The sequence below is a fragment of the Amblyomma maculatum genome, chromosome 2 (assembly GCF_055883805.1).
Source record: "Amblyomma maculatum isolate TAMU_Amacu chromosome 2, ASM5588380v1, whole genome shotgun sequence".
NCBI lineage: Eukaryota > Metazoa > Arthropoda > Arachnida > Ixodida > Ixodidae > Amblyomma > Amblyomma maculatum.
In genome coordinates, this window is record NC_139345.1 from 9,244,533 (window position 1) to 9,532,890 (window position 288,358).

Here is a 288,358-nt window from a genome sequence, read left to right on the forward strand (position 1 = left end):
GGAGTCCGGATCGGTGGGAGACGAGGTTGGTGCCCGGAAAGTGAGCGCGCGGGCGGCGGCATCGGCTGTTTCGTTTCCTTTGAGACTGCAGTGTGAGCCGGAGTCCATATAATCGCTCGATGCGCGGGGGCACCGAGACAGTCGCTGTTTTGCAAAATTTTGCTAGCGAAGTACGATATGTACCCTTGCTCAATATTGCGGCAGGCAACCCTCGAGTTGGTCATGATGACCCGTGAGTCCTGATCTGCGGCTAGCGCGATGGCAACCCCTTCCGTGTGTGTATTGTATGCACGGAAAGCGAGTCCGTTTATTGCAGTGTTTTAGTGGACAACTGCCGCCGTGTACCAACCCCCATGGTGCGGGCCTCCGGCGTCCATGTAGAACACCCCATGTTTGTGTCCGTAGTGGCGAGCCAAGGCTTCCGCCCGCGCGAGACGTCTGCCACTATGGTCCTCTCGTGTCATGTTGGTCGGAAGAGGGCGTGTACGTGCAAGGCATATGGGCACATCTTCACTCTGTTGGGATACGTACGCTCTTCCGAATGTATTGAGTGCTGGATGTGTAGTCGGGCAAAGAGGCGGCGACCCGACAGCGTTTTAGACAGTCTTATATATTGGTTTATCAAGTGTGTCTCGCAGTTCATTAAAGATGTTCACCATCCCCAAGCCAATTGTAGGCGCTGGTTGGAGATGTTGGCCGGGAGGTCGAGGGCACGCTAGTATATTTCACGGAGAATGACTTCTAGTGCATTCTCGTCAAATTTGCGCAGGTGGGAGTTCGGAGCCGAGTATAGGACTCGACTGGTTCCAAATATATGCGCCAGCAACAAGGCGTTTTTTGTATTGTAACCTTCCGCGCTTGTTCCAAACCCAGCAGACCATGCGGCACCCCTTGCCCCCCCCCCCCCCCCCCTCTCCCCCTTACGTAATTTGGCCAGTAGTGTGTCAGCTCTGCGATTTTTGTGAATAAGGAGGTCCAGATCGGATTTCGTCGTGTTCGGGTAGGTCCACTGTTAACGGTGAGGTCGAGTTTCGTAGTGCACTTTGATGAGGGGCGTATATGCACGCACAAATTCCGACTTGGACAGGAAGCACTGAAGGCCGCAATGACGGGCGTAGTTGTCTACAATGTCCGCCGCTTGCTGCAGGTTGGCTTCCATTTCTTCTACCGAGCCGTGTTTAGCCCAGATAGTGATGTCGTCGGCATAGAGAGCTTGCTGGATACTGCAGACCCTCGCCAGCTGAGCGGGAAGTCTCATCCTAGCTAGACTGAGAGGACCGCTCCTTGCGGGGTCCCTCGTGGGCCTAGTTCGTATGGGCCTTTCATGAGTTCGAATGTATTATTGTCGTTCAGTGAGAAATTGCCTAATGTAGGTAAAGGAGTTTTGGCCGCAATCTGTTTGGGAAGATGTGTTAGAATAATTTCGTGGTTGACGTTAAAAGCCCCTTCAAATCTAAAGCGAGTACTACCTTATCAATGAGAGGATATTCGATCGGGTTGAGAATTTCCCGATCTAGTTGAAGCAGGACATCCTGCGCGGACTGGTGCGGGCGGAACCCAAACATGGAGTCTGCAAAAACATTTTTGCTCTCTACTCAGACAGCCTATCGTCTCCATTAATTGTCCCGAAGTAAGAGAGACGAGGTTTTCTGTGTTAATGGCTTTACTAGCTTTGGGAATGAAGGTAACCAGCGCCGTCTTCCAATAAATTGGGAGTGGTGCTTCCCCAAGCCAAATGAAGTTGACGTGTAAGCGAAAAGTGTGGAGTATGCTGAGTCAGGTAGATTGGCAAGTATTTTCACTGTGATTTGATCCCGTCCCGGTGCCGTTCCTCGCTTCATTTTTGCTAGGGCCGCCTTCAGGTCATGCATCCGGAACAGTTGGTCCAGCTTCGCGTTCTCGGAACCTGCATACGAGTACGCAGACCCTCGGGGGTTCTGTTGTGTGCAGAGATATTGATCTTGGAGTTTGCATACCAATTTTAAGGTGTCTTGATCGAAGCTGTGAATGGCTCCTTGTAGATGTGTTTGCGTTTCTGCTCGGGTTTGAGTGAGGTCAATTAGGGCGCGGAATAGGAGTCACCTACTCCGGCTGGACATTTGTCGCGCCGCCGTGTTGCATCGATCCACCCAGTTAGAGTCGGCGGGTTGGGCCGCATACTCTGCCGCTCGTTTGGTGAGATCGACGATGCGAATTTTGAGCTTCCGATTGTGTTTTTGCCGGCGCCATCGGCGGACAAGGAATTGTGCCGGGCCTCCCAGAGGTGAATGAGGTGGTTGTCCGCCTCCAGGGTCGCATCTGATAGTTGAATTTGAGTTTCTGTGGGGCGAAGGGTGGATATCAATTGCTGGGACCAGATTTGGTACCCTTGCTCCTGAATTAGAGTCGAGGTGGAGTAGTTTTGTCAGAGTGCAGTCAAGTCGAGTAGTTTTGCCTTTGTGAAAGGTTTTTCCCATGTGAGGTTGCAAATACGGTTGTATTCAGTATGCAGTGGTTGCTACCAATGGTCTCCTCAGTGTTGACCCAGTCTGCATATTGAATGTTTTTAGTGAGGGTAAGGTCCGGACGCGTATCGCGGGTCACGGAGTTAAGCACGCAAATTGGGTGGGCAGACTCGGTGTGGGGAAGAGTAAAGCCCAGCGTGGATATAAGTTGCGTCCACGCTTCTCTTCACGCGCGTATCCCCAGAGCTTGCTGGGGCGTTAAAGTCGCCCACAATCATCAGAGTATGTCTTCCCGCAATCTTTAAAACGCGGTTATAACGAAAGGGATGTTGACTAGTCACGGGAACAGTAAATGTTGAGAACGTATAGTTGCGAGTCCTGTTTCGTAGAGGAAGAAGGGTCACCATTACGCATGAGAATTCTATTTTGAGGTCTAGGTCAACGAGGTTGGCTATGTAATTTTTATGCTCGCAGATAGAGGATAGCGGGTCCTGCTGAAATGTATAATTTGTATGGGTGGCACCTTCTGAAGGGCTACTACAGCAGGAAAGTGCTCGAATGTTGTGAGGAAAAGTCGTAGGTCAGCCCGCTTATTGTGGGCTTTGAAACCTCGACTATTCCCCTGGGCAAAGGTGGGCATTTGACCTCAAAAAGTGCAACCTCACCTCAACCTCAATAAAAATTTCCTGACCTCACTCAACCTCAACCTCACGCTTTGAGGTTGAGGTTTGACCAGGTGACCTCACCTCAATTTTTCTGATGCCACCACCGATCTCACTCAACCTCACCTCAAACTCAAACTGTGAGTTTGAGGTGGGTCGCTCGACCTCAAAAAAAGAAAAAAAAAAGAAAAGGTTTTTCACTTGAGAACACTAACTATAAAACGTCATGGCACAAGTCCTGTGCGGTGACACGCCAGAATGACGACATACATTTTAAGCAACATTGAATATGATGAGGCTTACTTGTAAAGTAAAAAAAATTGAAATGAACATTTGCCAGCGGGGCTTCTGATTCATAGCAAGCTGACCTAATAACGGCAGTTCAAATTGGTCAGTTTCAACTCTTCAAATTTTATTTTTATATGTTTTGATGTGATGACTTTTGACCTAATTCCCGCTGTAAAGCTTTTGTGTCCTTGGCGCTGCTGGATGCGAACCCCCGAAGGTCTGCAGTGAAACGTCGCACATATCTGTGACCGTCAAATAGTGTTTCCTCATGACAAGCAAGTCATAATTTCTTGGTGAAGACATTTTCCTGCGATTTGAAATCGAATCGGATGACAAAATCACAAGCAATCTAATGTTTCTTCAGTGTTACGTCTCAGTTACAAGAAAAAAAAAAGTAGATCGACCAGTTACGTATATATGGAAGTTGTAGTACCATAACATTCTTTTATCAAATGGACTTCTGACGTGGGACTTATCACAAGAGGCGGACAGAACAAAATGTTGCCATATGCAGAGGCGCTTAGTTAGGAAAAGGTAAAGCGTGCTGGACTTTTGACATTGCGCTACTTTCGATAATCCTGACGAGTGGGTTGTGCTGTATAGAACAAACCCCGCGACAAATTATTGGAAAGATTACCCTCCCTTTTACTTATAATAACTAATGCAGCCCCAAAACATTCCTTTTATCATTGACGTAAGTTAAAGAAATAATACGTTGGATTAGGGATAATTCGCACATTACCTTGAGATGCCGAGAGAAGCTCAAAAGCTGCTTTCCTTGTCCACACAGTTTCTTGTCGCAGTGAATGCATTCCAAGTTTACAGTGTTTTTCGTTTCTTTTGCGTGGATATTGTAACGGGAATTGCCTTCGATGTTTTTGTCATTTCGACAACTGCGCGCGCACACATTATTGGCATATTTATATTTTTTTAGCTATATCTGCCATAATAACCGCAACCATGTCATGCACCCCCAACGCCGAACGCAACAATGCGATAGACCTCGAAGAAGAACGCAGACCTCAGCTGGAAAGGGCGGAAACTTCCGTCATCAACTACAGCAAGTCGCCGACCACGGCATGGCTGCGTGTCTTTGCTGAAAAAAGACGCTCACAGTAAATGGCGAAGAACACATCATGTTGTTTAGATGCGTCCTTTTTTTTTTTTTTTGCCGATTTCGGGCGGCTCACCGACGCCGTTTGGGAGCGACTTCCAAGCAGACGCTCCAGGAACGATTGGTGTCGATGAGAACGTGGGGCTGAGACACCAGCTTCTAGTCGCGACGAGAGAACCACGCCCACTGGGAGAATGAAGCGCGAACACTTAACCCATGTTACGGGAGTTGTTTCGTTTTTCTTCGACTGCACAATATCCGTCAAGAGAGGAAGACTAGCGGGTGGCGAGCAGGGTGGCGACGCGTCTACACGGAGGAAGAGCAGAGTTTGAACACTGGCGTGTCCCTCCTGCGAAACGATGAGATGCCTGCATGGTCGACAAGCGACAGAAGTCAGCGCAGCCGCCGCGGTGTTTCGAGAAGCAAGAAGGGCCTGTCTTTATATTTCTTTAGACCAACAGGAATACGCCAGTCGGAGGCAGCGCACAACCAAAAGCCAAAGAAGCAAAAAAAAAAAAAAGAAATGTTGCTAGAGGAAGAATCTGAGAGTTGTCTCTTCTGAATTTTTTTTGTCTTCTTTTTTCTTAGGCGGAAGGGGGGGGGGGGGGGGTGACGATTCGCTGTACCGCAGAAAAGCGGCCGGTTGTGAGTAAACGCGGGTGTGCAAACGCGAAAGGGGGCACTGGAAATAAGAAGTGAGGAAAAATTGGGGTGGTGCAAGTGTACTAAAAAACTAAAGAGAAGAGGAGACGCAGATCTTCACTAGCGCATTCACATGCTCAAGCACCGCGCACACATCTTGCTCTCTCGCCCACACTGCCACTGTTCTGGTAACTCTCGGCCCGTTGACAGAAACGCACTTAAAAATACCTAAAACTCACAAACTCCCAGAAGGAACCCCAAAACAGACTGAGGCGCGCTTATGTGCAGTGGCTTACTTTCCAAAAAATGCCGAGGGGTTCCCGGGTCCGCGCTTTGTCCGCTAGCTAAGATCGGACACCGGCTGCGGAGCCGAAAGAGCAGAAGCCAGCTTACGAACAAAAGGCGCGCCCGCCACTTTGGCTGCAAGCTGTAAAACGGAGGGGAGGCCCTCGATAAACAAACATGTAAATGAAAAAGACGCAAGCTCACGTAGGGTATGAGAAAGGGATGACTGCAAGCAGTCGGCAGTCACCTGTCTGTCCAATGATTCTTCGAGAAGGGCACGTTAAATTTATCTTTTTATCTAAGGGTTAATTTAATGTCTAGTGACTAATAATAATAATAATAATAATAATAAAAGAGTGGATTGCACTGATACAACTGCGATCTACCGTCCTATTGCTTTCTTTCGTTTTAACTCGTGCCATATACAATAGCAAAAGCAGATTTTATTTACTAAAATACAGTCTTCGTGGGGTGACTTCTAGTCAAGCCATTTATCTCTCGTCTCTTCTGCATCCTTGTTCTTTCCATATGCCTCTCTGAAACCTCGTCTCTCGTGCCATCCTCCCCAAGCAATTCCTTGGTTGCTGGATCTTGCGCTTCCCTCTTTTCTACTATTCTAGCTTTTTTTTTTTTTTCGAGAAGTCGGCACACCCACGTAGGTCTGGAAACCCTTCGATTTTGCGCAGACTTTCTTTACTTCCCAAACTCGCTCGGAATGGTGGCGGGATCTTGTTTCACCTTCTTTCGAGTCTGCAGCCGTCGTCCGACCCCACTCGTTTGCCGCGCTGCACTTCTGCAAAATCAACCATGTTGTTGACGAGACCTATGCCTTTCGTTATTCAGGTTAGTTATACATATTCCATCAAATCTAGTAACAGATTCATTGTTATCTTGCCAAGCCCACATACATGCTTGTGTATTATGCATGACTGCCTATATGTGTGCAAATTACTGCTCTGTGGCGGCGTTGAGATGAACCCTGGACCGAGCTCTGGCCTTACCTTTGCAAATGTTTTAGAGGGACAGGCTGCAATACTTAAAGGCATTGACGAACTAAAATCGCAGTTGTCTGTTTCCAATGCATCAATAGCTGCCCTCAGTGTTAAACTATGTGAAATAGAAAAAACTGTGGATTACATAAGCTCGTCCACGTGTAAAATTGATAGCCTAGACCGATCTTTACATCATGTCCAATCTGCCATAACACTGCATTCAGAGAAACTCGTTGACCTAGAAGATTACACCCGCCGTTCGAACTTGGTTATTTATGGAATTCCGGAAGATGAAAACGAAACAGTATCCCAGCTTAAAGATAAAGTAATCACCGATCTGTTTGAAAACAAGCTCGCTGTGCAATGCCATTCTGTTGGAAGAATTCATAGGCTAGGAAGGACGGGAGTAAACCGTCCTGTTATTTTGTATCTTCAGAACTATAGCGAAAAGCAAGCAGTGCTGAAGAACGCTAAAAAACTGAAGGGAACTAATGTTTTCATTGAAAATGACTATTCACGCTGCACACTTCGAAGGCGGAGATTACTTTGGGAAAGTGCTAAGGGCGAAAAAGACAGTGGGAAAAAGGTGTTTTTGCTGAATGATAAGCTGCGGATAGATAACGACATATTTGTATGGGACGACCAAAGTAACACTCGGGTAAAAATTTCGCGCTCACCTGCTTTAACGGAACACGCATGACCAGTCCCTTCATCTGCACCAGACTATCTGCGCCTTCTAAACATTAACGCTCGAAGTGTAGTAAATAAAACTACTGAACTTGAAAGTATTCTTTTATGCTATGACCCTCATGTGGCCGTAATTACTGAAACGTGGCTTCACGAAGAAATAAGCGACCAAGACGTTGTCCCGGATTCATATTCCATTTTTAGACGAGACAGACCTTCTCGTGGTGGTGGGGTTGCTGTCATACTATCCAATGGCACAAAAGGTACATTGTTAGAGCAAATAGATGATCACGAAAGTCTGTGTCTTCGAGTTGACTGCTATGGAGATTCGTTTATATTGTTTGCGACGTACCGCCCTCCTTCCGCCAGCATTGATTTTCTAACTAAAATGCATGACCTTCTTATGATGTACAGCAGAAAGTGTATAATAATTGCCGGAGACCTTAACTTACCTGAATTCCCTTGGCCCAACCTTTCATCGAACTCACCTCATGAAAGCGTTGTCTCGGACATTATGTTGGCTTGTGATGTCACACAAGCTGTTAATATTCCAACGAGAGTACAGGGCACATCATCCTCAGTATTAGATCTGATTTTCCACAGCCGATCACTTAGTGATGTTAGTGTTGAAGTAGCAGATGGCATCTCCGATCACAAGTTAGTATTGTTTACATGCAAGATGCGTATAGCTAATTGCCCACCAGTTCGGTGCAGGAAGACCGTTAGGGATTTTACCAGGGCTAACGATGAATCTGTTCTTGATTACCTCGAAATGGCCCTAGATAACTTTTCTGAGGGCGATGTGAATGACCTATGGAACAAATTTAAGTCCCATTGCCATTTTTGCATAGATAACTTCATCCCAAGTAAAACTAAAACTGTTCGCCGAAAAACTCCGTGGATTACCCGCGAAATAATTCATTTAATTCGCAAAGTCAAACGGCTTAGAAAACGCAAGGCTAGTAATTGTGTACTTCAAAACCTAAGGCGTGCATTGGCAGAAAAACTTCGTGTCAGCAAACAATATTTTTATTCCAATACATTAGCTGAATTCATCAAAAGTAACCCTGCCAAATTTTGGCGCCACCTTAATCATGAAGGACGCAGAACCGTCGATCGTGTCAAGGTCGGCGAAAACGTTGTTCGCGACAGGTCACAAATAGCCAAGGAGTTCAATCATTTCTTTCAGTCAGTTTTTTCGAATCCCCGTCCCCACCCTAGTTCTTACAATAACACGACCAGCGTTAGCCCGGAATTCATAACATATGAAGGAATTTTTTCAATGCTTCTCAATTTGAAGCCAAAATCGTCTTGTGGCCCTGATGGCATCCCAAACGTATTCCTGCGACGTTACGCTGAATCACTAGCACACTTTCTTGTTATATTTCGTTCATCACTTTCTACTGGCGATGTTCCATCTGACTGGAGGCTTGCCCGTGTTGTGCCTGTTTTCAAGAAAGGCAACCGCGATCAGTTAACCAACTACCGCCCGATATCTCTCACCAGCACTGCATGCAAACTTATGGAACATATTATTTCGAACTACATATCTGACTTCCTAGATAAGAACAACGTTCTCTCCCCATTTCAGCATGGTTTTCGCAAAGGGTTGTCGACAACTACTCAACTGGTTTCCACAATACATTCCTTTTCTTCGGTACTCGATAATGCTGGCCAAATTGATGTAATATTTCTCGATTTTAGTAAAGCATTCGACATGGTTACGCATTCCGGTCTATTATATAAACTTGACGAGCTGGGTATACCTCAAACTGTGCTTAATTGGATTCATCATATCTAGACATGCGCCAGCAGTTTGTCGATTTTGAAGGCCATTATTCAGACTGCCTTTCCGTAACCTCCGGTGTTCCGCAAGGAAGCGTGATAGGTCCTCTTCTTTTTTTAATTTATGTGAATGACTTGACTGCCTCTATCCATGAAAGTGTGAATATTCGTTTATTTGCGGACGACTGCCTGCTCTTCAGGGCTATTAATAATACAAGTGATCAAGTGGTTTTAAATAAAAGTATTAACGCTGTTTCTGACTGGTGTGAAAAGTGGGATATGAAACTTAACGTCAATAAAACCGTGTTCATGCGCATCACGAACAAAAAATCGTACCATTCTTACCGATACACTATCAAAGACACCCTTATAACTGAAACCGACAGCTTCAAATGTTTAGGAGTTACAATTAACAATCACTTGAACTGGTCCCCCCATATCCAGAACATCTGTTCATCTGCCCGTCGCAAACTAGGCCAACTGAGACATAGGCTCAAGCACTGCACCTCCGATGTAAAGCGTCTAGCATACAATTGTTTAGTCCGTTCCAAGCTAGAATATGCCTGCGAAGTCTGGGATCCTTATACAAAGCAGGATATTAATAAGTTAGAGCAAGTACAAAGATCAGCAGTACGCTTCATATATAACCGCTTCCGCAGGCATGATTCACCATCACAGTTGATAAGATTAAATGAAATCGAATCATTAGCATCTCGGAGAAGGCTAGCAAGAATAAAATTGCTCTTCAACATCTATTATCGCACGCTCCGTATGAATCCTTCGTTGTATTTTCAACCCTCATCGTCCAGAGTTACGAGGCGTCATCATCCTCATAAACTAACTCCTGTATTTGCCCGCACAAACCAATTCAAATATTCATTTTTCCCAAGGACTTTAACCGAGTGGAATGGATTGCCTTCGCGTGTGTTTGAAGGTCCAAATGTCCTCTCCGCAATTCAACAATTTTTGAAGCAATAACGTCTATTTTTTGTAATATATCAAAATGTGTTCTTGTTCTTTCCTTCTGCTCTCTTCTTTCCACGGAAAAATGTACTGTACATAGGTGTGTATAACGATGCTCGATTGTGCCCCGTTCCTGCCAGGGCCTTTTATGGCCTGCAGTATTGTATAAATAAAATAAAAAATAAAAATGCGTACAGTTATGCATAAGCGTCAACTTGGCGCTTGTGGGTGTTCAATATGAACCTCGATAATCCCAAATGATGATCATCACCATTTGCGCAAAGGCGTACAGCAAGCGGCGAGGGTTGAGAAAAATGAAGACAGAATTCAACTGTATACCCTTTTTCGCATCTCACAGAAAAACCAAAATTTGCGCCTTGTTGTCCTGAGGGCATATTTTAGCCTATTTCTAAAAAAAAAAAAAAAAAAAGTGCAATAATTCTTGCTGGTGAATCAAGGATCCAAAAGAGTAAATTTCTAACCGCAGTTCAGCGCAACCAAGGGTTGTCTCGAACTGGTTCGTTTTCCAGGCAGAGGCCCGTTGCACCAGCGGTGCTCCTCCATCAGAGACGGATGTCTTGGGCGAGACAGAAGGATCTTGACTGATAAAGTTAACTTTTATGTACAGCTATTTACATAATGTACATTTATACAAGATTGCAAAGACATAGCAAACACGGGAACTGGTTGGCCTGTCTTCCCGGAAGAGACTCCCAATCTCGGCATAGCCGATGATGCAGGGCACCGACTTAAGACAGGACTCAACCAAGAACAGCCAACGAACCTTCGGCAACTTCCGTTTACACCTCGGGCTCACACCCCTTGGCCTGAACTATCCAATCACTGGTCATAAGCGGTGTGATTGGGCCCAGAAAATTCACCCTGGCCCCGTGCCCGGTCACCGCTGTCCGCAGCGCTGCTCCCGCACTGAAACAATAAAGGCAGGCGACCTATGGCGCTTCTTTCTTTTCTTTTTTCTTTAAGGTTAGTGGGAACTGACCCCGTGGAAGCTCGCGAAGATGTTCGCTCCCACGTATCTTTACTCCTAACCCGTCTGACCATCCCCGACAACGCCTGTCTCCTTCGCTGACCGATACAAGTTCCCGACACGGGAATGATTAAGGGATGGTGCCGTCGCTTCGCGGCGCCTTTCTTCGAACGAGCCACGGAGGGGCACACACTTCCCATTCAGGGATTCGAGGGGGATTACCCGAACAGTAACCCGCTGTCTGGGCGCTAGGCGCCGGCTTCCGCTTCTTGTCGACTTCCAGTCGACGGGGCAATGAACGCCCCCGCGCGCATCTTGACGATCCCTTACAAAGAGTTTATAAAAACTAAATGCTATACGGTTGCCTTGTTCACGGTTGCGCGCGAGCAGTGGAAAGAAAACAAAACATATTTTGTTTTTTGACCATGGTCAGTGACTAGTGAACTTCATTAACCACGATTCCCGGCCATACGGTATATGCCGTCAAACCATTGACTACATGACAATCCGTTATTCTCGGTCGCTTATGCGACACCTTTATTTTTGCGGCTTATTATTCTATACTGTGCTTATTCTGCAAGAAATGAACCACACGGAGCTTTGAGGACGCTTTATAGGCACTTTGTTCCCTCGTTTGTACCTGCTTCGCGAATGCTGTTTTGATGCCCTAAATGTCACTCAGCGCTCACGCAGACGTATCGTGTCACGAGACAAACCCACACCAAGGCCCGCAGGGATTAGGTCTACTGCAGTGATGTACAGCTGTCGCTCCAGGGAGATATGCTCACCGAGAGCGACTGACATGTTGAAAAAATCTAGATTCTCAGAAGCAATAAAAAACGAAGAACATAAGAGAGATCTCAAACACTGTGTTTGTAATTTGAAAGACTGTGCGCCGTTATAAATTCTCATTAGTGGCTAAAATGGGGTATACGTTTTCCTAAAGAGACAGTCTGCTATATACTTACTTGCTTCGACAATATTTTTGGCTTTGATGCGATCGACTCCTCCTTGTAGATATAACGAATAGAAGGTTGTGGCGCTCAATAACGCAGCAACGCAATCAAAAACCTAAATTTTCAAAATGCTAGTTGAGCTTTCACGTGATTGTCAGTCTGCGCACACTGACCTCTAGGACAGGATATGAAGTTATATAGGGTAGTGAAACCACTTTAGTGCCACAGATCAACAGCAGACTTAGGCGAAATCGGAAACATAATAGAGTGGACGTCAACCGTTGTCTCACACGTAAAACAGGCCACCGAAACAATAGAGGGAGATGACCTCCCATTCCGATTAGACAACAAACTTAGAAATATGTGGAACCGAAAAACAATTCTTGAGAATAAGCTAAAGCGCCAGAAATGGAACAGGAAGCTCAGGAAGAAAATAGCCGAGCACAATAGAGAAATAGAGAGCTACGCATTCAAACTAGAAGAGAAAAGGTGGGATCAAAAATGCGACGAGCTAGAGAAGAATATGAGCCATCCCAACACGTGGCGGATGCTGCGTCACCTCCCTCATAGACGGCAGTGGATAAAGAATATCAGGGGGCGGGGAGTCCGCTACTGGACGAACCCATTCTAGTAGCAGAGGTCAGAGCCGCGCTCTTTGACCTCAAAAGAAACACAGCACCTGGGCCAGACAAGATAACCTGCGGCATGCTTAGGAACTTAGACGACAGCTCTATAGTTCATCTTACAGCATATTTTAACAAAGTTTGGGAATCCGGTGACGTCCCTAAACACTGGAAACATGCCAACATAATTTTAATCCATAAGAAGGGCAAAATCCCGGGTATAGAAAGTCTCAGGCCAATTTCACTGACCTCGTGTCTAGGCAAATTAATGGAGAAGGTAATTCAGACGCGGCTAACTCGATTCGCAGAAGAAAACAGCATCTGGCCCCACGAGATGGTAGGTTTCAGACCACACCTTAGCGCTCAAGATACCATGCTAAGGCTCAAACACGATATAATAGACAAACAAAAGACCAAAGATACAAGAGCAATATTGGGCATAGACTTAACCAAAGCGTTTGATAATGTCAGCCACTCGGCAATCCTTGACGGCCTGTCAGATATTAGCGTAGGGAAGAGGACCTTTGATTACGTCAAATCATTTCTCAAAGACAGAACAGCAACTCTGCATATGCAGAGCCTCAGCTCGGAAGAGATTAAATTAGGAAACAGGGGCACCCCACAAGGGGCCATATTATCCCCCTTCCTATTTAATCTAGTTATGAAAGACCTCCCGCGCAAATTAGGAAGCATCGAAGGGCTAAAAACGAGCGTCTACGCAGATGACGTCAACGTTTGGCTCAATGAGGGCAGCGATGCGTCTATCGAGGAAAGGCTCCGGCGGGCAGCCGACATCATAGACCTCCATGCCAAAAATAAGGGGCTGAGCTGCTCCCCGACGAAGTCGGAACTACTAATCATCAAGCCTCGGACGAGGACAGCCAACGCATCTCCTCCCAGAATCACGATAGAATTGAACGGGAAAGAAATTGTGCAAGTAGATGAGATCCGAATTCTGGACATGCTCATAAGCAAAACAGGAAACGCGCATGAAAACCAAGTGGTAGGCATCATTAGAAGAATCTCGGCCAGAGGTAGAGGGCTAAAGGAGAAGAACAAGTTGAGGCTGGTCCAGGCCTTTATCTTGAGTCGGATCTGCTACTCAACCCCATTCCTTAACATCAAAAAAGCAGACAAAAACAAGTTAGACGCCATAATAAGGAAATGAACGAAACGAGCACTGGGACTCCCAATCTCGACCTCAACCCTGGCACTAGAGAGAATGGGGGCGCATAACACATGGGAAGAGTTAGCGGAAGCAACGAGATCGGCGCAAATCGAACGCTGTTACGTTTGGCCACCGACAAGTGGGACAGCTGACGCGGCCACCGCATAGCAACAGGCAGAACCGCGAGCGGATCGCCCATTTCGACGCCGTTCATCGGCCGCGCAACGCTTCCTCCCGCCGACAAGTCTCAGCGTGATCCTGCCACGCGCCAAATGTGTGTGCGTGCGTGTGTGTGCAAACGCCGGCCAAGCCTGGAGCTCGAGGGAGAGAGCGTCGCCCTCGCCCGTCTGCAGGAGGTGGAGGAGATGCGTTCGGACCACTTGCGATTGAGTCATCCCATCTTACCCAGACTTGTTGGGCGCTCCATTTCCTGTGAGGGTTTACCCTTTCCCTGTGAACGGGAAAACCTATAAAAAGCAGCGGCCGGCTCCGCTGATACAGAGACTACTTTGACGCGCCGTTGGCACGACGCTAGACACCAGCTGTGTGAGATTGTCTGTAATCTCTCCGGGTCAGCTTCTCTGCCCGTATCTTCTCGATGTTGTAGTAAAAGTTGTTTCGTTAGAAGACGCCTCGTCTTTGCTGGAACCGTTGATGCCGTCCGCCGTCCACGGAGCCGCCAGGCCAACGCTACCGAGGGGCGCGCCGCACGTAACAACTGGCGTCAGCGGTGGGCTGAGCACGCGAGCCTCAACTGTAATAACTGGTGGCAGCGGTACGCAAACCCAGAGCCACGCGACCAGAACCTAGCAACGCCTAAGTCTAACTGAGACAGGGCAGCAAATTCTAAGCTGGGTAGGACTACAAGGGAACAGAGGCACTAAACACCAGACGTTCCACATTGAGTCCAAAATTAGGAAAGCCCTCACGATCTCACCGATACCCAAGAACATGCACCCACAACACGATCAGGAAAGACGCCAGCACAGAGCCAAACACTTGGTAACAAAACTAAGCAGAATGCCACCCGAGACGGTTGCCTACACAGACGCCGCTTTTGACGATGACGGGAACTCTGTCTCGGTGGTAGTCGACGGGTCCGGAATAGAGCAAGGCAAGATATATACAAGCGGAGTAGGCGCCACGGCAGCGGAGGAAGCGGCGATCGCCCTAGCGTGCGTTAGTACGAACGCGAAGGTGATCATCAGTGAACGCAAATCAGCAATAAGGAATTTCTGCAAAGGCAAAATATCACACTACGCGTTGAACATATTATCGAAAAGCAACATAGACAGAGGGATCACCTTAACCTGGGCCCCCGCTCACACCAACATACCAGGAAACGAAGCGGCCAACGCCCTTGCCCGAGCGCTCATTATCCGGGGGGGGGGGGGGGGGGGGGGGGGGGACGCCGGCCTCAACCTAACTTTAAGGTCGAGACGCTCGCGACCTAGAACGAAGTCATTGAGCACTACAAGTTAGGACGGCGGAAATATCCACCCCCAGATAGGTCCCTCACATCCACAGAGGCAGTCACCTGGCGCCGCCTGCAAGCCAAAAACCACATGTCTCCCAGATGGAGAGATACCTCACGCAAACTGGAAATCCGGAGGGCTGATTCTGCAGATTCTGTAGCGATTTAGGAACTTTAAAGCATATCCTCTGGGAGTGCAGCCACTCGCCGGGCTACAATTTATTCAAGGACGCAGAAGCATGGGAGACCGCGCTTCATAGCGAAGACCCGGCGACACAGGCCAACATTGTCCGTCTTGCAACCGAAGCGGCGAACCGCTTTGTCTATACTAGCCCCTGCCTCTTGGGGTGACATCGGGCTCCCTGGACGCCTGCGAGCGGTGCCGGAGCTCCGGTGTCGCCTCTTCCGGACAATAAAAGTTTTCACCACCACCACCACCAGTGCCACAAAATGCTTTATTTGAGCACAATAGCAAGCGTTGCCAGCTCTAAACACAAACGGTGAAGGGACATGCGCTCCTGTGTATAATGTGTGTTATACGAAAGTATTCAAGAAATACAGCAAGGACAGATTAGGGATGAGCCTTTCAAAACTGTGTACCACAGGACTCCACTGCTATTATATGCACTAGAATAGCATGGGGATAGCGTCCCAACAGCGCCACACAGTACGAGCAGCAGTCAGCATGCGTAAGTGAGGCACTCACCCCCCCCCCCTCCCGCCTCTCACAGCGACGCCGCTGCGGCTTTCCTTTTTTCCTCCTAGCCTAGCCGGGAAATCTCCTCTCCACGGTCCTGAAAGAAACGCGCCTCTCGCGAACTTTCTGCCGAGGGGACCGCCACAGTCACCTGAATCGCCCGGTCATCGTACGCACTTACCGCAGCGGGCCGTGAGCGCGAAGCCACGCCAGGTGAGCAGAACAGTCCTCTCACCTTTTTGAGTTTTTTTTTTTTCACCCCCGTACGAGAGCAAGGCGTTCGCTCGCTACGGCGGTTGTATTTGAACGATGTGTTTTTGCAGTGTACTCAGGCAGAAAAATTCGAGAGCACTGCAAAATCTCCCATCTTATAGTTGCGCGAAAAAAAGACACACAAGACAGGGTACAGGACGAGCGCAAACTGCCAACTATTTATTGGAAGCAAAAAGGAGAACGTATTTAAACTTTCGATCGGCCACTCAGCTGGCGTTCATAGCCCAAATCGCACTCACCCCACCCGGTATCAGAATGCACTAATGACATGGCTAAGCACGTATGACTAAACACAACAAGGTTAACGATAAATAAACAATACAGATCTTAGCAACAATAGACAATAGTAGCAAAGCAGTGTCAAGACTTCGAAGCGAAAGCGGTCAAAACCAAACAACGTAAAAATAAGAACAAACCACAAAGTAAAAACCAAAAGGTAACTAGCAAAAAAAGAAAAAGCAATAGCAGTCAATCCCTCGTAGCAAAAGCAGTGTCACGTAACGAAGCAAAAGCAGTCTAACAAAAAAAAAATCCGTAAAAACAACAAACAAGGTAAAAACCAAAACCCAAGGGTAACTAACAAAACAATTGGTAGCAATAGCAGTCAATCACTCGTAGCTAAGGCAGTGTCATGTATACGAAGCAAAAGCAGCCAAAACTTAAAACATTAAACAAAGTAAAATAAAATAAAAACCCATTACCACCAAAGACAGGTCGTCAGAAGCAAGTTACAAACAGTAGACTTTTATCGAGAAATGATACCTCACTGCTGTACAGCACAATAGAAGACTCACTGACACAGCCAGTCCCTCTTATCATTATAAAATATGCTTCCATTATCTCACGTGCAAGTGAATTGCGGTTCTTGCCGAGAATCATAATCTTATACAGCCGAGGCTGACAACCCCTGCAGGATACGCAATGCTTAGCCAAATTAGACCCTTCTCCCGTTGTTAATGATAAGTTATGTTCCCGCGCACGATCGTTCACGCAGTGTCCAGTTTGGGCTACACACACCTTTCAACAAGACAATTGTATCTCGTAGACAACTCCGATGGCGCATTCCACAAAGTATCTAGCATGTTTCTTGCCGCAGCCGCTCTTCTTTACTCCTTGATTGGCAACACGGGGGCATAGCTTTGTCATTTTGAAAGGTGCTGTAAATACCATCGGCGCTTTGAACTTTCCCGCCACCTTCTTCAAGTTGTGCGATACCTTGTGCACATACGGCATGACTACCGGTTTTCCTTTGCTTTCAGCCGTTTGCCGCGTTTTCCCCTTCATCTTTTGCAGCAACGTCTCAGCCACAGCCGCCACGATAGCACAGAGGAAACCGGCAGAGGAAAGCCTGTTCACCTGCCGGTGCAAGCACAACTTCAGTATTAGAAGAAACAGTCAGTCCTGCTCACTGCCATGGCTAGTACCGGGAGTCGGATACACACAGACGCCCGATTTGCCACACTTCTGGCCCCACGCTGGGCGCCAAGAATTTACTCTTGAGGATAATGTACCAAAGGTGGCTACAGCTGCCCTAAAGGCCCCAATATAGTCCGACGTTTTCGACGCGACTCGCTGAGTCGGCTACGTCGGCCACGGCACGTCGGCTACGACCGGTGCGTCAAAAAACTGCCGCTTCTACAGTCTGACGCGGCTGGCGTGCCCGGTGTTGGCCCGGTGCCGCGTCGCGCATGCGCACAAGGCGCCCTCGAGGGCTGATACGTTTTCGGTGTGCATTTTCGAGCAGACGACAGGTCACCTACAGGGACGAACTGTCTGCCTATCGAGGCACTAATTATTGTTGTGACCAAGGCAATGATGCGGTGTGTTTACTGCGAATGTTCAAATGGCACAAAGCATGTACAGCTAGCCGTGGAGACGTCCAGCCCAGCAACGGTCTGAGCCAGCGTCGACGACGGCTACAGACGGAACGATGATTGTGTACGTGCGTGTTTTACTGAAAACTAATCATAATTTAAGTATCTGTACGAATATAGAAGAGTTATAAATTACACAGTAATGAGGATCACTTTTTCGGCCGGCCGCAGTTTCTGTAGAATTCCATAAATTTCGCGAATTCCCTGGTTGTTGAGCCGCTGACGTTCCGTGTGGCCAAATCGAGTACGGCCTTCGATTCCGGCGTGTACAGATCACAACTCTATGCGAAGCCGCTTCCGCAGATTTTAGTATTCTTCCACTGAATTTACTGCACATAAGTGAAACAACACCGTCGTTACACCTCCCAGACAATGCATTAAAACGTGTATGGCACACGCGCCGCAGCGAAGAACTCACAGCTGTGCCCGGCCACTCTACTGACAGTTTGCATCCCAGGCATTTTTCTTTCCTCTGAACGTCTCTGTAGTCAATCCGCTTGGTATCATAGACGCAGGGCTGCCCTCGAATGCCTTCTAGCAGCTTTTCCGCAACAGTGCCTGAAATGCGCGGGCGGTCGCTGTCTACTTGCAAGCCGCCATCTTCACTGCGCGTGAGGAATGCTGGGATGCGTGGCCAGCGCGGCTGACGCGGTCGACGAGAAATAGGCGAGCTTCTATTTGCGCGTCGGTGACGTTGGGCCGCGTCAGCTCGCGCTCGCTACGTCCATCACGCCATGACGTTGGACTATAGACCTCGGTTTTTCGCCGACGTAACGTCGCGGAGGCCGACGTGCGCGCGCGCGTGCGTTACGTCGGACTATATTGGGGCCTTAACAGACAGAGCTGCGACTCCTGTCGCCACTGCGGCGGCTTCGGGCCTATGGTGACAAACACTGAGTTACGTACTCGACCCGGCTGTATTATGCTCGAGTACACGGCAAGGCGCAACACTCAAATGCAACCACCGTAGCGAGAGAACGTCCCGCTCGCGTACGGGGGTGAAACACCATCGAATGGAGCACACGCAAGTGAGAGGAGTGTTCTGCTCACCGCTGGCGTGGCTTCGCGCTCACGGCCTTTTGCGGTAGGTGCGTACGGTGACCGGGCGACTCGGTGACAGCGGCGGTATCCCCGGCGGAGAATGAACCGCGCCTTGCGTCAAGAAGCCGAGAGTTGCGACAGGCGCGTTCTTCGCCTCGGACCGGGGAGAGATGTCCCGGTTAGGCCTACAGGAAAGAAGGAAACCCGGCAGTCGCTCAGGGAGAAGAGGCAGCGGGGGTGGCCAGTGTGCCTTCTCCTCCACCAACCTAACAGCCCGTAACTCGCATGATAATTATGCGCTGCCGTTAAAATGAGAGCAGGGAATTCGTGTGAATCCCCACAATGCATGGCTTACCACACGACACACTCGTCACCCTCTTAATAGGCCCATGGAAAGCTATTGACTAAAAGAAAACATGCAATACCAAGTTATCCCATCAATCCTATCCATACCGTAAACATGTTTAAGCTGGTTCCCGACCGTGAAGTGGCATAGGCCACACGCCTGATGGCGTTCTTTGATTCCGCCGTATCTGTTGGTGGTGGCACCCGGGAATGAACCAGGAACCATGAAATGCCTGTTAAATGCTCTTAGCTGGTGACAAAGGGTTGCCACAACTCTCAATACTTTAGCAACAGCGAGATGTCCCGTGAACTGCCTGCATCTTAGAGTTTGTTATGATGCCAAGCCGAATCCGGCAATCCAGTCGATGTAACTCGCTGAGAGGCTGCCCCACAGAGACGAAGAGAGCCGGGTCGAGCGAAACGTGCTGCTGCTTTCGCTTTAGTGGCTGAGGTTTAGCAGGGTTAAACCTTTGCCTAATTTTTTTTTTGGTTACGGATCCGCTGCAGTGGCTCAGTAGTTATGATGCTCAGCTAATTCGGAGAGAACTATTTTGTCCTTGCCGACGTATGAAAGGCAGCACACATCCAGACTGTCTCAATGCAGACTGCTGGGATGTCATTAGCCCAATAACTGAAATCAGCGATGCAATTTAGTAGCTGCTCATGTACATGATAAAACACGCAGCAGAATAGGTGACAACAAAATAGAAGAGGCACACACACATAAACAAGCACGATGCTATATCGTCCTAGTTTGTGTGTGTGCCACTTCTGTGTTGTCACCTATTCTGTTGCGTTTTATCACGACTGACAGTGGCGTCGCGAGGGGGGTACGGGGGCTGCGGTCCGCACCGGGTGCAGCGATCAGAGGAGTGAAGCTTGGCAGTGAGAGGGAGGAAGGGGCGGGGGGCGAAATGAATTATTGTGGAAAGACGCGAAAAGGCCTTAGTTTAGGCCAGAGACTACACACAATTTTGACTTTGGACCGGGCCTGTCTACATGCGTGTACTCTTGGAAGCACCAGCATTAACCCGATACCCACCGCCAACACTTGCACGGGAGCGTGTTAGACGACACCCGTCTGCAGCTGCGCCGCCGTGTCGCCTCTGTGTATATGCAGTTCACTCTCCTTTCCCAAGCGAGGTCTCTCCAGCAGCTTTTAAAGGCGCTTTAAAAGGGGAATTGAGAGCGAATGTACCCAAGGGCGCTCACGCAGTGCATTATGCGGTTGTTAGCTTTTCTTTTTCTCGGGAAAAGACAAAATCATTGTTAAAATTAGAAAGGGCTAAAAATATGAGCCCACTGCATTTTTTGGAAATATGTGCTTTTGATGTGATGTTTTGCTACCAGTCATCGGGCGCGATCGCTGCGTCATAGTGTTAAAAAAAAAGAAATAATACTTCACTCGCACTGCGTGGTTCAGTGCAGAGCGAATCTATCTTCAAAGCAAACCTTCAGGACAGAGGAGGCAGAAAGGAAGTTACCATTCGGTGCTTAAAGGGGTATTCACACGGGGGAGAACCCCACCCCTCTCGACCGGGATGTTGTGAAAACGAGCCGCCTTCGACCGCCGGAACCGGTTTCCCGGAGCCCCTCGGTGGTGGGGGGCTTTTTATCCGCTGGCGCAAAAGCTCCCCCAAGAGGAGGGGTGTCCGCGGCCTTTTTCGCTTGGCTGGCAACTTCGCGGGTCGCGCGCTACGGGAAGCACGTGATTGTAGTTGGGATTCGGTGGTAGCTTGTGGTAGGAGAGTTACCTGACCGGGCCGAAGGTGCGACCAGCGCCTTCGTACCATATTTTATTCACTCGCAATGAAACCAGAGAAACAGCGAGATATGAAATGCCGCAGGTGACACTCTAATGGCTAGCTGCCTGTAGCGCTCTTGCTTGCGCGATAAGTTGGGAGCCAGCGACTTCTAAGCAGTGTTGCCAATTCATTCCCTTTTTGTCCGAAAACCTGCGGCGAAGAAAGGTCGACGAACGACGCGCTGGACTGCGGGAGCGACATTATATATGACTACTGCTGCACAGGGATATAGAAAGGGCCGGAGATGGCCAGGATGACAGGAAACCCGAAGGTGGGGCAGAGGATCGAGAGATGCTTTGGGAGGCCGAGAAGACACTGAAAGAATTACCTACCCAAGAATTAATCGTCTTTTGTCAAAGTATTTGGTCCTCTTCGAATGTCATTTTTGTTTGATAAAACAGTATCACTCCAACAAAAGTTTAAAAAAATGCATTGTGTCAGACAGATGTCCCTTGCACTGTACCGATCTTTCAAAAATGTTTCAATTGTTCAACCATAGTCTTTTTAATGCAGAAACTTGGCTGCTTTGGCGTCAGAGGCGTTAGGCTATCATTACGCTCGTACGTGATGCATCGCTAATACATTGAAGCGCGAACCAGACTGTATCGCCTGCCCGCTAAAGACACACTGACATGTCTTACATGCCGTATGGATGCATTTTATGCCCTCCCGTTTCTTTTGTATATTGATGATTTATATTTTGAACTCCTTCTAGTGCGTTTCGTAGCGCTTGCTGACAATCGTACTGCGCTCATAGCAAGTGACGCAGTAAAAAAGAAATGTTACGTCAGGATCAGATTTTGGAATGCTTGAGTCAGGGGCCGAAAAATAGATTTACAAAAGTTATTACAAAGAAAACAAGAGCTGTACTATCTTTAACTCAAAATATATAGCTATTTGTAAAAACACAACACCAGATTGATCCTAGGAAACAACTGGATAGGCATATATCCAACAGGGCGTGGTATTTTATGAAAGTATGGATGTGTGTGGCACTCGGTTTACGTTGTGGATTTGGTGCTTACCATGTTTTTACGCCCTTATTTTTGTGTTGAACATGACAATCGCGTAAAATTGGGTGCTAAGTTCCCAGGCAACTTTATTTATTCCCGTCTCCCCCATCTCATTCATTATCCGGCGCGACTACGCTATCGCAAGGCCGGCTGATTGAACCCGGCTGCAGCGAAGCGGCGAGGTAGGCAGAGCAGACGCGCTCTCCTCGGCGAGCGCCGAGCCTCTGTCGTCTGGCAACAGTGACACTGGTGACACCCCTCGTACTCCGTCGACCATGGAGGAAGAAAAAAAAGTTTTTTTCTTCCTCCATGCCGCCGACCCTGTGAATGCGGGAGCAAGGGAGCGGGCTTCGCCTAATGGCAGCGTTTGGGCGAGGAGTTGCCCGGCCGGCGGCGCCCCCGCACCCCCTCCCCGAAAAGCTCCCCCGTGTGAATACCGCACGGGGGAGAAAACCACCCTTCTGGACAGCGATGTTGTGAAAACGAGCAGCCTTTGGGCATCTGAACCGGTTTCTTGGTTTTTTTCTTCCTCCATGCCGCCGACCCTGTGAATGCGGGAGCAAGGGAGCGGGCTTCGCCTAATGGCAGCGTTTGGGCGAGGAGTTGCCCGGCCGGCGGCGCCCCCGCACCCCCTCCCCGAAAAGCTCCCCCGTGTGAATACCGCACGGGGGAGAAAACCACCCTTCTGGACAGAGATGTTGTGAAAACGAGCAGCCTTTGGGCATCTGAACCGGTTTCCCGGGGGCCCCCTCGGGGATGGGGGGCTTTTTATCGTCTGGCACAAAACCTCCCTCGGGAGTCGGGAGGAGGGGTGTCCGCGGCCTTTTCTTCGCTCTCCTGGCAAATTCGCGGGTTGCGCTCTGCGGGAAGCGCATTTTTGTAGCTGTTTGTGGTGTGGTGGGCTGCTCCTTTGCTGTGACAGAGGTTATTGTGACGTACCAAGAAACATTCTTTTCCATTTTCACTGGATGAATAGTACCCACTATGTCGGTCAGTATGTCGGTCGCGATGTTGAGTGCAATAAAGCAATCTCGAGTATGTTCGTGTGGAAAATCATAGCGAAGTGGACGGTCGTACGATCTGTTTGCGGGACGAGTAATTAGTATAGTGTGTTCGTAGTAAATAAAATAGAACGGCTGGCATCCAATGTCCCCACAAGCAGTCTTCCAACAACAGTGACAATTCTAATCTACAGTGTTTCTCTTCAACCATTTATCACGTAAAGCCTTCGGGTCTGAAGTGCGATAACCAAACATAATAGTCAGAATATCTGTCACACAAAAACTCATGGCGCAAATTATTGCTAACATGCTGTCGCATGTGCACACTGATGCATACATACTTTATAACTTACCATTGTCAGGCCAGTGACTTTATACACTCTCATACTTTTACGCTTGTATAAGAATGCTCTTCTGGTAACATTGACTGTATGCTTTAAATGCTCCATTTAATTTGGTACACGCCTGCTTATCCAATGCAAAACCGTAACTTTTGGTCCTTTCCACTTTGCCGCACTACTAATCATGCGCAATCATTGTGGTGCAACTTCCCGAAGCAACTGAACAGTCTTGCGAAACATGGCATGACCACAGAAAAACATTAAATATAATTAGCTGTAATGCCTCACCTTTCGGTGTAACGTTTTTCTTCGCGTTTTCGCGTATTTTGTTTCGCACTTAACTTTTATGCAACATATCTTTTCCTGCTAAGTTCAGCGCCTATGATTCGTAAAATGCTACTGACATATGCGGTATGTAATTATTTTGTTCTAATACATTGCTTTTTGTGTAAAAACTAGAAATCTCATACTACCTCCCAGAATGCTCAAGCCCGGTCGCCGTGTGAAGAACAGGTACAGGGAGTCTTTCAAGTTGCGGTTGGCAGCCTTTTATTCTTTATCGTGCGTTATAGTATTGAGCAAAGTAAATAAAATACTTTGTTTTCAAATAATTTTTCAAGTAACTGCACTCCTCATCTAGGGACCTAGTAGTAATGGAAAAAAGACTGAGGGTATGCGTCATCGCTCTGATGCCTACATGTCTCTATGCTCTTATTTTGACATTGAACTGATGTGATATTTTATATAAAATATCCTTGCTTCTCCGCCCCATCCACACTACCAGAGTTCAAAATTTCAGCAATGCACATTCAACCCGACTGCGGCGAAGGAGCGAGGCAGGCAGCGCAGACACCGCTCTCCTATTGTACTTCGTCGCCCGTGTGAATGTGGGAGCAAGGGAGGGGGTTTCGCCGGCCGGCGTTGCCCCCGCACCCCCTCCTCGAAAGGCTTCCCCGCGTGAATACCACTTAAAATGCGGGCAAGGGAGGGGGGCTGCCGTGCCTCTGCACCGGGTGCGGGTGAACCTAGCGATGCCACTGATGTCTGACCAACTAGCTAGATGTCCTACTGTATTATTGCTTATATACCTCTAGGACATTTGAAGGCCTTTACCATCTCAGGTTGTATGTGCATGCCTTGTGTGAGAGTATATTCTGCGTTGCAATGCACACACAAAAGGTGGGGTCAATCTTTTTTCGCTTGCTTCGCTGCCGTCTGTTGCACTGCAGCTCAGAACAGTGACCAAGGGGACAAGCTCCAACTTCAAAAGGAACCCCGCTCTCCGGTAAGCCTTCCTCCAAAGACAAGGATGCCATGATCGTATAGATGTGGGGTTTAGCATCTCAAAGCTGCTGCTTATGGTTGTTAGTGCAACGTGTGCTGGCGGACTGAATTTCATGAGATGTGCTGCTGGAATATAGCCAGAACATTGAACTACAGAGCTTGGTTTTCAATAATGATGTTTGTTGTCACTTTTTTTTTTCCCATAAATCCAATTTCAGGGAAGATTATGGATCAGGGGTGAAAGCAGACTCGATCATTTCGAAGCAGCTCTGGCAGCAGTAATAAAGCCACTTGGGAAAAGCTTTGAAGCACTCGAATTATGTTTTGAAGCATATTTTTAGGCTCAGACGCTTTATTAATGGCAATTTTTATTTCCTGACATATAAAAAATGCAATTTGATTACTTTTTATTCCATGTTCAATGCTTTGCTGAATACATACAGATCTCTGGCAAGACGTGACAAACAGCCAAAACATGTACAAATCCTTAAAATGACACAACTGACCTTACCAACAATTTGGGACAGACTAGCAGACTACTACACTTCATAAATGAACGACCAACTTTAAAAAATTTTTTTTCACTATTTTGACTTGATAAGATTCAAAGGTGGAGTCGTTTAGATGCGCTCTAGCACAGCTGCTAGTTTGTAGTTAACATCGATGAACAGCACATTTGTGCGATCTTGTGCATATCCTTTCAACCCTATGCCTGTTCTGAAATTTCTGGACAATGATCCATAGTGTCCCTGGAGAGGATAGACAGCACTGAAGGGTAGCCTTTTTCTCCTTCAGATTCTTTACTTCATGGCCTTCTGCCAGTGGCCGCTCACATTATAGCTTGAGCTAGGATGGGGCTTTCTTAATTGCCTCACATTTGAGAACACTTTTAGTGATCGCTACCTAAGTGGCATCACCTTCATAACAGTTCCAAGTATGGTTTTGCCGGGCATAGGCATGAGCTTCAGTGGTGTATCTGCTTGGTTTCACAACGAACCGTTAGAACTTGTGTAGTTCTTTGCGGCTAGACAAACTTTCAACGGCTTGTGGTAGTTTGCGGTGTCTGTTTCGCTCACTACTCCATGTTCCCTCACCATCAAGATTTAGAAGGCTGGGATAAAGTGCTATGTCAAGTACACATGCAAAGCATTTTAAGTTAATTCTCTCTAATTGCCTGTGCCCCGTTTTAAATTTACATATGTATTAGGCTACACAAGATATATACCTCTGCTACCAGTGTTCTGCCATCATTTTGACTACGGCAGCCCCTATACAATGTGCAGGCAACTCGCAAAATGCCATCACTCAGCTGTTTTTCACAGTCGTTTAATCAAGCTGCCTCAGATCGAATTTTTTATAAGCCCATTGCGTGGCAAACTGTGCTACACTAAATTTGATGACAAAGCATCGAGGCAGCCGGTTTGGAGCAATTTCGGAGCAATATTGTGTTTTGGAGCAGGAAAAGCAGTTTGAAGCAGAATGGAACAAATGGTGCAGCACTTCCGCCCCTACGGATGCACATCCAAAAATCCCAAAGCTTGTTGCTATACAGTCGTGCCTCGTGGACACTTTGGTTCCTGATCAAAACTGTCAATAATCCGAGTCGCCCATAATAATGAATTCCGAAGAAAATATTAAAAAATAACAAGCTATAATTACTGTCTGCTTTTGTTAATAGTGGAGGGCACTGAAGTTAAAACTAATCATAGTATGGGGAACTACAATCCCATTATCTCGCTCACCTTTATGCTGAAACTCAAGTAGCGCATCTCGGCGAGACGTCTCATGGATAAACGACAACTTCTATTACAACTGTTCACATCCCACGAACTGCTTCTACATGATATCAGCATTCAGTTGGCTGAAAGCTGCTTAAAGGGACACTAAAGAGAAAAATGAAGTGGGCTTGCATCAATAGAATGCCAGTTCCTGGTTACAAAAAAGCCACTCTTATTGAAAACAGAGCTGTTATAAGGTAGTAGAGGAAGAACAGGAATACAGGTATCGCCGCTACAGCCGAAACGGCCGAGGCTCGCAACTACAAATCACGTGACACGCAAGGGATCCCGGAGGCTGACAAATGCGAATTACGTTGACCGTTTGAATGCGGTCGTCAGTTTTGTCTCGAATATGATAACATGCTTTTATCACATGTAAACGACGGCGAAAAGACAACAAAAATGTTGCAAGGCAAATATATAAAAATACACTCATTTCGTCAGCTCCTCGGTAGATGCCGCTAGTGTCACAGTTAACACGGCACTACAGGCGTCCACTTCAGTTTTGGTTATGTTCCGACTCAGGCACTTCGTGCGTGCTTGGATAGTTTGGTTTGGGTCTGCGGCGCCTGGAATGTGAGCTCGGAGCAGCAGATGCGCTTACCCTAAGTGAGTATCGAATGAAGATCATGACCTGGCACGCACCTGCGAAGTATTCTCCGCTCCCTGCGCGCCAGCAATCAGGGAGTCTCCTCTTGCGTCATAGTGTGAGTCATCCAACCCGACTAGTAGTAGGAGAAAAGAGTTTGATTTCAACCAGCGGTAACAAAAAAAAAAAAAACCTCAACTTCTCATCGCAATACCTCAGCAATAATTCGATTTTTTTGCTGCCGGACATGTGGCGACAGTTTCACCAAATGCCGTTTATTAGATTTTGATAGCATATTTGGATGTCTTTAGTATCCCTTTAATTTGGCTTTTTACTCTGAACAAGCTGTCGAGAGAATTTTCTTCCCAGGCATTCATACAATACGAAAAATGGTAATGTGCACTGGCTAGCAACTTTGCTCTGACATATGAAACCAGAAGAAAAGGGGCATTACTTAGTGATTTGTACTTGCTAAATATGTTCAAGTAGCATGTACTTAACGTGCAGAAATTAAACATTTTGGACTGTGAAGTAGAGAATTGGTTCTCATTTCTGTGCATTTTTCCTTTGTCCATTGTCTGGACAGAGAGCTTCCATATTAATGATGCGCAAATACATTGAAAAAGTTTGGTCCTCACAAATATTGTCCATAATTCGAGTTGTCCATATTAACGAGGCACGACTGTAGTTGAAGTTAGATTTTAAGAAGTGTGGCAAATATAACTAAATCGCGTGCTAATGTACACCCGTGTGCAAAAGTGAAGACCACACTCTGACAAAACTTTATGTCAGCTTTTTCTGAAGGTAAGGCGGATGTTTCCGAGATATGCACAGGGCACCCTCCTCAAAGGGACACAAAACAGAAAAATGAAGTGGGCTTGTATCCATTGAATACCACTTTCTGATCTCAAAAAGGACCAAACAAAGCTATTGTAAGGTAGAAAAAAGCTAGAACAAAAATACAGGTATTGCTGCCACAGCCTAAACTCGCAACTACAAGTCACGTGACGTGCAAGGGCTCCCGGAGGCTGATAGATGCCACAGGATAGATGTGAATTCCGTTGTATGTTTGAATAGAGTAGTAGGTTTCTCTCGAACATAATAGCGTGTTTTTATCACACGAAGACAACTGCGAAAAACAACAAAGAAAAAAAATTTGCCGACGTTTACGTTACTTCCTAATGCGAAATTTGAGCGCAGCTCGTCAGCTGTTTCACCTTTTTCGATAGATTGAGGCAAGGATTTCGAGCAAGACATGTATGTACTATTACAGAAAACTATTTATTTTATTTTTCACATATATATTCCTTCAAGAAACACTTCACTAACAGTTCTTGACTGTCATGAAGGAAGCTTCATGGTCGGAGAAATGAAGAGAGCAATTAAGTTATCGGGAAGTTGCAGGAGGCAGCGTGTGGACCCATAGAAGCGTTGCGCGGCAAAGAGATTAATGCCACAAGCTGCAGGCGAGAAGAAAGAACCTCCGCAAATATCTTAAACTGACTTGAAAATGCTGTAGCCAAAGTTAGCAAGTGTCTCATTGAATTTCTAGCGATATGTTTTAAAGGAAAATAAGGGCGGGACAGATCCTGGCCAGGCCTTCCTCGAAAGCCAAGGGACGATCGGCTAGAGATCCGGACTATCGAACTAACTGTATATATGCAAACTACACCAAAATATGATGCTTTTCTTTGTGAGAGTGAATTCTTCGTTACTGCACGTTACCTTGCAGTTCGATGTGGGCGCTCGCATTATTCATGAATTCTTAATAGTGTGTACCATGTGTTGTCACGTCTTTCTGAAGCATGCCTTTCATAATTGGCTCACAGGAATGGAAAGGTGCAGTACCTGTCACACTTGCTTCTGTGGACACCTGAATCCTTGGTAAGGGAAGGAAGAAAGGTGGGAGTGAAAGTGGAGCTGGTTACAAGGGACAACGCCGACACCGCGAAACCTGGACGCCAAAGAGCTGCGCTCTAAAACTAATCCTAATCGTAGCAGTCCTGCCACTTTAGTGCATGACTAATGAGAGTAAATAAAATACAATAAAATATACTTGTTATACAATAGACTGTTCTTCCATTTTATTGCCTTGTGAGAATGAAAAATGCATGTATGTGCCATATTACTGCAAAAGATCTGACAACGGACCTCTTTCGACCGTGTGAAGCATGTCTGTGCACTGATTGCTAGGGCATGATAAAAGGCTAAACAAGAGAAAAAAATAATGCTTAGCCACGAAACCATGCACTAATTCCAAGCTTTTTGCTGAGCTTATCGTAGCCCCCTTTCTCTTGATGGGCACACCTTGTTCAGCTGGTGGCTTCAATGGGCAGTTGTACTCGAACAGCATGGGTACAGAGCTTGCTTTTGGGTGTCTGTTCCACAAAGCATCAGCGAGTTCAAAAGATTCCCTAAAGGTACACTCTGTCTTTATAAAGCCTTGCTACAGTGGCTATGTAGTTAGGGCGCTTGTCTACTGAACTCAGGGATGCTGGCTTATTGCTGCAGCCACTTATCGAGAGAGGCGAAAAGCAAGGCGTGCCTGTACTGTGTGATGTCAGTGTATGTTAAAAAAACCCAGGTGGTAAAAATTTCCGGTGCCCACCACTACAGCGCTCATAGCCTGACTTGCTTTGGGATGTCAAACCCTACAAACGAAACCACCAGTCTCAACAGCAATCTGGTGCAAAATTATCTGAGCACACGCGCCACTTGTTGCTTGGAGGCCAGTTGATGAGGCACACACCACCTTGTGCCCACTTGCTATGCAAGTCCTTATCACTAGAATTTACACTAGATCACATCAGACATCAAACCCTTTGTTGCGCCTGACCAACCTGTGACATCGGTAGCACTGGGTGCACAGGGTTTATAAAAATTGCTCAATACTGGAGCATGTTTCGTGTCAAATCAAGCCTATATTTAAAATTCGATTGCGGAAAAACTATGCTGTGTTCACGTATGAGCTAAATTTGACAAGGGAGATAGGAATACCATGGAGAATATAGACAAAGTATCTTTTAAATCACTGAACACAGAAAAAAATCACTGGAGTTGCCTTTTAAGCTTGTTTGTTAATAGAGGTGCTCTCATGCCCCTAGTTGCAAAAAAATCGCCACATCATTTCTCCCATTTATGTGATGTCCCTGCCAAAACGGCCTTCACAAGTGTTAGTACGCTGTCTTTGATCCTTGATCCCTGTGCACTTAGGTAATGTAGAGAAGCCATCACGATGGACGAGCGCCGCAACTTCCCAGCCTTTCTTGCGGCGTGCCTTGAGGTACAGCCAGCTCGTACGTTAGCACATGTGAAGTTGATTGCTAAATGCATTATATGACCACAATTTGTCAAAAGTGAACGAAGGACCAGAAAATTGTGTCAGCCGGCAACGCATTAAGCATGAGAAAAAAAGTGTAAACGTAAGAAACATTTGTGCTGCTCGTAATTTTCAGCATATGAATCGGGAAAGTATCAATGCGGTGGTTCTGTATGTGAAACTCTATACACAACAAGTACATCTGGGCAGAAAACAAGGCAACCTGCATCATGCAATCGTTACTCCACTGCTAGTTTCTGTCACTCATGTCTTGAAAATCAATATGTCTCGAAACACAAGGAAAGTAGGTAAAAGCATGTCAGTGAAGCCTCTGCACTTCACTCCACACTATCACTGCTTTCAGTGGCGAGCGACTGATCATTTGAGCCTACTGCACTTTGGGCTTGAAAAGCATTCGATTGTGTGTCAGTCAGCTGCTCTCCACTTGCAGGATCATTTGACGCCAGTGTAAGGTTCATTGTCTCAAGAGGATCAACATCTTTGCTCTTAAGCACTGCAGCAGGCTCGGTACATTGTCTAAACTCATCGCCGCAGTGACTGTCAAGGACCCTGAGTATTTCACTCTGCTGCTCTACACCTTCAAGTTCACCAGAAGCCCCTGTAAGGTCTATTGTCTCTGGGCCTACACATGGGTTCTTTGGTGCGACAGCTGGTGCACTCTGTTGCTGACACTGTGGTAGGGGACTATTTTCGGATGCCTCTTGTTCCTCTGTCTCAGGGTGATGGCCTATGCTTGTGGTGACATCTATTGCTAGTGTATGCTCTCCAGCCTCTGAATCCATGTCTCTCAGTAGATGCTCCTGCTGTGCTAGCCGTAGGCGACGTCGCTCCAGAGCTTGCTGTCTACTCCTCTCCATTCGCTCCAGTAGCTCTTGGCTTGCTTCCTGAAACATAAGGACATTAGTGCATGAAGCTCTGGCAGCTACAGGAGCATTATGGAATGCAAGAACTCGTTTAGGACACAAGTCAGTACTTTGCGAACAGCAGCCAAAATATGAGCTGAATCAGTATGTTGTGCAGGTTTAAACAACACTAAGAAGAGAGAGAGAAGCTCATGAAAGAACAAAAAAGAATTTAGGTGGAATTTAAATCTGCTGACTCTCACGGGGAAGGAACTTTAAGAGAAAAAGATGAAATGAGAGGTGTAGGAAATGACAGAGGCTTAAAGAGATAAAAATATCACCAAGCTCACTGTACAGAGTGCACAATGATGACGGCCATGAAGTGATCAGAGTTCATCTAGAAGACTAATGTCATCTAATAACCAAATAAAAGATTCATAGCACGTGTCTACTGTGTATGGCAGGCTACAGGTCCTAATACACAGTCCAGTGAGTGATTCCATAAGGTGTTCATTATGTGCACAATCATTGGCATATGGTTGGAAATTTAACAAAATATTCTCCATTGTTCTACTAGGCCACAGTTGCCACAATGTGGACAGTTCACGCGTCCTAAACGAACTATGAAGCAATTTGTGAATGCAGCGCTTAGATGAAGCCAATGATAAAGAGATTTCACATGGCGGGGCAATCTGACTGGCAGTCTTGACCTGAGGTCTAGGTGCACAAATTGATGCCGGCAAACTCCAAAGCAAGTTTTTTTCTTTTTTGGCAAGTGCATCTTGTTGGGATGCCTCAGGCTTCGTGAAGTAAACCAGGTGACGATTCCAATTCTGATGACCTCTCCGTGCTGCTCCATCCACTTTTTCATTGGCCATGATTCCAAAATAATCAAGAATTCATAGAAATATGAGAGTGGCCAAAAACACAGAGGAAGGAGTGATGCAAATGCGCATTACTAAGTGCTAAACTTTCCATCATGTTCAAGAAAAATTGAACACCAACAGAAAGTGACAGGAAAGCTGCGGAACCGGGCCCCACACAGCAACATATTTAATGTCCGTGAAACTTACACGCGAGCGCCATTGCTCACCAGGAGGCAGCTAAGCCCCTAATAAAGAGCGCAAGCGGAGCAGTCATGTTATGATCAATACATGTCAGCATTTTTATTTACTTATTCAAATTGTAAATGCTTTATGGCCACGGGAAAGAGCAGAATAAAAGAGCCTCATTCTAGCTCAACAGTGAAGGAACCAAAGATGTACATACCTTGAAAGGCTAGTTCTATAGCATCACAAGCTGCACTAACACCTTTTCATTACAAGTTGCCATTTTCTTTTTTGTGTAATACAGAAATGTTTACCAGGGCATTTTACGACTGCATTTATCAGGAGCCAGTACAGTGTTGCTGCAAGAGACATCATTCATCATCAGCCGCACTGTACCCACTGCCGGACGGAGGCCTCTCCCATATTCCTTCAATTAACTCGGTCCTGTGCTAGCTGCATCCACTTGACCCCTGTGAACTTCTTAACCTCATCCACCCACCTAACTTTCTGCCGCCTGCTGCTTTCCTTCCCTTCGTATCTAATTTGTAACCCTTTTTGACCATCAGTTATCTTTTCTTCGTGCTACATGTCCTGCCCATGCCCATTTCTTCTTCTCATTCTACCTGGAACCTTTCTTAATGGGAACTTTATTACGTTCTTTATGCATACCTATGGCTGCTGTGCAGGCGCTACAAATATCTTCCAGTATTTTCACATACGGCTCATCTACACCCTGAATTTCGCAATGCCCGCACAACTGCTAATGTTTTGACCGAGTCAAACGCTTTTCCATAATCAACAAATGCTATGTGGACATAGCATTCATGAGACAGTTTATTGTTAATCCAGTGCAGTGCAGGTGTTTTTGGTTAGGTTCACAAGCTCGCAAGTAATTGTGTTACATCTGGCTGTAAACCCGTGTCCAACAGAAACGCATCTAATTAACAAAATGTCCTCCCACATATTTGGAAACATGCTTGGAAAACACAGCAAGAAGTGCAAAATAACAGCTGCACTCAAAAGAGTGAAAATCTTGTTGAATATCACTGTAATTCAAGGGCAACATTACCAAATAATGATTGCTGCTCGGTGCAGCAAAGGTTGATCGTAATGAGATCTAGCCAACCATATAGCTTCAATCCTCAGCACTGAGCCTGATACAGTGATGCAACAAAATATTTTGGCCTGCTGTAAATGCATAACAAGAAACTAGTAACTGCATGAACAAAGGAGAGATGGCTCACCTCGGTTAGCTGGGATGTGGGCACTCTGGTTGGACTCATTTGCTGCTTGGCTGTTGGCAGGCTCTCTCCAAGCAATGATGAAAACGGGTCCTCAAATGTCGGCTCCTCTTCCTCTTCTACAATTCCATCATCTAAATTCTCCCCAAATGGCTGATCACCATCTGCAGCATCACCCTCCAAGCCCATCCGTAACTTGCGCATGTAAGTCTGTCACGGTGAAAAGCACATTGTCAGGCAGGCTACAATAGTACTGAGGGACCTAGAAAGAGCACTATCTCACTGCTGTGAAGAATGCAATAATTGCGAGCATTAAGAAACAAAAAGCAGGTTAGTGCTTCTACATCTCAATGCTCATGCAGCCGCACCAAAATTTAGTACTTGGACAAATACAAAAATTAGGGAGGGGGACACGTAAGCTCTGCTTTAAGGCTGTGACGCGACAGTGTTAACTGCTCCCATCCATAGCTCCTTTTGCAGATTGTCATTCGCATACATGCACTTTGCAACTTGTTTAATCCCATTTCCCTTAACTTGTGCCTCTATTATGTCACATATGCTCTTAAGCATACAGTTCAAGCTACCAAGTTACGTAAAAGACCTCCAGATAAAACTTTGCTTAACTGAGATGTATGAATGTGCCTGAGTGGCGTAGGGACAGCCTGTCTATAATCGGGATCCAAGGGCCCTGGAAGGCTGCATTCTAATCTCATCGTCCCATTTCAAAGGCAAAGCCAGAGTTGGTAATTACTGCCCAATCGGCCATTTAACGTGATCTTGTGACATCACACAATCCTACCTCCGATCAGAGACCAGCCATGTCTTGCCGAAGCCATTCCCATGATTGCTCACTCACAACAATGGCAACGCCAAAGTTTCTGGACAAGAGGGCCTTATAATGCTATGGCATGAAAGCAGTACTGAAAAAATGTACACCATAATTTTTTAATTACATTGACTATTGCTACCCATTGTGCCACCCGAAATTCTTGGTTAAAGACTACTTTGCTGTAGTGAGTCACCATTTCAAAGGGGTATGGAGACTTTGGCATTGTGCTTCCGCAACACCTAGCAATGTTGATCATATGCAAGGCAGCATTGGTATCAACTGATAAACGTGGTGGCTTTCCCAATATCCTTTGCAATTTACAAGAGTGACTGTTAACAAAATCGGTTTTGAGATACCATGGCATATTCAGGGCACTCAATGTTATACACAGGGTCCCTTTTATTTGTTTTATTTTTATTCTGTGCAGCATTCGAGAGTGAAAATTGGGTAACAGAGTTGCGTTCTGCAGTTGAGCCCCCTATCCACCGAGCCAGTTAACTGTTAAGAAACCTATGTGGTAAGCACAAGGCACTTTCATTTCGTATGTTGTCTTCTTCAGCTTTGTGCACTAGAAAATTTTGTTCTATAGAAGACATTTTTAGAAACCTGTTCAGGATGCGAGAATCAGGTAAAGTCAAATTTGCCTAAGAACGAGGTGCCCTTTACATACACACATATGACAGATGCCTGGCACACACACAAATGAGTCATCACCACCAGCCCGACTACACCTACTGCAGGGAAAAAGCCTTTCCTGTATCCCTTCAATTAACTAGGTTCTGTGCCAGGTGCATCCAATTGATCCCCACATTGATCCCCCCAACTTTCTGCAACCCCTGCTGTACTTGCCTTCCCTTGGAATCCAGTCTGTCACCCTTAGAGACGACCAGAATTTAGCCTTTGTATCGCATGATGTGCTCATGCCCCATTCTACTTCCCAACTTTCACTAACACATCATTAACTCGTGGTTGTTCCCTGACCCATACGACGCGCTTCTTGCCTCTTATCGTTACATTTACCATTTTTCACACCATAGCTCTCTGCGTGCTCCTCAGATTAAGTTGAATTCTTTTCATTAGCCCTTCCATTTCTGCCTTGTGAGCGAGTACCAGTAGGATACAGTGGTATACAGTCGTGCCTCGTTAATATGGACACTTTGGTTTCCGACCAAGACTGTCCATAAAGCGAGTCATCCATAATAACGAGTAACGAATGAAAAAAAAAAGGATTTTAATGAGAAAAAACATTTTTAATTAACGACTGCTTTTGTACATAACAATGTGCACTGGACTCAAAATTTCACAGAACACCGGCAATTTTGAGTGCATTCCTTGTCATTGTTGCCTACGAAAAATTGTAGTGCAGTCTGGACTCTGAAGCGACTCGCTTACCATGACATCCGTGATGGTAGGCTTTGTGTTGAACTTTTGAGCACGAACTCCTCACTGGCCGATGAATCAGTGTCTGATTCTCTACTCACCACCACTTCCAAAATGGCCTCGTCACTGAGCAAAGTAGCCGCTAGGTAGCTGCTTGAGATTCTTCTGAGGCGAGAAAACAGCTGAGCTGTCGATACTAGTCCCTCGCGGCTTGGATTGATGTGCTTTTGCCGCTTGCATTCACAGATTTCTTAGTGCCTACGTTCAGCTCTGTTCTTTTGCGTTTAACTCCCGCCATGCCAAAAGCCAGACTCAAGTTGAGGGTTACAGGCTCCTGATGCTTTGCCCTTTTTTGCCTAGTTAACCTTTTTGCCTTTCCGTTCTTCTGATTCTTTCTTTTTTTGCCTCGTACTGTTTCTGTAAGGAAGCAAGGGAGTCAAGTTGGCACGCTACTATACAGAGGGCTATCGAGCATCCCATCTTGGCGCAGTCTTTATGTGTTCCTATAAAACAAACACTGCAAGCAGAAGTATAGTTTAGAATGATGGCTAGCCAACTACGAAGAGCTCAGACCTTGTCAAGGCCGCATCGTTGACTCAAAGCGAAGCCGACATGCCGACCGCCTAGTGTGCAAAATGTGGCAGTTCGGCAGCGCAATAGGGACGAAAACCACAGGCATGAGAGGGAAGCGCGTCCAGGACGGGAAGCGCGCCTTTCCTTGTCGCTCTACATATTGAGTGTGTCCTAACTCTCACCGAAAAGCGTTAACAGCTTCATGGAACAAACATTGCGCTTTGGGAAAGAAAACTTCAGTTCCCACCGCCACTGTAGGCACTTGTCTTTCGTCCTGTCATTTCTTTCTTACGCTTTTACCGGCCTCTCTGTTCACGTTCAGCAGAATTTATTGCAACCACATGTTGCAGTTTTCCGGACTGCGGCGGCATTCCCGCTGCACCCAGAAATCTCCTGGTTCCCCCCTTTCGGGGTCTTTCTTACGCTGACCCTCGGTTTAATGTGTACGCTCCTCGCCGCTCTTGCCCCCCCCCCCTAAAACGGTGACACGCCCGCTTTGGTACTTTCCAACCCTACAGGACTCGTTCAGGCATCCCGCCGTATCGGCTGTCGCGTAGGTTCGCAGGCGCCGCGCCCTTCTTAAACTTGCGTTCGGACTCCTCTGCTTTTTTTCAAGCACTGTTCCTATTAAGCTAATATTATTACCACGACAAAAATACATGGGCCCAAGTGGGGCGTGTGCATTCTTCCCCTGTCCATTGTCCAAACAGCGAGTTTCCATATTAACGAGGCATAAATACATTGAAAAGGTTTCGTCCCCAGAAAAACTGTCCATAATTTGGGTCGTCCATATTAACGGGGCACGACTGTAGTACCTTTCTCTTGGGGGATATTGGTAACCCACAATTCATAATCTGATAGCACTTGCCGAATTTGCTCCAGCCCCAATCTGATTCTCCTAGCTATTTTCCTTTCATGATTCGGATATTTGCCTATTACCTGACCTAAGTAAGACCTAAGTAAACATTTTCACCTTGTGTTTGGCGCTCTTTGGCCATAGATGCCCTTGCGCCAGAAAAAAATCAGTTCATCATCATCATCACCTAAGTAAACATATTCACTTGCCACTTCAGGCGTCTTGCAACTTGTGGTTCTTTCTGAGCCAATTGAACATTAGTTCAGTCTTCTGCATGTTAATTTTGATGTCTACCGCCCTGCTTTGGCTGTCTATACCAATCATCCTTTGTAATTTGTAACCTGAGCTACTCAGCAAAGCAATGTCGTCGGTGAATCTCAAATTACTGAGGTATTCTTCATTAACCCTTATTACTAACTGTTCCCAATCCAGCTGTCTGATTACTTCTTCTGACCAAGCAGTAAATAAGTACTGGAGAGATAGTCTCCTTGCCTAACACCCTTCCTTATTGGAAATTTATTACTATATTTATTGAGGACTATGGACTGACACCTTTCAGTACTGTCACATACAACTTATCTATATCCTGATAAATTAGCAGATTTTAATGAAAAAGAGTGTTTGGCTTATTGGACCAGTTTTTAGCAAGAGTTGAGCATTAGCAAAAATGCAGTCTATCTTTTATTTAGCAAATTTGTATTGACTCCTTCCGTTCAAAAATACTGCTAAAAATAATTTGTAGATAATAGTGACCACAGGATGGGACATGAAAAATAGTGTTTGGATGAGTGGCGACAGACATGAAGGGTTGCATTGAGAATGGAGGCTGCAAGGGTCATTCCTTATTTACAGTTCATACCATGCCTGTAGCTGGTGCATAAAATATTTACAGAGCAATTTAAAGAGCATTGCCTTGTCTAACAGCGCAATCGAAGGTATGCAAAATTAAGCCTTCCCCTTGTGTGGATCACAAAAAGAAAAACAGCCAAGAAAATCTACAAAGCCTTTGTTTGGGATTAGTCACACGTTGTTCAGTCGTCTTTTTGTTTGCACTGCTTTGGTTTTTCACACACTTGTTTTGTTACAGATGCACGCCTTTTATGAAAAAATGATCATTGCCCATGCCAGATAGGCAAAAATAACGAGGAATCATTTTGCACACACACAAAAAAGAAAAGACAAAAAGAAAAGAAAGTTCAGATCACCTGCAAGGCTTTCCGTTCCAGCCATGCCAAAGACATTTAAAAAATCTAACCTGAACTTCTCGCTTAGTGCCCAGTCTTTCCAAGGTACTGAAAAAGTTGTCAGAATCCAGCTGAGGAAAAAGGCGATGGCTCCAGTGCTCCAGTACTGACAACGCCGTGTCTAGGTCATGGAGCTGCAAAATCAAGTAAATTTTTAAGATATGAAAAATGACTTTAAGAGACCAAAATACCACAGTTTTCAAGTTCACTTTACCTCATTACCCTTTCCTCGCCACTGTATATTCTTGGACATGCGCAGGAGTTCAGGGATTCCTTTGCCGCTCGCAAGCCTACGGGGAAACACTGGATAAGCCCATGCAGCCGCACGCCCATATCACTTGGACTACCACAAAAACACGCAAGTGCAGTCTGTGCGGCGGATTCAATGCGCTGTTAAAACTTACAACACAGACTTCACGGTAAGATGACGTCGGTTCCGTAGCAAAACCACACTGAGAATACGTTGCAGAGTTTTTATAGACGGTCCTACACAAGGCAGCTCGCGCGTTCTAACTGCCGGTCAAAAGTTGCCCAATTTTTCACGCTTGTCACCAGGTTAGCTGCACTTGACTTCTTCCATTAACAAAACTGCAAGAGTTGTTTTCAACCAATGCGTCTCAAGAATCTTGCCTGTCTTTGTTGAGTTTAGGCCGAGGGTTCTTAACGACGCGCTTCCGCGCAGGTTTATCTTCGGCTGCTCCGTCTTGACCCTCTGCAGCCTTGTCGTTCGTTTCGACAGCCTCCTGAAAACGATAAAAGAAAACAAGTAAGGGAACTGCAGTCATAACGCAATTCCGCACAATGTAAAACCAATAAACTAACCTCGGGTGCTCCCATGTTGTCGTCTTCGACATCATCCAGGGCATAATCTTCTTCCATTAAGTCTTCCATATCTTCAGTTCTGAAAATGTAACTTCGACAGTTCCTAGTAAAGACACGTGCTGTTAGCTAGGTCGATTGCAGTGATAGTTTACGTCAACTCATAGAGATAGGTTGGCCACATAATTTCGCGCGCTCTTTGAGAACGTGCGTCACCACGCGTAACCACGCGTCACCACCACGTACCACGTGACTTAAGACTAAAATTTGCTTTGTTTTCATGTTTACTTTTTAATACTTTTTTATTTATTTGAAAAGACATAATGACAAAATGTTTTTATTTTGTTTACCATAACATTGCTTTTTTTTTTCATCATAAATTACTTTTTACAACATTTGCACGCTTTATGATATATTATTAAATTGCGCATTTTGCACGTGTTTTAAATAGATGAATATCTTCCATGGTAGAAGAACCTTCCTCGCAGGACTGGTATAATAATGACTGTTCAATCTATATATTTGCCAACGTTCTTAGCATGGTTCTTAGATAAGAGCGTTGATCTTTGCTTGAAGGAAGAAGTTTGGTTTCTAGTCATGACACAGTCACACAGTTACCGCAGCACAATGTACTATAATACTGGGATCTATTTACAACATGAATAAGAAAGGTGATAAAGGACACCTTTTCTCAGAGCTTTTAGGTAATATTACAGTAGTAAAATATTGAAGCGCTCTGCATTTTCTGACGTTTTAAAAGCCCACTTCATAGTTGTCCACTCTGTAGGCTAGGGCACTATCTAGTGGAACTATAAGGGCACAAAGCAACATTATTAAATTGAAAAAATTAAAATATACAAAACGTAAACAAATTAAGACTTATTTATTTTTAATTTATTTTGACTGTTTTTGTTTTTTAATAAACGTGCATAAATTGTTTCTGTTTAGTAGCGCCACACAACAGAAGGAAAAGAACGCGTTAAGACGATGTGGTGATTTTTGCCTGTCGTAGATTCTTCTTATCGGTTGTCCGCAATGGCAGCGAACAACTATTTCGGGTTTGGCGCAGGAAATGCACAGTACGGGTAAGAATATTTGGGTTTTTACTAACAGTGTTTGCGCCTGGTGCAATGTTACGCGTGAAGACTTTCGAGACAGTTGCTGGCTTTCACTGTTTCTGAAATCCACGAGAAAAGCTAGGTTGCCGGCAGTGGCAGAACGAGCTTTTAAAGATGGCGTCGGTTGTGCACATTGTGTCCTGAAGTTCGTGTTTTACGTGGAAATGGTTGTTGAATGTTTGTGCTGACTGATAAGCGTGAGCTGGGAATTTTGCAGAAAGTTAACACTGGTAGGTGTTTTATCACGAATATGATCTGTTAGCATTTATTTGAACAGTACGTGTTGCACGGCTAAGCCTAGCCATTGGTTTAACTGCGCCAAGTGTCGAGTTTATTCATTCCGTGAGGCGAAGTTTATGGCTAGTGTAAGTTATGGCAGGTCGTGTTCGTAATTTCGGGAAGGTTGGCAACTGCTGCCTCTGCCATCACGTTTGAACTTTGACTTCGTCACGACGTCATTCTGCACAGCGATTTTCTAGTCATTGCATCAAACGCGAAGAATCTGCCTGGCCAACGGCGGTTTTTTGTTTGGACACATCTCTTGGTGGTTGCCTGAATTGCTGTTCAGGACGCAACTGCGAAGTTACTATTGTGTGTGCCGTAGCGATGCATTACTGCTCGTAAAACCGTGCCGACGAATGATATTGCATGCTAGACCAACTACTGCAGAAAGATCAGCGAGGACGCCTAACGATGTTTCCTGCTTAACCACCTTTTTACTCGATATATTCCTTTCACCAGCAAATCTTGCGGGGGCCAAAACTTTCTGATTTTATGGCATGATTCATGGTGGTGGGGAGCAGGAGAGGGAGGGTTAAATGATTTTGTGAAATTATGGGTGAAATTTTGTCGCTCCTTTCAAATAGTGGTGTGCAAAATAGTGCCGTGTTGAGGGCGCGTTCCCCACTGCACGTTCTATGCCGAAGCTTGGAGGTCATGCTTCGAAAGATGCTTTTTAAATATGCGAATAGCACCTTTCTCATTTGGTGCGACCCTTTAAAAATTAAGCGTCTTAAAGCACTACCGCAACCGGTAAATGCACCACGCACCTTCGTTTTCCCCTTTCCTTAGTTTACAGTTGCATGTACCGAAAATAACTTTTATGCTTGGCAATGAACGTTTTCACTGTAACAGTCACGGTAAAAATGAAGATGTAGCGCCCATTTAGAGTGTAGAAATAATAGGTTTTACTTTACTTGTTTGAGGAAAGCATTTACTATAGATTTGTTGCGTTCAGTCAGCACTGTGGCAGTAATTGTACAGTCTGCATGTCTGTCTAGAGCGCTGGAGCAGTACAGTAGAGCAGCGCAAGTGAAATTTTGTCTCAGCAGCTTTATACCTTATACAGTGCTGCTGCCAGGGCAAATAGTATGCCTACGTGTCTTCAGTCCAATGCCGTCATTCCACAACCAGGCATCTGCTCAAATTTTTTGTGCCACAGGGTAGGGTTTAAGTGCTCTAGACAGCTGTGCTGATGACTGTACAGAGGGTGTCTAGCGACCTGGATTTTCATTGAAATGCATTGTACCAGGACAGGGGGCCGGGATTATCGGGGAGAATTAGGCTAAAAAACACAATGGTAGTAATTTTGATGGTACCGTAAGTACGCACACATGGCAAGTTCACATTGGCATAATTTTTTTTCTCTTGCAACATTGTATATAACGGAATCTTTCCTACGATACGGTTACGCCAGATATATTGATTGGCTTTTTATTCAAAAGTAATTTTCAAAAACAAGTTGCTAAGGCACCGCATTGCATAGCCTGGCATCAAAATCTATAAATCTTGCTCTCAAGCTGCGTCAGTCTTTCTTTATTTGCAGTAACTATAAATGGCTTTTTGTTTTATTTGCTTTGGATAGATGTGCGTTGTCTGTAATGATCAGCCACTGTGTTTTTTTGCCTCTGCATATGGTCATGGAAATTGCAGCAGTAGCTTGCTAAACACCACAAGACATGAAAAGGCCTGCCTAGAGCAATCAGTGTCCTGTGAAATAGAACATTACTGCAGCTGCTTTTGTCGGGACATGATGCTTAGGCATTTAGCACTTATACACGCCTACACCATTTTGCTTGAGTGCAGCCACTGTGTCTGAAATAAAGTATGCAAAGTAGTTGCTTAGAAATTTTTGTTCGTTTGCTTTACAGAAGGCCGCTTGACCGCTCTAGACCAGTGTGCTCACCTCTGCAACACATACGGAAAAGGCACTCCCTTGAAACTTCTTTTTGTTTGTGATGTTTGCAGCATTGCAGTAATTTTTCATATTCCTTGATTGTTCAAAATTTTTGTTAGATTCGCATTCCTTCTTCCTTTTATTAGGCATGAGTCTTTGTGGAAGAGAATTAGTTGCAGCACAGAAATGCAGGGCGTGCCAAATAAGGCCTATACAGCATCGAAAGTTAACCTTGTTGGCTAATATTTCAGAGCTTGCAATCATTTCTTTAGTAGCCTTAAAAAAAAAAATCCTTAAAAAGGGCGTGTTGAGTCTGTGAGCAACCTTCATAAACCAACAGTTTAGCTGCTGGCTGTTGAGTCCTTCCGATACTTGTATATTTGCATCGTACGGCCAGTCTTATTTTTCTCAATGTGGTTTTATTACAGTAAAACCTCATTACAAGAGACACCCAAGGGACCCGAAAAAGATCTCTTGTAACCAAAAATATTAAAAGCACTGTGTTGATCAGTTTTCTGCACATCAGCATATAAATCCATTTACACGCATTAACAGCAAATTGTTGAAGAAAGCTTAAAGAAGTATTCATACAAGTATGTATTTTTGTGAGTGCAGATACAAATTTCTCAAAAGATTCTGGTACCTCAGCAGTCCCTTGGATGCTCGCCCAAGCTTCAGGAAGCTTTCCATAATATCCATATATGGGCCCTCTTACATGTCGCCACATTTAAAGCCTGCTTGTCCGAAACTGTTTTTCACAACTTCACTTCTCGGGCCATTCCAGACACCTGAAATCACCTGAACAGCAAACTTCACATCAATTACTATTGTACAGTCTTGCTGCCTATCGAACAGATGGTCTACCAATCTTGTTTTGTACAGCAACTTGACTGAGTGCATAATGCCTTTGTCTATTGGTTTGACGGTGGGTGTGGAGTTTGGAGGGAAAAAATAACTTTGGTGGCTTTGAGCACGAGAACTTTGGTGCTGCAAGAAGCATTGTCTGCAAAGAGAAAGACATCAGGATTCTGAGCATCTATCTTGTGATCAAATTATAACAGAGAGGGGTTAAAAATGCTGGATGCCATTCATGCATTTTGATTTGCTTCGTAGGCGACAGTAATGCGATGCCAGTGGCTGAAACAACGGGGTCGTTTTGACTTTCCAATCATGGGGAAGCATTCCTTCTCAGTTCCTGACATATAAAATAAAAAGGATGCTGATATGGAACAGAATTTAGCTAATGGATTCTGAAGTGCATCATGTATGAGTTGGCACGCTTCAGCTGCATTGCATGAGCACATCTAGGTTGTCTCTTCTGTGAAGAATTTACTCCAAGGACCTGCAAAATCTGCCCTTAGTAACAGAGTGTCTCTTGTAACCATGTCTCTTGTATGCAATGTTGTTAGCATGGCAGACATAGGAAAACCAACCAAACCATTTTCAAATGTCTCTCTAACCGAGTGTCTCTTGCAACAGTGTCTCTTGTAACGAGATTTAACTGTATTGCTTCAGCTGTCTTTGAAGGGCATTTTTTTTTAATTGCATGGTTTACTGTTGGTGTGTCATGGATATGTGGCCGTCATTAATTTGCAGTTATTTTAGATTTTCTGTGCTGCAGCCATTTTTACTTCATTCAGAAGGCTTTCACTCTTCTTTTAGCAAATGGTTTACAGGAACATTTAAAGTGAATCGGGTGTTTTAATGTGAAACTTGTGATCTAGTTCAGTCCAGGCAGTATTTGCAGTAAAGATTGACCAAGAGGCTCGAGTCAGTGGGGTGCTAGGGATATTAACTGCACTTGCTACAATAGATAAGTGGAGCCATATATTCTAGGAATTGTAATGCAAGTTTAACTGTGACATCAGATGCAGCATTGCTTTTTACAACCACAAGCTACATGTTTTGTGACTGCATCAACTCCTGTTGACATGGAAGGCTGGCAGCTTGATGTGTGGTGTGTGGTGCTCTATCTTTTCAGTGCGGCTGGCACCTACCCAGGAGCTGCCAGCCAGACAGGCTACACCATGCAGCACGCTGCCGCAGCGGCAACGCCTCAGCAGTTTGGCGCTCGGGCAGCGCCCACATATAGTGCATATGACGGCCACAATGCGGCAGCCGCGGTAGCCAATGCGGCTGCTGCTGCCTTCCACTACGCCCCACGGCAGCAGGTAGGATAGCACATTCTGCCATTGTGATTGGTCTCCCGTTAGCAGGGTGTCTAGCAACTGGGAATTGTCAGGGAAACATTATTCACCTGGAAAAATCAGTGAAGTGTCAGGGAAACCATCAAAAATTTTGCAAAGTCAGGGAAAATGGCACGATATATTCTGCAATGCATTTCCATTTAAAGCTAACGTACAGCAAGTATGTTATTCATGCAGAGGTATATTTTTTGTGCTGCCTCACCAGCGCGTGGCCGTCACGGCGGCCCCGCCCCAAGGTGAGGTGCAATATAATACTTTGATGCAAACGCATGGCTGAGCTGTCACAATACAAGAACCAATACGCACGTGAGGTGAGCTCTCAATAAAATGAGCGGAAGTGCTGCGTGAGAATAGGATGCGAAAAAAATATGGGAATAATCGTGCCGGCAGCGGCCAGTGCGAAAGCGATTGGCGAACTGTGCTGCCCAGCGATTGGATTGGTTAGACTTTTTGCGGGGTGGGCGGCTCGCATACTCTTCAGGCTGACATCAATGAGAGTTTAATTTTTCTGTAAACTTTTGACGTTCTTAGCGGCCAATAACACTATATACAGCCTTTTCACTATTTTAAATTGCAGAATGTGATTAATAAATAGCTTCTTGTTGTGAATTTTTCGTCTATGCTCATTATCATCAGCATCTACATCTTTGAGCCTCTTTACTCGTGAGGGAATTTGAACTGAAATAATCGGGGAAAACCTGGAAAAGTCCGGGATTTTGAAAATAGTGGTTTGCTAGACACTGCATTAGCCTCGCGTTGGCCTAGCATTTTGCTCTTGTCTCGATCATTCATGTGTGGTTGTTCACAGCAGTTCATTTAATTTTCTTGTGGCATTTACGGTATGCAAGCAATGCAAAGGATAGCTTTGGTGAATTAGGCATAATGCTTGGAGTGGTCAGCCAGATGCATTCACTCCAGCCCGTTTATAATGGCTGCAGTTACAACGAAGACAGGTGAAGCTACCATTTAATTACGTATTAGTGCTATGGCAGTAGTGCCATTTCTTTCAACCTACATCAGCTACACCAGTGTTGCAAAATTCCTGCACTTCAAGCAGTGTTTTGCTACAGGGTGTAGCTGGTGTAAGTTTTAAAAATATGGTCCTGCTGTATAACGTGGCCTCGCCATTCGGGCTGTAATGAACAGGTAGACTCAGACTTGCTGAAGCAGTTAACTCTGGCTTCTTGCCAGCGTGGAGGCCAAAGAGCATCTGCTCTCAGTCTATCCTTCCATAAAACAATAACGTGAAATTCAAAACTTCAGTTAATCGCTGGCGAAGCATGTCCTGTCAGGCTACCAGGTCAGTCTGTGTATATACCTTAGATGGGAAAGGTTTAATGGGGAATCAAAGCAATGGTAAGCCCAACAAAGGGGCAACTGAAAGAGAAACTGGTGCACATGGCTGGTGATCAACCACATATCGCTTTGAGGTTTGAATACTTGTCATGACTTGCCGGCCTACCTGTTGTGTGGCATGCTTTGCCAGCTCAGTCAGGTTTTCTTGCATTAAACACTGCTGCATAGTGGAGACGTGTGCAGACGTACATCCTGCATGCTTCCTTGCCGAGAAGTGTCTAGGGAAAGTGGGCTTGACTGTGTTGTCATAGTATGCTTATTTTTTTCCTTCTCTGTTTAGCCTGGGCTCAGAAATGAACTTTTTGTGGCGCTTTCTTTTCACAAAGCACATACAGTTGTTTTGTTTTATTCCTTAATTTTTTTTGTATACAAAGTCCCTTAATGTGATTGATGTGTCCTTAACCTAATCGTTATGAAGTTTTATACTGTTTTGAAAAGTAGTTCTGTTATTGCAGGCATTTTTTAAAACCTGTGTAGCACACAATAAGTGCCCCTGGCAGGCTCTGTCAATTTACCTGATACGAGGAATGGTCGCTTGAGAGCTATCTTCGGGCTGGCTACACTGTAGGTGAACAGACTATGGACGACATGCATTAAAATGCTGGAGTGACTAACGTGACTTGGCAGTCCTAAGTTTGTTGCAGTGGCAGAGTTGTTAAAATTTTCGCTGCCTTTACCACGCTGAAACACTATGTAGCCATTGGGGACACAAATGCGGATGGCATACAATGTGCATTGCGCAAGCGTTCCAGGAGTACAGTAAATATGGGGCAAAACAAATTGTAGTTTGCGTTGGTGGTTGCATTCGGTTGTGGTGCTCTAAAGGGATTGATGCTTGCGCCACTCGCACTACACTAATGTAATGCGTGCCCACTCTGATGTTTCTGCAAGCAGCAGCAAGCCGCCAAAATTCCACTCGGTGCCCGAGGGTATGATTGTGCCAGTTTCAGTTCCGGCTCTTTGTGTGTTCAGTTCAGTCGTGTCCGACTCTTCGTGACCCTATGGACCATGTCACGCCACGTTTTCCGGTCGCTCACTATCTTCCTAACACCACATAACTTCATCTGCAGTGCCTCGAGGATGCCATCTAACCATCGCGTTCGCTGCCTACCCCTTCTCCAGCGACCCTCAACCTTTCCCAACATCGAATCTTTCTCCAGCGACTCCTCTTTTCTCATCAGATGACCAAAGTAGCTGAGCTTTAACTTTAGAATTTGACCCTCCAATGAGCAGTCAGGGTTTATGGTCGACAATATTGACTGATTTGATCTTCTGGCAGTCCAAGGAACTCTCAAGAGTCTTCGCCAGCACCACAATTCAAACGCGTCAATTCTTCGGCGGTCAGCCTTTTTCACAGTCCAACTCTCGCATCCATACATCACAACTGGAAAGACCATAGCACGAGTTATACGGATCTTGGTTGGCAGACTAATGTCTCTGCTCTTTACTAGGCGGTCAAGGCTAACCATTGCTCTCTTTCCCAGAAGCAGGCGTCTCCTAATTTCATGGCTGCAGTCTCCTTCCGAGGTAATCTTGGAGCCCAAGAACAGAAAATCTGTCACAGCTTCCACTTCTTGTCCATTGATGCTCCAGGACTTGATAGGGCAAGACGCCATGATCTTTGTCTTTTTAATGTTCAGTTTAAGCCCAAACTTCTCACTCTCTTCTTGTACGCGCATCAGAAGTCTTTTGAGTTCCACTTCACTTTCTGCCATTAAAGTGGTATCATCCGCATATCTAAGGTTGTTGATACGTTTTCCAGCAATGTTCACTCCAGCTGAAGGCTCGTCCAGACCGGCCTTCCTCATGATGCACTCTGCATATAGGTTAAATAGGCAGGGCGACAGTATGCAGCCTTGCCTCACTCCTTTCTCGATTGGAAACCAATCAGTAAGACCATGCCCAGTTCTGACTGTGGCCTCTTGCCCTTCATTCAGGTTCCTGAGGAGACAGATGAGGTGAATTGGAACTCCCATCTCTTGGAGAGCTTGCCACAATCTGCTGTGATGTACTCAAATGCTTTCGCATAATCAATAAAGCAGAAGTAGATGGGTTTCTGGAACTCTCTTGCCTTTTCCATGATCCAGCGAAGGTTGGCAATTTGGTCTCTAGTTCCTCTGCCCTTGCGAAACCCAGCTTGCACGTCCGGAAGCTCCCGATCCACATACTGCTGCAGCCTACCTTGGAGGATTTTCAACATCACCTTGCTAGCATGCGAAATAAGCGCGATCGTGCGGTAGTTGGAACAATCTTTGGCACTGCCTTTCTTTGGAATGGGGATGTAAACTGACCTCCAATCCTGTGGCCACTGCAGGGTTGTCCAAATCTTCTGACATAATGTATGCAGAATGTTAACAGCGTCATGGTAGAGGTTTTGAAGCAACTCAGCCGGAATGCCATCAATTCCGCTAGCTTTGTTCTTAGCAAGGCTGGCTAAGGCCCATTCAACTTCACTCTTCAGGATGCCCGGCTCGAGATCAGTAATCACAACAGTCTCATGTTGGGTTTGCACATTCGGGTCCTTGTACAGTTCTTCTGTGTATTCCTGCCACCTCTTCTTTATCTCTGAGGCTTCAGTGAGGTCCTTGCCTCGTTTGTCCTTTATCACGCCCAGCTTAGCACAGAAGCTTCCTTTGATATCTTTGATTGTCTTATACAGAGCTCTTGTGTTCCTTAATTGGCTGTTGTCCTCAACTGCTTGGCACTGTATGTTCAGGAAGGCATTCTTATCTCTCCTTGCTATTTTCTGAAAATCTTTGTGAGAGCCACCCTTTTCTCAGTTTTGGTTTCCCGACACACCTGCTTTTATTACGGATACCATGTTTTGTTTTTCGGGCACTCTTGACATACTGATAGGAAACTCCTTGTATGGAGTGGACATTTTGTTCTAGTTGGTTGTGGCAGTGCAGAAACTATATAAAGGATGGGCTTTTGGTCACCATTAATTTTGTGCTCTTGGTAGCCACAGAAATTTTGCGGCATACGTCACTGGTCCTGTTTGAGAAAAAAAGCGGGAACAAACTAGAAATGTGCTTAAGGGTTTTTAAGAAAATACATTTTTTGATTTGAATTGTAGCTATGCAGAGCTGTTCTCGGTGAATGCATTTCCTACACCAGAGCAACTATTCATCATGTGGAATGTAGTATGGCAGTATATCTTTACTAATGACTGCTTGTAATAACAAAAAAAGTTACTAGGCTACTCCATAGTGGCGCCAGGCAGTACGCTAAAACACCAGTGGAAAGCAAGTGTTGGTTTGACTCTAGTTGAGAAGCATGACTGCACTTGTCTGAGGGGTTATTTGCAAAGCAGTTCATAATTGGTGCGCAAGCGTGGAAAGTGTGTAACCAGGGTAAACGGAGAGCGCCGTTGCTTTAGCTACAACATTATGGGTGCCAGCCTTAAGTGGTGGGATCAAAGGCAAACTTTATTTTTCATTTAGAGCAATGAAGATTAGTGCACTGATTTGAAACAGATAAGTTTCACACTGATATGTCCAGTGGCTTTCGTTTTATCAGTGCCTGTTTCTTCTCATGTTGCTTGCTCGTGAAAAGCCTAGCCCGGCAACTCAATGCTGCGGTGTCTGTAAATGCTTTTATATTTACCAAGAAGTGAAGTCTAAATCAGGATATTTTTAATTTCGTTCGCTAATATCTCTGCCCCTTTTTTAAAGGTTATGTAGCATGCATCACGTCCTGATGTTCAAAGAGCACGATGGCCTAATTACTGGTTAATCAAAATAGAGAATAGGCAGTCAGTCGTAGACTGCCTCAATGCAGAGCATCTGTCAGCAGTTAATAAAGCAAACAGCATTCAAATCCGTGCTTTGGTTGCTGTGCTGTGCTTACCACAAGCAAGGTGATAAGCCTGTGTACATTACGCTGTTCGAATATACTTTTTGGAGCACTTGGAATTTGTTTTTCGTTGCAATATTTCAGTACAACAGAGGATAAGCATTGTAGATGCTAAAGAGCTTAAGGGGAGACGCGGGTCGAAAAACGGCGATTTTCAGTAAAAAAGTCACTTGTGATTTTGACTGTTTCAGCAACACTGATCCTTCCTCTTCAGTATATAAAAAAATCAGAGCCGAAAACAGTCGCGAAATCATTTAAAAAGTCTGTTAAAGCACGCAAGGTGGCTAAAGAAGGGGCAGATACGACCCATGTTCAAGCGCGTGACGCGTCAAATCGCGGCGTCGCACGCCACTGAAATTTTGCAAGGCGGCAGGCCTACGCTTTTTCTCTCTAAAGCTGGCTTTGCCGCTTCACAAACCCCCAGCAAGTAATAAAAAAAAAAGTTTCGCCGCCCAAACCTAGCATTTTCACTGGCCATTTAAATCACGTGGTGCGATTTCGACCACGCCATTGGCTGTCAGTGTGGGAAGCGGCCATACCTCGTCTGCTCTTCATGCGACGCGTAGCTCGCTGTCACGCTTGCCCGCTAGTTTTCTCTCGGCGTGTTTTCAAAATTTCATGCATCTTCGTGCTCGTTGCTGCGATAGAATCCGAGAAGAAACGTGACTTTCGGTGTCGAAAGTGCCGATCAAACCACGCGTTCAAGGGAAGTCACCGGCAAAGTGAAACTGCGTGCAGTGGAGACGTCCGCGGAAGCTAGGCCTAACCTCGGCGGAGGCGACACTTTTGACAGCTCGAAGCCGGCTGGGCACTGAAGTTTCAGTGACAGCTTAGACGATTTCGTCAGTGCATTGGATAAGAAGATAAGGATCTTCGAGCGTTGAGGAGACCTAGTACGGCGAGTGCCTTTATCGGCGAGATCAGTGCCGCGAACGCACTGGCGAGCGAGCAGCATGTCGGGAGCGCGGACGCTGCTAACTTTCCGTTCGCGAGTTGGCCAAGAAGTGAAAAGGACTCTTGTCGTTTCTAGAGCTGCGTTGCAGCAGTGTAGCGTGTGCCACGTCCGTTGTGTCGTAGTCGTGCGCGGTGTGCAGCTCCGGTGGACGACGCCCTTCAGCCAGCCCGAGGGAGATTTTTGCCATGAACGTCAATGCAGGGGTTGCGGCGCTCGTTATTGGTGCTGGATACAATCAACTTTCCCGATTTTGTGTGGTTCTTGGTTTGCCGAAACAAGTGCACCATAAGGAGTTTAATGCCATAACAAAATATGTGCACCTTGTGGTTACAAAGCAGTGGCTGACAGAAGCAAGGTCTCAGCATCAAGAAAGCACGCCTTGAGAATGCTTCTCACAATGTCACTGTGGGAGCAACATATGATGCTGGTGAATTCTAAAACTGTGCACTGTATCATAATACCCTGGCCTGCATTGTGTGCAATTTTCATGCAGATAGTGCTGCTACAACAGCAATAAACAGCTTTTGTATCTTTAAATCGCATTTTTCTCGAATTCGTATTTTGGGCCGAATATGAGTTTTGTGCACAATATTTTATGTCGTTATTTTAGTTCAATCAACACCAAATTTGGCATGCATAATCTTTAGGATGTGTAGAATGCAAGTATCTAGGTTTAAATGCAATCAGAAGTATTTTTGGGCATGCAAATTTAAAAAATTATCTGGTGCTAGCCACTAAAAACAAGGCACCAGATATAAAATTGTCTCAAAACATTGCATGCCAAGGGAATGTTGCTATGTTGCTTATTTGCACTCAGTGGAGTGTTGGGAACAAGAACTAGTTGGCTCTGCCCTACCATGCTTGCTGCTGTGTACAGCAGCTGCACAAACATGCATTGTTTTTCACTTATGCATGGCATTTAGAATATGAAAACATTAAGCTATTTTCAAACTAAAAGCATATTTAGAAAGAGGAGATCAATCTCTATAAGTTGTGCAATTTTCATTCACCTAGCATCAATATTAAGAAAAAAATGTTTTCGAGTAGCATCTCCCCTTAAATCAGCTTTTTTTTTTTTCTGAAATTTGTGATCTTATCTCTACTTTCTTTCTTACGTGTATGCAAGTACACTCACAACGGTTTGATATACCAATGTGAATTGGTGGTGCTGTATGTTTTCAGGGCTGTACAAAATGAGTTACTTTTTGCATCGTACTCTTATAATAGTGATACAGGAAATGAAGGGGTTGACTTGTGAAGGCTAGATGGTGCTTTTTCTGTGGCATGAGGCACAGAGTTGACCTCAGTGTGGCTCTGCGCATGTTTTTCTCAATGCAGGCAACATACGATAAGAGCAGCCAGGGGGGCTACTACGGCCAGGGCCAAGTGAGCACGGCGTACGGTAACGCGGCTGCCACTACTGGCGCAGCCGAGAGCGTGAGCTCTAGCTACGCGGCCCAACCGACAGCCAAGAGCAGCTTTGCCTCGGCCTACCGGACACCTCCATCGGGTCCCAAGGGCAGCACTGGCCAGCAATCGCAGCAGCAGCAGCAGGGAGCGGGAGGCAGCACATCCACTGCCACGTACCTCTACTCTGGCTACTCGAGCTCCTACGGAGGCGTGCAGAACTCTGGCTACCATGGCAACCAGAACAGTGGGGGTGGTAGCGGAGGTGGGGCCAAGATGGCGTGGAACAGTGGTGGTGTGGGTGGTGGTGGAGCTGGTGGAGGGGGCGTGGGCGGTGCTGGCCCTTACAAGCGGCCTGGCCCTTTCCAGAATAAAATCAACAAGCCTAAGCCACCGCCCAAGGCTCCGCAGCTGCACTACTGTGAGGTGTGCAAGATCTCGTGTGCGGGCCCCCAGACATACAAGGAGCACCTGGAGGGCCAGAAGCATAAGAAAAAGGAGGCGGCCCTGAAGAGCAATGGGACGGCGGGGGCACCCCCACTGCCTCGGGGGGGCACCGCCCTGCGCTGTGAGCTCTGTGATGTCACGTGCACGGGCTCGGATGCCTACGCGGCTCACATTCGAGGAGCCAAGCACCAAAAGGTAGATTGCATTTACAGCTTTTTTCCTGGCAGCAGTGCTACTGATGGGGTTCATTGGCACACGATAGTGCAGTTCCGTGGTTTGAAAGCTTTCTTCTTATTTATTTTCACATGACTTTCAGCTCTAGAAAGCAGACACCAATTCTTTGGAGTGATACGTAGGTACATAAAGCATTGAAAACCTTAGGAATTGGGCCAACAAGCAATAAATATTTCACGACTTTTTTTTCTTGCTGTTTGTTTCAACGACTTCTGGGACGTAGGGGGCTATTTGAGACAGCATGAGGCATACAAAAACCTCGCTATGTGGTTGCTCCTCTTCATTTTAGTTGACACCAACTCTTATGCAAGCCTGCTCGAGAGTTGGAACAACAGAAAATGAACAGACAATGATCACATTGCAGTTTTTGCATGACTGGTGTCACTTGAAATTATCAGTTATGTCAACTGAAACTGCATAATTAACACATACTCCAGTAGTAGTAGTCGTGTAACCCACAAAAGCTGTTCGCTGAACCAAGTTTGTGAACCCTTGCACTAAACGAATGCAATGTGACAGTCCTTGTTTTTTTTTAGATATATAAGGCTCAGCTGAGAGAAGATATTTTTCAGTGATTCCTGGGGGCAAAACGCTTAATTTGGCAATGATTTTCATGCGAACAGTGAATATGTAATCATTGCTGTGATTTTTAACTGGGACAGGGTAGCATGTTAATGTACTACTTAGTCCTCTTGAGAATTTGTGCAACAGATGAAATTCGGGTAGATTCCTTATATTAGGCATGCATGCACAGTCATGAACATAGCTGCCCTGGCTTCATGCTGCTGCAGGTCTTCTTGATTGGGGTGCTTTTGTGCTCATTGGGGGCAGCAGTGAATTTCTTATGCTTGCACAAAAGATGGTTTCATTGCTGATGGTGTTGCAAAATGTGACTTGCAGGTGGTCAAGCTGCACACAAAGCTGGGCAAACCCATTCCTTCAACAGAGCCAGTGGTGATTGCGGCCACTGGCACCACCACCACTACAAGGCCGGCCACCACGGCCACCACCACCACAGCCGCCGCCGCCGCCACTACTGCATCATCACAGAGTGTGGCTGAAGGTGCACCAAAGCCAGCCGCCGAGTCTGAAAGTGCTCCTGTGGCTGAGGACAGTTCTGCCGATGCTCTCAAGGATGAAAAAGGGGCAGAGGTGAGCACCTTGTCCATGTGCCTTTTAGTGTACTCTACCTTGATAGCTCCTTGCAGTGCTGTAAGTGCTATGAAGCTTGCTGGTGTTTTCGAGAGGTGTATACGGTGTCTGCATGTAGGTAACCTTGTTTGCAGAATCTTGATGCAATAGAACCTTGATAAGGGGCACACGGGGATCAAATCTAGAAAAATCAAATTTTAAAAAAGCATATTCGGAATCTACAAGGCCTGTTCAATCACACTGCAAACAAATTCCGGCGGAAACAGCCTCAAAGTAAGTCAAGCAATTATTTTTCAAACCGCACATTTCCTGCACATTTCTCTGCTGTGACCAAGTCATCCTTATTTTTCAGTGTGAAAATGACAGATTTGTCAGTCTGCGTGTGTGGGTCTTCTAAGTTTGAGCTGTATATTGTGAGGCTCTATTGTACATTGCCCTTAAAATCACTCACTTCATTATATACTTTGGGTAAAGCCCTCTTTGCTGGTGGTACTACGGCATGAGAATGTGGTACACTGTGCATTAAACCATTGCAGTTGGCTGTTTTGCTAAGCATCATTTTTTTTTTTCTTTTTTTCTTCTGTGTACAGCCTGTTGGTCAGGACTACATTGAGGAGATGCGCAATGACGAGGGCAAGGTGATCAGCTTCCAGTGCAAGTTGTGCGAGTGCCGCTTCAATGACCCGAATGCCAAGGAAATGCACATGAAAGGCCGCCGCCATCGTCTGCAATACAAGGTCAGGTTTTGTTTGTCCATATTTTTTTGCAAAAAATTTAGTTCTCTTTATTGAGAGGCGTATTATTGGTGAAACTAGAGTCAGTGGGCATTGCTGGGCATCGTTTAGGATGGATGCCATAACCTACTCTTTTTGCTACATGGATGTGATTTTGCAGCAGGAAATCGGGCTTTGCAATGGAAATAAATGTCAGTCTTTGCTACTCAGTGCAAGTTTGTGAAAAAAAAAGGTGGTTTTCTATTGCTGAAAGGAATGCTTATGGCAAAACTTGGTAGAAAAATTTGGCACCCCTCTGGATAAGTCAGAATTCTGACAGTAGTGCTTTTCCTATGCAGAAAAAAGTGAACCCTGACCTTGTTGTGGACATAAAGCCTAGCCTGCGGCAGCGCAAGCTGCAAGAGGAGCGCCTCCGGCGGCAACTCAAGGAGGACTTCTGGAAGCGCGAAGAGGATCGGTGGAGAGCGGAGATGAGGTTGGTCTTCGTTGTGCTGCTCTTTCTCGTGCATCATCAGTATTGCTTAGCTTAGCTTGTGTAGGTTTTTGCAGTTTCAATGCAAAGCATCATGGAACTTGCCATCAACGAGCAAAGAGTTTTGCCGAGTTCTTGTTATGTGGTCTCTGGCACTTCAGGCTGATTGCAGTAGCTAGCGTTCTTGAACTATCACTAGTTCATTTGAATGCATCAAAGCAGCGTATTGAGGTTCCATAACGGTGCGGGAGGTGTCGGACATGAGTTTTTTCTTTAGAAATGTGTAACTGCATTTTCTCAGAATACATGGTTTTTGGATGTGGGGTTTTTGCTCGAAAACAGCTTATGCAACAGGTTAGGGCTGGCTTTCTGCAGGCAGCAAAAATGAGTGCTAACAGTGCGGTCACATTTCATTGCAATTATTGCAATTGCCAAAAGAACCTGCAATTGGCCTTCTATGCACAAAGGGTTTATTAGTTTTGAAATTAGCTTTCCTAAGCTGGCGCACTTAAGGGGGGACACTGGTCTTAAAGCCATTTTCTTTAATTTTTGAACTAAAGTGATGAAACTTGGCACACGTGTGCAGTTCCTAGTGCTGATTCCAAAAATATAATTAAGAACAATGGTGCACTTGCTGTGAAAACAATAGGAAAAAAACCACTTCACAAAAGCTTCTTATTAGCATATAGCTATATACTAGAATGAATAAGGAACACAATGTTGCAAGCAGATTTTTGATTTAATGATTATTTTTTATTTTATTGCACATTGAAGTTTAGTAGTCGTAACATGGAAACACAGTGGTCACAAAAAGTGCCATTTAAAAAAATTTTAAAGCAATAATTAAGAAATCTGCTTGCAACATTGTGTGCTCCACATATTTGGCTTAATGCTGAAACAAAAATCATTGCTGTATCTGCAATGGGTGCTGAGATATCGCATTCACCAACTTGACAGGAGACCAAAATCCACATCTTGAGAAAATGAGAAAAACAAACGGAAGTCATTTTTAATCACTAAAAGTAAAAAATATGTACATGTCAACTACCAGACATTGTTAATATGCCCCAGGGGCATAGTAATTTTGAGCACTACCACCTTTGTGGCGCTTTTTCAGAGCACGCTGCAAATTTTCTGCCGATGCACGCTTGCTTGTAGATGCAACGGACCGAAGCTTGTCCTTTTCTACCATACGCCGCACACTTCTCTGGCCAGGATTCAAACACAGCTCGTTCAAAATTCCTACCGAGGTCCTTTGGTACCCTATATTAAACTTCAAGACTGCTTCTGCAACTGCGGCCTCAACACTGAAGAGGGATGCGTGCCTTTCTTTTGGTGCCAGTGCCCATATGAGAGAGTGCAGGCTCTCATTATTATTTTGGATTTTTCCCCTTGCACATTGCTCAAGGAGCTTCTTGTCAGAGAGGCGCTCATAAATTGGTCGCAATGCCTTGCATGCATGACAACGTTCAGTTCATCGTACAGCTTCCGGACTGACTCCGCGCATTCAACGGTCACTTTCTCGGCTGCACGCGTCGCGGCAGGCGTCAGGCAGGCATCAACTTTTCTTTTACGTAGCTCTGCCACGTTTTCGTGTGCAGTCCACGATGGGAAATATTCATCGCGGCAAAGATGTTGTTGAATGCAGTCCGCCGGTTGCCGGTACTTTGCATCGCGCGCGCAGCCAGAATGTTCACAGCGAAAGGATTTACACTTTGCTTTCCGTCCACACGCGGCGAACTCCATGCCGATGCCTTGTCGCCGCAGTTGACACATGTCAAGAAAAGCTTGACAGCGAGGCCGTATTCGCGATCACCTCGGCCGATTTTAACACTCCCTCCACACGTTTTACACTTTGCACAAGAAGGCTGTTGATCGACTCGATGCAAATCACAGCGAAGCTCGTCTCATCAAGCGGGCAGATCGCGGCATCGCTGGCGGCAAAGTCTGTCTTACGTTTCGTTGCTGGCGTTGAATCCAACTCCCGCAGTTTGGCGTCGGCTTTTCTCTTTTCACTTGCCAGATCGGAAGGTGTCAGAAGCGTTGTATCGTGACGAACGCGGCTGACGACGTCTGAAGTGTGCTCGCTTGACGGGCCCGCTAGGCCTATCTGATCCGTAGGTTCGTCGACACGGTCACTGGACGCAGGAATCTGCTCGTTTTCGGCGTCTCGCAACACCAAAGCACCTTTCTTAGCATTGCCGATCGACGACTTATTCCTTTTTTTGCCGTATTTATGACGCATCGCAAACTTTCCCGTTGGCGTAGACATCGCTGCGAGATCTCCGAGGCGTTCGAGGCTGACAGCACTAGGCAAGATGGCGTCTAAGGGCACGGCTCCGACTGCCCTGACGCGCGCAGCAGACGACGCGAGACGCGAACGGCCAATCACAGGGTCCCTTTTTGTCACATGCACCGAAGCAACGAATAGGAACGTGTGCTGTGGCTTTTATGAGCGAAACGACGCGCAGGAGCGCGAAATTTGAAGGCGAAAAGCCAGTCTTTCGAAAGAGACCAAGATCGCCGTGAGCGCGGCCGTGGAACGGACGCTATACTTTTTTGAAAATGCGCCATTTTAGTGAAAACATCAGCTTGAAATGAGCCAGCCGACTTGTTATAAATTGATATTACGCCTCAAATATTGACACGAGAGGTGAGAAACTTGGTGGAATCAGAGAATAATAGTTGTAGATTCTAATACTTCAGTTTTCTAAAAATTGATTTTTGGGCGATTTTTCCGCCTTCAAGACCCGTGTCCCCCCTTAATTATTCATTATGACACCAACAGCTTTCTTATATTTGTGCTAAGGTGATGAAACAGCATTTATTCTAATAAGAGGAAGACAAGATCTCCCCTTAAAGGCCCACTGTCCACCCTCCGGTCGAAAATATTTTCTTCCCCAGTGGCTGTGAGACTTCGCCCCTGGAACGCAAGGCCGCAAAATGTTTTTGAAAAGAGTAACTAATAACGCAGTTACAGCCACCGCAATCACCCGATTCTATCCTGCCTCTCTCCTTCAGTTCCCTCGCAAAGGTTTTTCACTCTCCTGCCCGAGGTCGTCTAGCCTCCGCAATACAAATTCCCCTTCCTCCTCCGCATTTGGCGGGAGGTGGGGCGTGGCTCTCCGTTAGCGCGTAAAAAAAAAAAAGAAACGGTCTAGGGAGCGCGCGCCGCTGGATTCAGTCTGGCCGTGGCGAGGAAAAAGCGCGCTGCGAGCGGTAGACACCCATCCTTTTCCCGTCAGTCAGCGAGACGGACCAATGGACGTCGTTCGCGGTACGTACGTCATTATTGGGGCCCGTCAGGCCAGCGCAGGAAGCGGTGAAGCTGGCTTCTCAAAGGAGAGCATGAGGGAGCTTTGAATTGTATTTTCGATCCTTTGCGGCGCGCGTGTCGCTGTAGAATTTTGCACAGACTACCGTAAAAACCCGCGTATAATACGAGTTTTTTTTCCAACTTTCAGCGTTCCAAATTTCCGCCTCGTATTATTTGCGGATCCCAACCAAAATGTCAAAGTTTTGCGAGAAGTTTTGGTTTCGTTGTTGCCGCGTGGCTACGGCTTGGCTTTGTTATCGATGTGCGGCTACGGCTTGGCTTCGTTGCCCTAACGTGGCCGCACCCCGCAGTGGCCACGACGTCGAGGTGTCGTCTCTTTGTTGTTGAGTCGTCGAGTGCGCACAGCATCAGCGCATGTGCTCTCGTGCAAACCACGGTTCGCGAAAAAGTGCACGCTTTTTTCTTTAAGTGAACGAGCAGGATGCCAGGGTCTCGGAAACAGTACTCGGCTGCTTTTAAGAGAAAGGTGATTTTAGTTGCTGAAAACATCGGCAACAGTGCGGCCGGGAGGCAGTTTGGCGTCACCGAGGGAAGCATCCGCGGATGGCGACGACAGAAAGAAGCCCTTTTCGCGTGCAAGGGAATGCGAAGAAGCTTTCGCGGGCCAAAGAATGGCGCATTCCCGGAAATTGAACTCGCTCTGACGGAGTTCGTACGAGAACAGCGAGCATCGCATCTAGCTGTGAGCGTAGAGCTTATGCAAGCAAAAGCTAGGGAGCTTGCAAGGGAAAAGGGAATTCCGAGCTCCGCCTTCAAAGCAAGCAAGCACTGGATACATCGCTATATGTGCCGTGCTGGATTCTCGCTACGCCGGCGAACCTCGATTTCACAAAAGCTGCCCGAATCCTTCGAAGAGCTGCTGGTGGCTTTTCAGCGCCACGTGATTTCTTTGCGAAAGACCAAAAACTTTCAGCTGGGGCAAATAGGCAATGCTGACCAGACGCCGGTTTACCTGGACATGCCATCGCCCCTCACCGTCCATGAGAAAGGCTCTAAACAAGTTTGTATCCGGTCTACTGGAAACGAGAAGACGCGGGTTACAGTCATGCTATCGTGCACGGCAGACGGCCGCAAGCTCCCGCCCTATGTCATCTTCAAGCGCAAGACAATGCCGAAAGGTGAGGAGCTGCCGAAGAATGTCATCGTGAGATGCCACGAAAAAGGTTGGATGAACGAGGATCTTGTCCTCGACTGGGTGAAGTCAGTGTGGTGCAAACGGCCCGGTGCACTGTTGTCCTTTCCATCCATCCTCGTGCTGGACGCGTTTCGTTGCCATTTGGCCGACTCGGTGAAAAGGCTGCTAAGCGACTGCCGCACAGAACTTGTTGTGATTCCGGGTGGGATGACCTCACAACTTCAGCCTCTCGACGTTTATGTCAACAAACCCTTCAAGGACGCAGTCAAGCGATGCTACGCGGAATGGATGCGGTCAGGTGAGCCTGCAGTGACGCCGGCCGGGCGGCTGAAGCGAGCATCGCCAGCCACGCTGTGCAAATGGATTGTGGACGCGTGGGCAAGCATCCCAGAGGAGCTTGTGCGCCGTTCGTTTAAGAAGTGCGGCATCTCAAACGCCCTCGATGGCACAGAAGATGAGTACCTGTGGGATGATTTGTCCGACAAAGAAATTTCCGAGGAAAGCGCTGCTGAAGATGAAAGTGATTGAAGTGTGAGGTCCGATTTCAATAAATGTCTTGTTTTTTCTCTCTCGTATTATATGCGGTAAAAACTTTTTTTTTCCATTTCGCGTCTCCAGAATTTCACCTCGTATTATATTCGGGTTCGTATTATACGCGGGTTTTTACGGTATTTCCGGTACCTGATCGAAACACTGGGCTCCTTTTCTTAAGGGGGGATGAGGGGATCTGAGCAAACTTTTTTATTTTTTGACTTAGAGGGATGAAATTTGGCAGGCTGGCTTGAAATAGCATCAAACAGAAAGGTATAAAGTTTCAAAATGATAGCTTCAGTAGTTTTTATTTTACCATTGTTTATATGTTGGTAACATGTTGCTTGCTCGTGGAAAGCCTAGCATGACAGCAAAATGGGCTATGGGTCTGTAAATGTTCTTAATAGTTACTAAGAAGTGTGGTCTAGGTCAGGATTCTCCTTAAATTTTTTTAAACTTCTCTGCTCTTTTCCTAAATGACTTATTATACTTCTTCTCTTTATGTTTAGAAGGTATCATGCTCTAATTACTGTGTAATAAAAAAATGGTGAGCCTAAATAGCAAATCTGAGACTGTCTTGATGTAAAGCACATTTCAGCAATTACAACAAGACAAACGGAATAAAAATCCATGCACCCATTGCGATGCTGCGCTTTCCACAAGCAAGGTGGTAAGTTCAAAACGAAGTTTTCAGAAAACTCGAAAGTTCCAAACTGGCACACACTGTCTAAAATGCTCCTGCACTGTAAAATTTCATGTCTCTGGCAGCAGGCAATTTCTTAGACCTTTGTCCTTTCAAAAGATGGGCTTTGTGCGCCTTCTTAATGCGCTGAGTCTTTCTCGGCGGCCCGCTGAAGAGAAAGGGCTCCAGGGCGCAGGCCCAATGTTGTGCACAGGTTTGAATATGCTCTCAGATTGCCTGAGTTGTACTTCAAAATCGCCTCGTGCACTGCTGTTTCCACAGCGAACAGTGAGGCATGCTGGTCTTTCGATAATAGTGACCAAATCACTGAATGGAGGCTCTCAGCCACATTTTGAGTTTTGCCTCCCCTGCACCGGGCCAGCAACTGAGGGTCTGAGAGGCACTGGTACACACACTGGCAGAAGTGCTTCAGCGACCTTCGGTGATAACTTGTACTTGTGAGGGGGTGGTGGTTGTCCTTCTGCCTCTGCTGATCGATGTTTGCACCAGCTGAGGGGGCCAGGGGGACACAGCTCATGATGGGGCTCACCATGCGTCGACGTCACATGATAATAGGTCGACATTACTGCCCTTTGCATTTCTTCAACTTCTGAGTGGTTCCGCAGAGCGAGGCCATAGTAGTCAGTCAGTTTTTTCATCAGCTGCTGTGTCAGGCCCCCCTTTCCACCTAGTGGCTCTCCTTTTTTAGCCTTGCTGACCAGGGAGCGAAGTGCAGCACCCATCCGTTTTTTCACGTGATTTATGCAGTCCTCTTTGGAGAGCTGCACAAAACCATAAACTTCTTCGTCACACAGAGTGCGGAACATCACAGACTATGTTTGTGTACCGGAGATATTCTTGCTCAAAGAGCGCCTGAACAGCTGCAGTGCAGCCTCCACCTCCATTCGTCCAGAATTCACATCAGTGTTTTTCTGGCACTGGTGCTGTTGCTTCCACTCAGCATAAGTGGGGTCACTTTCAGCTGGCTGTCTGCTGCACCCAAGGCAGAAGTTCGAGAGAACCGCACAGTCTAACACAAGCCCTGTATGAAACTCAATTACACAGCCTACGCCAGTGTGAGAACTGTGGCCACGTGTCAGCCACGTGCCATCGTACACGACTGTAATATTCTTCGAAAAGGTAGTTTCCATTTCTATGTACACCTTTCTCACTGCCTCTACAGCATCTGCAAAGATGTTGTTTGCAGCTGCTTCTGCAGCAGGCTTGAAAGTTATTTTTAGATGCTCCTCATATGTTTTGTGGTGTAATCCTCTATGTGAAACATTCATGGTGGCCCAGAAGTCATTGAGAGCAGTTGGTCCTTTACCAATGCTCTTTATCGCTTGAATTGATCTGATGTTGATATCAAAGGCTCTAGAACCACTCTGCCTATGTGAAGACCATTCTGATTGGAGGGCACCACAGGAAATACACGAAAGTACCATCTTCACAGCTAGCCCTAATTTAGTTTCCCGATGCACTGTTAGGCCAGGCTGGTGACAAATTGGGCAAAGCATGGAACTAATCAGCGAGTTCAAGGCTGCTACTTGCACAAGCATAAATTCCTCTTAACTTGCGCTCCGTAGCTGAAACCGCGCGAAGCGATTCGCAAACACTCGATGCTTGCACCTTTGCCGTTTCTGCGGACACAAATCGTGTTCTGAGGTGAGATTGAATAGTGCGACGTTCACTGGATGAATATTCGTCACTGCGATGATCGGCCACCGGCGAGCGTGCACCCGCAATAGCCGTAACTCGTTGATGGCTCGGCCGCCGGCGCGTCCGCGAAAGCGAGCGCGCGCCCACGAACACCGTAACTCGTCGATGGCATAGGATTGCTTTCACTCGCGGTTGTCGGCTGTGGACACATTTTGGAGTTGAAAAACACATCGCGGAAACGTGTCTCCACTGTGCAGTCAGGCGGTGATGACTGTTGCAAGACCACTTCGCTCGACGAGCTTGTGCCGGGACGCTCGCATACGGTGACATTCACTGGCGTGTCGATCCTCACTGGCGAATTAACGTTGCGCCCACGGCTCAACGGCGAGAAATCGTGGCCCGTCTCACTTTCGCTGGCTAGTGCCTCACCCGACGAACTTGCAGTGGCACGTCCGTGCACGGCGAGACGCACGTGTGCGGCGACGCTCACTGGCATGTCGATCGTCGCTGGTGAAGTAACATTGCACCCGTGCCTCGACAGCGCAGCACGTTTTTGGTTGTTCTCACAATCGCTGGCTGGTGCCCGACTCGGCATGAGATCGCACAGCACATTGGGAGAGAGATCGCGTAGCACGTTGGGCGCATACTCCGCCGATTCCGAATGGACGCTCGGCTCGGTAGAACCACCTGTTGATGATCGCCGCTTCTTCCTTGCTGTAACAGGCTTGCGTTTTCGCTTCCCGTAAGCATGCTTTGTCCGGAACTTCTTTTCGAACGTTCGCTGATCCATTGCACGTGGTCGAAGACTCGAAACGCAAGAAAAAGAATTGCTTTCCAGCGGCGGACAAAGCAGACGCTCCTTGCGCTGGCTGCCATTATTGCCGCGGCATCAGCCAATGAGGAGGCGCCTAGCAACACGTCGCGGCGCAGAGCCAATCGGGGCGCGGTATTCATTGGCTGCTTCGTGCTGCCGTCCTGCGGATATTCCTTTTTTGTGCGCTTGCTAGCTGGCGGAGAAGGAAGGGAGGGGTTGGGACAAAAAGCTGAAGAGTCGGGCTTTCTAACGATGCCAAAATGGCGGCGCTCCGTGGCGGGAAAGTCAAGCAGTCATGCTGTGAACTTGGCAGCTTTTTCGCGGTTCGGGAAGAATATCTCGATGCCGGCACCGATAAATATATTTATTTAGACTACTTAGAGTTTGTTTTTTGGTGAAATATTTCAGGACAACATAGAACTAATGTTGTAGATTCCGAAAAGCGCACTTTTCAAAAATCGATTTTTTTCCGCGATTTTCGCGATCTGATCCCCGCATCCCCCCTTAAAAGGGCCTTCCCTGGACAGTGGCCCTTTAATGCATTATTCCTATGGGGGATTTGCCGGGCCTGCACAGGTTAGTTGTAAAACGCGGGCCATCGCGTGGACTGGGTACATATATTCCGTTTTACAGAGAGCAAGCAAGCTCTCTAACCAGATTGTTGCCAGTACCGCATGGGCTGTGTATTCGCATGCTTCATGCATAGCAGAGTGGCCTTGAATCTCTGTATATTGTCATTTGAGAGACTTAAGGGGAGGCGCGGGTCTTAGAACAGTTGGAATTGGTCAAAAAATCGATTTTGAGAAACACCCATTCTCTGAAGGTTTAACCTTTCGAGCACCTGCATTCAAATTAACGCTGAAGTCGGTCAGGAAATGCGAATAAATCTGTTTTCAAAACATCACGGCGGCTGCGAAATGCCCCCCGAGAAGAGAAAATTTGTTTGAAACCCGCGCGCACCGCGGGCGTTCCAACTGGCCGATCGTCGCCATCTTGGGCTTGGTTTGAAGCTGCTTTCTTTGTGCGCAATTTGCGCTATCTCAAAGTGGCATCGCTCAAGCGGTACGGCTGCGAGCGCCGGTTTTCCGAGGGCCGTTTATGGTCTCTGGCTGTCACGCGCCGCGTTCCGTGTCTCCTATAGGCACTGTGCAGGAGTAACTCGCGGTGCGACGCGCGCGCCCCTCGCGGTGGGAAGAACAGTTTGGTAGGGAGACGTGCGCCCGGCCGTGCAGCGGAGACGCGGCGGATCTGCTGTGCGTGGGGCGCATTCGCCGTTCGTTCTTTCGATTCGCGGCATTCTATGGTCACAAATGAATTGCTAGGTTGCAGACCTTGGATTGCTGCTGTTGCACACATTTTCACTGGCCTGATAAAATATTTTTCGTGTCGCCGAATAAGCTTTACGAAGCGAAGCGACGCTAAGGCGAATCGCTGTCTTCCAACGAGCAGTGAGCTGGCAATCACGTCCAGATTTACCGCGAAGCATTTTTCTTGAAAGAGAACAGACTATACCGTCGCCTGCATTAGCATCCTTTCTCAATTGCAAAACAAAAAAAAAATATTTAAAGAAATTGGGCAACTCGTAGGCATCAGCGCTACTGGGACCGCCGTGCGCGCCTGTGGACCGCGCTCGTAGATGCACTTGTTCATTGCATAATTTTTATTTATGCTATCCTGTGGTCTATATTTCCCTGTCTACGATAGCTTGCATAAGCACCAGTATAATGCAGAGAGTAATCAACAGGAATGGCGTGTTTAAATGGCGCATTTACTATGTCTTGCGCATTAGTTTCGCGAATTTGCCTTGACTTTTTTTTTGCTTGCTTGCTTTTATTTTTTTCCTCCTCTCAACTCGTTCCTTTTCTTCTTTCCACATCCTTTCCTTCCACACTTATGCCGCTACTTTCCTTCCCCACTTGGGCGGCTTCCTTTGTCCGTCCCCCAGCCTGATATTTTTTTTTTCCTCGCCATCCTTCGCTGTCCACTTCGCCCTCCTCTGTAGATGTGGTTCAGGAGGTGCCATTCCTTACGCTTTATTCATTTAGTTGTGTTAATGACATTTCGATGTCTACTGAGTTGCTGAACCTCGAATGATAAGCTGTTTCTCATGCGATACTGCTCAATCGAGACTATAATAAAAAATAAGTAAAAAGAAAATTTTTTTTTTTTTTTTTACTTATTCGTGGACACTCTGAACAGATCTTGCATTCATTACATGCCATTCTGCTCCAAACAAGTTGTCGAGCGGCTGGCTGCCACCCGTTACCTTCCCCTGTCAAAACTTAATTTTGTGGCAGAGGACTTCAAAGTACCGTTAAAGAGGCATTAAGGATCGTTAAAAAAAAACAAAAAACGAAAGAAAACTAGCATTCAAGTCTGGATGAGGCAGGACGTTCTTTCAACGAAAAAGAAAATTAAGCATGCTACAATTCTGACATGTGATAGAGAGGAAGACGTGAATGTGTATTAGAAACGGTAGATCATTTGTGCGGTGCTGTAAGGCAGTTTCCGTTCTCATAGCTGTGTCGCTGTATCAGCGACTGCGTGCCATCTGCCATCCTTTCCTTTATCGTCAAGAAAAGTGGCAACCGCCTCACCAGAAAACAGCTTAAGCTCTTCAAAATCCATGTGCGTAATGTAAGTGCCTGTGGCATCTTCAGGCCCCGGTAATCACGTTCTCGAGCTTTCAGGCTTGTCCCTTTTTTTTAAGGCTTTTTTCTCTTCTTCGACTACAGCTTCATTCATTCCTATTCTTCTCCCATACTCGTTCCACCATTCTCAGCCGCTCGATTCCCCGCAGCTTCTTTTTTTTTTTTTTTTTTTTTTTTTTCTCACCCACCCCAGCTTTGGGCGTTCGAGTTGGCCTTTGTGAAGCTGTACCACATTTGGGAGGAGGGGCGTTCGTTTGCCACAAATGTTTTTGTGTATTTTTCTACATTTTTACCGTGTTTTTTACGCCCCCACCCTCCCACCTCCTTTGTTTTTTGTCCTGCCTTTTCCCTATCAAACTGTTCCGGCGCTCACTCGTGGCGCTGCCTGTTTGCCGTGAGTGCTGCCCGCTGGGTTTCTGCACGGTGCCTATTGGCTAGCGTGACCAGCGCATCATTTTTTTTTCTTTTTTTTGCGTTCGCCATCGTGGCTGCTTCTTCGTGTGCGTCTGTGTTTGCGCTCTCATTTCTCGACACACCGTTTTGTGCCGATCGTTTTTTTTTTTTTTTTTTTTTTTTCCCTCGCCTTGCTATCGAGATGCCGGAAGGGGGGACACGGCTCTTTGGCACCGAAAATCGGCCTGAAAATCGGATTTTCAATTTTTTCATTTTCGTATTCCTCGCACCATTCCGCATCTGCACGCAAATTTTCATCCTTATACCCCGCGTATTTATGAAGTTATAGCGATTAAAAAATGCAGTACCACACCCACTGCCCTTTAAATTGTGGACAAACGACACCCAATTTCGATCGCCCGGCGCATGAGAACTACGCGCTCCACCGCGGCGATTTTGGTCTCGTTCGAAAGTGCGCGCTTTCGGCTTATTTTTTCTTTCGGAAAGCAACCCTGTGCGCTCCGCCTTCTCCATAAAAAACAAACAAAAAGATAGCATGCAGCGCGCGCTACTATTGGCCGGTTAAGGCACGTGATCAAAATGGCGTCGTTTGGTTGGTTTCGGCAAGCTAGCCCTGAAATGCGGACTCCCAGAGACGCCATTTTGTCTTTCTGCCGACCACGCTAGTGCAACGCGAGAGTCATGCCAGGCGCGAAGAAGTACCGCTCTTTGCACAAGTACGGGCGAAAGCAACCAAAGAAACGCGTTAAGAATGCGACTTCGTTGCATACTGTGCAAGAAGCAAGTGCCAGTGCTGCGGGATTGTGTGACGATCACGTTGCGGGCGGCGACGCTTCTCCGATTCCGCTGGACAACGGCGCCGTTCTTCGTGCCGACTGCAGTCGTGTACGTATTGATACCGCGCCTGTCACTAACAGTGACGTAACTCAAGTGAGTGCCCGTGAGCAGGCTACGCTTGATAGACTGGTATCGACGCCGGCGACGGCACGAAAGACCGCGCTGTTCGCCGATGCAAGTGGTGCGTCCGCAGAGTCAGATGCGGACGGAACGGCCTCCTATGCGGTAATTGACCTCAGCATTGTGAATATCCTTCTGGATGCCGTGCGGTGCAAAACGTGTCGTGGATGCGTGCGTTTAATTACCAGCGACCGGAGCTATGGCCTCGCCGTAAAACTGATCGTGCTGTGCGACAACTGCGGTGAGATTGCGGCCGAGTGGAACTCGCGGAGGATTGACGGCGAGAAAAGGTGCAATCCTTTTGAGCTGAATATTCTGGCTAGTCGAGCAATGCTGTCGACCGGTAACGGCCAGACAGCAATGAACGATATCTTTTCGGCGATGGGATTGTCGCGGCGTGGGATGCACAACAAGACGTTTCAACGGCATCTGAAGAACACACTGCAACCCGCTGCTACCCGAGCCGCCACGACCGCTATGGCACAAGCCGCGCAGGCAGTGGCGAAGGTCTACGATGACTTGTGTTTTGGGCATAGGGGGAACATTGCCGTGTGCTACGACGGCACATGGATGACGCGCGGACACTCATCACATATAGGCGTCGGTGCCGTGGTGGAACTCTTCACTGGTTACGTGCTTGATTATGTGGTGTTGTCAAACTTTTGTCTGGGCTGCGAAATTGGTCCTAAGCCAAACACTGACGGCTACGAACTTTGGAAATCACGCCACCAGTGCCAAAAAAACACCAACTCCAAGGCTGGTCAAATAGAGGTAGAGGCTGGCAAAATTCTGTTTGAAAGATCTCTGCAGCGCCACAACATGCGCTACACAACCATGCTATGCGATGGGGACAGTCGCACGTTCAGTGCTCTTAAAGATGCTGCAATCTATGGCTACATTGAAATAGTCAAAGAGGACTGCATAAATCACGTGCACAAGCGTATGGGAGCAGCTTTGCGCAACCTCTTGCAGAGACACAAGGGTGCAGGGAAGCAAAGTCTTGGCGGCAGAGGAAGGCTGACAGCTGATCTAGTTGACAAGCTGGCAATATATTATGGCCGAGCGCTTCAATCAAATGTAGGTGATGTGGATGCCATGCAGCGAGCTGTGATGGCGACATATTACCACATCACATCTACTGATGACTGCCCCAAACACAGTTTGTGTCCTACCGGTGATAAGTCATGGTGCCGCCACAACGCTGCAAAGGCAAAAGAGGAGCCTGCACCAAAGCACAATTACAGTCTGCCAAGAGATGTGGCTGATGCTCTTTTGCCTGTTTATAGTCGTTTATCAGAGAAGAGCCTGCTGCAGAGGTGCATTCGGGGGAAGACCCAGAACTCGAACGAAAGCTTCCACTCGGTCATCTGGACCTTGATCCACAAAGAGCGGCACTCATCACTGTTTGCTGTGGAAGCAGCCACAGCAGAAGCTGTGCTGCGCTTCAATGCCGGCTGCAAGCATACAGCAGCAGCAATTCTGCAAGAATGCAGTACAAATGTGACAGCAACTGGGTCCAGGAGAGCTGAAGAAAAGGACTTGCGCCGTAGCGCACGTTCTGCAAAGAAGCGGGCGGCTTCGCTTGGCGTTGCTAAAACAGAAAAAAGAAAACACCGCGACAGCATGCACCCCGACTATGCTCCTGGTGCATTTTAATAGCATGAGGTCTTTGGGGTTGCCCTTCCTGATTAAATGCCGTGAGGCTTGAGTGCTTCCGACAATCCCCCAATTTTGGTAGTGTTGCATTTTTTAAAGATCAATATCTCTGGTCCTGTTCTTGCTATTGCTTTGAAAATTTTTTTTCTAGAAAGGGAATCCTGCGAGTCTCATGAAACCAAGGTAAATGCAGTGACCACAAAAGAAAATTTGCTGAGAAGGTTATGTTGTCTTCGGTACCCAAATGGAATTTTCCTTTCAAACGTTTCCTATTGCGTAACTTTGGCTCAAATTGGCATAGGCCATTAATTTTCGCTTCAGATCACTTTCCACCTGTTTCTGATCTTGTTGACATATCAATCATTGACATAATTTACACCTACATGCTGTGAAGTGTTTTTCCTCGTTTTCTCAAAACTGCAATTTTGAGGGTGCTGCAATTTTGGAAAAGAGATATCTCTTAGTCTATTTGTGCTATAGCTCTCATTCTTGTCTTGTTAGAAACAGAAAACCTTCGACAGTGCCGTAGGACAAAAATATGTACAGTTATTATGCGGCAACATTTACAGAATTAATTATCAATCTTAGGTGCCAACCTGGGCTTTTATTCATAAAAGTTTGACTTATTGTAACTTTGGTTCAAATTCTTCTACCACGTTAATTCATGACTAGCGGCACTCTATGATCCTTCTAGATCACTCTGGCAGGGCTATTCTCATCATGCCATAAAGTGTTTAGTAATTAACTCACCTCCAAACGAAGAACATGAATTAGGTAATATTTTGAAAGCTATTTCATCTACAAGAAAACTAATCAGATATTTGAAATCAGCATGCAAAAGTACATTAATGGTGCAAGTTTCAGTCAGATCCACCCATAAATAAGGAAAAAAGTTTTAAGAGGGGTGTCCCCCCTTAATTGCTTTAGCTATTGAGCTCCGAGAATCTGACCATTTTGTGTAGGAGTTTGAGTGTGGGCCGTGCTGAACAGTTCCGCCGCCGCTTCCTCGTGTGCAGGGAGCCTTACATATATTTCTTTTTTCTGCAGGATGATGGAGGAAGAGGAGAGGCTCTACTGGGAGGAGCGACGACGCTTTGAGGATGAGATGGACCGCTGTCGCTTCTTTGGCCGAGGCCCGGGACCCATTGGGCCCATGCTGCCGTGGGGACCGCCCATGATGGGGCCCCCAGGACCCATGGTAGGATGGCCCCGCCACTGTCCTTGCCCGCCCTTGCCGCCGCCACCACCAATAGGGTGGAGGCATCGCTCCCAAGGCAACCGCAGCACCCACGCACACCCCATTCGGGTGGGGGCCCAGTCTGGGCAGGTACATTCAGCGCAAGACGACCAGGCTTGCCTCTTTCTCGTGATGGGGGTCCATCGTCAGTGGGGACAGGCATGATGATCTCGGGGTGTGCAGCAGGGCCAATTGTGTGGGATACAACCTCTACTGGTCAGGGTTGGCATAAGCAATTGGGATGGCACATTCCTTATAGCATGTTGCATGCTGCTGCTTGTTGCAAAGTTGTTGAAGCAATGGGAGGCATGCTATCTTGAGGACATGCATATGTTGTCCAATGTACTGCAAAAAATGATGGTGTTGCACCTTTTTAAGGAAAATAAAAGACCACACACCCTAGGAATGTGCACATTGTGAGATCTTGCCTGGAGAAAAGGAGATGGGGTTCTGGTTATAGGGACCCCGTGTGAAATGGAGGCCTGGGTGTCCAAGTGGGCATGGTGCTGGGTTGCGCGCTTCTCTGGTCACGAAAGTAAACGCTTCATGTTGCAGTATTCTCCATATTCTACATTGCGTACGGTTTGCACGACACTGCAGCTTTATTGTAGTGTGAAAAAGCTGTGTGGTAGGTTTAAAGAATGTCCGTGTGCAAACTTGCACTTCACATTTTGAACAAAACTGAGAGTCTTGTACCTTAGTTATCCACTGAACCATAGGTATACTTTTATAAATTTCTGAGCTTATTATTGCAATCGCAGTAGGGGGAGCTTTGACTCAGTGGGTTGTGCAGATGTGTAAATATCAAATGCAATACATTTGAACCTCACAGGTACGAATTTCTCGATGAAAAGATATATTTTCAGGGCCGTAGCCGTCGTTCACGATTTCTCTCAACAAAATGCTGTCATACTTCAGCTTTTGAACAATGAGTGGGTATATTCGATTTTCTAGTCCCGGACTACTTGCTGACAGGTCTCTGCTTCTGTTCTGGCAGGAAGTAGCGTGATGGTCACATGGCCTTGCAAGCTTCCTTTGTTTTTAGTAGGCTATGCTGACGGGCAGTTACTGTGACTGTTTTTTTTTTTTGCACTGGCACCACTTGCATGTTTATTACTGGCATGTTTGTAATACCAAAAGTATACACAGTAGAACCTCGTTGATACGTTCCCAGTTCATACGATCAAAATCGAGAGCACGAAAAAATGCCCCATAGAGTTACATGTATTTGTTTCCCGGTTTATACGTTCCCGGATTGCACGATTTCCCGGTAAATACGTTCAGACTTGAGCGAAACAATACGTTTTGCGACGAAAAGAAAACGATTTGGCAAGGCGTAAATCGCCGCCGTGGCGGTTTCTCCGCAGTGCTCCGCTCGGCGCGGTCACATGTCAACGGTGCTGCCCCGCCATGGAGGAGGGAGCGTGCGGCAATATCTGTGAAGCCTAGCCATAAAAAATAAAAGGGAGCGAGTCGGCCCCTACGTGTTAGACCACGTGATAGCGTGCGGTGATATCTACTACCGCGCGAATACGCGAGTCGGCACCGCGCGCGCAGCACCCAGCAGCCCACCCAGCAGCCCACCCAGCAGCCCACCCAGCAGCCCACCCAGCAGCCCACCCAGCAGCCCACCCAGCAGCCCACCCAGCAGCCCACCCAGCAGCCCACCCAGCAGCCCACCCAGCAGCCCACCCAGCAGCCCACCCAGCAGCCCACCCAGCAGCCCACCCAGCAGCCCACCCAGCAGCCCACCCAGCAGCCCACACAGCAGCCCACACAGCAGCCCACACAGCAGACCACGGTGCAGCAGACAGCCGCGCGCACTAAAACGCACCCAACGTCAAAACATTGGGCCTAACTAGGAGAGCGAAAAAATTGGGGAGGGAGCGGCTTCATCGACGCTTGGCTTGCGAAGGCTGGCCACGTGACGTCATGCTTCCTCCTAGCTTTTCCTTCCTGCATGTATCCCACCTCCTCTAGTCCCTCAGATTCCTAGCAGAGTTAGTACATTCACTGTATGCAGCAAACAGAAAGCGCTCGCGATATCGCTTGGTTTCTGCCAGTCAAGCGAGCACCACTCTGGTTGCTTTTATAGCCGGTAAACAGCGCCACAAGCTCTGGTTGCGTAATCGGGACGCACAAGCCTGCCAAAATTTTTATCTTCTAATTTACCACAGGTTTGACTATGCAGCTTTGTTTTGGCCGACGCGTGTTTATTTTGATGATTGCCTACTTTTAAAGCTCTCAGACACTACTATTGCTACTATCATCATCGGTTCTTGCCAACCTGTGGTCGGACGAATAGCATTAGCTACCGATTTTCATTTTCACCTTCCTGCGTCGTTTGCTGGCTGCCATGGCGTCTCGTAAGCGTAAGCCGTTGTCCTTGAACTAGAAGTTGAACATCTTGGCAGTCGTCGACGCAAATCCGAAAGCGAATCGCCTTTCAAATGGCCTCGGACTGCCAGCATCAACTGTCAACACGATCGTGTCGAAGCGGAAGGAGATCGAAGGCAACGCGTTGGTGTTCGGTGCAGGGACAAAACAGGCCCGTGGAGCCAGGCATGGGGAGCTGGAAGAAGCACTTCTGAAGTGGTTCAAACAAGCGAGGGCATCCGGTGTCAACTTTGACGGAAGTATTCTTCGCGAGAAAGCATTGGAAATTGCAGATGTGTTTGAGATTGATGACCTTACTGCCTCGAATGGCTGCATTAGCCGCTTTCGTGCTCGGCATGCCATCGCGTATCGCCAAGTGAACGGCGAAGCGGCAAGTGTGAATCCAGCTGACATCGAAAACTGTATTTCGTTGCTGCCTGGAATTTTAAATGCACACGATCCACGAGACGTGTACAACGCTGATGAACTGGGACTGTTTTTCAAGGTACAACCGAACAAAACGCTGTGCCTGAAAGGCGACGATTGTCACGGCGGCAAAGTAAGCAAAGACCGCGTGACGGTCCTTTTATGTTGCAATGAAGATGGGAGCGATATGCTCAAGCCTTGGGTAATTGGGAAAGTCAAAAACCCGCGCTGTTTGCGCAATATCACACACTTGCCTTGTGTTTATAAAAGTAACACAAAGGCGTGGATGACGTGCAGCATTTTTGAAGTGTTACTTCGGTACCTCGACGGACGACTCAGATCGAGAGGAAGGAACGGGCTGCTGTTCCTAGACAATTGCGCGGCCCACCCGAAGGACACTTCTTTTCTTCGAAACGTCCGCGTCATTTTTCTTCCGAGCAACACGAGTCACCTGCAGCCTTTAGACGCCGGGATAATAAAAAACGTGAAACACTTGTATAGAAAGTGCATTGTGCGACGATTCCTGGCTCGTGTTTCACGACAGCAGGACCCGGGGAAGTTGTCGTTGCTAGATGCAATGCACTACTTGATCAGTTCGTGGGAAAGCGTTACGAGCGAAACTGTGCGTAACTGCTTTCACAAGTTCGGTTTTCGGCGCGTGCCAGGGGCCGAGGAGACCCAGGAGCCCAGCGACGACAGTGCAGAGATCGACGAACAAGTTTTGGTCAGCCGGTGCTGATGGCTTATTTGCAGATTTTGTTGCTGTCGACAACGTGCCGACCTGCGAGCCGCAAAGCGTAGCCGAAATTGTGGCCGAGGTACGAGGCGGCGAAGCGTCTGATAGCGATCAAGATGACGACGAGGACATCCCGACTACTTTCGCCCAGGCCGCCGCCGGACTTTATGCGCTGCGGAGTTTTTTCCGTGACAAAGAGAACAGCGCTGCAGATAAGAACATGTGTGAGCTAGAAAAGCAGCTCTACCTTGCTAATGGTCGCACCCTTCATCAGCGAACGCTGGTCGACTACTTTAAGCAGTGAGAATGGAAATAAATGCCCTTGCACATCGTTCAAGAGTCTTGATTTTCGGAAATCAAGGTGAGTTTGGATCATACGTTTTCCCGGATAATGTTTTCTCTCGCATTTAAAAAAAAAACGTATCAACGAGGTTTTACTGTAATAGAGGTGCGAATCGATCTGTGCTTTCCACAAACGGAGCATGTCATACCAAGTGTTTTACAGAACTTGATTTGGCAGTTTTTATTTCCCAATGCTGCTTGCGAAGTTCCTTCTTGGCACAGCTCGAAAGCAGATGAAAGCGTTTGAAAAACATTTACAACAAGCGTTAACCGCTCCAACACATAGCGGCTTGCTTGTGACACTTTCAGACCTGTGAGCCGAAAAGATAGCGAAATAGGTGAACTTCTCGGCAGCACAAACAGTCCGTGCTCTGCACTCTGGACGCTTCCGTGCATAGTGAAGTTCAAGACAAGAACGCGAATATTCAAGATTTAAATGTCTTATAGCTGTTTAGATGCCAGCTACGTAGCTTTTCATTGTTTAGTGCACAATATTGTTGGCAGGAACATGAAAAGTACTCAGAATGCGCATTGAGTCTATAGCACAATATCGTCTGCAGGAACACGAAAAGTACTAAGAATGCACACGGAGTACAATATTTTCTGCAGGAATACTAAAAGTACCCGGAATCCGTACTCTATATGGTCACCGCCCCAGGAGCTGTACTAGTGGGCGGAGCTTCTGGGCTGCCCGAGGAGAATCGAAAGCCTGATACCTGCCAACAGGTAGTCTGCGACTGCCCTAGACTGAAAATGGAACCTACCAAATGTTCTGAAGTTTGCTTCACACGGAAACCATGACAATGAAGTAAAAGCGCTGGCACACTTTTCACATTTCATGCGCTTCCACGCGCTGCCAGCAAATGCAGTTACGGGCGCAGCCATATTTGCTTACAAGTAGCTGATGATGGCTGCGAAGAACATTTTTGTTTGAAAGAAACTGTTTGATTTGTTTTTCATGAGGTTTAATGTTTCAAAGCAACTAAGACAATGAGGGATTTTGTAGCAGAGGGAAGCAGACAATTTCAATAGCTTGGCATTTCGTAATGTTCACAGCAATGTACTGAGTTCCACACATAGTAGTCAACGCAGCCAAGGCTGCGGTACCTCTTTGCGCTCCTCGTCCGCATCGTAATTTAGTGCGGAAACAAATAATAATGGATTGAAAATCAAAGTGATTCTTGGTTGATATTGTAGTAACATAATGCGTGTATTATTTTGCAAACAGATGGCTTTTTTTTTTCTTTTTTTTTTTTTTTCTCTCTTAAGACAGAGCGACCTAGTTTTCTGGTTTTCTCCAGCTCCTGTATCACGTTTTCGCAGCTAGGCCGGCTGAAGCTTGCAGCTCAACCCTGTTTGTCCTAGTCACAAACCAGGGTAGCTCGTCGTCATATTCGCGTGGTAACAAATCGGCTGCAGTGGCAAATGCCTTAATATACTGGCCCGTCTAAACTCTTTGAAATCCCGGTCACATACAATGTCCGTAAGCACGGGAGTACCACACAGACAAAATCCAGCCAAGCAGTTGTGAACGGTGCTTTCTTGAGCCGCCGGTCGGCGTCTAGTCGTGATTGCCATTTGCCATCCATTCTGATTACTGCCTTCGGAATTCGACCTTAAGAGGCCAATGATGCTGATGTCCAGGGGTTGCAGCATGCCTGTGAGGGCCATGTCTCTGCGGATAGTGTGCAGGTGCTCTTTAATCCTGTCTGTCAAGTTTCTGTGGAAGTCTCAAAACAAGGTCGGGGTGGACCAGGGCTGGCGAAACTGATGCAAATATTAATTGCGGAAGCCCGCAGCAGAGGAAAAATATGATTACAGTGGAATCTCGTTGATACGATTTCCACGGGCTCCGAAAATAAAAGCGTATTATCCGGAAATCGTATTATCCAAAACGGACTCCAAAAGATCGCGAATAATAATACTTGGCACAGAACTTGCTTTTATTAAAGCACATTAAAATAATCTGTCACTTTGCGCTGCACTTTTTGCTTTTCGAGGTCCTGCAGAAAGCTTTTTTGGAACTCATAGAAACGAGTAGCAGTTTCCTCACTGAGCTCCGCAGATGCGACAAAGCCACGAAGCCCGTCCAAAGCTTCGAGTGCACCGTCAGTATTTAATGGCCGACGATCGCCGCTGCAATCTCCGGCGTCTTGGTTGTCGTAGTCTCTCTCCTCTTCAGCGGTAACATCTACAATGATGTTTTGGACGGTGCGCACGCAATTCGCATGTCGCCAGTTGGTCGTCCACCGATCAAACTCTTCCGGAGACACGTCGACATCGAGGTCACCCCAGTCCGGGATGTCAATCTCTGCGCCGTTATCGCCAGGTGCACAAAAATAGCCTCACTTCTTGAAGCAGTTGGCGATGGTGTCGGGTTTGACGCGATCCCATGACATCGCCAGAAAATGGATGGCATCAAGAAGATCCACCTTCAAGCTGGCATCTTTCCGATCAATCTTGGCCAAAAAGTGTCTGACCAACAAGCTCCTAAAGTGAAATTTCACGTTTCTAATGATTCCTGCATCTAGGGGTGCAAGTGACTGGTGCAGTTGGGCGGCAAGAAAATTACTTTGACGTTTTGTAGCCACGAAGTATCGACAGGGTGCGCGGCACAATTGTCGAGAAATAGAAGAATTCTACGGTTCTCGGCACGCATCCGGGCGTTCAGAAGGGTGAGGAACTCTGTGAAAAGGGCTCCGGTCATCCATGCCTTCCTATCTGCTTTGTAAACGACAGGAAGGCGTGGGTTACGCGAGAAGCAGCGTGGCTTCCAGAACTTGCCAATGACGGTAGGCTTAAGCTTCTCGGTTCCATCAGTGTTGCAGCACAATACGGTGACTCTTTCATTGCTTTTTTTTCCGCCTTGACACGTCTCACCTTTCATGCTGAGACTTTTCTCGGGCTGGAGGTTGATGAACAACCCAGCTTCATCTGCGTTGAACACGTCCCTTGGCTGGTACTGAGCAATCACCGCCGGTAGAGTTGAAAGCCAGTTGGAGACCTGATCTTGGTTGGCAGACTTCCCTTCGCCGGAAACGGCTTTATACGACAGGCCATGCCGTGTTTTAAAATGATGGAGCCACCCTCCCGAAGCTTTAAAATCTTCTATGCCCAACAAGAGTGCTATCTTATCAGCTTTCTCGCCAACAACTGTCCCGTCCACGTTCCACCCGCCGCCCTTACTTCCCTGAACCACGCCAGTAGAACCCCTTCCATCTTGCCATGCTGGGCGCCCCTTGTTTGCTTCATGCCGGCGTCGAAGACGTGGATTTACATATTGCACGCATGTCGCGCTTTGGTCGTGGTGAGAGAACGATGCGGCCGACTGAAAATGGTGGCAGGCTACAAGCAGACGACGTCCGCACCCAACCGAAAGTCACTATTTCATCTGCATGCTTTCCAAATAGGAGCAGTGCTTGTTTTGCATAGCTTTGTTCCTATGTTTCTCACTTAAAGCTTGCTCGTTGTTGCCAATTGCAAAATAGCCTCAATCATGATCTTTCTAATAATGTTAGAATGATGCCGGTACCACTAGATGCAGCATACCATTAAATGCACATTTTAGGCAACCAGAACTTTCAATTTTTTTTTCCCTCCACATTTTAAGACCCTTAAGGAGGCCTAGGTATTTGCATCTGAAAATAGATAATAAATGGAATTCTTGATCTCTTGATTTTCTTATCTGTGTTAAAACCTCGATAATTCGAACTTACTATGAATACTACTATAAATTTCTGCTGTCCTGTAATTGGATTCAAATTGGACCAAATTCAAAGCATTGGCCTGTTCTCCCCATTTCATAAATTTGTGGTGCTTTGAGGGAGTGCCGGATGCCAACCCAGGGAAGCAATGGCCTTTCAGAGCTGCCAAGTGGTGCCGCAGAGTGATGCCAATGCTTGTCTTGCGGACTGCCAAATGTGCATCTGCAGAAAATATGCTTTGATGCAACACAGCAGTGGACGCCTTGTTTTAGTGTAATGTGCTGTCTATCAGTGCATGACTGGATTGGGTGCAGCGGTGCTTGTGGTTGTCGCTCCCCTCCAATCTGGTGGTGTTTAGCGGAGGCACTAGCATTCAAATACCTCTCACCCCTAACAGAATCGGTGCGTGCTTTGTAGTGCGACCGTGGGATGGGTTGACTGCGTTCGTCAGTTTGTGCAGTTTCTTATAGGCCTGTACCATGGGTGTCAGATTACCAGAATCTATCACTCAAATGTGCTTTGCGTGTAAGCCACCTTTTTTATGCTGCAACAAAACAAACACCTGAAATTGATCAGTCTGCATGTATAAGGAGTGCGAGGTGTCAAGTTTGGACAAGTAGCAGATAGCAGATGATACGTGCTGAGTCATGGTGCCTGTACCTGTCGGGACTCCATGCATAAAAAAAAAAAAGTTTGGTTAGTATGCACATACGTTCTGCTTAAACTTTGAATTGCACACCGCTCGCTTGGCTCATCAGTGCTGACGTTGGTAATGCAAAATCAAAGTTGCCTCAGGTGCACATGCACACCAAAATCAAACTGTAGTGCCATGTGCAGTTTGGTTTGTGTCGTGTTTGCGCGTCGTCGATGTAAAGACGTACACGCTGCTGTTACACTGTTAATCTTGTTTATTCACCAGACAAGAGGGTGCGACCAGTGTCGGCTGAGGTGTAAGTCGAACTGGCTGGCCGGAGCATGGGGATGGGACTTGCTTCTCAGAACTAGAGGAGGGTGGGGGGCGTCCCGCTGAGCGTAGGCAGGCGGCGAGTTCTCCCGGCGAGGCAGGAAGAGGTATGCGGGGCCTGTTCATTAACGCGCTCTGCTCCAGTAACAACAGAACGGACGAGGACACAGCACTTCGAACACGACAGTTTACCACTGGTCGGTTGGGCCACACACGATTGCGGAAAGCAGTCTATGGGTGGAGCTTCTTTTCCCCCCCGCTTTGGATCTTTATTGGCTTCGGAATGTTTTCTTTCACGTGGCGAATTTAAAGTCTCAAGATATGGCAATTGCAGACTTCGTTCAATAAAGGCATTAATGCAACGAAAGTTCAAATATTTTTCGTAGTCCCGATGATGTGAAAATATGAGGCGAGCAAAGGGCACATAAATCTACTTATGAATGAGCTACGATTACACAGTGGGTTCGTGCGATTGACTTTGGTATGCCACAACCATACAATCTGTTTTTCTTTGCTGGAAGGATGATTATAAGGGCATTTATGGGAGGGTTGTCCACTTCAGAAATCAACTGGAACCCTACTTGTTGTTGTTGGCTCTTCTGGTTGAGGAACATTCCTAAAATGTTCTTCTCTTGTTTCTCAGAACTGCATTTTTGACATATTTATTACTGTGGAGAATCTTTGCTGGAATAAACTCATAAGCTCAGCAATAATACTGACTTTACGACTGCTTATTTAAAAAAGTATCAAAAATCGCTAGTGTCAGTCGCCAAGACGAGTTTCCTATGTCAGGCTTGACAAGCTTTAACATGAATGCGATATGCAACAGCAGACCAGCCGAAGTAGGCTGCACTTCATCAGCGCTTGGCTACCTTATCACTGCCTTGCAAGCAGGGGAAAAAAAAACAAACCGGCTAGCAGACTAAGATGTTGGCATTTTCTTTTCTTTTTACTCACATTCCTGGGTACAAAATGTTCTGCGGCTGCTACAGGTTTTTGTCTGTTCCGTGAAAAAAAAATTAGTGTGGTTCTACTTATGCACTGTTAAGAAAGCACACAGCACAATGTGGCTTCGTAGGGCAGACCATATGCAACAGTAGTGTTATCACCAAAGCTGGATTTCCAGTTTTGGTTGGGGCTGTAATCCGTGCTGCAAGTAGTCGTAGCACCTTCAGAGTAGCCAATTTTACGCGAACACTACAAAAATGGAGTTGAGTCTTCTTCTAGAGGAAAGTGCAAAAAAAAAAGTAGAGGACTTGTCACACGTTTCCCTCTTATTACTCTTTCTTTAATTATCAACTCGAGCCTCATTCAGTCTGGTTTCTGTACGGAAGGCTAGAGAGGGCTCACTGATAACCTTTTCTTGGCACTGGTTACTTCGTTTGGGGATCAAGCTCGGATTGTCACCTTGGTAGTTATTACAGGCCACAGGGTGGGTTACGAGTGCTAGGCTATCATAGCTACGAAAATTGTTAATCTGAATGGTTTGCTTAAAAAAATTACCACACCATATCTTAATGTTCTGTGCAGTAGTACTAATCATGTTTTGGCTGCTTTGTTGGTTAAGTGTGCATTACCCAAGTGTGTTATCTGGGGCGCTTATGTAGTAGACAAAGGACCTTGGACAGTCCAAGTTTGTGACTTGCATGTAATGGCAATAGTCTTCGGGGACATGCTTATTTTGAAGTCTTGACACACTGGCAGTTTATTGAAGAGGTGTGATTTGGGGAAGTTTGTGAGGAGTGTGTAGTGCAAAAGACATGGTTCTGTGAGAATCTCAATGATCGTAATGCAGGTGCCTAGTTTTGATGAAGCTATGCAGTGTCCACTACGTGCAGTAATGACTGCATAGAAATGGACAGACAAGAGAGTGACTTATGAAACTTCCTTGCTACAGAGTGCTTCCTGCTTTTCCAGCCAATGCCCCGGCGTCCAGATTCTGTGGATGACCGCCATGTGATGGCCAAGCACTCTCTAATCTATCCGAAGGAGGAGGACCTTGGGCAAGTGCAGCGCATGGTCACGAACACAGAAAAGGCACTCAAGTTGGTGTCAGACTCCCTTGCTGAGACGTAAGTGCTGCATTTAAACCTTGCGACATTCTTGCGTCCTCTGCTGGATGTTTGATGTGTTTCTTCACTTTGACACGCAGTGCTGAGTCCAAGCCAGAGGCAGAGAAACCAGATGATGATCCCAAGAAGCCAGAGGAGGGGTTAGTATATTGGCACAGTCAGTGCAGCCCTATGTAGGCCGCACACAGTCTGAACTGTGGCCCACTCCTCTCTTTGGATTTGTGGCACCTTTGTGTTGATAGTGGATTTGTGGCATCCTGCAGGAAGAAAGAGGAGCAGCCGCAGCGCCTCCTCAAGGGTGTCATGCGGGTTGGGGTGTTGGCCAAGGGCCTTTTGCTGGCCGGAGACCTCACGGTGGGCCTGGTAGTCATGTGCTCAGAGAAGCCTGGCCGCACTCTTCTGGCCCGTGTTGCAGCTCTGCTGCCCAAGCACTTGGCCGTGAGTCTCACATCTTCCCTCTCGGGCTCTGCCTAGAGCATAAACAAATAACAGCACTGAGGCATCGACTGTGTCTTGTGGGAATTTTAAATTGTGTAATGTGACATCTCGGAATGACACGATAAGCTTTAAGAGATTCCGTAGCAGGGGGCTGTGTGCAAGACGAGAGAGATTTAGAATGTGCAGTTCTTGTTTGAGCATCACGTGAGAAAAGCTTTGGTGTGGAGTCTCCATTCCATTTTATTTTTATTTGTGCTTCTGCTATAAAAATTACTAAACACACTTTTGTGTCCATGACCAGAGGCAGGTGTGCGGTTCAAAAACAAAATTACTTGTGGGCAAAGGCTCAGTTCTGGTTTAGTACAGTAATATTGATGAAAGGCCAACACAAAATGTGTAAAGATGAAATACATTAATGTGCACCTTATTGCTCAGATTTGTTAGCGTAGTAGAGCCTTTATAGAAACTGGGCATTATATGATCAGAAATCTAGCAAAAGTGTTGCATTCATGTTATAAAACTCACCTGCTATTCTGGTTGCTGAAATTTATTCCCCCCCCCCCCCCCCCCTCCCTCATGCTGTGAATGCATCCCTATTTTGGTGTAATATTATTGTGCACTTTTTTTTTTTCCAAGGATTCAAAAAAATGTGCAATTTCACAACCACATCCTAAAAGCTCTACAAGGGTCGCACTACATCTCTCTGTAAATGTTGATCTCTGGATGAACTCATACTGCTAACTCTAAAAAAAAAAAAAAAAAAAATGCCAGTAACAAACCTGCTCTGACTCTCTAGATGTCTTAAGATGCCAGCACGTCTTCTGCTCACACTCCATTTAGAAGTGCTGTCTCTGTACAAGCAGGCAGCAGTGTCTCTCAAGTGTTTGCATCATGCAAAACGAATAAACCTCTTTGCTTGCCTGCAGCTCAAATGTAGGAATTAAGTGCACGCTTACTGACAGTGTGCCTGCAGTGTGGTGTTGCCAGGTGAGAGTGTGCCACTAATTGCGTGTCGCTGAACCTCTAAGGGCTCTCCCACTGAAGCTGCAGAAGGCGGCGCATTCTGACTAGCCACTGCTGGTCATAGAAGCATTTAACTGTTTACACATCCTTCTTCCTTTTAACGGATGCAAAATTTCCATGATGCCTGTGGGCAAGCGGGCTAGGTCAGAGCCATCTTGCCCAGATGGGTGGCCGCGGGTCACGTGAGCAAAGTCAGAGCTTGGCACAACTATCCATGCACAAGACGTCATACGCTAGATAACATTGTTGCACGTGATTCTCAATTTGATTGGGATTTGGAACACCTCATTCCGGACATTCCCTACTGGCCATCACACAAAGCATGCTTTGCATTATTAATCATCATGTAGGAGTCTCCCACCTCCCACCGATTTTGCAGACCCTAAAGGGGCCGAAAAAAACGCCCAGAAAAACTCAGCAGTCCAAAAAAAACGAATTCACATTAAAAACACCACTTATGTACTGGCAGATTGAAAAACTGGTTAGTCTGTTTCTGCGTTAATCTCCCCAGTGCCGGTCCCCTCTCCGATGCAATGGCGACTGCAGGAAAAAACACGCAATGGGTGGAGCGGCACAATGTTCAAGCAGAATGGCACAGAATACCGGCAGAACAGTTGGGGTGAATCCTCACTGCTTCCACGTTGTACTACATTACTGCCTTTTCTCCTCCCACGTGAATAAAAAATGTGAATGTGGGGGCTGTCCCTGTGAAAACAGCGAAAGTCACCTGCTACGTGGGTTCATTTGTAAAGAACAAAAAAAAAAATGCTGTTTTATTAGCTTTAGCAACCATCTGGAGTCTGAACACATGTTGTGCGAAGCTTTCCGTATTTCATGCAAAGCTTTCTCGTAGGTCGTGTAGTTGCGACATGCAGTGTGTTGTAAAATGAATTAAAACCAGTGTCTATTGTCAACATCGGGGCACTAGACAGGCGTGCAAATTTTTAACTTTTTTTTTCTTGCATTCTTGCACATCGCTGTCTGAACACTCACTTGCAGCTGCTTGCAAGCCGTAACGTATGATACTAATGCGATACAAGAACGCTCATGCTTTTTGGCCCGTCCTCTGTGGGGCGGAGCTTTGTCTGTGCCGGTCGATGGAACCGTGGAGCAGGGACACGTGGTTCAGACCGCCCGAATTCAGGGAGCCACGGATCCATTAACATCCCACAGCTAGTGGTGTCTGTGTTCGAGTTTGCTGGAAAACAAAATGGCAGCAATGTTGGAGGCAATTTTTCATAGCTTTTTACCTGCGATTGAGGTCCGGAAAATCAAATGAGAAAAGTTTCAAACGTTCGAAATTTTGGTTGGTGTTATACATTGACTCTGAAGCAATCGGGCAGATGTGGAAAATCTGGCGTCTGAAAAATCTGCCAGTGGCTGTAATCAAAGTTTTCAGTTTATTATATTGATACGTGGCGACAAGCAAGAAGACCGCACAGCATGGCGACAGGGTGAAAGATGATTTAATCCTTGCCTAGCTTGACAGCTCCTCTAGCACCACTGCTGACCTTCGCAACAATATAATGCATTAAAAACAATGTGGGATTTAAAACTACAACATTACATTTGCTAAGCACAAAACTGCTAAAAAAGTTGAGCATTAAACTAAAGCATTAGAAACCATGAAAAAATTCCAGTGGCGGATTTGCTGCGCCCATTTTAAAATGTGAGTTTTTTTCAAAATTAGGGGTACGCCGTAGGCTAATATTTTATCTATATAGACAAACTATTGTAAACCTTAGTTCCTGCAAATTGTAACAGCTGTTCACTGTAGGTGTTGTTTACTCGGGGTCAGGTAAAAAGCTATGCTGGATGAGGTTTATGGTGGGTCTGGAAGAACAACGAAGCAGAGACATTATAAGGATGATTATATTTAACTGCATTCCGAGGATGGAGGTTTGATCCCGGCCATGACTGCTGTTTTTATGACGAATACAAAAGGCAAGGCAATGACGTACCATACAATGCCAGCGCTCTTTTTTTCAGATCCCCAGGTGGTCAAGATTACCAGAGCCCTCCACTACGACATCCCTCAAAGCACGAGCTGCTTTTGGGACGTTAAGCCCTATTGAACCAAACTATATTATTCAAGCAGAGTGTTTTGCAGCACCGTAATAATTGTCAGCATTTGTGGAGCTGCTTTGCTAACACGCTGCCCGCCTCACCATTATGTGCGTGCACAGTGGTGTTCCTGCTCAGGGTGAAGTTGGCTTAGTGAGCAAAATAAGCAGATTTTTTTTCTCTTGCTTTTTTAGTGTTTTTTCTTTCTGAATGAGTTCTGTTCTGCCTTGCAGACTGTTTCCCCTGATGACAAGTATGAGGTGCGTGCTAGCCCTCAGGATGCTGCTGTATCAGTGACCAACAACTCTGATCCCAAAGTTACAGTCTGGGTAACCCTTACGTCGCCTGTAGTGCGGGACGGAGACACCAGTAATGGTAGGGGTTTGCCCACCTTGGACCAAACCATATGCTTGCTTGCTTTGCGTAACGCTCAGTGTTGAGTATTGCTCTTATTCCCAGAGAAAGAGTCACTAGAAGTGTGCCAGGTATATAAGGTATTAAGTGGGCCTATACTAGTTTATTTGCTTGGTGCTTAATGTGGTAATGGCCTGCTGTGGCCAGACTGTGGTGATGGATGCCTAGAGGTTGGCTTTCTCGGTTTAAGGGGAGACGCGGGTCGGAAAACTGCGATTTTCACTGAAAGTCACTTTTGTGATTTTGACTGTTTGAGCAACATTGATTCCTTCCTCTTTCACATATAAAAAATCCGAGCCTAAAACAGTCTCGAAATCATTTATAAACTGTGTTAAAGCACTCAAGGTGGCTAGAAAAGGGGCTGATATGACCCATATTCAAGCGCGTGACGCATCAAATCGCGGTGTTGCATGCCATTGGAATTTCGCAAGGCGGTAGGATTATGCCTTTTCTGCCTGAAGCCATCTTTGCCGCTTCACAAACCCCCAGCAAGTAGTGATAAAAAAACGTCTTGAGAATGCTGCTCACAAGGTCTCTGAGGGAGCAACATATAGTGCTGGTGAATTCTAAAATTGTGCGCTGTATCATGATACCCTGGCCTGCATAGTGTGCAATTTTCATGCAGATAGTGCTGCTACAGCAACAATAAACAGCTTTTGTAAATCTCAATCTCATTTTTCTCAAATTCTTATTTTGGGCCGAACGTGGCTTTTGTGCACAACATTTTGTGTCCTTATTTTAGTCCAATCAACACCAAATTTGGCATGCATAATCTTTAGGTTGTGTAGAACGTGTATATCTTGGTTTAAATGCAATCAGTAATCTTTGGCATGAAAATTAGAATTATCTGGGTCTAGCTCCCGGCCACCCTATGCGATATTGAGCCAACCCATCAGTATAGGCTGCAGTTGTAGCGCTCAAGAAACAATAAATTTGCTCACCACCACCTCACTTTCCCAAATATATTTTGCAGATACTTTAGTGATTTTTTCCTTTCAAACTTACCTGTGTCATTTTTGTTTTTCTGAGACTTTACTGTTTAAGGGACAAAAGGTGAATTCATATCGTTCAGCACATTTCTGGTGGCTCTGTCAGAGCAGGACAACTTGGATGATTTATGTGAACTCCTCGTACACTAGGGCTGTAAAAGCTGCCATTATGCATGTGGATGTCCTCGTTTGGATTGTTTTTCATCATGCTTGCTTTTCTCGGTTACCTGTGGAAGGCTGTCAGCAGTATGGTGGCTGTCTGGACACTGCACAGAGCCAGCACTTCTACTGCCTATGCCCTGCGTGCAGTGCAGTGGAGTGCGAATGGGAAATGCGGCCTTTGCCTTTTTATCCTTGGAGGAACGGTGTACAGGAGCGGAAATCTTGATGGCCTTTAGTGCAGCGGAGTGGTGGAGTTGTCGCATATAGCAAGGCTGCACTATGCCACCTAGTGTTGCCAGTGAAGTTTCCCTCCTGTATGTTCTTCTGTATGTCATTCTTGCCATTGAAGGCAACTGTTGGCACTGGGTAATGTGGGCTGTTGTGATCTCCTGGCTCCTCTTTCTGGTGGGAATGCATTGTGAACGGGGTGCTGCTGGTGTTGGGTGGTGAATATAGTAACCAGCTGGCGAATCACGGACGGAAAAGTGGCAGGCACCCCAGGGGTGTGGGGGTTTCTTGAAAAGAAAAAGAAAGTGAACAGGCAGCGGAACTGGATTTGCTGCTGCCGGTAGCGAGCTAATTGGTTCTCTCTCTGCAGTTGTCGTGTGTGAAAGTTGTGTAGCCTGGAAGGATTTTTGACCCCCGCTGTCTCCCTCCTGCGGTGTGCGGTGGATGACAGTGCCTGGGGTCAAACACCCGGCCGTGAGGCGACTAACTGGCTGTGCCCCCCGTGGGCCTCTCTCTCTCCCTCCTTTTTGCCGTCTGGTTTCTAGCCAGTGTAAAAGACCCGCCGGATGTTCTGGACAGGCAGAAATGCCTGGATGCTCTAGCCGCCTTGCGTCATGCCAAGTGGTTCCAGGTTGGGAAACCTTTTCAGCCTTATGTCTCACATGCAGTGTGCTCCTCCGCATGGGGCCTCCCCCTGTGTCATCTCTCTTGTCGTTTGCTCTCATCTCTTGTTCAGTAACGTCACGAGTGCGCGTTGCCCGATTAAGAAAAAAAGAAAAATGCCAGGGCCTAAGCAAATGGAGCAAGGAAGCACTAAGCAAGAAATGGAAATAACTAAAAGGAAAAACATGGGGCTGGAAAGTTCGACACCTGATGCATCTTGTTGCTTGTGCACATAAACAAGAGAAAAGGTTGTCTGCCTCAGGGTAGGCATGCAGTAAAATGCTAGGCTGGTAGAAAAAAAAATATGTGCCAGGCTGACTTAGTACAGCTTGCATTGGCTGTGAGAGAGCACGCAGACAGCATGCAAAAAGAAAAAAAAGGGGGAATGGCTGGCAAATGCATCTTATGTGCACAATGTGACAGCGCAGTGCAACCCACTGGCACCTCTCTGCAGGTGCCACAGGCATTGTCAGCCCACCTGTCTGGAGCTGCCACATTGCCCTAGGTGCCTTGCAGGGTCTTTGCCTTACGCTCACTGCCTGGTTAGGCACATCGTAAGCAGTGTGTCTGTAGCCCTGTATGAGAAATTTCTGAATGATTGAGACAATTGGCAAGAACAGGAGGGTGGTGTGACTAAGCAGGTAGCTGGGTGCGGTGCCAGTGTCTGGACTGTTTGCTTCGGTAGATTTTGTCTTCATGTGTGAAGCAGTAACACTCGGTTGTGTGGCTTTGCTAGTAGTAGTTTAACGCTGGATGGGATTTTGACTTTCGTTCACTAGGCCTCGCTTAGTCCCAAGCTTTGCATCTGTGGCATAGCATTGCCAGCCAGGCCTATAAGCATTTTTGCTTTGTTAAACTGCCGTTGGCAGGTAGGAAAAACATGGTCTGCAAGAGGCAGCCTTGAGGCAGGCCCTGGGGTTTCAGGGAGGAAAGATGTGGGGCTCACCGGAACAGCCGGCGTTGTCTTTGCATTTCATTTGTGTGGGGTGGGGACAGGACGGATGTCTATGGGGCTCTACTGTTTGCCTGACTTGCGGCCATCCTGGCGGGTTGGGCTTGCTGCGTGCGCTCGCCATGTCTTGCAGGCTAGGGCGAGTGGGCTGCAGTCGTGTGTCATGGTCATACGGATCCTGAGGGACCTCTGCAATCGTGTGCCCACCTGGAGCACACTCAACTCCTGGGTGAGTGCATTTTAATGTTCCTATTCTAAAGCTACAAACATTTTTCTTCTGCATCAAATAGTTTTTGATACAGCAATGAAAGCATGTATTTTTGTTTGGAAGAGCCTTCGTAATTAAACATCAGATCTTGCAGAGAGAAAATTCTAAGTGATCTGGACTCTCCAAGGAGTGCAGTAAGCGTAAATTAGAATTCTAGGATAATTTGGATGCAAGTTGCAGCTTGTCAAACCTGAAAGAGAAAACGTTTCGGTGAATGATTATTTATTTTGAAAATTTTATTACCTAGCCAGTGCTTTAATTCAAATTTGTTGCACAGCTGATGGGTTTAATATATTTCTAGCAAAAAAAAAAGAATGATAGCATTAGCTGATGTAGAACCAAAGGCATCACTCCTCTAAAATGCCGAATGTGTCAAAAATGCAGTTTTTAGAAATTGAAGAAAAACTTGTTGGCAAATTTTTGAAGCACCAAAGGTACAAAGGTGATAGTAACTTATTAAAGTGGTTACTGACTAGCTTCCGATGTCAGTGCATCATTTACCATCGATATAATTGCCATTGAAATAGGGAAATTGCTGGCAAACGAAATGCATGGTCCGGAGGCAGCCATCTAGACGAGTGTGCTTGCATTGCGAACTCCTCAAAGTTGGTGCCTAAGTTCTGGCGTGCCACTATCGTTCTCGCACTCCTATAATCGCAGTTGGCTTGTAACTAGGGATATGCGCCTTTGGCTTGTCTTGCACTGCGTAAAGTTTCCAAGGGGCCCGTGTAGTGCGCAATGTCTGTGCAGTTTAAACCCCAGGCGGTCAAAATGTGTTTAACTGGTAAATGGTTTAAAGTGAAAAGCGCAGTTTCATCCTCTCTTCTTAGTAAACACCTGCACGAAGGAGACATAAAAACATTACACCTTGTTGCTAGGCTCTGAACCTCTGAATTAGTGCTTCAGACTAAAAAGCAGCTAAAAAATTTGAAGCAGACCACGATAAATTTTTTTTCCTGTGCGCCCACATCAGGTGCAGTTAATATGAACCCCATGTGGTCGAAATTTCCGGAGTCCTCCACTACAGTGTCTCTCATAGCCCAAGTTGCTTTGGAACAAACCAGACCAAAGCAGTTTATTTTTTTTTTTTTTTTTTTTTTTTACTCCTCCTTAGATCAACGCTAGACTCTGAGAAATATTTTGTAAAGATGTGGGCTTAAGTGTTGACAACATACCGCAATGTTTAAAACTGTCTTGTCCTTGTGTTGTGCAACATGTACAGCCATTTAAATGCATGGAGGTTTGATCATGAGAGTATGAAGGGTGCCTAGCTCCATAATGTTGCTTTTCTTGTTCCTTGGATGCTGTTATTATCTATTGCATGCTATAAAGCTTATTCACATGACGCCATTGCAGCTCTGCGGGCAACCATGGCACGCACGACACATCAGGGAGAGAGAAAGAGATATAGAGCCTGCAGAATTTGTTGATGTGGCGTTGATGAAATTCGAGCTCTGGTTGCACGGCTGGACGGCCATTGCAAAGCACCTTGGGTGTCGAACAAACGAGCGGTGCGCAGCAGGGAGAAGTCGAATTAATTTTATCTCGCAGCGGTCGGTAGACCAGCGCCAACATGTCGGAAACATTATTTTTTTGTGTGTGTTTTTAGTTCCGAACCGCCCAACATTATGGCGGTTCCATAATACATCTAACCTGATACTGAATAGGGTGTGTATACCAGCATCATTGCATGGGCTGTGAAAGTTTTGCTCTCGTTGCCTGTACCCTGTCATGGCATCCAGATGTTATATCATCAACAGTAGTTTATGTAGCACACTTGCAGCGTGATTCAAGTGCATTATTCCTTGTGTTTCATGCAGGCGCTGGAGCTTCTAGTGGAGAAAGTGCTGAGCAGTGCCAGCCAGCCACTGGCACCTGGTGACGCCCTGCGACGTGTCCTCGAGGCTGTGGCCGGCGGCATTCTTTTGCCTGGTAGGTATCCCCTTCCACTTTACTTTCCCCACTATCGCGGTGGTTATTGAAAAGCACGTGTGCCCTCATGCAGGTAGCCCTGGCCTGCTGGACCCCTGCGAGCGGGAGCCAGTGGACGCTCTGGCTGGCCTCACTGACCAAGCTCGGGAAGACATCACTGCCAGTGCTCAGGTGGGTGCCTTGGCTGTTGCTTTACAGCTTGTGCACTCAGCAGTACCAAGGAAAAGATACGGTATAAGTGTTCTCAGCCAGAGTTCAGTCTGCCACCGTCATTTTCTCGGCCCGCTCGAACCCCACCACAGTGGTAGTTAGGGGGCTCAGCTACTTACTGTGCCCAAGGACGTGGGATCGAATCCCGGCAGTGGCAACCGCTTTTCAATGGAGGCGAAAAGCAATGCTCTCTCGTGCTGTGCGATATCGGTGCACATTAAAGAACCCAATGTCTGGAGCCCTCCGCTACGGCGTTTCTCTTAGCCTGAGTCGCTTTGGGACGTTAAATTCCATAACACAACCTAAATTCCATAACACAACCAAGCCAATTGGCCCACTCGATAGTCAGCGCTGGTTGGTTGGCTCCATGCTGTTTAAGGTCTGTACAAGAGGACTGAGTTGGGAAATTTACAAGGTGGTATGTCACCAGATGGTGCTATGCAGGCCCAAACTGAATGATATAGTGTAGCTTGGTGTTGTTCGCAGCAAGGGCTTTGAGTCAAGGTGTACCGTATAAACCAGAATATAGGTAGAGATTTTTCTTTAAAAAAAAAGCAAGCTAAAGTTGCCCCTTGTCTTAGAATTTGAAGCAGTCTGGCAACAAGTGGCATGCCTGCTCATGAACGAACAGCCAAAACCGTATCGACATCCTGCAGTTGCTGGCATTTTTTTCCCCCGTCTCAAGTGCATTTATCTGTGTGCGCTCTTTCGTTTGACCTATGAGAGTATAAAATGCCACTTTGGCAATGAATAATGGCATGTGGAGGCAGTTTACAGTGGCTTTCCAGAAGAAGTTGAATGTTTAACGAAGCGAACAGCAACATGGCCGCCCTCCGGTGACAAGATCAGCTGTTCGCATGCAACCTTTAAAAAAATTCTGTATAAGTAACACGCTTGATGGAACTAGGTGACGAGGGGGTGAGCAGCAGAGTGGTCTTCCGACGACGCTGCTGAAAGTTTGGAGCGAGATCGTAGCTTCGTTGATGCAGACACACAGCCAATGCTGTAAAAACTATATGCGCTTCTCTACTTTTAAAAATTTTTTTTTTCACTTTACGGTAAGGAGGTTGACTTATAATACAGTTTATACGATAAATTTGGTAAAAGCTGAGTAAAATCTTAAGTGGACATAAAAGAAGTAGGTATTGAACGACCCTGAAAAGACTGGGGTGTACTCTTGGTAAGTTTACTAGTGAAAAACTGAGTAGTTTTTTAAAGGTTTTTTTTTTTTTTTATATATATATACTGGGGTCTGGGCTAAACACATTTTCTGCCCCACTGAATGCCGAGTGATACGGCAAAACCTTTTTGATTCAAAATCATCGACATCGCAAGAAGTATTCAAATTAACAGAATGCAGCAAAAGACAAATGTGTCTAGGCAAAAAAATTTTATAAGAACGTGTGGCACATACCCCCACTGCATCGCAGCACATGTGTAACTTAAAGGTATACTGAACAAATATCCAAGAATATTGAGGATTTCTGAGATACGATTACACTAGTACAGACACATAATTCTGGTTAGTTTTAAGCGGATGGCTGTATGTTTTACCTTTTCTGAGCGGCTGCCGGGTCAGAGGCAGTGCGCTCCTGACTGTGAGCCAGTGGGTGTTACGCCACATTTACCCTTAGCAACGTCATGGCCCCGCGATCCCGCCGCCGCGGCCCCCGCACCTCAAGTTGGTTGACCGGCTACACGCAGTGTCTGTTCCCCGTGTCGTGCCGTGAACAATGCTGCGAAGTGTGGAATGCTGCATTCGTGTGGGACGCGTACGGAGGGCGCGTATTGCGGACAAATGTTTGCACGCTGGGAGGGAACGATGAATTGTGCGCAGGAACATGAGTCACAAAAAAAAAAAGTCCGTCTGTGTGCTTTGTAGTGCCACGGGGGAAAGGAAAAATGAATAGGTGCGACTGCTCGCGATGGGGGTGGCTAGGGAGGCATGGAGGGAGGCAGGTAAATGTGATGTGATATCTGGTTTTGTCACAGCTTTCACAGGAGCCCGCTAGGTGCGGCGATTTGAGAAATCATAATTAAAATACTTTCCGCTCAATTCTGTTAATAATGTGGATTGTTTTGGTCACTTCCAATGCGATACCATCTGCACTGAAAATCTCGGCGGCAATTTTTTTCAGCATACCTTTAAAGCTGACAGCCAAGATTCTCTTTTCTTTCTTTTTTTTTTTCTTTTTTTTTTTTTGTGTGTGAATTTTCTAACTCCTCTTTTGTATTTATTTACAGTCACATTTATCCATGTAAATATGGTACCTGTTTGTACCTTTCAACTATAATATACAGTGCAGTCCACTGATAACAGTACTGAGAATATCGGAAATTTTTATCTTATAAACAATTATTGTTGTATCTGGACGAGCGTAAAAAGAGAAGAGAGAGATTGGAGGGGTATTTTCGCATGCATGTAGCCTTGCTTGCTTACCAGCAGTGTATGAACCTCGTCGAACGTCGTACATCTAGAAGCAATATGAGAGGGAACACGGGAGCGCGTGGCCTGTCTACAATGTGTGGCCTGTGTGTGCCCACCTCATGCGCCGCCAACTAGAGGCCAAGCGCCGCTGCAAACTTCTCACGGCGTTGAAAACGATCACCTTGCCGGCAATATGCAGTCCACCCGGCTCTGTGCACTTCTCGCGGCACGTACAGCCCCACAGGAGATGGCGACATGCGGGCCGCACAACGCCGCAGACTGCTCGCGGATCGCTATCGTGGAGCCAGCGATGTGCGGTCCGTGTCTGCTCGCCGCGTATGCCACTGCCAGCTGCTGCAGTTGCGATGTCTGTGGTTTGTGGGCCACGCGCTGCAGATAGCCTTTGGTGCCGTGAGCCCGACAGACAATCGCGACGGGAGTGAGGTGTGGACCACGTGTTACCACAAACTGCTCGTGATGCATACATACTGCGCCAGCGCGGCTGACAATTGTGGAGTCAATGATGTGTAGGCAGTGCGTAGTACTTAAAGTTGCGGTCGCAGTTCACGCGCTCGTATCCTCTGTAGTGGCGCGGGACAGTGTTCAGAACATCTAAAATTTTGCACATTTTACACAGTGCACTCTGGCTGGGGAATATCGCAAATTCGTGTCACCACGATTTTACTGTACTTGGCACGGTGTGATCGCGTCCACAGAATTCTACATCTTGCCTCGCACAGGAGCACAGACGGACGATGGCAATGATGATATGGCTGCACCGCGCAGCGACAGGCAGCATTTGCAATGATGATAGCGCTCGTTTCCTAATCGCATGCAATGTGCCACGCAGATTTCTCCACGCAGGTCCGTTGATCACTTATGTCAAGTTTTCACATTATGAAATATTCAAATTTTCGTGGCAAACATCTTTCGGGAGACCAGAAAGCTATCACTGTATCCGATATGCCGCTGATGATTGATGGTTATATGTATATGGTTTATTTTTTTATGAAGGCAGTGGAAAAACTGATAAATCACAGCAATCTGATTGTTATAAACAATGTATTGTTATATATAGTATTATTATAAATGGATTACACTGTAGGACCTTTCCTCTGAGGTTTGATGAATTCCGCATTTATTCTTTTAATGATTGTATTGATCTTCAGTTGCTTGGTGAGACGTGTTAAGTTTTTTGTTGTCAGCCTAATGTTAGTGATTACTAGTATGGTGGCATCCTGTGACATGGTGGTTTGTGTGCTTGCCTTGACTCTAGGGAATGCCAAGTCAACTAGTTGAGACTCTTAGCCAGGCAGACCAATAAAATTATTGCGAGTTCTGTGGTGATGACATGCAAAGAAGTAGCAAGTGTTTCCACTGCAACCTCCCAGTAATCCAGGGATAGTGAATTGGTTTACAATGTCAACTGAAAGGTCGCATTTTGTTGCAACACTTTAGCTAGGTCTTCACAGGGGTGTTTCTGTTGTTTGCATTATGCTATTCCTCACATTGAGGACACTGCCATGACTAATGATTGGAATAGATGCTTGACATGCATCTTTCTTAAATTTTGTGTTTTAATGATGCACAAAATTTTTTTGTTTGTTTAGACTGTGCCTGGAAGGTGCACTTCTGATTTTAAAATGCCAGTCTTTCATAAGAGTTCTACCACTCTTCTTGCAGCATGCTTTGCGCCTGGTAGCCTTCCGTCAGATACACAAAGTTTTGGGCATGGACCCATTGCCACCGCCCAAGTTTGCCCGCAACCTGCTGAACCGCAAACGTAGGCGGGATGGCGAGGCTGCTGACCATGAAGGTGAGCGAGTGCCCATTGCTGTTTGCTCACTGTGTTGGTTAGGATTTGGTAGTTAACACTCGGCGCTTTTGCTTCCTTTGTGTTCCAATTTTGGCGATTTGGGGCATGCTATAAAGCTATCAGAGGACGCTGCTTTGGAAAAAGGACTGTCAATTTTAAGCTGTGTTACTGCTGCAATGTAGAGATGCACTAAAAAGCGTTAAAATTAGGGTACAGCTGATTTCTAGCATCACTTTGGCATTAAAGCAGGCCATGCAAATCTGTGCAAGCCTTCATTCAGTCAAATAGGCTGTCTTCGCGGCATGACAGCCGGTGCATCGAGCGCCTGCTTCCTCACATGTGGTACGAGTGACTCGTTCAAAACAACCATGCTAGGCTGAGGGCTACTTTTAAAGTGGACTTGAGGTTCACCTTGTCACACGGCAATACTGTCAGCACTGTCAGCAGGTGGCCAAGGTCGCGCAGCCAACCTGGCTCGCTCTATCCGTGAAAAAAAATTCTAGAGGGCACTTTGGACCACTAAAGTGCGATGGGGCAAAAGCCATTATAGTGCGGTGGATCGTAGTCCTCCTTCAGCACTTCTATCTCCCGCTCTTCTTTCACTCCCATCTTCCTACCTTGCGTTACGATGAGGTACATGTGTCCACGGAGATTTGTTACAGATACTGCGCCTCTTATATCCTGTAAATAAATTCCAAACGCCGCTGATGCCTGCTGTACTAATGCTTCCTAGACATCTGGGTCTGCTTCTGTTTGCTGTGTGGTGCAGCGTTTGAGAAAGCGCCAAATGAAAGGCACCACATGGACGCCTGAATCGGACACCCGGTGGGGTCAGCTTAGTCAATGCATAAATCGCCTGGTGACGTCATGATCAGTCGTGACATGGCGCGCCCCTTGTCGAACACAATCAGCATTCCATTAAACTTATCAAAGTTCACCATCGTTCTATAATTCGTTTGCAGGAAATTGAAGGAGCAGTATCTGTTACCTGCGAAATCCTGTTATTCTCACGGTAGACAAGGGGAATTACGATGAACGTTTCACGATCCGGGGCGTGGCACAGTTGGTAAAGCACTCTGCTGGGCATCCAAGGGATGGAGGTTCTATTCCCGGTGGAGGCAAGGTTTATTTCTTTATTTTTAACCATTTCCCTCGAAAGTGTGACACCCTCTGCCGACAGTTCCTGCTGACAACGATGAGGCATTAAAGGCTTTCGCCTCAAGATAATCGTCTGAGCAGCACTAAGAGAAAGATTCTTTGCAGAGGCATGGCACGCAGCTCATTATATTGCCACCTGGTGTCCCTGATGTTCTCAGGTCATCTGTCGAACAGCGAGGCAAGCGCGCTAACGGCCGGGATGGAGCTTGCCTCGCTGTCCGACAGATGACGCACCATGTCAAAATAGCTCTTTGACTCTCTTCTGCGAAAAGTGTGCACGCCGCCGAGAGCAGTTTTTTCTCGATTTCAGAAAATCTAGGCAAGCACCGATGTTGAATCACTTATCAGATAACGTGGACGATATATTTCTACTTTGTGAGCGTTATTTCAGCTCGAATGGGGTAGTAGACTTTGCATAGGAATTTTTCAAATCCCAGCCCCCAAATATTCATGACCCTGTATATAAGAGGCTCACAAATGAACAGCTGCTCTCTCGCTGTGTGAAGGGGAAAACGCAAAACGCAGCTGAATCGCTCAACAGCAAGATTTGGCTGTTGTGCCCCAAGGCGAGGTTCGCCTCACGCACAGTTGTCGAGATGGCAACATCACTCGCGGTCTTGTGGTTTAATAAGGGGCACAAGGCCTTTGAGAATGTGCTGGAAGAACTGGGTGTCCTTCCCTCAAGAGAACTTGTCACTCTGAGCAAGAATTCTGATACATTCAGAATTTCAAGAATGTCCAGAAAGCAGACAGCTGAGGCAAGGGCTCGTCGCTGCAGTCTAGCTAAGAAGGCTTGTCTCGCGGATGCTACTAACAAAAGCTCTGAGGGACGAACATATGGTGCAGGGGAATACTGAAGCTGTACACTGTAGGAGGATGCCTTGGCCTGTATTGCCTCAAATTTTCATGCACATAGTCCAGCTAGAACAGTAGTAAAGAGCATTTACAACTTTCATTTGCATTTTTCTCAACTTCTTATTTTGAGTGAAACATGGTTATTGCATGCAACATTTTATGCATTTGTCGTACTCGGATCAAGACCAAATTTGGCATGCATAATGTTTAGGATCTGTAGAATGCAGTTATCTAGGTTTTATTACAATTGGTGAAGTTTGTAAGTCTGAAAAGTTCAAATATATTTATACACTAGCTTCTGAAAAGGAAGCATGAGATAAAAATTCCAGTAAAATGGTGCATGCTGCAGGATAACCATTTCCTTGCTTATTTGCCTTTAGTGAAGTATAAGGAACAAGAAAAAGCAACTTATACTGCTTTCTCATGCTCACTGGCATGCCCAGTAGGTTTGTAAAATGCACAGTTTTTCACCTGTTCATGGTACTTAGAACATGAAAGCTTGAAGTTATCTCAGAAATAAAAACAGATTTGGAAAGAGGAGATCAATCTCTATAAATGGTGCAGTTTTCATTTATGTGACATCAATATTAAAAAAAATTTGTTTCCGAGGAGCATCTCCCCTTAAAAGAGATATTCTGAGAGCTTTATGAAGCACTCCTGTTCTCTGTTAGAAGCCTGTGCACTCGGCGATTGACGGCAGTGAGTTGGCTAACTTCCATATAAATTAAAATCTCATTGATATGATCCCGCTTAAAATGGTTTCTAAGCATAATATGTACTTTTTTTGTTGTTGTTTCTGCCCAATGCTTTGTAGAGGCAGTAGGAAGTAGGATATACTTCCATATGGCTAATACGGTCATATTTTTCACATGGGTTTGGATATTATGATTGCAGAATTATATGAAAAGCTCTCATGGTTTTGATTTTCTCTCCAAGAGGCAGTGGAGAAAGTGTTAGTGGGATGCGATAGGAGCTTTTATTTTGTTTTTTAATTTTCATAGCTAGCCTTACGGTTTTGTGCCCTCACGGCTTGTAGTCCACAGCATTGACCTTTGCAGCCTGCCAAAGAGGCTGTGCCCCGGTAACTTCTTTGTGTGCTTACCTTTTGAAGACATCTCTTTCAGAGTTGAGCTGTCTGCGAAATTGGCCGAGCTTTAGTTTTAAATGCTGATTGCCGCTTTATCACAGGCGCAAAGCTGAATGAAAAAACTGGTGACAAAACTATGGGAGTATGGTAGCACTTGATTTGTCCTTGGCAATTACTGAAGGCAGTGTGTGCTTGTTCTGGTTCCCGCAGGTGCTGATGGCAAGAAGGACAAAAAGGATGAAGCCACACCAGCAGCAGCTGCACCCAAGAGCGATCCACCGGCAGCCAAGGCCTGATAGTAAACAACAGCAGCAGCGGGCAGCTTCTTCCCTGATGTGAAGCAAGTGGGGGGAGGGACCATTCATGCCCGATTTGCACTTCACTAGCACAGTATTTAACACCCCGCTTCCCCAGGAACTCTGTCATCACTGCTAGTGGAGAAAACGCCTGTAGCACTTTCTTAAGCTTTCCATCTTTTGTGGTGTCTGTGTGCTCCTCTCAAGGGACAGCGGTCAAAACTTTGGATACTGAGTGAGGCCAGCGGAACAACCCATTCCAGCCTACCGCCCTGTTTCCCTCCATTTTGTGTGCCTGTCACTGCAGTCCTGTCGACCCCAGCATTGCTGTAGCTTGCGAAATTGACGGCAATGCTGCCTTCTTTTCCCTTCTGTTGTGTTTAGTGTGTTCATTAACAACACATCACTTCTGCTTTACTTCAGTGCATCAGGCTGGACACCTTGCCCTTCCCACATTGCTTTTGTATTGAGGCTTGTTTTGAAAACTGGGCAGAAAAATAGGACTCCTAAAGGCAAACACCGTTTGAGCTTGGTTGGAAGAAAAAAAAAGGGAGAAAAATAGTGATGGTGTGTTTGGAAAAGTTTGTGCTGGGCACGAATAAAGATTTGCCGTTGTGAACGCCTTTGTTTTGTGTGCTTTTTGGTGCATGGAAAGTGTTGATACAGGTGCCACCGTACCAAGAGGAGCCTTAGGTGAAATGCATGTGTTCCTAATCTTATGATGGATTGTGCCCATCAACTGTGTCTAGGGGCACGACAGTGCCCAGATCACTTGATTGTGCAAGTGTACTTGCACAGTCGAATTGAAAAAAAAAGAAGTGGGGCTTTGTTCGTTTTTGAGGTACTTTCAGGGCGAATGGTGACCTTTCATGCATGTTGCATCACACTGTGGTCATCATCAGCCTGACTATACCCACTGCAGGGCGAAGGCCTTTCCCATATTTCTCCACCTAACCCGGTTCTATGCTAGTTGCATCCACTTGACCCCTGCGAACTTCTTAACCTCATCCGCCCACCTAACTTTCTGCCGCTCCCTGCTACGCTTTCCTTCCCTTGGAATCCAGTTTGTTACCCTAAGCGACCATCGGTTAGCCTCTCTTCGCACTACATGTCCTGCCCATGCCCATTTCTTATTAATTTCCACTAGAATGTCGAGTTATTTCTTTGACCCACTCTGCACGCTCCCTATCTCTTAATGTTACCCCTACCATTTTTCGTTCCATAGCCCTCTGGGTTGTCCTCAACTTAAGTAGAACTCTCTTGGTTAGCCTCCACGTTTCAGCCCCATAGGTGAGTACAGGCAAGATGCAACTGTTGTATACTTTCCTCTTGAGCGATACCGGTAAGCTGCTAGTCATAATCTGCGAGTGCTTGCCAAATGCGCTCCATCCCAATCTTATTTCCTGTGATCGTCGCGAGCTCCAAAGTGTGCGTCCAGCTTGTGATCAGTCTAGCGGAAATGGTTTTCCTATAGTTTTCCGCGCTGGGAGTGAGGTTGGGAGAGGACGTTGAAGAAAAAATGAAGCGGCTGTTTTTTTCTTTTTAAAGCAGGGAAGAGGAGGGAAGTTCATGTTGCGGCATTTGTAAATACGCGTCGCTTCTGCATGGGTAGCTACGGACGGCGTCGGATTAGGGACCGTATTTGAACTGTGTCAATTGCTTAATTGCGACACTTGTGATGTACTTACTTCGTCGTTTTGCGAACAGCGCAGCTCTATAAAACGACACCGTGGGCAGACGACTCTGGCTGAGCTGCAATCGCTCGACTAGGTCGACCGCGAGCTCCGCAGTGTCTGCCAAGGTCAATGTATGTGCGTCCGGCTTGTATTTCTGTCCGAAACCACTACCGTAATCTTGGAAGTTAAGCAGAACCCGCGCTTCCTCTCTTGTCAATATTTGCTATGGAACGGCAGCGCCCGCTAGCAGCAGTGAGCGCCGTGGTGCAACAGGGTAACAACCAACGTGTAACAACTACGCAAGCTTATCCAACCTTGGCTTATCTGTCTGCTCTCGGAATCTGGGCACGCTTATCTGTCTGCGCTCGGAGCCTCGGCGCCTCGGTTCTTTTTTTAGCATTTGCAGACGGGAAAACGAGCGAGCGTCGGGGCGTCGGTTGGGCTGCTGACTCATTCCTCCATGTGCTGACGCCGGCAGAAACTGGGAGGCGGTAGTTTTGTAGCAGTTGTAGTGGTTGTAGGTTGTAAAACCAATAGAACTAATAGCGCAAATTGCGCACGTGACGCCACAAGCCCACAAGCAAGACCGACTGGCGCTGAAAGAGTACTTCCAGCTGAGCGAAGGGTAAAGGGCAAAGGACGCGCTGCCAGGTGTGGACCGTGTGGACTGTCTAAAAAAAAAAAAAAAAAAAAAAAAAAAACTGGAGCGTTGCTGCTTCCGTGATTCTAGCTGTGCTGGCTGAGCGGACGGGCTGTATTTCCGCCTCTGAACAGCTGTCCCGCGCTTTCGTTCGCAGGCAGCTGTTAACTCGGTAGCCGTGCGCTGCAGGGAACTGACCTGAGGCGTTGACAGTCATGCTGCGAGCGGCAGCGCGTAATTTGTCGCTTGTTAGGCGGTGCGGTCTACTGCATCAGTCCACCGCTGCTGTTGCTGTTGAGCCAGTTCGGAACCCGGACGTAAATTACACTAAGGTAAGTAGCAGTAGTGTGCGTTAGCATTAGTGAACTGCGAGGAAACGAGCGGTGTTCGTAAAACGAACTTTTTGTGCACGGTAAATTTCTCGTCTTAATTGTTAACCCTTAATTGTTCCATTTTGCTCTTCCGACAGATATTTATTAACAATGAATGGCACAACTCCGTCTCCGGCAAGACTTTTCCCACTGTTAATCCAACTACAGGAGAAGTAATAACTCAAGTGCAGGCAAGTGATAAGGTAAGGACGGTTCTCCTTTTTGTCATGTGACGCCTTTGATTAACCTTTAAGCCATCGAACCTCTGAAGCGGTTAATTTGAGTATAATTCACAATAATTTGAGTTCGGGAGCCAGGTGCCATTGTCACACGTACATTTAATTTCTTGTGCAGAGCTCTGAAAAAAAAACAAAAACAAAAGTGCCATAAGAACTGCTCATACAAAAAGCATACGGGTTGTGTCGTGTATGTTTAGAGGCAGTCGGCTATTCGTTTAATAGTTGCAATTAAGGGATTGCCAGGGCACATTAAAGAGTGAAAGAAACATTTGTCCTACTCCCTCTGAGCTTTTGTAGTGTTGAGTGCATCGAGCTCTCTTACATGGCAAAAAAACAAGTTCTGTCGGTGCAAAACATTTCAAATGGATGATACACTGTGCTCAAGCTGGTAGTAGAGAAAACAAAGAGCAATTTGGATTGCTCGGAACTTTCGGCGGAAAAAAAGTGGCACCAAAAAAATAACAGAATCGCGAAGATCTAACAGCTTGTTCAGAAGACAGATCTCTACCTAAGATCCCTTCATATTTATCATTTAAAAATGCATGAGTTGAGACTAGGCAAGCGGCCATAGTCATGCATTGCAGGGCAGTGCCAACCCTTAAAGGGATACTGAAAAAAACTTCATGCAGAGGTTGCTAAGCATGAGTGAAACACAATTCTCTGGCTCTGTATGTTGATGCTTGGCAGCACATGAAAGGTGCATTTATTACTAGATTTATAAATTTTCCTGGCAGTCTATTCAAATTCCTTACTGAAAAGGCAATACCTTCAAGTGTCTGGAAATTTCTGTTTGGAAACAAAACCTTTTTTTTTTTTTTTTTTTTGCTCAATTCATATTGTCTGAAACTGAATATCCTGCTGAATAGTATTGTTAATTCCAGTTCTGATGACATCACGTTACTGCACCTTGAGAGCTTCAACTTGCCCTGACTTTTGTAACTTCCATTTTTCCTCCTGCCGTTGTTGTTTTTTTCAAAAGCTATGTAATACAAATGATCAGCAATGCTTAAATGTATATCAGTCTAGGGTGGAACTTCCTATAAGCCATATATTGTAAATTATTCATTGGTTTCAGAAGCAACTGAACACATTGCATTAATCTTACCCTGCCAGGATGTGCAAACTTTATTAATAGACAACTCACACGAGAAAACGGTATCCCGTCAGTCCTATAAGCAAAAGAGAAACAATTTTTTATCTCTCTTAAATAACGTTCAAGACATAAGCAATTGAAAATGTTTCCCTCCTCAGCTTGGTGCACGCCAGAAAAGATGAATGAAATAAATCACGACGCCGTCCCAGCGCACCCCGTCCTACCCTCACCAATGTCGGCTGCGTCCAATGAGTGGGCGCAGCTAACAAGCCCTAATGAATTGGGGTGGGAGTGCGAGGGGAAGTGTCGTCATAATTGGTTGTGGGTGGTTGCCAGGAGCACTTTCTAAAAAAATATTTGTCAATTATAGGCTCTACGAAAAGCTGCTAAATTTGACTCAAATACATTCTCAAAGACCTCCTTTTTGGATTCTTAGAATACTAATCCAAGTACCATTTCAGGGGTCTTTTAATTCCAGGGTCTCCATTTACAGTAGTTCAGATGCATACAGAGTAAAGCAGAAAGTTGGCAGACTTAGTTATTCATTTCAACTCCTTCGGCACCATGGAAAACATGGCCGCATTTTACGGGCTTCAGTTAAGTATTTTTTGGCCCAAGAACTGTTTGGTGTGAAAATAAATCAGTGCATCAAAATGAATCCTATTAAACACAAGTTTTAATGGAATCTTTGCTAAAGCATTAATTATCTTATTTTCAGATTTCATTCAGATTTTATTATAACGCTTAAATTTATTGAAAAAGGAAAACAAAAGATTCAATGAAGCTTTTGTATATTCTGAACATCTGCTTTCCGCTAGTAAATATGTTTTTAAAAATCCATGCTCTAACAGTTATAATTTTCTGGTTAGAACACAATCATTTCATTTCTTCTATTTTGGTCATGCCATTGGAGGCCGAAGGTTAGGAGGCCGAATGAGGCATATACTGTACTGAAGGATGGGCATGTACTGTGTTATCGAGGTTTACCAGAGAGGCGACAACTAGGAGTAGGTTTCCTTGTCAATAAGTATATAGCGGGTAGTATAGATGAATTCTATAGTATTAATGAGAGGGTGGCAGGCATCGTAATTAGGCTTAATAAGTGGTATAAACTGAAGGTTGTACAGGCCTATGCACCTACATGTAGTTATGATGACCAGGCAGTTGAAAGCTTCAACGAAGATGTAGAATCGGCAATGCGAAAAGTAAAGACGCAGTATACTGTACTAATGGGCGACTTCAATGCCAAGGTAGGGAAAAAGCAGGCAGGAGACAAGGCAGTAGGTGACTATGGCATTGGTACTAGGAATAGCAAGGGGGAGTTACTAGTTGAGTTTGCAGAGCGCAATAACTTACGAATCATGAATACCTTCTTCAGCAAACGGAAGAACCGGAAATGGACATGGAAAAGTCCTAACGGAGAGACTAAAAATGAAATCGACTTCATAATGTGTTCAACCCCCGCCATTGTACAGGATGTAGAGGTAATCGGGAAAGTGCGATGCAGTGACCACAGGATGGTGAGGTCCCGAATTAACCTAAATCTGAAGAAAGAACGCAACAGATTAGTAAGAAAGAAACCCATCAACGAATTAGCGGTGAGGGGGAGGGCAGAAGAGTTCAGGATCTCTCTACAGAATAGGTGTACAGCTCTAACCGAGGACGCTGACATTACCCTGGAAGCAAGGAACAATAATTTCAGAGATATCATTACTGAGTGCGCGGTAGAAGTAGGCGGTAGGATAGTTAGAGAGGATAACGGTAAGCTGTCTAAGGAGACGAAAGATTTGATTAAGAAACGCCAGAGTATGAAAGCTTCCAATCCAACAGACCAGATTGAATTGTCCGAGATATCAAAGCTAATCAATAAGCGCAAGGTGGCCGATATAAGGAAGTATAACATGGAGAAAATTGAGCATGCTGTAAAGAACGCGGGAAGCCTTAAAGCGGTAAAGAAGAAATTGGGCATGGGCAAAAACCAGATGTATGCTTTAAGGGACAAGGCGGGCAACATTATCACTAATATGGACAACATAGTCAAAGTAGCCGAGGAGTTCTATACAGATCTCTATAGTAGCCAAAGTAGTCAGGACCGTAATGAGATTGGCGGTAGGGAAAAACAGTCAGACGTCCCACCAGTGACGAAGGACGAGGTCAAGAAAGCACTAGAAACTATGAAAAGGGGGAAATCAGCTGGAGAGGATCAGATAACTACAGATTTGCTGAAGGACGGGGGGATATCGTGCTAGAAAAACTGGCCACCCTGTATACGCAGTGCCTCGTGTCATCGACGGTACCGGAACCATGGAAGAATGCAAACATTATCCTCATTCACAAGAAAGGGGACTCTAAGGATCTTAAAAATTACAGACCAATCAGCTTACTGTCTGTTACGTATAAGGTATTTACTAAGGTAATCGCTAATAGAATCAGGACAACCTTAGACTGCAATCAAGCAAAGGATCAAGCAGGGTTTCGGAAACTGTACTTTACTATCAATCATATCCATACCATTAATCAGGTGATAGAAAAATGCTCGGAATATAACCAGCCCTTATACATAGCATTCATTGATTACGAAAAAGTATTTGACTCAGTTGAAACCTCGGCGATGATGCAGGCATTGCGAAATCAGGGGGTAGACGAGCCGTACGTGAAAGTGCTGGAAGATATATGTAGTGGCTGCACAGCAACCATAGTTCTGCATAAAGAAAGTAACAAAATTCCCATAAAAAAAGGTGTTAGGCAAGGAGACACAATCTCCCCAGTACTATTCACAGCTTGTTTAGAGGAAGTATTCAGAGACTTGGAATGGGAGCAGTTAGGGATAAGGGTAGATGGAGAATACCTCAGTAATCTGCGATTTGCTGATGACATTGCCTTGCTAAGCAACTCGGGGGATGAACTGCAAATAATGATTGATAACCTAGACAGAAAAAGTAGAAAGGTAGGCTTGAAAATCAATATACAGAAGACTAAGGTAATGTTCAACAGCCTCGGGAAGGAACAGCAGTTTACATTAGGTAGCAAAATACTGGAAGTAGTAGGCGAATATGTCGACTTAGGACAGGTAGTAACCGCAGATCCGGACCATGAAAAGGAAATAAGAATAAGATTGGGATGGAGCGCATTTGGCAAGCACTCGCAGATTATGACTAGCAGCTTACCGGTATCGCTCAAGAGGAAAGTATACAGCAGTTGCATCTTGCCTGTACTCACCTATGGGGCTGAAACGTGGAGGCTAACCAAGAGAGTTCTACTTAAGTTGAGGACAACCCAGAAGGCTATGGAACGAAAAATGGTAGGGGTAACATTAAGAGATAGAAAACGCGCAGAGTGGGTCAGAGAAAGAACTCAAGTTACCGACATTCTAGTGGAAATTAAGAAGAAGAAATGGACATGAGCAGGACATGTAGTGCGAAGAGAGGATAACCGATGGTCGCTGAGGGTAACAAACTGGATTCCAAGGGAAGGAAAGTGTGGCAGGGGGCGGCAGAAAGTTTGGTGGGCGGATGAGATTAAGAAGTTCGCAGGGGTCAAGTGGATGCAGCTAGCACAGAACCGGGTTAAGTGGAGAAATATGGGAGAGGCCTTCGCCCTGCAGTGGGTATAATCAGGCTGATGATGATGATGATGATGATTGGACGAAAGTCAGCGAGCCCTTCACAGCACAGCCAATATCAAATCCTGCTCAAGTGAGAGGATTAACATTGCTAACATCAATACCCTTTTCAAAACTGAGCTTGGACATCTCAATATCAAGGCAGTAGCACTCAAAACACAAATATCGCACCAGAAATCAGACACCTTTATAGTCAGATTGCCAAGGATTGCTGACCACTGCTTCCTCACTCTTTCCTAACCCACTACCCCTAACCCCCATATTTATCAATCAATAAGTTTACAAGTTTATCAGTCAATCAGCCAATCAATCGATCGATCAGAATGGGTGCTAACCTAAGCAAAATAAGCACAAATAACAGAGTACCAGAGACCCTGCCACTGATAGTGTGGGCTGGTTCCTCAGGGCTTCTTCGATCTCTGAACTAAGGTTGTATGATGAGGTAGTACGTCAATCATTGCCAGCTAGCTTATCAACAAAACCAACATTGGTCGCAGCTGAATCGCAAAATTTTCTGCTTTTCAGGGTGCATGGCACTCTGATGGACATAGCCATTCTCAACTGCTGCATTCTGCTGTTTTCGCAAGCATTTAAAAATATCTGCCATGTGGTAAAAAATGATATGGAAAAAATGATTTAACTGTTTTTTTCTTAGCTTCGAGACAGTTAGTGCAACATGTTCAAGAACTGATCTGAAGTGCCAGAAATTTGTATTTGCGTTCATCGTTGGCTGTCTAATGAAGACATATGCGACGTGTGCTGCGTGTCTCTTTCATACCTGCGTTTTCTGCAGTGGTGTCAAGTTCAAGGCAGATGCATAGCAGTGTGAGCTGAAGCATAGCTTGTTGGGAAAGTTGTATAAAAATGCGTGTGCACACTTCCAAACCACAGCATTGCTAGTTATTGGATGAATGCTTGAATTGCAAATGGTTTCTCTCACAGGCTGATGTGGAAAAAGCCGTGCAAGCAGCCAGGAAGGCATTTGAATTGGGATCTGAATGGCGTACTATGGATGCTTCTGACCGGGGCATCCTGCTTAATCGCCTCGCCGATCTCATTGAACGAGATCGTTGTCTCATCGCTGTGAGTTTGCATTTTCGTATTGGTTTCTTCTTTAGGCAACAGGCACTGTGCGCATTCAAAATTGTTTCAAAATGCTGTACCTCGTCTTCTTGAGCAGAGCCTGGAAACGCTGGACAATGGAAAGCCATTTGCAGATGCTTACAATATTGACCTGCCGCTTGTCATCAAATGCCTCAGGTAATTACGCTGTGCTGGTCTTTTACTTCCACCAGAACTTTGCATAATGCTTTTCTTTGGTTTCACATTCCTCCCTCTCTTCGTTATGAAACATATTTACAGAGGGCGAGGCACCCAAGTGTCACAAAAAATGCCTTGAACGAGAGGCTCCACAGTTTCCATCTGAGGCTAGTCTGTGCCCTCAGTGGAAGATGGTGCACTTCCTGCAGATTAACCCGTCTAGAACTGAGCCTGTAGGAATGGCAGGCTGGCGATGTTATCAACCTCGAATTGTCCATCTTCCTGACTGCATTCATCTTTCCAGCTTATATGACCTCCTTCCTCTACCCACATATACCTCTTGTCGCGTCCAGTCAGTTCATACAGCTGTCCTGGTCAGCAAGCATAACGTGTGCTGCTGACCTGTATGGCGGCACCAGAGAAGTGTATTGCCCACCCTGATAGTAGTTCGTCCGCAAATTACTGACTCGCCAACACACTTGGAAAATTGGCACCATTATTTTCAAATTTTTAAATTGTGCTACATCACCTGCTGTGATTTGTTGCAGCCACTTATTCGATTATCACTGATAAGTAGCTGACTTGTAGTCCAGATATTCTTTTTTTTATTGCCTCTTTTGGATAAATGCTCCTGCCTCTGTGGGATGCCACGAATTATGCTGGTATTGTATTCACTGATCAAGTATCAAGTAGCCAACTAATTTGCTCCTTTTCACATGTTTGTGATAGCTTTGGAAATTTGTGGAGAAAATAGTTCTAAAAAAAGGGACTCCTTTGTGTTGCAGGTACTACGCTGGCTATGCTGACAAAAACCATGGAAAGACTATTCCGCTTGACGGCAGTTTTTTTGCATACACGCGCCACGAGCCTGTCGGAGTGTGTGGGCAGATTATTCCTGTGAGTCTGCATATTGTCTCGGGGGAAGCAGAAGTGGGGTTGCATGAGAGTTGTATTGAATAAACCTCTTCTGGCACTTAACATACTGCTGCAACATGAAATTTGGCAAAACTGAAGTTGGGCCTGATATTGTTTCGTTCAGTGTCTGAGGACCCGTATCTGTTTAGGCAAATAACAGGTACTGCTATTTTTGCGACTACCTTGTTTTGTGACTGATCTATAGACAAGCTTTAGGCTGTAAAGTTGGCACAGTGTACTGTTAACGGGAAGGTAAAATACTAGTAAGGTTTTGCAAAAGTATGCACTAGTGTGATATTTGTCGACTTCCCGCAGTACTTCTAAACTCGTTTCGATATACAACGTGCTGATGAGGCAGCATAGCAACTTGCACACCGCAAAGCAACGTCATGACTGCTACCATTGCCCTTCATTTACATGTGCATCACTGAAATTTCGTCCGTTCAGTGCTTGATGCACTTTTGTGCTGTTTTGTCGTGCAGTGGAACTTCCCGGCATTGATGCAAGCCTGGAAGCTGGGCCCTGCTCTTGCCATGGGAAACACAGTGGTGATGAAGCCAGCTGAACAAACACCGCTCTCGGCTCTGCATGTGGCTTCTCTTGTGGCTGAGGCTGGCTTCCCGGCAGGGGTGGTCAACATTGTGCCTGGCATGGGTCCCACAGCAGGAGCAGCCATCGCAGCTCATAGGGACGTCGACAAAGTTGCTTTCACAGGCTCCACAGAGGTGAGGCCTCTTTACAGCCCCTTGCAAGCAAATAAAAAGAAAATGTGGTATTTCTTTGCAAATCGCAGTAGCAAGCGCCAAATATTTGCAGGAAATATCACTTGGTGTTATCTATCATTGTGAAAAATGTTGCTTTTGCGTTCGTGAATGTTGTGGTAGCATAATTTCATGTCATTATAGCCGGTTATACAGCTTTTCTTTCATAATACTATACATATACGGCTGTACTCGTCCCTTATGTAATGCAAGTCACATGCATTTTTTTTTGTTCATTTTAAAGTTTTGAGTCTCCTTGAATCGTAAAGTACAACTTGAATCTTCCTAGACACTACCTATGGAACAATCAGGCCGATGAGGCCTAGGAAGGAACAGCAGAGGTGACATTGAACTCTGCAGTGAATTTAGAGCTAAGCAATCTTCTCAGTCACTCCTATTGGCCTATTTTCATATTCTTGCAAAGGAATAATGAAAATGTAGGTCTTTGCGCAGCTTTGAAAGCCTTGGTTCAGTTATCCCGACTCAATGACCATCAAGCCTTCATAATGTCCCTCCCCCCCCTCTCTCCTGTCGGGGAAGTGGCGATGCTGATGAACGCCTTGTTACGCATATGAGGATGCCGGTGACAGGAACCTTTCTTGAAGGCAGAGTTGAAGACTTATTTTTCTATTTTTTCATGAAATACTGCTTGGTTGCCTCTTGGCCGATTATTTATTATAACAGTTATAAAATGTCAACATTCACACGGATGCCCTTTCCTGAACTGGAATGGTGCGCAGAACTCATGTGAATGTATCTGTTCTAGTCATCACTCTCTCGCTGCCAGTCTGGACGCTCCGGTATGGTGAATTAAGGATATGCAGGGAACTCGCTCGCTTGAGTGAACATGCCACTGGCTCTTGATGTGGCAAAGCGACTACTTTAGCTAAAGGGGCAAATTTAAAATTACAGGAAATATTAAACCATGAGCATCATTACTGGCTTGACCAGGATATAGGTCTAGTGCCCTCTCATCACCATTGTAGTGATTGGGAACATATTCCGGAAGATCGGAGATGAGACTCGTAGGTTGAGTGTGATTGCTGAATGATATTTGATGGAGACTCCACTATTTATAGCACTCAGTCACATCACACACTACTTATTAAGTACTCATGCAAGTAACATACACTCAATCCAATCCTTATAGTTGAAATCAGTCACAATACCACAAAAAAGAAACGTTGGATTTTTGATGTCCTTATCTTTGTTATGCAAGTCATGCTGTGCGTCTAAGGCTGTATTTTGTTTTTTCCTTTCAGGTTGGTCAGTTAGTGATGGAGACAGCTGCTAAGTCAAACCTCAAGAAGGTCACTTTGGAATTGGGGGGCAAGAGTCCCAACATTGTCTTCAAGGATGCTGACTGTGGGTGAAATGTTTTCTCACCTGTGTAAACATTTAGGCCTACTTCATGGTTACCCTGGGGATGAAATGGATATTTTGAGTTGGGGTTTAGAGTTGTTCTATACAGCTGCATGCGCTGAGCCAGTTCAATAACGTTCTCCAGTTCAATAATGTTCTGCATTGGTGTTATGGATGTGCAGTGCCAATTCCAGCAATTCAAATGCAAGCATTGGTATTTGCTGCTTCAAAAACTAGGGGTGAGCGAATATTAAAATTTTTGAATGTGAATCGATTATGGATGTGAGGAAAATTTTCTTCGAATATCTAATTAGTTATGAAAAAGTACGGCAGATTACACTCTCGTGTAAGACTGATGACATAGGAATGCTGTTTGCGTTTGGTTCGACAGAGTCATCGGTCATTATATTTTGAGACTTCTTTGGGAGCTGACTGGCCCGGATCGTTTGCTGACACATCTGGTTGCACTCATGCTTCGCTGGGTAACGCATACTCGGAACTTGAATCCTTTGTTGCAGCTCACTGACATCTCAGTGCATGCTCAGCAACAATACTGTTCGTGATTGAACCGAAGTCGTCGCATACGTTCTCGAGCAGCGGCACGTCATGACTGGACCTGACGTCATGGCCGGACATGACTTCATGATGAGGTAGTACATCCTGTCATGACTTCATGTCCGGTCACGGTGACGTCATTACTGCAAACATGTGATGCTGTGCACGATAGATAAAACAACCTCCAGCTTAAAAAGCATCGCTGTTAAAAAAAAATGAAGTTGTCCATCTTGTTTGTTTCAAAATTAACATGGTATTTGCAACTAAAGTTAAACTAGAATTGTGCAGAAGTGTACAATGTGCTGAAAAATTCAGTATGAATATTATACAGGATTCAACGTATTGGCCTCTCTCATAGCCTGAGTTGCTTTGGGACGTTAAACCCCACAGACCAAACATGTATTGTTTCCTTTTCCTGTACAGGAAGGACCTGCATGAAACCAGATAGAGCTGTCATATCACTGTTGAATACAGTAAACTGTCATTCAAGGGAGCAGAAAAAATGTCTGAATCATCCAACGGGCCTGAAAAAATTGCTGAAAACTATTTGCATTACGGTAATTTTATCTCGCCAACACTTGCACAATAGCTGTCATCATTTAAAATGGAACTAAAGGTAGAATGTTTCTTCCTGGCTTCATCAAGTGGTTCGCTTTGCGCACGCTGTTGAAGGCCTTCATAAAAGGGAAAGTTCACAAAACGGCCTCATTGTGTTTTGAGGATGCTTCACTGTACAGTCCACGTGGTTAAGCATTGCGGTAAGGCATGCTGTGCAGTGAAACTGCAGTAAAAAAAAATTACAGTGCATTCGGTAAGTTTTGAATATTTGAAGGCTCCGAATATCAGTTTTGTTGAAAACGAATACAAATTGATTTACAAGCATATTAGATTCATACAGTCGAACCCGGTTATATCGAACCCGGATATATCGAATTTTGGTTATATCGAACTCACGAAATATCCCCTTGAAAATCCCATGTATAGGAAAGCCGCGTCATATATCGAACTCAATTTCACTGGTCGTTCGATATATCGAACTCCGCACCACACACTGGAAAGTGTGCCTTCCCTAAAGACGATTGCATCACCCTTGGCCGTTTGCCGCGTGACATTTTCAAGCCGCGCGCGGAAGGAATGAGAGGGGACAGTTCTGGGCAGCGCCACGCCCATTCCCCAATGGCGCGCGCATCTGCAGTTGTTTCCCGCGCGCCAACACATGACGTTTGCAAGCCATGTGCGTGGTGTGCCCATTCTTTTGCTGATCTATATCTCTCCTTAAGCACGTGCAACGCATGCACCAAGCCAGCTCAGCCCGTTTTCAGACAGACGTCTGACGCTTTCTCCAGCGTGTGTTGCGAACCCTCTGCGTGCGGTGGCGCGGCGGCGGACGTGGCTATGGCGCCTGCGGATGTTAAGAAGCGGCAGCTCTCTCTCTCTCTCTTTTTTTTGCGAGAGGCATCCTTTTTTATCGTTGTGCTGTACGCGCGGCGTAGCGTAAGATATGGCGGCTGCGGACGTTAAGAAGCGGCAGGTGTTTTTTTTTTCTCTTTTTTTTTTTTTGCGGGGATGTTTACTTTTTTTTTTTTTATCGTTTATCCTTGCATGTATGAATCGGCGAAAGCACGCGATCAGCTGCTGTGATCATGACGCCCGCCCCAAGCGCGGCGTGATAAATCGAACCAGGCTTGTGTAATCGAGCCATCACGGGCACTCTGCCAAGTTCGCTCCCCGCCACAGCAGGAGCTATCAAGATAAAAGCGCCCTGACGTTATCGCTGCGCAGCATCTTGGCACCCTGCCAATGAGCTGTGGATGAGACGACCAAAACGGACTGACGCGCGCCATCGACATGCAAGCGAAAATGCTCACGATTTCTGCCGCCGCAGCGACACAGAAACCATGTTTTGAGCTGCCGCGGTGGCTCGAGTGGCGAGAGGGACGCAGTTCCAACAAGTTTGAAAATTTTCGCTCTGTCGCTGCCGCTCGTCGCTGAGATCGCTCGGTCGCTTGCATGTGAGCGAGCTGGCCTTAACGCACTTTTTTTTTTTCAAATTCTCGGGTGCAAAAGTGGAGGGTGCGTTCATTGTGCGAGTGGGTTGATTACGCGACAAATACGGTATCGTTTTTTCGCATCGTAAGTGCCGTCACAAGCCGATTTTTGTATATCGAATTATTGATATATCTATGTTGCGATCCCCTTCGAGTTCGATATATCCGGGTTCGACTGTATTTGAAATTCTGAATAATGGCACACCCCTATCCAAAACAAACGGTAGGCTTTGCCCTCTGATAGTCTTAAATTTGCCAACAGGCTGCAGTTGGCTGTGTACCACTCATATCAACCGGTACCAGCATTCTGAACAACATTACAAATTTTCAAATAGTAACACATCGCAGAGAAGTGTTGCCATGAACCAGCCTCGGTGCATGTGCACCTTGCAGCAGCTGGCATGAAATACACGTTTTTTTACTGAGTATGAATGAAGTGTCGACATGCGTGCGTTAACTCTTTAGACATTGTGTGAAGTACGCAGCCATCTTCTTGACGAATTCGTGTACCATTCTTACTAACGAGTAAGATCTCGACGAGCAAGCCACCTCACACAACCCGTTGTCTGCTTCCATGACTGCAGCTGTTGAACAATTTCAGCACTGACCTTGGGGGAAGTGCACAGTCTTCCTGAACTTTTCGTGAACTGGACCTGCACGATATCTGTGCTTTGCTTTTAAATGAATAACATCATGCAGAGGGTGCCACGTTGCACCGCTGAAATGATCGGCAATGGGAACCTAGTTCATGCAGCGCAGGCGAACTCATGCAGCGTGGAAACGAATTTGAGGAAATATAGCTTAGGTGTATGCAAACGAGAAATGCACAGCTGGCATCTGAGTGTGATGTGCAGGGTTTTTCTTTTTTTTTTGTTTTACTAACTTGGCAGTCTTTGAAGCTAAATAATGGCCCCTTCAAACCCTTTGTTTGAACTGCTTTAGCATTTGATGAATCTTCTGACCTTCTGTGTTCCTTTGTGCTTATTCGATAAAAACTGTGCAACAAAGCTCATTGCCAAGTACCTCGAGCAGGAATGCTCGATTTGAAAAAGATTCGGGGCACAAGAAAAACTGAGAGCACAGGGGGCAGGTTAGCATGGCGACATCTGTGAAAAGTAGTTCTAATTTGCTCATGCTTAGGTTCTGTTAGTATTTTGTGCTTCTGTTGTTGTATATTGGTACTGCTTTTCGTGCTTTTTACTGCAGTGGATGAGGCCATAGTGACATCCAGTTTTGGGTTGTTCTTCAACCAGGGCCAGTGCTGTTGCGCTGGCTCACGCATCTTTGTGGAGGGGCCAATCTACGATGAGTTTGTGGCTCGCAGTGTGGAACTTGCCAAGCAAAGGGTGCTCGGCGATCCCTTTGACGTCAACACCACACAGGGGCCTCAGGTGTGGGGAGATTTGCTGCTCTGTTTTTGTGACTAATTTTTGCGTGCACTGTGTTGTTAGGACTGAACAATGTACAGTTGGGCACTAAATTGGAGAGGCTTGGCAGAATTGCATGCCAGTTTTTTTCTAACAAGGTAATGGCGGTTTTTAGAATATGCATAGACTGCCTCCCTTTATGTGCTTGCCTGCTTACCCGAACATTTCAGTCAGTCATACGTGCTTTTCCTGTACATAAAAATGTCAGCTGCAACCGTTGGCATGGTCTCTTCACTTTTGCACACGATTGTGTCTGCACCTCCAATATTTTCTGCAAATACTGCAGATTTATCCATAGCTACAAATCAGAGCTGCTCTCTCATTGCTCCTTTTAATCGCTCAATTCTCGCATCTCCCAACTTTCAGTTCATGCTAGTGAATGTGTTCACATGCTAAAAATGCCTTAGTTTACTGACGACCAGTTTAATGGACGATCCTTGTGAAGAATGCTGAATAATGCCTTTGGCTTTGTTATATTTTGTCATGCATTTTTGTTTCTTTTCCATTTCTTAGTTTCGTTGTTTTTCTTTAAATTGTTATTCTGATATCACATCAGCAAGCTCTTTGGCATGTGAAGCATACCCTGGTGGAATTCGTTACGAATCAAGGCTCCTTTGACCTTGAAGTGCTTAAAGGAATTGCATTCTTCATGCAAGAAGTCAAAGTGCACAGCCTTGAGTACTGATCTCCTAGTTGTTAGCAAAATCTTGGTTGGATACAGTGGCAGCACCTTAGCGGACTGCTTATGGTTCCGAGCAAGTCTCAAAGGCCGATTTACTGCCAGGAAACAGGCCATGACCGCAATCCACTGGGCTGTAAAGTTTCTGCATGCCTTATCTTGGGCTAAGAAATTCTTCCATTTCTAACTCACTGCAGTAATCAAAAATTACTTTGCAGGTTGGAGGAAGTAAAATATTGAGACATTTCATTAATTTCTTGTTCATGGATCTCGGCCTCGGCGGCCGCTTTTCGATGGAGGCGAAAAGCAAGGCGCCCGTGTGCTGTGCGATGTCAGTGCACGTTAAAGAACCCCAGGTGGTTGAAATTTCCGGAGTCCTCCACCACGACGTCTCTCATAGCCTGAGTCGCTTTGGGACGTTAAACCCCACAAACCAATTTCTTGTTCATGCCGAAATGAGAATCAAGAGTTGAGAATACACTGTTTTCTGTATGCCCCACTATAAAGGAAAATGATGTAATATACCTGCTAGAATTTGTTAAAGGGCAAAGAACTTGCCTGAAGTTTAACTTTTTGTAGAAGTGTAAGTTTTCAAAATGAATGTTGATCGAATCCTGGCCACATCGGCCGCCTTTCTATGGAGGCAAAAAGTAAGGCAAATGTATGGTGTGAGATGTCAGTGCACGTTAAAGAACTCCAGGTGGTCAAAATTTCCGGAGCCCTCCACTACGGTGTCTCTCATAGTCTGAGTCGCTTTGGGACGTTAAACTCCATAAGCCAAGCGTAAACCATCAAAATCAATGTATAGCTAAAGAAAACTAGAGGACATCAATGCCAGTGAACCGAATGTCAAGTGGTAGCTGCCTTTAATACAGTAGAACGTTGAGCTAGTTGGTCAGACATGGTGAAACGCTCAGCAGAATAGTAGTTGACAACACATAGGAGAGGCCCCCCCCCCCCCCTTCACACACACACACACACACACACACACACACACACACACACACACACACACACACACACACACACACACACACACACACACACACACACACACACACACACACACACACACACACACACACACACACACACACACACACACACACACACACACACACACACACACACACACACACACACACACACACACACACACACACACAAATATAAACAAGCTCATCATTTCTCTGCTGCCGCTTCAATGTGATGTGCCATGCTGATTGTCTTAGTCTAATGTGATTTGGAGCTTCTGTTGTTCGGCCTATAGAATCTTGTAACTTTGTTATTTTTTTATTTGCCAACAGTGAAGGCTGGCCTATACAGTCGAACCCGGATATATCGAATTTCGGTTATATCGAACTCGCGAAATATTCCGTTGAAAATCCCATGTAAAAGTATAGGAAAGCCGCGTCATATATCAAACTCAGTTTCACCGGTCATTCAATATATCGAACTCCGCACCACGCACTGGAAAGTGTGCTTTTCCCAAAGACGATTGCATCACCCTTGGCCGTTTGCCGCATGACGTTTTCAAGCCGCGCGCGGAAGTAATGAGAGGGGGCAGTTCGGCTAGGGCAGCGCCGCGCCCATTCCCCAAAGGCACGCGCATCTGCAGTTATCATTTCCCGTGCGCCAGCACGTGACGTTTGCAAGCCAGAGAGAACCGGTGGGAACGAGTGGGGAAAAACGCGACAGAGCGAAGCGCAAGGGTGTGCCCATTCTTTTGCCGAGCTATCTCTCTCCTTTCTCTTTCCCGGCCTTCGCTCGCAGTAGCACGCGCTACGCATGCGCCAAGCCAGCTCAGCCCATTTTCAGACAGAACGTCGGACGCTTTCCCCAGCGTGTGTTGCGAACCCTCTGCGCGCAGCGGCTGACGTGCCTATGGCGCCTGCGGAAGTTAACAAGCGGCAGATCTATCTTCTTTTTTTTTTCCGAGAGTCGTCTATTTTTATCGTTGTGCTGTACGCGCGGCGTAGCGTGATATGGCGTTACGAAGCGGCTTTTTTTTTTCTTTTTTGCGGGAGTCATGTATGAATTAACGAAAGCACACGGTCAGCTGCGATCATGACACTGGCTTTTAGCATTTTTCGCTTCAAACTGCATTTGCAGCTGCTTTCCAATATTTTATGGCAGTGGACTACGCCCGCCCCCCAAGCGCAGCGTGATAAATTGAACCAGGCTTGCGCAATCAAGCCATCACAGGCAGTCTGCCAAGTTGGCTCCCCGCCACCGCAGGAGCTATAAAAAAGATAAACTCCCCGCGACGTTATCCCTGCGCAGCATCTTGGCACACTGCCAAGAAATGAGCTGTGGATGAGACGACCAAAACGGAGTGCGACATGCAAGCGAAAACGCTTGCGATTTCTGCCGCGGCGACACAGAAACCTTGTTTCAAGCTGCCGCGGTGCCTCCAACGGCAGAGGGACGCAGTTCCAACAAGTTGGAAATTTTTTGCTCTGTCGCTGCGGCTCGTCGCTGAGATCGCTTAATCGCTTGCATGTGAGCGAGCTGGCCTTAACGCTTTTTTTTTTTCCAAATTCTCGAGTGCAAAAGTGAAGGGTGGGTTCATTATGCGAGTGAGTTGATTATGCGACAAATGCGGTATTGTTTTTTCGCATCGTAAGTGCTGTCCCAAGCCGATTTCTGTATATCGAATTATCGATATATCGAACTATTTCGCGATCCCCTTCGAGTTCGATATATCCGGGTTCGACTGTATGTAAGAAGTGTATATACCAGCATTCAAGTAAATATGATATAGTGTACCTTTGTTTCTGCATAACATTCAGTTGTAGTATGAGGGGCAATTTTAGTGGGGAAGCAATACTATGGCAGGTTTCGGCCTGTCGTGTAATCCGTGGCCGCAGTTACGAATGACCTTGAACAGCCGCGAAGAAGACGAAGAGGAAGAGTGCTCGGCCACCCGCAGCTAATGCTTTCACTCCACATTCGGTTCATTAGCGTTGAACCCTTCTCATTTATATGTGGACTGGTAGCTTACGCTCTCACCTCATACCCTTAAAGGATGAGCACTTTGCACTGATAAGGCGTGATAGGGGAATAATGAGTAGGCAAAAGAAGCTTCCGTCGTTGCTTTCGCAATTCAACTAGAGTTAACCAGAGCTAAACCACAGCTAATTTTTTTTACTTTGATTTTCGGTTAACAGAAGCTCGTATTGCATATTTGAGTTTATATGGTATAAGAATTTTGCTTTGGAAGTGAACTTTTTTGATCGTTCATGCATCATTAGGGAAAATATGCTTGGGCTTACATCACAATGCAAGCACTATTGCTTTATTTCTCTAGAAAAGAAGCTGTACATTGAACAAGGTTGTGAGCTCATATGAATGAAGAAAGTAAGCAGGGTGTTAGTGTCCAAAATTTTCATGTGGAAGCTTTTAAAGATAATAATTTTTATTTGTACTGTCAATATGTACATAACTAATAAAAGTGCTCTGGTTTCGTGCACCTGCAGGTTGACCAGGAACAGCTGGGCAAAATATTGAACCTGATTGAGAGTGGAAAAAAGGACGGAGCCCGGCTGCTCTGTGGTGGTGCCAGGCATGGATCACAGGGCTACTTTGTTGAACCAACAGTCTTCTCTGAAGTTAAAGATGGCATGCGTATTGCCAGGGAAGAGGTACGGCCTGCGAATTTCAGCCTTGGCTTCATGTCATCCATTTGGTAGCACTTCAGAGCTTGTGCAATGTGATACCATAAAATATTACGTAAAAAGAAGCACAGGAGTGTTCTTTACTCAATAGATATGCTAGTTTATGCAATGTATAAAGTTGTGCCTTGGCGCGGTGGTGCAGTGGTAAAATGCCAGACTACTGCGCCAGAGTACCCGGGCTCGATCCCTACCGCCGGCGGCTGCATTCAGATTGAGGCAAAACGAAGCAGCATCCATGTGCTGTGTGATGTCAGTGCACGTTAACGATCCCCAGGTGGCCGAAATTACTCCGGAGCCCTCCACAACAGCAGCCCTTTCTCTCTTTCAGCTTTCACTCCCACCTTTCTCCTTTCCCTTACTGTGTGGTTCAGGTGTCCACAGCACAAGTCTGATAGATACTGCAACTTTCCTTTTCTATGAACCAATTAATTATATATTATAAAGTTGTAATTTGATTTAGTTTGGTAATTACCTACTTTTGTTTGCTACATGCAGCGTTAACAGTTCCTCAACTAAAGGATAAGAGCAAAAAATATCTATGAGAGTATAAAGAATTTGAGTTTTGCAAATAATTGTACTGTTGCATTTGTTATACAAGTAAAATATGTGCAAACCGTAGGGCATTTTTAAAAGGATGTAAGCACGCAAAGTAGCCAGAAGAATTGGTTTTGTTCTTGCAAAAAAAAAAAAAAAAAGCTGTTTTATAGCCGCTGCCAAAGCAATTTCAATCCTCATATGTTAATAAATATTTCTGCTTTATGTTTTTTACTGTTCTGGAAACAAGGGCAGGATTTGGCTGCACACATTTGTTTTGCTGTCCTTCGCTTATGATTCTTTTTTTTTCAGCCACTTTTTATTACAAGAACATGCTGTTTGCCAAGTACCATTCATGTCTATTCAGAACAGAGAGAGCACAAATGTGGTTTTCTTTTTGGTGGTGCACTGGGGCATTTATAATCTCCTAAAACCCTTCATCCCTGTAAAACAAGGCTTTTGTCTTCACCTCTCAAAACTTTTTTTTGTTTGTTTTTAAGTTTGTCAGTGCCCCCTAAACAGAAAAACAAACCCTATAGTAGCCTGAAAAATTTTGACGATTGCTGTTCCTTGCATCTCACAACAGGGATGGAATTCCGGACTGCTCTAAAACCCCTCTACAATCGGGAGCGCACTAAAGAGCTGGCTGCTATTGGTTGCTGCCGCCAGCTTGAAAAGTTGCATCATGGGACGCTTCTATTGCTTCATGGACAGGGTTTCTAGCATCCGGGAAAACCGGGAATTGTCAGGGAATTTCATGTACTGGGAAAAATCGGGGAAATGTCAGGGAAACCATAAAAAATTTCGCCAATTCAGGAAAAATCGAACAATATATTCTGCAGTGCATTTTCATTTTTCATGCAGTCTTTTTATTTCTTTTTTCTCTCGCACCAGCATGCTGCATCAACATCATCATCAGCCTTTTCACTCATCAGAGAATATGAACTAGGAAAATCGGTCTAGGTCTAGGAAAATCGGAAAAGTCTGAGATTTTGAAAATAGTGGTTTGCTAGACACCCAGATGGAAGCGAAAAAACAGATGACTTTGAACAACTAATTATGCCTGTTGTCTTCGACTATTTTTGTACAGCGCAATGAGCCGGTTTATATTGTTTTAGAGCGAACATGGTAGCGGTGTCCATGAGGGGCTGTGGTGGCAACGTTGGCGCAAGCAGTGACGAAGGACGGTGTGCAGTGGTGCATTCTACTTGCCGGGCGAGCTGTCCTGACACATATTTCGACTTTAAAATGGGAAAGTGGAATGGTCATGCTTCGAACTCTCCAATGAAGTGTGATGAAATGCGTGGTTGACTGCTCTATCGGTGCGACTAATATAGGTGTTGTGTACGCTGCCTTCTTTTTCTTCCGGAGGATTTCTAGTCTGCTAAAGCAACGAGCAGATAGCCTGCCTCGCATAACAGACGGTGAGCAAGTGCATGTGTCGGATGGCTGAAGCCATCTGCTGCAAAGTTGACGCACTGAGGGGTGGGTGCTCTTCGCAGTGTACTGAGAGGAAAAGGCAGTGATGAAGGTGACATGCAGTACAAAACGAATGAAAATGAGCGAGGTTGTTAGTATGTGCCCAACGACGCTGCTTTCCTTCGTGCTCAGTCTAACTTGATACATTTGTGTGTAAAAGACTTTCATGTGGCTATAAAAGTTTATTTTGCCCAATGAACCGTCCTTCATGGTAAATTTTTCTTCTGTTGTTTTTTAAAGAAAAATAAACAGAACCCTGATTACACTACCTTCAGATTTCTTCATGCATTTAAGACTACACAGTACCTTGGCGATGTGTAAAAAGCAGGAATGAGCGTGGAATCTGCTGTTTTACTAAAGACCGTCATTCTTGCGGTTTGTTTACCTTCTTTGCCAGTGTGCCCTCATGGCGACAAATGTTACCCATGAGACCATTCTATTGCAAAACTGTAGCTGCTTCTTGATTTGCTTGAGACGTCGAACTCTAAATGCGGCTTCTTGAAAAAATGAAACGGAGTTTTCATGGTGCTTACATTTCGACGTCTTGCTCTATTATAACTTCAGAGAGCGAGTCCCGTAATTCGGCCCTTGGACTGTCGAGTTGACATTTATCGTGGAACCACGGCTACTGATCAGTGGTCAACACACTCTGAAACAGTAATCTAGATAGGAAACGAGGCATATCTTTCAAGTGACGAGTCACTTTCTTACTTTGTTAAGGTACATTCGAGTGAAAGGCAATGTCCCATGTTTTGCATAACAGGATTTCAAAATCTCATTTGGGAGGGCAAGTCCAGCGAGCATTAAATGAACACAGGAGCGAGAAGTACTTTATGTTCGGGGCATCATTTACACATCAAATTTTGTACACAAGGTGTCCATATGGTATGTTCATATATGGCATGGTGTTCATATGGTGTTCTGGTATACTCAAAAACAAAAGTGTACTCAAACATGCGGCAAAGGGTCTGTTATTCAGTCATGACTTAAGGTCAAATTTTTGCAAGTGGAAGGCCTCAAAAGTAGGCAGTTTGTCACAAAGTAGCCAAACTTGGCAAACCTTGTTATGCAGAGTAAAGTAAAGAAAAAGTTCGGAGCAGCAGTGGTTCAGTTTAAATACGCAAAAAATCTGGCTTTCAACGTATAACAGTTCAGTATTTTTTTACTTTGTTTAAGGGAAAAGGGATTGGTTCAGTTGCACTTCAGCTCTTTTGTTTTAATCTGTTTGCACTCTGACTGGTATTGAGTGAAACTGAGGAAGAGGGTAATGGAAATTTGTTACAACATTCATCTCCACCATATTGGTTCAGTGCAGCTAACTTATGTTTTTATTGTTTTTCTTCTAGATTTTTGGCCCAGTTATGCAGATTCTTCGTTTCGACAACATGGACGAATTGATTGAACGTGCAAACCGCACAGAGTACGGTCTGGCTGCAAGCTTGTTCACTCGTGACATCGAGAAAGCGCTGCACTTCTCTTCGGGGATCAAGGCTGGCACTGTGTGGTAGGTATCGCAAAGTAAGGGGTACCAGACTTATTACAGCTGCCTGTATTTTTGCCATTTCACTTTGGCAGGAAGGAGACCGTGTGTGTGTTTCTCAAATGAAAAGAAAATGAAAATCTTCTTTTGAGAAAGAAAAGCGCAATACCTGTCACACTTCTCGGCAGACGTCTGATCCATACCATGAGGGATAAAAGATGATTGATTGGAGAGAGAAAATGGTGTCTTAGTGGAGGACTGCATAATTGTTTCGACTAGCTGGGGATCTTTCTAGTCCCGGACTACTTGCCGACTGTTCTCTGCTTTTGCTCTGACAAGAAGTAGTAGCATTACGGTCATGTGACCTTGCAAGCTGCTGCCATTGTCTGCTTTAGCAGACGATGGCAGTAGCTCAAGTACCCAGCTCACTGCACTCAAAAGTAGACGACAGCGTTTGTAAAAGCATTCACAACAATCGTAAGCTTCTCGAGCACACTGCGGTTCGCTTGCGATGCTTTCAGGCCTGCGTGCTGGAAAGATCGCGAAACGGGTGAACATCTGGACAGCACAAACAAACAATTCGTGCTTGGGGGGCTTTGGATGCATCTGTGCGTAGTGAAATTCAAGACAAGAAAGCAAAGATGCAAGATTCAAACATCTTACAGCTGCTTAGAGACCAGCTATAGAGCTCTTGTCACAATTCGCACAATACAGGCTGCAGGAACACGAAAAGTACTCGGAATAGGCACTGAGTGTAACTCAGTATGACTGCCGGCATGGCAGTACTTTCCAGGAGCTGTACTGGTGGGTGGAGCTTAGGGCTGCTCAAAAAAAAAAAAAAAAAAAAGCACACCAGTCTCGTGTTGGCAAGTAGTCCGGAACTGCCCAGGACTGAAAATGGAATTTGCTCAATTATGGCAGCTGGTTAATTTTGTCCCGAGCTTGAGGAGGCTCAGGAGGAGGGAAAATGGATGAGAGAATTCGGGCTAAGGGAAAGGGTAAATATTGTGTATTTTAAACAGCATGGACAATCTCTACACCCCTTAAACCTGACTCAGTGCCAGAAGGCACATGAAAAATTGCAGTACTCGTCATAAGCCAAAAATGACTGTCTGCTTGTGACGAGTATGTCCTTTTTCTTTTTTTGTCGATAGCCCAGTGGTTCAAGGTTCCTTTAAATGCCACTTAAATGAAATGTTTAATAATAATAATAATAATTGGTTCACAGGAAGGGAAAGGCATAGTATCTGTCTCACTTGTTTTCTGTGGACACCGCAACCGCGCCGTAAGGGAAGGGAGTAAGGTGGGAGTGAAAGTGGAAGGAGAGAAAGGGGAGCCGTAGTGGAGGGCTACGGAGCAATTTCGACCACCTGGGGATGTTTAACGTGCGCTGACATCGCACAGCACACGGACGCCATTTCGTTTCGCCTCCATCGAAACGCAGCCGCCGTGGTTGGGTTCGAACCCAGGAGCTCCGGACAGTAGTCTGGCGTCTTACCACTGCGCCACTCCGGCGGGGCGAATGTTGTTTGTGCTCTAAGTGTAGTGTTGTTTCTTGAGCAGAAGATCGTCGTCAGTCGGGCCACATACGTCATAGACCAACATCACATGAATATTTAGATTGCGAGTGGGGTCGTGCAGAGACCCAGGAGGCCTATGTGCCTCAAAGTTTTCTTAACATAAAGTTTTTTGCTCCTCCTCCTTCTCCTCCTCCTCCTCTGTTAACCAGGGTAAACTGTTATGATGTACTGACTGCACAAGTCCCCTTTGGAGGCTACAAGATGTCCGGCATCGGTCGAGAGCTTGGAGAATATGGCTTGGAAGCGTACACCGAAGTGAAATCGGTAAGCTGATCACACCTGTGCCTTACACCCTTGTCACATGGCATCGTAAAAGTAGTTTGGTCTGTCGCTCTGTTACACTCCCAAAAGAAAAACTAGTACAAGGGAATACATTTCTTGCTGCACGGTCACAGAATGAGCTTTGGAAGGACAATGCAAGAAGTGTTTAGTGCCCTGATTGGTGAAAAACTATTTCAAAATTCAGTGTGCAAATGAATACTCATTTCATTGAAACTTCTTTCTTTGCCACCATATTATTCTGAAGCAACGAGATTCGAACTAGAGTAACGTAATTTTCTGAGTACAAAAACGGCATAAAATCTGTAATGGCAGTACTGAGCCCAGCTCGCTGCTTTGGCTTGGTTTATGGTTTGCTGCTTTGTTCTCTCTAGCCTTGATAGCGTTGCAGTCGTGGTCACGTTTTTCTGTGCTTCTTGTGTTCAGCGACCTCCGTCAAGATGAGTGACGATCAAGGGGACATCAAGAGAAAGTTAAAAATCACGCTTGTGATGACGTTTTATCGAGTGTGGACGTTGAACATACTAGGGGGTGAGGGCACACAATAAGAAGCTTCTTGGCAAACTATGCCTTGTTCATAGCACACCCCCATGGTAAATGCTGGTTTCAAGACATGCTGCCAAGTAGCTGACACTTCTGTCAATCTTCCCACATATCTGAGACCAGCTAGCATTACCTTGTAGATGCCTGCCGACCAGCAACGGAGCAACAAGTGACCGACATGTGCAAGCCCTTTGCTATACAAAAACGCATTGCAGTCACTTTGTACAAGCTCTGCTTGTGTGCAGAGGACATAGCAGTCACTGAGGTCTTTGGCATTGGTCACTCAACAGTGATAAAGCAGCTCTGAGAATTCTATGAAACCATCATGGCTATGCCGGAAGACAAGTGAGTGAAAATGCACACTGCTGCTGATGTTTCCAGTCAGTTAAGGGAATTAAAGTTGTGCGCAGGTTACTGCAAGCCATTAGAGCGCTGGACGGATGTCATAATTCAGTGTTGGCACCAAAGGAGCATGCCAGTTGCTATTATAATTGCATAGAATGGTAGGTACTCAATATTGAGTTCTGACATTATAGAAACAGCCGTGTATGAATCATCTAGTTATGTTTTTATAGTTGATGTACTGTGCTCCTTGCCATCAGAAAATTGGCTTATACAGTTGAATCCCGCTATAACGAAATTCACGGTGCACGAAAAAAAATTCGTTCTCGCGGAACTTCGTTATCGCAAACATTTGACGTGAAGCGCAGAAAGAATTGCCCAAGCAGCAGCAAAGGCGTTTAATGCCAAAAATCTGTAAGCTTGGTTTGCTTACACTTCACGGCGAGCAACGCCGTCACGCGATTTTCGCACTCGGTCAGCAAACCCATTGCAACATCGTCGTCTCGGACAGCAACGAAATTCCTGATATCAAAAGCGTCCATCACCTGTACGGCGGTTGCCGCAGCCGGCGCTTCCTGTACGTCGTCGTCTTCTTCATCGGAAGAGTCCTTATCATTCCGGGCAGCTTTTATGATCTGCTCATCACTCACATCTTCGTGAACAACAACACAAGCGTCAGCGCCGATGTATTCGTCGAGCTCGAGATTAGGCGGCACGGTTCCTATTTCTCCCAGCGTTTTCCAGGCGGCCGCGATCCCCGGAGCCGGTGACGCCTCTTCGTCGTCGTCTGTAACGCCTGGTGTTAGGCCAGCAGAGTGTACGGGTCGACCTTCGGCAAATCCGGCGTGCCTGAAACAGTTCACAATTACTGAGCGCCCCAGTGTGCTCCAGGCAGCAGACATAATCTGCAGTGCCACGTACAAGTCCACCTTCGTGTCTCGGCCGGTTTCAGTGTTAAAAAGCAGCCGCTGAATTAACCTCCCGCGGTAAGCGCGCTTCAGGCTAAGAATCACGCCCTGATCGAGAGGCTGTAAGACAGACGTGCAATTGGGAGGGAAAAACCTCAGCTCCGTGTTAGTGAGCTTGACTTCGTCGGAGTGATGCGCTGAACAATTGTCCAAAAGCAAGCAAACTTTACGGCCCTGCCGCTTCATGTCGCGGTCGAATGCCATCATCCACTCGGTGAAAATAGCGCGGGTCATCCATGACTTGTTGTTCGCCTTGTACTGCACAGGTAGGCTACGAGTTCCCTTAAAACAGCGCGGCTTGGCACTTTTGCCTATCACTAACGGCGGACGCTTGTCCGAGCCATCCATGTTTGTGCAAAGCAGCACTGTGATGCGTTTTTTGCTGTGTTTGCCGCCGTGACAGCGCTGCCCCTTGAAGTCGAGCGTCCTAGCCGGCAACATCTCGTAGAATAGCCCGGTCTCGTCGGCGTTGTAAATGTCTGCAGGCGCGAAGTTGCTTAAAATTCCGGCCATGTTACTCGCCTTCCAAGCAGCTGCTCCGTCCACGTCTGCTGACATTGACTCGCCGCACAACACTTTTCCAACGATGTTATGGCGGGCCTTGAAACGGTTTAGCCAGCCAATGCTGGCTTTAAAATCATCAATGCCAAGTAGGCATGCATAGTTCAAGGCTTTCTGCTGGACGATGCTTCCGGACAGGGGGACGTTGCTGGCTCGTGCTTCCACAAACCACGCATGCACTGCTTTGTCCAACTCTTCATGGAGGGGCCGCGTCACCTTTTTGTGCTTCGAGGATGTGCCTGAAGCAAGTGCCATTCTCACGCTGTCCTTATTGCCTAGAATCGTTGACAGCGAACTTGCAGGAATTCCGAAGTCTTCAGCAATTGCCGCTTTCTTCCTTCCGCTTTCTGCTTGGGCGATTATTTGAGCTTTTTGCTCAAGGGAAAGAGTTTTGCATTTTTTCACTTGCGTTGCCATCGTGTCCTGCGGATGAAAACTCGTCGTTGTCGAAGAGAAAGGCAGCGAGTGAACAACGCGACCACGACACAAAGCCAAAATGGCGGAACTGCAATCACGTGATTTCATGCTTAATGTGGCTTTGGATTTGACTTGGACTTCTCGCCAATAAAACTAGTTTCGGTTTCGATTTTGAACGCGAAAATTTCGTTGAAGCGGAAACGCTCTGCAAAAATGGTTCGTTGTGCAGAGAAATTTAGGCCATTAATTCTTATAGGATACTCGCGGGGAATAAAAAATTATTCGTTGTCGCGGAAATTTCGTTGTGGCGGTATTCGTTGTGGCGGGATTCAACTGTATAGTAAAGTCTCCGTAATTTGGCCTTCAACGAACCAGAAAAATGTAAGAATTAACGGAGTTTTAATTATTGAATAAGCTTGAAAATCTGCCGGAAACCATTAGCGTCACAGCAGTTTTTTCTAATGAGCACTTGTATGCCGGATGTCTGCATTTCAGATGAAACCCAATTGAGAATGATGGTTTGTCCCTGTTTCAAGGGTTTCGCTTTGCACACAATGTCAGTAACATTGAAGAAGTGCTCTGAAATTTTAAAGGTCTCCGCTACTGTTCTTGCAGTGTGATGCAGTTTGATTGTAGTGACATGCACAGAGTTTTAATGCAGCACCAAAAAGAAAAAAAGAATTGCTCCCTCCCTATTCCACTGTTATGCTTTCTTTCAACTAGTGAATGGTCATTGGCATGCAGGTTGCCCAGAAATCAATGACCTTGGCAAAATAAATCCGTGGAACTCTAACCAAGCCAGCCATTCATTGTTCGGCAGAATTCCTGAAACAGTTTGCCAATTTCACTCGTTATTTTAAATTCTCCGCGTAATGATCGCACCCCGAACTTGCCTCCGCCGCCGTTTTTGTTTTCATTTTCCGCACTGTTATAGCGGCAGCCATCTGTTGTTGGTTGATCTGCAGTCATCCCGCAGCGAACAAGTGACCGACATGAACAAGCCCTTTGCTATACAAAAACACATTGCAGTCACTTTGTACAAGCTCTGCTTGTGTGCAGAGGGCATAGCAGTCACTGATGTTTTTGTCATTGGTCGTTGAACGGTGATTGAGCTGCTCTGAGAATTCTGTGAATACCTATTCCACTGTTATGTTTTCTTCCACCAGTGAATGGTCATTGGCATGCAGGCTGTCCAGAAACCAATGACCTTGGCAAAATAAATCCGTGGAACTGTAACCAAGCCAGCCATTCGTTGTTCAGCACAATTCCTGAAACAGTTTGCCAATTTTACTTGTTTGTTATTTACACATAGGGGGAATTGGGAGTGGTAAGGCCACATCATGCGCAACAAGATGAAGGTACAAAAAGTAATAGACTGCATGTGAAACCGCTTGGCGGTCTAGCAACACTGCATCCGCAGCTTCTGGTCTCCATTTTCGTTCGGTCGAGTGAGTGCGTCATCAGCATGTGTTCAGCTGTGTGTGCTTTATTGATACCGGGAAACTGACGAATATCTCGATAAGAAGTTTTGGGCTGCAGCACTGTTTGTACTGCTCATCTTTTGTCGATTGTAGGTCCTTTTTCCTTCAGTAATGAACATCGGCATGCATATTATTTTACGTCGTGTGCACCTGTTCTGGCCGGAGCAATTTTAGCTGACATTCTTCCTGTGGGGGACTGCATGCACTACAATACGATCGCGAGCCTCGATTGGCTGCATAGTGTTAATATCCCTTTAACACTTTCCTGTCCGCGGGAAAGGGGGGGGGGGGGGGTTCTTGGGTGGTGTCATTAATATTTTTTTTTTCTTTAATAAAATTTGCTTGGTACAGGAATGTCTAGTATCAAATTGTACAGGGGGAATTCCTCTTCACAATGGTATTAGTGACAATCAAAATATTTATTGAGTAAGGGATGAAAAAAACTATTAGCAAAAAAAATGTAGCTAAAAAACAAACACACAAAAGCATCAGTTTCTTGACACAAACAAAAAATAAAAATTTTCAAAATATACGTTTTCTACAACAGGGACCAATGCAACATTGCAGCAAATTCTAGCTTTTTGTATGCAGCATGCGCTGAGTTAGGAAAGAAAAGAGCAGTCGAGGTCGACCCCTGGCTCTCCTCTAGCGGAAAACACAACTCCCTGCGCTCCTGGCGGCAAGTAATACTGCCCAAAAGACATTGTCACCCTGCAGATAACAGTTGTGACCTTCAAAACAGTGATCTCTTCTGATAAGTGCGCAGCAATGGCTGTTCACGTTCCGGGTCGGTCTGACGTAGTTTCGCAGTCAGTGCTAAAGTCTGAAGAGCTGAATTTGTCTTCCGAGTCAACACTGCTGCTGTTCGCATCCAAAAATGAGCTCTCCAATGCGTCAACTTTAGCGGAACCGCGCCACTTTTGCGCTGCAGGAGTGCGCAGCGTCGAGGTCATGATGTAAACAAGGAAGTGCTGATCACCGGAATTCGGGCGCCATCTGAAGGGGCACGTACGGCGGAGAAAGTAAAAGCAAAAGCTAAACTGAAAGAAGGGTTTTACTATATTTCCCACTGGATGGCGCCACTTGTCAAGGAAAGCTTCGAAAGCGGGAAAATTCGAATCTTGAAACCATTGATTGCGGGCTATCGATGGGAATAGGTGCAGACAGGAAAGTGTTAAGTACAACGTGCTATGCACATTGCCTTTTCAGCGTAACAGCTACAGAGAATGGCGAGTTTTCTGTGTTTGGGTTGCTTAGCTTAATTCTAGGGCAAGGTGGATATTATTTACAATATTTTATGCAACGGCACAGTTGTTTGTAATTTAATTCCTAGTTGCGATATTGTAGCAGCCTTCCCTACTACCATGAAAAGCACGCTGGACAAATTAGCATATGGCAGTTGCTGTTTGGGCTAAACCATGTGTGCAACTTTATCTGCATGATTTGGCGGCTTCCTACATTTAATTTGTTGACTACCAAGGTTATACAAAGCAGGAATGGTTGTATTGCGGAGCAAGTTGTCACCACTTGTTGCTACAATAACAACATGAAACAGCTTGAAACGTTTCCAGCATACTGTCATACTTTGAAAGGCGTTTCTCGAGTCATACACGTTAAAAACTCATTAGTCATTTGTTTAGAACTTGAACCAAGTGAATAGTGATTGCAGAAACCCTGAAAAAGAAAAAACGCTGCACATCGGTTTCTTTGCACTGAACACATAGCGAACTGAGCAGGAGGTTTTGAGTAAGCATGAATCGCCGCGTGGTTATGAGTGCAACAATAGCTTAAGGCGTGACCAGTCGAGAATTGTGACTGGAGCTCACTGAGAGCTGTCTGAAAAAAACACAAAACGTTTCAATGTGTTTATAGGCCAATAGGGCAAATATGCTCTGTGGGTGAGTTAACATGCAAATTGGCTCCTTCTTTGTTTACAGATAACAAATATCATATCCAGTATCATATTTTGACGCAAATGGTCTGCAAAGGTTTGTAGAAAATCAATGCAGGAGGCTATTGGACAGCATGTTTACAGGTGATAGCTCACAGTGCGTTTGATGAACATTCGCGCTCAGGAAGAAAATATTAAACGCAAGGTTGATATGTGCTTAGTTCTCACATGCGTCATAGTATTCTCATAGAGTGAATAACGCAGCGCTACATTGCGCCCAGACTTCATTTTTCACAGAAAGCGTAGCTGTGTTTATCCAGCGCAGAGCAGCGGTATCGTTTTTTATTTTTACCGAGCCAACATGGGCAGGCGTAGTTCTCGGAGGGCTGAGAGATGGTGCTCCGCATTTCTTCTATAACCTATAGTGAAAAATGCCTCTCCGGGGCTCCACCTAGTACAGCACACAGGTTGGGCATCGAGACATTCAAAGCATACAATTATGTTTTAATGATTGTGATATCACTGCCAATAAGACCTTTATTCCTGTCTTTTTAGCGACTGCAATATGGCTGAATCCTATCAGATAACACTCCACCAATTTTCAAGAAACCATGTAGTTATTCTACACAGATTCCTATAAATGCACTATAGAACATCTTGGGATCATCTGAGGACTGCAGCCGTTAAATCCCTCTGCTTTGAGGAACCAGCCTAGACTTACAGACGCCTTACCTTTATGCTTGGGTGAGGTTTGAAGGGCAGCTGTTTGAGGGACTTAATAATCCTGCTCCAGGCGAGGCCTTGTGTAACACCCTCATAGATGGTCGACTTTTTTTTTGTCCTGAGGCTGTTTAGGTGCCCCTCCCAAAGTTAAATAGGGTCCAAGTCTGTCATTCAGTCTCTTGGCAGTTATGCAACAATACTGCATTTTTTACTAACTGCTGTCTGCCTCTGTACTGTTACTGCTTTCTGTGAACATAGCACCATAGTTGCAAGGTACCGTGTTGCTTGTAAATCTGGAATGAATATATGGCACGGTGAGGCTGCCATGAAAAAAAAAAAAAAGGTCTAGCATTTTAAATGGTGAACCATGTTGCAAACAAAGCTTTGGAAAAGAATATTCAACATTTCTTTTCGTCATATAATTTTGCAGTTAACTTGCTAGGATCAAGCATACTCTTTTGCAGCTTCAAAATACAAACTCGAGTTGCCTTGATTCTAAGCTTCTTTGAACTACCCCTTAGACAAGTCCATGTGGCAGAGTGCATTCGTCCTTGAAGTTCTAAGTACCTTTATAGCATCTGAGTGACTGGAAATTTAGTCCTGCCAACTTTGTATATTGTCATGGACAACAGGGCTAGACGTGACTAAGACGACGGGACGAAGCTGAACCAGCAGGCAAAGTTCCGCGCACAGCACGCGAGACAACTTCGGCGTCCTTTTCTTCCAGGTGCCACCTAAGAACATCAGGGACACCAGGTGGCAATATATACACTGTTCTGGTGCACATCATCTTTGTGACTGAGTGAATGCTGTGTGCTTGTAAAGTGACTTGCATTCTTGGAGGTATAATTCATTATAATAACGGCTATAGATTTTAGTCTTTTTACTCTGGCTTTGCTTATGCACAACTATATCTCAATACTCAAAGGTAGTTTGGATGTTTCATTTGATATACATTTTGGCACTGTAGTTAAACATTTAATTGTGTTATATACCTGTGGCCTGTACACAGGTATACCACACCTGTATGCATAAGTCACATTTCTCCAGGAGTTTACATGTAAAATATAATGCTATTGCTGTGTTAATTACAGGGAGAAAGTGGTTAGTGGCATGAAACTATTGTGAAGGTACTTTACAAATTAATTTAAAGCTGTTTTTTTCTGCAGGTGATAATCAAGATGGGCCAAAAGAACAGCTAAGAAGCTGTTCCTTCACTAGCATCCTGCACTGTTTATACAATTTATATCATGGTTTGTTTTCCGCATTCAGACATGCCTGTTTTCCTATTGCAGGAATTCTGTTGTACTCATGCCTTTAATGCTCAATAAATAGTCAATTACTCTGTTTTTAGCATTATTCGGGAAATGTAAAGCATTTTACTTTTCAACCGGATAACTGCTCAATCATACTTGATTTCACCTTTGAATATATAGTGTAACTATAGCATTGCGATTCAGCACTTCATGCTGGATGCATTTGTGTATGCTTTTATGTTTAATTATTTAAAACTATTTAGTTCAAAATTCATATTTTCATTTTATGTATTCACTCTTAAACTAAATTCTATGTTTTTCTATTAAAGAACCCCAGGTGGTCTTAATTTCTGGAACCTCCTTGAGGACATTGAACCCCCGAATACCAAATAAAACCTTTCTTATGAAATTAATATTTGTATAGCACACTACAGGCATTTGTGCAGGAGGCTATTATTGTATAAGGGCAACTTTCTCTCAAAGTTAGTGCACAGGCTTGTTACAGAGAATCTCATCCTTTGGAGGTAAATTTATAGACATTGCCAGTATTAAATGTGTGTGAAAAATCATTCTCTTGCAGATACCAAATGAACAAGAAAGTTTTTGATGAACCATGCGTTGACTTCACCAGAGATACAACTTTTCTTTTACTGTAAAGTTGTTTTCTTGGTAGGTCAACAACTCTTTCGTAAAATATGACTGCCGTGTCGAGTATGTCTACCGCTGGTGGCCCAAGGAGCTTGCATTTTTCTCATTGATGACTGAAGTGAAATTGGTGACAGTGTCACCAGATGAAACTTGCACAACTTTTTTTACGGTCATTTTGCGAAGTCCCATGCTGACCAAGATTTGTGCCACTTCTATATCCTGAGTATCACTGGCTGCCTCAGACTTCATTTCTTGACCATCGCTGCTCCTTTGGGGAAAGTTCTACATAGAAATATATACAATAAGATGATTTGTTTTATCATGTGTCTTTAGCTGCTCCATTAATGCAACACTATCGTTGCTTCATTAATGCTTCTCGTGGTTATCCATAACGGTGAGTGCGTTAATTTTTCCGATTCCAGACTACATGGTGATAGCTCTCTGCTTCTGCTCCAACAGGAAGCAGCGTGACGTGTCGCATGACTTTGCAAGCCCCCTCAGTCGTTTGCTCTTAGCAGGCAATGCCAACCATCAGTAACCACAGACAGATAACAGAGGCGCGAATCAATCGGTGCTTTTCGCAAACGGAACGTGACATGCCTGAATGTGAACAGTTTTACAGACCTCAATTTGTCAGGGTTTTCTCGCTGCTGCTGCTCACGAAGTTCTTCCAAGGACCCAGCTCACTGCGCTCGAAAGCAGACAAAAGCATTTGCAAAAGCTTTTACAACACGTGTTAGCTGCTCAGTGGACAGGGCTTCTGGGCTACCCGAAGAAAATCTAACACCAGACAGTGTGGGACTGATAGTCGAATGTACCCAGTGTGAATGTTTGTCATTACATTGGCCTAGGTCATTGAATTTATCAACAAATTTTGCGGATAAATTTAGAGGCAACTCATTTAAAAGGGGTCATGAAGAAATAGTTCAACGAATGGAGATGCATTGCATAAAATAAAGTTTCTGTAACAATCCGTAGTATAAGCACGAAGTCAATAACTGCCATGAATCAGAAATGGCCACTGCAAGCTATTATGAGACAAATCATTTACAAAGATTTTCCTGTTATGGAGTAACAAAAGTGTTGAATAGTTATTGGCATGATAGTGTTTTAGATCCAGGTTTTGATTTGTATGGGCGATGAAAGCACCACCAACAGTAGAGGTCCAGTACATGCACCAGACATGAAGGAAACTGCTGCATGTTTGGGAGACTAATGATGAATCAACACTGTTCTGGATATCTGTTTCAGAAACAGGAAATATGGCTGAAAAAATGGTAGCTGATGCATGACACCATGGAAAGAATATGCAGATGGGTATTTTTAATAACATTTTTGTTTTGGAAATAAACCTGTCCAATTTTAAAGGCAGTGAAGGGAGTAAATTCAAAAGCAAAGGTTGCAGCTGCAGCTTGTATAACTGCCTACACATACCTCTAATGCACTTGTGTTTCACCATTACACCATTTTTTAAAGGGTGCGGATGTTGCTTTTTTTGAAGCAGTACAAGTTGCTTTCTACATGGACTATGATAGTTTAGTCATTTCTTAAAGATTGTTGTCACCATGCTTTTGTAGGTGCTGAAATAAAGGCATTGTCATATTAACCTTTAATATTTAATGTGACCCTGGCAACTGACCCTGGCAACGTTTAATGCAAGTGCAACACTGCCAATGCTACAGTTCTTGTTTGTGCTCTCCGCATCCGCGATGAAAAACAGTGCCTACTCTTGACGAGAGCAAATAATAGTTATTTTGTCTGCAAGTTTAACACGTCTTACATTTGCCATCAACTTCATAAAGAGCACCTTTTTTAAGGAGAAAGGATCGGATTCGGTGAATTTGTATGTTTTTATGTCGTTTGCGTTCGTGTCGCGTTTTCGCTGCCCCGCAACGTTGCCAGCTGTGCCACTAGATGGCGCTGGCTGTGCCCTCTGCGCTGAGCATGATAGCTACTGCTACCACCCCGTTTCAAAGGGGACGCTCCTATATTCCATCCATCCATCCATCGATCCATCGCTGCGCATTTCTTTTTGAGAAAATGGTTCTTCGGTGCGCATTTTTTCTATAAGATCCGCACTGCGAAGATGTCTAAGCACGTGAAGCAAGTTATTGCAAACTTGTATGCTCGGAATACAGTCCGTTTCCGCAAGAACCACTCTACCACAAAACGAGCGTGTAGTGATACGCCTCCAATTTTTTTTCTTGGGGACTATTTGCGTAGCTTTCGCTGCGTTGCACCTGATGTATGAAACGGAGTATAGTGAAGCTAGTTTAGCAGTGCTCTTACAGGAACTAGAGTGTATGAAATGGGATGTCATAGGGCTTAGTGAGGTTAGGAGGCCGAATGAGGCATATACTGTACTGAAGGATGGGCATGTACTGTGTTATCGAGGTTTACCAGAGGCGACAACTAGGAGTAGGTTTCCTTGTCAATAAGTATATAGCGGGTAATATAGATGAATTCTATAGTGTTAATGAGAGGGTGGCAGGCATCGTAATTAGGCTTAATAAGCGGTATAAACTGAAGGTTGTACAGGCCTATGCACCTACATGTAGTTATGATGACCAGGCAGTTGAAAGCTTCAACGAAGATGTAGAATCGGCAATGCGAAAAGTAAAGACGCAATATACTGTACTAATGGGCGACAATTCAATGCCAATGTAGGGAAAAAGCAGGCAGGAGACAAGGCAGTAGGTGACTATGGCATTGGTACTAGGAATAGCAGGGGGGAGTTACTATATAGTTGAGTTTGCAGAGCGCAATAACTTACGAATCATGAATACCTTCTTCAACAAACGGAAGAACCGGAAATAGACATGGAAAAGTCCGAACGGGGAGACTAAAAATGAAATCGACTTCATAATGTGTTCAACCCCCGCCATCATGCAAGATGTAGAGGTAATCGGGAAAGTGCGATGCAGTGACCACAGAATGGTGAGGTCGAATTAGCCTAATCTGAAGAAGGAACGCAACAGATAAGTAGGAAAGAATTAGCCCATCAACGAATTAGCGGTGAGGGAGAGGGCAAAGAGTTCAGGATCTCGCTACAGAATAGGTATACAGCTCTAACCGAGGACGCTGACATTACCCTGGAAGCAAGGAACAATAATTTCAGAGATATCATTACTGAGTGCGCGGTAGAAGTAGGCGGTAGGACAGTGAGAGAGGATACCAGTAAGCTGTCTAAGGAGACGAAAGATTTGATTAAGAAACGCGCCAGAGTATGAAAGCTTCCAATCCGACAGACCGGATCGAATTGGCCGAGATATCAAAGCTAATCAATAAGCGTAAGGTGGCCGATATAAGGAAGTATAACATGGAGAAAATTGAGCATGCTGTAAAGAACGGGGGAAGCCTTAGAGCGGTAAAGAAGAAATTGGGCATAGGCAAAAACCAGATGTATGCAATAAGGGACAAGGCGGGCAACGTCATCACGAATATGGATAAGATAGTCAAAGTAGCCGAGGAGTTCTATACAGATCTCTACAATAGCCATAGTCAGGACCGTAATGAGATGGGCGGTAGGGAAAAACAGTCAGACGTTCCACCAGTGACGAAGGACGAGGTCAAGAAAGCATTAGAAACAATGAAAAGGGGGAAATCAGCTGGAGAGGATCAGGTAACTACAGATTTGCTGAAGGACGGGGGGGATATCGTGCTAGAAAAACTGGCCACCCTGTATAGGCAACCTGCAGTGGCCAGGCGGCGCTAGTGGAGCGCAGCGTTCAGCGCCGCCAACGGCGGCGCCGAGTAATCTGAGTAGGCTGGCGCGGTCGGGTTGCGTTCGCGTTGTACGGCTAGAAGCATCTCGGCTCTCATTTTCTGCAGTTTTAAGGCAATCGAATGTCTTGAGAGCTACTTCCGAAAACCAATACTGACGAAAGGACACCGCCTGTTCGAGAATGCTCATGTTTAAAACGTGAACGGTGTCGACGTCACCGCGAAGTGCGCGCCGCTCGCGACGTAACACCCGCGCGCACAGCTTTGAATGTCGCGTGAGTAGACGGAATTTTTTTTGACGAAATTTATTCTCTCAGGGCATATGTGATGATGAATTAAGAAATAATTGAATGAATGAAAAATGTTGTAAACGTAGCTTTTCATTCACCTATTGCGTTCACACCTCATACCCAAACATTGAAAGTGCAGAGAGAACCTGAGAAGAGATTGATCGCCGTTTCTTCTTTTTTTGTTCTTGCTGTTTGATTACAGCAGCATAATAATTTGGTCGCGGTTTTGCTTTAAAGTTTAATGCCATGACGAACACTTTTGTTCGTGGTGCACCTTTCGACAGTGCCGCGGAAGTTACAGGAGGCATGGTGCGGTACCCGCTATGGATGTCGTGGCGATAGCAAGCACCGTGCGGTTGTAGCGTGCGTCATCAACGAAAACTGTGCGTGCTGGGGGCGGGGAGTAGGGGGCCTCCTACACCGCTGGAAAAATAAAGCCCTTAACAACAACAATAACTGGCATGAATTTTGTATCTCCGTACCTCAAACTTGGGGAAAGCCGGCGGGAAATGTTGGCACTCAACGGCAAAGCTTTCGTAACGGAGGTCGTTAAGAGTTAGAATTTTTTACTGTTGTTACTAATGATGAAATATTCTATCGTCTGAGACAAGAGACTCTTGAGTAGCTTGAGCAGTCGGTGAAAGAAATATTTGGCGTGGAACAATAGAACGAAGTTCCATTCTCAGCGTACATCATAGTATCACGGGCCTCTACACTCCGCCACTTCAACTTTTTCAGCACCTTAAGAACTAATTTACAGATAAATATGCTTATTGAAATCTGTAATTGGAAGTTTTGAAGATATTTTGGCTTTGTGGTTCCGAATAGACACCGCATTAGAAATCCGGTTCACAGATCCACGAACATTTTTTTTTTTTTATTTCGCCTCCGTTGAAATGCGGCTGGAATACGATGCTGCGGCTGCACGGCTTTGTTGATTTTCTGGACGTATGCCACACGATCTTGCACAGCATATACCAGCACACGCCAAATTTTACAGCGCGTACTGAGTAGTGTGCCCCAACCAGCGTGCGACTCCCCGAGTCAGAAGTTTATACCGTTTCCTCCGCTCACGGGCAATCGTCTTATTTTAGCTTCTTGGCGTCTGTACGCCAATGGCCCCATAACAAAACAAATTTCAGTTACATTACTCTCTCGCAGCCAATATCTCCTTCTCTCATCATTCTCCCCAGGTACTCCCAGCAAGCGGTACGCATAGGTCTCCTTCGTGATTGTGGTAGCCTTTCTCGCCGCCCTTGCGCTTATTTTTATTCTTGTTCACATCCGTAGTAGTCTAAGCATCGCACGAGACCACTGAAGTCCCTAAATGAGTAAATCACACTCACTGGGATAACAAAACGCGAACGCAGAAGGAACACAGCGGCCGCAACATATACGGCGTCAGCTTCTGCGCCGACTCAGTATTAGCTCCCGTCGGCCGCCAGGTGGCGCCACATGTCTCAGCAAACTCCATTGCAGGTTGCCTATACGCAGTGCCTCGTGTCATCGACGGTACCGGAACCATGGAAGAATGCAAACATTATCCTCATTCACAAGAAAGGGGACTCTAAGGATCTTAAAAATTACAGACCAATCAGCTTACTGTCTGTTACGTATAAAGTATGGCTGTGGCTAAAGGTACGTCCGACGGACCCGATCAATGGTCTTAAAGGTACGTCCGACGGACCCGGTGCGTTTTTCTTCGGGATACGACGGACGGATCCGAGAAATATTTTTCAGAGGTACGGCGGACGGACCCGATCGGTAGGGTTCTTCCGACGGACCCAACGCATTTTTCTCCGATATGGGCCTTGGGATCCGTCGGGAAAGCCGGACGGATCCGAGATCCCCAGATGTGGTTGTAGCAACAATATGGTAGCCATATGTAGCCAAATCGAAGTTGGTATGAGGTGTACTACGTGCGAGGTTCAGGAAGTATGTTACTACTGCATGCGTGAAATGTGAAATTACAAAGAATAGTACAGTGGCAAGAATAGTGCCTAGAATGGGTAATATACTACTTGATGGCATGATGATAGGTTTACGTGAGTTGGACCGCGGCAGGGTCGCAAGCACGACCAGCGCAAGCGCATGTAATCGCGGTGTTGACGGCCAGCCCGCGGCCCGCACGCCCGCTCATTCCTCGTTATCATGTGGATTAACGTCTACGACGGTCGTTATGTAGTTATGTAGTTTTGATTCTTCAAAGTTTCCTCACTTCTATCTGTGATGAGATGTGTCACGTAACGCATCGCTTTCTGCTCGCATTGAGGTTTGGTGCTGCAAGTTATACGTAGTCGCTGAAAAAGCTGGGTGCCGCCGGAGTGTCTCCAGCCCAAGCATCGCGTCATTCGTGTTTGTCGGAGGTGTGGTTTGTGCTTACCGTGAGATGCTGTGAGGTACGGATTACGTCCTACTAGACTGCTGTGTGAGACTACGAAGAGTGCTGTGATGAGTGCGCCGATGTCTGGACGGACATCAGTGTGTCCGTTTATGATCGGCGATGTTGCACGTGCATGTCAGTGTTTATTAGGTGCAGTGGTAATTTATTTACACGCGCTGTGCAACAATCAGACGAAAATAAGTCATCGACAATTTTTTAGCCTGCACTACAGAGCTCAAAACTCGGAAAATGGGAATGCACATGATGCAGTTTTTGCATGTTGGAGTGGACTGAAAAATAAGTGCCCAGCCCACACTGCCGGGATGCGCATTACTACAGGTGAAATGGTTCAGGTTTCTGTAAAATAGCTGCCTGGCACAGCACCTTCCTAAATTTTCAGGCTTTGTACTATTGTTGAAGGCCACTTTATCATTAATAAAGGAACGAATATGCTTTATGTGTTAATGACTAGTACTTTTTCAACATATGTTCATTTTTTTTTTCCTTAGTTTCCTTTGTTTTTCATGGTAGACAAACACAAATAGTACACTTTTAAACTTGTCAGTCCAAAGCTGAACATGAATATCTGCCATACATGTGACAGCTTTAATGCTAGAAAGGTTGACGTGTATAGCATGTACGTAAACGCTGCGACATCTTAGTGGCACGTTCGGCTACTTGCCCCAAGGTCGTGATGTTTAATGCCAGTGATGGCAGTCGCACTTTGGTGCAGGTGAAATGCAAATGCTTCTGTTTCCTGCAAGATGTCAACGCAAAGTACAAAGCCCGGGCAGTTAAATTAGTCTGGAGCTCTCCGCTACGGTATTTTTCGTAGCTACATATGTCACTTTAGGATGTGAAACCCTACTTGCCATAGGTAGGCTGCATTGTTTTTTAGATTTTGTAACCTCTCATCTATGTTTTGCAACATTTGGCTAATTTTAGTTCTCAAACAGTTGTTAAAGATGAAACCGAAGCAGTTCTTGGCATGGTTTCCTGCTTGGATTAATTTGCTAATTGCAGTTCTTTGAAACTTGCATCAATGCTGGACAGTTCAAATAGCAGGCAGTTGAATTACAGAAATGATGTGGATCGTGCATAACAGTTCGGACAAATGGAAAGTAACGGTCCCCTCCTTGCATGCATAGGTGCCCTTAGACAAATACATACCCGGGTGTGTGATTGTGACGCATATCAAGGGTCAACAGAAGGCCATGTGGAGCCAGTGTGATATTCTTCATGAAGGCTAAAGTAGAATTGTACAACAGCTGCTGTACCATGCAGAAAAAGATTGATCGTTTAGTGTATGATTAACTGACCATGAATAGCATCTTACTCAGAGTATGATGTGATATATATCTGGTTTAGCATCCCAAAATAACTACGGCTATGAGGAACACGATAGTTGAGGGCTCCGGTATAATTTCGACCACCTGGGGTTCTTTTACATGCACTGACACCGCACGGTGTATGACGGCTTATTGTTTCGCCTCTATTGAAATGCTCCTGCTCTGGCTGGAACCAAATCTGCATCTTTGGGTTCAGCAGCCAAGCACTAACTACTGAGCCAGCACAACGGGGCCAAGTATCAAAATGCATGCCATTACATTTCCTTCTAGCCTGTGGTTTTCTTCACAGAACTAATGTATACAAGGAAAAGTAAATAGCAAGAAAACACTAGTTTTATTGCACATTATATTCACATTTCAGCAAACATTCTCTAGGAAAAAAATTCTCATAATGTTTGCATGGAAACCATGAACATCTTACAAAAACAAAACAATGCACTTACTCCACTCCAATTATTAATGGGCAAGGTTGCATCTATGCTACTACACTGCACTTATCACAAAACCACAAGCCCCATCTGCTTTGGCCAATCACTTGATGAAACTAACGGAGACGTCGCACACCACAGACTGGTCGTCTCGCAACATATCTCTGCATATGTTGCATTTCAATTTCATGCCTTTCCACTTAGCTTCAACTGTTCCCAGCATTACTAGTCACCCATCTTTTCTGAAATTCCTTTTTACGCTGTTGGGATCAGCATCCTTGTTAACGATGGCCTCTGGAATTTTCGATGCTATCATTTTCACATCTTCCTCATCTGGAAGAATGAAGGAAATGACAAGCTTTGAGCAGAAAAAAAAATTAGGGAGACTCCTAATCTCCACCTGTAAGGGTATGGTGTGTCAGCGTTAATGGTTCTTGTCTGCAGATCCCACTGTGGATTCCCGTTAATTTACATGCCCTTTGCTACAAACATAATTACTAATTCCTTAATTCATGTCTCTGTTATCTCAGATATACTCATTGGCATACGGTCGTAGTTCTGCCCTGTTAGGTGATAGACAACCTGGCATAGACCTCTGTAAGCCTCAACCTTTCTTAATTGAAGCTGAAACGTCCCAGAACATATTTCAAATATAACTTTGTAAGCTTGACTTAACAGCTCCTGCCATGTCGTGTGGCCTCGTGACATTTGGCTCGTGGCACTTCTGGCTCGTGGCACTTTTGGCTTGTGCACAGGGGTCATCTGTTAAATACTGGTTAACATGCATGAAAAATACATTTTCACACAAACTGGTGGCAAATGGTCAAGTGGTGCACTGCAGATTCTGAAATGTATACCAATATGCATGCAAGGATCGCATCATCACATAACATGATCAAGAGTTCTATCAGTACCTGTAGTTACATAGCATTTCAATGCCCATTAAAAGACCACCTCAGACAATGGTTGTTGTTACCACAAGACCTGTTCTAACAGCGTACTGACACCATTCCACTGAGCGATGGACATGTATATGCATACCCTAGATAGCTCATGATTGTGGATCTCATTTATTTCTATTACTTCCAAGGAGTTCCTGTCGTCAGAAACCCTACACTTTATGAAATCGGGACAGTTGTCTTGAAAGGTGATGAAAAGAAATAACCAGGTTACCTTGATGCAATGCTAAATTACAGAGGGTGAATATGCTGCATGAAGATACCAAGAAGCTTGTACAAAGAAAAGTGAGAGTGCAAAGGCAGGATTTTTGAAACATTGAAATAAACTACAAACTATACTTGTCAAACCTGTCATTAAGGAATGGAAATCATGCAGTAATCAAAAACACAACATGGAGGCCATTTTAGGTCATCTTCACAAAACACATACCCACACCTCACACACAGCTTCATACTTATGAAAGAGGACAAACCAATATGCAAGGAGTGTGGAGATGAACTAACAATAAACCATATTTTACACGTGCGTCAGAGTCGAGAAAATAAGAGGAAACATTTTGTACAATTTTGCAACAGATCCCTTTCCATCCCAGCATGATCCTAGGAAATAAATAAGCGAGTAAGTGTCCTGTTTAAGTTGTTGCGCATTTCTCTTATATACTATGCAGAACCAACTAGCCCGACAACACGCTCTTCTGAACTGTAATCCTAGGAGAGACGTGCAAATTTCCTGCATTTTTGGTTTCTTAAAATGTTCCTAAGCAAGCTACATCCTAAAGAACATTTTAGTCATTACACACAAATAAATACATTAAACCTTGTTCTTGGTGCATGGCAGCATTAGTCGCTTATGCACCATAAAAATCAACACAATGCTGTAAGGTATACCTTGATTAGCTATGTTATATGAGACAAGCTTTCGGTCTGGTGTGGTCCTTATTCACGTGAAAGCGCTGTCATGAGGGTCTATGTCCCAGCGATCGGAAAGTGACCTATTCCAATAATTTTACAAACTGAAGGCGATTCTACAGATTTCTAAAGACTGGAGTGCTCAACTGTTTTATCAACGTCCGCCTGCTTTGACAGCCTGGAGTGAAACTGTTGAATAGAATACATTTTTGAACATTTAACGCGTTTCTGGAGGCGTTGCTTTCAATTACGGGGCCCACAAAAAGCAGCTGTATGACAAACGCCGCCTAGGTAGGCTTTCTAGCAAGACAGCGGTGTAGCGTGGAAAATCGCTCCGCCGGTCCATCGCTGGCGCGGCTGACTTGACAGGCGAACTGTTCAAACTTACAGCTACTGACCACACCTGAAACACTGAATTGCGCATGATCAAGGCAGAATTTCTCTAACGCTGAGCACTGGTAGCTATCGATTTCGCGCCCAAAACTGAAAATCTGTCCTCTCTTCGATCATTGATACGTCCACGGTTGAACATTTATGCGCCTCGGGGTAGGCCAGCCGTTGGAACATGGATGCGTGGTTGTAGCAATGATCACTTGCATGGCGCACTCTGCAAAATTCCAAGAGTCGGCTTCTGCAACGAAATGTGCAGCGCACATTTTCTACCGCGTACCCAAGTCCGGCGATGCATGCATATCGATCCCGATCGTTTCAAAGCTGCGCGGCCGTTCAGTCGGGTCATGCTAACCTCGAGCATGCGGGTGTTTAAACTACATGTACGCAAAATTCAACGACAAGAAAAAGATGCAGGCTAAGCACTTTAGTCTAGTCTTCCCCTAAATACCAAAGAACATTGCTGTTCACAGGGAATTCGGATCATTCGCGCTTCCGGCTTTCCGGTTGTGCACTCTTGCGGTGCGGTGCAGTAGGTCTTCGCCTCGACGAGTCGATGTGCAGTGCAGCTCGCCGCAGTAGCAGCGCAGGCCTCTAGTAGATTCGGCATGTCTTCTGCCACGGCTCTGAGGTAGAATTTAAACGAAGAATTTAGCTAGAAACATCCTGTTTCCTCGGTCTGCATGTGAGGAACGAGCATAATGCCATTTCACATACATACTTTGGACTGCCGAATATGTTCTGCACGGCGAGGTGTGTATATATGTTGTGCCGGCGCTAGATCTTCGGAGGTCGATGCAGGACCTAAGACAGCGTAAATGCTAGGAGTAACTCGCTTACATTACGGGCAGATCGAGGTAATAGTTTAGTGCGAAGCGAAAGCTGCTCGTGAATGTGCGTATCTCGATGCCAGCTGGTGAAGCTGGTGCAGTACGTAGCATCGCCTGCAGCTATGTGCGTGACAGCGATGCTTGCCGTACACAACCCTAAGTGAAGACCGTGATCTATGTTAGAACGGATGCACTCTTCGTAGCACCTCATCGAGAGTCGCGGCTAGCTGATATCATAGAGGCTATGATAAGATTCATTCACGCGTAGCAAGCGGAATGTGGCCGCGTTCGACGTGCATATAGCCATGAGCCTGTATATCGACGTCCGCCGTATCTTTACGAGAATCGAATGGATACGTCGGACGTACCTTTAGACACTTCGATAAAGTATTTACTAAGGTAATCGCTAATAGAATCAGGACAACCTTAGACTTCAATCAAGCAAAGGATCAAGCAGGGTTTCGGAAACGGTACTCTACTATCGATCATATCCATACCATCAATCTGGTGATAGAAAAATGCTCGGAATATAACCAGCCCTTATACATAGCGTTCATTGATTACGAAAAAGCATTTGACTCAGTTGAAACCTCGGCGGTGATGCAGGCATTGCGAAATCAGGGGGTAGACGAGCCGTACCTGAAAGTGCTGGAAGATATATATAGAGGCTGCACAGCAACCATTGTTCTGCATAAAGGAAGTAACAAAATTCCCATAAAGAAAGGTGTTAGGCAAGGAGACACAATCTCCCCAGTACTATTCACAGCTTGCTTAGATGAAGTATTCAGAGACTTTGAATGGGAGCAGTTAGGGATAAGGATAGATGTAGAATACCTCAGTAATCTGCGATTTGCTGATGACATTGCCTTGCTAAGCAACTCGGGGGATGAACTGCAAATAATGATTGATGACCTAGACAGGAAAAGTAGAAAGGTAGGCTTGAAAATCAATATGCGATAGTAGAGCCATAAAGCCACGTTTAAACGAAGTCTATCTAGTAAGCATGCCTGATGACGCGGAATATCACGCGGAACATAAAATTTTAATGTTTGATCGAGCCTTCTTAGACGAATGTGTCGGGCGTCTGGCTGGGCCCAGTAAGCTGCTGTAGCATTATTCATACGACTCGTAAGAAGGCACGTCGTGTCACCTCTTGAAAAAGGCACAGCTGTTCGGAGGCCATTGATGAGCGCGCTTTTCGCTTCAACATCGGCCTGTTCATTCCCATGGAGCCCGCAGTGGGCAGGGATCCATTGAAACGTTATCCTGTGGCCTTGCAGCTGGACAGATGTGAGGAGCTCCATAAGGTTTAGTGCCAGGGACTGATAGGCAGTGTGGCGTAAGAAGTTTTCCAAAATTTGTAATGCAGTTTTTGAGTCCGTGAATATACACCATTTTTGAGGTGGTTCCCTACATATGTAGCGAATAGCTTCCCGAATGGCTAAAAGTTCAGCAGCGGTTGATGTAGAGGTATGTCCCAAAAGGAAATGCAGAGTCGTTTTCTGAGTTGGTATGACCACAGCTGCAGCGGATGCCTGTGCTGACGCAGATCCATCGGTGTATACGGGAATATAATGAGGATATTCTGACCAGATGTGCGCCAGAGTAAGTTGTTTGAGTCCACTAATTGGCACCACTGATTTCTTTAGTATTCCGGGAACACGAAGGTGCACCAAAGGTTTATCCATCGTCCAAGGTGGTTGGGCGGGACGATATGGGAGGGCATATCCTGTCGGTACTTGCGACTGATGGCAGCGGAGTGCACTTGTAAAACTGCAGTCCAGCCTTTCATCCAGAATCTTGCTGAGTGGGTGAAAACTGTGTCTTGTAAGTGCTTGTAAATATACACGAAGTGGTTCGTGTGACAAGTATATGGATATTGGGCGAGCATGTGCCTCTTCAATTGTACCTTTGTTAGAGGTGCATCTAGGCAGTCCAAGGCCACTGATCTGGGTGCTGCATCGAGTGCCTGAAAGAGAAACTACTGTAAACAAGGTAAATGATGCTGCGAATGTATGAGAGGAGCATTTGCGTTTTTGCGGTTTTCTGATGGCTTTTCTGCTTCTGCGATGACAGAGGCGCCGAAGCGCAGAGAACGCTACCAGCAACAGAGACGCGCAGAGGCGTATGGAGAAGCTCAGTCAAAAACCTCAGTCCCAGTAAAAAACAATGGGTCCAATTGGGAATTTCCCAACTGAAATGAATTGGTCAAAAACGAACTGCATTTTAGGCATCCATTGGCCATGACCATTCGATATCAATTGGTGCTCCCAATTGGGAATAATTGGTCACTCATAAAAACCAAGTGGTTCACCAATTGAATTAAAATGACATACCCATGAGCCCAAATAGTTTGAACTCGCATAGCTTAAAAAAGAATGAAGATGCAATTTCAATGTTTTCTATGGAGTTACAGGGGAGCAGACTTTGATACAAATGGACTGAAATTACTAGTTTTTAAAGAAATGAGAGGCATGCATCACACAGAACACAGATTCAATGTATATATTCACAGGTTACTTTGCAGAGACATGTACTCCATTCGTTGAACAGTGCTGTTGGGACCAATGACACATATCTGTTGTTCGAGTTAACTTATTTGATTATGCCTGCACTAGTGTACATGATAAAATAAGATTAAGCAGCATATACTTTATATATGAACTTAAATTTTTCGCTGTTGTCAGAGGTTTCTATTATATAGGTGCATATCTCAGTCAAGGATATCACTAAACTTGACTTGCCCAAATGGGATTGTTCCATCTGGACCAGTTAGAACCGATGGGAAGCCCAGTTGGAAGCCCAATGGGTTTTCACTCCCAATAGGGAAGCCCAGTTGGTTTCGTGACTCCCAATTGGAAGTGAGGAAATCAACTGGGCATCCCAGTTGGGATTCCGAGTTGGGAGTGACCAAGCCAGTTGCGTTGGACAGGACCCATTGGACAAACCATTTGGGATTGGCAGAACCAATTAAATCTGACTGGTCGTCCCAATTGGACCCATTGATATTTTTTTTTGGACTGGGGAGATGTGAGTACAGAGGTTTAAAACTTTTCAATATAGTAAAGGTTGCTCTATCTCCTCCCCCGGCGCCTCCGCTCCCTAGCACGGGACCCCAGTGGCGTCGGCCGCTGCCCCAGGACCAGGCACTTCAGGGTTGATCCAATCAAACCTCATGCACATACTCATTTCGAGTTATTAAATGTCTTTTTCCTCCTTCTCCGCTCCTCTTCTCGTGTTTCAACCGTGGCTCCACCTACGCGGTGCTCCTACGCGGCAGACGCGCCGGATCTCACCAGAGCATTTCACCTTGTATTTTGTCGCAGTATGTTCACGTTAAAATATTACTTGCCGCTGAAATGTCAGCACAGATACAGGTATCAGTTGAGGTAACACGTGAAATTTCATAAGTGATGTCGCTAATTCTAGTCACAACCACATAAGGGCCATCATAGTTGGCCGATAGCTTTTGATGCAAGCCATGGCGCCGGACTGGACGCCAGAGCCATACCTATCGCCCGGAGCGTAGATAACATGCCGGCGCTGACCATAGCAGCGGTCCTTGAAACACGGTTGGGATGCAATGGAGCGCAAGCGGGCAATCCGACGAGATTCTTCAGCCAAGGACAAGATCTCGGCGACATCCAGATTTTTACTGGTAGAAAGTGGCAGGATTGTGTCAAGGCTGTAGCATGGCGGGCGAGCGTACATAGGTAGAATTGACTGTAACCGGTCGTTCACGAGTAGCGGTATTGAACGCGGATGTGATGTATGGCAGTGTGGTGTCTTCTTATGATTCGAGTCCACATACATGGAAGACATGTTGGTCAGTATCCTATTGATGCGTTCCATCAAACCGTTTGTCTGTGGGTGATATGGTGTTGAGTACCAGGTGACTGTGTATAGACGTAGCAGCTCCTCAACGATATCAGCAGTGAATTGGCGACCTCGGTCTCTGATCACTACTCGTGGAGGCTCTGCAGATATTGTTGAACAAATTAAAAAGGGAACAGAAAGACTCTGCACATGCCTACCCGCCTCATGCATCGGGCGGTCCCTTTCTTTTTGGTGAAGCGTAATCTGCATTCCCGCGTATATGAACTGCGGGGAGTGAGTTAATAGAAATAACCACGTGAGAACAGCTCAGCGACCCAACTTGTGGCAGACTGGAGGAAAAAATAAACTGGTGCCTTTGCGGAGGTCCTGTTACGTGCACCCTCGTTAACAACTATATAGGCTCAACTATATAGGCTCAACTATACAGGCTCAACTATATAGGCTCAACTATATAGGCTCAACTATATAGGCTATAATATTTTCTCTTCTTGCCTGTGGTTTTTTGGAAAGAGAAGGATAAGAGGAATGTGAAGACGTCCCTCGTGCCTCGAGAACAAGAAGGCTACATTAGATGCACCGGCGTCTCTGGCAGCATTTCTATAATCTTCAACTAAGCTCGCCTTCTTTCGTGCGTTACTCATAAGCCGACACTTCGTGGTAGAATATTAGCTAGAAAAAAAAAAAAGAAAATAGATGGTACGATTTAGAAAGGGAATTTTGCGTTCCCAACTTGTGACTGGTGATCATACGCGCGCTTCAGCACTTGTTAACTGGCGCTATACATACACTGGTCGCACACAAACCCCTTCATCCGTCTTCGACAAGAAACAACAAACTGCAAGATGAATAGAACAGCGGATCTCATAACTGCGACTTATATTGCTTTTCAGATGTTGTAACAGGGACGTAGTAAAAAAAAAAGGCAGTGTTTCGCAACTCGTGGAGAAGTAAAATAACAATTGCCCTGTGCGCGAAAGAATGAAAAAAGCTGAGGCTGCCCGATGTCTCACACAGCGCACAGAAAGGCAAAAAGAAACAATCTCGTTGGAGTTGAACCAACATTCCTGTGTGCGCATCTGTTCTCGTAGGTTTCATTCGAGTAATACGACCATTTTCTGCACTTGTAAACGAAGCTATTACAGTGCTGCCAGCTGAAGCAACCCGGTAGTAGTGGTAAGGCAATTGTTGCTCTCTTTCTGAAACGTTAGCGTCCCTGCACTTTTAACGAACCCTCGCGTAGCGAAAATGGAGGCCGAATTGCGTGCACGCAAGCTGCGCGAAGGCCAGACAGAAACCAGATGGCCGGCGAAAGAAAGCATGAATTCTAGTCCACTCTTTATAGTATTCTTGACGCGCATCAGGCAAAGCACGTCGTGAACGGCGCCTGAACGCCACATATATATACAAAGAAGTACTCATTAAAAAGGCAATACTGAGTTACCCGGAAAGAGCTCACTGCCTTTATGCATGACGATGTCGGCCTCTCGAGAAAAGGCAACCATAAGGTGAATAAAGCAATTTGTTTAAATGTAAAATATGCTTCACTATTTTCTTCTGAGCCTGCTCTGTTTCGAATTTGAATTTGTCTTTCTACTTTTATTAGCCTAGGATCAAGTGAAGGCATCCACAATGCGGACTTGCGAGGTTGTAAAATAAGGACAGATTTACTGCGCGTCTTTCTGGACTCCCGTCTGCTTTCTGCTTTTCTGTTCTTTGTATCCTGGGAAGCCATATAAGTAAAATACAGGATGGTAGTTCACGTGTCACTTTTATTAGGCCTAAGACTCCGCGCCTTACGCTTTGTTTGCTCAGTTTCTTTTTTTTTTTTTTTTTTGAAGAGACTACAACCGGCGCCTTTGACTCAGCGGCTTTCAGGTTTCTGTGCTGAACATACAGTTTTTCCAGTGGGATGCAATGGCTGCGCTTTGAAAAAGGGAAAAAAATTGTGCTCTTCGAGTTTACGCATGGCGATAAAGTCCGCAACCTCTAAATGAAAGAATATACCGGGCTGGTCACCACAAAGATAAACATGTTACTTAGCAAAGTATGCTTGGGAAAGAACAGACGGAGTTCCCTGTACTGTACAATAAGCATTAAGTATGGTGGTTTGGTTTGGTGGGTTTAAAGAACCGTTAAAGAACCGTGGTCGAAATTTCAAGAGCCCTGCACTACGGCGCCCCTCATATCCCGAGTCGCTTAGGGACGTTAAACACTGAAAAAAAAAAAAAAAAAAGAAAGAAAGAACGGTTTCTAACAAGATTATACCGAGTTACACGTGCAAAACCATGGTTTATTTCGGTGTATTTTTTTATTGTCATTTTCGATTTCTGTACGCTCTAGGATATACACACATTAGGCAACGTGTTCACGTTTACAGCGTCTTCTCTCCTGTTCCAACTGAGCCCGCCGGACACGACGCGCTTCTTTAGCCGAGACACTGGCTGACTCGCCATCTTGCCATGGTCTGACGTGCCGTAGCGACAAGGTAGCGATGCGCCTATGCAGGCAACCATGGCGTGCAGCAAGATGTCAGTCGCATCACGTCGCGGCTAAGTTATAGCTGAGCCAACTGTCGGTGCTCCACGACGAGCGAGGCAATCCTGTTGTCCGGCCAATGCGATAATGACCCCTGTTCTGAAGCGTGATGTTATAGTGCCTAGAATTAGGCACTATAGTGATTTCGACACACCTAGATGCCGGGTGCGCGGCCCTCTCCCCGCCTCCCATTGTGCAGCCTCTTTTGGGTCTGCGATGCACCCCTCAGTCGGCGCTTGACTCCGTACGGGTGAGCTGTTGCTGCTTGGTTTGGCAGGGTCACACTCCAGGTCAAGCCACGCACATCGTGGTGTGGTAGACTCAGGCTATGAGAGACGCCGTAGTGGAGGACTCCGGAAATTTCGACCACCTGGGGTTCTTTAACGGGCTTTGACATCGTACAGCACACGGGCGCCTTGCTTTTCGCCTCCATCGAAAAGCGGCCGCCGAGGCCGGGATTCGATCCCGCGTCCTTGGGAACAATAGTCGAGCGCCGGCGACGTTTCTTTCAAGGGTCTGCCTTATCAACCATTACTCAATTAACGGAAGTAGTCCATGACCTTGCTTTAAGTATTGATAATTGCAGTCAAACTGACATCACACTACTCGATTTCGCTAAAGAATTTGACTGCGTGAGTCATTCTAAACTAATTTGCAAAGTTACGGGGTTTCGTTGGTGATATCGAAATATTGGCTTGTATAAAGGACTTGCTACATCAACGTTCACAATTCGTCTTTTACCACCGTGTGAAACCCAGATCGGTATGGTTTGGTTTGGTTTGGTGGGGTTTAATGTTCCAAAGCGACTCAGGCTATGAGAGACGCTGTAGTAGAGGACTCCGGAAATTTAGACCTCCTGGGGCTCTTTAACGTGCACTGACATCGCACAGCACACGGGCGCCTTGCTTTTTGCCTTCATCGAAAAGCGGCCGCCGAGGCCGGGATTCGATCCCGCGTCCTTGGGAACAATAGTCGAGCGCCGTAACCACTGCGCCACCCCGGCGGGGTCCAGATCGGTATCAGTCACACCCGGAGTTCCTCAAGGCTCTGTCTTTGGACCCCTTGCCATTTCTTATCTTTATTAACGATATTACTACCAATATTGATTGTAACATCAAACTCTTTGCTGACGAGTGCATGATATGCAGACAAATAAGGAGCCACGAACATCATGTCATTCTTAACAGATCATTAGAAAAAAAAAAATGCTGAATGGTGTAATAACTGGCGGATGTCAATCAACACACACACAAAAAAAAAATTGTAGCAATGGCAGTGACCAGGGAAAAATAGCCTTCTAATTTTGGGTACAATATGAATGACACCCCACTTGCCTTTGTAAAGGAGCATACATATCTAGGTGTCACATTGACTACACATCTTAGATGGGGCGAACACGTCAGTAACATCACTTCTGCATTGCGCAAGTTATTTTATCTAAGAAGATGTCTTCGCCTTGTCCCTGCACATACTAAACTTTTGGCTTATAAGACTTTTACTAGACCATGCAGTACTAGAATATGCTAACATCGTTTGGTTTCCCCAGTCTCTTACTAACATTTCAAGGCTTGAAAGAGCACAGCGTAAAGCACCAACATTCATTCACAACAAATACAAGCGAACGATTCTCCAACCTAACTAGCTGTAATATCCTGTCTCGAAGTGCTATCAGGAAGATCAAAGTTCGCGCGATTAAAATTCCTCTATCAGCTACTACATAACGCCTTTAACATCGACTTACCACAGTATGTTTCATTAGTTTCATTATCACATGAGCGAGACTTAAGAAACCATCACGCGTTCACGCCAACCGAATATTCATGTCACAGTGATGCACTTAAATTTTCTTTCTTCCCGCTGCCAACAAGCAAATGGAATCTCGTGCACTCATCTGTTACTGATATTCTAAAACACTATATCTGTAACTAACGTTGATTCATTTTCAAGTTTTGTTTCAAACTATATGCCACGGTTTGAGCAGAAATGATTCGGTTACGAATTTAGTTTTATTTTTTCGCTCCCTTGTTTAACGCAGTCGACGGCCTGTTATCCCATTGTTTCCTTTTTTGAACTTATATGCGTTCTTTAATTGTGAGCTGTTTGTGCGAATTAATAACACTTTTCCAGTTTTCTTGTGCTGTAAGAACTGCTAATACTGTATTTCTGTAGAGCTGCTTTGACTCTTTCCATCACCATTTGTTCGATATTATGAATGTAATGCCCACCTGCTATGGTCTCAACTAGAGAATGCCAGTATTGCAAATAAAATAAATAATTAGAACTAATTAAGTCAATCAAATGTCGAAATAGCCGGGATAGCCGGGATAGGTAATGACGACGTCCAAAGAGGGTTACGTGGTTCCCGACAATTCCGATGACGTAGGCCTAACTTCCGGTGGTGGAAAATTTGAAATGTTTGAAAGTGAACAACAGGGAAAGGGCGTGATTTGCGTGCACAAATGTGTGGGAATGGTTAGAAAGGGGACAAAGAGAGTTAATCAACCAACTGCAGGGTGAAAAATTCCGAGAGAACTGCAGAATCTGTAGTGCAGAAATGCGAAGGCTTGAGCGTTGATTTTGCACACTGTACATCGCGTGCCCTTTGTCTCACACAACTGGAGTTTCGTTAAACACACCAGAGCTCCCCGGCGTTCTACAATTGGTTTACAGAAAAGGAAAGGCGCCGTATCTGTCACTCGCTGATTCCTGCTGACACATTTCGCGGACAGCACAGCAACGCTCAGGATTACGCATTTCTCCAGTGTAGATTCTGACGATCTCGGAAATTTTCTTTTTATTTAATGCCTTAGATCGCTTTTCTAGGCACGGCTGAACACGTAAAAATAAATAAAAACCTACAAAGCACAGGTCTTGGAGTTTTTCGCTTTCGCTGTAGCAGACATGAAGCCCTTATATTCATTTTGATATACGCTAATGCCATTATATACTAAAATATTTCGAGAACTTCTTGATTTTCTTATCTCGCTTATAAAGGTCACTGAATTAAGATTATCGCTAGAACACAGGCCCGCGCAATCCGAGAAACAATAATAAATTTATAAGCCTACGGATGAAGGTATAAAATAACCAAAGTAAATTTCTTTGTTTCCTGCCCCAATTTGAGCCTGTGAGTTTCTGGAAATGGATAAGATGAATATTTTAGAAAGTGGGCGCTGCCCGCAAGGCATGTTATTAGGCTTCCGGGGAAAATATTGTCAATACATATTGGAAATTTGTCTTCTGGTTGATATCTTATTCTCTCCTATACCTGTGACACGTGCGCATTGTTTCAAAGCTTCTCCAAGCATATCTTAATCTAGATTAATGAGAAGCGGAAGGACATCTTCGTTTCTGCTTTCTCTGGGACATGGTTGCTCAATTATTTTTGTAGGATTAAAAAGCAAACGACTGGTCTCTTTGGCTTATCCAATAAGAATCCGAATGCTTAGCATCTGAAAGTCATTGGTCTACGGGACTCCATTGTGGAATAGTAACTATGCTTTCATTAATATTCATGCGTACAATAAACAGTGCGCAATAAAATATGTAACATAGCATTTGATTTGATTTTGTAATGCGAGTTTTGTTCATTACCCTATGAGAGCTGTTCCTGTAATGGAAACCGCGCAGTATGAGCAATAACGCACAAAGCGAAAGTTCTTTGTACAGCATAGGGCCTTATGTGTGGGTTACTTCGCATTGCAACGGGAGATTTCCACAAAATTTTTTTTTTATCTATAGATTTGGTTGTTTCACACTACAGAGAAATATACTATACTCTCGATGATACATGGGATATTAGAACAGTGCTATGGAGATAGGAAGCGTGCAGAGTGGGTCAGATAAATAACTCAGGTTACCGACATTCTAATGGAAATTATGAAGAAGAAATGGACATGGGCAGGACATGTAGTGCGAAGAGAGGATAACCGATGGTCGCTTTGGGTAACAAACTGGATTCCAAGGGAAGGAGAGCGTAGCAGGGGGCGGCAGAAAGTTAGGTGGGCGGATGAGGTTAAGAAGTTCGCAGGGGTCAAGTGGATGCAGCTAGCACAGAACCGGGTTAATTGGAGAAATATGGAAGAGGCCTTCGCCCTGCAGTGGGTATAGTCAGGCTGATGATGATGACGGATGCACCGCTAGTGCTTCACATAAAGTGCTGTCAGACTTATCGATTTTTTTTTTTGTGGTATTAAGGAAACAAAAAAGTGCTTCTTATGAAGTGCTCTCAGATTTATCTATTTCTTTTTTGTTTTGTGGTATTACGGAAACAAAAAAGTGCTTCCTATAGTTCCCCCGTACACAGACAACCGCATAGACCAGGCTCACTGACGTCGCACATTAAACCGCTAGAAATAGAGCACCACAAGCTGAGATTTAGTGAAGTGTTCAGCCTGTGTGCAGTCAAGCGCTTGCGGACAGTAAGAGCGCACTCAGACTGCACTGAAAGGAGGAATTGATGTGATGCTCATAAATATTTTCCACGGGAAAGGCGGAACACTGAACCAGAATAGGTGTGCGCTGTACTGATTTGGTTTGTTTGGTTTATGAGGTGTAACATCTCAAAACAACTCATGCTCTGACGAATGCCCTAATGAAGGGCTCCATATAATATATCTGGGACTGTATACGAGCGCTCTAACTACTGGGCCACAGGGGTCGGGTACAGGACTGATGTGATTTGGTTATTTGCCTGTGCTCACATCAGGGCTGTGTGTTTGCGTATCATCATTAACGCGGCAGCCCTAAAAAGCCCTGTTCCCCGAAAAATGCTGTGTCGGCGTATACGCTTTGTACGCGACAAATCACGACCATGCCTCTGGTAGGTGGTGGTTGGTGGGAGCAGGATCGGCGGCTTGTGAGACGTCATGAGATCACATGACACTGCCGAAATGGCAGGAGCTATCAACACGGGTAGCTCCTTCTAGGTACGAGGGCGAGGATAAATCAACATTCCTCGATATTTGCGTTCTTAGTCAGGTGCGCTATACACCAGGTCACTCAGGCACCGTATACGGCTTGGTGAAAGCAGGGCTTTATATTAACGTCGGGTAGTCTTCAAGGTTATTTGGTTGCTTGCGACCGTATGATAAGGGCTATGTGTGAGATAATAGAGGCGCAAGTTAATAGATTACCGATTAAGCGAGCGGCAAAGGGTATGTACGCAAAGGATGATCTGCAAGACTGGACGCGTACGGGACATTAAAGGGCAACTGAAGCGTTTTCAGAATTTAACTGTATTAGGGGAGTCGAATTTGGGAAGGTTAATGTTAAACTATACCTAGTCGTTTTGTACTGGTATTTAAATCGATGACGTAATCGTTGAATAAAATTATTTCGGCATTCAGGCTTCTTCGCAGCGCGGGGTCACGAGTAGGGACACCGAAGATGACGTCATCTGTTGAGGTGATACATTTACAACGCATAAGCGTCTGTACTGAGGAAGAGAACCAACGCCAACGAAGGTAAAGACCGTGTTGTTTGATGGCATCGGGATGTCAAAGCAGTTAAAATTTTAAGTAACCGGTAATGACGTCATCGTCCAGTTTGTCCGCATTACAGCGGTTTCCTGACGAGGAGCTAGATGACTGTCGCGATTTTAATAGTTGATTGCGTCATATGTTTAAATGGTAGCGCGCAGTCACTTGGCGAGCTAAATCTACAAGCTTCATATATTCTACTGCGTGTATCTCGTTCCCTTTCAGGTTCCCTTTAACGTCGACGTCTCATATTGAAGCGTCCCTCAATTTTTTTCTATTTGTTTTTATGTTCCGTTTGCACTGTATGGATATAAATGGTTTATTAGGCCTTTACGGGCGTTCACACATTCAGCTGATGTTTTAAGTATGTTGTAAGACAACTGCTTTCGTCGGTAGAATTTAGAATTTTGCCCCGCCGTGGTTGTGCAGTGGTTAGGGCGCTCGACTACTGTGCCCAAGGACGCGGGATCGAATCCCGGCCGTGGTGGCCACTTTTCGATGGAGGCGCAAAGCAACGCACTCGTGTACTGACCGATGTCAGCGCATTTCAAAGAACCCCAGGTCGTCGAAATTTTCGGAGCCCTCCAATGCGGCGTATCTCATAGTCTGAGTCGTTTTGCGACGTTAAAGCCCATATACTAAACCAAACCAAACCAGAATTTAGATTTTAAAATCTTCGATATCGTTTTCCTGCTTTACATTTTTACTCTTCAGCCGTTTAGAGACTCATGAGATGATGCGCAGATTTAGGAGCACGTATAATAAATATCGTGAGCAGGTTTAGTAGAAGCTTTGTGTTGACGTCTCAAATTGGTTTTACAAGCACAATCATTTCGCTCGAAATTATGCGTTCATCTTCGTTAAACAGACCTGAGTCCAAATTCTGAACATTTATATTTGTTGTTATAATAGAAAAATGCTTCCCATCATGTTTTTTCTCTTACAAGAACACGTGAACGCATGAAGGATAATTGAAAAACCACAGAAAGATTTTATATTCAATCAGAAAAACAGACAATATATCGCGATGAGGGCTTGTGCATACATACGCTGTATTTTTCAATAGCCAGAAGTTTTGGCCACATTTGCCACCATACAGCAGTAAATGTAGATCTTTTGCCGATAAATGTTTCTTTAACAAAAACAGCTTCCAGGATCTTCTGTGCATCTCCATGAAACCCGCATCTCACTACATTTTCTCTACTTTGCAAATTTTCCTTTTTAGCAACTTTTAACAACTATGCATATCGTGCCATTATGATCACATTTCGTTTTCTGCAGAATATATATTTCCCTAAGTGGTAAAGCGAATTGTCATCGCGTTTAAAATAAACCTGTCGGATCCGAAGGAAAATTATCAGGGAAAAGAAAATGTTGACAAGGGGCGGAACAACATCTGTATCATTTTTATTTTTCTTCACTAAACATGTAGTACCCGACCTTTAATTATAGTTCTTCTTTCAGCTTTCAACGAAGCTGCACTTGGCCGACAACGAAAATTTTCTTTTTCCTTTCTTGAAGTAATGACTTTTAGTGCAGGGCTGTGTAGAAAAAGATGGAATCATAGTGGTCCGGGAAGTACGAAACTAAAGTCGAATGTTCAACAGCTTTTGTCGAGTGCTGTGGAAACCTGAAATCTTTGTCGCAATGTACATGCACAGTGTACTGATCGATAATACACACGTTGCGCGATTGAAAGAGACAGCACAGGCACAACTCGATCACATTCTTCGTACATATGGAACGTATACTACTAGGACTTGCGTGGTTTCGACAGCCTTTTCCTCAGCATCTTCCACACGGGATTTTGCTTGTTCTTTCTGTAAATGCAGCTTTGCTGAACTGGAGGTGCTATCGAGAGAAAAAATAAGAGACAGCCGTAAGCTTTAGCCAGACCATGGTACTTCTAAGCCGATGATTCCAGGATTAGGGTTTTATGGCAAGTTTCCGGGCTGTACGCATTGTTATGCGTGATATGCTGTTACCGTTGGCCGAAAAAGTACAGGCCAATGACGATCCTTAACATTGATTGCAGGGCTATCGCAGCTTTTGCGGTTCCGTGACTTGCGGTTCCTTGAGGAACGCCTGAATGCACTTCTGTAAAACCAGAAATAAAACCATTGGCGGTAACAAACTGCGACTGATTAAGAAGGAAACACTCAATTATTTTCAGTAGACTAGGGTCAATATTAAGGTCACTTAGATTTATTAATATCAGTCTGTGACATAGCTTGTCAAAAGCTTTACTAAAATCTAGGAATATGCAGTCAGCTAGTGATGACTGGTTGATGATACGGTGTAAAGCATGTGTAAAACATATTACTTGACTTTCGCATAAGTATGATTTCCGAAAACCGTGTTGTGCTGATGAGAAGAAAGCATTTTATTCAAGAAAAATAACAAGACTTGAAAATATATGTTCTAACATTTTGCAACCAGCACTAGTAAGAGAGATGGGATGATAGTCCAAGGGAGATGTTCTGCTACCAGACTTGTACACTAGAATCACCTTCCTGAGTTTCCATTCTTTGGGTAGAATAGATTGGTCGTAAGATTGTCGAAAAAAGTTTTCTTAGCTTAATGGAAACGTAGGCAGAAGCATTTTTCAAAAATGTAGAATTAATATGATCACAACCTGGAGCGGAATGTACTAAGGTTATCAATGAGTTTGATGATATCAAATGTATCAAATAATATTTGAGATATAGTTGAATAGTTGTGATTATCTTGTAATAGGTATGTGTGCATCAGAAATGACTGAAAAGTTCTCAGCAAAGGAACGTTAAGAACTGTAGCAACAGGGTATGAAGGAATGGTGTCATCAGAAGTGTCGCTTAAGGCAATATTTAAATTATTCGACGGATTAATAACGCGTCAAAATTATTCAATATTTGTTGTTAGCAATGACGGAAGAGTATGAGAATGAAAGTGTTTCTTTGCATCTTTTATTGCCTGCACGTGCGCTTCGGACGCTGCCAATTACGAAGCGTAATGTTCACTTGTAGGGGAAAGTTTGGCGATGCGATAAAGTCGCGCCTTTTTTTTTAGATAAGTGCTTGATATGATTGCTGTACCAGGGAGCATCAGTGTCTTTGGTGGTGCGTTGAGGAATGACCCGATCAGTAAGAAAGTTAACTTTGGCCTCGAACATGTTCCAGTTAGTTTGAATAGTGTGGTCGTCAAAGCCACTAAGAAAAATGTCAATAAAAGAAGACAGTTTGGAGATGATAGCCTGAAAATTTCTTCGCTTACATCGCGTATCACAGTTACCTGTTTGTTAGACTTTGGACAAGTTAACTTTAAGGAAAAATTGACTAGAGCTTGATCGCTGAGGCCAGGTAGGTAAGCTACAGAAACTTTGTCGGGTCGAGTAGTCAGGATCAAATCAAAAGTATCGGCAACGTTAGCTGTTAGTCTTGTTGCTTGCGTGCCCATTTGCTGTAATCATAAAACTAAGCGTGTATCTAAAAATTCACTTGCTAGAGACGAGAAAGGCGACAAAATGGGTATGTTGGAGCTCCAGGTAATGTTAAGAGAATTGAAATAACCGAGTAGAAATATCGCAGATGTGGGAAAATGCGCAGAAGCGGATTGAATTAATTGCACCGTAATGTTCATTTCAGAATGTGGGAGAGGAAGATGGTGGGCGATAACAAATTCCTATCATAGTTTTCTAGTGATTACGCGTAATGTTGCCCATACCATTTCTAAATCAGTGGGAACCTGTACACACGGTGAAGTGATAACATTTGGAATCGCCAGCAGCACGCCCCTCTTTGTTCCACGATCGCAGTGAAAGAATGAAAAACAATGAGCGTTAAAAAAGACATCCGAGTCATGAACATGTGCGGTTAGCCAGTTTTCGGCTAAAGCAATGAGTTTTGCGGAACACGTGTCTATAGCTGGTTGTAACGAGTTATATTTGTTAGGAGCACTTCTGGTGTTAGTAAAAAGAACTGACACAAATGCTTCAGATACCCGACCACCCCTCAGGCGTGTGCTGGGTTCGCAACCGGCTGCGGGGGAATTGGAGCCTGCTTTACGTATTTGAATGGTGACGATGGTGTCCGTGGCCGAGTTGTACATGTAACAGTGGACATCAGTATGTAACTTGTTGCAGCGCAGTTTTGTGTTTTGGGGCCGTGTGCTGTGCGATGTCAGCGCACGTTAAAGATCCCCAGGTGGTCGAAATTACTCCGTAGCCCTCCACTACGGCTCCTCTTTCTCTCTTTCCACTTTCATTCCCACCCTCCTCCCTTCTCTTACGGCGCGGTTCGGGTGTCCACAGAGCAAGTGTGACAGTTACTGCGCCTTTCCCTTCCTGTGAACCAATTTAACTTAACTTTAACCAGGTTTGGCTTTCAGCAAAGAAGTTTTTTACGAGCGACTCTTGCTGCAACTGAGAAATCTGCAGTCAAGGTGATTTCATTGTCCTTCAGTCTGTTGCGTGTAGCGAGAATAGTGTCTTTTGTTTTCTAATTAGAAACTTGCCTATGACGGGGCGACATTTATTCGGCCTGGAGACACCCAAGCGATGCACACGTTCGAAGGTATCTGGTAGGAGGGAAACGGTTAGGCATTTGCTAAGATCAGTAGTTGGTTTTGCTTCTGTCTCTTGCCATGTCTCGTCAGAATCTGGAACGCCGTAGAATAAATATGGGGTTGTTTCGACGTAATCTGTCTTCACGGTCGTTTATTCGTGTTTGTAGAGTGCTGAGGTTCTCGGAAAGTTCATCAGTCTGAGTTTGAATACTGGAAACTTCATGGCTGACTTCTTCAATCGTTTTATAATTTTCCTCCAGTACATCTAAACGATACTGTATAGCCGTCATTTTGGTTTCGATGTTTTTTTGTTTGCCCTGTTTTAGTAGCTTTAACATCGGCTACAAGTTCATTCTGGGTTTTGGAACTTTGCATAAACCACGTGTGAACATATTTAAGCTACTGAAAGATGAATTTCATTTGTTTACAGACAGACAGACTGTGACAGACTCGATTCAAAATGCCCAAACGCTTTTGTATTCCAGCTGCAGGCGCCAGCAAAAAAATATTTCGAGGTCATTGGTCGTAGAAGGCCGTGTAGTGTACGTTTACTAATCTTTGACCAAAAACTGTCTTGAACTGAGCGCAGAACGCTAACTAAAATGTCCTTCGGAGGCAATACTTCCATTTCATTCTTTTTTTAAACTTTTTTCTAAGATATTTAAAGCGCTGTTATCAGTGGAAGTAAAATATTGTAGTTAGATCACGCTTATGTATGAAACCCACAAAGTTTGGCTTCAATTTGTCCTCGGCATCTCTGTAAACAGATCATAGTATGAAAAAAACACACACGTAGAAAGCAGTATTCTGAGGTCATCTAAGCTGCTGTGCGCTTTAGGAAATGCCTCGCATCTATCCAGTTAACTATTGATAGTACGCCGTGCTTTCTGGACTTTAGTCCATGTTCGTGTTCTTCATTCGCATTCATTTATGCGTGTTTCTTACTTATCCTCTCGACGTTTCGTTTTTGCAATGCTAGGGACACCCTTGGCCAACTTCTGAGTGATATCAGCGATATCTTTGTCCTCCTCTCTATGAACGATGCCTTGCACTAGAACCCACTTCGGGCTACTTCAGAAAACCGGCGCTTCTTTGCCGAGGCAAACAGCCGTGAACTTAGATATTACCTAGCACTGCCTATACTCGGAGCGCTATTTCTTGCCGCGATGCGTTTCCGCACCTACGAGGCGCGGCAAAGAGAGTAGAGAAAAGAGAACTTTATGGCGCCGGTCTTTGCCAAAAGGAAAAGGAGCGTAAACCGTGCCTAACATCACCATTCGAGACACTTGGTGGTTCTTCTACTTCTTTCTTTTCCTTTCCTTTCGCCAAGAGCGGCAATCTGTTGCCGGAAAGAAAAGAAAGAGATGAAAAGGATGGGTGTGCGCCTCTTGTCGGGCCGTGCCTCTCTGAGGGCCCGCCAACATGGGCGATTTCTCAGGAAGCGTGGCGCTGCTCCAGAAGCGCTATCGATGATACGCCCCCGGGGTCTCTTCAACCACCGAAGAGCCAGACTCGAAGTAATGGGCGCCAGGAGAGAGTGGCCATTTTTCATGGTAACACCTCTGCTCATAAATTCGTCACTTGGCCATTGGACGTCAGCCTAAATGGATTAGGCTCGATGAGCCATGTGGTCCTTCAATTCAGTTTAAAATATTATATTATGGATACGGCTTACCCGGCAATACCTGTAGTCGTGCAATGCGCTCCAGGTACCCCAGCTAAACCGAATATTTAATTCCGGGGATTAACTGAACACGTGTCCTACATGCCATGCGCAATGCGAAGAATATCATCACGAAATGTATGTGTGCTGTTATGAACGCATATAATGTTCAGCTGCCTTAAGGAGATACGCTGTTGTAGAGAAAAGTCCGCTTTTCTATGCCACCATTTAGTGGCTTTACCAGGCGCTGATAATTGGTAAGTGCTTTATAAAAGTTCGTCGAAGGCTACTGGCTTTACTGCTTTGATGATTGTTAGCCACACATCGGAGGTGCTTCGCAGCCACGAATGGTCTCAAGTGCAAGCAGCCCGGCGATGCCAGCATTCAGTTATAAAACGCCAGCCCAAAACTCCACATTGGGATTGTAAGAATATTAGTTAAAGTTTAATGAATTCATTCCTTTGAAGGACCGTTGCATATTGCCTTCATTTCAGGCTTTGTGAGGACCGTCGTAAGAGCAAGGAAGCCCCATGCATATAAATTAACACACCGTGGCCCTCGTCACGACCTTCCGCGTGTATGAGCAAGGAATTGCATAGAATGGCAAAAAAATAAAAGTTACATTACGATCAGACATCTGGTGTGACCATCCCACGAAATACGCTAAATTTACCCTCGATGATTCTTTTTTCATGATTTTACTCAAATGAATGTTTTTACTGCAAGACGCGGCTTCACACACGCAACATACTTTCTGGAAGGTGAAGGCCAACGGTCAGTGTGCTTTTTGAGAGCATCTGGTTTTCCTACTGCGTCTTTAAATTGATTTTCATCGTCGCCTCGCTGCTGCGTGGGCTTCCGGTGCATGGAGACCTTGCGCAGTGAAGGTGGGTTAGCAATAGGTCGCGCTTCCAAAGGGCAGGTATGGGTGAGTGGTGGTCAGACGGCGCTTCTAGAGTTCAAAGGCAGGCACACAAGCATAGTAGGCGGCTCGAGGAAGGCGCTGGGTGGGCGGGCAGCCCTCTTTTAGCTAGCAAGAGGTGATAGGTGAGGAGAGCTGGGTTGTGAGTAGCGTTTCTGAAGGGGGGGGGGGGGGGGGGGAGGGGGTCACTCATAGAGGCTGCAGACATGCATTGTAACCACTTCTGTGCTGTCACACTCCTGCTGCTTAAACGACAAAAGGGAAACAAAACAGTAAAAAAAAAAAAAAAAAAAAAAAAAAAAAACGCACGCCTTAAGTTCACCCGCAGGGACATGTGGGGTTTTTAGCTGTCGTCAATCCTGTCAAAACCCAATGGCTGTTTAATCGGATTCCTCTCGCGCGTGTCTCTGTTTTTTTTTTTTTTTTTTTTTTTTATGAAACTACAATCTCCAACCGCCCGATAACATTAATACACAGGCTTTGTTGGAGTATATCTCGGTCGCACCGTGAAGTGGCTCTTTCAATTCTACGAGCTGTGACTTTGTCGCACTCTTCCTTTGCTCCTGTCGCACCTCGTTTCCTTTCTTTTTCTTCCTTATTTGCCTTAACTCCCTCGTTATTTGCTTTATGAATACTGGGCAATCAACTGCGGCCTCAAATATACCCTGGAACAGCTTTCCGTGAGCCAACGATAAAGAACCGAACTACCTGTGTCACTGCATTTTTGGAACTCAGCGCAAAGAACGCAAGGACACTTGGACATCATCAGGCACAAGGGATCGGGAACGGGAATGCCCACGAGTCCGCTGGCGCACAACTAGATGAAGACCGCCGGCACAGCCTTGACGTGAGCTCCTCCAACTCGGACCACCCTTACTGCTCTCACATCCCACTCATAATATCCGACTCTGTCATCACACGCCTCAAACATTGGCAGAAGAGTTTGTTGTGGAACTTTGTCCCCGACATTACTGCTCCGATATCTTGTGGTCTTTCTCACCCTGCTCAAGTTCTCACTCACAAGGTGCGAGCTGGTGCAGCGTACACACCGGACATCCTGAGTCGATGGCGCCGAACGAGGATCGACTACCCCAACTGCCCTGCTGACTCCGTTGACCTGCAGCACTTGATCTGGACCTGTCCTGCACCTCGAGCATCCGCGCTCGCTGCGCCTCTGCTCATCACATCCAGAGATACGAAGACTGGGCAGCACCTAGGCCGATGACAAGCGCGTGCTTACTGTCCTGCTATACTTCATTTCAGGGTCTGGTGCTCTCACGTAACCAACCCAAGCTCCCTTCTAGGTCTCAGGCCGTGAATAAAGATTTTCGAATGAAGGAATCGTTGCTTGTTTGCCATATTAGTGTTTTCATCAAAAGAGAAGGGATTCTAGCATTCAATGGTGCTAAATCGAATGTCGAGCATTAGCTCCAATCATGCGTGCGTGGGAATCATGGGACCACTCACCGGGTTTATATCGCGCTGGAACCACAGGCGATCACAGACATGGCATATGGATTCAAACGAATTTTCTGTAAAGTCTTGGTGGAAGCGAGGGTGATGCTCTTGCTCACGACGCGTTTGCGAGCGCTGGCTGCTGGGGTTCAACCCGGCTGAACCTAGTTTACAGAGCGGGAGCTTGATTAAGCATGGCCAAACAAGGTTTGCTTTGGGTCAACTCCTGTATAGCTGTTTTCGAACCTCGAGCGCACCACAGCCGGGCCTAGACGACACGAAGTGGCCGAGGGAAGTTTGAAGAGGAAGGTCCCTTGGAGGCGAGCCAGATGGGTAGCAGAGGCGACGAAGAGAAATGGTAAGCAGGGGACGGAAAAGCTCTGCGGCTTTGTCAGAAAATGTTGCATATTTTTGGAAAACAATTAGAGGGTCTTTTAGATGTCTGTTAAGAGTAGAATAGCGGAAGCATACCCTTCCTATCCTATCATTTGCCTATTGTTTGCCTCTTATATGCGTTGGTTGCAGTGCTACATATAATTATAATTGGTTTACAGGAAAGGAAAGGCGCAGTATCTGTCACACTTTCTCCGGCAAGTGTGTTTGGACGTAGACCATCGCTCCTGTCGCGCGGCGTTCCTTGGCGCGCGTTCAAGTGTGGGTTGTAGATGGCAGGAACGCTAGACAAGAACGCATGCATCTCACGCAATCTCGCGGAATATGACAGATATCGCACACAACGCTCGCGCACAGGATTTCGTTCCAAGAGCCTAGAAATACTTTCGCCTTAATGTTGTAGCGGATAAAATGGTTTTAGTACAGGTGAAGCCTATGAATGAAAGCTGGTTGCAGGCGCCTCAGAGCCCAGATCGGTCTGTGCGCGTCTCCCTCTTCTTCCTTCAACTCCAACTCCTCAATAAGGCGCTAAGCAGCGTAACAGTATGTACCGGTACGAATAAAATTTGCCAGAAGAAGCGAGCGGCGCCGGCTCCTCGCGCCACACCCGAGGCCAAATCTCGGCGTCTGATGACCATCACGAATGGGAGCAGTATAGATAATGCTCTAAAACGTGGTGTGACCTTTCACGTTCCAGCGGCGTTCCTTTTCACTTGCTCCAGTTTTCGTTGACTGCCAGCAGCTCTTCTGCATACAGACAAGGGTATAGAGCACTGGAAAGAATGCTTTATTTCTCTATTTCATGTCCTGGTTGGTCTGTACTATGCATAAAGCTCAGATTCAAAGGGCACTAGTACTTCCGAGGACAGTCGCCCGTCTGAAGCGCGTATTTAAGGCGAATTCAAATCGACGATCAGGAGCAGCTCGCCGAATACACGAAGGAAACCGATGTCGAGGGGGTCTACTGACCATAATGTCGCGGCCTAATAACTTGTGATCTCAGTACATTGATGATGCGAGTACAATTCAGGTCATCCGGTGGCGAAAGAAGGGTGGTCTGGGAAAATCGAGCCTACCTAAGGATCGACGTCATGACTTAGCTTACCAGTATTTTTCTGCGGTGGCCCGTGTCGTTCCGTCCATGTAAACTCTTATCGAGTGCCTTTTTTTTCTTCAATCTGGAAAGCTTTCTATGTTGAAGCTGCGCTCGTTGTCGTCTATGGACGAGGGTCCAATGCGTCTTACGAGATCCCTGAGTGGGTCTTTCACCGCTCACGTCCTCTCAACAAGCGACGAATAGATTTAGACCTTATTCACGCCGGCAGAAAGAAGCAGTGTGTTGCGTGCGATCGAGTCGTTACGAAAGCGAAGGAACGAACAAGGACAAGTGTTCTGGGACATTCCGATGAGGACGCAATTATGTTACTTTCCAGGCAAGTGTCATTCGTGAGCTATAAAAGCTTGATTGTGAAGCGAGACAGCCTGCCCGCCCAAGTGTCTGCCCTCCGGCCTCGGCTGGAGTGGACCGCGTAACTGACTGGGACATTCGAAAACAAGTGTACTGTTGCGTGCTTTCCACTTTAGCGTGCATTCTATGTAGTGTTTTTGGCTTCGGGCCGGGATATTTTATAACCATGCGACGAAATGCAACAGCGTCGCCGTGTTCACTCGTTCGCTGTCCTCAATATTGTTCTCATCAGTTGCGTTGAGATACGCAAAATCCGTGAGAGCATTTTCTCTCCCCATATAAAAAAATATTCGACTGAAGATCGTGGCTATGATAACTGACGCTATGCATATACGTCGTCACAGTTCATTATAGTTAAGCAGTCACAAGGTTCGTTTAAAAACTAGTCTGCGGGTACTGTTCTTTATTCTGTGCAATAGTTCTGGGAGCCCCTTGAAGTACGGCTTAAACGATATGCGTATAGTAAGCAATGAATGACACTTCGCATATGACGGTTTGTTTAAGACAGCGATGGCAGTAAGGGTGCTTTTGAAACATTCGAAAATGTGGAAAATTGAGAACTATATCGCTTATATGCCGTGCCGCTGTGTTGCTTTGAAAAGAGGTGGCAGTCGTGAAATGACGCCTAACTTTAGATTTCGCTGTCAGTATCTCTAATAGATACAGTTAGTGAGCGCAGATGATTTCCCGGGTTGGCATGATCAATCATTATAACAACACTGAACATGTCGAAAGTGCATGCCGAGTACAAGCAGAGCAATGACTTCTGGCAGCTGTTTAGAGAGAGTATTAGCTTTATATTGTCAGAATAAAGAACCTTGAAAGGTACAGAGGTATCTGACTGGAATTTTTATGCGCGCCCTTGTGCCTGAACAAAAAAGAAAAAAGAATAAAAAAGAAACATACATATTTTATATCGAAACACACCCAGTGTCTATGCATTTGCATTAGAGCGCCATACACCTCTTTTCGGATCAACAAGATGCTGTTTAGTATCACTTGTACTGGCCTTGTTGGAATAGTTACGAAATTGCCCATAAAAATACGTACTTTGTGGGTGGTTTTTCGTAGTTTGTGCTCTCTCTCTTTTGCTTTTTTAAAGATAAGATTTTAGCTTGTGAGTTGTGAATCGTATAAGCTGTCAGTTTGAAGTCAGCGCTATAGTGCATCTTTTTTCTTTTTTTTTTGGCGTGCTGTTGCGTTGTTTCCCTACAAATAATATTTTCACTTTGTTTTTTTTTTTTTTTCTGCGAGGCTGATTCGCGTCATATAAACGCCGTAGTGGCTGGACATGCTTCGTTGTCATTCAGTGACCCCATAGTGTGCAGCGTGCCGGTAAGAAGTGTGTCGAAAAGCATTTCATCATCGGCGACAGTTAATGGACGTTTGAGTGAACCAGCGACTTTGCTTTTGTTACATATTTTGTGCGAAAACGGGCGTGGCATTATCGGTAAGTTGTTCAGAGTCGCGAGAAGCACCTGTGGAGATAAAAACTTGCTTGATTTTCTCTGCCGAGATGAAACAAGCGGATTATATCAAGTTTAGACTTTAATGCAAAATAACCAGACGTAGAAGCAACAGCAAGTTTGGCTCATGCTGTAGCCGCTATCATCGCGGCAGACGCTGACCCCTCTTGTTAAGTCAGTCATGTGAAAAAAAAAAATAATGTACATGCCTTGTTTGTTTATCTAGGTGCCATGGGTAAAATGCCCTGTTGAAACATGCACTTAAGCTCAGCAGGGCAAGAAAACATACTTCGGATAGCCACTTAGAATACGCCCTTTTAAATTCCCATGGCCTTTTGTTGTGGTTGATATTGCTCTATGTTTAAAGCGTGCAGGCCTAGTCCTTGGAAAGCTTTGTTCTTAGCAATGGAATTAGCTTGTCGGCAAAGCCCTCTTTGACGTGTTGAAAAAAAAAAAACATAAAAAAAACACAGGCTTCTGGAGGGAGAGAGAGAGCCGCAGAGAAAGAGCGCAACTATTTTTGCCAGTTCAGTAAAACTTAATGAATTCACTGGGATGCCGTTCCTTGCCCAAGGGAGGTGGATGAGAGTCATTGACTCTCAGCGACCTGCAATGCCCAGGGAACGGTTCACAGTTGTACCACGGAATCCAGGCTTGAGCCGCTGCCTCTCAGACCAGAGTGTTGTGGGGGTGGAGTTGCGCCCTATAGCTTTAACCCTGGAAAGTGGCTCAGTATGTGTGTAAGGTCTGTGTTTGGAGCATTAAAATGTATTTGCATTAGGAGGAAAAACAACCTGGTTCCTGGAAAAATAAATTTCTTAACATTCCGCATCACAGCTATAAACTACCGCAAATAAACTTATAAAACCCAAATTGCAACCCGAATCCTTCAAATTGAATCGGTTTGCTGCAAAATGCATTTCCCCTCTGGTTGTCTCGTGAAATTCGCAGTTTTAATGAGGACAAAAGGAAGAAGGAAACGTTAGTGGCAGGAAGAGGAGAGAAAAGACAGAGAAAGCAAGCAAGTGCGACGTTTCTTAGACGTAGCTTGCCAGCAGTGCCTCCTAAGCGGCAGGATTGAGAAACTCGGGGCACTTAGAAACGGAGTAGAGGTCGGAAGTAGAGTGGTCAAGTGCACCACGTCATTTCCTTATTACCACATTGCCCATAATAGCCCTATAATGTTATCCAAAATATAATTCATAACTTCACCATTGTATTTTAATGAAATCAAACGTCGCGGAGGGAATAATTACGGTTTTCAGTTCTCATTTTTTTTCCTGTAATATATGTGCGTTAAGAGTGAAGACACTTTCAGGAAATTTTCTGTTCAAAGCATTTTAAAAGAAACGTTGACAGGCGGCCGTTAAGCACATCTTGAATTTAAACAACAATAACAACAACAACAACAAAAAAAAAAAGCGAAAAATAGACAAGAGGAACCTATTAATCAGCACGCAGTGATCAAATGCTGTGTTCATTAACTGCGCCGTGCAATACGAAGGACGTTGCAAGAAGATATTTGATGTCCCGCATTCCCTGAGCTAGCGATTCCTTAATAGCGTATGGCGTAATGGCTCAGCCCAACAGTACCACAGTGAACAATTCATTGGATCAAAGGTAACTTATAGCTTTGATATACATGTACTCAGCCCACAAAAACGTTTAAGTAAAAATTAACCAAATTAAAGGGACTCTCAAACTGCGCCTTATGAGTATACGCGATCATGTATTTAATGCTTCCTTTTCATTTCGTTATTTTTAATTTTGTTTTGTGTAAGTTGGTTTTCGGGGGAGATGAAGGAACAGTATATGTCTCACTTCTCGATGAACACCTACACTTACAATTGATGGCATGCCATTGGAGCATCATCCATAGTCGGCTCGAACCCCTAACGTAATCTAGCCTTAAATTTGACTAGCAGGTGGATGCTTAATTGGAAGGGCAATGACATGATATCAGCCTACGCTACACAAACAACCATTGCGTCATGATTGTGATACTAAATCAAGCGTATTTTTTCCGCCATTTTTGGAACGATTCCAAATTTTCCTCCGACCGTTATGGGGCATGGGAAAGTGTTTTTGGCATGAGCCCAGTACGCTACCGTATAAACAAAAACATGCTCTATTCTAGCTGCTGACATTTGTTGCTGCATGGAGGATTAAAGACGGCGTCCGTTCTACATGCACAATTATCGTGGGCGTGACTATAGCTAAATAATTATAGTGCACTTAGGTCTCCTTACGTACGAAAATGACAAAGCATTGTGAAGTAAAATTAATTGCTGGGCACTAGTCGGTGCATTGCTCATAAAAGGAAAGATTTACAACGCTAACAATATACACCCACAAATAGACACAAGGACAGGCGCTGACTCCAACTTCTTTTTCGAAACAACACCACATAGAAACTTCTTCAAAAAACAAATGCTCCCATGCTCCCACACCGTCGGCAGCATATGCATACCAGTCTAGGCCTTCGCTATGTTAACAACATTCAAAAGACACTTCTTCACTACTTAATAGTGATACAGATGAGTCGTCGATACATTCCGAACCTAGCCTTTTTATATAAGAGGCTTCGAGCAATTCACGGGCAAGAATGCCCCGCTTCTGCCTAAAATCATAATTTCTGTGAACTTCGATTCACATTTTAGCTTGAAATCGCACTGTTGGCAATGGGCAGGGATGTAAATTCGGACTGCGCTTCAGAGAGCGCTTATGCTCTGCAGCCCTATCATTCACACATTGGCCAGTTTGGCCGATGTATACCTTGCCACAGGTTAAGGGGAATTTAAAGTTACCCCGGTGGCACATTTGACGTGCGGTTGACCTGCTTTTTAGTGCAGCCTTGTTTTCTATTGACATCGCTTGACGAAGGTCGCTAGCAAACACTGTGTCAGGATGGTCTTCTCCACCCCCTTGAAATTGACTGGCATGTGCGGACGAGTCGCAGGCGATGTCAATAGAAAACAAGGCTGCACTAAAAAGCATGCCAAGGTGTCACAGAATAGGCGGTATATATTAATTTGCCCATGTTGCATTTATTGAAAGCACTGAATCCGAAAGTTTTCTGCGCATGCGCGAAGTCCTAGCGGCAACTTAGGGAAACACATTGGACGGCGTCGACGGCGTTTTCCGTCCCTGCCAGTGCAAGGGGGCTGGCGGCACGGTGACCATCACAGGCTTAGCAAAGCGATGTCAACCGCATCTGCCGCACATGGTTGTCACTCTCGAGGAGTGCCGGGATGCAAGACGCGATTTGTCAGGTTACCTTCGGCGAGCCGCGACTAACAACGACGCTTGAATTGGGGCTAATAAGCGTCAAGATGTGCATGGGCGACTCTAGCAACCGACTGCGTACTCTCGGCTGTGCGAAAAATACTTCGTTCCAGGTATGTATGCATCTAAAGGAAATCTGCATAATGAAAAGTACCCACTGGAGTTTGCACCAAGCCTGTAACGCACCAGTGATAGCCGCAATGAGGATTTGTTCGGTGCGTGTTTGCTTTATCCCGGGCGTGATGGCGATGTATTTTGTCGTTTGTTTTCTTTATTTGCAAAAGGGCCAGGTAGCGCAGATATCACAGGTCGCTGTGTGCGCTAGACCATAATATTTAGCATATTTTATCACGGCTGCCGCCTGACGAACAAGAAAAAAAAAAAAGGCGCTTGTTGTAATGCACCGCCGTTCGCGAGCCGAGGGGTTGAGCTGGTCATGAGGCTCGCGAACGGTGGTGCATCACACCAAACATCGTATTTTTGTCTTGTTTTTCAGGCGGCAGTTGCGATAAAATATGTTAAATATTACGGTCTAGCGCACACAGCGGCCTGATATCTGCGCTACCTGACCATTTTGCATATAAAGAAAACAAACGACAAAATACATTGCCATCACGCCCCGTCGCACATAAAGCAAACACGCACCGAACAAATCCTCGTTGCAGCTATCACCGGTGCGTTACAGGCTTGGTGCAAGCCTGTAACGCCGCCGCCGGCACCGCATCCACGGACCGCAAGCCACCCCGTTAGGATCATCGCCTTCGAGGACCGCTCTTCTGCGTCGTTCCAGCAGTGATGAACTGCCGCCGCTTTCTTTCCCTTGCTGTTACTTGAATTGCTACTTCCATCCCGGAAAAGCATGTTCAGCCCTGTATACGTAATTCGGAGTATTTAATTCGATTGTTTCTTCACTCGTGTCTTTGCCTTTTAGAATGTTAATTGCTGTCTTCTAAATGTTTTGCGTATTCCTCGTTCTGAGCCTATAAATGTCTTATTATTGTTGTTTCAAATCAACACGTCTTCGTCTCATTCTCCACGTTTGCTTACCGGCTACGCCGGGAATCGAACGACCACCCCCCTTTTATCATGTCGCGGTGATGACCTCGGTGTTTACCGAGCGCGTGACACAAGCCCTATGTCAAGTGTGCTACAAGGGTTGTTTATAAATTCCCCTTAACCTGTGGCAAGGTATACATCGGCCAAACGAGTCGATGTGTGATTGATAGGGCTGCAGAGCATGAGCGCTCTCTGAAACACAGTCCGAATTTACATCCCTGCCCATTGCCAACAGTGCGACTTCAAGCCAGGGGCATTCTTGTCCGTGAGTTGCTGGAAACCTCTTATATAAAAAAGCTAGGTTCGGAATGTATCAACGACTTATCTGCATCACTATTTAGTAGTGAAAGTCGTCTTCTGAATTTTGTTAAGATAGGTGAAGGCCTAAACTGGTATGCATATGTTGCCGACGGTGTGGGAGCACTTGTTTTTTGAAGAAGTTTCTATGTGGTGTTTTTTCGAAAAAGAAGTTGGAGTTATCTATCGCCTGTCCTGTGTGTTTATTTATGAGTGTCTATTTGTTAGCGCTGTGAATCTCCATTTATGAGAAAGCATTGTGAGTTCCAGGCCGTTTCATTATGAGGGCGTTCGTTGTTTCTTTGGCTTTTCTGACGAGTACAAGGTCGCTTTCATTTTGCTTTGTTTATAAGTGTTTCAATTTTTATTTTTATTAATTTTTTTATTTGTTATTTGTGTTTGTATTTTACATTTTTTAACTCTAGTTTCGTGCATTTGTTCTTATTTTTGGTTTTCTTTTTTACTTACGTCCTTACTTCACATTTATTATCAGTATTACCTTTTCTTTCCCTCAGCGCACTTCAGCGTCCTTACTCTAGACAAGGAGAATATGGACACGCTCGCATGAAGTCGCCGTAGAGTAGTGGTTAAAGCGCTCGACTATAGGACGCAGAAAGATGGTGATTCGAGTCCTGGTCGAACTGGCGTTTATTAATAAATGCGAAGTGCTAACTGAACACGAAAAACTACGAGTTGAAGTGGAAGGGGCACATGCCGTTCGACGATCTCGTTCAGTGTTAAATTACTGCACATAACTGTAAAAAAAAGCCTTAAAAGGGTAGGCTATTAAAAACAATTTGGAGAGTATATATTAAAAAAACAAACAAACTGGATAGTGCTTTCAGTCTTGCGGAAGCAATCAGTCTCCTTTCGTGAATTCGCTAGCGACGTCCTCGGCAAATCCCAGCTGCGAATACTTGGCAGAGTGAAAAGTTATCTCACCTCCTTTCGTTCTGTTTCCAGGGAAAGGCGTTGGCGTCGTCAGAGTTGGAACAGGAACTTGTGGTCCCTTTTTGGCTGCTCACCTCCACATCTTTCATTCAAATGCACGTTTTCAATATCATGTGCGTTTTCTTCCCCGTAACCTACGAAGAAATTGCCGCCACGTAAGCTGAGGTAAGAAAATACTTATTCTTTTTTATCCAATATAGGAAGCACTGTTTGCAAATACTGCCTCACTAAAATGAATTCCACCCCCTTTTTTGATGAAAAATGGGGAAAGCAGGAGCATATTTCATTATTCGTGAATGTTTCATTTGAAAAGTTTTGCCAAGTACTGGAAGCCAACAAACCGCTGCTAAGCTGGCACACGAGTAGTGGCATATTATGCACTTCCGGGCACAATCGTGAAACGACATTCTAAAATTGGTTTCCAGCCATGTTCTTTCATTAATCTGCCTGCAACAGCCGCCTCAATTTGTAACAGGACCACTCGAACTCAAAATTAACGACTTACTGATGAATAGTCTCTTTATATGCGTGAAAATGGACATGGGGAAGTAAGTTCGGGTAATGACAATTTCAAGGTAAGCCTAGACTTGGATTACATGTCTGCAGATTATCTATTGCTGCTTAGTTTCTTTATAAAGGTGTCGAAACTGTACCGCTTGTCACGAACGCCACATTTAATAATGATAATAAAAAAATCTGGACACAGCAGCTGACCGGCATGAAACGTACACGCACAGCTTAAAATGACTTCGCACAAATACCATTTCGTCTGTGAAGACAACCAAACAACATTTCTTCAAATCAAGTCAAATCAAAGTTTATTTACTATCTAATAATACAGAGGGAGGAATCGTAGAAAAAAGCTTTCCTTGGGCAGCTTGACGAGTCTACAATCCTAATGATTGGCAAGGAAGCAACACAAGAGTTTATACAATTTTAAAAACAAGCACATCAAGGAAACGCCAGAGAATACACGAAACAGCAATATGTATATATTGTTACGGGAAATATTCACAATACGGCAGCTGTCCACACCACTGAGGATGATCACAGCTCAGCACTCGCACAGTACAGCACTCGTCTGCGTCTTCTTCTTCTGGGAGTTTGTCGCACTTTTTTTTCGTCAGCACGACCAGCGCATACCGCTCAGTAACACTACCCCCCCCTCGGGAAAAGCACAGTCCCGGTGCGTTCTACGTGTGTGAAACAGAACGTGCATAATAGAGCTTTAGACGGGACACATGCACTATTTCAGAGGATGGCGCTGTGGACGAAGATTTCGGAGGCACAGATTCCACTTCATATGCGACGTCGGTCACGGGGCGCAAAGATCGGTAAGGGCCTGTGTAACGGGGCAAAAGTTTTTCACACAAGCCCACGCGATGGCACGGGAGCCACAGCAAGACGAGTGACCCAGGACTGTAGTGGACATCACGGTGGCGACTGTCGTACCGGAACTTTTGAGAGTCTTGGGATGCAGAGAGCCTGACATGAGCTATCCGGCCGGGCATCATGAGCGCGGGCTACGGCATCACTGGCGTAAGTACTGGTGGCGTCTGCCGCGGGTAGTGAGGTGTCGGCCAAATAACAGATAAAATGTAGAGTATCCAGCTGTAGAATGAACAGATGAATTGTAGGCGAATGTCACAAAGGGTAGATGAACGTCCCAATCCCGGTGGTCGTCAGACACATACATGGACAGCATGTCTGTGAGGGTACGGTTTAGGCGTTCCGTGAGACCGTTGGTCTGGGGGTGATAGGCTGTGGTGAATTTGTGGCGGACGGAGCACGAACGGAGAATTTCGTCAACCACTCGTGACAGAAAGCAGCGGCAACGGTCAGTAGTTCACGAGGGGCACCATGATGTGGAATCACGTTTTCTAGGAGGAAGTCAGCGACGTCTGTGGCGCAGCTGGTCGGGATGGCTCTGGTAATAGCATACCGCGTAGCATAATCGGTGGCGACGGCGATCCATTTGTTCCCTGAGGCGGAAACTGGAAAGGGCCCAAGAAGGTCAACACCTACACGGGAAAACGGGTCAGGGGGTATGGGGATCGGCTGCAAATGGCCTGAAGGCAAAATTGTGGGCTTATTTCCACGCTGACACAATTCACATGCGGCGATGTATTGCTGGACGGAGCGGTAGAACCCCGGCCAGTAGAAACGTCGGCGCAGGCTGTCGTATGTGCGAGAGACACCCAGGTGGCTAGCCGTAGGAGCATCATGGAACTGGTCAAGGATGGTGGAACGCAGACGTTGAGGAACGGCGAGCAAAAGGTCTTCGCCGTCATGGTCGCATATTGCGTCGGTATAGGAAGTTCTCGTGGAGTACATATAAGGCAAACGATGGATCAGGTCGGTCGCAGGTCAGACGGAGGATAATGGAATGGAGCAAAGGATCTAAGTGTTGTTCATCGGCAATGTTAGAAAAGGCCGACACAGACAAGACACATGCGTCATCTTCAGAGTCGGTAGGACTAGGGGAGTCGACGGGATGACGGGACAAGCAGCCTGCATCTTGGTGAAGCCGGCCGGACTTGTACACGACGGAAAATGTATACTCTTGTAATCGAAGCACCCAGCGCCCCAAACGGCCTGTAGGATCTTAGAGGGAGGAAAGCCAACACAAGCTGTCCACACCACTGAGGATGATCACAGCTGTTGTTGTTGTTGTTCTCCTCTAATGTGATGGCACATACCCACACAGAGGGATCGGCCAAGATTTGGGGTGCAGAGATATTAGATTTTGAGATGTGTAACTACATCGCAAAAAATAAAAAAAAAAAGAAATGCTAGGGAATAAAGAAGGAAATGTAAATATGATAAACCAAAATATAAAGGAGTAAATACTAACGCACGCAGTAGGAGAATAGTAAGGTTTATATGTACAGATTAAAACTTCAAAGCATATTAGCAAGGTAGACGTTTTGTTTCTATTAAGAAGTTTTGAATGGCGTTAAAACCATGCCTGTGGCTGTACCCAAGCATGGTGGCACCGAACGATAATAAAATTTGGCTGCTCAAATTAAGACCCAGCTGTTGTAACGGCTTCTCTAAATACCGTTTTTTCATCATGGTAAAACGGCGGCAAAATATCAAGAAATGATCTATTGTTTCCGGTTCCCCGCAGAATGCGCAGACAGGAGAAAGCGCCAAACCAGACCTGTGCATATAGAAATTTAGGGGCGGAATACGACAGTGTAGCCTGGTTAGAGAGACCTCAGTCTGCCTTGATTGACATGATTTCCTATTCCAGGAATACTTGAGATGCAGGTAGTCAGCCGATGATAAAATAGATCCAGACTGCGTGCTTAATAAGGCACGCCGCCGAAATCGTGCTGCTGTTATGTACGCTGTTGCCGGGAGGATGGGCAATACAGGGCCATTCAGAGAATCTTTAGCTAGTCTGTCAGCAACCTCATTGGCTGTCACATTGCTGTGTCCTGGTACCCACACTATATGTATGAGGCTCAAATGTGAGGGGAGCAATGAAAGAAAGGTGTTTAAAATTGGCGAATTCATATTCGAAGAAAGCGACAAGCTCAAGGAATAAAAGTCTGTAATTACAGCCACTGTTGAGTATGTTGGGTCTAGTTTGCGCAGAGCAAGCACCACCGCCAGCAACTCCGCCTGGAAAATTGGAGTAAAATCCGGAAGATGAACTGAAAAAGCCCAGTCTAAAAGCGGACAGTATATTCCAACGCCGGCGTTTTCATTAAATTGAGAAGCATCCGTTGCTATCGTTATGCTAACGGGAAGACTTTGTAAATGATCTTCTAATAATCCATTTAAAATGTGAGGTGATAAGTGTTTTGCATTATTTGGGAAAATGTCATCATAGACAATTTGAACCGACGATGCACTTACTTTTGTTGGAAGGATGTTAGAAAGGACTACGTGCAAAGGTTGTAACAGATTTTGCACTAGAATTACCTGCGGGGTATGAAACTGAAGCCATTCGACTCCAAAAAAGGAGTCTGGCTCGCAACAAAAAATTGATATTGAGCGGTGGAATTATGATTCATATATTTTTAGATACGTCTGGACAGTCAAGAATTGTAATCTAGTTGACAACGGTGGTATTCGGGCTTCAAGGCATAATACATTATTAGCCACAAATTTGGGGAGCCCAAGGCATAATCTAAGCGCTTCCCGTTTTAAAAGAACAAGTGGACGAATTTTGTAAGCAGGTGAACCAGAAAATAACACAGATCCAAATTCTATAATTGGGCGGACATACATAACATAAATCATTAAAAGTGCGTCTCGCCGCATCCCAGACCTTGAATTGCTTAACCTGCGCAACATACCCACAGCACGTGCCCACTTCGCTGCAACATGTTTAATGTGATCCCTCCATGCCAGATGGTCATCGTAAATCACCCTTAGATATTTCAAAGATTTAACTTGAGGAATCATTTCCTGCTTAAATGTTAGAGAAAGATTTACCGGATCCTGAATTTGGAAAACAAGGAACGCGCACTTTTTAACGTTTAATGTAAATCTTAAGTCACATAACCAATTTTGAAGGGAGCTTAGGTACGATTGCAGGCGCCTGTTGAGGGATTGAATGTCAGGTGCAGCCGTAAAGAATGCGATGTCATCCGCATAGACATATGTGCGAACCTCCTGATGAGTGGGAATTGAACTCATTAAAATGTTAAAGAGAACGGGCGAGAGAACTGCCCCTTGAGGGACACCTCTGGTTTGTTGATATTTGCCAGAATGCACTCCATTCAATGAACAGTAAAATTGTCTGTTTTGTAGGAATGTAGATATCCAATCAATTAAGTATTGTGGAAAACGTAGAGATTCTAATCTGTGCAATGAAATTCGGCGCTCTACACTATCATAAGCCTTCTCTATATTGAGAGTCACCAATGCAGCATGAATATTTTTTCGCCGCGCAAGAAGAATTCTACTCTCAAGGTCGGTATGTGCATTCCATATTGAAAATTTTGCTCGGAATCCGATTTGACAGGGACTAAGAATATGTTTTTGTTCGACAAACTCGGTAACCCGTTTGAGTACGTCCCTTTCAATTAATTTTACCAAGTTTGATGTTAACGATATTGGTCTGATATTGTCCAAGGTATAGCCACCACCATTATGTTTCCGTAAAGGAATCACTTTGGCTAGTTTCCAGTCACCATGTATCCAAGAATGAATTATTGAGTAATTTAACAATTCTAACAAGGAATTTGGAGACACCTCAAAGAGGATCTTTAACATTTTTGACGTTACTCCACCAGGGCCAGGCGCAGCAGTTGGCAATGTCATTACAATCGAAGAAAGCTGAGAAAATGTAATTTTAGGGACATCCTTAATAGTATATACTGGGCCTACAAACATAGGGGATTAGGGAAGTGTTGACAAAAAACGCTTTTCTAAACCTTTAGCGATGTTTTCTACTGTTTTAAGAGCTTCTTTAGGAGTCGAAACACATGAGGGTAAATTTTCTGAGACAGAACCTTTTTCCGTGATTTTAAAAACCTGGAAAGTGCACGTCGGTTATTAGATTGTGAAAGGTAATTGAAATACTCAGTATCATAATTATTTTTCGCTTGTGCGACTGTGCGTTTAAATGTAGCTGCAAAAAATTTATAATCATGCCAATTTTTGGGGCACTGGTTGTGAAGGAGCTTCTTCCATGCAGCCTTTCTTCTTCTATAATCGCGCGAACAATCTGCATTCCACCATTTTGTTGATGTATTGCCTTTGGATGCACGTACTAAGAATTCACACTTCTTACGACAGGATGCAATAGCCTGGCATAATGTTTGCGATTTTAACTCTTCCGTAGCCTCAACCACTGACTCAAGAGACGAAATCAAAAATGAGAGAAACTGGTTATAATTTACGTATGATCTCAACTGAGATGTCGGCGGAGTTAAGCGGCAGTTAACCTCAAAAACAATAGGTATATGGTCGCTAGAGGTGCCACCATCAATTGTCGACCAATTTAGTATAGAAACACTAGTGCTGGAAAAAGTTAAATCTATCACAGATTGACTGTGAGCACGTACAAAAGTTGGTAAGCCAGAATTCATGCAGTGAAGGTTATTGTCTGAAAGCCAATCCCACAGACGCTTGCCGCAGGGATCCGTCTTGTAACCCCACGAAACATGGTGCGAATTGAAATCTCCAGCCAAAATAACCGAATTTTGACAATTAACTAGTAGGTGGTCTAGAGATCTGGTGTCCTGAACACCATGAGGGAAATAAACATTCGCTAATGTAAACGGACTGAACCCTGGAATTTCAAAATCTAAAGCCAATAATTCAGAATCTAAAGTAGAATGTTGAAAAGAAATCTTAGCCCTATGACAAAATTTTGAAGAAACTAGAATTAGTAACCTACCACCTCTTGAGTGCCGATCTTGTCGGAATGATCGATAATTTTGTAAGTGAAAACGTTTTTCAGTTGTAAGCCAAGTTTCTTGCAAAGCGATTATTACTGGATTATGTTTTAAAGAAAGATAAACTAAATCTGTAGTAGCTGAAATAAGAGATCTACAGTTCCACTGAAGCACTTTTAACTTTCCTATGGTTATGTAATCCGGGCAGCAGCAACAGCCTGCCCCAAAATATTTTCCTTTGGTTTAGAGCCTAGCTGTTGATTTTTTTATTTTGCTTGTGGGCGAGGTGATGAGGGGTTTGACAACGGGGATCCCCTGCGTTTTAGAATTCACGTATCTGTCTCTTCCATATCTGCATCATGAGCCTCGTCTGACTTGTGGGAATTTTGCATAGGTGACGCCGACAGAGACTCATTTTGCGAACAAGACATTGCAGCTAATGAGTGTTGCACTGATAGAATGCCCAGGTGCCGTAGGAGAAACCATAGCAGTTTGCACAGTCTGAGAAATGTGAGCTGCCAGAACGTTGGATATGCATTCTGTGACTGTTGTCACAATCCTATCCACCATTTTGGTCATGGTTGCTTCCACAGCAGTTATTATGGTTTTAGACATCGTGAAATCTAATGATGCTCCTGAACGGGCTGACACACCTGCATACCCATGAGCTCTGTCTTTAATTTCTTGAATTGCCTCACGCCTCGAGCAACGTTTGCGGTCAATAATCTCCAGAAGTTTCATTTCATGCGCTCTAGAAGGACATTCCAAAGAATTTGCTGAGTGAAGTCCGCCGCAAAGACAACATTTGACAATTTGATCAGAGCATAAGTGTGCTTTATGGGCATCACTGCATTTGCAACACCGCAAAGTGGATTTGCAACCGCCTGCAGTATGGCCATAACGCCAGCAGTTGTTGCACTGCAGAGGCTTTGATGGTAGGGGATCTACTCTGATCAGCACTCGCACAGCACAGCACTCGTCTGCGTCTTCTTCTTCTGGGAGTCTGTCGCACTTCTTTTTCGTCAACACGACCAGCGAATACCGCTCAGTAACAATATAATGAAACTTAAACCACCTTATTCAAAAACAAATTATGTAGTTCTCGACGTGAAAAAGAAACAAAATCGAGGTTAATGTGGATATACCTATTTAGAAGAGATGGAAGAGTGTATTGAAGGCATTCCCTACCAAGATTTAGTAGAGGTGTTGGCACTGTCCATTCTTCGCCGCGTCTTGTTGAATAGACCGATTCATTTTCCTTAGTTCTGCTAAATTCTTAAGATTGGTTACATTATTCCTGATTTCTGTTTTAAAAGTAACACTAAGGCAATATTTATAAATATTACAGGCTTTAATCACTCTGGAACGACAAAAGAAACCTGCACTTGGATTTTGGAACGGTAAATTATATGTATTTCGGTGATAATTTTTTTGCTATAAATGAATACGCTCAAGGTTAGTGAATGTTGAGTACCCCACACTAACTGGTAGTAGTTTAAGTGCGAGTTGAATATTGAAATGTATACCAGCATTTTAGTTGTGGGAAGTATGTATTTTAGACGGCCTATAACTACAGTGATTTGAGCTATTTTTTTTCAAGATATAATTGATACGATAATCCCATGACATACTGGCAGAAAATATAACCCCGAGGCGGCATCTAAAGTGCTCAACTATTTCTACCGACCGCAAGTTTAATATAATATTATCGTGCGGTGGGATAACTTCGTTTTTCGGCCTAAATATGACAGCTTTGGTCTTACTCTCGTTTATTTACATCAGGTTAACTGCAGACCAGACCTCAAGAGCTTTCATTCCACGAGCAATCCACGAGCTTGAAGCTTTTACGTAGGTACGTGGAACCTAGCATAACACACGAAGCTGCCACGAACGCTGCACCAGTTTTAAGTTGGATTGTCACTAAAATATACGCGTGAAGGGATTATGTCGATATGTGTAAGCATATAAAAGCTGAAGAAATAGGCTTAACTTTGATCTTTGCCACATTGTGTTGAAACTTACCTAGCCTCCACGTTGCTTTTTTTTTTCCCTTCCGCAAGAGGCCCAGTCTGGAGAGGGTACCAAAAGGGTGGCTATCGTGACTGCGGCATTTATGAAAGTAGTCGCCGGCAGACGCTTATCTGCCCGGAAAAGTCCCGTCGACGGAAGCAGATTGATAGAGCTCGCTAAAAGTATACGGGATCGCCTACCACCGACACCATTGAAAACGAAACCAGGCAGTCGACATCCCGAGCCTTCATAAGGATGAGAACTGAATGGAACGGCTTAGTAAAGTCCAGCGCCAGACTCGTGCAAAGTTTATGGCTTACTTCTAAATGTGTGGGAGGCCACCTCAGCTGGAAACTAGACTAAGAAGATGCTTAGGCACTTCGAAAACGACGCTCTGAGGTCTTTGCCTTTCATTACCTGGTTGACTAAAAAAAATATCCCGGTGAGCACAAACATAAACTTTATTCTTACTGTTGGCTTTAAAAGAACACGCACTGATATGAAAATGAAGCCTGTCGCTAAGCAAAGACACAACGATGAAGGACGGGTACGTTGGCCCCGTACATTTTAGATGAAAGCATATTCGTTAGTAGACCTGCCCAGCAAAATCAAAGAGAGAAAAGAAGGACCATTTTGAACTACGAGCCCCGGAGGAAAAATGGCGCTGTAATTGGTTGTTGCCATTTGTGTGTGAACTTTCGTTTCCTTCTGAAAAAATAAAACAAAATAATCGCAAGCGCCTCGCGAGGCATAGCATAACACACCTACCAAGATGCGTCTCAGGAGAACTGAGAGCGGTGATTTTGCATTTTGCGAAAGCTGGTTTGGGACTTCCGCAAGTTCTTGCCTCCGAAAGGACGCCTTCAGAAAGTTCATTGCTCATTATGATGAAAATTCTGGTGGCATTATCTTTGTTGTCGTCAGTATTCGTTTTATTTTATTTTGATTTCATTCATTGCTTGTCAGCCTTTTAACGCTGCTGAGATAACCTGGAATCTCACCCGTAATAGAGTCAGGCTTGGATATATGGAACTCGATGGGGATAAGTTTGTTCGAAATATAGGTCTCCCTATGATGCTCAGAACGTTGACGAGACCAAAGTGTTAGTTTGAAAAAGGCAATTAATGAAATTGAATTAAGAAAAAATAAAATCAAGGGATTTCTCATTAATGAGTCTTCGATGCACACAAATAATACTCTGAACCTTTTCGTGAGAACACACACACAAAAAAAACGACTAATAAAAATGTGGCCAATAAATCCAAATATACGCTCTCAAGGAGCAAGTAAGAAAATAGGCAAACGCGTAAATTGGAGCGCCAGTTGTGCACCTGTTTCTTGCGGAGACGGAGCTTTATTATAGCTGGTATCAGCTAGCCTACAAATAAATACCCGAGAACATCGTTCCCCTGCCAGTCACAGATTGCAGATTTGCAGAAACTAGTACCCGTTACTCCTTCGTCTCTAGAAGTTCGGAGTGATGATCAATCTATTATAGACGGGGTTTGCTAACTGAGAATTTCAATCAGAGGCGTAGATGAAAGTGGCCATTCTACTCGCGATCGGGTCTCTGAATGTTTCAGAATGTAGAAATTACTGGCGTTCCATGCAACACTTGCACTTTTACACACGCACAGCGACCCGTATTGGTCGGATTCAAACAAAACGAAATGAAAGGAAACGAACGAAAGAAAGCGAAGCTGGTAGCTTGGTCGAAACTGATCGCACATTCGCCGCGTCAGAAATGCGCGACTACCGCAGTTAGGAGCTCCTGCTTATTCGGGTTGATCTCTCTCAAGTAGTTCTTGCCTTTAACATGGTGACCATTTGGTCTAGTTGGCGTGAATCTAACATATTGAACCAGCGAAGGACACAGAAACGAAAAAAAAAAAAAAAAAGAAGTACACGGGACAACAACGCTGTCCCGTGTACTTTTTTTCTTGTGTTTATGTGTCTTTCGCTGGTTCAATATCTTAGTTCTTGCCGTTCAGAACAGTTGCGTGCAATAAGCTGGACTTGGGTTTACTCAAATGGGATGAACAGTAATCACCATACTTTCTTACACGGCATGGAAATATTCGACACTGAATTTTAAATTCGCCAATGACCTGCAAGAATACTGGCGGTATTTTGAGAGAGCGATACTCTTCTATTAAACATATTTATTTAGGCAAATAAGGTCGATTCTCTGCCATTAACAAAGATGGTTTCCTTTGTTCTCGTTTACGCCTCTGCTACTTTCAGCAGTAGTAGGTAGCATCACATCGCAAAATACGCAATCTCTTATATGGTCTTCAAGTATTCGTGAAAAGGACTGAAAAGCATCACACCTCAAGCTGAGAGTACTAAAGTATGACACCACCTACATCACCGCGGCAGGTGGAAAAACTTCCATACAAAGAGAAGTTTCTATACGGCAACTGAGCGTCCCAGCTTACATCACTCTAGTTGCAAAGCAGAACGCAGTTCTTGCTGCGAGAAGTTGAGCCTGCCGATGACCTCTCGTCAAGGCTACTTCAGTTTCAATGGGCTCCCAGCTATGTACTGAGAGCCCCAGGTTATATCGATGGCTGAAGAGAGAGAAGACGATGCCAGCGCATGCGGCTCTCCATCAGATAGAGAAGCTGGAATCAGTCCTTTTTTTTCCGAACCATGGGAGAAAGAGAGACTCAGGGAGAGAGAGAGGGGTGGGGAGGGGGCAGGCAGTGGACCTCTCGTAAAAAATGACAAATAATGACAATTAATTACATACCACCGGATGGTTCAAATCCACGTGCAACCTACCTTCCACTTCTTGTACCTGCTATTCTCGCTGATAGATCCTTTTTAGTGCGAGGCCATTGACCGATTTCGCCAATGCCTGCCTGCCTAAAGCCATTGGTATATAGTTTCCAAATCCAAATTTGGAACTTCGGCACCACATTAACGTCAAAGCGTTAAAGGCTCTGTTGTCCACAAAATTCGACGTCGTAGTGAGCGAAACATCATAGGCAGGTGCTTGTTGGCAGGTGACATGGCCGAGCACTGATTAGTCGGCGTGCTGTACGTCGTCAAGAGACATCATGACATGGTCAAGTCGAAAATTCGGGCTCCCTCTTTGAGATGGGAGAGTGAAATGATATCGAACCTCCCGGGACACTAATATCGCCGCTAGACACGCTACTCCTAGGGCACGTAGGAACATTCGTATGGCTTGGTTAAAGCGGGGCTTTCTGTCAGATGGTCGTTCACATAATTTGGTAGCGTACGAGTAAAAGCTAATGAGCATTAGTGAGTTGATAGGAGCGTAAATTAAAGGATAATCGATTAAGCCAGAAGCTAGTGGATGTGCGAATTAGTGCAAATTTTATTCTTCCAAAAACAATATCTGATTAAAATTCCTTGCCTGAAAAATAAGTTTTCCTTTATTCAATGTCGTGACAGCCTGTACATCCGGCTCAATGGCTATATGTGAGTATTTATTAACAGCGCCATTGTGTTCTTTTCGTTTATGTGGTTGTGATTGCGACATGTTCTTCCACAGAATATATTTACTCTGTAATTTGGTTAGTTTTGTTAATAATTTTCTTTTCTAATTTGTTTTAACAAAACATTTTTGCTGATTCTAAGGCATATGTGCGTACTGGAAAATGTCCCCTCTCCTGCTTGAACCATTTCCGCCTGCAGTATTCTGTAAATAGGCAACCAAGTTACCTTGGCGTCAGCCTTTCCGATACATTAAGTTGGTCTGAACGCATAATGAACATTACCAATGAAGCCAATCGCATTCATGGTTGCATCATTCGTAACCTGCGACCAGCTTCTGCACAGGTGAAAACATTAACTCATCTCAAAATCGTCCGGCCTGAAATAGAGCACGCATGCTCAGTCTGGGACCGCCAATAATTGAATTTTTCCAACACCCTTGAAGTTGTTTATTTTTGAAGGTTTATTTTTTCGGACTCACCTATAATACCAGTATCACTGCATTTAGATCACGCGCGAACCTCACTAATGGTGAAAACAAACGTTGCGTGTTCAGACTTTGTCTTTTTGACAAATTTTATTACCCGCTAAATGTTTCGGCAATTTTACCATCTCATCGAGGTTTTTCTTTCTGTGGGCATCAGAAACTTTCCTCTTCCTCCTGCTCCCAGGGAATTATACGCAAAGTGTTCGCAGCAATGACTCGGAGATAACTGGCACGCACATCCCTATTCTACTTGTCCGCGCGGCAGGATATAATCGCGTTACTTCAAGAAAACGCCACGGTAAACACAAACAGCTGCGGCTAGCTCTCGTGTTCTCGCTAACACAGCATGCACAAAGTTTGGCAGGAGAATGAATGCCGCCAAAGTGGAAGCAAGAAATGTTGCCAACGCGTTAACATATTTCTACGTCGTAGTAAACGAGGCAAATGAAAAGAGGGCATCGTTGTGACAAGGTACAAATTGGGACAGCGGAAATATGAAACTAACCCCCCCCCCCCCCCAAAAAAAAAAAAAAAAAAAAAAACAAAAAACAAAAAACAACAACAACAACAAAAAAAAACCGAGGAAAAACGCAGAGGTATATAGCGAAATGCGACTATCTATATTTAAGCAAAATGAGAAGGGCGCCTGTCCGCAAAGTGGCGACGATTGTTTCGTCGTCAGCATTCAGCGGCGGCCTCCCCATCCAATCATCTCCTCTATAGCGCCGAAACTTTTCGGGCAAGAAACTAGAAAGAAACGAGAGCTCGGAGTGGGATGAAACGAAAAAGCGGCCTGCTTTCACTTACGGCCCCGCGGCTTCTTCTCCCGCTCTTCTGGCTTCACGGCATTGCGGCTTTAGTGTCGGCCACTGTTTGCTAGCGCGGCCTGGACGTACACAAAGGGAGCCGCCCGAAAAAGGGCGGCACCGCAGAGTCAGCAAACCGCTATTGCAATAGCTTGACTCCGCATTATGTTTTTTGCCTTTATGCGATGATGCGGCTCCGAGAAACGCTGCGGGGCCTGCCTCCTGTTACGAAGAAGCTTCACACGGGTAATGATAGAGTATGAGTAGTATATTGCACTCCCGCTTCTTGATTACGGTGATAACTGTTATAGCTTTTGTTTAGTCATATAATCCTTCATTACGCCGTTAAACTTACAGCGCCAGTCATTTGATCTTAATTATTTAGAACATTACCTTAACCATCATCAGCCACGATGAAAACGGGGGAAATCGAATTTTTTATCGGTCAGAGTGATTACTCGGGTAGTCCATACGTAGGTTACTACCAATAGGTCACAGTGCTCGAATCTCGCAAGATATCCGTGAATAAATTTCACTGGCAAAGTGCCTCCCAGCCGATGGTCGAAGCCTTCAACAGTGCCTCTTCTGGCAGTGCCTCATCTGAGAAGGAAGCGGAGCAGTTTCGAGAGGGAGGAAGTGGGGGTGGGTGCAGGTGCTAGCGCTTATTTTTTTTTATTTATTATTATTATTATTATTTTACGGAACCTTCCTGTTGCTCTGCAGCCCTCTGGGAATAAAGGGCGCTCATTGTTCCTACATTGGGAAATAGTGTTGCACTCTTTCAAAAGGGGCGGAGAGGAATCCTTTGTCTTCGTTTTGGGCTTCTTTGCCTAGACGGCTGGCAGTTTTCACAAGTAATCAGCGCATCTTTCGATGCAGGAGTACTGTTCATTACTGCCGCGTTATCAGGGCTTCGCACCCAGTAGCCCACTCCCCGCGGGGGTGCCTACCATGACGCTGGGTGGGTTTCTGACTTCCTCGAAATGTATAAGGCCACAGATAGCTTCACCCTGGAGCGTTTGTGCACACCGGTGTCTCTTGTTCTTTTAATTTCATTCTAAACACCTTCCCATGGCTTCTGTCAAAAGCCGTTTCGCTGTCTGCCTCGTTAACGCCATTGAGATTCTAGCGTACAGTGGTGGATTATCATCTGGTGAGCCAATTTGCTCGAGGGGAGGCGCCTCAGCCGATCCTCGAGCTTTGCTTTAGCCACCGCCACCCTCGCTTGGAACGAAAACGACCCTTGTCCCACTTGCGCTCTCTCGCCCGCTGTGTGTTTGAGAACACCTAAGGCTACCCTGCCGAACACGCTCTTCCGTAGCTCGTGAAACTCCGGGTGCCTGTGGAGAGGCACACATCCACATTCACATACGGTAAAATTGGGACCAGCACTATCTTTCATAATGCTCTCCTCACCCCATAGCGATTAAAGGACCAAAGCGACTGGCGACTGAACGGGGTTTTGTTGCGAGCTGTTTCCATCGTAGTTTTCCTTCATTTGTTTGAGGTGATTGCTCCTGTCGACAACTGTGGCACCAAGGGACACGATGGTCTTGACGGGAAATAATTTAGAAGCTTGACACAACAATCTTTTTTATACTTCAGAGATGTTATGGCATTTCATTCATAGAGCTCGGCGGATTTAGTGAATAAGCTCACCAAGCATGTTTCGTACTTCATTGCGCCTCAGCCTGAGCAGCGTGAATTGGAATAAGTCGTGGAAAACTCACACTGCTTCTCTGTTCATAGATTCCAAGGGGTCATACTTGGAACGCGTGACACGATGAAGCTGGGCTCGGTAGACCAATCTTGGCTGTCGTACAGAACATATGAGGAGGCGGAAAACGGTGGATGAGGCACAAGCTGACATTTGAGAAATTCGGAGGATTGGATGCGGCCTTTGAGACTCCTTCTAGCGTGTCAAATTTTGTGCGAATGCAGGGGCTCACGGAACCTGTATTATAGAGATTAAGACCGATGACCCGTAGTGAGTTGAGTTGACGACTGGGGTTTTGCTTCCGAGCAAATAAGGGTTGACAGGAGTGGTGTTAAATGCATGGCGGCAGCGCATTTTCACTATGGAAAGAAGAGTCGTCCGTTGAGGCGGCAGTCTGAATCCCACAAAAGAGCACCACTGATCTGCAATTGTAGAAGCAAGCTTCCAACTTGTCGTTTGAGTTTGGAGAGAAGGGTTCAAGGACCATACTGCAATTTAATCCGCATAAATTATTGCCAGAACATCAGCGATGTCGCCCAATCACCATGCCAAGAACATTAAAAAGTGTGGAGGTTAACACCCCTGCTGTGCACCACGACGCGGCGGAAAGAACCACTTGTTGTTTTAGTTGATGCCGACATGGAATTCACGGGATGCGAGGAAGGTTCGAATAAAGGCACAGATATGAGTGGGTAAGTGTACGTAAGTGTAAGTAAGTGTACGTAAGTGTACCCACCGCATCACCTACTCGAGGGCATAGTAGCTGATGTGGTCGTATGCCTTGTGCACAGCCGTACCCAGAATGGACCAGATTCGACTTGATCGGCCACCGATCAGAATTATGGAGGACAAGTGAATCTGCTGCACCAAGGCCGGGTCGAAAGTCAATCATTGAAAGTCAACCATCGATCCACTACTGCAGAAGTAAAACATATACGTTCTAACAGTTGTCAGGAATTAGATGGGAGAAGTTCGCCGAAGGTTTGATATGTTGTCTTGAGGTTTACATGGCTTTGCCCACTCAGCCTTCATGAATACTCAAAAATGGCCATCTTTGGATCGTCATCCTGAAGCCACACAAGGGCCCTTCTTTTTTTCAATTTATTTGAAATTGAATTACTTGGAAGCCTTTAACGCTCGATCCACATGTAGAAAGGCAAATCTAGCAGAGCTGTTCGACGCACTAGTAGACTCTAAATGGAATGTCACAAGTATTAAGAGGTTAGGTGAACAGGTGAGACGTACGCAATTCTAAAAGGTGGCCACGCACTATACTATTGGCGCGAAGCGTTGTAATGGTTGTTACTTTAGGCTCAAAGCTGCCGGCGCGCGGCTTCATCACTTCCTTTGTACTGCGAGATTAGACCAGATCCCTTTCTAATAATAGAAGCCGTAAAAAACTGCTTTTACGTTTTTTTTTTACCATAATGGCGGCTTCCCTGCCTCATTGCGTGGTGACTATTTTCTTCTATTACCATCGAGCACATTTGTGGCTACCGCCGCAGCCTAGTTCAATTCTTCGTGGGCTCTAATGAACAGCTTCTTTCGGACGTCTTTCGCTGTCTTCCTCACTGCTGGACCTCCGTCCCCATTGAATAAAGCTAACATGGCTCACTATTGACGAGAATGAGGCGTGGAATTCCAGTCATCAATAATTACATAGTTCGTAACATAGCGGAAGTCTAGAGCATATAACGCAAACATTTGAGGCATAATATTCCAGCTCAATAAAATTACAAGCCGATGGTGGCGCAGGCTTACACACCTATATTCGTTCAAGATGACCACAGGCGAAAGCTTCTATAAATATTTGAGATCGGTAAAAAGTAAACTAAAAAATTGGCATTCTAATTCGTGCTACGTCTAGATAAATACACTGCAGGACTGCATGCATGCTGGCTCATGCTCTGTTGGCTTAAGCAAAGTACAGATTGTGAACAAACTCAGTTTTAACCACGCCTGTGCTCCTGTGCTCTCGCGCAGACAGTGAATAGCGGCATGCGATAACTGAGGTAACACATATAGGTGGAAGTTGACGAGTGGGATAAGCAAAAAGAAAAAAAAAAGGTTCTTCAGGCGCAAGAACTTGATTAATGGCGTATATGGCGAAAAAGGGGCACCATATGGGGCAATTACCGTGATTAAAACAAAATTGCGGTACGCGTTTGCCGCGCCATATGGCTCTACTGGCCCAGCAGCGGCAATCTTTGGCGCCCGGCCATTAAGCTTTTGCAAACTAACAGCATTGTACCTTCCGAATACCGTTACTGGATGTAGTAAATAACTAAACAAGACTATGCATGGTTAGTAGCTCTTCACCTCACATAATATTGAAGTAACGCTTAGGACAACAACACACGACAATTTCTGAAAATCCCTTGATAATAACCGCTCTATGTCGGGATGTCCAACTGCTTTGGTGGACGGAGTCATGGCAGACAATGGGAGCTAAAAACGTACCCGTAAATGCATTCCTGCATTAAAATACTGTAATGACGGGCGACTTAAATGCCAAGGTAGGGAAAAAGTATACAGCAGACCAGGTAGTGAGTGATCATGGCTTAACTTCATTGAAAAATGGCGAAGATTTAATTGCTTAAATTGGTTATAAATAGCGAAAACAACCGCCTCGGTGGCTGAGCAGTTAAAATCCTCTACTGAACCCGAGTAGTTGGAGTAGTAGGCCGAATCAGGCCTGTTCGCATCCGCTGCGATGCTTTCTTTTTTTTTTTTTTTTTTTTTTTTTTTTTTTAAGTGGGAAAGCAACCGCAAAAACAGGAGAGATGGAACAAGCTTCTTGGTCACAGGTGGTAACGTGCAGGATGCTCTTGGTTGCGTGCTATGTTGTGACCGTAGGGCGGTAGGGTCTGTGATTAGTTCAGGCTAGAAGAGGAAATGAATGTAACTGTAGTTTGAAAGAAGCCTGCCTTCGATTTAAAGAAAAAAGAAAGATTAAGTGAGGACATCAGGATCTCGCCGCAGGACAGGCAGCTGAGGACGTCTACCTTAGAGTTCAAGCAACGAGCGATAATTTGGAGCAAGTAGTCACTAATAGAATCAGGACAACGTTTGCCTGCAATGAGCGAATGGACGGGATGCTTTCGTAAAGGCTACTCCGCAGTTCACGATATCCACGCTCAAATGGCTGATTGAGATGGGCTCAGAGTAGTCGACCCATATATTGTAAGTACCTTTTATAGATTATGAGAAAGCACTTGACTCTACCAAAACCTCTGCAGTAGTGCAGACATCATGAATCCAGTTGTGCGGTTCATCTTGCGTTTACAAGTGTTCAGGGATCTTGATTTGGAACACTAAAAGATAAGATTTAAAGGAGGATGCCTTAGCAACTTGCGATAAGCTCACGGCATTGCCTAGGTCAGTAACCATAGCATGATCACTAACCGAGGCAGGAAAGAAAGCAGAACATTGGCACTAAAAATCATTATGCAGAACGCTAAAGTAACGGAGAACTCTCTCGGGAGGCAACAACGATTTAAGATAGGTAGCGAGGCGCTGGAATTGGGAAGAGAATACATCGACGTAAGACAGATAATGACCACAGATCCGGACAAGAGTGAAATGAATAGTAGCGTGAGTCTGGGGTGGAGTGAATTTGGCAGAAATGCTCAGATCTTGGATGACAGTGTAGCACTATCCCTCTAAGTAGAAGCATATAGCATCTGCTTCTTACCACTACTCACCTTTAGTGAAGAAACACGGAGGCTAAAGGTATGGGTCGAACATATATTGAAAACAGGCTCGTAAATTTCTGAGGGAAGCTGATGGCTGTAACGATAATAAACACGAAGAGTGCAGAGCAATCCAAGAAACAAACGCGAGTCTCTGATATCCTATTCGAAAAAAATAAATAAATGGGCATAGAGCTAGCTGGACTGTGCAGGCGCCGCAACCTAAGAAGAGGATGGCGGCAAGTTTGTGGGGATAAAGGGGCAGCAGCTGTAGCACAGGAGGCAGAGGAGGAGGAGCAAGAAGAAGAGGAGGAGAAAACAACTTTATTTAGGACATTTATGGCCGCAATTAGCGTGGTCAGGCTGATGACTATCCTGTTGAAGATCGCGAAATGAAAGTACCTGATCTGACGTGGATGAATGTCGTGTTACATGATGGGAACCATTCTCTCTGTGTGTGTGTGTTGTCTTTATCTCTCTGTACGCCTTGTTTGGCACAAGCGGCTTGCCTTTACTTTCAATCCATTCCACGACGAAAGTCACGAAAGTGGCGCACTTTTCACGCTCCATGGCTGGAAAGAGCGAACTTATACAGAATTAAAACGAGATGATGGCGCGAGAGAAGATAAAAAAACATTCAAGTAAGCAAAAGGCTCTGACGTGCATATAAAGTACGGCCCGAGAGAGAAAGCCGTGAATGCGAGATCTGATCGAACATTGCTTCGATCAAGGTTGAGCAATCGATCCAGCGACTCCGAGAAAGGCAAGCGAAATAAATACTTCCGAAGCTTTCTTGCAGGCGACTACATGACTATGTGGACGGCACTTTTTTTTTATACAACTTTTATTCCTGCTGCATGTATGTATACTGCTTTTTTGTGTGTCTACTCCCATCCGTGCCCACATGCATTACGATTCCGGACTGCTTCCTGCCTTATTACCATATGGATTCCGCTCTGTTCCTACTTGCATCCTGTAGGCTTTGCGACATTAAAAAAAGAAGAGCAAGAAACGAAAGTTACGGCTCTTATACAAATCATATGGAGAGGAGAAGACGCACAGTAGAACAGCTGGTTCAGAATTCGCGAACAGCCAGCGAAACAGGTCACTACTTTTGAAAGGCCACCGTGAGCGGAAGAGTTTACGTTTGCAGGAAAATGACTAATGATCCGGTTTTCGGTGAATGAGTTCAATGTACAACGAAACAGTACAAAGATATACTTTTCACCTTACTTGAATCAAAATAAAAAAGTACTGTGTAATAGGAGTCCTTGAACAGGGCGCTACGCCGTCAACAGTCAATGGAACGTTCTGCGATCAGTCGTTGCACTTCTGTAAGCGCACGCCCGAGCGTCGGAGAGAGAGCTTCGTTGTCGTTTTCTTTCCTGACCGTCACGCGCGTTGAACATGGTTGTCGTTCTCTTCAGAGCATCAGGCGCTGAACGTATCAGAGCCGAATACCTGTTTTACAACTGTTTTAATTTTCAGCCATTTTCAGGGTTTAAAATGCAGCCATTTTCAAGCAGGTTCATTTATGTTTGGACTAAGTAGTGCTTCTCTGTGAGAAGGTCATGTGCATGTGTTTACCGGAAATAGTTTTTATATGAAAGTGAAATGATCTTGCTTGTTATGTTACATGGTGCCGCGGTGTGAGTCTCACAACTAAAATGAACTGTTCTGTGGTCTACAATTGTGTCTTTTACATCTTTTTTGTTTTTAGAACAATGTGCACTAAATGAAAAAAAAAATCTGTTGTGAGTATAGCGCAGATTTTCAAACCATGCTAGCTTCGCGAAGGCAACGTTTCTTTTGAATACAAGAATAAGAAATCAGGTGCATTATCTAAACCTTTATTTTATCCTCAGTGATGAAGAATCGAAGCGAGGGTCGTGTAAATTACATTGGTAAGACTTCAATGAGGCGCAAGTGAGGAAGTTTCTATTGAATCACAAAATAATAATTATCCGTAGATTTCATCGAGTGGAAAACTATTTTCTGCAGCACCAGAGAAACGTCCACATAACTTTTGAGTTCTCGAAGAAAGGATAAGAAACAAAAGAGGACATCGGCCCGAACAAGCTCTAGGCTGAAATATCCACGCAATGTTGACACCATTATTAATTCGAGAAGGAGGTTCACGTTGGCATGCCTAGTAACGGGCCACTCTTTCTGCTGGTGGCACAAAAAAACATACTAATTTGTTGACTCCCTAAAACAGGCCAGTTCTTGGCACACATTCCCGCGTGACAATTGTGGCATAGTTTGCATTTATAAATGTAAAATGTCCCATTGCCCACAACAAGCTACGCTGGCGCTTATGTCAGTTCAGAGCAAATTCACTACCCGCGTCCATGTAGCTTTGAACTTTGAAAAAAAAAAAAATTCGATCGTAAAAGTTTATTGGAGGATTACGAGTGTGCAGAGCGGATTTTATGCTTCAGCTTCCATGTAAGAGCAAGTAATTTTTGTAGTATTCTGGCCTAAACAACTAGGTTTCGTTCCGATTATTGACACAGTGCAACGTTCCACTTCATGCCCCTTCTGCACAGTATCGCTGGCTTTCTTATTATGCATACACTGGCACCCTGTTAAGTTCGCCGAGCGAGCCACTGCCACGCTTCAGTACAAACAGGGCAAGCGGCTTCTGACGCGCAGCATATTACAGCGAAGCCAAGGCTCGCGCTGGATGCGGCGCCGTACTTAGAAACGAAATAAGAAAAATAAACACGATGACAGCATTTTCTAAACGTAGGATTATTTACCATTGTTGAAGTGATTAACAGCGCAACCACGCAAAGACGCAACCGACCGACCGACCGACCGACCGACCGACCGACCGACCGACCGACCGACCGACCGACCGACCGACCGACCGACCGACCGACCGACCGACCGACCGACCGACCGACCGACCGACCGACCGACCGACCGACCGACCGACCGACCGACCGACCGACCGACCGACCGACCGACCGACCGACCGACCGACCGACCGACCGACCGACCGACCGACCGACCGACCGACCGACCGACCGACCGACCGACCGACCGACCGACCGACCGACCGACCGACCGACCGACCGACCGACCGACCGACCGACCGACCGACCGACCGACCGACCGACCGACCGACCGACCGACCGACCGACCGACCGACCGACCGACCGACCGACCGACCGACCGACCGACCGACCGACCGACCGACCGACCGACCGACCGACCGACCGATCGACCGACCGACCGACCGACCGACCGACCGACCGACCGACCGACCGACCGACCGACCGACCGACTGACCGACCGACCAATCGTAAGTTGTAGCCCTGCAACAACTTACGATTGGTGCCACTGGGCTTGCTGATTTTCTCTGATTAGCACTTAAGGCGTAGCCCACTAAGCTTTGTGGTCGGCTTCGCGCATATAATGGCTGATGAAAGGAGACTTGTATTCGCTTCTGATTTGTATCCGACTTTCAAGCTTCGGGACATCCGTTTTGTGGAGGGAAAGCACGGTTCATTTTCTCCAATGCCCTTGTCGCTACTTTTCGGCTTAAATATATCGAAGACGATTACTTCCTTCCATGTGACACTTGGCCGATTAAAGACAAGCTTGCATGCTATGAGCATGAATATGCAAAGAAAAAACGCCTAACAACCCACCCATACCCTCACCCCCACCCTTAACCCCCCCCCCCTCCCCTACATCCATGAAGCAACTTAGTTCTGCCGCAAGGTAAACGCCTACCTTAAGCAGAAATAAAGACGTAAAAAAAAAAAAACACTCGGGATGGATGGAATAACTTTATTTTCACCCTTCAAGGAGTCACAGGGCGATGGAGACAAAATGCCAAATGCCCTAATGCCTTGTTTTGTATTCGACCGGAAACAGGATTTTTCGCTGTCTTAAGTCGTTTGTCGTATTTGGTCTTTAATTATCTGTTGACAATTTGTTCACTTTATCGTACGTTACTTGCATGGTTGCCCAATTGCTATATTTATATTGGATTGGATACAAGCTACATAAGCTATCGGCCCAATTATTTTTGTACAAATGGTTTTCTTAAATCAGAAAATAAACCTCGACTTGTGTCTTGAGCCCCGTCATCTGCCCCCACTTTCGACACGCTGAAATCTTTGAGATTCAGTGGTGTCCGGGGCTAGATGGATGACTGTTTTGGTCTTCTTTTTGGCTGGCCATTAAAGCCTTCAAGAACTCTGTGTTCCGGTCTTGTTCGTTGTAGTTAGGGCATGTCCACCCGGTTGGTTTGTGGGGTTTAACGTCCCAAAGCGGCTATGTGAGACGCCGTAGTGGAGGACTCCAGAAATTTCGACCACCTGGGGTTCTTTAACGTGCACAGACATCGCACAGCACACGGACGGCCCTCCGTTTCGCCTCCATCGAAACGCAGCCACCGAGGCCGGGATTCGATCCCGTTTCCTTGGGCACAGTAGTCGAGCGCCGTAACCACTGCGCCACACCGGCGGGGCAGGGCATGTCCATCCCATGTGGATCATGTCTGCATTTCATTACAGTTTTTACACCTCGGGTCTTGCAATTCTGGATGCCATCTGCTTAATGCGAGTGGGCTGGAAAAATCCCCCCTCCCCCCCCCTCCCCGCCTGCAACTTTCTCCATATGACATCTTCCTTTCTTTTGAGTTCTTTGTCTCCTCAAGGTAGTGTTTGTCTTCTTAATTTGTAATGACTATGATTATAACATGTGTTCAGCTCTTCGTTGGGGCTGTCTGCTCGACCATACCACACTGGGATCCAATGCGTGAGCTGTCTGTTCCTTGCTGGCCCCTCGTGGGCCAGAGTCCAGACGAGGCCAATTAGTTCTGCCGATAGGAACAAAGTTTTTGTTGCAAATTTGAAGCCTGCAGCCTTGATTTTATAATGAGGGGGGGGGGGGCGCAATTAAATGCCTGGCCCTGCGATTCGAAACAATGCTTGCGACTCGATAATCATATTCTCCTTCGCCTAGCTTTGAAATCCGAGATGAGATAGGAGCAGCACTGAAAACTAGAGCTAGAAAAAGTACGCGTGCTTCATAAATAAGGACAAAATGCCTGTGAGAACAAATGTTTGCTTATTTCTGTTTCTAAAAGGAATTTTCATCACTAGCGTTTGTGCTTCCTATTAAGGGGAGAACCGCACAGAGTTATGGCTCGAGATTTGGACCGATGCGTCGCTGTTTTAATGAGCGTTCAAGCATCGAGCAGTGGTTGTCTGTGCATGGGCGCAGTAGAAGAAAGACGCCAACAGCTTTGTCAAAAAGCAACACTGAAAAGAGGAACACAGCACAGAAAAACTTTCGATGTTTGATGTTTAGGCTATGCGCTGTTACCTTATGAAAGGCGTGTGGGATGCACGTTCGTTATCAGAAGCAACTGATCACTAACATCCATCCAAGCACTTGCAACGGCTACAGAGGATGTAGTCTGCAAATATTTTGGTTAGCTTAATTAGTAGAGCACAGCCCCGATCTGCGTTCGGTTCACGAACCGAGGCGAATTTCTTTTCAACGCCAGAATACGAGGCGCTATTTGTTAACAAATAATGCTGACTAACAGCGGCATGACTAACCGGCGGCTTCCAAGGAAGAAGAGGTTTGGGTCTGACTGCTTTCTGCAATGACAGTCCTTATTGCGGCAAGCGTGTATGGCGATGAGGTGATTTCTTATAAGTGGAAATGCCGATGGGTGATGTCACGAGTCTATTCAATTTCATTTTAATTGTACTAATTTTTCTACCCCTTGTTGCCAAGTAGCCTTATTTTGGTTTTAATCAGCTGTTAAGGCGGGTGGTTGTTAAGAAATGAACAAAATAAAACGAAACGAGTTGTGCCATAGCTGTATTACGTACTTACATTACATGCTTACAAAACAGTGCTTGCTCATCACTGGTCCTGCTTTTTTCGATAAAAAATCTATCTTCATAACTGGTTTGGTTTGGTTTGTGGGGTTTAACGTCCCAAAGCGACTGAGGCTTTAAAGCATCCTGTATGGTCAATAAAATTGAACCAGTTCCTTTTAACACAGTGCAGATTGCATTGATTGCATTCATATTTAGGATTTTTTATATACTTGACTATTTACGTTCACTGCTTCAGTAATAATAATAATAATAATAACAATAATAATAATAATAATAATAATAATAATAATAATAATAATAATAATAATAATAATAATAATAATAATAATAATAATAATAATAATAATAATAATAATAAATTAATGGTTCACAGGAAGGGAAAAGCGTAGTGTCTGTCATACTTGTTTCTGTGGACACCTGGGATGGGAGAAAGGTGGGAGGGAGGAAGATGGGAGTGAAGGCGGAAAGAAAGAAAGGGGGCCCGTAGTGGAGGGCTCCGGAGTAATTTCGACCAATTGAGAATCTTTAACGTGTTCTGACATCGCACATCGCACAGCGCACGAACGCCTCTTCGTTTCGCCTCCATCGAAACGCAGCCGACTGCGTTATAATGTTTTTCTCCTCATCGCACTTTAGTAAAACCCCTCAATAAACTAAAAGTAGCGCCATCTCCTCTCTCCTCCTCCGGCGGCGCGGCTCCTCCTCTCGCATTTCGACCGTGGCTCCACCTACGGGGTGCGCGACTAGCGCGCGCTGTCCGGAGCAGGCGCCCTTCACAGCCGTCTCGATCAGCGCCGCGCGCGCGCCGATCGAGGCGGCCGTGCGCCGGGTCTCACCAGAGCTTTGCATTTTGTCGCAATGTGTTCAGATTAAAATATTACTCACTGCTGAAACATAATTACCGAATGTTGACAGGGATTTCCCGCCAGAATAGTTTCAGCTGTGAGTGTCATACACCACATATATTTCGGCGTTGGTTCAACTCGCCGTCATCTCCGTGTGTCCGTAGTTCGTCACATTTGGCCACTCAGCGGCATGCTTTATCAAATTTGTAACTAGGCGGCGGACAGGAACAATTTTGGAACAGTCTGTGTATGGTTTCTTCGCAGCGTTGACTGGATTGCGAGCTGCCGGTAAACTTGAGAAGTGTGGCAGCAGCTGTCTTCCATGTATTTTCAACTTCAGCTGCAGATCAAATTAACTATAGGCGGCGGAAGCTGCAGTCTGTGTGGAGTCTTTGCAGCTTTGATTGACTTGTGAGCTACCGGTAAACTTGGGGAGGGAGGTAGCAGTTATTTTTTTTTTTATATTTGGTGTTGAGACGGTGCCGTGTTCAGCTGCCATGGTGTGTCACCATACGTACACGATTTTGGCGTCGATTTAACTCGCCTTCACCTCCTTGAGTTCGTCAGCCGTTGACAAAAGTGCGCAACATGCTTGAAAAAAAATTAACTAGGCTGCGGAAGCTGCAGTCTGTGTGGTTTCTTTGCAGGTTGGACTGAATTGTAAGCTACCGTGAAACTTGAGCAGCGTGGTAGTTTTTTTTTTCATATTTTGCGCTGAAACGGTTCCGTTTTCAACTGTCAGTGCGTGACACCATTTGTACGCGATGTCTGGTTGGTTGAACTCGCCTTCACCACCGTGCTTCTATCAACCGCCGGCCAAAGAGCGTAACATGCTTGAAAAAAAAAAATTAAATAGCCAGCGGGAACGATTTAGTAGCAGTCCGCGTGGCAGGAAAACACACGGCGATATGTGCCGCGCGCGCGCCGCCCGCCCCGCTGGAAAGGAGGAAGCTGCACGCCCAGCAAAAAAAAAACAAAGCGCGCGCGCGCACGGGACGGCGCTCGGCCAATGAGAGGATCGAACGACGAAGGAGAGCGCAGGAGAGGAGGCGGGCGGCAAACTTCACATGTTGGCGCTACTTTTAGTTTATTGAGGGGCTTTACACTTTAGTGGTCGAAAGAGCCCTCTAGAATGTTTTTGCAGATGATTGTATAATTTGCAGCCCCATCCTAAGCTGAAACATCACTCCATCGTGGTGCGACATAAGGCACATGTCTCTTTACCTAAACAAGCATTACTACATAACTTTCTCTGACAAGCACACACTAATTGACATGCTGCTTGAAATCAATCGTTATTAGCGGCGAACCATTTTATAAAGGTCTAGGGGTATACATTGTATCATCGTTATCTTGGACTACACACATACAAACAATATTGAATCTTGCACACTTGGTTACCTCCGGAGCAATTTAAAATATGCATCACCGGAAGTAAAACAATTTCCGTACGCAACGTTCGTCGATCCGAAACTGGAATACGCGTCACCTGTATGCCATCCTTCGGAAGCATATTTATCCTCTGACCTAGAAGCAATTGAAAACCGAGAGGATCATTTATTCACCTCTCAATACTCAAGAAGTACTACCGTTCGTTTACTAACACGAGCCATTAATCTTCCAACACTAGCAAAGCGCCGCGTAATTTCACGTCTATGCCTTCTTTACCCATTCTTTTATCATTCGCCGAGACACTTCTTGCTTGAACAACCCTCAAGAACATCATCTCGCCTAAAACAGAGCCATCTCAACGCCTGAACTAAAGCTTGCACTTCCGCCACGAGCAGCTCGTTCCCCCCCCCCCCCCCCCCCCCCTCACCACACTGTTGAGTAACCTGTCCGATAACAAATTCATATGCTCTGATCACCAAGCATTCCGATATAAACTAGCTAGCTCATTTTCATGGTTTCACCAACCGGTTTCTCTGCGCTGTGCTTTACATGACCTTTGAGCTCCGTAAACAATACCACGATGCTGAAATATAAGCGGTACTTTGTCTTGAACGTATAAATGCTTGATTCTACGTCATTGCTTTTGGTTTTTGTTTTATTGTGTTGCTCTGTTTATTCTCTCTGCTCTTCCACAAAATTAACTTATACGCATCCCTCCCTCCCTCCCTCCCTCCCTCCCTCCCTCCCTCCCTCCCTCCCTCCCTCCCTCCCTCCCTCATGTAGTTAATGCTTTCGGCCATTTAAATAACAAAATAAATGAAATAAAATAATACATTTGTTTCTAGTTCGTTGTTACTTTTTGTGAGTGGGTTTTTTCGAGATACTTGAAAATCGGGGAAGAAGGCGAGCAGGCGCCCATGGCTGTTGCAGAAGCGTCACCGGTTCGCTGATAAGCGCCGGGGTGTCCTGGTAGCATCATATAAAATTTATAACATTTAAGGTATGGGCTTTTCGCCGGCCATTACTTCTGCCCTATATACTGCCTCTTCGCTTTGTTACTATAGTGCCTACCCTTCACAGAAGCTAGACTGAATAACCCATTGGTGGCTGCTCATTTCTACCACGTAGAAAATGACAGACGGTGCTGTGACCATCGCTGTCTGGAAAACAGAAAAAAAAAGTAAGACTACCCACAAATCGGAAAAGCAGGTTGCGGTCTTTCACCTCGAGTTAGTGAATGGAAAAGGGCACCGAGCAGATGAAAAATGCGACAGCCACCAGAAAGGATAAAGGCACGAGCAGCCATTTCTGCCCCCAGGGTATAGCGAAGAAGCTATTTTCCTTTGGAAATTGATCCGAATGGCAGCACGGAGTGAAAGAACTCATCAAGGAAAATCCGAGGAGAAGTTGATAATGGTCGATCGCGGTCATCGAAGTTTAAACAAGACTTATCCGGAAGGTAGAGCGACCTTTTAAGTATATGACATATATTGTTCGGAGGAAATGGATTGCAAGAAGCTACTCAAGAACCATTTGCACATAGTCACTTCTAGAAAGAGTGTGGCGGCCACGTTGGTAACTTTTGTAGGGTTCACCGACAAGACTGCCAAGCACATTTCCTTGCATTGTAACCTGATGATTGCCGGTTGCAGGGTTTCACCACTAAGTGTTGGAGGCCATCTAAAACATTACTGAGCTTGACTAAGTGGAATTTTCTTATAAATTGCAGCACACACTGTCTACCGTAAGATGAGAATTTGGTCATTTACAAAAGAAGTGCGGCCACTACAAGATGAAATGACAGTTCTGTCTTCAGCAATAAAATCGACGCTAACGTAATTTGGGACTATATTCGTGCGAGTGTACCCTATTTCTGAGTACAAATGAAGTTGCTCATTTAATGCATTAAACGATAACTTGCAGCAACCTCGAGCCTTCTTAAGTACCCCCAAGCATGCTGAATACTGTATATTTCGCAGGTTTATTGCTCGACGTAACAGTATTGTCTTCCTAATGACTCTAGATTTTGTTTTTACTTACTAGTGATGACAACAATTTGTGTTTTTTTTTTGTCAAAATTATTCGATAGTTTCTACAGCTCGTTCGATCAAACAGCCGTGTCCCTAATAGTCGTCGTAGTTGTCGGCACCAGGTGTCGGAAATAATTGGCTGTTGAGTAAAAAAACGTATCGTGGTAATTGTTGGTTTCAGGGATTGATTAATGATTGTTGTGTGCAGGTGATGACGAGTTAAAGAAATCATTGTAATTATTTGATGAATTAAATAATTTAAGAAATGAAAAAAGAAAAGGCGAAAGGCTCGTTCAAAGATATCAGAATGCTCACAACGTTCTCGTGTACGTTGCTGACAGTCTTAGATACAACTCGATATTCGTGACAGAAATCGAAATGAACGCCAAAACTACCAGTGACAAATTGTTCGTGACTACACGCCTGAACGGGAAAGTAGAAATTTTATAGTGATCGCGTCTGTAAAACGAGGCTAGCAGCCTCCCAAATAAACAGCATCACTAGGCGATAGCGAGAGAAATAGCACTTGTGCTGCCTGTACTAATACTAGCTGCGCTCCCCTTACGGGTTCATGTTTTAACCTTTTCGGCTTCCCACTGCCCCTTTCCCCTCACCGAAGGTGTCGAAAGAAAGTGTGATGATTTGTTGCGTCCTGTTATTGCAATACCACACTGCTGACTGCGCGGAGCACCTCCGTCGTTCCGCTGACGAGCGTCTATGACGCAAAGTTAAAGGCTGCTGCAATCCGCCGGATCCTCAAAACGCCTTCTTTATGCGACGAAGGCGTAATTGCGGTTCGTAGCTTCGAATGATCCGCAGTTAGGGCAAGCACAGCTCAGCGTTATTTCCGGCGACTTGACATTCGTAGTTATCCTTCTGAAAATGGATGTTAAAAGATTTTCCTTTTCCCGGAATGCCCCAGGCGCACAGCGCGTGCCACACGTACTGTTTTATTATTTCTTAAGATTTTTGTTTCTTTGGATAATTTGTGTCATACTAAAATGATGACACAGTGAGGCGATGGCGCAATCAGTGCCTTCATAAATTGTCCACGCAGTATTTGTCATGTTCGGCTGTATCTAGCGTATTCTTATATGACCGATGGGCAACTGTGGTCGCCTCCTGCACCATCTACTGGGCTTTTAAAAGCAGCTGTAAGGTCTAGCCTCCCGCATGGTGGAATGTCTGACAAGCATGTAGACGTACTCGTCTAATAAAAGACCAATTTGCTATTGTTCTCTACTCAAGCGCCTGGCTGCCTCACTTTCTAGACTGCTAACGTCAAGTACAAAGCAGTCGTTTACATAATTTGCAAAGTCGTTCGCATATGGAGTGATCGATGATGCGTATACTGCGTCTGGTGCGTGCATACGCTAGCGCAAAAAAAGCGACTGACGGTATAACCAGGTAGACGCGTTAAAGCGGCTCAGGGCGGTGCGGTAGACCAGAATTTTGGGCCCAAAAAACTCCAGTGACCATTAGTGATTACCGTAAAACTTTTTTCTTTGTCTTTATTCCTTGTGGCGAGCATCAATGTTGCTAATAACTGCAAAGGCCACACACGACAACAGAAAAAAACACTAAAAAAAACACTGAGTGCCTCTTCAGCTAGCGCCAAGCAAAAGAAAAATACCTTTGGTGGCACGCTTTTGCTCTCCGTAATTACAAAACACTCGGCAGCCAGTGTTTCGGCACGTTGAAACTACCATCGTTGGACAAGAAGGATAATGCAATACTAGAAAAAAAAAAGAAAGAAAAAAGGAAATGGCTTCACAACCACTAACAAAACAGAGAAAGCGGCTGTAAACCTGTCTCGAAAGAGCCTTTTCGCTTTCGCAGCTTGTTTTCTTCAGGCTTAAGAACGGAAAGCTGTCTTCGCACTGTTTCACTGTTTCTTGCGTAACAAAGCGATTGCCACCCTACCCTCTCCACAGAAACTCATGTTCAGCCTGATTTTACGTGTTTTCGCATCACAAGGCACCTCGGGACATCCGCGGCGGCTGCCCGCTCTATACGTGTTCCCATGATGCGCAAGCCATCGCTGAAGGACGGCTCTCAAGATAACGGCTGAGGGTTGTAATGCCTTCGCTTCAGTAAATGCCTGTCGAGATCCGAATAGGCGGACCACACTGAGTCTCAAGACAACCGAGGTGCGGTTGGGGCCGGTAAGAAATGCGGTGAACTGGCACGGAGAGGCAGAGAGATAAAAAGTGCGGCGCTTAATTTACGCCATTCAATACAAAGACATTGAAGCACCCCCGATTTGGCACACGCGACGAAGACGAAGCGACCGGAAAACACTATTCTGCTCGCTATGTCTCGTTTTTAACGGTTTCAAATAGATTCAATGTCTGAGCTATGAGCATGTCCTTGCGACTGTGGACTTCGAACATTTAAATTTTTCTTAGATATATGATATCGCAGCTGAAGGCGACAAGATGTCTCCATGGCATTCTTGAATTGCAGAATTGATTGCTTTATTTCTTATCTATGTCGCTTTGAATTCACTCTGTTGAATTACTTTGCGTCATCTGATGACATCGGAACTGTGGATCAATATATCTTCTCCTGCCGAGATTTCCTCAACAGAGAAGAAGTTATCTGTAAATACATCCTGCGCGATTAGCATTGACGCTTCCGATGCATGTCCTCATCTCCTTCGGAGCTACCGTTTAAGGCCATGCCCTGATGACAGTGTGTGAGTCAGTGGCGGAGTCAGATTTTCTTCCTTAATAAGATTTCGAGGGGCATTTTGAGTTTGTATATTCGCAGTATCCCAGCTAGGGTCGGATTCGTTATCGCCTCATGATATGCTCCTGGAAGCTTTTTAACGTACCGGCATTCCTGTGGCATTGGTGCCTATGGATAGCGGCACCGTGAGAATTACAGCCCAGGGATTTCTCGTGTGGCTGTTCAGGCAGCCACGTCTCTCTAGGAACTAATTACTGAGGTAAGGCAGTTTGGACGTGGCAGGATTCTGTGCCGTGCATGAGCCAACAGCGGTGTTGAGGATCTCGTAAACTGCTATTCTTTTGGGTGACTTGCGATCAGCTGCTTCACCCCTTTCGATCTGGCCTTCACAGAAGGCCTGGTCCGTGGTGACATGCGTGGGTCCGTGGGCCCTCGCCTTTTGTCCGCTGTAGGTGTTGTTGCTTTGTATCGCTGTAAGCCGGGAAATGAACAATGTACCGAGGCCAACAGAATCGGTTATTGCTAGTTATGCGATCAAACAACAGCATAAAAATATTACTTTGAGTGCACGGCTTGTCGCTTTCTGTTTGCTTGTGTATATGGCTATTGTTACGCTTCTCATACATTTGAACCTAGAAGCCTGAAAAGCGTCTGAGGGGGGAGCGAACATAATGAAACCAAATCGTCATTATCACTCAGAAATGCTGAAGGGCTTGCAGATCAGACTCATTGTTAACCTCTGCTATTTAATATAGTATGCATAAAATTGAACTACTGGAAAATAGTTCAGGACCCTCTCTTCCCACGGCCTTCGCACAACATCTGCAAAATTCGTTTCATGCAGTATTTTTAGGTGCATTTTACTTGCGCATATGTTCGTCACAAATTTTGTTTTACTTCTTCTTACTTGTACGCAAAAAAGTATCGCTCTGCTCTTACATTCCTTGTAATAGCTATGTGCTTATAAAGGCTTTATTTCTGTTCTCCCTGAACTGTCCTCACAAGCCGTTCATCACGGAACGCAGGCAGAACGGAAATGTGTATGAAAGAAAACGTTGCTTTGTCTTTCTCCTATTTACATTCTGTTCAAACTCTCTCGCGACGCGCTGATTTGCATAGCGAACATTTCTCGCCTCTTTATCTGCACTCAGTTTTGAGTGTTTCAAGCAATGTAAGTTTCCCCTAAAAAAAAAAACAAAAAAACGACAGCGGAAAAATTCGTACTGTGCAACGTCTAGCCGCGATGTATATGCAGAAGATTAAAAACGCAATCGCGCGAAAGCCTGTGCAAAAATGGATTCATTTCAGACCTTGACAAGATGCACAGGTGACCGTTGTGGTTTCTGCCTGTAGGAGGGTACTCATATAGTTCTTCACTCCGGCGTCTCTCATAACCTGAGTCGCTTTGGGACGTTAAACCCCAAAACCCAAACCAAACCAAATCATATGAAGACAAATGGAAGGGACGAGAAAAAAACCTTGCGAGGTTGTATTAAGAGCGTGCAGAATGCTAAAATGATCTACGTTATAGGTGGTGGAAATATATTTTGCTTTTGAAATCATCCACTTTAGCGCGGTAATGCAGGGCACGCTGGAAGGCGCGCCGAAGTCCAAGAAGCCAATGATGAAAAGCCGATTTACTTTGCACATTTTTTTTTGTTTGCCTGCCACTATGCCGTCTAATCTGCATGACACCATTCCTTCATTTGGACCATCACTACTAGGCTAACACGCATGCAAGCATGGTTACTTCTGAATGTGATTTCCTTGCCAAAGTATATGAAGAGAGAAAGAAACACCACAATGACTGTGAAATACTTCGTGCTGCGTGCAGGCCATTTTGCACAAGCAGCGCACACAGGTGGGTGTTAAGACGCAATATTGGTTTGTAATTTTGATGCGTTTAAAATAAGTGATGATGACACTAATTTAAAATTAAAAGTGCTCTTATGTCACATGAAGCTTATGACTTCAATATCTGTTGCCGACATTGTAGTGTATGCTCTAAAAAGGCTATCGTTTGATCCCTTGTGATCATCAACCGCATGGAAAGCTTGTATCGATTGCTGATGCACATCGTTTCGGTACCACTTTGAAGACACAATATACCCGTGCATAGATCTTCAAGTAGTCTTTCCTACACTGTGTCTTGCCCAAGCATGACATTGCTGGCCGCCAGAAAAACAGCGACATTAAGCTAAAATGGCATGTTACTGCTATACAGGTGCATTTAATGCCTCTAAGGTAACTATTTAAGCATGTTGTGATGCATAAATCACACGAATTGTTAAGAAGTAGTGTCACGGGGTTATGAAAAAGCTAGAGACAGACATACTGTCATCGCGCTATATAGCTTTGCTATTTATAGGGCTGGCTTGCGCCCACAAAAATTGAAGGAATTCGGCTGAGGCAAGGATCGCAACAGTATGCTCGATGATCGTCGAAGAGCAAGATGTCCGCCGCTTTCGGTTGCGTTCTATTTTAACATGGCAAAAACACTTTCAGCACAAAAACCCGAAAGCAAATACTGCTGTCTCGAACATTGGAGAAACAGTTGCGCTTGGCAGTGATCGCTTGAATTAGACATAGTCTTATATCCGCTCACAAAGTGATAGAACCCCTGGCGGTGGCCTGGTGAGAAAACATACATGACAAAATTGCACGCCAATATGCACCACTGCGGCAGCTCTTTTTCAGTTCAAAAGGACTCACTTCATAAAAAAGGCTCCTGAATGGAGCGTCGGTAGGTGTTTCCTGTATAGCTAGGGCATGAAAATTCCTCTCCGTGCCTCTTGAGTCCTCGAAGGAAAAGCAAAATACATTTAGAAGGCATGCAAGGGCTTTGCAGCTTGCTGCAGAGTAAGACGTCTCGAATGTGTACTAATTTTTTTTCTGGTCGCTAAGAATGCGTAAGGCTGTATCCAGCCGCGACTTCAAACGTTTGGATACACAACAAAAGATGAAACAGAGCTCATTGACTATTCATTCCTTTTGTCCATCTCTGAACGAACAAAAATTCAAAGGCAGATAAACAAATGCTTACATAAAAGAAGCTAATAGCTTTTAAGTATGACAATAGACTGCAATGTGCGAATAAGTAAGAAAATAAAATCAAGCATCAGTAACTGTAACCTTTCTTTTGTTATTATTTTAGGAAGAGAACACACTCTGTGCTTTGTGCTTTTTGCGCTTTTTTTTTAAGTCGATATTTATTGCCTCAGGGCATCAGTAGGTTATGAGATGAAGGATGAATAAATGATTAAATGAATGGAAAAAGGTTGGCTGATTTTATGAAGTCCAGAAGTGAGCGATGATGAGGTCCCTGCGTCCAAGTGACGTATGAGGCAGGATTGTTTGCTGAAAGGCCAGCTATGCTCAGGTGCCGGATTCGTGTTTGCTTGAGTGCTGGGCAGTCCCACAGCAAGTGGTGGATGTCGGCCTCGACATCTTCGTTTTTACAGATCGGGCACCCTGGGCGGGGATATAAGTGTTGGAAGTATGACCACGTCCTAGTTACAGCTAGTGTAAGGGCAACACCGACCCGGATCCTCCTAAGCGCAACCTCCTCTGCACGGGTGAGACCGCGGGGAAGGGATATCGCACACGGAAGGATAAGTGCACGTGTGCGGCGCCGGAGGTGCTCCTTTCTTGACAAAAGGAGGGTAGCGTCGTCGACTTCGAGAAGCCGTGGGATTGATGCGTCTTGGTTGACGTGGCGGGTTGCAAAATCAGCTTGACTTTGGGAAGGCAGCAGATCCCGTGGGACCCACTCAATGCGTATTGATTGTGGGATGCGCGCCGCAAGCTGGTGGATGTCCTGGCAAATTTTAGGGCAGCGGCTGACACGTCGGAGCAGACGTACTGCTTGAAGTGCGTCAGTGCGGATGACAATGTGGGCTGTAGGGAGCATGGTTATAGATGTCACGGAGCAGAGTGCCTCCTGAACTGCCACAAGCTCAGCGCAGAAAGATGTAAGTGGTTCCGAAAGCTGAAACGTAGTTGTCTGATTCAGGCTAGGTCTCCGTGGACAGTAGATTGCCGTTTTGGCTTCACAGCCTTGCAGGCTTCCATCTACGTACACTACTATGGAATCTTGAGGCAGGTTAGTGTCTTGCTCTTCAAATCTCTGGCGTAGCAACGATGCAGAGTTGGCAGACGTCGGTCTGCGGATGTCGGTTGGCTTGTTGTCTCCTAACTGTATAAATTTCCAGGGAGGGAGAACTGGCGCAGGTGGCTGAAGAATAATGTGGGACGTTGCATACGCCCTCAGTGCTTGCATGGAATGTGACAAAGTGGCCTTGAGTCTGCGAGCATCACGGCGCTGCTGCACCAGTTCATCGATGGTGTTGAGCTGCGCATTCTCCTGTAACGCTACGACCGGTGTGATTCGTGGAAGGCATGTTATGGTCCTCATAGCCTCTCGATTTACGGCTTCAAGGCGATCCCACTGTGCCCTTGTAAGATGCTGGAACTGTGCCTGGTAAACAATACGGGGCTGCAGAACCGCCCTCACTAACTGGCGTGCAACAGACGAGCCAGCGCCACCCGTTTTAGGTGCAATTCTTCTTATTAAACTTATAGTTTGAAGTGCTTGCTTTTTTTCATGAGAGAGCCAAGCAGTCGCTGATCCTGATTGGTGAATTGTTAAGCCCAGAATTTTCAGGCTCGAACTTTCTTGTATTGGCGTGCCTGATAGAGAGAGACAAATTGGATTTGAGGCAAGTTTACGGCGTCCCCAGCGGTTGGCGACTGACGTGTATGAAGTTTTACACACAGAAAGTTGAAGGCCAATGGAGGATGCGTAATCAGAGGTTACGTCTAATGCTGACTGAAGGGTGGCCTCTTGAGTGAGAAGATCATGGTGAGTGCTCCATACCGTGATATCATCTGCGTACTGCAAAAACTTGATTTCAGGGATATCATGTAAGCGCCACGCCAATGGGATGAAAGTAATATTGAACAACGTCGGAGACAATACTGATCCCTGGGGCACGCCACGTAGTGAAACGAATGAACCAACAGTGTCACCGCTGAGGCGTATTGCAAATTTTCTTCCGTCCAAAAATGATGCGACAAAATTGCGTACTCTCGGAGGGAGATGAAGCATGTCAGTGGCATTCAGGATTGCAGCATGACTGATGTTGTCATATGCCTTTTCAACATCCATTGCTAATATGGTACGTACATTGCGGCTGCGGGTAGATGACAGAACTGCTGATGCCAAGGCAGCCAACCCGTCCTCTGTACGTTACGTTATGGACGAAATTCAATTTGAGCAGGGGGATAAAAACCGTGCTGTTCAAGCCACCAAGAAAGTTGTGTGGCTAGCATTTTCTCTACGAGCTTGCAAAGCGTTGATGTTAAGGAGATTGGTCGTAAGTTGGCGAGGTCCGTTGGAGGCTTCCCAGGTTTGGGAATAGGGATCACGACAGCGGTTTTCCAGCTCTCGGGTACGACACCATCAAGCCACACTTTGTTTATGGTGTCTAGTAGTTGAGGAAGTGCAGCAGTACTGAGGTTCTTGTAAACCTCATACTGAATTTTGTCCAGGCCGGGCGCTGTTTTCCGTTTCGCATCGTCAATTGCAGCCAGCAGCTCGTACATCGAAAAGGGGCTCGCAATTCCATCTGCGTCGGCAGCAGATGGTAGTTTCCATGCATCTGCAGGGATACCTGCCAAATTAAGGTTTACAGCTGAAGGAGGCAGTATATCGTATTTTGGGAAAAATTTTCGAGCAGCTTCTTTGGCGAAATCACCCGGCGACAGATTAGCCGCAAAGCATACTGTTGCTGCTGCGTCAGTAGAACGACGACCATGTTCCATTGCACGAAACGTTCGCCATAGTGAGGCATTCGATGATTTATCAGAAAATTGTTCACACCATGCATGCCACTGGCGTCGCGAGAGATCGCGTTCATATCTCCGAGCCTTCGCGGTAAGATAATTCAGTCGTATACGTGCCTGCCCCGAAGCAGGGTACCGCGTAGCAGCCAGCTCAGCTTGACGGCGGGCTGCCCACAAGTTAAGCAGGCCGAGATCTGGTGCCGGTCGACCTACATCAATCCAGGTAGTAGTCGTAGCGCTGTTTAGTGCTCTCTGTATACGGTCAACAAGGAGTGACGGCGAATCTGAAGACATACTGTCGAGAGATGAGCGAAAGCTGTCTCAGTTTATCACAGAACATTTGCGGCGTAAAGGGCGGAGACGGGAGGGATGGAGACCGATAAGGATTGGGTGGTGATCACTTCCCCAGCAGTCCGGCTCCATGTGCCATGAGGGAGTTCCTGCGCCCAACCACCACGTCAAGTCTGGAGCATAGGCAGCACTACGTATGTGACGCACAGGCCGTGTTGCTGTCCCAGGGTGATTAAGCAGAACAAACAGGGCATCAGTGAAGGCGTCCCGCACACGCCTACCACGAGGGCTTGCAGTCGGATAACCCCAATCTGGGTGAGGGGCGTTAAAGTCGCTTCCGACTAAAATTGGACACCCGGGGTATTGCCGACGAACACTTAATAACCAGCCAAGATTAATACGGGAAGAGGCGCCTCCAGCTGGTCGAACGTAATAAGAAACAAGAACAACGGTTCCTTTCAGAAATTTCGCAGCAACTGCTACTACCTCTTGGTATGATGTGCACCAGTTTTCGAGAGAAAGGCGTACATGAGGAATACGCGTTTCAACATATATCGCCGCCTTTCCCGGGGGCGAAGCAGTCTGCACGCGACGGTCGGTCATTGAAGGAGACACGTAGCCGCTGAAGCCAGGAATAGATGGCAAGGCGTTCGTTTCCTGAAGTAACATAGCCCACACCCGAAAGCTTCTTAAATCGCAGTCGGGTCTTGAGCTCGGCCACCTTCGTGGAAATGCCTCTACAGTTCCACTGTAGTACACCAGGACGACCGGATTTCGCCATTTTTGTGTGCTAGTCCAAGCGCTGTAGTATCACAGATGTCAGGTTGGACAACTGGTTGACCATATAGCGGAGCAGCGATGTTGCAGAGTTATCATTGAGCGTTGTGGTACTCTGGGAAGAGGCAGCAAATGGCCCTGTTGCGCGGGATGAAGGCGGTTGTGTTGGGCAATTACTAGATTTGGCGGTTACTTCTGCAGCTCGCCGACGTCGAGCAAGCATTTCGCGGTGTTTTCGGAGCTTAGAGACCTCTGCTAAGAGAAGATTGATTTGCTCATCCACTACAGCCATATCGTCGTCTGGTAGATCAGTACGCTGCTGTATTGGCTGTTGTCGACGGCGTCTCTTGAGCACCGTATCATTAGACTTTGTCTTAGCTGGAGGTGCATTCGAAGCGGGCTCAGGAAGCTCTGGCCACTCGTTATCATCCCACTGAAGAGCTGCAAAGCGATTGGATGTCTGCACCGGTGTCATGTCCTCTATTGGCCAACGCTTAGTGTTCCGAAGACGAGCCTTCTGCGTTGCCTTTTGCTTTGTCGGACAACTTGGAGATGTTATCTCGTGGTCGTCCGATTTGCAGAGACCGCATCGATGTCGAAATTTACTTTGTTGTATGGCGTTAAAAAATCAAGCTTAATAGAAAATGAAGCCTGTATGTGCAATATGTACGATCTTAATATTTTATTTGAATAAGGAGGAGGGGGTGGAGAGGAGGGCAGTTACGAAGTCTGCCGCGTGTCACGAATGAGGAGACTTCAGATGTTCCTGTGCACCCGGCATTTTTAGTGCACTGTACCACAGCAGTTCTGAAAGATTCCGTTTAACTGTCGTCTTTCGTGTATGGGACTTATTCCAGGCAAATATTTCGGGCCGGAATAATAATCAGGAATTTTAAAAGTGAAGGCTGCGGTAACGTAAATATTATATAGGTCAACTTGGAGGTCACTTCTCTTTCACTGGCGATGTAGACAGGCCTCGGTCGAATGCTTTGTGCCGCTATCTAAGCATGATCAGAGCAACAACAAAAACGGCAAATTGCGCAGTGTATGCCAGAGCTCGGGAAGTGACGAGCCTTGAGCGCCGAAGTGCGGAACAAGTAGCTAGAAACAAAAACAAAAATGGTGTTCAGACAACAAAGAAACGTTAAATAAAGTTCCTTGTTCATGCGTGCCGAGTAATTATAAAGTCTTGAAGCATATGCAGATGTTTCGCAATGCGCGCAGAAAAAAAAAAAAAAGACATCTTTTGAGCTGCACCATCACTCCCCTATGTGTAACCATTAACCATTATTGTCGGTTTGCTAAGAAGGAGAACGTTTTTTGCACCTGTCAAGAGAGCTAATAGCTCTGCAGACTGAAGCAGTAGCATCAACAGCAGGTCCTGCCTTTTCTGCCTTGTTCTGAAATGAAAAAAAAAAAAGAAGGGGGGGGGGGGGTTAATTTAACGAGATTACGCGCACTGAAGGACGAGCCGAAGTAACACGCGCGGCCGCACTCACCTTTTTTTCGGTCGCTAAGCAGAAATGAGCTGACCGGTGAGAAGAGTGTGAATTTTAGCCACTGTTTACATAATTCTTGGAGCAAACAAAGGAGAGCGTGTAATGACTTGCACCAGGAAGTTCGTTTTATTCTTCAAACCAGAAAATGAAAAGGCGAAACTGGCTTCAGGGAATGGCCTGTGCTGCATTAATGCGTGGCTAGGTCACCTTCTCAGGAAAAGGCTGCACTAAAGAGAGTTTTGATCAAGCCCTTCTGTGAAATGTTATTTATTTTGTCTGCCAAGCATGACCTGAAGGCATCCAGAACGGCCTATAAGGTTGTAAAACAAGAACGGTTGTACGACGTTTTTTCCACAACGACTGAGGCTCTTTGCAATAGCTTGTACTAGAGAGAGCCCTCTTTTGTTCGTTTCTACTTTCCGTAGTCTGAGAAGGTATCACAGATGTAAACAAAATCCGAAATGGCTGTTTATGCGTGAGTTTCTAGCGTAAAGTTACATGCCGTACGCTACTCCTTCCCCAGCTTTTAGAGACACTTTGTTAAGTTTAGAAAATGTTAACTCGATATATTTCAAGCAGTCAATTTCGAGCGAGACTGCAGTGTATAGGCCGTTAAAGGGGAATAGTTATTGCCGCCCAGAGAGGAGGGCGCGAAGTTCTAGGCTGTCATGTTGGTGCTGGCTTTCGTTGTTTCGGCAAGATCACCGACCCAAGAAAGGGAGGGTGAAAGCGTCCACTTTCTCCAATTTGGCCTAAAGCCCGTTCTAGTAAAAATAAAGCTTTTAGCATTATCACATGACCGTTGAGTGCACCTCGCGCTCGTCGCCGCTTCATCTTAATTGCTGTTCAGATTGGAGGTCGTGCGGGGTAAGCACCTTCTTAGGCATGGCAAACTCGAGACTGTTGAACGAACCTCACTCAGCCAGTTACCAGTATTGGAAGTGTAAACATTGCAGAGTCCTGCTGTTTATGATGCTACAGTGAACTAGAAATATTCATATTCTAGTTCACTATAATGATGCGGAAAGTGCAGCCATTATGCACTGCCCTGGGGAACTGAACGTTGTCGAATAATGAACGCAGCAGATGTAGGAGTAGAAATGGAATCGTCATTCTTATTTAGGTATACCCAATCCAGAAGTGAAGCCCGCTGTAGAAATTTCACGTGAAAATATTGGGCTCGTTGTGCCGAAAGTCCATCGCCGTACGCTAGCTTGAGGGGCCGAAATAACCAAAACGGGCCGGTGAAAGAATGTGGCACCGGCATGTGCCGGCCACCGGAACTTCGAAACTTGACACGTGGTTTCCAAAAACAGATGACAGCTTCGCTTTATAGAGTAAACTGCACCTGTACGCTTGTTTTTTACTCCGCAAGCAACACTTTTAACCCCTAAGCAGGGTTAAAAGTGTTAAACTGCTCGGAATAGAAAGCCAGTATTTGCTGATGCTAAGTAACGACGTGTAAAAACATTTAAAATAAAACGTGGAAGCTATGCTCCGGTCCGATCGCAGACACTGACAGAAAAAAAAAAAAAATGGTTGCCTGTAGACTGTGACATTCATGAGCCACATTTAGCATTTGAAAACGTAAATCTTCGTTTCAATCTTCTATTTTGTCTGTTGCTTCCGTCTTTTTTTGGAGACTGCTGTGAGCTCAACGTAATCCTGTTTAATGAGAAGCGAAGGATACCTTTCTTTTCGTCTTTTCCTTAGGCTCGAATGTTCGTTTAGATTTGTGGGCTTGAAAGAGACGGTCTGTCTTGCTGTTAGCTCCTTCATCGCTGTTAGCTCCTTCAGAATTCACAAGTAGGGTCTACGGTTTTGTTTTCTGCTCTTTAGATCCAAACGATGGGTCGTTTTTCAGCGCAGTCCCTGAAAAAAAAAAAAGTATCAAGGCAGTTCTTGCTTCAAAAGCCACACCACAGCCACACTGCAGCGTGTGCTGCGGTGTGGCTCTCAGACCTCTAAAATTGTTGACGCATATTTTGAAAAACAACTTTTTAGTGCGTGGTTGCGAATCCTGCGTGATAAAAATCGTGTACATTATTCGTGAATAAGTTTTCAGGGCTGCAGTGCTCTCGAATTTTTTCGAAAAATGGGCTGTCGAAATGCAAGGCTGTGTGTACGACGGATGTTGAAGCCGAGTTTCATGCTTTTGCTACTAGTTTCTTAACCTTGTGTGTAATCTGGTTTCCGGCGTTGCGTATGCGGTTCCTATAAAAAACGAAGCAGATCCCAAGATATGAGCATATATGGTAACTGGTGCAGAGTGCCGATTCGGGCTTGCCGGCGAGCGTGTTGATGTCATTACTGTCCCCGTTGTTAGCGCTGCTTTCTTGCACGAAATGCCAGCCTGTTCAACGTGCATGCCCTACTTCTCCGGCTGAGCTCTGTCTTGCTTTGCTCTCGTTTAAGTTCCTTAGGAACCGGTAAAACTTGACCTTGGGCAGCTTACCGGTGGTATTTTGTCACTGTGGTAATAATCACAAGCGCTTCAGTAAAAAAAGTAGTCTTGTTTACTGTGCACTTGATGTTTTTTCCTAGGTAAAGCTGGGACGTGATCTTAGAAAGCATTGGCTTTACGGGTGGCGCCATGTCCGGAAAGCCACTTCCGCCGGGGTGGCGCAGTGGTTACGGCGCTCGACTACTGTTCCCATGGATGCGGGATCGAATCCCGGCCTCGGCTGCCGCTTTTCGATGGAGGCGAAAAGCAAGGCGCCCGTGTGCTGTGCGATGTCAGTGCACGTTAAAGAACCCCAGGTGGTCGAAATTTCCGGAGTCCTCCACTACGGCGTCTCTCATAGCCTGAGTCGCTTTGGGACGTTAAACCCCACAAACCAACCAACCAACCAACTTTTTACGTGGCGGCTCCCACGTGGTGCTATATGGAAGTGCAGCCTACAAGGCTTATAATCCCTTTTCAGTTGTCTTTCGAGTTTGTATGAATGTATACATGCTCCACAAATAGAAATAACACCAGCCATACTAATGAGATATGCTTAAACTCAAGTGCCGCTATATGCAGCTTGTATGATGACCAAGTTGACACGTTTATTAAAAGCATATCCGACTTCATTTTGTACAACGGGATGAAAGTGAGCTGTGCAGCTTGTTTAAGCAGAACCAGAATACATGCATGTGCACTGGGCTTGTGTGCACGTGTTACTTGCCTGTACTCAATCCTTGACATGACTGGCTTGCATCTCATTGTTTCCTCTTTAGAACTGGAGCTCTACTATGTGCTGTTCAACTTCAGATTTCGCCTCAAGTTGACCGAATAGCCCTGAAAAGCAGCCCAAAGTCAACGTTGGACTTTGATAACAACAAAATATTAAGGAAATGAGGTCCACACCACGACTCATACCGCCATTCTTCGATGACCCAGCCGAGCGCACAAACTACTATCCTCAATGAAAAATACTGTGAGATGGAAGTTCCAGATTACAATACCAGGAAAAGCCCCAGCGAAAGAAACGACAGCATTTTGCTTCAAGTTCGATCAAAACTGTCAGCTCAACAAAAACAGGAATCCGTTTAGGTTTCTTACATTGGGAATTAAAGCTTGCTGCCAATAAATCGCACTCTCAATGAAATACTCCGTCGCTGAGCGAGCGCTCATGCCAGCGTGCATCATAGTCGATTTCGATTTCCATACACTGGGGAGGCAAATTCAGAGTGATTAGGATATGGCCCACCGCTTAATTATGGCAAGAGCCGCATACTATACATCTTGATTGGCAGGTTCTTTAATAAAGGCCGCTTCCTGACGTTTACTTCCTGATAATGAGTCCATACCTCTCCTTGTCTAGCATAAGGACGCCGAAAAGCGTTGAGAGGAAGGAAAACAGCGGGGCTAGGGAAGAGATTGGAAGCGTCAACGGCGGAAGCACTGACGTCACATCATCGTCACATAACTGGAAAAGCTACAAAGTTTAATCAAAGTTATACAGTGTACAGTCAGAGACAAAAGTTTGCGGGATGTGAATTTGTGGAAAAATATTTTTCTCTGCGTGACTGGGCAAACATAGTGACTGAAATGTGTTGAATCACGAGCGAACAAGCACGCCCACTCAGAAGAAAAACGTCACAGGAAAGACTAGCGAGGCAACGAAGAGATAAATGTTCTTCCCCAAAATCCGAATCCCGCAAACTGTTTTTCCGGACTGTACAACCTTTCTAAATCATGCAAAATGGTGCTGAATTCAAATCATGCTGAACCCGCCACCATTTGTTTTTCATTTTATGCTTCTCGCGCACGTACACATTTGAAGTTGTTTTTTTTTTTTTCTTCTGATAATACCGACAACTGTTCGCTCGAGTAAATGCTGGACTCTCATATCTTGTAGGTGGATTGCTTGTTAAATTCGGTCCTCTAGATAACTTTAGGAACGCAGGAGCAGACTTTCAGGTATAAAAGCCAACCTATGGTGTATTTTGAGTGGTTTATATTAGAAACCCAAAATTCCCTTGCCTTAAACAAATTTTATTAACATAAGATCGCAGCAGTTCGTAAGTTTCCGACTAAAATTCAGTAAAACGCAAGAGCTTTATGCGCTCCTACGAAGTACTGAATGTCTCACTATACTGATGAAAGAGTGAATCCGATGCCAAGTCACGCCAGTCGGGTCACAAGTAAAAAAAAAAAAAAAAAAAGATAGAACCGACGAGGCTTCCAAACCTGGAATGAGCCCTTCAACGCCTTTTTATTTATTTTGCTTTTCTTTGATTTTAAAACACCGTACCAACCCCGAAATTATTCAGGAAGTGTTCGCTCTTTTAAACAGAGATGACTGAGCCGATGCCGACTCAACTAACGCTCGAGAGCATCAATCAGATTGCTGGTGGTTCCAGGAATTTTATTATATCCTCTTAACATCTTAGGGAGCTGGTCTGCATAAGTATATATATTAGCTAGGCTGCCAGCGCTATGAGCCATAACCATGGTGTGCCACTCACTTTTTTCTTCCTTGAATGAACGATTTCCTTGATAGAGCCTTCAGATGAGATCAAGCAGTAGTTTGAGGTAAAGAATAGGCCTTGCCAGTGCCGTTATAGAATCACGGATAGAAATGAAGTCAATATTATAGTAAAAAATGTTTATTGGCAGTAAAAAGAAAAATATGGATCGGAGTGCGATAGAGACGGGAAGAAAAGAAAAAAGGAAAGAAAGATGCACCACCGTCAAAGATCCCAGCCAAGGGAATCTGTAAGAACCAAGGGGCATATCGATATTTTTCGCATTCTTTCTCTTCATTCGTTTTCGCTAACCTATGGGGCTGAAACATGGAGACTAATGAAAAGGCTTCTACTTCTACAAGGTACACCAGTGTACATTGTAGAGGGCTGCTCTGAGTTCTTTTTACAAGCTTCAGCGTAATTACAGTGTTCATCGTCTTTCACGTATTGCAAACTACTGAGGCCTTCTACGAGTATATCGCTACTTTCCAGAAAATATTTATTGCTTGGAGAATTAGCCTTAAAGAAAATAAAGTACATATAAACGGGAAAAAATATTTCGCCCATCAAAATCTGGTCGTTTTCGAAGATTTTGTACAGAAAGGAGATAGGAGGGAGAGAAAAGAGTACTTTTCTTATGCAGGATATTTTTTTTTGCCTGCATTTCTTGATGGGCGCGTTATCAATGAGAAACTTCCATACATTTAAGCTGTTATGTTGAGTGGAGTATATGACACTGAGTGCTAACGCCTAAAAATGGGTATGCGAAAAAGAAAAAAAAAGGCATGCTTAATGCTCATAGAAACGCTGCTTGAAACGTTGTTGCAAATTGTGGGAGGGTTATAGGAGATACTTATAAACAAAGTTTAATACTTTCTATTTAGCAATGCGGTTCTAAGCGGCAGGTTTTAACAGCAAGTCTAAAATGGGAGCACATTCATCACTGATAACGACCGTTCTGTTTAATAATGTTAGCTACCGCATAGACGTGTTTCGTGTTTTTAAATTCAAACTCAAGAAAAGCGTGACAGAAGGCGTGACCTTAAAAGAAAAATAACCCCTGCAATTTTACAATGGTTCTTTTGTTCTGCTTTCCTATTCACTCATTTTCGTTGCGATAACCTTGTGTTGTAATAGCAGACACACAGATTATTCAAATTACGTCACAATATTTTAGCTAGGTTTGATGCGATGTTTGAGGTGCAGGAAGGAAATAGAAAAACAAAAAATAGTCGTCCGTTAAGCGCGTGAAGTATTGCGGCCGTGGGCAGTTCAGACGTATATATGGCAGCCAGTCTAACTCGGTACCTTGTCCCAGGCGCTGTTTCACAAGCGTTTCTTGGCAATATATCTCCCAAGTGTGCATAATAAATTGGCATAACTTGCGACATACATGTTTGATAAAAGCAAACTAACATAATATTAGCGTACACCTAAAGCAGTAGATGGTTTGCATTGGTGATCGCGATCTTTTTGACAATTTTTTTTTTGAGCAAGGCAATCGCACAATATTTGTGCTTGTGCCATAATACCTTCAGCATGGTTATTCCTTTCTATTCTCGTAGTGGAGATCAAGGCTCGTGGACTTAAAATAATTTTTATTTCACTGCTTATCCAAGAAGAATTCATTAAATGATTCATGCATCTTGCTGCCGGGACACTATCTTTTTCGTGTTTTTGTTTTTGTTCTCAATACTGGTCTCATATTTTGCATAAGCCTGTGCATAAAAAAAAAAAAAAAAAAAAAAAATCCCCAAATCCAATGCTTCTTCATACCCGTGCATTCATGAAGCGATTGGTGAGAAATGAGTGTAAAAGCAAAAAACAAATCTTTAACACACCTGAGATAAAAACCTACTTTTCTCGCAAAGTCAGACAGCCGGAAATCCGGACTTGCCATGGGACTGCAGTGATCTCTGAGAAGTGAACTTCATCAGTGACAGTGAACCTTTACGTCTTTCGACACGCTGGCTTAAAGCTTTTCGCACTTGAAACAAGGCTTTTCTGAGTTTTCGCGTGTGCAGGACACGACTCGTTTTCACTTTTGAACCCCGTGAAACACGGCAACTCGAACCACCTTTGCAGGCTGAAGTGTTCGAAATTATTTTGCTCCATAAGGAGCGCAGCCGGGTTTGCAGAGCCTCTACCAAGCGCACACCCCTGTGAGAGCCGGGCGCCAGGTCGGGGGACGCTTGTACCCATTTGCTCCTTGCTAATTTATGCTGCGTAAGCTTGTTGTTGGTGATTTATTCACATGTATTTTAGGCGCTGAGGCAAGTGCGCGAGATGCCGTCTGTCGACAGCAGCGTAATATGGCACATCACCCGATAAGAATGCGAGCTGTCGCAAATTCGTTGGAGCTGGAAATGGGTGCTATTGAGCACTGCCTGCATTCCTGCCGTTGTCCTCCTTGCTTCCTGCATGCCGAGCTCGTTCCGAGAGAACGCCGCCGAACCAGATGCCGGCACCCTGGTCTTAAGGAATCAGCCTGGACGGAGAGGGTCGGGATTCCGCCATTGCTGCGTGTTCAGTTCCTGCTTCTTCTCCTACAGGCCCTGCGACGCTTCTTCAGCAGGCGTGTACAAGCATTTTAGACCCGCGTTTATATTTTTCCCGCCTACGGAGGAGAGCGACAGTATTATTCACTTTATTCCTCAGCGCGAAGGTTGTCTCTGAAAAACTTTCGTCGTCCAAGATTACATTAAGGGACCGTTCGCTTTTTAAAATTTATTATGTAATAAACAGGATATCATGGTTATCGCCAGCTGAAAGCATTGCACACATGCTACGTGAAGCCACATATGAATTCAGCTTATGCGCACAATAGAGGTGTCACCACCGGGAAATCTCGAACCTATCTATGTAGCCATAACTGCCCGCTGTTGAATATATTTTTAGCGCTCCCTGCATGTCACAATTTGCCATTCTAAGCCACGGAAAACCGGGCAAGGTGTGGCATCTTAACATTAACGACAGGGACGCTGCCACTGTGCCTCGACTCTTCTTCTTTTTTTTTTCTTCATTGCCTGGTTTTTAAATATAATATTTTGCAAAAAGAAACACCATTCTCAAAATGAAAAGTGCATAGCTATGTACATATAGGACCATCATGATCAGCCAGTGTTAGCCTGGCTTCATAGCATTAATTGACAGCCAATCGAGAGGTTGTGCCACCGTTTTTTGTATGGCGATAAGCCAATGCATACTCTCTCGAAAATAAATTCGGACAGGTCTTGCATCCCTGTCGCAGTGATAGCCCGCTGTTTGAAGCTGAATAAAGACACGTTTAGAAAACTCACAATTATCTTCAATCCGTATCTTCGAAATATGTACTCTCATATACATGTGTCATTATGAGCATGCGAATTATAGATGTCGCAATTACGTGAAAAGATGCCTTGTAAAAATATTTCAAAGCCGCGTGACTAGATGAAGGGGACCAAGAAAGAGACAAAGGGGGGCAAATGCGGATAAAGAGGCACAAAGAGAGACAAAAGAGCTACCTATTTGCACAAAAGAGGCCCTTAGTCACTGCAGCAGCGCATGCTTTCGCATTTCTCCGATGCTGCAGACTGCAGTGATCTCAAAATTTTGTATCATAACGAATGTTATAATTTTCTGTATATATGGCTGTTTATTCTCGTTCTGCGTTCTTTCTTATTGTACCCTTGAAATAATTTTTGTTTGCTGTCTTTCGCAATTACATATTGTACCGTTTTGAGAACTCGTTTTTCTGAGCTCAGTGTACATATGTTTTATACTCCTTTCATCTTTATATTGCATATATATTTTATGGAACCCTTCAAATGAAATATGCGTTTGTACCCCGAAGGTAACAAATAAATAAATATGAACGCCAATAGTGCCTAATGAATGTTTAATGAAACGCAATGGCCGTCTTGTTATACCCTTTATCGTCATTCAAGACAATGTTTCATATTTCCTTGGCGTCAAATATTGCATTGTGGCGGTATACGGGAGAATTTTCTTTTATCCAAAATTTGATGCGGGTTTTGGACAGATGGCTGAGAATTAATGAAAAGTTAGCGTCGTTATCAAGGATGCCAGAAAAAAGAAAGAGACGAGGATGTTCGCAAAAGGTATAATGGGAGCTCTCCTGTTTTTGTCGGCGGCAGAATGACGAACAAAGAAAATCTCGAGAGGCTTAACAAAGACGGCTCTCCATCTTGGGGGAAGTGAAAGATTACGCATGCCGTTACATCTGTTGTTAACGTAGTACAAAACTTTGTATAAGTGTAGCAAACGCGACGTAGCTTAAGCAGAACCTCCCACAAAATTCGTCATAAGCGTGAAATGTAAGCACGAATATCCTAGTGATTTAGCCGGGGATACATTTTTGATGTTTTTTTTGTTTCTGAGCGGTGATGCCGTGTGTGCAGATGAAGGAATAAAAACACCGTCCAGCTCCTTTTTTCACAAAGGGTGTGCGCATGCATGCTTTTGTTCTCCACGTCGGAGCGGCAGTCCTTCAAATACCCCTTCAATGGGTATTTAAAGGACTTTAAATACCCATCCTTTAAATTTAGTTGCACAACACAGGGCCTTCATATTGCACACCCTTTAGAAATATTCGCGGGCTTCGCCTCATGTTAATCATGATCAGAGGACCTCTAATTCAGTCACACAATTTCTTAACTGTTAGGGTTGCTATGCCACTCAATAAAGGGACGCAAAAATATTTATTTGCAAGAAAATGGTATGGGTGCGCGAGCTCCGAGAAAAAAGAAATTCATATCGTGGTGCCTAGATATTTTGTGGTGAATTGCGAGCGGCGAATTATTGGAATATAAGTGACATCCATATCTATTTAGAGCAAGGCGATGGCTTTATACTGTACTGTAGCTAAATGTCCTCATGTATGAACCACGTTTTTTTTTTTTTTCAGCTAAGGATGCGTCCACCGTGACACAGCCAGGTGCCCAAAATGTCCTTAATGAAGGTAAGCATTTGAAAAGTGCTAAGTTTCGTTTGCATGAAGTAGTGTTCTTTAGCAACGTTAAGAGCAGCGATTTATATTGACCGAAATACCTGCTAAAGCTAAAATAATATGAAAAAGACGAACGATGCCTTACTAAGACAAGCGCGAACGTTGACGACAAAGCGGAGTTGGCAGCTTTGGTATTTTTATCCTGGAACATGTGCTTCATCTCGAGTTTCACCATTTGCATTCCTGTGGAATGAACTGTCGTAAGAGTTTAGATTGTTTCGCAAGCTGGTACCTTGCATGCGCAGAATTAGGATACGCGAATTATAGCGTCATGTGCGAAATGCGACCTCCTGTATCTATAATGCAGAAAATTTGCCTTGATATGAATGCCGAGGAGTATTTGATCTCTTTTTGGAAAATGGATGTTTACAAAGTTTACATTGTAACTAGAATAATAGCGTTTACTGTCTGCCGTTGCGCTTCGCATCGAACTAGGTGATCGGTGTACTGAAAGCTTCACTCGGTGGATAAGCAATCTTTGTCTTGGTGATACTCACAGGCGCGGTCCCTCTGCGGAATCAATGCTGCTTGATATAACTGTGGTGAAAGCTAGCGTGCACGCATGTCTTGATCTTAATTTGCGAGCATCTAACAAAGTTATTGGAACTTGTTCTATTGCGGCGGCAAGCCTTTGTTTGTTTACTTAATTGAAAAGTCGATTAGTGAATTTGTCCGCATGATTATTCCAGTTATGGATCAACAAAAACAGGAACTCATGAATTCTGCAGTTATTTGTGTAGTATCTTTTCTTAATGCTTGTCTGTGGCGTTCGATTGACTTCTGGCATCTTTTCTATCTAGCTGTAGTTCACTTTTTTCTCGATTTCTTGATCAGTGTTGAACCATTATTGACATTTATATTCGCTTGGACAGGCTTTTGTCTTCTTCTGCAGTGCAATTTTCGCTACTTTCTCGAAAAAGGTGTTACTTGCATTTATTCCAACGTAACTAAAAAAAAAAAAAAACAAAAACTACCAAATATGCGCCCCTCTACAGACCCTATTCACTATTACTTTTAGCAGGGGGCATTTGTGGCAACCCTGTATTGCGGAGACGCCATAGCGTTGGGCGGTTCGAAACTAAAAGCACACACAAAAAAAATCTTCCCACGCGTCGACGCCGGTCTGCCGGCCTCCTCCCTTTTGCGCGCCGTTGATTTGTCGGACAATTGAAACGTCGTTTCTAACGGCGTCCACCCAGAGCTCGGATTTCACCGACGCAGGGTCTTGATTCGTCGTAGGCCCTATCTCTCGCTCTCTTTGTCCCTTTCTGATGGTGATGGTGGTGATGGTGGCTATGCCCTTTGTAGCGGGTCGCCGCTGCCTTGTCGCGCGCGAAGCCAAAAAGAAAAAGTAACAGAAGTTGCAAACGCTAAAAAAAACAAAAACAGCGCCAGTTATTTCTCAGTCCGGGCTCCCTGGTCACCAAAACAGTCACAACACAGCCGCCAGCTGCCGCTAGGGTCGCAGTGCCCCCCGTTGCCACCAGAACTCAAGACGCCGTTTCGTGCCCTCTACTACCCGTGGTGATGTTGCGTGGTGCGTGCCATAGTTGCCAGTAAAGCTGCAATGATGTCATGTGAATAAGCTCTATACCCCTACCTGAGAGCTACTCTGGAGTTTGGTACGCTTGTATTTGAGAAAGTATCGGGATCGATTGGTGGACCTAGACCGACCATGTGCTCATGCCATCGAGCATAGCCACTCGCTCCATGCACATCTCGCAGGCACGACTTGCCTCTGCCATCCAGTATTTCTTATGCACGTCAATGCGTAGCGCTAGCCCGAATGCCCAATTTCGCCTTTTCTTTTTTCTGACTGCTCGCTTTTTTGTTGTAACGATTCCGTTGAGCCACTGACGGTGAAAGCCGCATGATTCCTTTTTGTTTGAAGGAAAAGAAAGTCGGCAGTGCACGAAAATGAACGCAGAATGCACGCTCAACAAGCGCGCGAAAAAGCATGGAGAAGAGAAAAACGACCAAGCTCAATCATTGCGGTCGCTTTCTTCGGTGCCAGCGCGAAACGTGCGCGCAGCGGTCATAGTGCAGGAGAAAGCGTGCGCGCATTCTGCCAGCGTAAAACGCGGATCCCTTCGCGTGCTCCGCATCTGAAGGGCCGTTGCGAAACCTCGTCGTACTTTCGTACCCCAGCCGCAGCCGAGAATTCGGCACTTCAGGCCGTCGAGGCGGCGTTGATGTTCCCCTGAAATGCGGTAAAGAAAAGTCATAAAAAGACCTTAGCGGAAGGCAGCGAGATGGATTTACCTTTCTGCCCCAATAATAATAATAATAATAAAAAAAATAACTGTCGCGAAGATACGGAAAGTTAGAAAAGGTAAAAGTCTAAACTAACGTTTATAGACCAATGGACAATTGGCTAAACTAAGTAAAGACCTTGGCAAACCGTCGGCGTTAGTCGGCGGATGGTGGGTGTCGAGAGCTTCGCTCTGACTCACTCTCCTTTCTCTTCCTACGCTCTCGCTCTAATGTGGCCCTCTAGCTCGTACTTTGTCGGAGACAGCATTCCCTAAAGTTAGAGGTTCCAATGCTGCGCGTTGCCGCCCGCCGCCCACGAACTTGCTAGAGTAAATTCTAGCTCGGGGAGGAAAATAACCTGTTCTTGTCTTCGCCGACGTCGAGTCTCCCGAGTCGGCGGGCGTCCTCCTCATCACCTACAATGGCGGAACGGCTGCTGTTCCGCCGTACAAACAAACTGGCATTTCGGTAGGATGTGTTGTTGGGCTAGCTGGTGCAATATTTCAGACAGGATAGTTGCGCGAAAAAGACACACACAGGATAGGGCACGGGACGAGCCCAAAACTGACAACCGATTGTATGGTACAAACGCTGCACATATTTGACAAAAAAGACCCAGAGCATGCGCAGCCAAAGGTCACTTAAGTAAAAGTCAGTAGACACTGAGCCTCGAAACATAGAGCATGTTATCGAGATAGGCTACCTCACTGTTGTACAGCACAACAGAAGACTCGCAGATACAGCCATTCCTTCTTTTCATTATAAAATACGATTGTATTAGTTCACGTGCGAGCGAATTGCGGCTCTTGCCCAGAATCCTGATCTCATTCAGCCGAGGTTGACAATCCCTGCAAGTCGCGCATTGCTTAGCCAAATTAGATCCTTCCCCCGTATTAAGGATCAGTTATGTTCACGTGCACGATCGTTCGTGCAGCGTCCAGTCTGGTTTACATACATTTTCTTTCAAGGCAGTGGTATTTCACAAATAACTCCGACGGCGCATTCCGCAAAGGGCCTAGCATGTTTCTTGCCGGAACCGCTCTTCTTTGCTCCTTCTTTAGTGATTCGGTGGCATAGCTTTGCCTGCTTGAACGGTACTCTAAACACCATCGGCACTTTGTACCTGCCCGCCACCTTCTTCAGGTTGTGTGACACCTTGTGCACATGGCTACCGGTTTTCATTTGCTTTCAGCTCTTTGCCGTACTTTTCCCTTCATCGTTTGCAGCAGCGTCTCAGCCACAGCCGCCATGATCGCACTGGGGAAACCTGTAGAGGAAAGCCTGCCCACCTGGTCATTAAAACTTCTCTGCGGTCTGCGTGAACACGACTTCAGGAGGGCGAATATGTGCTCGTCCCGTACCCTGCCTTGTGCGTGTCTTTTTCGCGCAACTATAATGTCTGGTATTTCGGTTTATTTTCTTGTAATCCAGTAATTTCAGGCATGAAAATATAACTTCAACAAAATGTCTACGCTTGCGTTTGCGGGCAAGTAAACGTATTTAAATCTATAGCAGCTAGAAGCAGAAAGCAAGAAATGTTTTTAGCACGGCAGGAAGTTGGGAAAAATATTAACTTGATGCCCAGAAAAGTAAAAAATGACTACGGAAGTCTACAACATACACATTGAATTAGCGGCTAAAAAATTAAGGCAGTCTCACTATTGAAGGCCATTAAGAATTTTTCCAAAATTGTCTCTAGTTTCTTGAGCACCTGAAATACATTCAAAACAATGTCCGCTGTTGTGACAAAACTTAACTAAATCCAAAGATACGGAGAGAGGGATGAAAGGAAATAAAAAATAAATTGCATACACTGGGACAATGCTGAGGACTGCAATATATTGGAACGAATGTTGTATAGTTGCAAAGTATTGATACAGAATAAATAAAGATAGATTGAAGTAATTTAAATTCTTTTGGTCACAAAAGCTTATAAAAGTACATGCGATGTCATTATAAACTTTTTTACTAACTTACCGCCAATACATCTAAATAGAGAAAATTAAAATCTATCACATGCTAAAAAAAAGAAAATAATTCTTCTTTAATAGACTATATCTTTCTGGCTAAGAAGTAGACGACAAATAGGACCTATGCGACGTTCATCTAAGCCCGATACCTATTGAGCAACTACACTGACAACGCAAAACGATAAGCCGATTATATTTCATACTGACGGGTCTAATTGTACAAGTAAAAAAAAACGTTTAGTGTACACAAGGTCAGAAAGTACAAGAAAAAGTAACCACATACCTTCGGTGGGTACCAACACACGAACTGCGAATTTCTCGTTCGATGCTCTGCCACTGGGCTATACGGCGACAGGTGTTTAATCTTCTACTTTCTCAAACATTATGCGACGAGTGATCTCTCCTTAAGAGCGATAAGGCCCTCGAATCTGGAAATCTTGTTGTCGCAGCGTAAGAGGTCTACCGCACAGCTCCATTTTCTCGGTTATGTTACGTTCCGCGTGACATTCGCGGAAAGACAGGACATTCTGTCTGCCGCTATAGACGAGGTTGGCATCGGTGACTACTCACACGGATGTGTTGCACACAAGATAAATACCGAAGAGAGAAGATTTAGGGTTGCTATCGCGGTAGCTCACTCTGGCTTTTGGTGGGTTTACTTCCACTTTCTTATCAACCATCTCCGCGATTATATCTCTCTCACATATATAAGAAAATTTCCCTATGCTTTCTTGACGCTAGTGGCTGTTGTTTCCCTTGGTATATTCCTGGTACTAACATTGCTACTATACTGCTCCTACTACTAATTTTACAACCATCGCTAAAGCTAACACTCCTACTGCTGTGTAGCTGCTGTTAGCACCAGAACAATAGGAACAGAAATAACAACTTTGGCAATGACGCTGTGGAATCCAAGAAAGAGGCCTTTTACAGCTGCTAATTCGTGTAAGGGCCCCACCTTACCAAAATCGCGAAAGAAAGGTGTCGCTTTAAGTCTTCTGTAAATCAAAGTTTACCGTGTTCCCTCCTTGTTTACGGCGATCATCTCGTCTCCATCGCATGAATGATGTAAAGGCGCAGCCAAGGCTTTACTCGTTGTCACTGATTGCATGACCCGCTTCGCCTCCGTACAGCGAGCTCTTTCCTCCAAGTTCTTAGACTTGATGAATGGTCCCGACAACCGCATAACATGGGACTTACAGCCTTTTTGCTGCCTTTTCTCCGCATCTTGAGAATGTGCAGTTTAACCCCGTGTGTAATGAACGGTGAGGGAAAGATCCGACTTTAAATCCTCATTTCTCTTTGCTCGTCTTGGTCGTCCATAGATGCAGGATCCGCATTGCTGTTTAGAACTGCACCAGACGGTGAGAGGCGAAAAAATAAAAATAAAACTAAAAGCGCGAACCTAAGCTGTCGTAACATCGGCCTGCTTACTCCACCACTCGGGCACCCCTCTGCCGGTGAACCTACTGTTTACGCACGGCAGCTTGCAAACAGTGGTCGACACGAAAGCCGCAATGGTACGAGAAGTGAACCGCGAGAGAAGTCGCGCGGTGCGGGCACGGATGGAAACATTAGGCTGCCTTTTTTACTCGGACCCTGCGAGCTTTCTTATCTCTCTTGTGTTGGTTGCTTGTTGGATCTGTAGTCTATGGAAGATGATAGGATGGGATTAACTCTAGGCTGACGCAGAAATAATCGTCGCTATACCTCTGCGGACGAGTCACCTCCTCTATTCATCTGAACGTCGATGGCTGTGCTACTCCGCGCTCTCTGTTATGCTTTTTTTAGTCTCTACCTTTTTTTTTGTGTTTATTCTTCTGTCATGCTAGGTCGATGCCTCTCCTTTTATTTACACTGCTTTCTGCGATGTGCAAAACAAAAAAAAAAACACTTTTCCTCTAGTAGGCTTCCGCATCCGGTGCATTCATCTCGCAGCTGAAATTTGGACAGACTGCGTCAGCGTGAACACAAAAGCTTTCCGAGGCTATCGGTGCTTACTAAGCATTTACGTCATGAAATACGATGCTTGCTATCGAAGCTGACACGTCGGAGCATGATATGTTTGCGGGCTACTTCCCGAACGATGCTAAGAATGTTGGGAACGCATGAAAGGGGTAAAAGCTTCTTGCTCTCCCAACCTGCATGCCATTGTCGGTAAACATGGTTGTAAAGTGATAACCAAGTTATAGAGAGCGAAAAAGTAAAAGGATATCCAGGGATGGTAACCGGAAGTTTTTGCGATTGGCTGCTCTTGTTGGGGAAACGGGATGAGGGGATAGAAAACGCAAAACTAGAGATGGGGTGAGGTACAGGCAAATAAATCAAAGCCAAAGGCTGCTGCAGCAGTGCTTTCTACACCTCGAACTACGCCGATCGCTATGGCCACACTCCGGGAAACATCCTCCCACAAGAGGCCGGGAATCGAGGCGGTCTCGGGCGTATTTATAGCGTTTATCTCTAGCCGCTGGCCGTTAAACTCAGTGTAGTCACAAAACATGTGTTGAATTGCTTTATTACAGCCATGCATGTTTGAAGCACAGATGCCAGCCATAACAATGAGGAATTAAGGGAATCTTTTTGCAAAAAGAAAAAAATACAACATGGAGCCAGAGATACGAAAGCAAATTGGCTTTACATTGTGATATATTAGAAAAAATACAAAGATGTTCTCCACTGACCGGAGTGCTCAGGTGCAGGTCAAAATTTTGGGCAAGTCTGCAGTGCGGGAAGTGTCAGCTCCCGCACTATCCCACGAAGGTTATTCGTCGCGTGCACCCTTGAAATAACGAAAATTACACGAATGCCGTAGTTTTGAGCAGTGGGCACTTTTTAGTTTGCGCGATAGTTCATTTAATACATTTCTGGCAGCCATTGCAGGAGCATGTCTTGTCATTTGGGATTGTGCGTTGTTGCAAGCCATGGATTCTAAAGGCCACACTAGTTTGATGATTTGATCAGAAGCTTGGTGCAACCTGCAAGCCTCTGAGGGCTGCAATGAAATGAAATGAAAAAAAAAAACAAAAAACAAAACAATTTGGACCATTTATACTTTTCGTCGATTAAGGAACTTATAACAGCCAAACAGGGGACGGAGTACCGCACCCAACCCGTACAGGAAGCGTTGTACATTGTTTTTCGCTTATGTTTTTTAAGAACACCACTTTGTTTTCAAATGTGCATTCCCGCTTTGCTACAGTTCTGGATGGGGCTGGAATATGTACTTATAAAAGGCCAATGAATGAAGAAATATAAGGGTGCACCTTAATTTGCGGAGAGACTGCAGGTTCTGCGAACCTGGAGGAAATATCTGAGCTGTCTGCGTAGGCATGCAAAGAGCAACTAATTACGCAAGTAGCACGTGAAGCTTATGCATACTACATTAAAGGAGCTATGGTCTTGAGACACCTCTACAGTGTGAGGAATAAAGGCGCGGGGAGCATCAAGGATTGGTTAACGTAGTAAACGGGCTGGTAATAGAATAGAAAAGACTGCATGCTGGAAGGTAGATTAAGGAGTCGAAAATGAAACACGAAGTCAACCGCTATGCGTGTATTAGTGAGACATGTATGCAGTGGGAAATATAGTTGCCATACGTTTCGGCAGCCGTAGAGCCGTACAGAAATTTTCATTTGTTCACTCTCCACTGCGCGGCGTCTTTGTCTCCTAACGTTCTCAAGAACGAAACGCTGCACGGCAGAATCCCAAGGACAACGAATTTTTCATTCGTAAAGTCGATTGAAGTGGTGTACCCTATAAGGAACGTGAGCAGCCAGGCCCTCCTTACGTAAGGTATAGGGTGGCTCCGCGAGATATTTTTATAGACGGTATAACTCCAACAAAATGATGGCACCTTTCATAAGACACAGTATAGCCATTTACGTATTTTACTCATTTATTTATTTACAAAATACTACTTGCCTAAGCGCAAACAGGAGGGGCAAATATAAAAAAAAATCAACCCGAAAAGAAGTTGACAGGAATTGTTGCACACTCAGGCAAATACATGTTGTTGAATAATAGAATGTACACCAGGCTCCGCCGGGTTGGCGCAGTGGTTACGGCGCTCGACTACTGTTCCCAAGGACGCGGGATCGAATCCCGTCCTCGGCGGCCGCTTTTCGATGGAGGCGAAAAGCAAGGCGCCCGTGTACTGTGCGATGATAGTACACGTTAAAGAACCCCAGGTGGTCTAAATTTCCGGAGTCCTCCACTACGGCGTCTCTCATAGCCTGAGTCGCTTTGGGACGGTAAACCCAACAAACCAACCAAACCAAGAATGTACACCAAGCAGAGCTTATCCTATAGTTCAGCGAGAGAAGGTATAGCAGAGACGCCAATGAATAGCAGAAAAAAAAGCATGACAATAAATACAAGCAAAGAGAGCAGTTATGCGTTGTTCAAGGTGCGCGCTTTAATCATGCTCAAGCAGTGAATACAGTTATCGGGTAGCTTATTCCAATCGGAAATCGTTCGATTGGAATAATCTATCCGATAACTGTAGTAGCTTAGATGACGTTGTTTCACGTGTAAACACAAGAAAAGTCTTCTCTGCTCTAATACCTTGCAGGCAACAGTAAAACGTGAAGTCCCATACTAACTTCCCTTTAGCACGCCTCGCACTCGATGCCCAAATTGAGATGCGCTTGCACGGAGAACTGGACTGAGTACGGCGTTAGGTCGAGCAGGCGGATGACGGTAATGTCGAAGAGAGCATTGAAAAGAGGAAGTTTCCGAGCGCAAGAAATGGTCGAGGTATCATTACAATATATGCGTGCTGCATCTACTTGATGAAAATAAATACAACGGGAGGGGAAAAAACCCCGTGCACGACTCAATGATTACTGTCCTAATTTGCCTCTGATGTGACTTTTCCTCTGGTGCCACTCGCATTTCCCTAGACCAGGATAAATGGTAGCAGGTGTTAAGCTGATATAGCATCGGTCACAATCTTTGTGGCACTGTGCATTTGCACTGAATGCTTTGGACGTTGTTACTGTGATCAATTTTGTGTTCGAACAATATCACCAATAAGCCACATTGATGTAATTACTCCCAGCTTTGTTGAGCGTGAAAGCTGTCAGATACAATACCATCCGCCTGAAATATTTGTTAATAAGTAAGAGAACTCGCAACACGTTTGAAAATTTTGTGCAGACAGACAGAAATGACAGCAGCCTCTTGGACGATCTGCTCATTATATCCCGAAAGATCACATTCCCGCCTTCCTAAATAAGCTCTTTCATCCTCCTCTTTCGATGGTAAGATCGAAAGCATACGCTCTGGACAACCCCCTCCCCTTCCCTCCCGTCTATGCAAGACACTGTTCACTACGCTCACCTGGTCCCACCAATTTATCCTACTTCACAACTTGGCAGGTTGGTGGAGAAGCTAGGCTCGCAGGGGGCACTTACTGATTGTGTTCTAGGTTTAGGTACCAAAGTGTCGGATCCAGGAATACACTGATAAAGTGGATTGAGGTAGCAAAGCGATACGAGTGATTTGCCGCTGAAACAACGGGACGGGCTTGTACCAAAAGATACATAACCTAACACAGAATTTAGTTTCAAGAGATTAAGATGATGAGAAAGATTCAGATTTAGTTTTAAGAGATTAAGAGATGGTCACCAGCGTATTGTTGTTCCCTAGGGGCATATGGTCTTGTGTCGTCTTCTCTCTCTTAAGCTGCTTCGATGTTTCCTCCCCGTTTTCCTGCCGGTGCAAGACCCGATTCTGGGAACCACCGGCCAATCATGCAAGCAGGAAAGATCTTCACGCTGGCGTAGAGGGAGGTTTCTTAGGACCCAACTACACGCAGCAGGATTAGCACTGGGAACACAGATTCTGTACACAAAGGCAGCCAGCGGTCATAGATGCTTCCTTCCACTTGGCGTAAAAGCTTCAATCAGTTGTTTCCCCTTGTTTGAAAGCTTTCACAATTGCCTCTAGCTAGGAAGCCTAGAATTTCAGAATGTCACATATTAGGAATGGCGTTTCACGAACTTCTGTCCCTTTATAAATATGCGAAGACTACCCGGCGCATTTTCCGGAGCGGTTCTTTGTAGTGCCGTTGTTTCTAGCAGTATATGTAAAAACGAACTAATTCATCGCAGCATTTATAATACTATTTGTGGTAAAACTGCAACGTGATTCTGTGCACAATACGCTAATTATGGTCGGTAATTATAGGGGGGAAGCAATTCGAGCTCACAGCAGGAAACTGTTTTGAAAGAAAAATATTACTTCAGGAAGAACGTACCTGCATAAGCCAGGTTTCCTATTTGGAGTAGTGGTTCCTAATGAATTAAATGCGCCCGCAGTTTCGTTCAACCGCATATACACAGCTTCATATACGCTGCAGGAAGGCAACCTACTGTAACGTTTGCAAGTGTTTGTGTGTTTAATGGGAGCGTATGTGGAACCAGAATTTACCAAAAGTAAAATCATTCAGAGGCCCACTCTTAAGCATAGCTTGCACATTAATCTGCATCTCTAGTCGAAAATCCCCAGTTAGCAGGCGGGGACCACTGCAAAGTTCTTATCTCACGGCAACTCTGAAAACAATGCAGTTGCGAATACTATTTTTGGCATTTTTGTAATGAGCCACAGGAAATAGGACCCGAGTCTCCAGAGAATGAACGGAAGGTATCACGTTAGGCGACAAAGCTATCAACCGCTTTTCTCATAATAAAGAGCTGAATATCTTGGGAACTTGTGCTTCAACTTACCTGCCTCTTCACTAATACGGAGGCAAGATTGTTCATCATCTGTGTTTCTTTTTTTGTCATTTTTTTGCCAAACGACGGTTGTTTTTATTTAGGCCTACCACTTTTGGTTTAGTAAGTTCGTTTGTCTCACTCTACGTTGAACAGTTTAATGTTTGAACCTTGGAATCTTCATAACCAGAAGTTGCTTTACTAAAACTTTGTGTTCGTTTCACTTACCGCTGAAATCATGTCAACATTGTTTGTTTCACTGAGAGTCAGGATCGTTTAAACTGTAAAGGGCTAGAACAAATTTTATGTGCTCATCGAGTTGGGGCTATCATGATCTGACTGCATCACGAAAAGGCGTATTTTTTCGCTAGCGTATTATGTTGCGGTCCAGAAGCGATTGATATTTGCAGGGCATGTAACGGGACTGAGGTGAAACACTGGCCACTGCAACAACAGGAACAATGGTATCTGCATGTTTGCCAGAATGAGCGAACAAAGTCGTTTAAAAGATATCTCTTTCAACGGTGACAGTAATCAAGTGATGTTCTTTCTTTAACGTCACCAACTTACAAGATTGCGCTTTGCCGTACCTGCTAATATTTTTGTTTATACATTATATATTTATATATAAAAAACGCACAGCACTGCAGAGTCATTAACATCATGGTTTTCCGCAGACACACCCCTTTTCCAATTTTGCGATCACGTGCCTGGGACCACTTTTTGAGAACACAATTTGCGGACGCTGTGTAGACAGGCTCTATGGACAACTTTTTTAATTGCTCATCTCGTGAGCCACATGAGGCGTTAGCCATAATAATTAATAAAAGAGGTTAGTGATTTCTCACCAACCGCTTTACTCTTTTTGCTGAAAAAAAAAAAAAAAGCCATCTCGAAGTAAATCATCACTTTTCAGTTGTTTTTCTGGGTAGTTATCTTAAAAAGTAAGCGAAAATGGAAGAGAGTTACATAAGCTTTTTTAGCAAAAGAAAGCAAAACAAAGTATTGTCACGTAGTGGTGACGAGCTCGACGACACAAATGAAGGGGGTCGATGATTGCACTAAAGAAACTCTTTATTTGGGCTGACTTGCGCCCGCAAAAGAACTAAGCAACTCGGCGGCGGCGATAGAATCAAACGTGCTCGTCCATCGTCGAACAAAGAATGCTCGTCACACTCGTCAACGCTCAATTTAAAGGCTGCACAGAACAATCTAGATAGCGTCGCAAACAGCTACCAGCACGGGCTGGAACATTGTGGAAAGACACCCGAGTGGCCGGAACCTTGGAGACACATCTCGGTGCATCTTGCGCTACAACAAAACTGATAAAGGTGTGACTCGCGACATCGAGCATTAACAAACGAAGATTACGGAACTGATACGCGGTCCAGAATCAGAGTGATAAGCCTGTATGCCGGCGGCTGTTAAAAAACAACAAATACTGTTTTGAAAGTTTCGCGGCAGTATGATGTATACCCGTCGGCAGAATTCCTTGAGCTACTTTTCTATTTCAAATGAGATACCTTGAAAGAAAATCTAATGTTCCTTGCTACCAGTTCTTTGTTTGCATACGTAGAAGATATATCGCGACCACCGCGGCATCGACGTAAATCGCCAACTTCCTAATTGCATTCGTTCTAGCAGAACTTGCGAAAGTCGCTCAGGAATTCTATGGGTCGATCAATGGCTAAATACAGGCCCTCAGTCGCTCTGAGTTGCTTGAGTTACGCATGGCTCGCGAAGAACTTACACTTATTTTTTGAAAGAAAGTGATGACTGAGAAGACATTGATCAGAGCCAAGTAAGGCTACTGTCGTTTTTTGCCAGAGGTCGAGCTACAAAACGTATCCTTCTTCGCTCTCTTTGTTCCTGCCACGCAGCTTACTAACGACGGCTCTAGTACTCAAAGGCTGCCCCCTTCTAAACGTGTGATAACACCATACTCGTCCTTCATCGGCGCTTCTCAGCTTTCTATCAGAATACATTTATATCAATGGGCGTTCGTTCAAGACGAAAAAATGTTATATGTTTGTTTGCTGGCGGCAACCTCTTTCTGATTCAAGCGTTTAATGAAAGGTGGAGACCTCGGATCGTCACCTTTCAATGTCCATTTCTGTGTCCTCAACCTCACATCCTGCCATGGTCGTTTCCTGCTTAAGCGCAAGAAATCCGCTAACTTCACATTAGTCAAAAGCAGGCCCCGTCGTCTGATCCGAGTCTTTGAGCTCCCATCCGCGAGGGGCTCCGGCCGTCCACTGCCCGACTTCTTTTGTCTATGTTGTCGGCTGGCTGGCGATCTTCTGCTCTTGACACGCACTCTTTATCAACCTGCTTCTATCGGCGTGACTCTTCCGGGCATAGGAGCGTGTCCTGATGGTTTCCTTGATATAATGCCACAGTCGCGACAGCCGGGCTATTCCGTCACCATTTCCGGGGGTCATGTCTTTCGTCTTTTGTATGTTTTAAGCATTGCAATTGCTGACAGTCAGTGCTCTAATCATCTAGCTGGATGCTCGTCAGGTTGAAGGAAACAAAAGGCAAGGCTTCTCTAGTGGCAGGTGCGTGCCTGGTGTTTGTGCACACTCTTGCGAATACTTTAAGTGCTTCGGCTACGATCGCGAAAGTGAAGGTTTCATGGCGTTCAAAGTAAGCGGATATTGGCTAGGGATCACGTATAATTGTGCCCATTGGAGGTCGCCTTCGATGCAACTGCTGTTGTATTTATTGAAGTTTTGCCAATATGGTGATCGGCGGAGAGAGGGAGGGGGGGGGGGGGGGTTAATCTGGCAGTGTCTAGCCAAGTCAGAGCTCCCAAGAGTTCTGAGGTTCTTGAGGTGCCACTGCCTCGTACTATTCTGCGCACGCCCGGCGCCTATGATGTTGATGTTTATGTGCCACAACGTTTGTTACATAGTAAAAAAAAAAAACATGTCTGCACAAGCATCGATGCTTTTTTGTTGAACAGGGCAGCTCACCAAAGTGGCAAGAGCAGATGTATTACACGTTTTAAATGAACACATAACTATATTCCCACATCACGTCAGATGATTGCTGAAGAACAAACAAACAAACAAACAAACAAACAAACAAACAAACAAACAAACAAACAAACAAACAAACAAACAAACAAACAAACAAACAAACAAACAAACAAAAGAAAAGAAAACAAAAGAAACAATCGAACTGACAACAGATGTCGAATATTTATAAGTGGCTTTCACCAACTTGCAGGTAGTCAACATCAATATCCACATTTATTTTTTCTCCTTTTCTCCTACATAACGAACACTGATTAGTTAAGAACAATGCGCAGAGTCAGAATACGAACAGATGCTTAAATTATTATGTTCTGAAACTATTGCTGAACTAGACTGCTTGCTGTACATACACACACTGGTGCAAATTCAACAGGGAATTTATTATAATAGAATGAAATGTAATATGCTTGGGTCATTATCCCGTATTATGAGGGTCATCATCATCATCATCATCATCATCATCATCATCATCATCATCATCATCATCATCATCATCATCATCATCATCATCATCATCAGCCTAACTATAGCCAGTTCAGGGCGAAAGCCTCTTCCATATTTCGACCCAACCAGCGAGGACCTGAAACTTAACATTTACCTGGAAGGAATGCCCATCCCGGAAAAGACAACAATAAGAATATTGGGTATGTAGGTTCAATCCAACCAACTCTGCTCAAAACAACAACGCTACAAGTGACATGCATGATCACCCGCATCACCAACAGGCGGCATGGCATGCGCGAAGAGGACACACTAAAGCTAGTCAGAAACCTGGTAGTGAGCCGAATTATGTACAGCCTGCCCTACCAGTGCCTCAACGAGAGTGAAATACAACAAGCGGATGCCCTGCTACGCAAAACGTACAAGACAGCACTCCGACAGCAGCGCAACTCGTCGACAGAAAACCTCATGGCTCTTGGATTGCAAAACACCTTCGAGGAGCTACGCGAGGCGCAGCTTGAATTGCAAAAACTCAGGCTGCTGCAGACAACGACTGGAAGAGCGCTCCTACAGAGACTAGGGTACCGCGAGCAGATGCTAGAAATAGCGAGGATGGAAACGATCCCCGACGAACTTCGCAAGTCCCTCAAGATAGCTTCAATCCCGAGAAATATGGACCCCAACCTCCACCGAGGCAGAAGAGAAGCAAGGGCCGAATTCATTCAGAAAACATACGCTCCTCAAAATACGACCGTGTGTGCAGACGCGTTCTCGAGAGGAGGACAAAACAAAATTGCAATGGCCACGGTGGTCGATTCTTCTCTACACGAAGGGACCAGCGCCTCTATGTGACACTGCACGGTAGCAGATGCCGAGGAAGTAGCCGTTGCTCTAGCGATAGTGGACGGCTATAGAACCGGGCGGTCTCTAACGATACTCACGGGCTCTCAAACAGCCTGTCGAAATTTCATGAATGGTAGGATAGGTCATCACGCGCTCCGTATACTACTAGAATAGTGACAAAATTAAAAACTACGAAGAAAACAAAACCACACAAAAAATATGTGGTTACGGGGGTACACGGGGGTGGCAGGGAGCCAAAAGGCCGACAGGATAGCTCGAGCATGCACTACTTTCCGAGCATCCGACGAGTCCACGGAACTTTTGCCAGTACCTTAGATATACTCGGCCATACTAGAAAACTATCGAGGCAGAAGAATGCGATATCCCCCACCGCACAGTTCTCTCAACAAAGAGGAAGCTGTCATTTTGAGACAACTACAGACAGGTTCATACCCAAACCTACACATACTAAATAAAATGCACCCTACCATATACGCGAACAGATGTCCGTGGTGCGACGAAAAGCCCACACTATTTCAGGCTATGAGAGACGCCGTAATGGAGGACGCAGGAAGCTAGTGCCGCGTCCAACATCACGCCCATTGAAAAAGCATGCGCCACTAATCGCTAGGCTGCTCGGCTCCTGGGGGCAGTAGATGCTAGTCAGAACAGCCCGCTTTCTTCGTCTCTTCTGTCGTTTTGTCCCTTGCGGAGCCACCGTACCGAGCAAACCCAAATACGCGTCCCGGACTAGGGACGCCGACCATGTACAGGGGCCACATTGTGGTTCCCAAACTCCAATCAATCAATAAACGTTTCCACCACCACCATCACCAACCCGAGACTAGTCATCTTTGGAGGCTAGAGAGGCACTCGTACCGCTCCATGAAAAGGACATAGTAAAGGCAAATTCTGTTGCGTGCGTCGTCTGCACTTGACCATAGACGAAAAAAAAAAACCGTCTTCGTTGCCATGTTCTTGACATGCCGAGAGGTCATTTTCAGCATTTCTAGACGCCACTTCAATCAATCAATCAATCAATCAATTAATCAATCAATCAATCAATCAATCAATCAATCAATCAATCAATCAATCAATCAATCAATCAATCAATCAATCAATCAATCAATCAATCCAGCCGGCCGGCCGGTCGGTCGAACAGTGCTCGCGTATCGCAGGCATTTGAAACTGATATGTCTCCGAAGGTGCTCCGCCATCGTGAGCGATGATCTGAAAGGAGAGCTGTTGGAAAACAGTGTAGAACAAACCGTGCATTGATTCGAATGACATTTGGTTGGACGGCGTTGGAAACGATCATATAATATTTATATAACTGTATAGTCGGATACAACTTAAGAACAAGATGGCAAATGCCTTGCTCCAGAGGTGGCATCGGCTATTTCACAAGGCGTTGCGACTAATGCACTTAATTTCCAGCCACCTCCGAAGCCAAGCAAATGTCGTCATGGCAAATGGCCGAAGCCTTTGATTGGAGGGTCTTCTCAGTGGGTTTGAGAGGGAAGGCGTGGGGGGCACTGTTCCTGCATAGTGTCGGACTATCGATACCCACAAACGAAAGTGTCAATTTCTAGCATAGTTACCTGAGTTGAGAAAGTTTGCTTAGTTGCTGCAAGCATGATGTAAAGATTTATAGTAGTGTGATTGAGTAGAATTAAACTATATATTTTAATTAAGCTATACTGCATAGGGGAATAACCGCTACAAGCTCCCTGTAATTCTTCCATCCTATTGTGAAAATGAGAAATTTGGCTTCTTAATTAAAAAGTTTGTTTTTAGTCCTGTGAACAAGTCAAGCCGGTCAAAATAAATTTCACGTTTAATAAAATGGTTCAGCCTCAAAGGAACTAAGATTAGAAAAACGTGAGGAAAGAAATTCATCGACATGAAATTTTATCAGCTGGCCAATGTTGGGGCAGAGCGTAAAGGTTGCGACACCGGAAAAAAAAAAAAAAAAAGCGACGAAAAGTTATAAGTTAAATAAGCAGTGTCAATCCTTAGAATAAGGAATCCTAACATTCTTCCAATTTGGAAGAATTCCGAAGCAGAGCTATTCTACAGACCAGTTCTGGGCATCTGAAGAGCGATCAATGTTGCTGGATGCCTATATTCTTTGGTGTTACGAACTAAACTATTGGTAACCCGCCACTATGGGAATCTAAAGTAGATGGCTCCAATACAATATTTCCTGCGATATTATTTCAAGGCAAAACGATTATGAATGTTAATTTAGGTTCCAATAGGCTTGCATAACATTTTACAAGAGCCCGCAAAACCACTGCAAAATGATAATAGAGCACCCTCCCTTGTGTTGACAGAGATATGACAGCCATGGAATTCTTCAGCGATGTTACTCGTACATGAAAAAAGTCAAATTAGTATAATTCCTTACAGAACCGCATTTGGAGTGCGGCACCAGTAAGACCTAGCATTCACGGCGACTAAATTCATTACATCGTGTGCTTGGCGCTAACACTGCGGATAATTCTCGATAGAATGATTTGCCGGTCATTTGAAGAACTCATCATTCTGACTGCGAATCCACATATTACTTCGTTTGCTTCATTGTATCCTCCTTCAGTCTGATCTAGTCAGCTATGCACTCCGTTGCATTAAGAATATGCTTATAAATGAGGTTCATAAATCTGGAAAGGAGACAAAAACAACAGCCTGCGCTATGAAATCTAAGCGAGCCTAGTATCAGAATCACTTTCTTTAATCTCAATTCAGCGTAGCATTACGGTTGTAAAATTATGCATTCAAGTGAGGTATTTTGACGTATGATGAAATAAATAAATAAATAAATAAATAAATAAATAAATAAATAAATAAATAAATAAATAAATAAATAAATAAATAAATAAATAAATAAATAAATAAATAAATAAATAAATAAATAAATAAATAAATAAATAAATAAATAAATAAATAAATAAATAAATGCAGCAAATCAATATTTTATTTTCTCTAATATGAGGAAGGAGCTAGGAATTAAAGCTCACAAACTTGACAGATGTCCCGCCCGTTTTTTAAACTTGGCGGTGCTTCAAACCAAATGCAATATCATTTTGGTTTCACCAGCAGCAAACATTCGAGGAACAAAAAATACCAATATAATTGAAGCATAAAAGGAAAGAAAACAGTAACCTTTGGAAAAAAAAATTAAACGAAAGAAGCAATGAAACTTAAAAATGCATGCAGTGTCATCACATAGACTTGCTCAAAAATATCCGAATGGTATTTGTACGTCCAAAAATATCAATATCATTTTGAGTTCAACTTCAAATTTTATTTCTTTTGCTACAAAGGAAATAAGGAGATGTACCGCTGACAGAAATGAATTTTTTTTATCTGCTTGTTTTGAATCCATCGTAACCAAAAGGTAACATTTATTTGTGAAACTTCAACGGGACACGTCGCACTTTTATACTCGGTGCTGCATTGAATGCTACACTTTGAGAAGAGGCCGTACTGGGAACTATGAAAAGTGTAATTGAACAATAAATCCTTACTTTCTACACTGAAATTGCAGTCGGCGCCCACCTATCTTTATACATGAAAGTGCGTATTTTATCATCAATATTTTCGGAATCTGTGCGTCGAGGTTGCCGCAGGAGTTCGACCTTTGACGCAAGCTTGAAAAAGGCGCGGGACAGTTTGCCATGCAATAGTCTTTGCTTATATTTCGATAAGACGCCCTACCAGTAGACAGTACGATCGAGAAGGGCCGCGATCTCGTCGACGAAGGAGGAATTCAAATTGGCATTGGATTTTGGTCACCTGGGAAATCATGCTCTTCAAGTTCGGGAGGTGGCAGGTTCAACCTCCAGTGTCACCGAGTGCCGATCGGTTTTCCAATGGGTACAAGGTTTTCCTCGACGTGTTACTATACTTTTCAATGGTATAATGATTGAAAAAAAAAAATGTAATGGACTCCAAATGGTCTTATATCAAAATGTAAGATAAAACGGCCGCCGCTGTAGGCGTCTTGGCGACGCACCGTATGCGAAATTTATAGGTCGTGGGTTAAGATTGCAACCACAGCATTTGGTTGTTCTTCTTTTTTCTAGTAAATTGGCTTTCAAACATAAATTGGTTGCAATATAAATTACTTATCAATGAAAAATAATAAGATTGGAGGGACGGTAATCTTTTCTTTGAGGTGCTCAGCGACAGCGTTCATACCTCTCGTCTACGCTCGCTCTTGAATTCTGTTAGCGTACATGCCCTTTACATGCCCTTTACATGCCCTTTACATGCCCTTTACATGCCTTTCACATATCCTTTGTACATGTCCTTTTCGATTTGCTTAATCGGTGATTCCTTAATTTGCGCCTTCATTATGTCACACATACTCAAGCACGTACAGGCGCAAGATACCTTTTGATATGAAAGACTACTCGAGACAGATATCAAGCCCCGCTTTAACCAAACCGTACGAGCACGCTTGAACGACCGAGGGGTAGCATGCTTCACTCGGGATCAAAGGGTGCTCGAGGGTTCAACCACCCATATCTAAGGAGCCACTCGATATGTCATATCCATCGAACTCGACCATGCCAAGCGGTCTCGTGATTGCTCTCGATTGTTCTCGATTCACCGTGAGTACTTGAGCAAAGGAATGAAATCTGCGCTCCCCGAAGCTGGTACGCGTGTCACGATCATAACCCGTGGTGAAGTAAAGCTTGTTTCGGGGCTAGTTGGTGCATAATAATGAAAAAAAACATTTCTTGGCTCATTAGTGGCGTGGACAGGATGTATGGACATGATGCGCAGACAGGATTTGTGACCACGATATGTGTACAGAGAGCATAAGAAGATAGGAAAAAAATGTCTGAGAGCCCTGCGAAATGTATATTGTCGGATGCGAAAACTTAAGCTTTGCTGGTGCAGACGGTGCATCATGCTTTCTCTCATTATTATTATCAACTAAATGCACCGTCATTATCATTGCTAATATGATCGTTGTCATTATCACTAATTGCAGCGTCATTGTCATCGCTACAATCATCCTCACGGTAGACAAGGAGAATCGTGATGTGCGTTTCACGATCCCGGGCGTGGTGCAGTTGGTTAAAGCGCTCGGCTGGGAATCCAAGGGAAGGGGCTTAGATTCCTTGTGGAGACTGGAGTTATTTAACTATCTTCCTCACGGTAGACGAGGAGAATTGTGATGTGCGTTTCACGATCCCGGGCGTCATGATGATGTCAGTTCCTGTTCTTATACGTTACCGGATGTGACGTCGTCATGACATCATAATTTCGCGGTATCCCACGGATTCTAGAGAAGTGTGACACTTCTCATGGCCTGACGATCGATGCCCTGACCGTGACTATGATGCTTTATGGTTTTCGTCTAACAAATAAGTAAATCGTGTCCACGATAAGACTCGAACCGCCGTCCATTCGTTCCCTAGCTGATCGAGCTAACCACTCTATGCCGACATCCCGGGAAAAAATCCATAATCCTTCTTGTCTGGCGTAAGGACGTAGATGGGCGCTGAGGAAAAGACCAACAGCGGCAGTCAGCAAAAGAAAACAGAATGAAAAAAAAAACCAGAAAAAAGGAAAAGGGTAAAAATAAATAGTAATAGGGGATAATAAATAAAATATTACAAATAGAAAATAAAAACATCAAATTAAAAGTTAAAAGAAAAATGATTCATAAAAAAATACAGTACGTAATAAAGTAAAAGTAATGCTGCAGACGCTGGAAAAGCAACAAAATGCAGAACGAGATCTAAATGGAAGTATTACGGAGCTCGCAATGCTTTCGAATTTCCGCACGTAAGGAGATTTAAGTGCACTCTTGTAAATATTTTTCTTTGTGAAAACAAGCTAGCTTAAAACAGGACGAACGCAAGGGAAGCAGAGAGTGCGACGGGCTTCGTCTGCACGCCTCTCTTGTGTTCGTCGTGTTTTGCGTTAATTTCTTTTCATACCATACACGGTGGTGTAACAGGCCAGCTGCAGCCAGCTGACGTCTGTATCAACAAGCCTTTTAGGCACTGTATACGGAAGTTTTATGTGCACAGGCTTATAGAAACGCACGAGTTAACCACAACTGGTCGCATAAAGCCTGCTTCACTAGGAGGTGTAGCGAACTCTATTTCCGCAGCCTGAGATGTTGTGCCGAAAGGCTTGGGCACACAGCCGCCAAGAAAGCCTTGCATTTCGCATGTATTTCGTGGGAAACAAGATCGGCCTCTCTATGCGAAAGACGGCGCTCACGAATGAGTGGAGACGGGTTCCTTTAAAAAAACAAAACAAAACAAAAAGACAAAAACAAAAGAGTAATGCAGCTTGCGTTTTGTTGCTGCTGCCGCCGCTAAATATTTTTGTTATAATTGCCGGCTTACATTCTAGAAGAGTCCCCTTTTTTTTTTTCTTTGCGGACTTTACACTGTCTTGCGCGGGCTATGGATCGAGGCCAGTATTGATTCGAGTAAATGCGGGGGACTAGGACGCCATCAACAGGATGGAAGTCAGATGTGGAGGCAGGGAAGGGCAAGTGGCCGACATGCTTTTTTTTCTCCGTTGTCGCAGGTCTCAGCTGTGTTTTAAACTGCCGTGTACAACGACATTACGGCATCTTTCATTAAATCCTCCAGGCTTTCATGCTCTTTCCAGGCGCTTGGACCTTCTTTGGATGACCTACATTTTTGTGGAGCCTCAAGTCGCGTTCGACTAATTACACATTCCACCAAGCTGAATAATGGTTTCTCATTTCCTCCCAGCACGAGCTGTCAGGTGCATCTCAAGTTCTATATATTTGTGGTGTGATAGCGCGATAAAGTTAGGCGAGGGTTAGGTTTCTTTAACGCCGACGCAGACTACTCGGGAAACGTAGCGGAGAATAATAGCAGCAAACGTTGTGAAAGCTACATAATTAAGGGTTGTTTTGGTTCCCGTGGACTAGCTTCGGTCTCTCTCTTTCCTATTCTCGGGTAATGATCGTGCTCATAGTGAACTAGAATACTATTCTATTTACAGTTATACTATTTTAGGACTCTAGAATACTATTTTTGTCCATTATAATCGTGCTGCACGTCTATATGCTCGTGCGTGTTTCTCCGCTTTATTCAAGCCTAACTCAGTCCTCGCGCACAAACGATCTGCGACCATGCGAGGCAGCCTCGGTTCGCGAGGCGCGTGCGTTCACCGTTAGAGCGGGGCTGCTATTTTTTCTCTCCTCTGCAGGGTTGCATTTAGGCGCGGTAGGCTTCTTTTACACGCAGGTGTGAGCTGAAAAGCGCGTCGAGCATCGCCCACGCCTTTAATGAGAATGCAGGTGTAAATAGATGCTGTTCGCGCCCCATGGTCCTGCACAGGCGCGGCCTACACGTTGTAGTTTCATCCTAATGCATAACCTTTGCCTATCTATGTCTTCTTATTGCTCTCCGCCCACTGTTTGCTATTACAGGGAACGAGTGATGATGGTGCAAGCAATTACTCGGGCGTACAAAAAAAAAAAAAAGAAAACACTGGACTTGTTCTGCCGTGTCAGTTGAGCGTTCTAGGGAACACGCTGCATCGTGCCTTACGTTTCTCGTCTCGCCATGCAGCTTGACTGGCAAAGCTTCTGTTTCACGCGTGTTCAGTGATGAAGTGCGCTTAACAAAGCGCGAGACCATTCTGCAACCTCTCAAAGAACGGTATCGCAGCTGTCTCAAGAAAGACGATGAAGGAGCAGGAGTAATTGACATACGAATATTGCAAAAATGAATAAGAGCGCGTTTAAAGCGTGGTGTACTCGCCGCCTCAGGAAGGCTGAAGCTTTAAGTCAATGCTTGATCTTTTATCACGTTACTGATGTCACATGTGTCTTTTTTCTGTACGTCCTCGGTCAGGAAATAAAGAAAAAAAAAAGCCTCAGTGGCGCAATGGATTAGTATTATGTACCTGGGCCCTGAGCGAATAAAATGTTGTTCGAATCCTGAGTTTAAATTTTTTCCAAATTTTTTTTTTTTTAAATGCAACATTAAAGTAAGCTACTAATATCTTTCCTGGAGGCAGTTCCCCTTTAGGTTGCATCATGTGATGTTTTTAATTCTTAATAGCCACAATACCTGCCGTGGACGCAGCCACGAGACAACACAATGACAACGCTAAACGATTTATATACATAATCATTTCCTGCCTTTAGTGAGTGTATGTTACCTTTAAGTTGCGTTCAGACACCCCTCTCGGTAACAATCGCCGTTTAACCCACTCAGAGGCAACCAGTGATGAGAAAGAAGTTGCGGGACCCTACCGTTGAGGAGACGGAATTACGCGGTAAGATAATATACGTGTATGTATGGGGGGGGGGGGGGGGGGGGGGCTGCTGTGCTTGGTTTGGTTTGGTTTCGGGGTTTAGCGTCCCAAAGTGACTCAGGCTATGAGAGACGCCGTAGTGGAGGACTCCGGAAATTTCGACCACCTGGGGTTCTTTAACGTGCACTGACATTGCACAGCTCACGAGTGCCTAGCTTTTCGTCTCCATCGAAAAGCGGCCGCCGAGGCCGGGATTCGATCCCGCATCCTTAGGCACAGTAGTCGAGCGCCATAACCACTGCGTCTGGAAGTGACTGGATATTGAGCCAAAACAGCCACGTTCTTGCGCCGTGCTTTCCGGTGAGGTTATGAATCCGTGACTACTAATTGCTATTGCACCTTACTTCATCAGCCATACATAGCCCACTTTGGGAAGAAGGCGCTAGGATTCCTTATCAGGCTGCCACATACTTGGAAGCGCTTGCTCGCAGCCGTTTCCATCATTTGAGTTTATTTAAAGTATATCTTGTTGCCCCACTAATATTATTATTAATTGGGTGGCAGGAGGCGCAGCAGTGCTGCTGCTTTAAAAAGTAAAGATGCGTTGCGAGAAAATAGAAAAGGTTTGAAAAGCCCGCTTATGAAGTCGAGTACATCACTAAATTATTGGAACCTTGTAAGTACTGTGCATCAGAACTCCGGATAAAATTCTAGTGCATTTAAAAGCTCATGATGCATATTAGACTTTACAATAAGATTTGAAGTAACAGGATGTCCACTCAGCACAACTAAATTTGGTGGCCGCTTGTGTATATACACATGGCTCGGACAGTTTTCTTGTGTGCAGCCTTCGAGATCAACGGCAGAAATGAGTGTAACTTCTGCTTTGCTATGTAGGACTCAAATAGTACGGCGGAAGAAACTTGTGCAGTCCAGCCTTTCTCGAAACTCACTACAACATTTCATTAAACGTAGTGGATTTTTATTTCTGCCTAGACACACAAAAGGAAGTTCTCTGCTCTGTATTCAAATGAATTATCGAGCAACGAAAATTATGAAGCTATCTTATAATCTGACGCCTAGGTGGAGAAAGCTTTATTGACCTGGAAATTTATCTTACAGGACAAAAAAAAAAAAAAAACCCAAGAAAAATAGACATGTACTCAGCATCATGTGTTGCTGAGGCTGTCTGCCACTTAAGTGTCCTCTGTTTGAGCGGCGAACGACGACCTGAAAGTGGGTTTGGCAGAAATGCAAGCAACAGAAAGTAGGCACATGTGGTACATTTAGGACAGCGAAAACTTGTAATAATGCAATTTATTCGACGCCATTAAAGGGATCACAGCTCATGCCAAAGACTCCCGCGGGCTCCCGTGGCTTGCGTAGCTTAATCGTGTTACGATGTTTTTCCAAGCCTGACCGAAAGTCCGAAGGCACGCCGCAGCAAATTGAGTTAATTTATTTGTGCAGCGAGCTCTTCTCATCAAACTCAATGCCGGAACAGTTCGCCGGTGTGCCCGCAGAGCACGTACCTTTCACGAGGGCTGATGGATCGCTAAGAAGATTCTGTGTAAGGCCACCGCTTCGAAACAGCCTCTTTTATGTCTCTGCATATCAGTGCTGTCTCTAGGTCCTTGATTTTGAGCCCGTTGTTAAAGTTGCCTGTCCTCGTGCACAACATATGCCATGTTAGTAAAAAGCTGCGCCTTTATCTTTTCATCAGCATGGCAATAGCGGTTACTAGGTAGGCAGCCTGTAGTCGTAGTAGTGGGGTGATAAAACACGTGACACACACGTCGCTGCGGACGTCACACACAAGTTTAATTTAAGCAAACAGAAGACATGTAATTGTAAGACAGGTGTCGGCACATGAATTCGTTCGACAGATCAGTGACCGCCCATGTCACCTGCCAACTACCAGCTGCCACAAGCATGCCTGTGAGGAGGACTGTGATGTACTCTGCCCAAGTTTCCAGGAGCGACAGAGATGCAAAGCCCTGCTTTAACAAAACTCAAAGAACGTGCCTGCCTGTCCGAGTGGCAGTGTGCCTAACTAGAGACCCATGTGTCCTGGGAGCCTGGATTCCGGTCTCACCTTTCCATCTCAATGTCAAACATTTAGTTCTCAGGGCTTGCCATTTCGGCCTATGACATGTGGCATTGTGACGTAGCGAAAACTGCCGATCAATCATTGCCCAGTCATGTAACCTGCCATCTGCCGCCTGTCGAGGCTTCAGAGATACCTCCTGTTTTTGCGTATTACTGCGTTAAGGGTGCTAAGGCCCTAAACAGTGTTCTGGCAACTATGATAATTGTAAGCTTCAGGCTTCGCTTCTCTATAGGCCTTTCGTTATTTCTGCCGTGATATGCTTGGAATGTAACTCATGAGGATTTGGCGCTGGCGGCAAGCAGTGTGTGCCTTCAATGCGCCGACATGGTAACATAAGTAACGTAGCCAGTAGGTTTCCAACTTGCGACAATGCTCTACTGTGGTTCCTTTTTCAACGCCGCTTTTTTGTTTCGGCAAGCAAATAATGGTATGTTACACAAGAACCGTCAGCCGCATTTGACTAACGTGTCATGCCTAAATTAATTTTATTGCTTTTAAAGGTACAATGTGCGGCAGCCTGTCAGGTGCCAGATTGACACATTTGATTACTTCAATATATTTTAGAATGGAACTTAAAGCACTCCCTGACCTACCGCCAAGATCTGCCTGACGCACCGCCATTTATATGCTATGTAGGTCCAAATACATCTCGAGGTCATATGAAATATCCCCGCCATTTTTAATCAGTAAGTTGTTAAGCGGAAAATATGTCTTCAGAGTCCCTTGAAGGACGCCCAGGAAGAAAACGGCATTCAGGCATTTCAAGAAAACATGCTCAAACAATTTCATTCTTTTTCCGCAGAAAACAACGGCATTTCCAAGCTTAAAAATGCCGTTTTCGCGCAACCCCGATTAAACCAGCGAATTTCCGCCGTGCAATTAAAAATGTACAAATGTCATTTTTTTTTTCTTCAGCACACCTATACCAGCCTTTGAATTACACGCGGTCCTATATAAAGGCAAAGGGAACAGGGACTAACGCATATATCATTGCAATGTTTTTGTTTGTTTGTTTGTTTTTTAGCTTGTGTCACTTGACTAAGAAAATCGGGCCCAAAGTTTGTATGAATGGAATGAAGGGACTGCACGTTTTTCAAGCAACCGCGTACAGTTCCATGAAGGCAATGTGAGGTGACGGCATATTCGGGCAAAAATATGCCCAGTCTCAACTGAAAAAAAAAAAAAAAATAGCAGCACGTGAAGCGAGGTCCGTACTATTTCTGAATAATATAGAACAATGAACTAAATGTCGTTTAAAGAAATGACATAAACCAAGTCCCCCAACGCATACGCTTTGAAAGAAGGCGGTTCAATTTGTCCGTGCCTGAAAGGAACACCGCTCAAACATTGTACTGTATGGAAATTTTGCATATTTATAAGGAAAAAGTGTAGCACTTGCATCAGATACCATAGTTTGCTGAGCAAGTAAAGATAACAGGCCATGCCACGCCCAAACATTGAGTCGTCCAATCCAAGTCCAGCTGCTTTTTCCCCCTCTTAATTGTGCAGCCTTGCTTCAGCAATAAGGCTCATGCAGTCTCAATGTAAAATTAAAGATTAATACTTAGGTGCTGAGGTGGCGTTTTACACTGAATACATTGGCGAAGACATCGGGCCGGGCTTGAAGCCATTCACCACGTAAATGTCCCAAGCACTTTCCCCAATTGACCACACGTCCATTGCTTCGCAGAAAGCTTTAACCTTTCTAACCACTTATAAAATACTTTCATAATGGGAGAAGAAAAAGACATCAATATCATTAGCGTATTCCAGCACACGAACCCCTTCTCTGTCCAGTTGAAATTCTGTAAGACATTCGTTGTGGATGATACTTAACCAGATCAGTTAAATATAGATGAAAAGAGATATAATGAAAGAAGGCACATTTTACGGACAGGCCTACCAGCCTTTCTCACGGGGATTTCATCTTCTTTGGAAAGTCTAAGTTTTCTTTGCAGCCACTAGAGATATCTTCTAATACTCTCACATATGCCTCCACTACACCACGATTCCGCATGCCGGTATGACCGCTCAAGTTTCAATAGTCAAAGGCTTTCCCGTAATATATTGTTACGGACAATCAAGGAAGAAGAAACGGAAAGTGGCGCGGGCAGGAGCGCTCGCGCTAGGCCCGCTAACATATTCATTAAACGTCACCTCACCGTCATCGAACATCTTCTCTCTGTCCTTTGTTCTCCTGTTTTCATCGGCTTGCCGCTTCATAACATTTGGTTGGAGGTGCGGGGTACTTCATCATCATTCCCTCATCTTGGTCCGGAGCTTCGGCGCCCATGCGACTTTTTGCGCAGTCGGCGGAAGGTTCATCGCATGGCTGTTCCCCAGCCTGCCGGACCCAGCAAGACCTTGCCGTTCCTCCGCCCCATACGTTGAGTGGCATTTATGAATGTCTGACTCGTTTTTCGGTTGACTGGATTTTAAGGTTTCTCTGATTCCATTATCGATTACATTAGTAGACATCATGTACACAGTGGATAGTAAGTTGATTGGCCTGTATATTTCGAAGTCCTTGTGAACACTTTCTTAAGGATCAAAATATCATTCTTCTGAACTTATGTTCTGTCGAGGTCATGAGACGTTGCTCATAGAGTGGCCAGCTATTGAGGAACGATTTCTAGATTGTCCTTTAATAAATATAGTTACCTGTGCCCCTGTAGCTATTTTTTTGTTTCCCTGGAGTTTTCAATGTTGCCGTAGAAGAAACAGCTTTCAAAGACTAACAAAAATACCTCGCCGTGTTGCGAGGTGGAATTTTATAATATGAACGAAGGCTCCAAAGAGACGACCTGCTAGCGAGAACCTTGAAGCGTTTGATATATTGTTCTCCGTTTATTACGTTTCCTTTCATTCTCGCACCTCTTACCCACTGAAAAGCGAAGTGATGGTGGCCCCCGACTTCGGGTTAGATTCGGTTGTCGTTGTGTGTAGAACGTCAGGTAATAAAATGCTAATGGGTATATAGCGAGCTTGCTCTCGAAACCTCTTTTGCTCCGCCTCGCCAGGACAAACATTACGTTGTTTACGACGAACGCGTGACAGAAGATAAACTGTCAGAAAAATAGAAGATTGAAACCTCATTGTAACCACTTTCTGTGCTGTGGGATAGCGATGTGCTTTTAAAGTAAAATTGTCAACTGCATAGTAAGCCTGGGGATAAGGTTGAAAAAGAAGGCTTCGGAAAAAGAGCTAGGTAAGTCAGGAATAAACGGCTTGCCGAGCTCTGTTCGGCGGCACCACTGCACTAGCCAGAAACAGGATCGAGTTCACCGCTCTTTGGGTCGTTCTCTAGAGTAGTAGAAAAAGACTGTCGAACGCACCGCCCAGAACACGCATATGATAGAAATGCAAAGCAGTCAAAGGCGCCACTGTGTATTTATGCACGGATGCAAATTTGGTATTCTGACGTTACTTGGTGTGTTCCGCTTCGCTGTCTGTCCCTTTCTTTCTTTCTTTCTTTCTTTCTTTCTTTCTTTCTTTCTTTCTTTCTTTCTTTCTTTCTTTCTTTCTTTCTTTCTTTCTTTCTTTCTTTCTTTCTTTCTTTCTTTCTTTCTTTCTTTCGAATCGCGACAGTCTTCGTGAGTCATAACATATGGTTAAGCTGAAAATCACATCTACTTTGCATGAATGCCACTGTTACTAAAAAAAATATATGAAACACTCATTTTAAATATGGAAAAAATGCCAGTATCCGCACTTATGTTTAGGGCATCTTGCCCTCTCGGGTATGATAAAGGAGGTGTGCAAATGAGGGGAAATTTCAAGAGGTTGGAATTATTCGGTTGTCTCCCCCACTGCAAAAGCTTGAAAACCTCCTAGCCAGTATATAGTCATTACAGGCTATATGATTAACTCGCACAAATCACAACATTAATCAAATGATAGTTGCCATGCGTATCGTAGTTACTGGAAAAGGATAAAAAATAGTATCCGCCACAAATTAGATTCAGGTCCATCTTCGGCAGAGAAACACGTATTGCTATCCTGGCCTAAGAAATTTGATTTAAGTCGCACCTTGTCTCTTTTAAGGGGGTACGGATATGAGGATGAGATATCACGTCATATGCGAAGATAATGAGAACGTAGAGATTTTTAGAATTACCATGAGTGTTAGAAAAGTTATATAGAACTTGAATAAAGACAGGACATTCGTTATCTGGCTCACTGCCTAATATTGGTTGGTTTGTACGGTTTAACGTCCCAAAGCGACTGAGGCTATGAGATACGCCGTAGTGGAGGACTCCAGAAATTTTGACCACCTGGGGTTCTTTAACGTGCACTGACATCGCACAGCACACGGACGACTTGCTTTTCGCCTCCATCGAAAAGCGGCCGCCGAGGCCGGGATTCAATTCCGTGTCCTTGGCAACAGTAGTCGAGCGCCGTAACCACTGCGCCACCGCAGCGGGGTACTCACTGGCTAACAAATCGATAATTATATATCAAGTAGCGGAGTACCACAAGCGTCAGTCTTATCCCTTTTACTATTTATTGCAGCTTTCATGCCATCAGTTTGAAACCTAGGAGGCGCATCACTTAACCACCACACACCACTGAAAAATCACACATACAGTTCATGATTTCCACATATGATGTGACGATACAGTCCGATAATAAACCTCTTTAGGCACAGAGCCTCCATCTACAAGATGCCTTTAATACAGTGCAGTGAAACAGTGAATGCGCCAAGGAGGCCTGAAAATGTCGTCACAAAATTCTGCTTCAAATCTTATGAAAAACAGTAATGGAGTAAATAAATGATAAGTAGACTGATGCACTCTCAAGATAGGTAACAAGACATTGCAAAACGTGGACAAGGTGAGCTCCTTGGGTTGGAAATATATACGTCAAACAAAGAGACACAATGGCTCCACAGGACAACAAACAAAAACAAGCAGTGGCTATATTACATATAATAAATGGTACCCCATGTAGTGGAGAAGGCGGCTAGCAAGGCAATGGCCGGAGGTCTAGCAAGTTCAGTACATAAACCCAGGATACTGTACCAGGCTCAGTTACATACACTGGCCCAACGATAACTGGCTGCGTCCGAAACAATTCACTGAAATGCAGTGTGCACTGTCACGACTTAACCAAACTTCCAACATCTCAACGCTTCAGGAATAGGCAGTCGAAAACACCGACGGAACTTATTGAGCAGCGAAAAGCAGCAATAAATCTGAATAGGAAGTGGATTGTGGAGTGACAGCAAAGACACTGAAACTGATAGTCCCTTCCCTTGGGCCTACATGACCCTAACTACTAATAAGTCTACGATAATTTCGATACATAGGCGATAACATAATCATGTAGCATGCTGCAGAAAAGTAGCGATCTCCCCTATATGCCAGCACGAATCTCACTGATCCATCATTTGCGAACTTTTTTTTTTAAATCCTCGCTTCTATGGAAAGGGCACCGTGGTCCATATAGCCAAGTTGTGCAACTGCTGACCACACCTCGCGGGTCTCTAGCGCACTAGGCGAGGAATTCCAATTTGCAGCCAGCCGGCGAGCGGCTCATAGCTGCCCGCATTTTTGCAGAGTAAACGGCGCTCTGCGATTGTTTTAAGCCCGACGAGCAAGCAAGCAGTCGGTCTGCATTTTTACGACCGCTTTCTGGGAGGGGGGGGGGGGGGGGGGGGGGGGGGGCGTCGGAGGAAGGCATTGTACGGCACTTTTCTTCGGTGATCCACACGATTGCAGCCCTCTGACAGACGCGTTCACCACTTCCGTCCCTCTAAGTGTACGTGGTGACACAGGCGCGCCGTAGCTGAATACGCAGACATATTGCTTAGAAAACACTTGTGTTGTTTTTAATGCATTATGATGCAAACAGGCCACTTCACTGCCTTCCTACTAAAATCTATTATTGCGAACGGCATAGTTATCAGTATTCAATGATGTAAGGTGAGTACAGAGCTCTTTAATATTACCAGTTGTGAAACTTCCAATAGGGCCCATGTATTAAAAAAGGTCGGTTTTGATTGGCCAAAATTTGGGTGCTTACGAATGGGGGCGACGCCCGCGGCCATAAAAAAAAAAAAAAAAAAAAAACTGTGTATAAATTGAAAACGTTTAGGCTGTTGATAAAGGCCTTATCACAAGGAAAATAAAATATGTCCAAGAGTTGCAGTAGCAAATATTCTTGGACATAACAGCTCTACAGGTAAATAAAGTGAAAAATAAGAAAGAAAAAATAATTTCCAGAATTCAATGACGGCAATAACAGAAGGTTTCTATGAACCGCTTCTAAATGGCGCGACAATTCATAGACATCTAAAAAATGCCTACTAAATCCGGTCACTTTTTAAGTGGAGTTTCGCAAATTGTATGATCCAAAATCTCTGAGGTGAGTATGCGCCTGAATAAGGCGAGTATAAAAGTTAGGCATATTTTAGCCCGTTTATGCCAAATACGAATTCAGGTACACACGTGAAAATTATGACGTTTACAGTCGTTTGAAATACTGGAAACAAATAGTGCACGAAGTGGTCCAGTATTTCGCAGCATAGTGAAGGTGCTGAAATAGTGATTTCTTTTTCGACATTTTTCAAGCCATTAGGGAAGCTAATATAAAAATGCAGGTTATGAATACACTTCGGCAGGAATATCGGTCCCTGGACTGAAGTTGCACGGCTTTGGTCAGCACACTGACATAGGGTCGTCCGGGTTTTTTAAGTAATCATTCCTGAGCTAACACTGTAGTGAAAGCTCCTCAAGGCAAAATGCAGCAAACCAAACTTGTGAATATTTGTGAATATTTCTGTAATAACTTTTTCATGGCAATTTAAAAATTTCAGGCAAGTGGTTTTTTTGATGTGAAAGATTATAGATGCCATTCTCAATAATATTAACACAATAACACATAAATCCAACGCATAGCGTATTTGGAAAAGAAGGAGCAGCTCGTGGATGCCGCAGCAGACTGGGAAGAAAAGTATATAGCTACAGCGTCTGTAGGAATGCACGGATCCGAAAGTTTTCAAATAAGCTTTCTCTTTACTGAGTGCGCTAATTTGTTTCTCAGCGTGAAGAAAAACCATCTATATTTGAGAACAAATTAATAAATCATTTTGAAGGCTGAGTAATGTTTGTTGAACACTGCGGGACGTATGGCAGTGCGAGTTGGGGGCGTGACCTGTCAGGCATGTAAGCAAGACGTATCGAAAAATCATGGTTCTACAGAGCACATATGTAGGCGGTTGGTTGTTAAAAGATGGCGACTGCTTCGAAGAAGATTATGACAAAGTATGCAATGCAGTTTCGAAGGCCATGTATTTTATAATGTTTGCGGTTGATAGGTTTCTCAGCTACTGATAACATGAGTAAAATTTGAGCAGTGCTTTCAGAGGAACATTTATTTAATCGATTTTTGAACCTGAACATGGTACGGATAAGGACTTAAACTCGGACAGCATAGATAGGTTTAAAAATGAAGGAGGAAAACTAAGGCTAAATGATATGAGGGGGGAAAAAAGGAACTAGCGTTTAGCAGCGGAAGAGTTGAATGGAGGTTTACAGCGATGGTGTGGACAATAAACTTAGGCTGCGAGTAGAAAAGATGAAACATTTTTCATGAAATTAATTTTGTAGTAAATACTTATTAGAAGTATTTTTGCTTTTTAGTTTGAGGAACAAAGGGTGAATAACAGAGTATTGGATCACATGTAAAAAAACGCCAGTTGCGATGTTTCCACCAGGGTACGATTCAGTAGCTTTAGTATTGCCCTTCAAAGAAAGCTGTCGAATGACCAGCTATACTCTCATATCTCTCGCCCAGTACTCACACAAAACTTTAATGGGGAAAGTGCTCTGGAGAAAAGCTCATTTTATCCTGAGACGTGTCTTGGAACACTGAAACAGCATCAGTGTTCACATTGCCTAACTCTAGGCTCGTGATGTGCTGCCTGTAAAAATAGCGTGAAAAGGAAAATGATAACACCATGTTTTATCTCTCAAAAATTAAGAAGAGAGGGAAATAGAAGAATAGAAAGGCAGGGAGGTTAACATAGCAAAACATAGCATAGCAAAGTCAGGCACAATATATTATGGAGTGACGACACCTCATACAAATTACTGCAAGCAGTCCTTCTCTTACACAATGGCGGTTGTAGTGAACACGGTAAATGAATTAAGCTTTAATGGCATCCGCAAGTTCAAGCATGTTTTCAGATGCGCTTTTGTTACTGAGTGAGACATCTATTTGAAAAACAAGTTATTCATAATTTAAGGCCTTCAGTACTTCGGAAGCATGCCATTTCTGTAGGGGGCTGCTTGCGGCCGCCAAGACGATTCTAGAGGTCAGACTTGCCTGCTCTACATAAACTGGTATTCGCTGTGTTGCACTTTGTCATTCTTTTCAGTGGGGAAACATAAGCGTCCTCTGCACGACGACATTAATTTGTAAAGTGCAAATGTCATACAGCTCCAGTTCACGTACAGCTCAGGGAAAGTGTACACCTCATCAGGGGTCAGTTTTATAATTCTACAGCTGTCATCGCCATGACAGCAGGCGGGGGAGGAGGAAGGAGATAAGAAAGAACTTCAGTAAACAAAAAAAAAAAAAGAGTTTCTTGATCAGCAGTGCCTCCGACCACCTAAAAACGTCCGTTGTGTGTGCAGACATCCCCGCAAAATGCGAGCGAGTAGGCCAGGCCTGGCAACAGGAAAACCTTGGGTGTATCAGGTGTAGTATATGGAGGTCTGCAAAGGCGTTCGTCTGTATCTACTGGCAGGAGACGGCGTCTGAGGTGTCTAATTTCTTATAAGTTGGGGGAAGTGTCTATGCTGAAGACACCCAATTTCTAGACGCTCGTTATACGCTTAGTCTCAATGTTGCACATGAATTGCTGAACTTGCGCTACGCACTCGGCGGCTTCCACCGAATTTTTCGAACTGGGGCAGCGATTGCACTCGAACAGGTCTTAAGAAAGTAAAATGTGCGTGTAGTCCATGTTTCCCCGCTCTTCCGGTAGCTTTTCGGGTTTGTGCTCAGTGCCGCCGAGTATTCTATGCCTCGGATAACGCATGAAGCGTATAAAAAAATTCCACTTAAAATATTTTCCGCAGATCTGCTTGATCACGCTATAACATCCATCCTCCTGTTCTACCAAAATTTTATAAGTTTGAAGATAGGCTCTGCACCTCGTTCTGTAGAAATAAATATCCAATGCTCATGTTGTTGCATGTTATCAAAGCGTAAGTTTTCCAACAGTTCAGCGGTAAACCTTTTAGCTCATAAAACCTTGAAACCGTTGAAGGATATTAATTCCATGGACAGTGAATCCGCCCCGTGCCGTTATTTACAGTTTTCATGGTTGACGTACAAACCTGATAAAGGCAATAGAATATTATTTAGGACTCTGCGGACAATGAATACCATCAATTCTCACGTGATAAGAACGTCAATTCTTCTGCTGGAATCACTATTGTCATATGGCCCCCATTTCACACCAAGTGTCCATCTGTATAAATCGCGTCCTAGAAGAAAATGCAAAGGAGCCTAATCCAGACAGAAACATACCGTCCAAAGTTTCAGCGAAGACAGCCGACGGCATCAACGACTGTGTGTGCACAAACTTAAACATTTATTTTCCCTTAGGGATGGTTTTCCGACATTATATCGGCATCACTGGGAAGCTCAAGGGCAATTTTATGGCAATAGAAATGAAGAGCTTTGGAAGCCCATGACTTCTACACAGGCTACGAGATATGTTTTGTCATATGAAGTTCTTAATCAGAACGGCAGAGAACACTGATAGAGAATCAGCGAGTACGAAATAAACAATATTACAGCAACTTCGACCACTTCTGCGAAAGAACCGTTGGAGCGTGCACAAACATCTGATTGTGACTGCGGCGACAAGGGACAAGGACGGCCAACTTTTTCTCCGACTTGCTTGACCGGCACAAATGTGAACACGCGTTCCAAGCTGTCGCGTTCCCAGCGTATCTCTGGCAAGAATCCAAGCGAAGCCTACGCTAACAACGGACGCGTGGAGCGACAGTCTGCGCAGAGCACGGGTCATTGGCTGCACCCATTTCGTTCTCAGCGGTGTCAAGGCTGAGTGTGTTACCCCTACAGACAACCGGCGAAACCAATTGTACTTATTCGAAAACAACTTTTAGCACGCAGATAAAAGGCGGCGTTGTCAAATGATTCAGGGGACACAATACGATGAAAAAAAAAAAGGAGCGCCTTTTTTGAATGATGGAACCGTTCCAATGTCAGAACTCCTTTAAACGCTTCTTTAGACTCCTCTAATTTCTTTCAACTTGTAGAAAGTAATAAGGAGTCAATCGCTCGTTAATAAATGATTTAGCAAATCTTCATTTCGGGAGCTTCTTCTAGATACAGTGTTCTAGAAGAGAGCCTATAGCTTTTTTTTCTATAGCCGTGTGGCCGCGTTTTCGTAGATGCTGTTGCGTATTCGCGCAGGCATCTGTAAGCGCAACGATGAGGAGGAAGATGAAGTTCGAGAATGGGTTCGCGCGAAAAAAACTGGGCGCCATGTTGCTATACTGACAGCCGGTTGCCATACTGACAGCGGGGAAGGGGGGGGGGGAGAGGGGGGAGGCAGCCGGATATTGAGGACAATCGAAGGCGGCTACCTTGCGTATGAGACGAAATTCAGGACGTCAGGGCGACTATGGTTGACGCCGCGCATGATGACATGGAAGTCGCCATAAATCCCATGGGCACGAAGACACAGGTCATTCGGTAGGCGCAAAAGCCCAGTACGAACTACAAGCCCACCTGCGCGCGAGGAAACAGTGGGACAGGTTTGCTGTAACGATGACGTTGGTTTGGCGGGCGCGGTAGCTCCGCCAACACGGCGTTTGATGGTTTTCAGTCGCAGCTGACAAACCGAGTCGAGGTTGCAGATGAGAACTCAGGGTTTTGCAGTGATTTGGCTGCAGTATTGTCAGACGATAAAAGTTCGTAGAGACATGGGCGGTGTCTGTCGTCCTAACAAGAACCAAGAAACGCCTGCAAAGTCGACGGCGCATTACGAATCATTCCGTGATCCCAACGCCTATGTGCATGAGAAGCGGCCCGACCAATGGTTAGTAGCAACTAAGCTGTTCAATGTGGTTGTGCCACTTGCGAATTGGCTCAGGGATATAAGGTTCGTGCCACTTGCAGCATTGTGCGGTCGGATTGTACAAACAGCTTGCAAGGGCTTGCTATCAGAGAAGGCATGGTGCGATCGGGATGCTTATTCCGCTCAGGCGGTTTGCGGGGCACGTGGTAAATCTCTCATATGGGAGGCGTGCGTATTCGATCCTGGTAGACGCACCAATTTGTTGACCACGAGGACTGCACTTTCGTTTGACGGCCTTATTAGGTATAGATGGTGAGTGCTAGAATGTCCTTTGAAGGAATTTTTCTTTCTCCGATCTAAAGCTCTTAACATGTGCTGAACTGGAAAACTTTCTCGAGTACGCGCGGATGCAGTTTAGTGCGAATTGGGAGACATGAACTAATAGCGTTAAAATGTAAAGACTCTTGGCATAAAATTGAACGAGCTAGCAATTTGTGTCATCTCAGCTCAGTGGTCATCCTTCAATTGTTTAACACTTGTGCGAGACTGCTCTTGAGGGATACAGATTAATTGAGGACAAGAACGACTTCGCTCTTGTGTTCTTCTGGAAAATGTGAGTGAAATTTTGCTGTGAGATAGAGTGTGTGGGTTTGCTGTGTCATAGTGTTTGACATGTGTCAGAGAGTTGACATTAAGGCTGGGGATCTAGAACTCCGAGCTGCAGCTGTGAACTTCTAGCGTTGAGCTCAACATTGTATGCAGATGTACAAGAACAATGCCGATTATGCTTGAAGTTAAGTGGGACGGAGCCACAAGATCTTCATGCCGAGGAGCAGGACTCCGACGAGCAGATGCCATCCAAGTAGCTGAGTGAACCCTTTTCTCTCAAAGCACCACGTCACTTGTAAGCAGGGCAAGTGGGGTCACAGCCAATACCTGGACAGGGGGTGTTCTGGTCCTCTCCCAACAAAACCGGAACCCGTACACATATCGTGCAACATTGATGAGGCCGAATCCCAGGGCAGCGGTGACGCAAGCAGATCCGCGATTATATCTTGAGCAGTTACTATCATCCGAAACTGAAGCAGAGGCTGGACGAGCGCAGTCAACTTGCGATCTGCAAGTCTTACGACATAATCTTGGACGCCATCCATCAGTCGCAAGTCGTTATCATAAGATCTGGCATAGGCTGCGGGGAAGACTGCCCAGGTGGCACAGTATCTACTTGACTCCTACATGAACCAAGATATTGATGTTGAGTGATGTACTGTGGTCAGTCAGCCCCGACGAATCAGCGCAGTCTGTTGATGGGAGTATAGCAGAAAAAATGCTCGGACGAACTTGGACAGAGTGGGGTCTACAGTTTGCGATTCAAGTCTGTGCTGCCATGCCACTACTAATGATAACTTAGGCGAGTTGATGGGTTTGCATTATGGGAACGGATTTATCTAGTTCTGCACTGTTGGGGTACTGTTGCGGAAGTTGGACGCTAGCCTCCGTGAAGTATATCATACCGTCATTTACGAGATTCATGAGCGAGATATCAGTACCGACTTCATCATGGCGGTCATCACAGACCATTGATGTGACATTTTTGCAGCTTCGAGCTACGTCTCACCTCAGGGTGCGTAGCTTAACTGCGGATTCTTGCAGGCGCCAGGAAGCAAAACGAGCAAGAAGACGAAGTTTAGGAATGGGGCCACTCAAAGGAGACTGAGCACCATGTTGTCATATTGAGAGCCTGGGGGACAGCCGTGGGGACAGCCGGGGATTAAAGCCAGTCAGAGATTGCCTGATGTCTACCATCCTTCTTCTATAGACACCTGATGAGGTACTACCCCCCTATTTCAAATATATACACACGTATGTTGGACTAGCTAGTTCCCCCTCTACGTTGACGATTTTGGCCTAACCTGGCATTTGATTGCCGTCCTAATCAACAAACTTATTAAAGTGACAGCTCCGGAAAAGCTGTCTGCCATGTTAGATCTCAGGGCGAGGATTTCTTTAACTTGTGGGAGTCCTAGTTTGCTGTCATTGTCTTTGAGCGGCCGCTCAGCACCACGCTTTTTTCTCCTCTTTCTTCTTCTCCCGCTTGGTGGAAGGGTGGGTGGCTGCTTAGTAATTATTGCAGTTTGACTATAGCTCTACCCCTTCTTTCCAATGACCTTCTTCACTGATACATTTTTGCAGCATTTCTGGATTTACTCTTACACCCGAGCAGTGCCCGACCATCCTAGCGGAAGCCAGTTAATCTCTCTAGAATTGCCAAGGTGCGCACGTGCGCTGTTACTCCGGCTGCTGCAGTATTCGCTTGAACCAGTGCATGCCCATGTTTTTGAGCACTGACTCCTGTTACCTACAGCTACTAGAACTAGCGGGTTCCAGCGATTACGACAAGGAAGCCTTGCGTTATTTGGCTACGTTCTTGTAAACTGGCTCAATGACAGATCTCACTAGGGACGCCGGAATATTTACTTCTGAAGCCTCGCTGCAGGGGTATGCTTTGTTCCTGTCTCCCTGCGCAGACTGCGGTTAGGTGGACGGGTCGGTATGCGGCTGAAAAAAAGAATTTAAAAATTAGGAGGTCTCTTAAGCTTTGTATTAAAAGTAAACGTGACAGCACGCGCACTCCGTGCCATACTGTGAATACTCGCAATTGGCCACTCTGCCATCGCTTCAACCGTCCAGCTGCCTGAATACCCGCGTTACGAAGTCACCGTTTATGCGGTGAGGGCTGGGCAACATTATTTGTATTTCGTTTAGTTGTATACACTGACTTCAGTGTTTAGAGCATTCGTGTACTGAGCTGGAGGACGGGGTTTCAATGCCGGCCACTACAGACGCTTTGTGATACAGTCGAAATGCAACTGCTGCTCGCCTGTTGTGCCATATATGCACTCCTAAGAGAAACACAATTTGATCTCAATTTATCTGCATTTCTTTGCTGCGACGTCTATTACATTTCATGTATCTAGTCCAACGGTACCAATTTAAAGTACTTTTCAACGACCACTGCAGCGCAAATATTCTCTCAAAGCACTACCTTAGAACCCTCCATCACAGTACAGCATATGTGCGCACCGACTGCCACTGTGGTGCGACGTCTTTAATATGATTTAATCTCTACATATAGGTGATTGAAAGCGGATATTTTCAGGCAACATAAATGTAGTCAGCGCCCCGAGCGCAGGATTCCTGTGCTCAAACTACTGCTTGTTTGTGAGTTGTAGCCTCCTGACTACGTCTGACGTACGCGAACCGCTTTTAAGTGTTTTTCAGGTCATCGTACCTGATGAGGGCGATTTCACTAGGCGCGAGGCCCATACACTCCATGACGTGAAAGCGCACAAGTGGGCGTGATGTATGGGCTCCATCCCAAATCACCACACTTTACAGGAAACGTGAGGCATTAGTCTCACACTCTCAGTGCTCGAGAAATTCCGGCATTGGCGTTACCGGTGGTGTGAGCGAAAAATCACAAGCCTGCCGTTGGTAGGTGGCAGCTGGAAGTTCATATGGCGGGGAATGTTTGGAAGACGGGTAATGCGATGTCAACGAGGCCATCTGAAATGATAGAGGATTCCAGAAATTCAGTATCTCATTTGAGATGGCAGGGTGGAATACGAATCACTCTCCAGGACTTTTCGATCCCGACTGAGATAGGATACTCTTGGGTAATACAGGCATATTTCTGCTACGATATCGTTAGAGCGGGGCTTTATAGTCCTGTGGGGTGGTCATTCGCGTAATGTGGTAGCTTACTAGTGCGTTCTGATGGCTACTATGTGAGCAACGTAGACACAAATTAAAAGATTCGTGATTAAGCGAGAATTGCATCTGCACTAACGACTGTCCACAAGAGATGACAAGTCAGAGCCATTAAGGCTGTCGTATGCCGTAGCCTTAAAAGAGCAGACACCTAATTTTGAGGCTCATCTTTTGTCCTTTTTAATGATGCGTAAGACGTTACTGTATCACTCACAACCACTTGCACGGATTCGCCCACGATCACTGAATAATTTATATATAATCGAATTTCCTTTCTCACTTGTTCTGGTATCGGTTTTATTGTCAAAGTCAAATCTAGGTCACATGAAGGATGAAAAAAATAGCGATATATAGTTATTCGTTTGCCGTTTGAATTCATTACAAAACTAAAGCCAGCTTGACTCAATAACAGGAATCTGAAAGTGAAGCGTCAATGGTTATATCGCTATTTTTTCATGCCGTTTGGGACCTTGACCTAAATGTGACGTCACAGCCATCACTCGGCTGCTGAAATCGAAACAGCAACTGATGACGAAAGAAAATGAAATTAGAAATTATTTAGTTGTTGTAGGCGAAAACCGCATGCTGATCTATATACAGAAATGTCCAACGCCTAACAAAAAATGCCAACAAAAGTGACTAACAAAAATACCAACAAAAAATGCCAACAGGCAGAGATTAAGCGCCTCTCTTCCTCCTTCTCTCCTAGGATTTTTTTTTTGCTGGAAATGTTACTAATGAGGTGAGAGACCAGACACTTATTCAAATTGGTTAGGTGACCGTAGACAGAAAACATGCATCAGCCGTCGAAGAAGGGACAGTAAAAAGTCTTGTTGTCAAAGCCCATCAAAGCGTACGCCCGGTGGGTGTTCGAGCTTGCCGTTGACAAACTGCGAGATGCTACTGAACTAGGCCATAGCCTGCCAAGCTCGGATGTTTCTCGCCATCTAGGTTCCTGGGGCGAGATACCGCATTCATGCTTGGCATGCATCAATCTCCAGTCGGTGCCTATCTATCATCGTTTTATGCGGATCCATTCACCTCCTTTTCCTTTTTCTCCTCCCGTGACATCACGCCATGCTCCCCAGTCGGCGGCACGACAAATGCCTGGCCCATGTATGAATTAGCTGTGTTTATGTATTCAACATACCTTACAACAGGCTCCCAAGGCGTAGCACTGAGTAAGTGTGTATATGAACAGGTAAACACAAAAACAACTACAGGTTACAAACAACTACAAAATATATGACTAACAAACACAACACAAAAGTACAAGTGCATCAAAAAGATAAAGCACGCCAACATGACAGGTGTTAGTTCTGTATTTCGATGTCTTGCAGGATGTCGTCTTCTGGACCGTGTTGAATTGCACAGAACAACCGATTATGCTAAAAAACGAACTTTTTCCAACCTCTTCATTTCCGCTTATTCGCTTTTGCGTCTTCCCCCTTTACCTAAACTTTCGTATTTGAAACGAGAGTGGCGGTAAATAACGTTTACTAGAACCATAAAAGCGAGTTTAGCTACGCTGGCCGACAACCCGTTAGTTTTGTTGGCGAGATGACTACATGAACAAACGAAGAGCGAATTGCGCTCGCAGGGCGAAATGGATGCTGTTTTGCTTCTCTAGCATACAAGGGTTCATGGACCGTGAAGAGCATGGCTTGCGGCCTAGATGTGAACGAAATCGCCATCTTATTTTGGGCCTGACGAGTCAGCCAGAAAGACAGTAGTGAGTACTCGGAGCTGATTGCAAATAATGGGACTCTCGGGTCACAACTCTTACGAATCAATTCCCAATTTGAACATCGTTGCAACCGAACCTCTAAGCTCAGTCTGCAGCACCAAGTCGATGTGGCCGAACTGACTGCTCGGTTTTTCTTTTTCAGAGAAGAGTTTTGCGGGTACTGTCAGTGAACGACCCAGCAAAGTCTTAACGACTTGTTTTGCCTCGGGACCGTTATAACTGGCCTGGAGAACATGGATATCTAGATAATTGAACACATCGGCGATCTCGGGCGGAAGAGAAAATCCCCTGCCGCCGTCGTCAGAAATCATCCCTAAATCGATAGCCGAGAGCGGCCCTGCGTTTTCAGCAGTTGGGAAAAACACCTGCAGTAGTGGTTTCAAGCTGCATATGCGCTCACTGGTTCTTTACATCCAGGCAGCGTTGCAGCTGAACGCACCGCTTTTCTTTTCACTCAGGGCTGTTTGTTTACATTCTCGCCGCATGTATTTTGTTTTATTGTGAAATACTGTTGTCTAATGTGCTGCCATGCCTTGGCGGCATGCTGATAAAAGCGGAGATGGTGAAAGATTACGTTCTTAGATTGCAAGAGACGTATAGATTAAAAATTCATAGATTAAAAATTTTGACTGAATCCTGTTGCTATGAGGCCGGTTTTCTTTAATTGAAGAGCCAGTGCACTCCATGGGAGGAGAAGATCAAAAACTTTAATTGCAACCAATGTATTAGAGTAATGAAATTTTGCTTCCAGGGAAGAAAACCATTTCAATAGTCCTTCAAAAAAGAAACAAGCTACAACATATTTTATTTTTGCTCACTCTTCATTCGCTATTGAAGCCTGCGGTAGCATGTGACGAAGCCCATATCTCTTCTCTGTTGCCCCGGAAACACTTTTGAACACCTTATTCTACATCTACTACGGCTTAATGATACTTTAAGGTTTCGAGCTCCTTGTTATTATAAATTGGCCAAAAAACTTCTTTCTGACTTTAAAATTAATTGCTGCGGAACGCTTTACTCTTCCTAATTTTTCATGATCTATACTGAATATATATAATGAAACTCTTCAGAAGGTTGTATCTGGGGTTGAAATTCAAATTCCAGAACCTCAGTGGCGTAGGGTTCTTCTCGGCTCCTTTCTATGAATTCTTTTTTTTTTTTTTTTTTTCTACTACTTTCGTTCGAGCTGCTCAGATCTGCGTGGGCTGCTTATTCATGTCGATACCCTGATTTCTCTGGTAAGACTATATCATATTGTATAGGTTCCCCCTATATCCGTAGAATTTTTTACGACCAGCGAAATTGCCTGGATTCATTTGCGTGTAGTCTGCGCGGGTTTTTGAAAGTTGTGGTCTGCAGCAGCTTCAGGTATAGTTCTTGCAATTTGCCTTAGTGCGTGCAAGGTAGACCCACGGGGCTTGTCTTAAATGCAGAAGTACGTAGGTGTAAGTTAGTAGTGGGCCCGCGGTTTCGAGACATACCTGTTGGTAACCAGAGTGTGAGATGTTTGGACTGAGACATCCGCATTTTCGTTCTCTGAGATGCCGTGGTAATCAGGAACTCATACTAAGTGCTTATCTGTGAGTTTGTAGCCCCATCTACAGCTATATTGCCGGATTTTAGGAACCGTATTCTGTTCCTAAGGTAACTACGGCACGTTTCTAATCGAATCTGTAAGAATTTATTGTGAGGTGGTGTGTATTGCATCTAGAGTAAAATTGAGAGCATGCACTGGCTATTTTTCAGCTACTGGGTAAAGTCTCACTCCTCAGAAGTCTTAATTCCAACAACTTGTAATTGTCTTGTTCTGGTAACTCTGTTGAAAAAGAAACAAATATTTCTTTCTGTTGTCTTCCTCAGTACAGAAAGTTCATCCTTCTCTCTCAAAAAAAAAAAAAAAAAAAGAACTTGGAACGCATACAGCCAATATAACGTGATCCCACCCACTAATTCGTCAAAGGTGAGAGAAAATTCTTTTGTGAGCCTGGTGTTTCCTGCGACATTTTGGAAAATAGGGCGTCTGCTTAACCATGAATTTATTGGAATACTATCGGTGATAAACTGTCTTAGCTCAAAGGAATGCATCTGATCTTGGTTTCACTGGAAGTTCGCAGTAACCGACGTGATCCGAGAAACGAATAAAAAAACAAACACTGAATTACTGTTTCATTAATTGCAATGCCTAACTTGAGCGAGTAAAGTAATCAGAACCATATGCATAAGAATATGAATGCTCAAAGCTGCTGTAAGCTATGGGATAAATTCTTTTCTTTCATTTAGAACAAGTTACATCAAGGGGAGAAGAAATAAATATTGCGACGAAAATATACTATTTTCGACATGCGCTTTAGCACATATTTTGTTCGCCCAAAAATTGAAATGAAAATTACCTTTAAAATAACGCAAAAGAAAGTATTTATTTAGCGTATTCCCAAAGAGAGATAGGAAAGTACATAAACTTTTACAAATGAAGTAGACATTTTTTTTATTGATTAGGATACAACTTAAGAGGGCGAAAAACGGCAGTAAGCAGTAGCGCCACATGTCCTACAAGATGCTCTGCGCTGGTGCATAGAATGAAAGAAACGAAGCTCATCCGTAATTACTAGAAAAGGGGCGCTTCCTGTACTTTGATTTACAGTTGCTCGCTTTTCTTCTCTTTGCTGTGCTATTGAGCACTACAGCTCGAGAGACCAGCATGCTGCCTGCTACAATCAATCCAAGGCAATCTGAACCGGGACTGCCTCCAAGATTGATATACGTTCTCCTTTTGAGCCAGTAGGGCAGAGATCGCTCAAGGACTTCGAAACGGAAGTTTAATCGAAAATAGGATTTGGATAAACGGAGAAAAACAGCCGGCTTACCGAAGGACCTTGAGTGGCGCTCTCCGGCAGCGTATCGGTGGAGGGTGGCAATGGAACATTGATCGAGGTCATGCGTTTAAGAGTGTGGATCTGTGGCAAGTGTGCAGAAGTGGTTGTACAAAACTCGACAGCTTAGTACTCGGAGGACGAAGGCAACAAACCGGAATAAATTTCTGCTATGCTTGTCTTGCCCGCCGTTTCGGTCGTGGTGGTGGCTCAGGCAAGCGACGATGCTCAGGTGCCATTCGCCTACGCTGCCGCATTAACGCACCATGCCACAAAGTCAGCTATAGTGGATCGGCGCATATGCTACTGTCTGTATTGTAATGTCCATGTTTACTAAACTCCAAGTGCTTGCTTTTTTTTTTTCTGGAGTCTTTTGGAGCTTTCTTGAGGAATCAGAACACTATATTAATCATAACCAGTCAGTTGCTAACAAATTCTTTTTATTCAATCATCGGATCTCTCCTGCTTATCCTGGTGTCATCCTTGCATGAGCAGTATATATATATATATATATATATATAGAGAGAGAGAGAGAGAGAGAGAGTGAGAGAGAGAGAGAAGGCAGTTTAATGAGAAGAAATGTTTAGAGGTCAGCTGGTGGGTAAGGTGACCCTGGCCTGTTACTCCACACTCTCCCGCGGCCTTTGCTGCCCGGCTGGCCCGTTCAATCAGCCAAAGCTGATTGAATGCTGATTGATTGATTTGGCTGATTTGGTTGGGTCCTAGAATGAGGAACCTGTAGTGTTCGCGGCGCCGCATGTCCCGCGAGGCCACTCGACGCCGTACATCCGGTGCTCCGCGGAGCGGCCAGAAACACGTCAGCACTCGGCGAGCGAGGAAAGAAGACTCTCCGTTTATTCGTTCCTCTCGGGATACATGAGACGAACAATAAACACTGGTGACTGCTGGCTGCTGTGCGCAGCACGCAAGAGAAGCAACCCCCCCCCCCCCCCCCTTCCCCCCTTTTTCTTTTTCCCAGCATCTATGGCGACAAAAATGCGCAAGCATTTCGCGGCATAACACTATTGACCACAGAATAACATTAACTTCTCATTGATGCCGAACCTTATTGGTTTCCTCGTTATTGTTCCTGACCTTGTCTCGGTCTGACTCCGAGGCATCTGCAGAAACCGACTCGGCGGGATCAGATTCATTTTCGCTTACGGGTTAATCGTTCAAGCCGAGGTCGAGGTCCTCCATTAGCAAACGATTGAGATTTCTCCTATTTTGCCGGATCATGACCGCATCCTCTGTTTCGACCATGTATGATCTTGGGTTTGGTGTTGGCGTTACGACTTTGGCCTTTACATTAAGGCTAGTTACTACAACCAAATCGCCAGGTTTCAACTGCGGGAGAGCTTTAACTTAATGGCGTTGGTTAATGTACCGTGTCTGTTGTTCTCGTTTAGAGCGGTCTTTTGCCGTTATGCGTTTCTGGATCTCTTGTCCAGAGCTTCGGAGTTGTGCCAGCATGGGAACCCAGGTCCGGAGGCGTCTGCCCATAAGGATTTCAGCTGGACTGAGTCCAAGAATCCCTGGCGTTGCTCTGTAGGCTAAAAGAGCCAAGTATGGGTCTTCGGACTTTTGCACACGGTGCTTAACTGTCTGTACCATCCTTTCGACCTCTCCGTTGCCTTGAGGATGCTTCGGACTCACAGTGACATGTCGGACGCCATACATGTTTGCAAAATTCTCAAACTGTGTGCATTCGAACTGTTGGCCGCGACAACACGCTCGGGGATACCATGACGCGCAAAATTGCTTTTCAGCCGTTCAATCACAGCAGTGGCTTTTGTTGACGACAGCCATGCTACTTCAGGGTGTCGCGACAGGTAATCGACAAACTACCAAGTATGGGCATTTCTCAATCGCACACAAATCAACCCCAACCTTGTTCCACAGAAAACAAGGTGTTTCAGAAGCGATCATTGGTTCTGCAGCGTTTGCTGCATGCTGAGCACATATTCTGCAGTTTTTAACCACCTGTGCTAACTGAACACTTAGCCATTTTACGGCATCATGAAATGCCTTGGTGACCGTTATGCAGTTTTCGGAGCACTTCATTTCTTAGTGAGTGAGGCACGACAAGCCTTTTATCAACAACCCATCAACAACTGTAATAAGCGCTCTGTCTTGCCAGTATGGTGCAAGAAAGCAGGGAACGTTTGGTTTTCTAGGCCGCTCATCTTTACACAGTTTCCGCAGCGCTTTACATACTTCGTCCCGTGCTTGACATTCTCTCACTCTTGCAAGTAGGTCGTCCCCTGTCTTCAAGCCCATTAGATATGCTTCAAAATATGACGTGACCTCGGAATACAGTCAAGCAATTGACTTCATGTTTCGAGAACACGGGAGCTCGTGACAGAATGTCAGCGGTGATTAGCGTTTTCCCCGGCACATATACCACATTGCATTGATAGCGCATCAAACGCAGTCGAAAACGCTGCACTCTCGGTGGCATGACATCGATTGCAACCTTTCCCAGCAACGAACCCAAAGCTTTGTGATCTGTCTCAAAAGTCACTACAATTCCGCGTATGTACTCATCAAACCTCTCGGCTGCCCACGTTAATGATAACGCTTCTTTTTCAATCTGGGAATAGCGCTGCTCGGCTTTGGTGAGCGAACGAGACGCATAGGCAATTGGTCGTCGTTGCCCGTCCTTTTGTGTTTGGAAAACGACAGCGCCCAAGCCGTATGAGGATGCATCCGCCGAAAGAATCGTTTCTCTTTTGGGATCATACATTGCCATGCAATGCGTAGAGCATATGAGCGCTTTTAGCTTTTGGAAAGCATTTTCTTGATCACACCCCCGAAGCCATTCATTTTCTTTACACAAAAGAGTGCGTATTGGTGCGGTAGTCTGAGCCAGATTAGGCAAGAAGCGGCCCAAGTGGTTGGCCATGCCTAGCAGGCTTCTCCGTTCAGCCACGTTCTTAGGTGCCTTTAGACGTTTTACTGCTTACACCTTTTCCGGGTCCGGCTGTATGCCCTTTTCGCTCAGAATATGGCCCAGAAACCGTACCTCTTTTGCTCCGAACATGCATTTGTGTTTGTTCAAAGTTACATTTGCGTCCTGTAGACGTCTCACTACGGCTGACAGTTTTTTGTCATGGTGTTTCTTGCTGTCGCCGAACACTAAGACATCACCCATGAGGTTGACAACACCGAGAAGGTCGCAAACAATTTCCGACATTCTCTTCTGGAAATATTCCTCAGCGGAACTGATTCTGAACGGAAGCTTGGTAAAACAGTATCTACCAAAAGGCGTTATGAATGTCGTCAACTCTTCCGAGTCCCTACTTAGTCGAACCTGGTGAAATCCAGAGTTAGCATTGAGCTTTCAGAACCATTTTGCCTCTGAAAGTGACCCAAGAGCCTGTTGGTAACGTGAAACGCTTTCGAAAGACACTGTCGTTCAATTTCGTGAGATCCACGCACACTCTCACTTCTCCCGACGGTTTAACAACTCGGACAATTCCTGCGCACCACTCAGTAAGGCCATCTACTTTTCTTATAACGCCCATCCGCTCAATTTTTTCTATTTCGCGCTTTAGTGGTTCTGCTAGTGGTATGGGGACTTTACGTGGAGCACTTATAGCATCAGGGAACAGCAAGTGTTCGGAGACGAATTTTGTATTCTCCTGGCATTGTTCCTAAGCCCTCAAAGGCTTTACGATAAAGTACCTCATAGTGCTCTCTGTCATAGCTAACAGACTCCACGAACTGAACCACGCCAAGTGCCTCGAGTGCTGGCAAGCCGAGGAGTGCGTCCCTTAGTGGGCTGACTACGTAAGACATTTGGTTTAAATTCCACCCTTCCAGCTGATTTCTGCGACGAACTGCCTAGCACTTTGAGGCGAGTTCCACCTGCGCCAGGTAGCACTTCTTGCACTTTATCTAGTTTTGTGGGAATGCTCGAAGACGTTGCTGGCAAAACCGACACTTCAGCACCAGAGTCTACCTTCGCAAAAACTGAACCGAGTTTATCTGGACGTGCACATAACGTGCCTTACTTACCGTGCCTTCTACAGTGGCCAGGAAAATTTCTCCCGTTTCCTCCCTGACTGCCGACACGAGCATCTTTTTCGGTGAAAACGCAGCCTTCTTACGGCAAACCTTTCCAAAATGTCCCTTGTAGCCCCACTTGTAGCACTTTTGTGCTCGAGCTGGACACACAGACCGCGAATGAGCGTCTCCACCACAGAAGTCGCACTCTCCATCAGTCTTTGCTGTCTGTTGCTGTCACCGTTCACCGCCATGCTGCTGTCGACTGCGTCGGTCGACGGCATCCACTTTAGGACGATTCTGGTTACGACATCCACAATGGCAGGATTTTGTGCCGTCTTGAAGACCGCTGCACGGGCTTTCACGGCGTCTTTATAAATTCGTGCTTGAAGCCTTGCCTTCTCTAGTATGAGCTTTGCAATGCTGCACAGTTTGCCCACCACGTTTGTGTCAGGAACACCGACGACGAATCTGTCTCGAACCAGACGTTCTTCTACATCGGTGGAGTCGTAGTTGAACGTTTTCACTTGCTCGCTTAGCGCGGTGTAGAAGCCGTCAATCAATTCGCCTTCCCCTTACACGCGCCGGTGGACACGGACGCTTTCGTAGACCTCGTTGGCCGGGTGGATGCAGTGGTCGGTGAGGTTTTTTTCTCACCGCCTCTAGTGAGCTCCATTCTTCCGTGGTCAGCGCTAGAGTGTCAAAGACGCGACAGGCTTCTTGGAAACCCATTGCGTATAGCAACGTCCTGACTTGAACTTCACCCGGTGCTTGGTAGAGGCCTGACGCATAGCGATAGTCTTCGAATTGCAACTCCTATTCTTTCCATGCGCCGGGGTTCGCACGCGCACACTACGCGGAGTTGTAGGAAGAGCATTAAGTACACACATATTTCCCGGGCCAAATGTGTATGCATGTGTGTGGTTCGCAGGGCAAACCGCATAAATAGAGGCGCTTCGCAAAAACGCGCGTTATGTCGCCAGACAGGAATCTAGGACTGTCAAGAAGAGTTGCGGAAAGTATATAGACGAAGCAGCTCCCCAAAATTTCCCAAACGACCGCAGCACAACGTCCTCCTCTCCCAGTATAACAGGAAGAAGCTCTAACTCCCATATGGCAGCTAGGTCACTCACTGTTCCAAGTTCACTTCTCAGTCTTTCTCTGACCAATATTCGTTGGGAAATACTGCTTAATCCTCTCTTAGCGCAAAACCTTCAGAAGGCTCTTATAAGGTCGGATTCCCTGCGTCGTGTCTATAGAACAGCACTATAAGGAAGCTATTATGCTCGGGGAGAGCTTTCTGTGGAATCAAAGCTGGAGGGCTCAAGTCTGAGTGACACAGTGCGGAGTGTATATAGTTGTGATGCGACGTTACACTCGCAGCTTACTCCGCGCATCCGCCATTTCCAGGTACGTATCCTAGACTCTAGTATGCTCTTTGTGCCAGGGGCCGTGCTCGTTCTTTCGCTACATTATTAGCCGCGCGATCCAATGGGAAGTGCTCATCGGTTTGTTTTGCCGAAAACTTGCATAATTAAAATAAATGCTTCTGTCGGCGTTCGTGCCTCGGCTACGATGCACGCCGTAGAGTATGTATATAGTTGCGTCCTCCTCGAAACTTTTAAATATACATTTAGCGCAAAGCAAAACTATATTATCTGTTACAAAAGTTGTACATAGGGTTTACCACTTTCTTCGTTTGCCGAGCCTTCGTCCTTCCAAAAATGGCGGAGGTATTACATCCACCGGTGTATCCCAACACCCGTAACCTACGTGCTGCGTGGGAGCCCAATTAGAATCTAAATGTAGTCCATCTGAATTAATGGTTTTGTGGAAAATTGTGGAGAATGTGATCATGCACGCGAAATTGCACAGGCAACTTCACTCATTTCACTAAGAACAATATCCTTGCAGTCGCAATAAACACGCCACTTTTTCCACGCGCATACGAAATATTCTAAGCAGAAATAGCGTTTAATTAAACTGTTATTTATTTCGGGCTCTCACGCTGACCGATTTTCCGGAGCGTCATGAATGGTCCCGATATCGCTCATGACGAAAACCTACTGGGGAACTGAATGCTCGCTCTTCAGAAAACTTCCAAGTAATTCAGGCTCATGGCTTCGATAAACAAAAAGAAGAAGAAGGAGCAAGGAGAAAACTCACAGAAGAATAAGTGTGGAAAAGAGAACACTTTCTTGCAGGTCAACTACAATTGGCACAGTCTCGCCTGGACGGAGGCCGATTCCATTTCCTGACTATATATACTTTGCGGCCGGGCTGCAGAATAGTAGCCGTTAGTGCGGCTTCATTGACAGCACTATATGCAAATGAACGTGGTCAGTCTGGCAACAAGAATCGACATCCCACTGCATTAACACACAGGAAGGAGAAGAGGAAATAGTGACATGACTAATCTGTTGCTGTCGGCAAGTGCATGGCCAAGGCTGTAGCACCTTCTTCCTCTGCGTTTTTCATATTGCTCTTAGGCCGCATGTCAGAACAGCAGAAAAGGCTTGTACTCTTTCTTATTTTTGTCACTACGTCATGGCGGGACGCTTTCGAGACTTGACATGTTTTCCCCACATTTTTCGAATCAGAATGAGTTGATGCAGCCGCTGCACATTCAAAATTCGGCACGCAGGCTTCATACAATAAAATTATATTCAAAATGCCTTATTAGATGCAACATCTTTGTTATGTTATTTTTATTTTGTTTATTACTATCCTGTTAGTTCCTTTTACAGGTCGAGCCCTGCTTACCATGAAGTCCTACTTACCAACGAGTTGTTCCTCCTTTTGTAGGGTGTAGGCTAATCTGAATGACAGAACATCTTGGGCTGCACATGGGGCTCAGCGGTCTATAAATTGGCATGCACAGTCCTTCATAAAAAAAATCAACATGCATCAGTTTCCTATTGGAGCATAGCAGTATTACTTGTGTCTTGCAATAAATAAATGACAGCGTGTTCTCTGCCTCGACAAACGCTGTTCCTGATACTGCATACTGTATTTTATCAGTTTATTGAAGGCAGGATAATGCTTGGCACTTCGCCACCTAAGGAGAGTTTTCAGGCACGGCCGCTAGATAGAAGCGGTTCAGAGAAGACCATTGAGATGGGAGACAAGGTCGTGAGACATCGAGATTGCAGAATCTACCCAGATCGAAGTTCCCGTGGTACCCCTGCCGAATGTATTTTTTTAAAGTACGGCTACGAAGTGGAAGGGCTTTCACTGGCAGGAGAAGCCGGTAACGGGATGAGGGAATGGAGTGGAGAGTGAGGCATAAGCGCGAACTTGACGGCTGTGACGGGTGACATAAGAAGAAGTCGAGTTGACTGAATATAGTGAGAAAATATTCACATGCGACATGACTATGTTACTGCCTGTGTACAGAAATGGCATACATTAATGCTTATTTCTGAATCATTTTTCGTGTGATGGCAATTCCTTTTTTTTTTTTTTAGGAAAAGTAGATCATATGGATTGTAACTTGCCAGCTACCGCCTTCCAGAGACATGCTGGTGGTTTTTAAAACAGCGTAGCTTCAAACGAAGCCGGTCCATTTTCGCTCTTCCACATGAAAGAAACCGCTCGAGTTGGCAACTCCTTATACCTCGACCATTCCAATAGGTCGCGTGATGTTCTGTCCACGCCTCGCCAAACAGCTTTACATCTGCCAACCGTCACCCACCAGAGAGATGCTCCTTATTTGGCGAATCCTGATAAGATTGCCTAATTGGTGCAAACTACGTGTTAGTGTCATAGTTTTCTCTGGAGGTGTTTATCCCAGCGCAGTTTAACGTTTTAAATAAGTGGAGTGGGAATGCTCTCCCCTTTCGTTTTGTATATAGAGAAATTTCAACCCCCGTTGGTGTACGAATAGTTCGAATTCCTCAAAGTTTGGAGCTGCTGATAAAAATGTTCAGAAACCGCCTGCCTTTGAGAGGTCGTTCGTACTCAAATGCCAATAATCATAGCAGATATCAACATTAAATGACACAAACTTAAATCCACTCTTTATATCACAAATGATGCCGCTCTCCGTAATTCCGACTGCAGGTCCTTTTTTAAACATTTTCAGGTCCTGCGTCTCAGTTGAAAACATGGAACTTACTGCCGTCGAGTGCTCATTATTTATTTTAGAGCGCCGCGGCGCCACTGAGATTCGCGCTTTTTTTGTATTTCACCGTGAGTGTCTGGAGGAATGCATTTTTGAGACGGGCGCTGCTGACCACCATAAAGCTGCATTTTCAAGGAAATTTCCTTTGATTAATATAAAAAGAAAATTGATTTTCTGGCTAATGACGGAATTGAACAACTCTATGCGAGCTTTTTGTCGTCATTTTAAGTACGCCACCTGGTATCAGTCTAGTAGGTTGTTGCTAGTCAGATCATTGAGCTCTGGGGACAGTACCTGTAATTGAGGAAGATTTTAATGGCTGAATATATTTCAAGTAGTCACCGCTGTTTTTACATGTCTTTTCGAGACGGGATGCCTCTTCTTAGAAAAGCAGTTATTCCCGAACACTTCTACTAGATTACCATCTTGGGTTTTCAGCTGACGTTTCAATTTAAAGAAAATATTAATGCTTTAAGTTTCTTTTTGAAATCTTTGGTACCAGTTGTATGGAACGAAAAATGGTAGGGGTAACATTAAGAGATAGAAAGCGTGCAGAGTGGGTCAGAGAAATAACTCAAGTTACCAACATTCTAGTGGAAATTAAGAAGAAGAAATGGACATGGGCAGGGCATGTAGTGCGAAGAGAGGATAACCGATGGTCGCTTAGGGTAACAAACTGGATTCCAAGGGAAGGAAAGCGTAGCAGGGGAAGGCAGAAAGTTAGGTGGGCGGATGAGATTAAGAAGTTCGCAGGGGTCAAGTGGATGCAGCTAGCACAGAACCGGGTTGAGTGGAGAAATATGGGAGATGCCTTCGCCCTGCAGTGGGTATAATCAGGCTGATGATGATGATCATGATGATGATGTGCTTCGTGTAGTGTGTTCTTTTTGGAGCCGCAAGTGAGAGAAAAATATCACGCTTGTGTGTCACTACTGCGTGCATCTACACATTCTTTATTCACCTTATTTCATGTGCTTCATATAATTTTTCGTCACTGATATTTTTATTTAATTTGAGAGGCTGTCTGGCATTCAATATGCTATATCTATCAGATATAAAAGCGTTATGATTTTTATCTTTATCTTATATTGTTATCTTCCGCCGTCTGGGGGGATTGTAAGAATTCCGCAGAGTAGTTTGCTTAATAAGGTAGCCGTAAATCACAACGTACGTGAATCAGGGTCAATATATTCATGTATGTGCACGAAGTTTATACATGTGTACATACGCCGACATTTATATTGCACCCCCATGACGGAATTAAAGAAAGTGGCGAAAACATGCAGATTTTATAGGCTCGTTATTGTCTATTGTCGCTCTTTACAGCAATGCCGAAGGTCTTAAATATTTTCTCCTAGACTCATCATAGAATTGCAAGTCTGGCTATTTTATATGATATGCCGATGCGAGACCAAATGTTACATGTTTCTGGCAGTGTTTTTGAGAGAAAGCATTATGCGGCGGTCTAGGCCTCTGTGGGCCAGAAAGCAAGGAAAGATATTGATGGAGTCCGATCAAATTCCAATAAACTTATTTGACATCAAAACTAAGTTAAACTGTAATAACTTCTGAAATTCAAGTTTCCATTCAGACCACAACTTTTGCAATCAAAGAATATACCGAAAATAAAAGATTTCAATGTTAAAAAAAGGTTTTTGTTCATAAATCGATGACTTCTTAATGAAACTACCAGCGTTCATACTCAGATGAGATCTTTCTTTTTTCTTACGTTCTTCTGCTTCGTCAGCAGTAAGCACGACTTCCCATGGCTCAGTCAATGCATAAAATCTTTGTAAAAAGTTTAGAATCCAAGGATTTACTCCTGCGCGTGGCCCGTGTGGCCCGCAAAGCATTCCCAGAGCTCAAGGTCTGAGAATATGATTTTCTTTTGTTACCCGCTCGAATGGGAAGCCCTTCCAGTCTGGTAAGGTAGAAGTTTGGAGTAAGAAGGGATGAGTGATGTGTTGCAGAGGCCAGACCCTGGCCCTCTGAAATGCCAGATTTAGCATAGGAAGTCCGATGTGACATCGCAAAGCACTACAAACATGGCTCTTAGGACTCAATGCTTAAGGTGCAGAATTCGAATGGAATAACATTGTTAGCCAAATATAGCCAAAGGAAACTTATTGTCTAAAGGTGCAAGATTCTCAAAGAGAGAGAGAGAGAGAGAGAGAGAGAGAGAGAGAGAGAGAGAGAGAGAGAGAGGATATAGAGAACTGAGAAGAGTGACTGCGGGGAGGTTGTTGCAGGCAACTGTTGAAGTCGAAACATTCAGTGATCGCAACTGTGTTCACTATTCAATATCGTCGAGCTGACCTGTCACTGCAGTGCCGCATAAAAAAACCTCTTCGTTTCTGACTCCCCAAAATTGATTCGTAGCCGAACCCTTTTCTTTTTTTCTTCATTGAAGTTTCGAACTGGTTGCAGTCCCATGAATCGATTGTAGCAGCGACAGGCCTACACTCACAAACATTTAATTTTTTTTTGCCTTGAAATTCTCTCTTGCAAACCCGACGTTTGCCTCCAGACGTTCCCGGTCGATTAGTTCAAAGAGCGCAGTCTGTTTCCACTGGATGGCTCGCTATCGATCTACGCGCCTGTCTCGGTCTCTCGATCAGCCGAGGAGGCTCTTTTCCCGCAGTGCTTCGCCAACAGACGCTCGTTTAATGTCCCGGAATTTTGAACGCTCCCTCTACCGCCTGTGCACCGGCGCTCGGGGAGCATGTAATGTCCAACTTCCATGACCATTCGTTACACGGCTGATTCCATGAGCACTGCCCCAGCTAAATGCTTCGTTCTAAGTCAGAGGAGGGTGGCAAAATGAAACTGGTGAAAAGCGGTCTACGAAATAGAAACATGAAAGCATCGCTTCCGCGTAAGGAAAAAAAGAAATGAAGAAGCTGTAACGTAGACCAAGTTAGTATGAAAAAATAACTAAAGGCCACCGTTTCCAGTAAATCAAGGAAAGAGGTCAGCCTATTCGCGCTTCACCGCGGGGACACTGAACTAATATTAGAAATAGAAGGGCAAAGCCAAAAGCCGTAAGAGTTTTATGAGGCTTGGTGCCTTCGGTTTCAGAGCTATTACGATCTTGGAGACAGGAAGAAAAATAATGTGAAATATACAGGATGATTCTTTTGTAGACACAGTTTTTCTAAAACGAATGGCTTTTGACAGCCTTTCATGAAAGGTTTTATGAAGAAGGAACCCGTTTCTATATACATTGACGTTACTAAACCTAAAATTCTGCCAACGAAGCCCCTGAAAAGTCTATTGCAGCGATTAGAATACAATACGCACCTCAATGACGGTTAGCGTTCAAAAGATGAAAAATACAAAGTATTGTAGTCTGATCTCTTCTTTTATTGCGCTAGAAATACTGCACCAGGTTTCAAGCCGTCGCGTAGCTCACGGCCAGTCGCCACGGTTGACCTTGAACAGCCGCGAAGAAGAAGAAGAAGAAGACAAGGAGGAAGAAGAAGAAGCAGAAGAAAAAAGAAGAAGAAGAAGAAGAGGAGAAAGAGACGAAAGAGAAGGAAGAGAAGAAGGAGAAGAATAAAAAGGAGAAGAAGTAGAAGGAGAAGAAGAAGAAAAACACTCGGTCACCCGCAGCTAATGCTTTCGCTCCATATTCAGTTCAGCAGCAGTGAACCCTTTTCGTTTATATGTGAGCTGGTAGCTTACGCTCTCGCGTCATACTCTTAAAGGATGAGTTTAAGTGTCACCAATAATGTAGCACCTTACACTGATAGGGCGTGATCTAACATCACATAACTTCATCTGCAGCGCCTCGAGGATGCCATCTAACCATCGCGTTCGCTGCCTACCCCTTCTCCGGTGACCCTCAACTTTTCCACAACATCAAATCTTTCTCCAGCGACTCCTGTCTTCTCATCAGATGACCAAAGTAGCTGAGCTTTAACTTTAGAATTTGACCCTCCAATGAGCAGTCAGGGTTTATGGCCGACAATATCGACTGATTTGATCTTCTGGCCGTCCAAGGAACTCTCAAGAGTCTTCGCCAGCACCACAATTCAAACGCGTCAATTCTTCGGCGGTCAGCCTTTTTCACAGTCCAACTCTCGCATCCATACATCACAACTGGAAAGACCATAGCACCAGTTACACGGATCTTGGTTAGTATATATTTAATAGAAATGTGTTCATGTTTGGCAAACAGTCCAAATTGGGGAAATGGGCGATTGTTGGGCAGCATCATAAAGTATTCAGAGGTAAAAAAAGAGACTGCACTGTGCGTGCCTTACGAAAAACGGAATTAGTATTAATTCGGGTTCATTATAGCTTTCACTTATTCCGGTAATTGAAAAACAGCTTAAAAAAGCAGTGTCACTAGGCTCATGGTTGCATTTTGGTACCTGATAGCCACTGGAGGAGATATCACATTTTTCCTAGGCAAACACCGGCTGAAAATTATTCAGTTTATTCGGCTCCTCCCTAGCAAGACTTCGAGGTAGAATTGAGTGTAAATATCACCAGATATCTTACGGCAAAGTTTTGATGAATAACTATAGCTCAACATTGAAATACGTCTTCTTGCCTTTTTTAATCACTATTTTCAGAGTGCTAGGGCGCTCTAGAATTTTGACAGCTCATATAGACAAAGTATATTAAACTTTTTTTTTTTTCACTTTTCTGAGCCTCGAGGATTTTTCTTTCAGGCTGAACATTTCTGGTGAAGCCAAGAAACTCACCTTGTGTAAAATTGTATTTTTTTATACCATGTGCCGCCCCACAACGCTGAAATGCAGTCGTAAACATTGTCACTACGTAATCTGACGAAGCTAAATAATCAACACAGGCAGCATCGAGTTCCGATTAAAATCGGCGAGGAAATCAAGCATTGGCACACCGTATATTTTACCTGAGTCAATTGTTTGTTCATTTTTGTAACCTGTAACATTGTCGGCAAAGGGATAAAACACACTGTGCTTTGTGACCGGATGTACTGTAAACTACTTCGTAGAATAGACTGTACATGGGGATTCTATCACTCATCAATTTCAAGTCAAGTAATTAGCTGCTATTAGGGGCAGGAAAGGAGAGGGCACGTGTGGGTTTCTGAATTATCTGTTTTAACAAATAATTAAATAATGTCTAGAAATGCAACCACAACATTTGCTGCCTTAAAGACTTGCGCGATTTGTCCGCTAAGTCTGAAACACTGGAATCTACGAATAATATGTTCTGGCTTGTTGAAGCTGATGATGCCTGCTGTCAGCCAATTCCTCTTGGAAGCATGCTGCAGAGTTTGGCGGCAGATGTACAAGATCAGATATAACAGTAACTGAATTACAGTAATGAAATTACTATAATTTATTTACTTTCATCAGTTTTTGTAATGTAAATAAATTGTTAAATTGTTAAATTGGTTCATAGGAAGGGAAAGGCGCAGTAACTGTCACACTTGCTCTGTGGACACCCGAACCGCGCCGTAAGGGAAGGGAGGAAGGTGGGAATGAAAGTGGAAAGAGAGAAAGAGGAGCCGTAGTGGAGGGCTACGGAGTAATTTCGACCACCTGGGGATCTTTAACGTGCGCTGACATCGCACAGCACACGGACGCCTCTTCGTTTCGCCTCCATCGAAACGCAGCCGCCGCGGTCGGGTTCGAACCCGGGAACTCCGGCACAGTAGTCGGGCGTCTTACCACTGCACCACCCCGGCGGGGCTTTTGTAATGTAATGAATTCCTTTTTCGGGTTGGTAATTTATTATTGTAATGAATTACTTCTTGGCACTGATTTTGCAGCATAGGTAATTATTTCCTTTCGAAATTACTTTTTCTAAAGTGCGCCACTACTCCTTCAATAGACAACGAAGTAGAGTGCCGCGAAAGCAGGAACGACGTGCGGCAAGCCGAAGCTAGCGCAACGGATCGGCAAAAGGAGAGAGCATTGAGCACAACAGTGCCTCTGAGACCTCGTGTGTGAAGATGGTGAAGATGAAGGAGAGATGGTGCAAGAAGGCTGGAGCTGAAAACTAGTTGGGAGCGCGGCGCAGTGGCACTCCCTGTTGCGTCGGCTAGGGCACACTGGTGTCTGGTTACACTCGTCGCCACGGGGCGAGGGAGGATTGGGATGGTGGGAGATAGGCGGAAGGTCCATGGCATGAGCCACCGTGTCTTGAGTATTACTGAGCAGTGAGTAAAAATGTGCCGACGTCGATTCTTGGGGCTGCGGAAACCATAATTAACCTAGCTTCTTCGGGCCCTTCAAATGGCGGAGACGACTCCGGGCCAGCAAGACGCTGGGTTCATCGGATCACCGTCATTCGACCATGTTTCTGTTTTACTGCGAAAGCAATACTACTCGCACATTCAATCCTTCACGTGATCCGGCCGCAGTTAGGTCTTACCCACGTGACGCTGTGACGTCACACCCCACGTGACACACGGGCTGGCAGGAGCTGCCAACTTGGGTCTCTCGTTTCACATGGAACGGTTATGTCACAATCAGCCTGCTGGGACCCTGGCATTCACGTTACCCCTATAGGCCACTAAGGCACGTTCATAGAGGTTGGTTAAAGCGGGGCTTTATATGTGAGCTGAGGAAGAAAAAAAGAGAAGAACGCTCAGTCACCCGCAGCTAATGCTTTCGCTCAATATTTGGTTCAGCAGCGTTGAACCCTTCTATATTTTTTCTTTCGCGGCAGTCTTGTTTTTGTAATAAGACATGCTGTAGGAAAGAGGGAAGGAATAGCTCTCTGGGACGGAATTTGGCGGGAAGACGAAGGAATGCGTGTGCTTTGCGCCCGGAGAACAAGTTGTTTTGTTTCCTAGCTTTGCTTAGCTTTTACATGGATGGAGACTAGAAAGTAATTTAATTACTCAGTAGAAGTTATTGTAATGTAATTTCATTACTTTTTGTTAGCCGTAATGAGTAATGTAGTTTAATTACTTTTCTGCGATTTTCAGCAAAGTAATTAGTACCGTAATTTAATTCCTTTTCGAAAGTAATTATGCCATGTATGCACAAGATTCCCATGGAATGACGGTATTTCAACTGTTACTTTACGCTAAAACGACTGACTTGGGTGCCGTTTCAAAATAATCCTAACTGAAATCGCAACAATTTCACCTCGACTACAACTACGCTGGCGTAAGACAATATAGTCAGGAGGGAACAGACTGCTGGAAATTGAGTGCAAGAGCGATGTTTTGGTGAGACCAAAAGTATCTGAAAAACTGTCCTTGAAGAAGCGCTCTGTCTTTGATCATTTTAATAACTAATCTTCATGGATCGATGTCGCATCAATGTTGAATACATGATACAAGGTTTTATCAGAATACGTGAGATCAATACGTTGCCCGGGATTTTTTCTGTTTTAACACAGGGCCGTCATATCATTTATCTCATCCTATACGAACATTTGGTTAGTAACTGATTGTGTCGTACCGTAACTTAATTATCTCATGCTGTCGTTATACTCATATTTTTAGCTTTTTGAGCTGTTCTGTGACAATTTACAGGCATCCTCTCCTTTTTTGAGTGCTTCTTACTGTTGTATTTTTCTATTGATAATTTGCATTTTGGAGTGGAAAAAAAAACAATTTCATCTGTACCGTGCTGTTTCCCCTGTGTACAAATTGTATGGGGCTCTGAACCTGGCCAAGTTCAAGTACACACCTTTTGTTCGGGGTCCTTTAGTTTCTGTGTAAGGAAACTAAGAATAAACTTCAAACTTCAAACTTCTACATACCGACAAATGCCTGAGCTTTGAGCAGTTCCTCGATGTTTCAATTTTGCCTCTGCATTGAATAGCCCGTTTTTGAGCAGTAGCATTCTATTGCACATTTTAAGGCGAAATCCTTTCTTGGCTGAGCATCGTGGATAGAGCGCATCGGCCGAGCGCGTCGCACAGTGCCGGCAGAGTGTGCTCAGTGTGTGGACAGAGCCTGTAACCACAGCGTGTTCGCACAGTGTCAATAATCCGTTGCATTACTAATTTATATAAAGCACCAAATTTGGTATCCAGTCTAACTAAGGTATGGCCAACTCGATAGTGGCTTCTAAATTCACCCAAAAATTTGGCCCCCTCTGCCCAAAACGTTTGCCTCGGCAGAACTCGACTGAAATCAGTGTCTAACCTAATTTCAGTACGACAAGTTCAGTCATAACCCCTAAATTGGAAAGGGCCACGCCCAAAATTTAGCCCCTTCCTCCATACCCCGACATCAAAATTTTTAACCTCGTCAAAACTGGACTAACACTGATGTCGGCCTTAATTCGAGTATGGCAATTAAGGGGACGAGCCACCAGGATGAGGATGGGCCACCACCAAAATTTATACCCTCGGACGCCCAATATCTGACTTCACTATAATTTTACCAAAATCGATATTAACCTAATCGGAGTATGACCATTTCTGGGGATATTTGGCCATTCACGTGGGCCGCGACTAGAATTTCGCATCCTGGACCCCCAAAATCTGACTTCGTCCGAATTTGGGCGTAATTGCTGTCTAACCTAATTTAAATATAACCAGCTCAATGGTAGATTCCAAATTTGGATGGGCCACTCCCAAAATTTGATACCTCACCACCCAAAATTTGACTTCGTCCGAATTTGGGCGTAATTGCTGTCTAACCTAATTTAAATATAACCAGCTCAATGGTAGATTCCAAATTTGGATGGGCCACTCCCAAAATTTGATACCTCACCACCCAAAATTTGACTTCGTCCGAATTTAAGCATTAGTGAATGAATGAATGAAGCCTTTATTGAAAGGAAGGGATGGCTCTCGGCCGCTGTTTGGGTTCTTGGGGAGTTGGGAGGGATGGGAGTGTAACTTCTTCGTCTTAACGGTTCTTCAAGCTGTTGCTTGTTGCTTGCCATGCGGCCGATCTTCGCGCTGTGAGTCGACCTCTCTCACACTACTCGAAGCAGGCCGCTCTCACTGCCGTATGTAGCAATGGAGTGTTGTATTTCGGTGCTTGATATAACCTGACCTGCTAATGTGGGCATGTCGTCGTGTGGAATATGCGTAATTTTGTTTCTTCCTTGTGAAAACGATGGACATTGCCATATAAGATGTTCTAGGTCTGCTGTACACTGTTCCTGACAGTGCGTGTATATGTATATGTTGTGTTTGAGTGTTTCGTGTCTTCGGAGAAACCACTTGTCAAGTATGTGCGGTGTGTAAGCAGCGTTTGTTATTACTTTGTTGAGAAATATTTCTTGTGGTCGAGTGAGCCCTTTTGTGTCCTCAAACACCGGCGTTGGTGTCGCTTCATGTAATCTAAGCTTACTGTCGTGTTTTATTTTTGTGCGTACATAGTGCATCATCGATCTGCCAGAGGAGCCTTTAGTGAGCATTGTTTGGTAAGGATTTAGGTCTGTCGGTGTAGGCATGGAGTTGGGGTGTTGGGCATTGTACGTTTCAGCAAGCCCACCCGCTTGCGCGGCGGCCGCTTGCGCGGCTGCGTTTCCCCCGTCCGTGCCAGTATGTCCCGGTGTCCATATAATTTGAATTTCTATTCCAACTTCCCGCATTCCCTTCAGCCTCTTTCTGATGTCCTTGGCCACTGCGTCGTCTGTAGTTGGTGCCGTCAGCTCTGCAATCGCTGCATATGATTTGGTTAAAATTCGATAACCATTGAAGTTATCTTTTCTGGCTGCAGCGGTCGTAATGGTATTTATGGCTCCCCATATGGCAAGCAACTCGGAGTGGTGGCACGTGTGCTGTCCGTTGTGCTGAGGCGCTGGCACACACACCCATGCCACACTCACCCTTTCATTTCTAATTGCAGCGTCAGTGTCTATTGTATTGAGTGGTCTCGTGAGGGCAGTTCTCTGTGCTAAAAGTTGCCTAGCTACCACATTCCGTCTACTAATAGGTCGTTGTGGCCTTAGTGCGATTACCGGCGCCTCCCACGGGGGTGAAGTGTCTGTCCCCAGGGGCCTCGGAGCAATGTTGATTCGGTTGTCCCATGCCATGATCTGCTGCCCTTGGGTCGTGTTTTCCAGTCGGGATCGCATTCTTATTTTTGCTTCTCTTATAATGTCTTGTATGGGTGGTATGCTGACCATTTTAAGCAGCTCTTCATTTCTCGTGTGCTTAGGAAGCCCAGTAATGGTGCGAAGAGTGGCCCTGTGTAGCTTTTCGATGTCTTTAACGTCGCGATTAGAAAACTCATAGACAGGTGCCCCGTACAAAATCCTGCCTACAGCAACCGCTCTAGACAGTGTTTGGCACGATTTTTGCCGGGCTCCACCGTATTTGTTTGAAATCCGGCGAATCATATGCAACATCGGGGTCCAGTTACGTTGCAATGTACGAATCCATTTACGAGGACTGTTGCAACTAGAAATCTGTGCCCCCAAGATTTTTGTCTGCCCATTTGCAGACGTGATGTTGTGTTGTCCAAGATGCAGTGTAATCTGCTTTTTGGTGTTTGTAGAATTCTTGCCGTCTATGCTTATGAGTTGTGTCTTTTCAGGTGAGAGCTGTAGCCCCAATGCTTCCAAGCTGTCAGTGAGGCTGAAGATTGCTGCTTGGAGCTCCGTCTGCATGACTTCTTCATTTGGGTAATCCACTGCCTCTGTCCATATGGTGACATCATCTGCGTAAATGGTGAAGCGGGCCGAAGTGTCTCGCTCGAGCGCTTCTGCTACGCGGGTCATGGCCAAGTTAAAAAGCAAAGGCCCGAGGATAGAGCCCTGGGGCACGCCCCTATCCAAGTAATAGGTTCTGGGGCTCCATCCCGAAGCTTTGCCATGAAGCCTAATAGGTCTACTTTGAAGGAAGCTGCATATCCAGTTGTATGCTTTTTGGCTGGGATATCTTTTTGCTAATTCTTGTAGGATTACCTGTTGGTTTACATTGTCGAATGCTTTGCGCATATCAACCGCGAGGATGTAATCTGGTGTCTGTTTGCGAGACCTGCGGTTGATTACCCTGCGGAGCAGCCAAAGGCAATCATGCGTGCCCATATTCGGACGGAATCCAGCCTGGGCTGGATGCAACCCAGGCTGTACGTATTCGATATAATGCTGTATTCTTGCGGCTATCATTCGCTCAATCAATTTGCAGATAGTGGATGTGAGAGCTATTGGCCGTAGGTTCTCTGGTTTTGTGTGGTCCTTCCCTGATTTCGGTATGGGATATATCAATGATAGCTTTAGTGCATCTGGCACCACTCCTGATTCCCATGAATCGTTTATGATAGTTAAGAGCTGATCTTGGGCTTCGTCGCTAAGATTTCTGAGCTCCTGCCATGTTACTCCGTCGTGTCCTGGAGCCGATTTCGGTTTGCCGTGGACTAATGCTGCCAATAGTTCGCCAAATGTAAATGGTTTTTCAAGTTCCATCACTGTGTTGTCAATCGTGATCGCCGGCAATGGTGGCGTGGGTATCTCAGAAGCACAGCAACAATGTAACGGTGCTGAGCAGTGAAATGCAGAACACGTAACGGAACTATAGGCATTGTACTCACAATACTTTAGCGCTTCTGCACATAAATATAGACTTTGCGTTTGATGAAATATGAGCGAATGCGTTTGTTCAAACAAATGAGGGCTTATCGTCATGCATGTAAAACAAGGACAGAATGCCTACATCTGAAGAATAACTTGGTGCAGCTAGAATGTGACTTGAAGCAAGCAGGGCAAACAAATGGTTGGTTTGTTGATTGGTTTGTAGGGTTTAACGTCCCAAAGCAACTCAGGCTATGAGAGACGCCGTAGTGGAGGACTCCGGAAATTTCGACCACCGGGGTTTTAACGTGCATTGATATCTGACAGCAAACAAATGATGAGCCAGAAAAGAAAGGTGTCTGACAGAGTGCGTAAATAAATTTGTGGACATAACTCATTAAAACGCGTCTTAAAAGCTGCTAAACGACGCGCTTATATAGAGTTACACTTTTGGGATCTGAACTGATTCATCTTCTGCACAAACGCCTAAAATGGTCACAAGTGAGAATTATCGCGTGATGTTGATTTAGGTGGTCTTACAGCAAAGAATCACCGACACATCAGGGCAACGGTTTTTGTAAGAGTGCAATTTCCCAACGATTTCATGCAGAATTGCCAAGAACAGCAGGCGGGTGGAAATCGTGTACCCATAAAAAAACTGGTGGGTACCGGGCGGCCCCATCGGAACCGGCGCCTCCCCGATATGCGAAACGAATGCTCCAAAGGTGGCCGTAGCTTTCGCTGACAGCGCAAAGTATTCTAG

General features: G+C 45.2%; 3 protein-coding genes and 1 long non-coding RNA gene across 8 annotated transcripts; 3 read left to right on the plus strand and 1 right to left on the minus strand.

Annotated features, from left to right (window-relative positions):
- Positions 1-28,806: 28,806 nt before the first annotated feature.
- Positions 28,807-39,551, minus strand: LOC146197907 (TIMELESS-interacting protein). The gene is made up of 6 exons (XM_084593179.1): positions 39,289-39,551; positions 39,097-39,209; positions 38,681-38,756; positions 38,478-38,600; positions 33,588-33,794; positions 28,807-31,336 (listed from the first exon to the last, which is right to left on the minus strand). The coding sequence occupies exons 1-6, from the start codon at positions 39,355-39,357 to the stop codon at positions 30,770-30,772; spliced, it is 1,155 nt and encodes a 384-aa protein (XP_084449305.1). The 5' UTR covers positions 39,358-39,551; the 3' UTR covers positions 28,807-30,769.
- Positions 39,552-40,242: 691 nt separating this feature from the next.
- Positions 40,243-98,693, plus strand: Zn72D (Zinc-finger protein 72D). 3 transcript variants are annotated; one of them, XM_084593180.1, is made up of 18 exons: positions 40,247-40,370; positions 42,554-42,610; positions 44,561-44,750; positions 52,291-53,001; positions 53,941-54,192; positions 54,783-54,929; positions 55,265-55,401; positions 70,282-70,432; positions 80,937-81,091; positions 81,172-81,231; positions 81,355-81,529; positions 84,850-84,991; positions 86,955-87,040; positions 88,158-88,253; positions 90,113-90,224; positions 90,298-90,395; positions 94,546-94,678; positions 97,989-98,693. In XM_084593180.1, exons 1-18 carry the CDS (start codon positions 40,321-40,323, stop codon positions 98,072-98,074), a joined length of 2,838 nt encoding a protein of 945 aa, XP_084449306.1. In that variant the 5' UTR covers positions 40,247-40,320; the 3' UTR covers positions 98,075-98,693. The 3 variants fall into 3 exon arrangements, with proteins under 3 accessions (XP_084449308.1, XP_084449306.1, XP_084449309.1); XM_084593182.1 differs by lacking the exon at positions 42,554-42,610 and having other exon boundaries at positions 40,243-40,370; XM_084593183.1 differs by lacking the exons at positions 86,955-87,040; positions 90,113-90,224; positions 90,298-90,395; positions 94,546-94,678; positions 97,989-98,693 and having other exon boundaries at positions 40,252-40,370.
- Positions 98,694-100,075: 1,382 nt separating this feature from the next.
- Positions 100,076-132,022, plus strand: LOC146197909 (aldehyde dehydrogenase, mitochondrial-like). 2 transcript variants are annotated; one of them, XM_084593184.1, is made up of 13 exons: positions 100,076-100,401; positions 100,548-100,722; positions 100,860-100,964; positions 106,658-106,798; positions 106,896-106,975; positions 107,761-107,872; positions 108,373-108,615; positions 109,914-110,016; positions 113,823-114,007; positions 118,202-118,366; positions 121,759-121,916; positions 123,622-123,736; positions 131,847-132,022. In XM_084593184.1, the coding sequence occupies exons 2-13, from the start codon at positions 100,606-100,608 to the stop codon at positions 131,877-131,879; spliced, it is 1,557 nt and encodes a 518-aa protein (XP_084449310.1). In that variant the 5' UTR covers positions 100,076-100,401; positions 100,548-100,605; the 3' UTR covers positions 131,880-132,022. The 2 variants fall into 2 exon arrangements, with proteins under 2 accessions (XP_084449310.1, XP_084449311.1); XM_084593185.1 differs by lacking the exon at positions 100,076-100,401 and having other exon boundaries at positions 100,453-100,722.
- A 6,044-nt stretch (positions 132,023-138,066) lies between these two features.
- On the plus strand, positions 138,067-226,931 carry LOC146197910 (uncharacterized). Of its 2 annotated transcripts, XR_014704911.1 has the most exons (4): positions 138,067-138,266; positions 173,205-173,357; positions 222,836-222,889; positions 226,417-226,931. It is a non-coding gene; the product is annotated as an uncharacterized LOC146197910 (long non-coding RNA). The 2 variants fall into 2 exon arrangements; XR_014704912.1 differs by lacking the exons at positions 222,836-222,889; positions 226,417-226,931 and adding an exon at positions 206,287-206,479.
- Positions 226,932-288,358: the final 61,427 nt, after the last annotated feature.

Coding starts and splice junctions, on each gene's coding strand:
- LOC146197909 (XM_084593184.1), top strand. CDS start 100,606: ATGCTGCGAGCGGCAGCGCGTAATTTGTCGCTTGTTAGGCGGTGCGGT. Junction 108,616..109,913: donor CTTTCACAGGCTCCACAGAG/GTGAGGCCTCTT, acceptor TTTTCCTTTCAG/GTTGGTCAGTTAGTGATGGA. Junction 118,367..121,758: donor TGCGTATTGCCAGGGAAGAG/GTACGGCCTGCG, acceptor TTTTTCTTCTAG/ATTTTTGGCCCAGTTATGCA.
- Zn72D (XM_084593180.1), top strand. CDS start 40,321: ATGGCAGCGAACAACTATTTCGGGTTTGGCGCAGGAAATGCACAGTAC. Junction 44,751..52,290: donor ACTACGCCCCACGGCAGCAG/GTAGGATAGCAC, acceptor TTCTCAATGCAG/GCAACATACGATAAGAGCAG. Junction 81,092..81,171: donor TCAGACTCCCTTGCTGAGAC/GTAAGTGCTGCA, acceptor TTTGACACGCAG/TGCTGAGTCCAAGCCAGAGG.
- LOC146197907 (XM_084593179.1), bottom strand. CDS start 39,357: ATGGAAGACTTAATGGAAGAAGATTATGCCCTGGATGATGTCGAAGAC. Junction 39,210..39,288: donor ACAACATGGGAGCACCCGAG/GTTAGTTTATTG, acceptor TATCGTTTTCAG/GAGGCTGTCGAAACGAACGA. Junction 38,601..38,680: donor GGCGAGGAAAGGGTAATGAG/GTAAAGTGAACT, acceptor TTGATTTTGCAG/CTCCATGACCTAGACACGGC.